The following is a 288,358-nucleotide window of genomic DNA, read 5'->3' as shown; positions in this document are numbered from 1 at the left end:
TGTACATGCATATTGTGCTATGCAATGTGACTTATAAGGTATATGTTGCCCAAACGTTGATAACCATTAAAATATATATAGAGTCGCAATCATATGGATGCAAAAAAAAAAATCCCTTCTAATCATGATGCAATAAACCTTTAAAAATATTATCCCTTCTAATTATCTATGGATCATAACCTGTACCATTGTGCTTCCTTCAACAACACTATATTAATCTCATACTTCTGTATATAGGCAGAAACTATGATCACCACCTCATCATTTTCTACGTGGAATAATAACATATGTACAGCAGATAGTAGTCATCAAACAATTATTCTTAATATTAAACACAGCAATGGACAATTTTATGGTTGAACTTCACCACTTGAGTAGTAATGTTTTTAAGTGGTCGACTCCCTCCCTCTTAGTCTCAGGTCAACATATGGTCAATTGGTCATTTAGACATTATTTTATTGGTCAGCTAAGAGGTAGGGGTGTTCTTATTTTGCAATTATATTGCAAAATCTAACATCGATGAATAATAGTGTCAACAGAGTTCATTTGATCAATAATTCATTACTCAACTCTGAGTGATCAGTCCTGAGACAGGTGATGTCTCTCTTGCTCACAATGGCTCCCTATCTCTCTATATTTGGTTTTCATGTTTGTTGGTTGCTCACTGTGAGGTAGAGTTAGTTTTTCTCTCTACCTATTTGGCCCCAGTCCATTGACACTCGTGTGTTCTTAGAGAATAGAGTGAATTCAAGGATGATTCTAGGTGATGTGGAGCATGATATTGATGATCATACAACACTATAGTGGTTTGTTGAGCTTGTGCTATGTGGCTTTGAGTTTGTGCTCTATGACCTTGATCCTATACTTTGTGACCCTAGGTACTAATCCATGTGATAATGTTTAAGACCACTAAATCCCTTGTCTAAGCCTATGTGGCCTATGTGAAGCTTAGTGAATAACCTAACAATTAGTGCCTTTTGTTTGTATGATGAGCCATTAAATGCTCATTGTTTGGTTTATGAACCACTTAGTGCTTGTTATTTAGCTAATGAAGCACCAAGTGCTTTCTGAATGGAATATTATACCATTAAGTGATTATTAAATGGCTGATGAAACACTTAGTGTTGTTGTTTGATTAATGAACCACTTAGTGCTTGTTTTTTAGTTAATGAATGACTAAGTGCTTCTTTAATGGTTAATTAAACCACTAGGTTCTTGTTGTTTAGCTAATGAACCATTTAGTGCTTGTTATTTGCTGATGAATCACTTAGTGCTTGCTAAATGACTAATGAACCATCTTCATAGTGTTGAGAAATCAATGCATGTAGTTATTATGGTTTTGATTACTTTTTTCTTGATAATTAATTGTGATATGTGTTGGACTATTTACTTCTTTATTATGTTATCTTTCATCAAACAATTACGAAATCAAACATACATGAAGATCACCATAACTAGAGACACAAGATATAGGCACTCAGTTAGGGCAAAACCCTCTCTTAGGGAAAACCCCAGTCAAAGTCTTCTTCTCTAATAGAACCAAGTCAAAATGATACAATCCTGGACCTTTTGACCAAGACAAATACCTCCTCCAATCACCAAGTTTTCCCTCCTTCCAAGTAGACAAATATTTCCAAAGTCAACAAGGGTCAACACCATCAAAATCTTCTCCAACTGAAATTTCGTCCCTCCTGCAATAAAACTTTGGACTTACGGTGAGATCCAAAATTTCAGCCCCCAACAGTTACCAAGAAACCCTAGAAGAGCATGCATGTATGAGAGAGAGATGCCCAAAAACTTGTCTTTTACTTCTCCTTAAGTTTGTCTTCCTTCCTCTAGATTTCATACTTCTTTCTTGTACTCTTTCACTGCAGATAGAACCTATTGTGAATGAATGCTAAGCAGGCTGAATTATCCTTCTATATATACAATTCATTGGGTCGAATTTCCCCAAACAGTGCCAACTTCATCAAGGGAGGGTTGACTTAGTGAGGAGGTGTAAAATGATTGATTTGACTAAAAATGTTTTTCCTTTACATGATATAGAAGGGTCAAGTGCTTATGACACCGACTCTCATGACTCAAGAAAACCATATAAGCCTTCAATGAAAGCTTTGACCTAATGAACAAGTGAAAATAACATGAAACCCATGCTTAAAATTTTTTTTTTCTTTCTTTCTTTTTTAATATTTCAATAAATACATAAATTGCATAGAAATTATGAAGACCGACCATAGTTACATTTTCAACACTCCCTCTTAACAAGGGAGGTATTCATAATTGTACAAAAAGGTATAAAGATTAATTCAAATTGACATGTTCTTAGAAGAGTATTAGGATACACAATGCTAGGGATCTAGATACCACCTAGGTTAACTGCTAAGATATTAACCCAACATGGACTAAGGTGTCATCGAGGCAACTTGTGGCTATAGGTACCATCAAGCTACAACCAAGGTATCAATCCAACTTGATATAGATACCATCTAGGCCTCCATGCCATGACGCCAACCCTCATAAGGATCTAGGTATCATCTAGGTCAAGATATCAACCCTACAAAGGGGCCTCCATATCATCAAGACCAACATATACTCTCACACAGGGATCTAGACATCATCTAGGCCAAACTATAACTAAGATCTCAATACCATCTAGGCCAAGATGCCCTCCCAAGTATCGTCTATGGGCACACAGCCTAAGGTACTCATCTCTCCCTCTCAACCAAATCATATATATCCACCAATCCAAGCATGCTTCTAAAATATTCGAAATTCTTATTCGGGAGAGATTTCATCAACACATCAACTACTTGTTCATTTTTCAGAACATATCGTAGCTTCACGACCCCATCCTGTACGAAACTTTTAATATAGTGGTACTTATTATTAATATGCTTAGTCCTAGCATGGAACATGGGGTCCTTAGAGATTTTGATGTTGCTTTGGTTATCAAAATTTATAACTATGGGATCCAAGGGCCCTCCAAACAAATATGACATAAGCTTCCTTATCCAAACCGCTTCTTTTCCAACTTCACAAGTAGCAACATATTCAGCCTCAACACTACTCAAAGAAATTAAGTCCTGTTTACGACTCATCCAAAAAATCATTGTGGATCTCAGAATAAAACAACCACCCATAGGGCTTCTTCCATTAGTCTCACTACCACCCCAATTAGAATTGATGAAACCTATTAATCGAATTTCCTTTCCATCGTACTTTAGGAAATGATGAATAGTCCCACACAAATACCTCAAGATATGCTTGAAAACTATTCAATGATCATGACATGGCTCCAACTAAAATTGACTTAGAACATTTACGACATAACATATATCGGGTCTATTATTCACCAAATACATCAACGATCCAACCAATTGATGATAACATGTGGGATTAATGAGGCTAGAGTATGAAATTCTCAACTTCTTTAAGTTATTTATCATTGGAGTTGTCATGGGCCTAGAATCCATCATACCAAACTTTTGTAGAATCTTGATAATATATTTTCCTTGACCAAGATATATATATCGTGGTTTCTTCTAAACTTCCAAGCCCAAATAAAAATACATAAGTCCTAGATATTTCATTTCAATTTTTTCTCCCAACATCTTCTTACATTCTTCAATTCTATGTTCCACATCTGTAAGAAGTAAATTATCCACATATAATATAATAATGACTATCTCATTCTTCACTACATTGATGTAGAGGTTTGAGCCTTCAGAGCTTTTGAAAAATCCAATCCTTAAAAGATAGGCATCCATTCTAGCATACCAAGCTCTAAGTGCTTGCTTTAAGCCATATAGAGCCTTCTTCAACCTATAGACGTGAGTGATCTGAATTTGAAACTACTTGAAATTCTTAGCAAGGTATTCAATTCAGTAAATATACATGTTATCATGATGTACTTGTCTTGCAGTTAAAAACAAATGAAAATTTCAATTGTTTATGACCCATTTAAGTATAGTATAATTATATCCTTTTTCCGTTTAACACACCAAAACAGATTTGTTCTGCAAAATAGCTCAACCACAGATGCAAAAGAAGTTGATGAAGCAGTTCACCCCTCCTAGGCTACATTTGTTCGGTCCAAGGCTCCCCAACGAGCATGTATTTGATTTGATTAAAATCTCAAAATGATTGTACAGCTGAATAAAAGCCTTAACAGGTGAAATGTACTGTAAAAATGGATTCAAAACGCTCAAATCAGCCAGGAATGACTACTGGTTCTCATCCAATGGGTACTTGCAACCCTATACAGCTCCCACAATACTGGGCCCTAGTGGCTCCTAGAACTTCCACGGAGCAAAAACACCTTCAAACGACCTTTGATTGCTCTCTAACCTGTACTAACGGCTTCAAAATCATCTGATTACTCAAAATAAAATAAAATAAAATTCATCCAAAAAGGACTTTCCTAGCCAAAGTTATGGCTCATTCATTGAACTGCCTGTTGCCCCTAGAAAAACTCCAGTTAACTAAATGTAGAAGGGCCAGTTAGGACTGCCAAATATGGCTGGCCCGCCAATTTTGGCACATCTGCCAAGTCTGCCGCCATCTGAACTACAACTTAACGGTTTGTTAACTGTTTGAATGTGAATGCATTTATGGAACTGGTTGTCTGCTCCGGAGTTTGTGCCAAACTGTTTGGTTGGACTGACCATTAACTCCGTGGTTCTGCGTTATTTGTGGAATGTGACCACGTTCAAAAATTAAACAGTGAACGTTACCCATTTTAGTGTTGGCGGTTATGTGTTAGGGCCCTTGGTTCCGGGCAGAGGTCACATGTATGGGGGGCTGGCCCCCTTCATTTCCCACCCAAATTGGATTTAAAGTTCTCTAACCATTGGTTCCACCAACCTTTCAATGACCAGCCCTTTGGCGTATTGGTAAAGTGTTGGTATATCATAGGTCGTGTGTTCAAACCTCAACCCGACCAAAATTTGAACATATGCGCCCATTATGATGATGTCACCCTGGCCACGTGGCGACCTCCGAGCCTGCCATGTGGCAGCCTGCCATTCATTGCCCAGAATGAAATATTCTTGGAATATTCCAAGGAATATTCTGTGGAATATTCTATTTTCAATTTTTTTGAAAAAGTTCAAAATTTCAATGTTATTGGGTAATTTTATTTTTGGCATAACTTCCTCATACAAAGACTGTTTTTCAAACTGTTTGCGGCACTAGAATTAGGAGGACGAGCTATGTCTAGTCGTTCAGGTTCAAACCAGTTCTGAGCACTTTCTTTTTTGAGCATTTTTCGACACTTGGTCTTGAGCTCCTGATCACGCCTCCCAAATGAGAGGCTTTTGGTCCCCAAAAGCTTACTGAAATGTTGAACTGAACTGTAGTACAGACAATGAGAGAATGAACATCCTCTTCTCTTCAGCCCTTCAAACATTTTCTTTGCATGGAAAATGACTTTGAACCACAAATGGAAAGAAATTGACATTTCCCTTCCTAAATGTGCTTGTCCTCCTATCCACAACTGTCTTTCTTGCACTCACACAGAAATTTTATGGCGAGAAAATTACAGAATAAAACTGAACAATGCTGCCTTGATCAATGATCTAAGGTGGCTCAAAACAAACAAGATATTACATCATAGAATACATGCATACATCTGAAATTTACATATGTACAAAAGGAGTAATTCTTATTGTGCACCAAGCCACTTCCATGGCGACTTTTGCTGTTGCAACTTTTCCTCATGTGAAACTTCCCTTTCCACATCAATAATGGAATCTGTGGTTCCATGTTTGCCAATATTCTTGTCCTCTTGTTGTATGTGTGTGGGACAATAAGTTGGATGTAGAGTCCAATATTGAGAGACAACATGTCCCTTCTTTTGGCAAAAAGTGCAAATCTTTTGCACCTTCTTTGAAGGTAGTCTTTGCTTCATTTGTTCCCTGTATGCTTTCTTCCTCATCCAGCATCTCGAAACATGATGATTAAATTGACCACATTATGTACAATGAAACTTTCTTCCATTAAAGGATGTAAAATTTTCATGCCTTGCAGAAACACAATCAAATCGATCATGAGTAGATTTATACCTCTTATGCTGCTTTGCATGTTCATCCTTTTTGCCTCCATGAGGAGATGAACTAGTAGAGGCTTTGTTACACTAAAAAATGTCACCGTGACTATTTACAGTTAGGATGGCTCTATCAACAGTCATGCTACCCTCTTAGGCAAGTCTTATGCCTCTGCTCTCCATGTCAAACTCCAAAAAAAAGAGAAAGTCTTTATAAATGTATTTATCTCTGGGGACGCAGGTTCTCTCAACCTTACCTGCGGGGACGCACCCAATGTTCACAAAAACTGTGTCTTTGGACACTCTGTATGTAAAGGGGCAGGTGCGTCCCCCTGAAAAGGTTAAAATGCGCAAGTTTCATCTTTAAAAAGTCACTTGTGGTCATTTCTAGAGCATTCTAGAAGGTTGTTCGACGTGTATTGAGTGCCTCCAGATGGTTCATGCACTCCTACCAAAGAGGAACTTATCCCATCAATAGGGGAGCTATCCCATCCAAAGAGGGGATTATCCCATTGATGGTGGACCTGATTAACTTCCTCTTGAACACTATAAGTACAGGCATTGGGCCAGAAGGAGGAGAGGTTGAAAGCTATACATTTCTAAGGGTAAATGCTGCAGGAATTAGGACTCCCATTTAGAAGCTTGTGAGGAGAGATTGCCATCTTTGCTTGTTCTATTTGGAAGTGGGTGAGCTTTGTCAAAGTAAAGGAGAACCCTTGTGGACCCTGGAAGGAGCTTGCACAACACCAAGGCTCAGGTTGTAATGGTTCCTTTTGATTACCTTTAATGCAAATTAGTCCATTCTTCTCAATAACTTGTTGTTTATGAGTTAGTTCATGTACTCCTTGGTCTATATGTTGAATATGCTTTGTTTTATGTTATAATCAGGTGCTATTTAATGGTTTGACTGTTGGTGATTGCAGGTTTTGAAGAAAAGGAGGAGCTCATCCAGATCAACAAAGCTTGGACTTCTACAACAGCGTTTGGACAAAGGTAAGAACAAAACACTTGATTTCTCATATCATAATGCATGTTTAGAGAAGGATAGCTCTAGTTTGTTTTGTTTGTCATTAGAATGTCTTAGACTTCTAGGAAGGTCGGTTGTGTCCACACTATTTGACTGATTCCGTGTGACAAATTGGCGACTCCACTGGGGATTCCATTGATGAGAAAAGTCTTTTCCTTTGTGTGAACTTTGCTTTGAGAAAATTGGTTTATTTTTCTGGTTTTGGCTCTGTGACTTTGTCTGTGGGTGGGTTAGCTTAGGATTAGATTCATTTTGGTTTTTCTTGAGTTTTTCAGTAGGACGCACCCTCTGAATGCTGCACAGTGCGTCCCTGCACGCACTTTTGCTGTGTCCACAGAGCGGGCCCGCACCTGTGCTAACGGGTTGCCTGCGTCCCCTGCTAAAATTTGAGAAAATTCCATTTTTTGAATTTTTGCTCTTAGATTTTGTTTTTTCTTAGTTTTTACTGCCCATATTCATTAGTCCCTTGTCAAAAATCTTCACCTGAACATGTTTCGATAGCATCGAGTGTTTTAATGGATTTCATCGAAGTGTAAGCCCTAGGGTTTGATTTTTGAGTAGGTCTTGTAGTGACTTTGGCGGTAGGAGTTGTCAAACCTTAGATCTCTCTGGTTTTGTCAGCATTCTAAGAAGTCAGACCTGTGACCATTATCTTTAGGATTCTACCGAGGTGACGGTGGAGGGAAGGTCCCACTGTACCTGGAGCAGACGTCGGCTAGACTCACTTGGATTTTCTGGGGGGTTCACTTCACTCGAGACGGTTAAAGTGGAGGAACTTGGTCTAGTCTATTCATTAAGCAGGTTGTCGGGGTAACTGTTCCACCCGCCACTTCTGTACTGAATCCAGCGATGTTGGGCTTCATCACCAACTAGCGCTTTCGGTGTTGAAGGCTACTGTTTGTGTTTGGTTTGACGCCCTAGATTCTTTAGGCGTGTGATTCAAATTTGTTTGGTTCTTTAGAGACTTTAGGTGGTTTTATTTGAAATTTTATTTTGTTTTCGTGTGTAGTAGTTAAAAGTTTTAGCTGTGGCGGAATTACCGAGACAGTCCCGTAGACTTCGGGGCAAGTCACCTGAAATTGTTACCGGAACAGATTTGTTAAGAAAACTCCGTAGATCGCGGGGTGGATCTCCTGAAGACGTTCCGGGTCAGTACGAAGGGTTGAAGGTCCTTGTAACTCCTCCTAGTGGCAGTAGGGTAGGTTCACCTGAAGAAGGGGAATCTTCCTTGGTAGTCCATCCAGATTACCAAAGTTTAGAGATAGGTTATAATCCCGAAGCTGTTACAGTTTCTGAGCTTGTTGGTAGTTTTTCGTCTGCTAGTGATCCGGATTTAAACAGGAACGCAACAAATTACAGAGATAACCATATACACAAAGATGCAGCAGAAATAATACTTCATTTCATTAATGGAAAATACTGAAATATGCTTACAAACAGAAATGGCAATAAACTAGCTAGGGCGATGGTAGCTTATCTCTGAGAAGAGATGTGATGGCTACATGCCTCTGAACTGTTCTGGACTGAGTTACAATGAGGCTCGAAGGCCTATTTATTGTTGAGAAACAATGGAAAACCCTTCACATCCCGAAACCTAACCCTAGAAGATGAAACGCCAAATTGTGGGCCCCGTTTGGGTAAATTGGTACATCAATTTCCCGGGGTCGTAACTTTGGCATACGATCTCCGTTTGACGCGTACGATAGCTCGTTAGAAAGATCTATCCGAGTACTACCACTTTGGGAGGCAACATCGGTCCATGGACCCATGTTGCCCCAGATTCCCAAAAAAACGTCGTTTAGGGCCTCAAAACGGCTCCGGAAGTTCAGGACCCGAAAAACTGCTAAAAATAGTAAACTGTGCTACAATTTAGGAAATTGAAAAGACTGAAAGAGACAGTTGTGGGGGTCCAAATGGGTTGGTGGGTGGCCACCAACATCCACCTGGATCATTCCTCCCCCCTTAGGAAGCAATGGTCCCCATTGCGTTGAGTTCCTCCCTGAGATGAGGAAGCTTTTGCTCAGCTGGGTCTCTGGTGAGTTGTCCTGCAATATCTGATGTGTCCAGAAATGGTGGGAAGCATGGTCGACGATGGTCCACATTGAACGCTCGGTGCAAGTGAAGGAATGGAGGAATGTTGTGCTTCAAAGCATTGTTTCCCGTAGCCTTGGTACCGCTGTAAGGACCATGTCGGAGTGATCTGAGCTTCTGATGGGTTATGGTAAGGCGTTCTTTCTGTCGATGCAACCAGACTTTGTTGCCCACCTGAAACTTGTGTGGTACCCATGTGGGTGAGGAGAAGTTGTTCCTGTGTTCTGTCATGACCGTATTCCTTTGCTGCTGCTGCTGTGTATAGGAACCCTTTGCAGGGGTCATGGATGTAGCAACGATCTTCCCCTTACTTTGGGAGTGAACCAGACAGATGAATTTCCTGGTCTGTGATATGAGCTTGCTGCCTTTCTTGGTAGTGATCAAAGATGTGGCGGTAGGTGGGGCTACCTCCGGTATCCTGTATAATGAATTATTCAAAGAAATAATGACAGCACGAGGCCTTGACTCATACACAGCATGTCGCCTCCACAAGTATGGTTGGCCTAATAATACATCGCAAACATCCAAAGGTGTAACATCACACAATACCTCGTCTATGAAGGGCTTGATGCTGTAGGGAAGGCGGCACTGCTGGCGAACTTTGAGATCTCGTCCTTCATGAAGCCACCTGATGCTGTATGGTTGTGGGTGTGGTGTAGTCGGTAGACCCAACCGCTTCACGACCTCTGCTGAAATGAGGTTCTTTTGGCTACCATTGTCGACAATGAATTGCAGCGGTGAACCCTTCACCCACATCTGTGAGTGGAAAAGACGCTCCCCCTCTTCTAGATCTGCAGGTTCATCTTTCTGGATCTTGGCGGTGGCAACAGTGGCGCTGGGATCCGCATCAATGATCTGCTTCCCTTTTCCATTACCCTTGTCAGGTTCTGGTTCAGGGTCAGAACATGCATCTGATTCGGAAGCCTTCAACTCGGCCACCAGCGACTGCTTGGTCCGACACTCACTTGTGTTATGAGTGGGACTCTTGTGGAACTCACACCACTTTCCTGTGTCCTTCTTCGGCTTCATGGTGTTGTTCTTTTCGTGCGGCTTCGATGGGTTGTCTTGGGTCACCCCGCCTTGGCTTTGTCCTTTGGGCTTCGGATTTGCAGATCCAAAGTCTCGCTTCTTCTGTTTGAACTTTTGCTCGATTTTGACAGCATATCGGTATGTTGTGCCGAGTGAGGAGATGTTCAAGAACACCATCTCTTCCTGGATGTATCTGTGCAGGCAGCCACGGTATTTGAGTACCAAATGCAGCTCAGAATCTTTGATACCCAATTGTGTGCGAAGGGTATGAAAAATGTTTGTGAACTCTGGCACATCTTGGTCTCGTCCCTGCCGCAGTGTGGTCCATTTGATGTATTTGTCCTCATAGCTTCCGACAGGGTAGTACTGCTCCTTCATGGCATCCCGGAAGTCATTCCAAGTGGGTGCGGCTGAAAATAGTGAGCCTGTACTTTCATCCTTCTGCTCGCAGTAGGTTTCCCACCAGTCCTTGACATGGGGTGCTGCTTTGAGAAGGGCGAAAACAATCTTTTCCCGACTTGAAAATTCATGAACAGAAAAATACCCATCTAGCAGATTTAACCATTTATCTACGGCATCTGCGTCTATTTGACCCTCAAAGATGGGGATTTCAAAATTAACTTGTACCTTGAAGGGTGTGGCATTTCCAGAGTCGCTGTTGGAAGTCGATGCGTCGCCTCTGGGTAGCCGCTGAAGGATCTGCGCAAAGTTATCCATCATCGCGTTCCTTTGCCGCTCGAGCGCTTCTTCGAGCAAGATTTTGATAGGATCTCCTGCCCCCTCATCTTTCTTCTCATCCGCCATGGGAGGCCGTCGGGATTTGCGAGGTTGGTCTTGCAAAGGTTTGACCAGTTCAAGCCCTAACTCCTTATATCCCGACCTCGTTGGGGACATGCAAAGAAAAACAAAGAAAAAGCAAACCGCTCTGATACCACTGATCCGGATTTAAACAGGAACGCAACAAATTACAGAGATAACCATATACACAAAGATGCAGCGGAAATAATACTTCATTTCATTAATGGAAAATATTGAAATATGCTTACAAACAGAAATGGCAATAAACTAGCTAGGGCGATGGTAGCTTATCTCTGAGAAGAGATGTGATGGCTACATGCCTCTGAACTGTTCTGGACTGAGTTACAATGAGGCTCGAAGGCCTATTTATTGTTGAGAAACAATGGAAAACCCTTCACATCCCGAAACCTAACCCTAGAAGATGAAACGCCAAATTGTGGGCCCCGTTTGGGTAAATTGGTACATCAATTTCCCGGGGTCGTAACTTTGGCATACGATCTCCGTTTGACGCGTACGATAGTTCGTTAGAAAGATCTATCCGAGTACTACCACTTTGGGAGACAACATGGGTCCATGTTGCCCCAGATTCCCAAAAAAACGTCGTTTAGGGCCTCAAAACGGCTCCGGAAGTTCAGGACCCGAAAAACTGCTAAAAATAGTAAACTGTGCTACAATTTAGGAAATTGAAAAGAATGAAAGAGACAGTTGTGGGGGTCCAGATGGGTTGGTGGGTGGCCACCAACATCCACCTGGATCAGCTAGTGATACAGGCGAAGAACCAGAAATATCTGAACCTGTTACTCCGACTTCTAGTGTTCCTGATTCACCGAGAATAGAAAGAATTATCACCGAAAATCTTCCTACTGGTTTGATTGCTATCGAAGAACTTGCTCCAGAGGAAGAAATAGGCGTCTCTAATCCTGAAGATCAACTTACTATTGATCTAAGGGAGCGTGAATCTATCTTTTACAGTCCTCCTAGAAGTACTACTTGGTACCTTTCGTTAACCAATTATTTAGACAACTTTGGGCTAGGTTTTTCTACACCTCGTACTTCTTTTCTACCTGGAGGTATTCATACTCCAGTCAATATGGCTGGTCCGTCGTCCGTGTTTACTCAAAGTCCTGAATCTTTTTTACATGGCGGTCCTTCTGTTCCCACTGGGTATCAATCTCTTTCTAGTACCTTTGCGGGGGCATCTCCTCAACCCGTTGATCATGGGTTATTAGTTGGAAACAGTGGTAATGTACCATTGGGTGTAGGAGACATTTACATGATGTCAGGTTCAGTTCCCGTTTCCCAACCTCAAGGTGGCCAATTACCGCCTGGGGGGCAGCCTCAGTTAATGCCTGGGGGGCAACCTCAAGGTACTTCATTCGTGTCTGGGGGGCAACCTCAAGGTCAATACGCTCCTATGGGGCAATACATACCTCAAGGTCAACCCCAACCTCAATATGTACCCCAAGGTCAACCTCAGTATCAATATCAACCTCAAGGATGGCAACCTTAAGGATGGCAACCCCAAGGGTATCAACCCCAAGGGTATCAACCTCAAGGGTACCAACCTCAAGGTCAAGGTCAACCCCAGTATCCGTATTTACCTCAAGGTTATCCACCTCAAGGTCAATCATATGGTCAAGGTATGGGAACTGCACCTTACAATTATCAATCCTATCCTCAATCCGGCTATGGATCTCAGTATCCTCAACCTGTTACGGGTCAATACCTTGGAATGTTAGTGTGGGATCCGTCACAAGGTCAACAGGTGTTGCAGCCAAGTATACAGTTGGTACCTCAAGCTGGACAACCCGTAGTTTCTGGTCCACCCCAACAACCACAACCTGTCCAGTCAAGTGTTCAAACTTCTGTAACTTCGGTAGTTACTCAGCCGCCAATTGCACCTAGTACTCCATCTCAAACGGCTGCTGCAACTACCGCCACATCTACCATACTTACTTCTGGAGTATCGACGGCTCCAGTTTCTACTGTCTCTGTAACCACTCCTCAGACATCTTTACCGTTGTCTGGATCTACGATTCAAACCACGGTCCAGATGCCTGTAGGCCAGCCTGGTATAAGTACGGTTGTCACTACTCAACCTCAATTTGTTCACCAACCGTACCAGGGACAGTACCAACCTGGGCAAGCTGTCCAACAACCGGTTTACCAGTATCAACCGTATCCTGGGTACACTTATCAACAACCTCAACAACCCCAGTACGGTCCGGTTAATCCTGGTTTTCCAGGAGGATATAATATCCCAAATGCGACTCTTGTTCCTAGTTATCCTGGATATCCTCTTCCTGGGGCCGGTATTATGACCCAGAGTTTTAGAGATCCTAACCGGCAGTTACCGTTTATCGCAACTTTGGATTTACCAGACTTGACGCGCCTAACGAACGATCCAATTCAATATCTTCCGTTCTGGCCGCCAATGCCAAATAAGTTGCCCAGCGATATACCCAAGTTCGAAGGTAAGTCTGGAGAGGATCCATCCAATCACGTGATGACTTACCACCTCTGGTGTGCTTCAAATTCTATCTCGGATGATTCGATCCGCTTACGTCTTTTCCAGCGTACACTCATTGGTCTCGCGGCCAAGTGGTACATTGAGTTACCACGGGCCTCTTTTTACAATTTTAGCCAGTTAGCTACCTCGTTCTTAACTCACTTTCAGTTGCCGGTCAGATACGATAACGGCACGGAGTTATTAACTTCACTAAAACAATCAAAGTCCACGTATATTTCTGATCACATTCATGAGTGGAGACGTCGAAGAAGGCTAGTGAAAGTTTTTATCCCGGACCAAATCTTAGCTGAATGGTTTGTTAAATCATTATTACCAAGGATTACTGAAGATGTAGCTAAGGCCGGAGTAGTTACTGAGGAGCAAGTCATTGCTCAGGCGCAATACCTTGACTTAGTTTACACTCAGTCGGGTACATTACACGAGAAGATTCTGGATCTTCCAAAGTCGAATCAAATCGCTGCTGCTCCTTCGGGATCTCATGCCGCTGATGGTATGATTGGTATCGTGAATACAAAGAGCAAGAAGAAGTCTTCCAAGGCTTCAACTACTCCTATTATCACTTTACCCTATTCCCCGATAGGAGAGTCTTCTCCTGAACTTACCGCCGATATTCACGCTGTAGAGTCATCTACGGCCAAATCAAAAAACGGCGGAAAGAAGAAAGGAAAGAAGAAGGCTAAAGCAGACAAGGCTCCGAAGGAGAAAACAGAAAAGTCGGAAACCAATGACGAAAAGCGCAAACCTCGATATCCTTGTCTTATTTGTGAAGAGGATCATTTTACGAGAGATTGCCCTCATCGGGCCGAGGTTGTGAAAATAGTCAAAGGTTCTCCCACTCCTGCTGTGTTAAAAAATCCATTTCCGGAGCAGGAGAATAAGATGATAGGTTCTTCCTCGAATGCCAGTTAAGAACCCATTTTGATGATGTCTCATGTGAGGATTGCGACTCGATCGCAAGATTATGGTAGTAAGAATCTTGTTGATGGTAAGGAAGCAGAATCTTCTCACTCTAACCCATCAACCTCAGCTCCTGGTTCCGATCCACTACAGATCGAGAAACCTAACCCGGACTTAGTAATTAAACCACCCGCCAAGGGTGTACTTCGAAGGTCTGCTTTCAATCCACATGCGAGAGCGGCCCAGAATTACAACATTGTTGAGGACTTAGCTGTTTCACCCTCAGCAATGTCGGCGTTAGAAGTGTTGCAATCATGCCCAGCACAACGAAAATTACTTTTGTCGGCTATAGGAGCTGTTGATGTTCAGGACCCGAATCTAATAATCTTCGAACTAGAAAATAGTACACCGCGTCTCCCCCATCAAATGGCTTTCCAAATTCCAGTGATGATCAAAAACAGGCCTATTCATAGGACTGTGATTGATGAGGGAGCTTCTACGTGTATTATGTCGATTCAATGTTGGAGATCCCTTGGTTCTCCTTCGTTGAACCAATCCCCCACCATCCTTAAGGCCTTTGATGGCCGTGGGTTCTGTCCGTTTGGTATTCTACAGGAATTTCCTATAGGGGTAGAAGGTAAAACCGTTAGTCTGGATGTGGAAGTGGTTGATGCCCCTCTAGACTACAACCTTCTTTTGGGTCGAAGTTGGTCATATGCTATGACGGCGGTCGTTTCATCGGTCTTCAGAGTAATTAAGTTTCCACATAACGATAAGATCGTGACTATTGATCAGCTGACATACTTTTCATCCGACCCAGCCTCTTCAGAGAGTATCTAGCATGTCGGCAAGACGACAATCCCTTATAGGGACGTTGGTGTAGGTTTAGTTAAAGATTCCGGTTTACTGGGAACTTTTCCTCTCCCTCCACTCAGCGTAGAACCTTCATTTGCAACAATTCATATGATTACATCAGAAAACATTATTTATGATGATCCTTGGATTGTCCCATCTGACTCTGAGATAGACTCATTCGGTGATGCTATGCCCTTGAGTCCATATGAAATTGCTTATGAAGCTCTCATGTCTTTTACCGACTCTCATTCAACCGAGATCGGCCAAATGAATGTGGTCAGTGAAGAATCACTTTTCACCTCAACCTTAGAATGGATAGCGTTTCCCGAAGTCGTGTCTTCTGACGAACAACTTCGCGAAATCCTGAGTTTAGACGCTCTACCATGGGAGGATCTCCATCACAGATCTTCGTTTTTACCTAAGGATGATGCATTTGAAAATGATTTTTCATCTATCTTTACCACTGAATATGTCAAAGACGCTCAGGATCCAACGAAACATTTTGATTCAGAGTTGAATTTAGGGAATATTTCTCACACTATTCCCATTGATATTTCAATGAAGCCCGGAATTGAGGAGAACATTCATATAGGTGCCGCATGTACAGAAGATGAAATCCAAACTTACAAGGCACTATTCCAAGAATTCCGCGATGTGTTTGCCTGGTCTTACGAGGAAATGTCGGGAATCGAACCTGCCATTGTTGTTCATGAAATAAAGACCTACCCGGATGCTAAACCCGTCCGGCAACGGTTGCGTCAGATTCACCCTCGAAAAGCGGCTGCCATTAAAGCAGAAGTCGAAAAGTTGTTGAAAGCAGGTTTCATTTATCCGATCCCGTTAACGGATTGGGTATCGAATATTTTTCCGGTCAACAAGAAACAAGGAACAATAAGAATCTGTATCGACTATAGGGATATCAATCGAGCTTGTCCAAAAGACAACTATCCTACGCCTTATATCGATCAAATTATTGATGATTGTGCCGGAAGTGAAATGTTTTCCTTCATGGATGGTTTTTCGGGCTATAATCAAATCAATATTCTACCTGCCGACCAAACAAAAACAGCATTCATTTGTCCATGGGGGACATTTGCTTATTGCAAATTACCTTTTGGGCTTAAGAATGTCGGGGCCACTTTTCAACGGGCGATGTCTTACGCATTTCATGACATCAAGCACATTGTGCAACCATATCTCAATGATTTGCCTGCTCATTCATTACATCGAGCTGATCACCTTGTCCACTTACGCGCAATCTTTATGAGGTGTAGGCATTATCGAATTCGGTTGAATCCCCACAAGTGTGTTTTCTGTATAGAAACAGATCGATTGCTGGGATTTGTTGTTTCAAAAGCCGGCATTCGCGTCGATCCCTCGAAAGTCGAAGCTATCATCAAATTGCCTCCTCCTTCGAGTTTGCGCCAACTCCAAAATTTGCAAGGGAAAGCGAACTTTTTACGCCGATTCATCCCAAACTACGCCGAGGTCACTAAATGTTTTACACGGTTGTTGAAACAGAATGATCAATTCTTTTGGGACGAGATTGCCCAACAATCTTTTGATGCACTTAAACATGCGTTGACCCATGCACCGTTGTTGCATCCTCCCAACTACAACTAGGACTACTTCTTATACCTCGCAGCTTCACATTCCACCATTGGAATGGTGTTAGTTCAAGAAGATGAATTCGGAGCGGAGCATGTGATATATTATCTCAGTAGGACCTTAAATCCCACTGAGCTAAAATATTCGCATGTGGAGAAATTGGCCCTGGCAGCCGTTCAAGTTGTCCAGCGGTTTCGTCACTACATTCTTCTCCGTAAAACTACAGTTATTTCGGATTGCAACCCTATGATTTACATTTTGACAAAACAACTGCTAGGGGGCAAGTACTCTAAATGGATCGTTATCCTACAAGAGTTCGACTTGGAGTTCGAGAAGTCCAAGTCTAAGAAATCCTTAGTTTTTGCAGAATTGATGTGTGATTTCCCGCGTACTGACACAGAGACTGTGGCAGAGGAGTCCATTGCGGATGAATCTTTGTTTCTTATCAGTACTTTAGATCCGTGGTACGGGGATATAATCATCTATCTCCAAACCCAAACCTTTCGGCCTGAAGCTTCAAAGGCGGAATGTCGAAAAATTCGGTTTCAATCCCAGCAATACAAAATTATTGGAGATACACTTTATCGCCGGGGGGCAGACTTAGTTTTTCGACGTTGTTTAACTCACGAAGAGGCTGAGAGGGTGTTGAATGATTGTCACTCTGGAGCGTGTGGCGGTCATATGTCTGGGTATGCCACAGCTCAGAAGGTGTTGCGCGCTGGTTACTTCTGGCCATCTATGTTTAAAGATTGTATCATTGCAGTCCGGAAGTGCCACAACTGCCAAGTGTTTGATCGAAAGATGCGCGCACCACCTGCTCCTCTCCACCCTATAATTGTCGTTGGTCCATTCGCTAAATGGGGTATCGACTTTATTACTTTTAACCCTCACTCGGCCGGGGGGCATGCGTATATCATCCTCGCGGTTGATTATTTCACTAAATGGGCCGAGGCGATGCCTACATTCGACGCAAGCGGCAAAACAGCTGCAGTTTTCGTATTCAATCATATTATAACTAGGTTTGGTGTCCCACAAGCAATCATTACTGACCATGGGAGCCATTTTCGAAACATCATGATGACTGAGCTTACAAGCCAGCTTGGTTTGCGCCACGATAGCTCCACTCCTTATTATCCGCAAGCCAACGGTTTAGTTGAGTCTATCAACAAAGTTCTGGTTATCATGATCCGACGAACCATTGGTATTCATCGGTCGAATTGGCACAACATGTTATTTTCGGCGCTATGGGCATACCGAACCTCAGTAAAAACCTCAACAGGGTTCACTCCTTTCCAGCTAGTTTATGGCTTGGAAGTTGTGTTACCCATTGAATGCGAAATCCCATCACTTCAAATGGCTGTCGAATTACTCCCAGCTACTTCCGAAGAGGAGAAACGTTTATTGTACTTAGCTAAATTAGATGAGACTCGACGTGACGCTGCATTGGCAATCGAGACTCACGCGAAGCGAATGAAAGCTCAGTATGATAGAAATGTGACCCCTCGAAGTTTTTCGGAGGGAGACCTAGTGCTATTATATGATCAAGCTAACGATAAGCTAGGTGCTGGAAAATTCGTTCCTATGTGGCATGGACCCTATATTGTAAAGTGAAAGCTAGCAAAAGGGGCTTATGAGCTGGTAGATTTTGATGGGGCCTCTTTGGGTAAACCCAGAAATGGACTTTACCTAAAGAGGTATTATGCTTAAATGATGGGTATGGAGAATTTTTAGTTAGGTTAGGTTTTCTTTCTAGCTAGTATATTTGTTAGTTAGTCGGTGTGCTTAGCTTAGCGAGTGTGTTTTTCGTCGTTATTCTGGCTTATCTTGGTTTTACTCTTGATATTGCAGATGTCGACGCCTCTCCAAACATACATTGGATTTGCTGATGGTGCTTGTCGTAGTACACGGAATATCTCTTCCGCAGCTTGGGTTATCTATTCGCCCTCTGACGAGTTAGTTTCTATGCATGGGGTAAGCCTCAGTCAAACAACGAACAACATTGCAGAATACAGTGCAGTGGTTGAATTATTATCCGAATCTATTTCATTTGGAATTCGACGTTTGATAGTGAGGTTAGATTCTGAACTTGTTGTATTACAGCTTAATAGAGTTTATGCCATTAGAAATCCTGTGTTATTAAGGTTGTTTTTGAGAGTGCGTCTCTTGGAACGTGAATTTGATTACATTGAATATCAGTATATTCCAAGGTCTTTAAATACATTAGCAGATGCAATTGCTTCTCGAGTGTTAGAGAGACATTTACGATAATCATGCAAGTAAATTTAAAAACATTTCATCACATATGTTAAACAAGATAAGCCGGTAATAGTGATATATATATAGATAGGAGTGTGTCAAAAAATATACATCGTCTTCGATCATAGGTTGAAAAACACCTTATGATCGGCAAAAATGATAAAGTACAAAAAGTCAAAAATGTCACATGTGTCTACAAATTGACTAGCCAATCACTGGTGGTGCTCCCTATACGACACCACTGCACGGGCTACCTTACGCAAAAATCTCCTAAACGGTCCAGGGACTGCGACTACATAGCGCTGAAGCCTGATAGGAATGTCATCCATAGTAGTCTCAGGCATATCCGCCGTCAGACGCTCTAGATCATGCTCCAATTCAGCTAGTACCTCTGCAGCCGCCGCGTCCTGTGGGGCCGGTACCGGTGCAACTGGATGTCTCCTCTCAAAAGGCCGGAGGTTGGCTGGGCGCTGTGGACCAACATCTGCATTTTGAAAATTTTACTGTCAGTTTTGAGACGATATATATAAAAAACAAAAAAAAATACATAATTTGAAAACTTGTGAAAAATAAAGTACCTTTGTCATCCCATTGTTCTCCCTGTGGAAGAACCATGTCTGGATCACCTCGAAAATCTACTCCGGCATACGGAAAGTCCTGGATCGAGAAAACCTGGTCTTCCAACCAGTGAAAGTAACTATCTAAAAATCGAACAACTGTCGCGCCCTCGTCAGGATGTTGGGCCATCACCGCAACCCATCGTACCAGCTTTGGCTCCCGAGGACCCAAGATATCAACAGTGAGTTGCTGAGGGATCAGCATCGGAACTCTCTCTAAGGCAAAGCTCACAACTAAAGGCCCATATCCAAAAGTTTTCAGTCGTCCGTTCTTTGCCTTAGTCAGTTGGCTCTTCACGTTAGCCGACACAGCATCACACCAGTTGAAAATGGTGCCTTGGTAACAGTCAATTGCCATCCGCATTTGGGACCCGGAAGAAATGTGTAAAGCGGTCGCGCCGCAAATTCTGGTAACCGTGAACGCTATAACTTTGAGTTCGCGCAGAGAGATGTGTTTGATCTCCACGCCTTTCGAATGGTGTGCACCAGGTGTGCACCAATCTTCCCGGAGACTAACAAGGGATTGGCCACCCGGCCTAGTCCCGGCTAGATTGAGTTGCTCGCCTCTATTTGGCAAGCCAGTGAGAAAGTATACATCAGAGGGCTCTATCTCGAGCTGGTGCCCTCCTATGTAAAAGCATTGCTCTTGAACGTTCCATCTCTCAACCAGCCATTCTAAGAATCTTACCTGAGCCCTCATGCCAGGTATGGCCCAGTATTTATATAGCCCGCATTCTTTTAGGGCATCAATGGAAGGTTGATGTTCAATTGCAGCTAAATCAATGTCTTCATGCTCTCTTTCTCTCCAATCCAACATGGTGAGTGCCCTACACACCAAGAAACAATGATTAGAACTGATTTGGGGAAATTTGAATGGTTATTTGTGGAGATTGGGGTTTTAAAATCCGCCTTTCACGGAGGACGCACCCCGCGTTTACAACACAGGGCGTCCGGACGCAGCTGGCCTAAAGGTGGGCTGCGTCCCCCGACCATTTTCCTGTATAGGAAAAAGTCGGGGGACGCAGGTCACCCGAAGGGCACCTGCGTCCACCGAGGGGCGCATTCTAAAACCTAAACCCCCCCAAAAAACAAAACTAAAATCTAAAAATCAACTTTAATCGGATGAAATTGAAGAGTAGGATGTTGTAAAATACCTGGAAGAGACGGCGTTCGATTCTGACGGTCGGATTTTCCGCAGCGACCACGGGAAGTTTCTTGCCAAAAGCTCTTTTTTCAACCTCAACAGTCAAACGGTAAAAATGACATGGTAAAAAGTCTTTTTATAGGTTTTTTGGATGAATTTGTTCATTTTTCACCATGGAAAGATGTTTTTCGATGTATTTTTGCCTATCTTAAACGGGTATGAGTAATGTGTTGCTTTTGTGCAGGACAAAGGGACTTAGAGGGAAAATTGTCATTTTTCACGAACCAAAATATCAGAGTCATCTTTTAAGCCCTTTTCTGACTCCTAAAAAATGAAAAGATTGCCGAGCGTTTCTTTTACACTCGTTAAAATGGAATTAAAAGACGGTCCCCTTATAGCTCTTTTCTGACCGTAAAATCAGGAAAAGATTGCCGGGTTTTTGTCGTTTCAAACTTGATACGGAAATAAAACGACGTGTTTTTGATCGCTTTTTACTTTTCAGGTCAGTGACACTAATTATGAAAGTACTCCTTGGTCGCAAGATCAAGCGGTTCCCCCAGGTATTATTTTATACTTTTTCGGGCTTGAGGGACACAAATCTACGAAAAAGTTCAACTTGGAGTCTTCTTAAGTTTTTCAGACTCTCTAAAATTGAAAAATGCCGAGTTTCTCCTATATTGGGCTCGTTAAACATTTCACAGTAAAGGACCTGTTCAATTACAAACAGGAACGAACCACTCCTTCCTAGGGTTCGAATCAAAACTAGGTTGGACTCATCCGAAGGATGAGCTTATAATCAAGCATATGTTATCCTCCTCAAGCTTGTTAAAAATAAAGAGGTACTTGCCAAAAATGGTGGGGGAAAAGAGAGAAGAATGAGCCTATTTGTTACCTTTTGTCTCAGAAGAAACTTTATTACCACTCTTGAACACGACACTTTGCATTCACCTGGGTTGGGAAATTCTTTACCTCATAGTTAATCAAACCACTTTGAAAGTCTTCAGCCGGGTTCCAGGGATTAACTTTTAGTTATTAACTTTGAGTGATCTGTCGTGTCGTTATGTGTTCAAGAGGTCTGCAAGCAAAACTTTCATCTGCAAAATACTTGTCATCCATTTGACCATCCCTGAGTCAGTCCTTACAGCAACATTTCTTCAACTTGAACAATGATTTCGTGTTGTGGGCTTGCCTGCAACGGGTCGCTTTCTATCGACATCAGCACATTATCTAGAGAGATGACTTAGAAATCGTCAGTACCTTGAGGTCTAGATGCATCAATGGCAGGTTTCTCGCCTTTGACGTCAGTTTACATCATTGACTTTCGATCGAAGGATTCTGTGAAATGTTCGACACCAACTCATTCATTCACATCTCATGGATTGTACTGGGTACTTTGAGAACCATTGACATTACTGGTGGTCTCTCTCACGCTTGTTAACAGTTTACATCATCGACTGGTAATCAAGTGGTTTCTACCATGTTCGACATCAACTCATTTATTCACATGGCTAGAATCGTACCAATTCGAGAAGTAGAAATCAAGACCCTGGATCTAGTCTCTACCATCCAGGCTGCAAGGAGTTTTGTATTCATTATCTAAGTAGACTAATCATAAACAGATGGCTGCGCCCATACTGTGTCTACAAAAGTCTATGATTATGATGTACTGCAAGATCATTCCTGTATCAGAGTAGTTAGTCTGTTAGTTAAAGTTTTAATCTGAGTATGGGAATGCCTACCTCAGTGATGATATAATCTTATACATGTATTTTGTGTTGAAAATTGCAGGTTCTGACCAGGCTCTCCACGAGATAATCCTTGAAATGATAAAGCGCTTCACCCTTCCTAGATAATACAAAACACTAATCTACTTCAGGCTTCGCACTTTAGGGGGAAATCTGTTACACTAAAAAATGTCACCGTGACTATTTACAGTTAGGATGGCTCTATCAACAGTCATGCTGCCCTCTTAGGCAAGTCTTATGCCTCTGCTCTCCATGTCAAAATCCAAAAAAGAGAGAAAGTCTTTCTAAATGTATTTATCTCTGGGGACGCAGGTTCTCTCAACCTTACCTGCGGGGACGCACCCAATGTTCACAAAAACTGCGTCTTTGGACGCTCTGTATGTAAAGGGGCAGGTGCGTCCCCCTGAAAAGGTTAAAATGCGCAAGTTTCATCTTTAAAAATTCACTTGTGGTCATTTCTAGAGCATTCTAGAAGGTTGTTCGACGTGTATTGAGCGCCTCCAGATGGTTCATGCACTCCTACCAAAGAGGAACTTATCCCATCAATAGGGGAGCTATCCCATCCAAAGAGGGGATTATCCCATTGATGGTGGACCTGATTAACTTCCTCTTGAACACTATAAGTACAGGCATTGGGCCAGAAGGAGGAGAGGTTGAAAGCTATACATTTCTAAGGGTAAATGCTGTAGGAATTAGGACTCCCATTTAGAAGCTTGTGAGGAGAGATTGCCATCTTTGCTTGTTCTATTTGGAAGTGGGTGAGCTTTGTCAAAGTAAAGGAGAACTCTTGTGGACCCTGGAAGGAGCTTGCACAACACCAAGGCTCAGGTTGTAATGGTTCCTTTTGATTACCTTTAATGCAAATTAGTCCATTCTTCTCAATAACTTGTTGTTTATGAGTTATTTCATGTACTCCTTGGTCTATATGTTGAATATGCTTTGTTTTATGTTATAATTAGGTGCTATTTAATGGTTTGACTGTTGGTGATTGCAGGTTTTGGAGAAAAGGAGGAGCTCATCCAGATCAACAAATCTTGGACTTCTACAACAGCGTTTGGACAAAGGTAAGAACAAAACACTTGATTTCTCATATCATAATGCATGTTTAGAGAAGGATAGCTCTAGTTTGTTTTGTTTGTCATTAGAATGTCTTAGACTTCTAGGAAGGTCGGTTGTGTCCGCACTATTTGACTGATTCCGTGTGACAGGCTTCTGTTTTCAATTGCATACGAATTTCATCGTTTTTGTCTTGAAAATTGTCTAACATTGCATGCTTGCCATAAGCTGCATGTCTACCATCTTCTTGCTGCAACAAAGGCTTAAATCAATGGCATTCGTCTTTTAAACAAATTTGGCATATTTGTCTCATGGAACTTGGAACAAAAGTTCTCTTTGAATTAGCCTCACATGCCTTCATGGCTTTTGAGCCTTCGCCATTAGATTCCACATAACAAGTCCAAGATTCGTAAACGGTTAGTGTAACGATTTATTGGCCTGCGATATATGGTAATGTGACCACATAATATGAGATAGCAGTGACCATTAAGCGCCGGCGGATAAGGGTAGGGCCCTTGGTTCCGGGCAGAGGTCACATGTATGGGGGGTTGGCCCCTTCATTTCCCACCCAAATTGGATTTAAATTTCTTTAACTGTTGGTTCCACCACCTTTCAACAACCAACCCTTTTGTGTATTGGTAAAGCGTAGTGTTGGTATATCATAGGTTGTGTGTTTAAACCTCAACTTGACCAAAATTTTAAACATATGCGCCCATTATGATGACGTCACCCTGGCCACGTGGTGGCCTCTAGGTTTGCCATGTGGCAGCCTGCCATTCGTTGCCCAAAATAGAATATTCTAAGGAATATTATGTGGAATATTCTATTTTAAATTTTTTTGAAAAAATTCAAAATTTCAATTTTATTGGGCAATTCTTCTTTTTGGCATAACTTCCTCATACGGAGACCGTTTTTCGAACTGTTCGCAGTGTTGGAATCAGGAGGAAGAGCTCTATCTAGTCATTTATGTTTGAACCATTTCTAAGCACTTTCTTTTTTGAGCATTTTTCGACACTTGGTCTTGAGCTCGTGATCAGTGAGTTTCCCTGCTATGTATCTCAAAACATTTAGGTTGTTTAATGTACACTTCTTCATCTATGTTTCCATTCAAGAAAGTTGTTTTGAGATCCATCTGGTGGATGTTCCATCCCATAGTAGCTTCTAAAGAAATCAAGGATCTAATGGTAGTGTACCTTGTTGCAGGAGCAAATGTTTCATCGTAGTCCACTCCTTCCTTTTGAGTGAAACCACTTGCTACAAATCTTGCCTTGTATTTATCTATGCTCCAACCAACAACATGCTTGATTTTGTAGATCCATTTAGGTGTGAAAATATAGTTGTCAATAGGTCTAGTAACAATTTCCCAAACCCCATTTTTCATGATTGATTGATATTCTTCTTGCATGGCTTTCTTCCATTAATTATGATTATTGACTTGTCCAAATGTGGTTGGTTCTTCTACAATTAGTTTCATCATATATGTTGAATATCTAGAGTACCTCTTTGGCTTCTTGATTTCTCTGAAAGTACCTTTCACTGTTCCATGTCCTTCGACGTCTTCAAGTGTGGATCTCAACTAGGCTAGCCTCTTCGTTTCTTTAGGAATTATTGTAGGTTGAATGGCTTCACTTGGTCCTTCTTCTTCTTTATTTGTAGGTGCTTTTTCATGTTGCTCTTCTTTTCCAAAGAGTGGTATATCTTCTTCATCGAGCTCAATGGGAATATCATTGGACTTTTTGTATGCAAAGTTTTCATCAAATATGGCTTCTCTGCTAACTTCAATATGACGATATTCTCTTATGTAAATTCTATAAGCCTTTGATGAAAGGATATAACCAAACAACAAACCTTCATACTAGTAGAATCCAACTGCTTTATCTTATCCTTAGGAATATGAATGTAGGCAGGGAATCCAAATATTAAGAGATGATCTGCATTTGGCTTCTTCCCTAAAAATGCTTCTTTCGATGTCATACTTTCAAGAATTCTATGAAGAATTCTATTTTGTATGTATACTACCATCATAGTTGCTTCTGCCCATAAGAAATTTGGAAGGTCTTGGTCATATATCATGGTTCTAATGCATTCTTCAAGGGTCCTATTCTTTCTCTCTACTACTCCATTTTATTGAGGATTATAGAGAACTATGAGCTCCCCCTTAATACATGCTTCCTTGCAAAAGGATATGAGTTCCTTAGATGTACACTCACCGCCATTGTCGTATCTAAGGGTCTTTATCTTCGTTTCTGTCAAGATATCCACTTCTGATTTGAATTGTTTGAACTTTTGAAACACTCCATCCTTAGATTTGAGAAGATAAATCAAAGTCTTGTTGGAGTGATAATCAATGAAGGTCACATAATATAGATGGACTCTAAGAGATTTATCTTCCATTGGTCCAAAAAACAATGGAATGAATGAGGTCTAATACTTCTTTAGACCATTTGTAAATGCATTTAAATGGTTTCTTTGTGTTCTTTCCCAAATCACATCCCTTACATACTCCTTCATGGTCCTCCTTCATGTTGGGGATGCCCTTCACCATTTTACTTAGGGAGGCAAATATTTTATAATGAAGGTGCCAATACCTTCCATGCCAAAGCTCAAAGGGACTAATATCCATGTGAACAATAGTTTGAGGAGGAGGTGTTAAAAGTCTATACAACCTCCCCTCACGAATCTCAATAACATTATCCTTTTCAATACTTGATTCCCTTCCCCAAACAAGAAATTTTCCATCTACAAAGGCAATTCTATCTCCTTTATTTTCTAGACAATAAATAGAAAGTAAATTATTTTTCAAACTTGGGACATAGAGAATTTTGTTAAGGTGAAGTTTTCCAACATCTTCCATTTCCAATGAAGTAGATCCAAGACCTCTGATTGCATAACTCTTCTTGTCTCCAAGCTCTACTGCATGAGATGATGATCTTTTTTATATGGTTTGAATTTATCCACTTTCTTGTTGGCTGTGGAGCCTGATTATCTTCTATATTCAAAGGTATCGCCACATAGGACCCCAGTTCGAAATGGGGGCGGCAACGCCGCCCGTAAAATACTCGCTGCAAGGGGGGTCCGGGGGGGGGGGGCGGTTGCGACCTTTGGGAGCCCCCCCCTGGTGGGGGGTTTCGGGGGCAGCGCCCCCGAAGCTAAAAACAGCTGTAAAATTGCCTTGTAAAAGTATAATAATTTCTAGTCAATCTGGGCCATTCATTAGGCGGATGATCTGACGGTAGAACTTATGTTTAGTTTAGGGTTTTTTGCCCTAGAAGGCAACCCCTCTCTTTGTATGAGGGTATTGTATTTGAGGCTATGTGATAGATGTGTATTCTGTGAGCAAGAAACAGAGAGGTGAGACTGTGAGAGAAAACAGAGGATATTATAGCAAATTTGTTGTAGGTTGTGTCTCTTCATTTTGCTGGATAATAGAAAGGCAGGACTGGCTGTTGGGGGTGGACGTAGCCCAAGCTGGGTGAAGCACATATATCTGTGTCTCTCTTGTTTTGTGCGTTTTCTGTGTTTATATTTCTGCAATATTTTATGTGTTCCATTGCTCCGTAATATATAATTTTCTAACATTTCTCTTGTCATGTGTCTTGAGGCTCCACTATCAATGATCGAAACATTGTCATCATCAAATGTACCTCTAAGTGCAAAAAAGAGTCCTCCAAATTTTACTCCTTTTGATATATTGTAAATGACCTTGATACGACAACTTCTTGCAACTTCTAAGATACTTTTAAGTGTCTTGAGTCCCATATTCAAATAGCTTGCCATGAATGCGGGGTGCTTAGATAGACCTTCCTTTTAAAAGTTTTTTCCTTCAAGTATTCCTTCCTAAAAGATAACTAACAAAGTGATCTTCAAATAGTCCTTTATTCACCTTAGCTCTGATACCATGTTGAGAAATCAATACATGTAGTTATTAGGGATTGGATTCCTCTTTTTTTGATAATTAATTGTGATATGTGTTGACTTATTTACTTCTATATTATGTTATATTTCATAAGTAATTACCAAATAAAAAATACATTAAGATCACAATAAAAGGAGACATAAGATGTCGGCACTCATCTAGGCCAAAACCTCTCTCCTAGGGGAAAACCTACTGAAAATATTCCTCTCTAATTGAACCAAGTCAAAGTGATACAATCCAAGACCTTTTGACCAAGACAAAGACCTCCTCCAATCACCAAGTCAGCCCTTATTCCAAGTAGACAAATACTGCTAAAGTCACAAGGGTCAACACCCTCAAAATATTATCCAACTGAAATTTCATCCCTCCTACAACTTATCTTCAGACTTGCAGAAAGATCAAAAATTTTGGCCCCCAGAAGTTACCAGAAACCCTAGAAGAACTCACACTTGTGAGAGAGAGATGCCCAAAAACTTGTCTTTTACTTCTCCTTGAGTTTTTCTTCCTTCCTCTAGATTTCACACTTCTTTCTTGTACTTTTTCACTGTAGATCGAACTTTTTGTGAATGAATTCCAAGGAGGTCGAATTATACTTATATATATAGTTCACTAGGTTGAATTTCCCCATACATGGCTGACTTCATCAAGGCAGGGCTGACTTGGTGAGGAGGTGTAAAATGACATATTTGACGCAAAATAATTTTTCTTTACACAATACAAAATCCCAAGAAGGGTCAAATACATATGATATTGACTCTCATGACTCAAGAAAACCCTAGAAGCCTTCAATGGAGGCTTTGACCTAATGAACAATTGAAAAGTGCATGAAACCCATGCTTAATTTTTTTTCTTTCTTTCTTTCTTTTTCAATATTTCAATAAATACATAATGATACATTACAATAGCAATTATGAAGACCGACCATAGTTACATTTTCAGCACATAGTGGATTCAATCCCTTGGAACTGATTAATATACCCCCTTTGGAAGTTGGGTGAACACTTGTGTTTTGAAACTCAAAGAGTAAGTGAATTATTGTGGTCCTTACTTCTAGAGAGTAGTTGATGAACTACTAGAACAATGGACTCCATATCTTGAGCATTTGACCAAGACATTGGCGTGAATTACCTTATGCATGCATTTCCAAGGACTATGGATCCACTGTGGATCTAGCTCGAGGGTGGTTAGCTGCAAAAGAGATTGTAGTGTAGCTGGCCTATGGTTGGGTGGAGAGTCGAAGTCCCACCTTCAGTTGCTAGCTAGTCAAACACACTTAGATAAGTATAATGGTTTATGTATATTTGATTATGGATGATGATTATGCTTGTTTTGTTGTTGGTTGATGTATGGTCCTATTTCATTTATGAGAGAATTCCTAAATCATTGTACATTAATGGATGAGAAGTTATCTTATTTGTCCATGATGCTAATGAATGCTTAAATTGTGTGGTTATTTCCATATTAATGGATCACAGGTTGTTTGATATGCTTATGATTAGCGGTTTGAAATTTATTTAGGATTAATCAGTTTTGTTACAAGTTTCAAATATATCAAATGTTGGGATTGGGAAGTTCACTTCCATACTCATAATTTTGGGCTATCTCATATGATACAAGTTTATCTTATATGTTGTGTATCTATCTTATCCGTCATTATTTAAATTATTATATGGTTAATGTCCATGATTACATAATTTAGGAATGATGAGATAAATGTGTGGTTTGTGCTTATTCATATTAATGTTGTGACTGAGACCTATAATTATCTTAATATCATGAAATTCATGATGTTTAATACATGGTTTGCAGCCCTCTTTTTTAGAAATATAAACTTGTATGTCTCCTTGAAGATGAATGGAGGAAATCTCTCTCATTAAAGTAGTTAACTAACCTACAAAAGACAATAGAGATAGATGATTTGGAATATTTCACCATGTACAATGTTGAATTTGGGAAATTGGCCTTTTGATCCATGCCTTTCCTTTACTCTAGATCTAGTGAAGTTTGGGTCTTACTGCTACCCTTTTTATTCACTCTAGATAGGGTATAGTGTTGTTGGGAGCCTATGTTCGGCTGTTGGCCATCATTCTTAGAAATTTGGTGTTCCAAGGATATGCCCTTAGTCTTATGAAATCCTTGTAATTCCCATTGATTTCCATTTTTCTTTAGGGCTTCTGTAGAAATCTGGTTATCCGAGCATTTAATGGTGGCTAGAGCCACCTATGTCATGTGGAGGCTAAATCATTATAGGAACAAATTTACTTGTTTAAGAGATGATCACATTTAGGATCCACTAATTTGAGATGTGCTAGGTGAACTTACATCCATGACATGTTAGACGCAACCAAGGTCATATTACCTTGTCATTGATTCAGAGGTGAATGGACCTAGAGATTTGGATGTGGAGAGGGTCAAAATGGAGTTGGAAGGTTAGATGGTTGGATTTGGAAGATGACTAGATTACATTAAAGTGTGGTTGGATCCGATGATCCAAGATCCAAGGGTGGAAAAGGCTGCACACCCCTATGAAAGCCCAAATGGGCTCTGAGCCAGTTCACCCTCAAACAGGCAGTGGATCTATAGATCAAGTAGTTCAGGAGCATTAAAGGGTGAAACAACATTGTAACATTAGATTGCTTTCAGACCAAATATAACAAGAAAACATTATAAAACACTATGGGTAAGGACCTTGTGGTTACCTTCACCCTAGTTGATGTAGCAGTGCCACGAGAACTTGATAGGGACTACATGGATGTCATGTAGGAACCCATGGATGACATGGACCCCCCTTTATGTTGACATAGAAGTGACACATGGAATACACATGGAAACACCCCAATGACGTGGAGTTGCAGTAAATTGATGTGGCGATGCCATGTGGGCCAGACAGGGGCCACGTGAAAGCTTAATGATGATGTGGCGCTATATGATTGTCTAAACTTCATAAATGCATAACTTTCAATCTCGGATTCATATTGACGTAAAACTTATATCATTGAAGAAAATTTGATGAGTTGAACACAATGGTGGCATTTCTTTTGAGATTTGAGTACTTCAAAAAAATGAGGAATTTTATAACCCCATCTTCACAATAGATCTTTGAGGATAGGTTAAAATAAACATGTAACACCTCCCACAACTTGGTAAAGGACAAGGGGGTGGGAGAGAGTGTTACGCTACAAGATGAGGTAGGAAATCCTTCTGCTATTGTTCATTGGACCTCTCCTCTTAGAAGACAAGCACAAAGAACAACCTTTTCTGAATTTGTAAATAAATTCATGTTTCTTGTGTATTCTCTCATTTATGATGAGTCACCCCCCTAGTGTTATTTCTAGAAATGAAGAAAAATTCAATTGAACCCAAATATTAAAGTTAGTGACTCATTTTATTTAAACATTATACATATATTAGAATTTATGGATGTGAATTCCCTCCCAATCAACTTCGAGTGTTTCTCACTAAGAGGGTCTTTGCCCAAGAATACATAATGCAAAGATTGGAATCAAAATAGTTTCATTTTGTTTCTAAGAATTAACAAGCTAATTTTATATTGAAAAAGGTAGTAAGACCTTTTTTTATAAACACAAGGACAATTTTACAAAGGTAGATGAAATGCTCAAGTATTTAAGTTTGGCACAAGGTGAATCTTTGGTTTATGATCCTCATCAATGTTAGAAAATTATATATTACAGAGAAATGGAACACATAAAATATTGCAGAAACACAAATACAAAAACACATAAAACAAGAGAGACATAGATATACGTGGTTCATCCAATTTGGGCTATGTCCATGGAAAAACAACCAATCCTTCCTTTTATATTATCCAGGAAAATGAAGAGATGCAACCTACAACAAATCCGTTGTAATTTCCTCTTTTCTCTCATGCAACCTCCTCTCTCTCTCTCTCTCTCTTTCATAATAATCATACACAACCACAATACAATTCCCTCATATAAACCGAGGGTTTCCTTCTTGGGAAAAAAACCATAAAGTAACATAAATTCTACCGTCAGATCATTCACCTAATGAACAACCTAGATTGACTACGAAATTACAATATTTTACAAGGAATTTTTTCATTTATTTTTAGCTTCGGGGGCGCTCTTTAAAAGTAGTTGTCACCCCCCTAGTGGCTATCATACGGGCGGCGTTGCCGGCCCGTTTAGGAACTGGGGTCCAACGCAGCTGAGACCTTTGAATCAAGAAGATAATCAAGGTCCACACCCAAAAATCAAATTATTTAAAATAAAAGAGAAAGTCAAGCATTAACATCTTATACGTATGTTACTAAACTTACAATTGAAAAATTGGTTAAAAAATAAATATGGGATTTGAACAACAAAATTCTTTATAATAGCCACCAGATATCAATTCCTCGATGGCTAATTTTTTTAAAATGTTGGTTTTTTTCATGCGGATTTTGAAAAGAGTTGATGTAACATCAATTTTTTTTTTTGAAACTAATTTTATTATGTATTAAGTATGCACATTTTTTTAAATGTTGGTTATTTAACCATTTTTTAAGTTGCTTTATTCTTCTTCTTCTTTTTCTTCTTCAAATGCCTGTGTTTTTCAAGTTTGTGTTTTTTGTTTCTCTTTGCAATGTTTTTCTATAATGAAATTTTCAATTTTTTTGCAAAGCTAAAAAAAAGTAATAATATTAATATTTTGAAGTGAGGAATGTTTATAGATTTATGTATCGTTAATTGATACTTCAACACACATAAAATAATTGTGACTAAAAAAATAGAAGGAAGAGTAAAATATAAACAAATATTAGTTTAGAATGACGAATAAAATACATAGAGTGAGCCCATTTTTAACTTGAAATACATACCATCTACATTTGTTCCTAGTTCTTCAAACTTATAGAGTCAAACTACCACACCATCATCTTTAGAGCTTGCTAAATCATAAAATCTATTTTCTCAGTATTTGGAAATTAAGAAGAAAAATGCAAAAATACAACAAGATGCATATTCTCAACTTTGAAGGGGTCTTCTAAAACAATATTGTTATAAGCCCTCGATTATGAAAAAGGTCAAATTAACATGGTTATTTTAGAGCCTTAGTCCCAAATTGTAAGAATAACTGGAGATTACATATTAACGAAATTATTTATGAATTTTGACAAATTCATCTAATTGACAAAAAGAAGCTACACAGACAAACAAGGGAAGTGATTTCTAGAGATTTGATAAAAAAAGTATTAAGCACTTCTAAGGTGAAAAATGTGTTTACCAATACGGAAATTTAGTTGAAGCCAGAGAAACTATAGAATAGATCCAAATAAATGAAGATTGAAGAATTGGGGAATTTGGTAGTCTCATTGGGAGCAAACCCAAATGATTCAAAGTCCTGAAGATGAACCACAGTTGTGGGTTCGAAATGTTGATCTCTAAATCAACATGAATGTGATTGATCCTGAAAATCAATTGCAACAAGATTCAAATTCCATCAAAGAACTAGCGAAATAAGGATGTTGATATCCTTTCTTTATAAAAGAGTCTTAAAGTGCCTAATTTATGACATGTACTTAAAAATTCTGAAAGAAAAAGAATAATTGTTAACACAAATGATTAATTTGAATAAATAGTTAAAGAACTATGAGAAGCAAATTGAGGTACTAAATAAAGAAAGGAAAGAACATGTCTGCCAAGCCACTGCATCAACTCCATCAACTCCAATAGTTTAAGTATTTCCATGATCCTTAGCAGATCCATCTAAAGATTTAGAAAAAAATCTATTAAATTCAAGCATGAGAGCAACAGAAGTAGAAGTAGAAAATCTAAAAATAATTCTTTCTAAAAAGGATGATGAAATTCATAATTTAAATGAACAAGTTTTAGAAAAATGATGACACTATTAAGGCCTATTAAGAGGACAAGGCAATACTATAACGATAGATAGATTAGCTACAAAATAGATTGGTAGGAAAACTGATCTAATTAGAGAAAGACATATTTTATGAGATTGGATTAAATTTGAAATCACAAAATCATGGAATTGTATTTCCATTGATTGGGGTTGAATATGCATTTCCTTACCAAACAAAGCAAGCTATTCAACAAGTTTGGAATGAATTAGGTAATAAACCCCTAATGTCTAGTAGAATTATTAAGTTCCTCAATTCTAAGAGTTGGCCTGAATTGAATTAACTAGGGTCGGTTGAAAAATACGACATCATTAATTATGGATACAAATAAGGTCCTAACCAAGATATACCTCTCCCAACAAGCTCAAAATAAATGCAATTTAGTATAAAGAAATGTGGAACATTTTCTGAACATGTTCAATAATTTACTAGAAATGAGTTAACCTACTTGATGGAACAAAAAGGGTAATTTAATACCACGGGAAGCATATAAAGAGTTGTTATTAAAAGAGAGAAACAAAATTGAATTTTTTTGAAACATGTTAGGCACATTAAAAGGACAAACTATTGTAAAAAAGTTGATTGATTACTTCACCCTTTTATGGAAGCTAAAGAATTTATTTACTACAATTCCCACCTATGAAAACTATACAAAATTGGATATAACCTATAGAAAAATAGTTACATTCCATTATCCTACAAGTGCATATTGGGAATATCTTTCTTCTTTTGCTTGATAAGATGTTTATCAAAAGAATTAGAAGATCAAGATATACAATATGTGGCATCATTTCAACCTTTTTCTCTATCAAAAGCTTATTTTTGTAATTATGGTCCTATATATTTGTAGCTTTAATTAATAGTATTAGGATTTATTTAGTATAAAGGAAAATTGGAACTCGATAACAAGGGATCTAGAGTTTTTTTGTATTGACTCAATATTATAATAAAGGACGACAAGCTTTTTAATTATTCGGCTAGATTTAGTCTATCTTTCTATGACAATTTGTTTAATTTGTTTGTTATGTTTCCTTCTTAACTTATCAAATATATTTATTGCTACATGTTTTTTTAAAGTTGTAAACAAACCTAAAGAGCAATATGAAAGTGATAATTGGGTACCACTTCCCCTATCATATGGGTTTACAATAATTATTTTGCTACCATGATTCGGTGTAGGTATCTATTTGTTTCCAACATTGTTCCCCTTTACATTAATTACTAAATTCAAGTTTTATAATTACAAACAAGTATGTTTTGTAACTGTTGAATTCACCTGCTTAGCATGTTTCCTAAACTAGATATTTCAAGTATAAGTTTATATTCTTAATCTTTATGATGTGCTTATTTTATTCCTCTATTCCAGCATCAATTTTATTTATTGTTTGTCATAATTGGGAGCTCTACCTAAAGACTGATAAATTCGGAGTATCGACCTAAAGGTCTTTTAAAAATAGAAATTGTAATTTTGATCACATCAACTGCTCGATTTTATTGGTGCCTTGACATAGTTCCATATACAAAAACATCTCAAGGAAAAACATCAAATTGGAGTTGTTTCTGAGGAACATAGATACAAAGCTTTTTTCCATGGGAATATGACATATACCTATTCTTGTTGGTGAACAAGAAAAAGGTTGGCTAAATCATACACCTAACAAATTCCACAGCTCTCACCTTGGCATCTCGAAGGAAATTTACATGAAGTAATCTAAAACCAAAATAAATCCCATGTTAGAATATCTAGAAAAACTTGTCTCTTAGATAAATTTAAGAGAAAGGAAGATAACTACTTCTTCAAGTATTCGTTCTCAAGCTTATGTCTCTCCCAAATATATTGAGGTTGAAGAAAAATTACCAATTACTGCTACTGAAACCATGGCAATTGTTACTGAGTCTGATACCAAGAGAGTTGTTTCTTTTATTTCCCAGTCTTCTCCTATTAAATTTTCCTAAAAGGAAGTAAAGTTAAAGGATTATTTAAATCCTCTTTCTCCTAATGCTCACCAAGCTATTCTCAGTTATTTAATGATTGACCAACAAAATTCCCCGAATGTAAATATTTTAGTTGCTGCTAGATGTGGACCTATTTAATTTCCTGCTAATTTGCATGACTTTCTTGAGGTAATTTAAAACATTTACCCATATTTAATGGAGAAACAAAAATAATTGTTGAAGATAATATCTCCTCTTTCCTTAATTTTCTAACAATATGAATATAGAAGAAGAAGGAGAAGTTTACAGGATATTTTTTTCAATCTTTGGAAGGAGACATGAGAAATTGGTTTAGGAAATTACCAACTAATTTAATTGCTTCATGGGTAGCCCTTGAAACTACATTTATAAGACAATGGGGTGAAAAAAGAGACCATTTATTTGAAGCCTTCAATAAAAGACATGGAGAATCAATTCTTGAGTTTACTAGAAGGTTTATTAAGATTTATAATAAAATTCCAAAAGATATTAAACCTTCTTAGCAAGCAACAGTGACTTATGTAGCTGCATTCAAACCTAACTTTGGTTTAATTTTAAGAGAAAGAAGGTCTAAAACTTTGACACCCATGCAAGATGGTGCGTTAAATATATACATACATATATATATATATATATATATATATATATATATATATATATATATATATATATATATATATATATATATATATATATATATATATATATATATATATGGCATATTCAAGAAAAAATATGGTTAAAGTAAATCCCCTTGAGAAAAGAAAGAATAAAGAATAAGCAAGTATTTCAAGTACAACTAAATATACACATGAAAAGAAGCTTGATGAGATGTCTAGAATGATTAGGAATTTATCAATTAAACTAGAAATGATAGAAATTAAAGGGGAAAATCCACCAAGACCACCTCAAGAGATGGCTAACATAAATGCTAATAAAGTTAAGGGACCTTTTCAACCATGGATTTTACAAAGAGAAAGAAGAAATGTTGATCAACCAATTCAACCTCCATTAGTTGTTGATGAGCTTCCTAATGAGAATATATTACTAGAAGAATAAATAAATTGGGTGGAGAAATATCCTACTTCAACTCCTATTACTCAATTTGAATGTGATAAAAAAAAACATTATTCCAAAATATGGATCAACAAAATGGTATGGATATTAATCTATTTTCTCAATATAAAATTTATTTGGACATCCTTCAAGTATATTTGAATAAGAAATATGATCATAGACCAAGAAATCGGGAAGCAAAAACAATATCAATCATAACCTAAGAAATATTATGATGACAAAAAACAAGAATAAGGAAAAAGAACAACCACCTTCTCCTTCAAGAAATAATTCACATGCAGATAAGGCAAATGAAGAACAAGTAAAATCAGAGAAGCTAGCAACATATTTTAATTTCGAAAAGGACTTACAGAAAATTAAAATCAATCATCCTATTATTGAGTTAGCAAAGAATCTAGAGTATCAAAAACAAATGTCAAAGGTTATTCAATATCCACATTTAGCACAGTAAGATACTCTTAATTTACAAGATGAATGTCATGCATTGTCGCTTGGCCCTCATGTAGAGGAGTGAGGAGATGTCATTTTTCCTTTTTATATCACTCTCAATATTCATGAATATATATGTTTCATTATTACATGTTGGACTTAGAAGCGTCCCATAATTTGATGCCTCAAATTGTTATGGAAAATTTAGGATTACAAGTAACTAGACCATATTTTGATCTGTATTCTTTTGACTCCATAAGGGGAAAATGTGTTGGTATGATTAAAGATTTTATGGTGACCTTAAATAATTTTCTTGTTAAAAGTATTGTTATGGATATTGTGGTGGCTAAAATTCCAACAAAATTTGGCATGTTATTGTCAAGATCTTGGGCTAGAAGCTTGAAGGTACATTACAAATGGATATGACTTATGCCACAATTCCTATTTTTGGAGATGAGTCTAGAAGGTTGTACAAAGAAGCTAAATTTGCATATGCTGTAAATGATTCAAATCACCCAAATAATTTTCCTATACATTCTATAGATTGAGAACTATGTTGTTGTATACTTTCTGTAAATAATAATCTAGAAACATAAATTATTTAAGAGGAATTATCAGTAAATTGGAATATTAACAATCCTAAAAATAAAGTGTGTAAAGTGTGTAAAGTGTATTCTAATGGAACATCTTCAAAGATGGCTCTGGAGATGGTGTGATATTAATTTATCCTAAAAACCAATTTATTCCATTGTCTTTTAAACTCAAGTTTAAAACTACTAACAATGTTGCATTGTATAAGGTAATGGTTCTTAGATTGGAAGCAATGAAAAAAAATAAAATGTTGGGGAATTCTGAACTAATAATCAAATAGGTTACAAATTCTTGCAAAACTAAATATTCAAAGCTTATATCATATATAAATGACGTATGGGATTTCATGGAGAATTTATTGTTGGCTTTAAATATTAGTTTAGTTCTTGAGATCAAAATCAATTGGCAAATTCCCTTGTAGTTTCAACTAGTACTTTTAAACCACCTGTAAAGCCACAATTGAGATATGTAATAGAGATGAGGTATATGTCTTTAGTTCTAGGCAATATAAAGCATTGACAAGTTTTTGAGGATGACCAATGCATAAAGAGGTTCAGGCAAATAATTGAAGGTTTTACATTACTAATATTAATAAATTAATAGAAGAAGAAGAGGGTATAGCGGTAGCAAATTATAAACTTGAAAGGATAGATGTGATTGTAAGTAAAAATATTATGCAATTAAAAATTAATTTTATTCCTAAGGGGATGGTACCTTTGGAAAGGTTGTTTGATCAAAATGATATATATCTTAAACCCACTATTAATTTGCATACAAAATATATAGAACATTGTAGCATTGGAACTGAATAGGAACCAAAGCTTATCAAGATTTCAAAATCATTGTAAAAAGAAATGAAAGAAAGGTATATAAATATTTTTAAACAATATATTAATGTTTATGAATACCTCAAAACCTATGATACCACTATCTTGGAACACAGAATTCCTATGAAGCTAGGGACAAAACCATTCTGACAAAATTGAGAACAACCAATCCTCTCTTATTACTTATGCTTAAAAGAAGCTTAAAAAGTTGTTATGTGCAAAAAATATAGTTCCTCTTAGATATTAAGAATGTATTTCCAATTTAGGTCCAATCATAAAAAGGAATGGTGAATTAAGACTTTGTGTCAATTTTAAAAATTTGAATAAATTATGTCATAAAGACGATTATCCTTTACCAAATATGGACCACATTCTACAAAAGGTAATTGTATCTACTTTAATCTCAATGATTGTTGGATTTTCAGGACATAATTTGGTTGTAGTACATCCATAGGATCAAACAAAAACAACCTTCATAACACCATGGGGCACCTTTATATATGCTAAAATGTCTTTTGGGTTAATGAATGTAGAGATAACATTTCATAGAGTAATGAAGATTTATTTTGTAGAGGAAAAATAAAAATTTGTGGCAATTTATCTTGATGATTTAATAGCTTTTTCTAAGATAGATATGGAGCATTTAAAGCATGTACAACAAATCTACCATAAGTGTAGAAAATTTGGAATACCACTGAATCCAAAAGAGTATTTTGTTTCCATGTAAGAAGGAAAACTACTGGGACACATTGTTCTGAAGGAGTAAAAATTGATCCTACTATAGTGGAAGCAAACACAGTTATTGGTCTATGAAGGAATAAAAATGAAGTCCAATCATTTGTAGGTGAGACCAATTTTCTAAGAAGATTTATTCCTAATTATTCATAAATTATTAAAGATATAACATATATGTTGAAAAAGGATCATGAAGTCAAATCACCTTCCGAAGCAAGGTATTCTTTTGATTTAATTGAGAAAGAATTTGGAGAAGCTCTTGTTATAGCAAGTTTATATTATAGTAATCCTTTATATTGACGGTGTTGGAAATCCGTCAACCAAGGGGTTCTCCCCGATGTGAAGTCCCAACTAGACCTCACATCGTTTGGAGTAGGAGCTCCATCTAGAGTATCCACTCGACTGCCATATATCCTTGTATGTTTTCATTGGCTAAAAAGTTCGGCACAAGAGAGTAACACAAAAGTATTTTTGGATCAACAAGTGGGTATGCCTTATCAAATGTTCAGTTGCATAAAGTATCAAGGTCCTTCTACCGAAAGGGATGATAAAAGTGGGCCCTTTAAAGACAAGTAATAATACTAATCTAGAAAAGGCACATGAGCACATACATAAGAATGAATTGTTGATCAACTAGCAAAATAGTTCACAAGGAAGCAATGATTGTTAAAGCAACTACAACACACCCTTAACAAGATAAGTACCGAAGCCACCAAAATAGTTCAATTTCCTTAGTACAGATGAGAACAACATACATCGCAAGAATTCAAAGAAAAATCCTACAATATTCATGAAATATGCATGAAAGTGTGTCATCTCAATGAGCTTCTGAATTAAGTAAAAGTTCCAAGATACATCAATACAACAAACACCACTATCCCCAATAATGGAGATTAGATCAGTCACTTGCTCCTCCAAAACAACTATCTGCCTCTCCAATGTCTGGTAGAAAGAGCCAAGGTGAAAAGTCCTCTTCATGTATAATGAGGGTGTATATATAACAAATGGGGTTATCATTCACCTCCCATGTAACTGTTGGGCTACCCTCATGACTATTTTATGGCGTTTCGAATCCCACATGACTTTACATGGATGACTCTTGGACTTCCAATTTACATTACATTTTCTAATATAGAATTTACATAATCCACAAATGATGTGGCACATGATGACTCATGACATGACATGAAACTGATGACATGTATTGCATGATGACATGACAAGATCAAACCACTCTTTGTTGTTGCTTTGCTTTCAATAAGAGATGTGCAATGCTTCATCTTCGTGATAAATATGCTTTGTTCTTCATATCCACCCTCCAAATGGTTGTTAATCAGATGGATCATTCATGTGGTCATGATCTTTGATCTTCTATTATAATATGGGGTTCCTTTGTCTTCTCACCTGATGATCATCTTATCCCTTCAACTTCATATGTGTCTTCTAGAATGGTCCTCTTCTCCTTATTCTCCATCACCATCTTGTCATGATAAAATAGAGTACCTACAACTGAAAACCATTCATGACAAGTCGACATCAGTCCGAAAACCCCTAACCTAATATATTTCATGAACACGCTTGTTAGGGCTAGAACTGGTGACTGGTTGAGTGACTGGCTAAGGGATTGTGCAATTATAGAGACCAAGGTCTAGGACTGGTGCTTGCGGCTGCGTAATGCGCAGTTCAGGATGGTCAGGTTCAAGAGATTGCACAGTTTAGGGGCTTAAGAGCTTAAGTTCGGGGATTGCGGCTTGAATATTCCCACTACACAATTCTGGAAGGACAAAGGCCAAGTCATTGCACAGATGAGGGACTCAAGGAATCATTTTGGAGGCTCGAGCCTTAAGACTGCACATTGCACAATTCTTGAGGCTTGGTCAAAAGGATTGCACGATTATGGGACTCAAGGACTTAGGCTGGAGGATTGAGCCTTGATTTTTCCCACTGCGTAGTTCTGGGAGGCATGGAGGCTAGGTGATTGTGAAATTTCATATTTTAAGAGCTTAGGGCTGAGACAAGAGCCTTGAGACTGCGTAATACGTAGTACTGACTAGGAAGGAGAGAGATAAATTATGTAGTTTTGGAGGTCATGGGATGCATTTGAGCACTGTGATTTAGCAGTGCTCAGTCTTGGAAGGTAGAGACTATGCATTGCGCAGTGCTAAGGGACAAGGATGTTGCTAGAGGGCTGAAACTGCATAGTGTGTATTTCAGGTTGGGCATAATGAGGTTGAGTGGCCCTATCAGGGATTTTTCCCAATTGGACTAAGTGTTGGATCAATGAGATAAATATGAGAAAAAGAGAGACTCTTGGCATGATCACACACTTAGATCACTTGACAACATAACAAGGAACACTCAGAACGTATGAACAACAATCCTCCCTCGATGTAACAAATTTGTGACAACTCCTACCAAGTGTGACACAAACGATATACTTTGCGATGAAAGCAGCGACACTCGTGCGAAAATGTTTGCAACTTTGGAAATGAGTGCAAGACATGCCTACATGATAGAAACAACTAATGATCACAAAGATTTTCCCTTGAAACAAGCCAAAACTCTGGTTTAAGTGATAACCGACACTTCACATGCCCAAAAATGACACATGTTATATGCAAAGAAAATAGCGATCGACACTTGAAATATGCAAACGACGGTGAAAGAGACACATGCCAGAGCGAAGCTAACATGAAAATGACACTAATTAGAGTGAAAGAAAGCAAAAGTAATAGTCGAAAACATGAAATGACACTCGCGAGAGCAAAGGTGAAGAAAATCGACAGTTTGAAAAAATCACCAAAATATAAGTACCAACACAGTTGAAAGTGAGATACTGTCAATGCACATGCGCACTAACTGTCAACATTGATTGAGAATAGCACATACACTATCTTGACAACTGCACTATGGCTTTTTCAAGCTTGCATTAAAGAATGTCTCATGAATTCATTACAGATTGAGCATGTGTAAGCAAGTGAATTTGACACTTGAAATCAAAGAAGGGAGCTTGAAATCTTAACAAAGAATTACAGGCCACGAAGTGACTATGGAATGACCGATCGTAAGATCCACAGTAGGCTCCAAAATTTGATTGTAGGAAAAATTTTGGAGGGTGTTTGTCGTAGTGACAACACTTTCATCATATTTTATTTTACCCCTGAATGTACTATAACACATATTTAATTACCAAAATATGAAAAAGGACATGAATAACCTATAACATTTTTCATTCAAACGCTTAGAGATGCATAACTAAAATATAGTATTTTGGAAAATAAATCTTATACAATGCTTGAGGCTTTAAAATATTTTAGATCTTATGTGTTATAATCCAAAATAAATTCTCATGTACCTAACAATTCTGTGAAAGATAGACTCAACTATTCTGACAATGATGGTAAAAGAGGAAAGTGGATAGCAAAAATTCAAGGGTATGACTTAAATTATGCCAACTAACTTGATTAAGAGCCAAGGATTAGCTAAACTATTTTCATAATCAAATTGCAAGATATTGGGAATAAATTGCATACCATGGAATTTGGAGGAATTTTCAAATCAAGCCTAATGGAGAAGAATCCACATGAACCTTATTCTAAAGAGCCTAATAGAAGGAATACACAATAGCCTTTCTTGTAGGTACATAAAAAAAATTCTTCATCCATGTGGTATAAAGAGACTGCATTTTATCTACAACATCTAGAACCTCTTATGGATTTAGATAAAACCAAAGTGAGATATTTAAAGCTCTAGTCAACTAAATAATGTATTTTTGATGAAAATATATATTGGAGAGATCCTTTGGGTATCTTATTATTATGTGTAGTTAAGGATGAAAAAAAGGGATAATTGATGAATGACACAAATAATTTTGTGGAGGTCATTATGCATGGAAGGCTATGACACATAACACTTTCAAGGAAGGATTTTACTTGCCTAAGTTTTTCTCGGAAATAAGTGCCAAGGTCAAAGCATGTGTTGACTGCCAAATATTTGTTGGTAAGTAGAAACTTCCTTCCTTGCCACTTATTCCTATTTGATTTGAAACTTCATTTATGTGGCAAGGTATTTATTTTATTGGAGAAATTCATCCACCTTCTAGTGGACAACATAGATGGATACTTACAACTGCAAACTACTTTACAAAACGCGGCTACATCATATATTATATTTATTAAATTTCTTGACGAGAATATTTTGTGAAGGTTTGGATGTTCTAGAGATATCATAATAGATAATGTTCAAGATTTTAAATCCATGTCACTTATTATTTTTTAATAGAAATATAATATAACATTGGGACATTCTACAAATATTATCCTTAAGGTAATGTACTTGCAGAATCCTCCATGAATAACTTAATGATAATGGTTAAGAAGATCCCGACAGACAATTGAAGGGTTTATGATTCACATTTGAAATATGATTTTTGGGCCAATATAATTTATACCAAAAGATATACAGGTAAATCTCCTTTATAGCTTGTGTATGATGCAAATTCTATCTTTCCCATTTAAATCGCTTCCCTTGTAATGATAATTTTACAAGATTCTTATGAAGAGCCTACTGGTATTACCAATAGATTAAATCAAACAATATAATTACAACAAGATAGATTACAAGTGGACGAAAAATTGCAATAATATGGGGCCACGGTGAAAATTGTATATGACAGAAGAGTTAGAGACAAATTTTAATCCAGGAGACTTGGTATTGAGATAGCTTCTAGATGAGAAGATAAAGGAAAGAATGAAAATTTACAACTTGTGGTTTGGGCTATTTAAGATTGCAACAACAAAATAAAATAATACATTTATTCTGCAAAATTTGGGTGGTGATTTACTAGAGTTGCTTATGAATGGAAAGTATTTAAAACACATTATTTAGTTAAAAAAAATTCTTCATCATTGTATATACCAGCGAGGATTAAATTAACATTGACAAGTGTGTAATTCTTCAAATGTAGCATATGAATCCATAACAAGAGGTGAAGGCATTATTCGACAGTTCTTAACATCTTGCAGGGAGACGATATCCCCATATGGAGCTGATGTTGTAACAAATAACCCTTCCTTTATTTGTGTGCAAATTTTGGGGTTTATTCCTCAAATTTTCAAAATAAATTTTAAAAACAAACGTCAAATTAGAAGTTTTATTCTTTACATTTTGTGAAATCATTAAATATCATATAGATCTTCATTGGGTGTTATAGATTTGCGACCCACATTGAGTATTTTCCCCTCCCAACATGTGCAATATTCATAAGAGGGGGAGGGGAAACGGGGCGAGGGTGCTCCGAATAAATATTGGGTGATCTATTTCCCAATGTACATGTTCGACTAGCATTGGATCCGAATCCCCCTAGCCTCATAACTTTTTGAAAAAAAGTTAGGAGGGGGGCCTTTAGAAATCACAAATTATGTTAACATGACATAATGGTGCAATATTATTGGAAGATAAGATAGTTGGGAAGATTAATGACATGGATTTTCGATAGTGCAACCGCACATCTCTATGGGATGAGTTGGTAGCTGACATAGCAGCCGACTCGATGATGACATGTTAGTGTGACATTAGCATGAAATAAGTTGATATGATCCTCAAAAGGTTGAGAATTTAATTTCCCATCCATTATTCAACAAATTAAAGATTTCCATGCATTGTAAGGGGATTTTAATCTAGATAAAAGGGGAAATGAGAACAAAAATCCTCATTCTTAGTATTTTTCGAAAGTGAGAGGGCGCATAAAAAATACAACATTGTGTAATTCAACTCTTCTTCAATCTCTAAGTTAAATTTTCAAGTACCAATATTCATCGGTTTACTCTAAATAGTTTTTTTTGTCTCTTTTTGCTTTTTCTAAAATAAAAATGAAGACCGACTTGGTAACTATGGAACTTCTCGTAACCCTACCCTTGAAGAGATGAGTCTTGTAAGCAGAGACACCATTGTCTACAAGATTTTCATTTTCAGATTTGACCTGTATGACCTCCATAAACAAGCATTTCATTTAAAGAGTGTTTGGAATCTTGTGTGGAGAATTTTCTATCGATGTTTTGGGCTAAGTATCACAACCCATCTTCAGGAGATCCACAGAAGAATCTTGTATTTATTTAGTTGACCAAATATGTAAATAAATAGTGATTAATCTATAATATTAAAGGTGTTATGTCGACCAAATTAAATAAAAGAGAGGTAAATAATGTAAAGTAGTTAATATAATTATTAATAATAATTAAAAAGAGTGAAGCAAAGTTAATTAAACATGTAGCTAAAATTAAAATATAATAATTAAAAGAATGTAATGAAAGCAATATATTAAAATAACTAAAAATAAAATAATATTATAATTATAATAATAAGATAATAATATATCATAATAATCATAATAATAATGGGCCTAGAGAATGCCCAAAAACTGCTTCTACTTGGCTAAGAGCTCATCTTCCTCAGAATAAGGAAACAGGTTAACGACCCAAGACCCAAAGGCATCTGGCAGGAGTGAAAACCTGTTCCTTTACGGACCACCAACGGGTTATTCCAAGTGGTGTGGTTTTCCTTGAATAACGGTGATGAGTCAGCATGCATTCGCAGATAACAGCCAGAGATGGTTGTCCTCACTACTGGTTTAACAACTGAATTATGATAGGATTTCCCACCATAAAAAAAAAAAAAATTAAAAAAAAAAAATTAAAAAAAAAAAAAAATAATAATAATAATAATCATAAAATAATAATTTTAATCATTATGATAATGAATATAATAATTAATTATTATAATGATTATAATAATTAATCAATGATTATAATAATTAATCAATGATTAATATTAATCATTATTATAATAATAATTAAAATAATATTTATTAATTTAATGAAAATTAGATTGTAATGTGATTAATGTAATAATGATAATTGAAAATGAAACAATATTATAATGAAAATAATAAGATAAATTAATAACAATAATTCTAATGCCTATAATATTAATCAATATAAAAAAATAATATAATAATTATTATTATTATAATGATTAATATTAATCATTACAATAATAATAATAAATAATGTGATAAAAGAAGTAATAATTAAAATAATGTATATTAATTTAATGAAAATTAGAATGATGTAATTAAATTAGATTAGTAATAATGTAATTAATTTGAAGTAAATTAAGATTGATTAGTGATAATGAGGTTTATAATGGGTGACCAAGATTTATTAAGTTTCCATCCATCATCACGATTAAAGTTGTTAGGGTTTTTTTCTATCTCCAAGGCCTCCCTAATTTTTCTTTTGGAATAGTGATCAATAGAGGTGATAACTTTGACATTCTCTAAGCATATGAGGTGCTTGGTTGCTTTTGAGTGTTCAACTAATGCAAATTTCTTAAATCTATCATGAATGATATCAACACAATGTTCCTTAAGCCTAGCCTGGACAGAGCGGCCAATTTCTCCAATGTAAACTTTCCCACATCCACAAGGGATCAAATATACACTTTTGTTTCTTTTAGGATCAGCGTGGTCTTTAGAATGGTCCAACATTTTTTTTAAGGCGTTAGGAGGAGATAAGACAACCCTAATATGATTTTTGTTAAGGATATTGACAATCTTATCGATAGTACCCTTGATATATGGAAGCTTGATAGTTTTAATGAAATCATTCTTATTTCTTTTTTTCTTATTGTTATAAAGAGAATTTTTTATAGTAATAATTAACAAGATTTTCATTGTACCCATGATCTTTAAATACATGTTTAATATGTTTTAGTTCATTATTTAAGTGATTATTGTCACATATTTTCTTAGCTCTAATAGCAAGGGTGCTTATTACTCCAATTTTTTGAGAGGGGTGGTGGTGAGAGTCTACTTGAATATATCTATCAGTGTGGCTTTTCTTACGATAAACTTTATGAGCTAGCCCACCATTTCTCCATTTTCCTCTAATTCCATGGTGAATTTAATGCTATCCATTTGGTTATTCATGTCGTTCAAGAATACTGAAAGCTTTTCTCTGCCATGAGGCCAAATGAAATGAGTGTCATCGACAAATCTTTTCCAGTGAACTGGATTTAGAGGGAAAGAGCTTATGGCTTTCTCTTCAAAAGGTTCCATGAAAAATTTTGCAACCACAAATATTAATAGACTTCACAAATAGTATTAGAGATGGAGGAAGATTATCAAGAACCATTTAAAAGGAAGAAAATATAAGGAGAAGAAACAGAGAAAGAAATATTCGCTTTGAGTGATGAAAAAAATGCATCAAGCGAGCCTCCTTTTAACTTGGAAAATGTGCCATTTACACTTGTTCCCAGTTCTTCAACTCAGGGAATCAAGCTGCTACATCATCTACTTCAGAGCCAGCTAAACAAGAAAAAATATTTTCTTAATCTTTGGAAATTAAGAATATAAATGCAAAAATAAAGCAAGGTGCATATTCTTAACTTTCGAAGTTGGGGTATTCTCAAACAAGATTGCTATCAACCCTAGATTATGAAAAAGGCCAGCTTAACTTGACTATTTTAAAGCCTAAGTCCCAATTTGTAAGAAAAGCCAATGATTACAAAGCAATGAAATTATCTATTTAGATCAAATTCGTGTAATTGACAAATCAAGCTATACATACAAATAGCGGAATTTTTTTTTTAGATATTTGATCAAATCAACATTAATCACTTCTAAAGTGAAAAATTTACTTACAAAGATGGACATTTAGTTGAAGCTGGAGAAACTAATAAAACAAAAACAAACAGAGGAGGATTAAAGAATTCGAACAATTAGTAGTCTCGTTGGGAGAAAACATAAACGATTCAAATTCCATCGAAGCGATGGAAAAATCCAAGGATAGTAATATCCTTGCTTGAAACAAGAGGCTTAAAGTGTTTAATTTAGAACATATACAAACTCCCGAGCTATTAGCCATTCAAAAAGAAAAAGAGGAAAAGAGGAAATGTTAACCCGACTGATTTATTTAAATAAACATTTAGAGGACTATGAGAAGAAAATTGAGGTGTTGAATAAAGAAATTACATAACATGTATACCAAGCCACTACATCAACTCCAACATCCGCATAAACTCCAGTGGTTTCAATAGTTCCAAGACATTTAGCAGATCCATTTGAATACTTTTGAAGAGTATTAGCTTTGATCTTGAGAGAATCATAACTAGAAAAATTGAAAATAATTCTTATTGTTAAGGATATTTAAATTCATATTTTTAAAAGGGAGGTTTCAGAAAAGGATGGCACTATTAAATATTATCAAGAGCACGGGGAAAAATTGCAACAAGAGATATATTAGTTGTAAAACATATTGGTTTCCAAAACTTATCTTATTGGAAGAAGACATCTTTTATGGGATTAGATGATGTTTGAAATCACAAAATTATGGAACTATTTTGCATTGATTGGGGATGAATGTACATGGTCTTACCAAAAAAAGAAATCTATTCAATAAGTTTGGGATGAATTAGGTGATAAAACCCTAATGTTAGTTGAATTATTAAGTTCCTCAATTCAAAGGGCTAGCATGAACTGAATGAATTGGGGGTGACAGACAAGACATCATTAATTTTGGATACAAATATTGTCCCAACTGATAAAAACCTCACCCAACATTCTTAGAATAAATTCAATGTAGTGGAAAGAAATGCAAAATATTTTCTAAACAAGTTCAGTAATATACTGGAAATTGGTTTACCTACTTGTTGGAACAAAAAGGACAATTTAATGCAACATGAAGCTTATAAAGAATTGCTTTTAAAAGAGAGAAACACAATTGAAAATTTTGTAGACATATCACACACATTAAAAGGATAAATCATTGTAGATAAGTTGATCAATGACTTCAACCTTTTTATGACAACTAATGAATTTATTTACTACAATTCCCACCTATGAATATGTTGACGGTGCTAGACCCGCCAACATTCAGGGGATCTCGCCAATGTTAAGTCCTAATTAGACCTCACACCATTTTGTGTAGGAGTCCCATCCAATATAAAGGCCCAGTTGTCGAATTCTTAAATATTTTCCTTGGATCTAGTTGTCAGCAAGAGAGAGAGGGTGCAATGGCATCTTTGAAAAGCAAGGAGGTGTGTCTGGTGAGTGTTCAGTTAGAACTATGTCAAGGTTCTTCTACTGCGGAGAGGAGAGAAAAGTGATCCTCTAAGTGAGAGGTAATAGTACCACCCAGGAAGAGACATAAGTGAACTAGAAGGGTTCATCTAATGATCTGAAAATGTGATATTAAATCAATGACAAGGTATTACAGACTCATGTGCAGGAATGCCTATATTACTTAGTGCAATGAATTGAAAAGATTACGAATAATATAGACAATGAGCAGTTAGAGAAACATAATAGACACACACACATCAACACAACAAATAATCAAGGAGTTCACCCAAAACTCTTGGGCTACGTCTCCTAGTCCAGCTTTCAGTGGTGACCTCTCTATTATGTCTTCAAGAACAAATTTTTACAAGTGTGAGCTCAAATCGAGTCTCAACACAACAGGGACAAACAACAGGGTTTTACTTGAATCCCTCAAGTCTTTCTGAGTACACAGACTCTCCCTCTCACTCTCTGTCTTCTGTTTTCTCTTTGTCTTAGCAACTACCTACTCTGTCTCTGCCACTAACTGGCTTTTAAGCCTATCAGTGCTTGTCTGTTCGTTTCCCCTTTCGAGCTCTCTGGCTTCCCTGCCTTTGTCCGTTCAAATCCCCTATGAGCGTTAAACAATCATTGTAAAACTCCTTCAAGTATGGTGGCCACCTATTTTTAAATGGAAAGGACCACTGGCGCGGTTGAAATCCCCGGGAACATGTTTCCTTGTTTATACAGAGAAATGCACTAAAAACATGCAAAAACTCTTTCTATCGGACTTCAAAAATCATTGAATCCATCCTCTAATCCTTTCGGATCCACCTTTGGTCGTTATCGCAAGCCCATCATTGATCTGGGTGATCTCTAATCCAACGGTTAATATTCATTTTTGGCGGCTTATGCGCACGGATATTTCTCACCCGAAAAGGCGGTTTTCTCTCTCCGGTGCCAAGCCATGTGTCGGCCAATGTATGGGATCGGGCGGAGCCCGTCTAATACCACTTACCGCCTGAGGCCCACCTGAAATCCCGCTCATTACAGAACTCAAATAATATAATGTTGAATGTATAAACCTTTTGGGTCCATTTTATTGCTCCGGAAGCATTTCCTTTGTATTTCGTTTATTTAATGAAAATGTGAAAATACATAGAAAAACCCTTTTTACTGGAACTCAAAATATATCTCATCCATAAAACCCGTTGGGTCTGGCTAACGCAAGTCACATATTGTATCGGCCCCGCTCCTTTGTATCGCCACAATGCGATATTGCGATGCAATATATCACAATCGCATATCGCCTAACCTTCGGGCCGCGAGTTAAGTCCTTCTGTGTATGTATTAGCGATGCAATATTGTGAGTAGATCTGGACCGTTGATCTGCATGCTTGATCAACGGCCCTCGTTTAATGGCGTTGATCACTATCGCGATTTCCATAAGGCCACCTCCGATAGAATCCACTTGCCACCTCTGATTGTGATATGCCGATTAGATCTGGACTGTTGATCGGTCTAATCTGACGGCTCCTGTGCAATGTTGCTTTAGCCTCCGCTTAACTCTGTTTTCACCATTTTTTCCATTACGATAGTGTTTTCAGCCATTTTCTAATGTTTTTCCCTTGCGATAGTGTTTAAGTATATGAAGACTTAGAGGGTTTTAGGATCCATTTTGGATCACGCCTTCCCACTGAAAAGCTTTTGGACCACCAAAAGTAGTTTTTTTGGCATTGATCAAGTGAGGATACAACTTCCTTACTTGTCCAATTTCTATCCATCATGCACTGCTTGGTTTTAAACCTTTGAGTCAGATTCTTAGGTACTCAACATCCCCTCGTCGCGTAGTTCTCACCTTCCTATACAGAACTGTGTCTTCCTGCAACTCATTGAGATATTCAGGCAATAGATCATCAATAGAAGGCAACTAACTTTGCTCTTCGAGACCTTCAATCAATGAAGGTTCACACAATCTCAAGTTTTATGCATTAATGACTGAATAGATATGCATATAAGCTGGCAAATCAAGGTGAAAAACGGCTTCACCAATTTTCTCAAGTATCTTGAAAGGCCCATAACTTATTGGTTTTAGATTCTTACCTCCACCTTTCATTATGTCTTTGTTGATGTACAGCAAGACCTAATCACCAACTTGGAAACTATGCTCAACTCGATGCTTGTCATGCCTTTCCTTGTACTTGGCCTGACTTCTTTCCAGCTATTCCTGCACTGCCTGGTGAATTTCTTGGATCTGTTCAATGAACTTGGTTGCTTTGTCCACATCATTGTGTCCATCAACTACTATGTCTTTACCAAAGACAAAATCCAAGGGAGACTTTGGTATAAAACCAAAACAAGTCTCAAAAGGAGAACTCTGAGTAGAAGAGTGCTTGGCACGGTTGTAAGAATGTTGCACATAACACAAATGCTCATCCCAAAGATTGGGATGCTTGTTGCAATAGCCTCTAAGCAAATGGATCACTATCTTGTTGACCACCTCTGTTTGACCATCTATTTGTGGATGAAATGTTGTGCTCTTCTTCAATCTAGTGTCCATCAACTCCCATAAACTTGACCAAAACTTCCCAACAAATCGAGAATCTCGATCAGATATAATAGAAGTAGGTAAACCAAAATGAACCCATACATTCTGAAAGAACAACTTTGTTGTTTGTTCAGCTATAACCTTCTTGTTACAAGGTATCAAAATACACATTTTGTTGAACCTATCCACAACAACATACAAATAATCATGACCTTTTCTATATTTTGGCAATCCACCAACAAAGTCCATGGAAACACTTTCCCAAGGATGAGAAGGAACTGGAAGTGGAGTGTACAAGCCTAATTTTCTATTACTAAGCTTGCTTAGCACACATAGTACACCCTTTAATATATCTAGAAATTGTTTCATGCATTCTTGGCCAATAACAGAACCTTTGCAATTGTGCAACTATTTTACTTACACCAAAATGACCTGCTATGAGAGAAGTATGTGCTTATCGGATTATGTTAACTCTTTCAGTTTGTGGAATGCATAACTTTCCCAATGATATAAGAGTTGGTCCTTAACATAATAATCCAATTCTTCTACTTGCTTGCCATGACTTAAAATTGCATATACATCTTTAAAAACTACATCTTGAGCATATTGTTCAATGTAAATTTCATGCATTACTAAGTTATGCTTAAGTATAGTAGATGCATTTATGATTGGTCTTGATAACATATTTGCAACCTTAATGTGTATGCCCTTCTTATATCTGATGACAATATGAAATTGTTGTAGAAAACCCATCCACCTATAATGTCTTGATTGCTGCAATTTAGTTTGTGAGTGCAAATATTGAAGTGGTTGATGATCTGTATGTATGATTGTTTCTTTGCTCATTAGGTAATGTTTCCACTTTTTCACACTCTATACTAATGCATACAATTCTTTATCATATGTGGGATAATTAACTACTACAAAAGTAAATGTCTCAGAATGATAGCATATGGGTTTATCATGTTGCATCAACACTGCTCCCATGGCATAGTCACTGGCATTTGTTTCAATCTCAAATGGACATTGAAGATCTGGCAGTGCTAGTACTGGTGTTGTACTAATTTTTTATTTTAAGGTGTTGAAGGCTTTCTGCTGTTTGCCTCCCCACTGAAACACCTTTTTCAATCCTGTTAAACCATGTAATGGAGCTGCAATCAAAGAAAAGTTAGCAATAAACTTTCTCCAATATTGTGCTACTTCTAGGAAATTCCTGACCTCTATAGCATATTTGGGTTTAGGCTAGTTCACAATGACTTCAACCTTAGAGGGATCTATCTTCAATTCACCACCCCCTACAATATGACCCAAATAATTTAAAGCAGTTTTGCCAAATTCACATTTCGATAGCTTCACATAGAGATTTTCTCTTTTTAAAACATCTAAAGTCTGCTTTACATGCTTTACATGGTCTTCCCATGTCTTACTAAAAACAAGAATGTCATCTAAATATACAATTACAAAATCATCAATAAAAGGTTTGACTACATCATTCATAACTCTCATGAAAGTGGCAGGAGAATTAGTTAAGCCAAAAGGCATATCCAGCCATTCATAAAACCCATGCTTTGTCTTGAAAGCAGTCTTCCATGCATCTTGTTCTGCAACTCTGACTTGATGATAGCCACTACGCAAGTCTAATTTGGAAAATTAAATTGCTTCTTTCAACTGATCCAATGGATCATCAATACGAGGAAGAGGATAACAATTCTTGATCATTATTTTATTCAGTGCTCTATAATCAATGCACATTCTCCACGAACCATCTTTCTTTCTCACTAGCACGAGTGGAGATCCACATGGTGATGTGCTTGGTCTTATGAACCCTTTATCGAGCAACTCCTATACCTGCTTCTTTATCTCTGCATTCTCTAAAGCGGATAACCTTTTATACCTGTGGCTGTGACTGTTGTTTCATCACCTGAGTCTGACCCCAAGTCTTTCTGAATAGCAGCAGCAGTCTTTTTCTTCTTACCACCGAACTTCTTAGGTTTCAGCTCTGGATGCAAAGACCAGCAATGTGCATCATCGTGTCCATCCTTCTTGCAATGAGTGCAGGAAGGTTTGTCCTTCTGTACAGTGTTTGTCTTCCTCTCCTTCCATTTCAGTTTCTTCTTTTCCTTGTTCTTGCTTACAGAGTGTTTAGATGATCCCCCAACCTCTGGGTTCACATTCTTGCCTCTAGCTTCTAGATGTGTAGCCTGAACTGATACATCATCTAAGCTAGTGGGATTAAACATGAGAATGGTATGCTTCAAATAGCTATGCAGACCACCTATATACTTCAACAAAGTTTCAGGTGAGTCTAGAGATATGCCTAGAGTTAAAGCTCTTTTTCTAAATTCTTGAGTATAACTTTGTACACTTTGACCCTTTAACTAGCGAAGAGTTTGCCAACTCATCATTGCCTGCTGCATATAAGCTAAAGGATACAACTGTTTTTTGATGGCAAAAACAAATTCATTCCAGGTAGAAAGAATTTTACCATGTATTTTCAGATCAGCTTGTGTCTTGCCTTCCCACCACACTAGTGCAGTTCCTCCAAGTCGAAGGCTAGCCAGCTGAATCTTTCTCCTTTCTGAATCAATGTTCTACACCCTGCAATATACATCAATCTGTCTTATCCAGTTATCTAGCTTTTATGCATTTAGTTCTCCATCATAAATTGGAAAATCAAATTTCACATCTAATTTAATCAAAGATGTTTTCTTCTTTTTCTTATCAGGGCTAGGAGATGAGGATGATGGAGGTGATGGTGGAGGAGATGAGGGAGGAGGCTTTTCCCCTTTCCCTTTGCCCTCTGGAGGGGAAACTAGAGAAGGTTCCTCTGCTCCTTTGTCTAGTTTGGGTGTTGAAGTGCTTTCACCTTAACCCTTCTTAAATTCCTGATACATCTCTTCCACCATGGCTCGCATGGCCATAAAACTGTCCATGAACTGAGATTTTGATTCCAATGGAACTTCTTCTACCATTTTCCTCTGAGAATAGACTCTTCCAATCTCTGGATTAGCCTCAAAAAATTATCCTTCTCCTAGTTTGAGCTTTGACCTAGTTAGCATTCAAAATCCAGCACAAGCTTGTCTAACTTTAACAAAACCTAAAGCTCTGATACCACTTGATCTGAAAATGTGATCTTAAATCAATGACAAGGTATTACAGACTCATGTGCAATGGATCGAAAAGATTGTGAATAATATAGACAATGAGCAGTTAGAGAAACATACAGACACACACACATCAACACAACAAATAATCAAGGAGTTCACCCAAAAATCTTGGGCTACGTCTCTTGGTCCAGCTTTCAGTGGTGACCTCTCTATTATGTCTTCAAGAGCAGATTTTTACAAGTGTGAGCTCAAATCGAGTCTCAACACAATAGGACAAACAATAGGGTTTTTCTTGAATCCCTCAAGTCTTTCTGAGTACACAGACTCTCCCTCTCCCTCTATGTCTTCTGTTTTCTCTCTGTCTCAACAACTGCCTGCTCTGTCTCTGCCACTGACTGGCTTTTAAGCCTATCAACGCTTGTCTGTTCATTTCCCCTTTTGGACTCTCTGGCTTCCCGCCGCTGTCCGTTCAAAGCCCCTCTGAGTGTTAAACAACCATTGTAAAACGCCTTCAGGTATGTTGGCCACCTGTTTTTAAACAGAAAGGACCACTGGCGGGGTTGAAATTCTCGAGAACACGTTTCCCTATTTACACAGAGAAACACACTAAAAACACGCAAAAACTCTTTCTATCGAACTTCAAAAATCATTGAAGCTGCCCTATAATCCTTTCAGATCCGACTTTGGTCACTATCGCAAGCCCACCATTGATCTGGGTGATCTCTAATCCAACAGTTGATATTCATTTCGGGTGGCTTATGCGCACGGAGATTACCCGCCCGAAAAGGTGGTTTTCTCTCTCTGATGCCAAGCCACATGTCGGCCAATGTATGGGATCGGGTGAAACCTGTCCAATACCACTTACTTCCTGAGGCCTACCTGAAGTCTCGCTCATTACGTAACTCAAATAATATAACGTTGCATGTATAAACCTTTTGGGTCCGTTTTATCGCTCCAGGTGCATTTCCTTTGTATTTCATTTATTTAATGAAAATGCGAAAATACATAGAAAAACCCTTTTTACCGGAACTCAAAATATATTAATTTGCATCCATAAAACCCGTCAGGTCCGGCTATCGCAAGTCGCATATTGTATCGGCGCCGCTCCTTTGTATCATCGCGATGTGATATATCGCAATCGCATATCACCTAACCTTCGGGCCGCAGGTTAAGTCCTTTTGTGTGTGTATTAGCGATGCGATATTGCGAGTAGATCTGGACCATTGATCTGCGCGCTTGATCAACGGCCCTCGTTTAATTGCATTAATCGCTATCACGATTTCCATAAGGCCACCTCCGATTGCGATATGCCGATTAGATTTGGACCATTGATCAATCCGATCCGACGGCTCCTGTGCAATGTTGCTTTAGCCTCCACTTAACTCTGTTTTCGCCATTCCCTTGCGATAGTGTTTAAGTATATGAAGACTTAGAGGGTTTTAGGATCCATTTCGGATCATCTAACATCCAACAAAATAGTCCAGAATGGATGCAACGGTCGTTACAACCAATACATGAAGAAAGGTATGTCTAATATCCTGGGAATAGTCCACAAGGATGGGACAAAAATAACAACCATTACAACACATTCTCAATAAGATAAGCACTAAAATAACCGAAATAGTTCAATTGTCTTAGAAAATGTGAAAGCAAACATGAACTACAAACATCCATATAATAGTCTTACAAACATTCATAGCCCATGCATGAAGAACGTGCTGGCCTTGAAGGCTTCTGTGCTTAAGTAAAAGTTCCAAGACACATGTTAACAATGTACATCACTAGCCCCAATAGTGGAGCATTAGAGCCACTCCTTTCTCCTCAAAGAACTAGCTGATCTCTCTAATGCCTTGCGGGAGGCACCAAGGTGAAAAGTCATTTTCTCATAACATGAGGGAGTATATATAACCAAGGGTGACTCTTTGACTACCCTCATGACTATTTGACTTCTTATGACTTTTCAACTTACATGACGCTTTATATTCCATGTATGTCCTTTGGACTTCATATTTACAATACATTTTGAATAAAATATACATGATCCATAATAGTGATATGGCATATGACCACTCATGACATGACATGACACTGTTGACATGGACTACTTGATGATGTAGCAATGTCAAGTCACTGTTGTTGCTAAGTGTTGGATGTCTTCTTGAAGATGCTTTCTCTTCACCTCTGCATGGCTTGGTGATGCAAAATCTTCAATGATATTTAGTCTTGGATGGTGGTCACAAACTTGTGTCCCTTTGCTTTCTCTTGATTGATCAACTTATGAGTTTAGCTACAAGAGATTCTTTAGGCATGCTTCCCTCATTCTTGTCCTTCTCCATCATCTTTCCATGACATGATAGTGTACCCGTTCCTACAATTCACTCATGGCAACATGACATTAATACGAAAACTCCCTAGTATAAGATGATGCATTTTAATCCACCAACTGAGCTCAAAACAAGTGACGGGCTGGCAAGAGGGACTCAATGGTTGCATAGTGTGTAGTTCCAGCAATTAGGGGAAGGAGCTTGAGCTCTGAGACTCTACAGTGAGTAGCTAAGGGAGGCCCGAAGGATAAAACTACGCAGATTTTGGAGCCAGTGGGGTTAGGTTGAGGGAATGGACACCAGGAGATCCAACTGCACAGCTTTGGGTGTCAAGGGATGATGGTCTTATGTGCATTGCACAATTCAAGCACTCAAAGGATGAGATTGAAGCTTGAATATGCGAAGTGTGCAGTTCAAGCTAGGTTGGAGGACATAACTATGCAATTTTGGGGGTCAAGGACGGAAGTCGGGCATAAGAATTATGTAGTGCAACAGCCCTGGGAGAGAATTGCGAAGTATCAAGTAGCAAGGTCACAACTTAAAGGATTAAGCTTGCATAGTGCGCAGTTCAGTTGGGGCCCAATGAAGCTAAGTTTCTCGGTCGGGAAGGTTTTCTGAGAATGGCTAAGTGTGGGATGGGTGATGAACTGTGATGAACCTTGAATGTGATCACACACTTAGCATACTCTTAAGACACAACAACATAGATCATCCAAACATGTGAACAAAGCATTTTCCTTCGTGTGATTGCCTTACGACAAGATACGATGAGTGCGACACTTTAGATAGACTTTGGGACGATTGTGACAACACTTGTGCGATAATGTTTAGGACCTTGTGTATGGATATGAAAAATGCATACATCATTATAAAAACTCATATACACAAAGACATACCTTTGAAACCATCATAATAGGCTTGTAAGCATTGCACGACAACCAAACATGCCAAAAGACGATAGTTAAACCAATGTGCAAAAGGGACTAAAGCACTACAAGAAAGTTCATGAAATAAGCTGCAATTTTCTCGACAAAAATGTAAAATTCAATGGAAGGCTCTAAAATTGAGTGTAAGCAAAAAAATTGGTGGGTTTTGTAGCAACTACAACACTTGGTGACGCACTGGTTGAACTCCATCTTCTCTATCTTGGTTAACTTATTCTGTGTAGGGCCTTGTTTCTTCATGGAATATTGATTCATCGTACAGATTAGTTTTCCTTCCCACTTACCCCATGAACAAACATGGTCCCCTCTATACCTCCTCGGTTGTACACAGCATAAGATTAAGCAAAATCATAGTGTTTCGAGTTGGGAAGGGTAGTGTAGCTCGTGAACTCAAGATTTTCAGATTATAATTTTTCATCTCTGGTGCCAGCCGGCCTGGACAGTATCCTGTTGGAGTTATGCAGGAACACAAAAATTGTTACGTAGCCAGCGAGCTTGGATAGTACCCCGACATATCTGTTTGCTTCACTTCTCTGTGCAGGAAGCCTTTCTCTTCTTTCACCTTTATTTATTTATTTAAAGAGAACTGTGCATTGGAACTTATTTATTTTGGGGCGGAAGAGGGATCCCAATCTATTGAGAGCAAAATAGGTTGTTCCATTAGAGAAGCATACAAAGACCTATGATTTAGGTTTTCTCATTTAGATTTTCCCCTTCTCTGTTTCTACTAGTTGGATAAGCTTGAAGACACCAAAACAGAAAAACCGAGTATAGGCATGAGGTTTTCGGACTAGACATGGGTTCATGGTTGGCCAAAACTCTCCTTACGGACATATCATATTTTTTATCGGAACTTCATTGACCAAAAGATGTAACCAACACAAGGAAGACATACAAAAGGTTAGCCAAATGTTGAAGTGTCACAAGGCTCTGTATAGTTCGGCCACACACATGCTTAGAAGCCACAACATGTTCATGCACAACACTTATTCACATTAAAAAAACCAAAAAATAACTTAAACAACAAACAAAAGAAAATACTATGTACATAGTGTAGGGCACAACCCCAATTCTTCATTAAAAATATTGTTTTAAGTCTTGGCCATTGTCAGGGAGAGAATCAATCTTCCTGTCAAACGGTTGAAGACAATAAGTGTGTTGGCCAGTCTTTTCGTGCACTGTGAATGGCCCAAGCCACAAGGACTGAAACTTAGTGTTTTCCTTTGTCCTCGTGGGATTTATCCCACTTTAATACTAAGTCACCCAAACTAAAGTTGTTTTTCCCTGCAGACTTCTTGTCAAACCACCTCTTGATATGATTATGGTGAAGTGAAAAATTTTATGTTTCTTTCAACCTTTCTTCCTGTAGCTTATGAAGGGTATCCATCCTACGTTGAACTAACAAACATGACTTGCCTTGGGATTCTCATGAGAGTTGGAGAGCAGGTAAGTAGATGTTGGGCAAGAGGATGACTTCTTTTATGTACACTAGGAAGTAAGGGGAGGTATTCAGGGAAGGTTTCAACATGAATCCATCAACCCATATGGCATTTACCAAAGCAGAGTGCCAGTTTTGCTACTTAGAGAATATGGTATTTTTTATCATGCGGCTTAGGTTCTAATTCATGGATTCAGCAAGATCATTCCCCTGCAAATAATAATTAGTTGAATCTTTCAATATGATACCATTTTCCAATGAGAAATCATAAATTCTTAGTGATGAGAAGCATGTTGCATTGTAGAAAACAAGTGAAATAGGAATGTTGAACCTCAAAATGATGTTTTGTTGCAGAAGGCTAATGACTTCTTGATCATTCACTTGTTTAAGAGGAACTGCTTATGTCCACCATGTTAAGTAATTTGTGAAAGTTAGGATTTAGTGGTGTTTTTTTATGGATGCAGGAAAATCTCCCCAATAATGTCCAAGCCCCACTATTGAAAAGGTTATTCCACTGCAATGGGTTGTAGTGGGGCGACTGACTTCTTCTTTATGTCGACACACTTTTGACCGACTGGAAACTTGCATGCATAAGCATGAGCATCTCTAAATAATGTAGGCCAGTAAAAGTCGTCCCGCATAACCTTATGTGTTGTTATGTTTCCAGCGAAGTGTCCCCCGGCTGGCCCGTCGTGGAGATCACGCAATACCTTTGCTTCATGATGTGCTTCCAAACACCTGAGCAGTACTTTGTTGTGGCGCTTTCTGAACAACACCTCGTGCACCAACTAATAGGATGATGCTTTAAGTCTTAGTGTCGTTTTCTTCCATGCTGAAAAGTGGGAGGTAATTGTGTCATGCTCAAGGTATTGGCGGACATCCGTGTACCAAGATTTTTTGCTGGTGGTGGGGGAGGCTCGCTCAACATTGTACATCTCAATTTCTTGCTCCCATCCTGAAATATCTTCTTCTTGTTCCTTTGTGTTTGCTACTTCTACCACTGGTTGACAAAGACCATGGCCCTTGATTATGTGAACTGGCTTGATTTCTAGATCATATTCTTATAATCCAGTCATCCATTTCACTCTCCTTTTTACCTAGCTCTTGTTGAACAAGCAGTGATATGACTATTGGGTGCAGGAAAAAGATAACGCTGTGATTTTTCAATAGATAGGGATGAAAATGCTTTACCACCTTATATACCGCATAAGAATGTTTGTCCACAACAATTTGGTTAAGCTCTGGTCCTTGCATACTTGCACTCGTGAAAGAGATAGGTCGTTTGTTGTTTAGTTCATCCTTCTGAGTGAGCACAATGATGATAGAAGTGTCAGAAGTGAAAATGTAGAGAAAGAAAGCTTTATTAAAGTTTGGGTTGTACAATGTGGGTGCTTCTGCTATAACCTGCTTAATATGGGAAAACATGTCATTTTCCCTTTTATCCCATTTATAAACTGCATCCTTCTTCACCGTCTCTTGTATTGGTTTGACAATCTGGGTGTAGTCGAAGATGAAATTGCTGATGAAAGTTATTTTCCCCAAGAAGGACTACATGGCCTTCTTATTCAATGGGAAGGGAATCTACATGATTGTCCTGATCCTGTCCAAGTCTACCTTAATCCCACTCTTAGCAATAATGTGTCCCAAGAGATTACCCTTGGACACTGCAAAGATACTTTTCTTGGGATTTAAGGATATCTTGTACTTGCGACATCGCTCAAAAATCTTCTTTAAGTGGCATATGTGGTCTGACCTCTATTTGGAGAACATTGTTACATCATCAAGATATACCACTACATTCCACCAAATCAGTCCATTGAAAGCGATGTCCATATCACATTGGAATGTCGCACCAACGTTGATTAGCCCAATTGGCATTCGTCTGAATGGGAACGTGCCCCACTTCATTCAGAACGTGGTTTTAAGTCTGTTAGGCTCTGCAACTATAACCTAGTTGTATTTGAAATAACTATCTAACAAAGAAAACATTTCAAACCCCAATATTTTTGCAATATTTGTTCCATCGACGGCACGAGGTATTTTTCCTTGTCCGAAGCACGATTAAGATTTTATAGATCTACACATAGGCGGATTTCCCTGGACTTCTTCCTCACAAGGACCAAATTTGACACCCATGTTGAGTGCCTCACTCTGTATATGATCAAGGCATCCAACAATTTTCTCAACTCTTTCTGAATAAGAGGCTCAAGGGTTGGAGGTACTTTCCTTAGCTTATGTTGAAATGGCTCGGTCCCTTACTTTATCGGTGTCACATGCTGGATGATTCACGCTTCATATGTCTTAAGCTCATTGTACGTCCACATGAAGACATTTTTGTACTTCTTGAATAAGCGGATAAAGGCCTGTAGCTCACATGGTGTACAACAAGTACCGAGATTGACATACTTCAAATCTTTTTTTGTTCCCAAGTTAATTTTCTCGTGCGACAATGTGGAACTGTGGGTCTTAGCATTGACAGGTCCCCGGAAGAGATTTTGCAGGTCATTCAACTTCTTTAATGATACCACACCCTTGGGGATGAGGTTTCCTTGCTTGCAATGGTTGCATCCTGCAATGTCTTTTCATGCTTGTCCTCATTGATCGTTGCATCTTTTAACACATTAGTGTTCGCCATGAAGCACAATATTTGCTAGTCATCATAAAAAGTGCGCAAATTAGTGATATTTTTAGAGACGAGAGGTTTATAAAGAATTTCAACATAAAAATCGTCCCTCAATGGTGACAACCTAGCAGCGACATTTGTTAATGCATCTGCAACTGTGTTATGCATTCTTGGAACAAAAATAATATTGAAATCTTGGAAATGTGAAATCAAACTCCATACCTCTTGTTGATAACTTCTAAGATGAGGTGACACACAATGTATGGTATTGTGTACATGTCGCACCACAATTTTTGAGTCACCTGTCGCTTTCAGGATGGAAAGGTTAAGGTCAATGGCTCTTTGCAAGCCCAATATGAGTGCTTCATACTCTACAGTGTTGTTCACACATTCAAATTCCAAGTGGCTAGAGATAAAATTCTTTCTCTATAGCGGGACTATTAAAACACAACCAGCTCTAGAGCCCTCCTATGTTTTGGAACCATCGAAGTACAAATTCCAAATACACTAGTATTGCTACAACTAATGCTAACTATACAAAGGTCATTATCACCAGTTGGACAAGGAAGGAGATTCAACTATGTATCCAGTGGAACTGGGGATGGTTGTGCAAGATAACACCCCAATTGGGTTTCGAAGAAGCAATTGTTGAAAAGTAGTTATGTGAAAGCCATCGGTTCATTTTGTCCATCCAATGGAGTGATAATGTGTTCCATATATCTTTCTTAATCCACCGAATCTGATTATTTCTTCCCTTATACGGAAGCCATAAATGTTACCATTCCATGAAAAAGTACACTTGTGGCTTGCTAGACCAGTCTATGCTCAACAACACTTTGTATGCTTCTAGAATGTCCACAATCACTATGTTGATACATTGGTGGACCCGTCCATCTGATGATAAATAGATGATGACATCTCTGAGTTCACCAATCACATGGACATGAGTTTTGTCCAGATGAATAATTTGTGTATCTATTATGTCCCATTTTTCATTGATTTTATTGGCAACAGATAATGGCATTACATTTACCAATGCACTAGAATCAACAAAGCAATTGTGTACATTGAAAATAAATATCTCGAAAGTTGACAAGAAAGGTGGGCAGAGAGTATTTGCATCTAGCGTTAATGCATTAAGTACAAATTCAAGAGAACCAAAAGACTTACCAAATCCCTTGTCTAAAGAGGTAGCATTACCTGTAGAGGTCTACCCAAGTGCCCGTAAGAGGATGTCCCGCTGGCTCGTGATCTTTGTTAATTCAAACATTGAAATGTTCACACAAACCTTCTTCATGTCATCAACTATGTTGTAGTCCACAACAAAAATAATGGTCGAAGTGTCTAGGGATGTAACTTGGTTTTTGGCTTCCAGAGTGATTGTTTTGTCTTTATTGATCGCGGAAGCACTTTTTGTTGAGACTGATTTCCCAGACTTGCTCTAAGTGTCCTATGCTGAGTTGACCAATGGGTTGATTTTTCTTGACATATATTCTCTAAATTTCTTCTTCGGCAACCAAACTATAGTGGTTGACCCTTAGCTTCTTAGGTTGTACCATTTGGTCTGCTTCTAGGTCGAACCGTCATTCGGAGGTTGCTTATCGACAATACTCTTTTGGGTTGTGAGTATACAGTTGAACATGTTTACTGCATGCCCGACACTTGGAGTTTCATCGGTTGCAACAATTTCTTCCTTTTATCCTGTAGGCTTAGTCTGCTCTTCATTCATTACCAAATCAGCAAATGGCTTGATTCCATTGTGGGAATGTTTTCTCTGAATTTCGTTCTTGATGATACAAATAGTATTGATTTGTGCCCAAGTGTTCAATGTTCAATACAACATTGGAGCTCCGCGCAGACTTTGTTGGTTAGTTGCTGCTACTGGAAGCAATTGCAGTCCTTTTGAATATGTTGAATATGAGAGGCTTGCTAGTCACGGTGGTCTCACTTGACCTCTATTTAAGCTCTGCCTCTCATTAGACAGAGACTTGAAAACACAAGTCAAGCTTTCAAGTTCAAATGGTTCTTTATCTTTGGCCCTGTTCATGGGGGCCTAAGACCTCTTACCTGCGTCTTTGGAGTATTTTATTGGTTCATTGTCTGAAATGACTTCGATTGCACACAAGTCCTTCTCAACATCAATAGCCTCTTCATAATTTTCATTTAGTGTTTGTTTCATAGTTTGCTTCACAAACTACGCAATGCTTGCTGGCAAGGCAGAAGTGTAGTAATCTATTATGATGGAGTCATGAGGTTTCATGTTTTCCAAAAAAAATTCAAGATGTGATTGAACCTCTGATTGAAATCTTTCAATTCTTCCTTGTTCTCCATCTTAAGATTAACCAACTCTTTCAATAACATGGCAAGGTTCTTATCATCAACAAATTTTCAAGGAAGATTTTCTTAAAATCCCTCCAATTTTGGATGGAGTTCAGAGGAAGGCTATGATACCATACAATTACTCTACCATCCAAGGTACATGGAAAAAGTCTACGTGCAACATCATCGTAATGCACCTCAACTATTTGCAGATGTAGGTAAAAGTTGCCCATATGGTCTTCAACTTTCACTGTTTTATCAGGGTCATACCTTGTTAAGAGCTTCTTTGAATTCCTTGGCATATTGTGTAGAACACCCGGAAGTGCGAGTGGGCCCTGAGTCATCCTATCCATATTTTGGTCTGCCATGTCTTGTTCTTCGCTATCCTCCTCTTCTTTGTCAGAATCTGATGGCTCTTCTTCCTTTTCCTCTTCTTCGCCTGACCCACAAAAAGTTGTGTCCGAGAGTAGAATGTTGTCTCTGTCACCACTATGAAAGAGTGGAGGCTCTTATTTTTTTTCCACAGAGTCTACTAATTCTTCAAGAGTGGCAAGAACCACATCTTCAAGAGTAGAAACTACTATCCCCGTGGGGGTGGTCTTGTTCTTCTTCAGAGAATATGGAAGACTAAATACTCTCGGGATCAATACAATAACTTTTGTCAATTGGTGGGTTATAGGGTGAATGACCTAAATATGATCATATGGGATTTCACATTCAGGCTTGGGTTGAGAAGAGTCACCAACTTCAGAAGCACGAGTAGGGGAGGTGCAATGAACATTGTTGCCTTGACCAGAAGATGGGATAATGGGGTCGGCGTTTTTATTAGCCATAAAATATTGGCTGCCCTCCTTCTAGCGCCAAAATGGTTGACAGTGTTGGACCCGCCAACATTCAGGAGATCTCCCCAATGTGAAGACCCAATTAGACCTCACACTGTTTGGTGTAGGAGCCCCATCTAGTATAAAGGCTCGATTACCGAATTCTTAGAGATTTTCCTTGGCTCTAGTTGTCAGCAAGAGAGAGAGGGTGCAATGGTGTCTTCAAAAATCAAAGGGGTGTGCCTAGTGAGTGTTTAGTTACAACTGTGTCAAGGTTCTTCTACTGCGGAGAGGGGAGAAAAGTAAGCCTCTAAGTGAGAGGTAATAGTACTACTCAGGAAGAGATACACTTGAACTAAAAGGGTCCGTCTAACATCCATGGAATAGTCCACAATGGATGCGATGGTCATTACAACCAATAAATGAAGAAATATTTGTTTAATATCCCATAGAATAGTCCACAAGGATGGGACAACAATAAAAACCATTACAACACATTCTTAATAAGATAAGTACTAAAAGAACCAAAATAGTTCAACTATCTTAGCACATGTGAAAGCAAACATGAAACACAAACATCCGTAGAATAGTCTTACAAACATTCATAGTCCATGCATGAAGAACATGTTGGCCTTGAAGGCTTCTATGAATAAGTAAAATTTCCAAGACACGTGTTAACAATGTACATCACTAGCCCCAATAGTGGAGCATTAGAGCCACTCCTTGCTCCTCAAAGAACTATTTTATCTCTCTAATGCCTTTTGGGAGGAGCCAAGGTGAAAAGTCCTTTTCTCATACAATGAGGGAGTATAAATAACCAAGGGTGACTCTTTGACTACCCTCATGATCCTTTGACTTCCTATGACTTTTCAATTTATATACTCTTTACATTGCATGTATGTCCTTTAGACTTACACTTTACAATACATTTTGAATACAATAAACATGATCCACAATAGTGATGTGGCATATGACCATTCATGACATGACATGACACTACTGACATGGCATACTTGATGTGTAGTAATGTCAAGTCATTGTTGCTACTAAGTGTTGGATGTCTTCTTAAAGATTCTTTCTCTTCACCTTTGCATGGCTTGGTGATGCGGAATATTCAATGATCTTTAGTTTTGGATGGTGATTGCAAACTTGTGTCCCTTTTATTTCTCTTGATTGACCAACTTGTGAGTTTAGCTGTAAGAGAGTATTTAAGCATGCTTATCCACTTCTTTTCCTTTTGCATCATCTTTCCATGACATGATAGTGTACATGTTCCTGCAATGCACTCATGATGAGATGACATCAATCTGGAAGCCCCCTAGTCCAAGATGATGCATTATGATCCACCAACTAAGACCAGAACAAGTGACACGCTGGGAAGAGGGACTCAGTGACTATGCAGTGCGCAATTCCAACAATCAGGGGGAGGAGCTTGAGCTCTGAGACTGTGCAGTGTTCAACTCAGGGAGGCCTAAAGGACAAGACTGCATATATTCTCGAGCCAGTGGGGTCAGGCTGAGGGAACGGACACTGGGATAGCCAATTGTGCAGTTTTGGGTGTCAAGGGAGGATGGGATTCTACACATTTTATAGTTCAAGCACTCAGGGGATGAGCTTGAGGCTTGAAGTTGTGACATGTGTGGTTCAAGCTAGGATGGAGGACATAACTACACAATTCTTGGGGTCAAGGTTGAGAGTCGGGCACAGGAATTATGCAGTGAAACAACCCTTAGAAATAGGGACTGTGCATTGTGCAGTATCAAGCAGCAAGGTCGCAACTTAGAGGGTTGAGACTGCGCAATGCGCAATTCAGTTAGGGCTTGGTGAAGCTAATTTTCTCGGTTGTGAAGGTTTTCCGAAAATGGCTAAGTGTGGGATGGGTGATGAACTATGATGAACCTTGACTGTGATCACACACTTAGCATATTTTGATGACACGACAACATAGATTATCCGAACATATGAACAAAGCATTTCCCTCCATGTCACTTCCTTACGACAAGATATGACAAGTGCGACACTTAAGATAGACTTTGGGATGACCGTGACGACACTTGTGCGGCAATGTTCAATACTTTGTGTATGGCTGGGACAAATGATTACATGGTTAGAACAACTCTTATACATAAAGAAAGACCTTTGAAACCATCAGAATAGGCTTGCAAACAATCCATGACATCCAAACATGCCAAAAGACAACAATTAACCCAACATGCAAAAGGAACTAAAGCACTATAAGAAATTTCATGAAATAAGCCTCAATGTTCGCGACAATATTGTAAAATACCAAGGAAGGCTCTGAAATTGAGTGTAAGCCAAAATTTTGGAGGGTGTTGCAGCAACTACGATAGAATAATATGTAGAATTGGATATAACCTATAGAAAATAGATATGTTCAATTATCCTACAAGTGTTGATTGGTAATATCTTGCATGTGTTTCTTTATAATAGGTTTAACACAACAACTAGAAGATCAAGATATGAAATATTTTGCATCCTTTCAATCATTTCTCCAACAAAAGCTTATTCTTTTAATTTTAGTCCTATGAATTTGCAAATGCAATTAATAGTTATTAGGATTTGATTTGTATAAAAGAAAATAAGAAATCGATACCAACCAATTGAGAGTTTGTATTGACTAAATATTATAATAAAGGAAATAAGTTTTTTTTATCAGTCAACTAGATTCAACCTTTCTTTCTATGACAGTTGTTTAATTTCTTTGTTATGTTTCCTTCTTGTTGAGAATTCAATAGGGCAACGTATTTGTTAATTCTATTAACTTGATAAATATTTGTGTTACCTTAGCTTTGATATTTCTTATTCCAATGTGCAATACATCAAACATCTACAAAACAGTAAGAACAATGACACCGTATATATGTTGCAAGCCAAGGACAAAACCCATCCTTTTGAGGGGAAAACCCATAAAACCTCTTCTTATGTTTCATATCTTTCAATTGACGAATACCATGACCTATACTCAAACAAGTAACCTCCAAGATCAAGTCTTCCTCGGCCTCTTGCTAAAAATATCTTCAACCTCCCAGTAGATCCGAAATTCTGCTTCACAGCAATTGCTCCAACTGTTGCTACTTCTATAGGAGACTTTGATCTCCCTCTAACTGCCTTCCCCTTGACCTTGCTTACCTTGAATTGAGTCCTAGAGCTAGTAAGATTCCCTAAGGAAAGTGAAGGTCTCTTAGGGAACCTTACTAGCTCTATGACTCAATTCAAGGCAAGCGAGGTCAAGGGGAAGGACGTGGCCCTTGACCGCACTTCCTTCTTCGACTTTCTTCTTCTGCCTTCTTCACATAAGAGATTAGTGAATGAATGATCCAAATGGAGGACGTGTTCCTCTTATATATAGACTCCTCAAGGGTGGACGTGGCTCTTCATGTAGGCCAACTTGACAACTCAGTAGGCCGACTTGATCTTGGAGGTATTTTGACACTTTCAAGAAAAAATAAATTTTCTTTTATAGTTTACAATGTGCCCATAGGGTCTTCCATATATGAAAATGACTCTTATACCTAGGACAAACCCTATAAGCCCTCAATGGGTGTTTGACCTATAAAATAAAAGAACTTGAGCATGAAACCCATGCTCCAATAGTAATAATAATTTCTTTTTCATTTTATGTATACAAGAATACATTTCATACTAATGAAGACCGAACCTAGTTACACATTTTTGGACACTCCCTCTTAATTAAGGAGGTATTCATAAGAGGTACATGGTCATTCTCAATCTGAAGAGATCTCATAAGAAGATTCAGATTGGTAACCCATCTATCTAGCATCATAATAACCAACATTGTCACATAGCAAGGCCTTGACTAATAACTCTATCTCTCCACAAGATCAGAGCACAATGTTGGCGAGACCAATGATGTATAGACACCATCATCATTGTCTCTCCAAGGTACATACCCCACCCGGGTGTTCATAGAGTATGACCTCCCATTGGACTATTCTTATCTTGGGTAGCTAATCCTCAAAGAATATCAGTCTGTGATTACTCTTATCTTGAATTCCCTACCACATTCTCAAAGAGTATCGAATTCCAGATGGTTAGCCAATCCTCCATTCTTTCTTCACAAGTGAAGACAAGAATGTTGTGTCTATCTCTCCCTCTCAATTAGGGAGGAAAAATCCACCAAACCAAGAATATACAAGCTTCTTGTTTGGAAATGATTTCGTCAATATGTCAGCTATGTGCTCATCAGTGGAGATATACCATAGTTGCACCTCACCATTTTGTACTAGCTCTCGTATATATTGATACTTCTTGTTGATATGCTTTGTCTTCCCATGAACCATTCAGTCCTCAAACAAATGAATACAACTAGCGTTATCACAATGTATCATTGTAGGGTTCATCGGTCCTTCAAACAAGTCAGATAACAACTTCCTTAACCAAACTGCTTCCCTGCTAACTTTGCATGTTGCAACATATTCAGATTCAACACTACTCAAATCAATGGTGTCTTGATTTCTACTCCTCCATGAGACCATAAAGGATCCTAGACTAAAACATCCTCCTGTAGTGCTTCTTCCATCTTCTTCATTGCCTCCCCAGTCGAAATCTGTATAACCAATCAATTGAACATCATTCCTCGTTAGGGGAGTTTTTAGGTCTAAAATGGGCCTCCTAAGGAAATTATAAAATAATAGTGGAAATAATAAAATAATATTAGATAACATCATCAAATTTTAAAGGGAAAAAAAAAAAGAAAAAAAATAGTTTTTCAACTCGTATTTTCAACTTATCTCCCTATGGGTTTGCTCAAATTTCGAGTGGAAACACTCGTTGGATGCAAAATTTGATTCCTCATCCAAGGAGTACCCATGTTACATACTTTTGATGGACCTTGTTACACAAAAAATGTGAAATGCATGAAAAATGTGATCGCAATAACGTTTTTTCATGTATTTCTCATTTTTCATGTAGCAAGCTCCATCAAAAGTATGCAATATGGGTACTCCTTGGATGAGGAACTAAATTTTGCATCCAATGAGTACTCTCTATCAAAATTTGAGCAAGACCTTAGGGAGATAAGTTGAAAATACGAGTTGAAAAAGTAGTTTTATTATTTTATTATTTTTTAATCTTTTTACTTTTTTACTTCAAAAATGGTGAATCATCCCCCATGGTTGACATAATCATCTTGAATCCTATTGGTTCTTATAAATTATATTTTGGTCGTACATTTTTCTTAGGAGGCCCATTGTAGACCTCAAAATTCCCCTAATGTCTATCATATTTCATGTAGTAGTTGATGGTTCCTCGCACATATCTCAGAATATGTTTTGCTGCTAACCAATGATCATGCTTCAGCTTCACTTGGAATTGGTTGAGTACATTTACTGCAAAACATATGTCTGGTCAAGTATTCACTAAGTACATCAATGAGCCAATCAATTGTCTATATCTGAAAGGATCGTCAGGGCTGATTCAAAACTCTTTAATCTTTTCAAGTTTGTGATCATCGGAGTGGTCATAGTTTTACAATCCATCATGTCAAACTTATTCAATATCTCGATCACATACTTTCCCTGACCTAAATAGACTTCATTAGGTTCCTACTAGACTTCTAATCCCATATAGTAATGCATCAGCCCAAGATCCTTCATGTCAAACTCTGTTGCCAATTGCTTCTTACATTCTTCAATTCTACCTTCTATACTTGTCAAGAGAAGATCATCTACATACAGAATAATAATTAGATGTTCATTGTTTACAATCTTAATATAGAGGTTTGAGTCACCAGAACTTTTTGTGAAGCCTAATCTTTGAAGGTATGCATCCGTTCTAGCATACCATGCCCTTAGTGCTTTCTTGAGGCCATATAATTCTTTCTTCAATCTGCAAAAATAGGCCTTCCTATCTTTGATTTTGAATCCCAAGGGTTTTTTCATGTAGACTTATTCATCTATAGTGCCATTTAAAAACACAGTCTTGACATCCATTTGGTGGATGTTCCATCCCATCGATGCTGCCAGAGAGACTAATGATCGAATTGTTGTATATCCTACTTTTGGAGCAAATGTTTATTCATAGTCGATGCCTTCAAGTTGTGAGAACCCTCTAGCCACAAATCTTGCTTTATATTTATCTATACTTCCATCAACGGCATGCTTGATATTATAGATCAATTTGGAAGTAACCACAAATTTATCTTCAGGCCTAAGTACAATCTCTCATACTTCGTTCTTCATTATAAATTGAAATTCTTCATTCATGGCATACTTCCATTCTCTATGTTCTACAACCTCTTCAAAGGTGGATTATTATGATTCTATTAATTTTTTCATGTATGCAACATACCAAAAATATTTCTTAGGTCTTTTACTTTCTCTAAATGATCCTTGAGCTGCCCCATGACCTTCTGCATCAAGTAGTGTAGACTCCAATCAATTAGGTATTTTCCTTGTTTACTGAATGACCACAGCTTGAACAGGTTCACTAGGTCCTTCTTCTTCATGGTGAGATCCTTCTCCTTCCTTGTCAACTTCTTCTTCAAATATGTTCTTCGTCATTAGAATATATAAAAAGTTCTTTTGATTTCTTGAATGTTATGCTCTCATCAAATATGACATCATGACTAACTTCAATGTGATGTCCATCTTTCATATTGATCCTATAGGCTTTTGATGAGTTCTTATAACCAACAAATATACCCTTCACACCAGAAGGATTCAACTTCTTTCTTTAGTCCTTTGGTATATGAATATACACAGGACATCCAAAGATTCAAAGATGAACTATGGATGGCTTCTTCCAGAGTCTTATTGTCTAGAGATTTGTGAGGACATCGATTTTGTATGTAGATTGTTGTCTTTATTGCCTCACCCCACAGAAACTTAGGTAGACTTGATCATGTAACATTGCTTTTACACTTTCTTCAATGGATCTGTTCTTTCTTTCTACAACTCTATTTTGTTCAGGATTGTGTGCAACTATCAGCTCCCCCTTAATCCCAGATTCCTTGCAGAATGATATAATCTCTTTGGATGTATATTCTCCTCCATTATCAAATCTTAGTATCTTGATTCTTCTTTCTGTAAGGTTCTCCACTTCGGCTTTGAATTCTTGAAATTTAGTAAATACTTCATCCTTGGTTTTCATTAAGTAAACCCAAGTCTTTCTTGAGTGATCATATATGAATGTGACATAATAAAGATGTCTTCCAAGTGATTTTGGAGTCATAGGGCCACACACATAAGATTGAATGAGATCCAAGATTTGTTTTTACCGTGAAGCACTACTTCCAAATGGTCTCTTGGTATTTTTGCCCAATGCGCATCCTTTGCAGACACCTTCATGATCCACCTTTAGATTTGGTATTCCATATACTATGGAATTTAGAGTTGGAAGTATGTTGAAATATAAATGACCAAACCTTCGGTGCCAAATTTCACATGACCTAATCTCAGTGTGGACTAGGGCACGATTTACAGGATATATTAATATGTAGAGCCTCCCTTCTCGGACGCCAGTCACTTTTGCTTATTCTATGCTTGAATCTTTTTCCCATACAGCTAATTTACCATCAATGAAGACTACTCTATCTCCTTTATCTTCTAGGCTTGAAATAGAAAGTATTCTTCGATCTTTATGGATGATGATCCAATTCCTTTCATTAGACAACTTTTTTTGTCTCCAAGTTCCACAAAATATGCAGATTTTCCTTTTGACAAGGTCTTTAATTGGTGGGAATGACCAATCATGTTCCTTGATGCACCACTATCAATCACCCAGATGCCTTCGTCTTGGAATGTCCCAGAGAGAGCTGAGAAGAGTCCCTCATCCCTTTCTTTGAGTGATACGTTCTTTGAAGACAATATGAGACTCCATACTTCTTTGATACCTTTCTTGAGATGGATTGAAAGATTCTTGATGACTTTCTTTATTGTAGAGGAGATCTTCATGATGCCTTTAAATAACCAAAGATCTGATTCCATGTTGAGAATTCAATAAGGAAATGTATACGTTAATTCTCCTAACTTGATAACTGTTTATGTTACCTTTTTACTTATTAGCTTTTATCTTTCTTATTACAATGTGCAATACATCAAAGCTACCAAAATAGTAGGAGCAATGACATAGTATATAGGATGTAAGCCAGGGCCAAAACCACTCCTCTTGAGGGGAAACATGTAAAATATCTTCTTATCTTCCAGATATTTCAATTGATGAATACCATGACCTAGACTCAAACAAATACCATCCAAGATCAAGTCTTCCTCGGCCTCCTGCTGAAATATCTCTGACCTCCAAGTAGATCTGAAATTCTGCTCCCTAATAGTTATTGCGATTGTTATTGCTTCTCTAAGAAACTTTAATCTCCCTCTAACTATTTTCCCCTTGACCTCTATTGCCTTGAATTGAGTCTCAAGGCTAGTAATATTCCCTAAGAGACCTTCACTTGCCTTCCTTCTCTTTTGCTTCCAAAATTGAACCTCAGACTAGCCCAACGCATAAACCCTAACTTCACACTTCCAGAAGAATGGAGAGAGACCCAAACACTTCGAATTATTCATCCTTCACTTCTTCACACTTCTTAGCTTTGATCTTTCTTATTCCAATGTGCAATACATCAAACAACGACCAAAACAGCAAGAACAATGACATGTATATATGTTGTAAGCCAGGGACAAAACCCATCCTCTTGAGGGGAAAACCCATAAAATCTCTTCTTATGTTTCATATCTTTCAATTGACGAATCCATGACCTAGACTGAGAAAAATACCCTCCAAGATCATGTCTTCCTCAACCTCTTGTTGAAATATCTTCGACCTCCCAATAGATTCGAAATTCTGCTCCCCAACAGTTGCTGCAACTGTTGCTTATTCTCTAGGAGACTTAGATCTCCCTCTAACTGCCTTCCCCTTGACCTCGCTTGCCTTGAATTGAGTCCTAGGGCTAGGAATATTCCCTAAGAGACATTCACTTGCCTTCCTTCTCTTTTGCTTCCAAAATTAAACCTCAAACTAGCCCAGCGTAGAAACCCTATGTTTGCAATTCTAGAAGAATGGAGAGAGACCTATAACACTTCGACTTCTTCGTCCTTCACTTCTTCACACTTCCTTCTTTGACTTTCTTCTTATGCCTTATTCACATAAGAGATGAGTGAATGAATGATCCAAATGGAGGACAAGTTCCTCTATATATGCTCCTTCAAGGGTGGATGTGGTTGTTCATGTAGGCTAACTTGAAATCTCATTAGGCCGACCTGATCTTGGAGGTATTTGATACATTCAAGACAAAATAAATTTTCTTTTATAGTTTAAAATGTGCCCATAGGGTCTTCCATATATGAAAATGACTCTTATACCTAGGACAAACCCTAGAAACACTCAATGGGTGCTTGACCTATAAAATAAAAGAACTTGAGAATGAAACCCATGCTCCAATGATAATAAAAATTTCTTTTTCATTTTATATATTCAAGAATACATTTCATACTAATGAATGCCAAACCTAGTTACACATTTTTCAACACTTCTCAATTTATCAAATATATTTTCTACTACATGTTTATTTTAACATTGTAAACAAACCTAAAGAGTCATCTACAAGTGATAATTAGGTACCAATTCCCCTATCATATGGGTTTACATTAATTATTTAATTAAATAAATTCAATGAAGGCTTATGTTTGTTTCCAACATTGCCCCCCTTTGCATTAATCGTTGAAGCCAAGTTTTATAATTACAAACAAGTATATTTTGTAATTGTTGAAATCACCTGCTTAACATGTTTCCTACATTAGAGATTTCAAGTATAAGTTTATATTCCTAATCTTCAGGACGTCTTCTTTTATTCCTCTATTCCACTATCTCTTTTATTTATTGTTTGTCATAATTGATGAGTTATTCCTAAAGATTGATAAATTCAAAGTATTGGTCTTAAGATATTTTAAAAAGAGCAATTGAAATTTTGATCATATCAATTGCTTGAGTGTACTAGTGCCTTGGCATAGTTCCCTAACCAGGAACATCTTAAGGAATAACAACACCTGTATAACTTCAAAGTAAGTTTATTATACTTGGAATATAGTGATAGGTTTTTCCTTATTGTGTACATTATAACCATCACTTTCCTTGAATTTCCAAAGGTTTGATCCCATTAATTTGTGACACTAACCATTCACATTTGTACATCGTAAATTAATGGTAGTGCCTACCTCCCATGAGTGCCCTAGATTATGATCCGACTTGTCATTTGGCATCCACACTACAATTTTCCAATAAGTACAGGAGCCCCTGTACACCCACTTTGACACAAATTTGAACCTCATTTCTCTCTCTCTTGTCTATATCCTAGCCATGTCCATGATGGTTCTTGCCATGTTATGTTGTATTTCGGGTCACACATGCATATTGTCACTTATTTCTTGGTGCCTACTACTTTGCCATTGTTTGAATTAATCTCATTTACCATTATTTTCATGACACTTAACCTCTTTCCATTAGCTTACCTCCATCATGTAACCTTGAGAAAATTGTTGTTATGAGTGGCCTTGCCTTGACAATATCTGCTTGTATTTCACATTGCACAGGTCAGTCTCATCGACATGGGACATACAAGCATTCCATGGTTCCACTCGTTCTCTCCAATTGAGCCTTTCTTTTAACTCTTTATCACGCTTGTAAAAATGATGGAAAATACACTATTGAGTATACTTTTATCTATTTTTTAGGATCATTAAAGCTAGATGGAAAAGACACTACTAATCTTACTTTCCAACTATTATTAATGCTTTTTATAAACATGAAGGAGACATGTGTAAACAAAATAATGGGGAAGTTATGTATGTATATTTTTATTTCATGACAATAGTCAATGTTATTGCAAATGAACATAACACCTATTTGCATCAATCTCTTACATTTGGGTTATATCTTGCCTAAGAGTTGTACCATTATTATGAGTGTTCTACTTCTCCCAATGGTTATTATCCCAATCATTATTTAAAGTGCTTCCATGCCTTTCACATTGTCTCACTATATCAATGGTGTTCTTGATTTTTTCTGCTAGGTCATCCATATGTTGTGATACATGTTCAAGGGAAGTTAAAACGAAGTTGGACATTTTTTTTGTCTTGTGAACCTTTTGTGTCAATCATCCTTGTATCAATCATGTATTGCAACTCTATTACTTCACATCCTTTATAAGCATATGTTTCATGTCAATTAATATGGGATACACCAATGCCCTCCTTCAACATACCTGTTTCTATCAACACCAAGTTGTAAGTGTGTCTATAAATCATATGGTAGCTTTTGACTTATAGAAATTAGTGGCAAATTTCCTTGCAATCAATAATGGGCCCACACCATTCACTTTTGTTCAATCTATTCTATGATTGTTTAACGAAAACTTATCCATACACACTTGATAGTTTCTACTTGGTGCCTTGGGATCCATCTTTCTCATTGGTGGATCCCCTCACATTTGTTAATGGTATACCTCAATGATCGATAATTAGATGGATCCTCCTATATTTGACTTCATAACATCTATTCACATGGGATATAATCATACCATTAGGGTTGAGATGAATACCATGGGGTTCTAAGGGATACCACTCTTACATTCTTCCCTCCCCCAAGTTGGCTTGGGCTTATACTTCGAAGATCACAAAGGAATTATTATCAGTTCCAATTATCTTCATGATATACTATGACATAGGGTCACATTGTATTTTATTATGGATACGATATTTTCAATATGACATGGATCCACCTTGTATTATTTCATGGATATGATCTTGCATTTCATTACATGGATCTGTAATTTATTTTTGGTTGAGATGATTTAATTCTATACAAAGCATGGGTATGCCTACCTCAGGGATGATATATTTATATTTGTTGATGACGTGTTGTAGGTACTATCTAGTTCCTTTCTCTTTCACTCCTTCTTTGTTCTACCTCCTTTCACTTGATTTATTGTATGTTTCGGCCATTAGTTCCTCTTTTGACCTTACACATTAGGGACCATCTATTATATCCTTAAAAATAATCTACTAAGGTACCGCACTTTTTTCCTATGTCGGATACATTTTAGGATGATTGTTCCCACCCTTCCAGAAAAATGTGACATGTCACTATTTGCACTTCTTGCAAGTTACATGCAACCATTATGAGCTATGCTATTAACAACTCACAACCAACTTCCTAGCCTTTGAATTAGATCCTCCCAAGGATAATCTGTGCATGATGGGGTAGGTACATAATACACATCATCACAAACTAGCATTTAGACAAAAGGCTTACTCAATTCACTAAGACATTCAACCTTGTTCTTTCATCATATTATAGATTCTCCCTCATCTATATAATGAAGTCCGTACCAATGGAAAAGGGAGAGAAATTTTATGTGAGTTTGTGTTGTTGAAACCTACAATTCGCTTCCAAATTCCTATTATTTTGTTTTTGACATCTCTATGAGATTGAAGGAAGGGCAATGATAAGGAGTGAGAAATAATATATAGCTAGGATCAAGGTAAACATGGTTGACTATTATGTTATTGCTTATATTATTAATCAAATGGATCTATATAGTTTTTCCCTTACACATTTTTTAATCTTTTCTGTGCATGATTTCGCAAGTGGTTGATTTGATTTAGTTAGTTAAAATTGACTTGATTTTCAATTAATAATATACTATCTAAAATATTTCGGGAAAATTATTTCATTTATCTATGTGCAAGCAATAGCTTGTAAAAACTAGAGCTAGGATCTCAAGGGCTGTGCCTATCAAGATCATGCAAGGATGAAATTTTGGAAAAAAAAACTATGCACTTTGATCTTCATAATATTATTTCATAATCAATAAATTTATTTTATTTAAAGTCTAATGGGTTTGCTTGTAGTTTTTTGACCCATTGTTTACCATGAGTTACAGACAGGATGTTATGGACCCAAGGGGAGCCTATATAGGGTTAAATATAGGGGGCACATATGGGATTGAATGTACATATATTATGTAAATGTATATGTGATAGGGTTGGCCTAGTGATGAAGGGCCCACATGGGAAATGTATGAATAGTTATATATAGAAGTCATACAGTCATTTTTGAGGACAAGTTATTGGGATGTATGAATTCATTTGGTATTTGAATTAGTCTCTCCTATTCTTTAAGAAATTATTGGTGACTTGTCTCTCTTATATATATTGGAGTTTTGATTTATGCTCGCATTGTTGTACATGTTCTATACTTTTAGGTTTTATGTCTTTGGATCATAACACAAACTCATGGGAGAAATCAACTATCTACAATTTTGTTAATAGAAAATCTCTCTTGCAGATAAGTGAGTTCTCCCATGAGCTTAATCATGACTCATGGTAGATTGAGGTTTAGAAAATTACATGGAAACCTAATCGACTTGCAAGATAATCAATCTATTTATCGTGCAAGAAGGCTAAGAAGATCAAAGTGTGTAATGTTTTTCAAAAAAAAAACCTCACATGATCTTGGTAAGCACAACTGCTAAGATCCTAGCTCTGGTTCCTCCAACCTATTTCCTGTACATAAATATATAAAATACCTTTCCCAAAATATTATAAGTGATAGATTATTAATTGAAAAGAAAGACTAATATAACTAATTAAATCAATCCAACCACTTGACAAATCATGCACATAAAAGAAACGAAATGTGGAGGGGTGAAACCATATAAAACTATTTCATTAATAATATTAGCAACAATACAATAGTCTTGCAAGTTTACCTTGAATCCTAGCTACAAATTGCTTCTCGCTTCTTGTCCTTGCCCTTCCTTGAACCTCACAAAGATGTCACAAACAACACAAGAGGAATTTGGGAGGTAATGTAGATTTAAAAAACATAAACTTGCATACAAGTTCTCTCCCTTTCCCTTGGTATGGCCTTCATTATATAGATGAGGAAGAAGCTACAATAGGATGAAAGGATGATCTTGAATGTTTTAGTGAAATAAGAGATCATTGAGTCTAAATATTAGTTTGTGATTATGTGTATGAGGTGATTGTCCCATTGTGCATAGATTTTCCTCAAGATTATAAAATTCAAAGATTGAGATTGTGGTCATGGGATGTTAATAGTGTAGTCCACAACAATCACACGTTGCAAGAAGTGCAAACAACGATTGGTTGTGTTTTTTCCTAAAGGGTGGCTGCGACCGCCCTCAAAACTTTTCTAAGAAGGAAAATAAGTGTGGTGCCTCAACAAATGATTTTAGTAGATCCTCAAAGGCTGAAAGGAGGCGATTTTTAAGGATTTAACACCAAGACATGCATAACACTAGGCATGAAAATAATTACATTGATCGTCACTTCCAAGTTGGTGTCAGGTTTGGCTATACATTGGCAAATAGTGCCTTAAACATGAAGGAAAAAAAATCAATCCAATCATGTAATGGTCCATCTAAAATTTCGAAAAAGATTGATGACAATGCTTTCCAGATAGATTTACCTCCATTTATGTAGATGTATTATGGGTTAACACTAAAAACTTGAAATGATATGAGCTTCCTATGGTCATGGATCAAGATGAGAATGTTTAAGTTCCTTTTGTTGGTGAATATGCTCCTAAATATTTTGATGAATTGTGAGAACACGTTATTCATGATAGCAAGGTGAGGAATTCATGAAGAGGTGATGTGGAATATCTTCATGTGGGTCTAAAAGAAACATGCCCAAGTAAAGCATGATGAATGGAAATTGGGAAAGTCAAGGAGTTGTACCATCACTTACTTCCAAATTAAATCAAAATTTTGGTGGTCTAAAAGCTTCTTAGTGAGGAAGATTGATCCAAGAGGACATCCTCCACTGATCTAATCAGATGCGCTCAAAATTTACTAGAAATGTTTTCATGTCAAAGAGCTCGTCAAGAGTTTACCAACACATTTTTAACGTTGTGAAATGGAAGGCGTATGAGAAAAATTATGGACCACAAAAGTTGAAATCAAATAGGTAAAAAAACAATGTACAATGCCAATATGTGGCGCAATCACAAGCTAATATGTGCACCAATCAATGGCTGACATATGGACCAATCATTGGTTGACACATGTACCAATCAATGACTTACACATGGACCGATCAACGAATTACACATGAACCAATCAAAAGGCTTCAACTTAGAGTTTGGTTGAAATTCAAACAATCGTATTGTGATTTTAAAATTTAACCAGCCAAATCATTTGGAATCACATGTTATTAATGACCCTTAGTGTACATGCCAACATATATGTTACATGTTTTACATACACCATATAATATATTATATAATGCATAAAAATGGTTATACAAATTAAATGTGTGATATTGATCCTAGAAAAAAGCAAAAAGGGGATTTCCATTATTATGTGCCACCATATAACAATCCACATGCTCAGTCATTACGATATGCTTACCCAAAAATACTTTATTTTCTATGAAATCGTACCATATGGATAATATTATATTCCACACAAAACGGAATGAGTGGATTCAAAGAGATGTGAAACACAATCTATTCCCAAAAATTATAGTGCCCTATCGCTAGATCACAAGCAACAAAATTATTATATAATGGTCAATTTTTTTTAAATGAATATAGGAATGTTTTGTTTGAAGAAAATAAGCAAGATATGTTTTTTTAGAGAAAAAAAGGTCAAAGAGAGTTGTTAAACCAATGTTGTGGTCTTCCTAAAAGAACTTTAATGACTCTTTTACATATTGAATGTTATTATTTGATTTTAAAAAAACATATTGAAGTATTTTGCATAAAAAATATTGAATTAATTACTCTTTTAAAGCAGACCAAAAATACAATAAAAGGTAAATTTCCTTAACAATTCACTAAGTATTATGTATGTTTTATTACTATTTTGTTTTCAATGTGTATCATTTTAAATTGCTTATTTAAATTAATAAAATTGTCAAAAATTATATATATGTAAAATTTGAAATGAATATGGCCAGATTCTTCTCCAATAATAAAATTCAATATGACTAGATTCTTCTTCAATAATAAAAATCAATCAACATTGAAATTTTTAAAATACTAAATAATCATAAATTATAATGAATATGAATCATAAATATTAAACAAATTTCTAGAATACTTATATAAACCATAAATTATAATTAAAATGGTCATATAAGAGGGATCATGTCAAAAATGGAAATAGCTAATTTTTATTTTAAAAAAAAAGTTTGAAACTTGACAATAACAACTTGTTACCAGATTAACACTATTTCATATAAAGCATAATTAGTTTAATAACATTTTAGAGTTTTTAATATTCATTAAAAAAATGTATTTATGAAAATTAAATTAATTATATGAAAAGTAATTATTATTTTTAAGTATTTAATGGTTGAAATATTTGATAACAAACATATGAGCATCAAATTTATAATAAAAAATAAATCAAATATAGTTTATTCATATTAAGATAGTATTATATAAAGGGAGATTATTGTTATGGAAATTCGTTAAGAGTAGGAGTTACATATGAGAAAAATAAACTATTCCAAAAGGCTTATAAACTTGTTAAAATCTATGTCAATGATAATATTATATAAAGGGAGATTTTTGTTATCGAAATACATTAAGAGTAGTAGTTACATATGAGAAAAATAAACTATACTATGGGATCAGATGATGTTTGAAATCATAAAATTATGGAATTATTTTGCATTGATTGGGGATGAATCTATATGGTCTTACAAAAAAAGAAATCAATTCAATAAGTTTAGGGTGAATTAGGTAATAAAACCCTAATGGTTAGTCAAATTATTAAGTTCCTCAATTCTAAGACCTGGCATGAGCTGAATGAATTTGGGGTGACAAACAAGACATCATTAATTGTGTGGAAAAATAAGATCCTAACGGAGAAAAAACCTCACACAACATGATTAGAATAAATGCAGTGCAGTGGAAAGAAACGCAAAATATTTTTTGAATACATTCAGTAATTTACTAGAAATGGGTTTACCCACTTGCTGGAACAAAAAAGGACAATTTAATGCCATGTGAAGCTTATAAAGAGTTGCTTTTAAAAGAGAGAAGCACAATTGAAAAAATTGTAGACATGCGAGGCACATTAAAAGGACTAACTATTGAAGATAAGTTGATGGATGATTTCAACCTTTTATGGTAGCTAATGAATTTATTTACTACAATTCCCATTTATGAATAATATGTAGAATTGGATATAACCTATAGAAAAATGGTCATGTTCAATTATCCTACAAGTTCTAATTGGGAATATCTTTCTTGTTTTGCTTGATAAGATGTTTATCACAACAATGAGAAGATCAGGCTATGAAATATGTGGCATCCTTTCAACCCTTTTCTCCAACAAAAGGCTATTTTTGTAATTCTAGTCCTATAAATTTGCAAATGTAACTAATAGTTGTTAAGACTTGATTTGCATAAAATAAAATGAGAAATCTATACCATGGGATGGAGAGTTTTGTATTGACTCAATATTATAATAAAAGACAGTAACTTTTTTGCCAGTAAGATAGATTCAACCTTTATTTCTATGATAGGTTGTTTAATTTCTTTATTATGTTTCCTTCTCAATTTATTAAATATATTTTCTACTACATATTTGTTTTAACATTGTAAACAAACTTGAAGCATCATCTACAAGTGATAATTAGGTATCAATTCCCCTATGGGTTTACATTAATTATTTGGTTAAATGTAGGACTTTAAGCTTCTGCGGTAGTTTTTTGGAGTAGCATGATCCGGATTATCCACAGTATTATGTTTCCTATGTCGACGTTTCGAACCCCAAAGGCGGTCAATCCTCAGGACCAAATTTGATAGAATATGAATGACAGTTATTTTGAGAGAAGAAACTTCCAACCAGAGTATATATACAAAACCTAGAAATTTTTATGTATAAGCCGACCTATGAATTATTATTTTTATTTTATTTAATTACTTTTGTTTATTAATTATTCTAATTATTTGTTTTGGTTAATTGTTAATATAATCATTAATCCCTTATAACTATTTAAATTAATGAGATAAGTTTATATATATTTATATATTTTTATTGTTTTAATTAATTTTATTATTTCATTATTACTTTTAAACCTAATAATTTGAGAAGTAAATGATCTAATTAATTTAATTAATATAATTAATTAATCAATTATATTAATTAATTTATGAATTACTTATATTAATTAATAAATTAATTTATAATTAATTAATTTACTATACTAATTAATATTAATATAAGTAATTCATAAATTAATTAATATTCATAAATTAATTAATATACTAATTTAATTAATTTATATATATATATATATAAATTAATTTATTACTTAATATAATTAATCAATAAATTAATTCATATAATAAATTAATTTATATAATTAATTAATAAATTAATATAATTATATTTTTATATTTGTTTTTATTTGATTAATTAATTAATCTTATTTAATTTTAATTTTATTATTACTTATTTTTAATTTTTGATTAAATTAAATTAAAAAAATTTTGGGATGGAACTAAGCTTCTAAAGGTTTGGAGGGATTTTTCTGTCTAATCAGGGGGAGCCAGTTCCCACTAATCTCACTCCCATTGTCCCTGTTGAGGTTTTGAGGAAGCTTCATAATTTCAATAGCCTCCCTGATTTTTCTCTTTTGATAATGCTCCTCTCTTGCAATGATTCTAGCGTCTTCTAAACACACATGATGTTTGGTCTTGGATGAGTGTTCTGCAAGGGTTGATGTACAAGATCTCCCATTCTTAATATCAGCTCCGTGCTCTTTGAGTCTTATTTTCAAAGATCGTCCTGTTTCACCAATATAACTCTTGCCACATGAGCAATCAATCTTGTACACACCCTTAAGTTGTTGATGATCTATGTTATCCTTTACTGACCTCATCATTTGCCTGATTGTTCCACATGTTGTAAATTGAGTGTATATGTCTCTCTTTTTTTTAAATTTTGCAATTTTATCTGTAATCCCCTGGATGAATGGGAGGTAAACTTTACCACAATTTTCTTCCTTGTTTTTCTGGGGACTCTTAGAGAGGACCTTATCTTGGGCTCTTTTTATGGCTTTCTTGATACTAAACTCCTTGTATCCTAGGTTTATTTGGTTAAAGCAATTCAATGAAGGTTTATGTTTGTTTCCAATATTGTTCCCCTTTGCATTAATTACTAAAGTCGAGTTTTATAATTACAAACAAACATGTTTTTGTAACAATTGAATTCACTTGCTTAACATGTTTCTTACATTAGATATTTCAAGTATAAGTTTATATTCTTAATCTTTAGGATGTTATTCTTGTATTCCTCTATTCCATTATCTCTTTTATTTATTGTTTGTCATAATTGAGAGCTACGGCAAAAGACATAAATTTAGAGTATTGGCCTTAATATATTTTAAAAGAGCAATTGAAATTTTGATCACATCAATTGCTTGAGTGTACTAGTGCCTTGGCATAGTTCCCTATCTAGGAACATCTTAAGCAATAACAACACTTGTATAACTTCAAGGTAAGTTTATTATACTTGGTATTTAGTGATATGTTTTTACACATTGTCTGCACTATAACCATCACTTTCCTTCAACATCCTTAGGTTCGATCCCATTTATTTGCGACGCTAACTATTCATATTCATACGTCGTAAATTAATGGTAGTGCCTACCTCCCATGGGTGCCTAGATTATGATCCAACTTGTCATTTGGCATCCACAATACATTTTTCAAATAGGTACAAGAACTCATGCAGACCCACTATGACTCAAATTTGAACCTCATTTCTCTCTCTTTTATATATCCTAGCCAAGTCCATGAGGGTTCTTTCCATGTTATGTTGTATTTTGGGTCACACATGCATATTTCCACTTAAGTCTTAGTGCCAATTGCTTTGCCATTATTTTATTTAATCTCGCTTACCACTATTGTAGTGACACTTAACCTCTTTCCATTAGCTTACCTCCATCATGGAACCTTGAGAAAACTGCTGCTATGACTGGCCTTGCATTGCCAATATCATATTGTATTTCACATTACATAAGATAGTCTCATTAGAATGGGACATAGAAGCATTCCATGATGCCACTCATTCTCTTCAAATGAGCCTTTCTTTAATTCTTTATCATGCTCATAAAAATGATGGAAAAGACACTAATGAGTATACTTTTATCTCTTTTTTGGGCTCATTAAAGTTGAACAAAAAATACACTACTAATCTTACTTTCCAACTCTTATTCATGCTTATAAAAAACATGAAGGATACATCCATAAAAAATAATAATGGGAGAAACCATGTATATCTATTTTTATTTCATGGAAGTAGTCAATGTTATTGCCATTGAACATAACACCTATTTGCATCAATCTCTTACATTTGGGTTATAGCTTGCCTAGGAATTGTACCATTATTATGAGTGTTTATTTCTCCCATTGGTTATTCTTCCAATCATTATTTAGAGTGCTTTCGTTCCTTTCACATTGTGATACTATATCAATGATGTTCTTACATTTTACTGCTAGGTCATCCATATGTTGTGATACATGTTCAAGGGAAGTTAAAATTGAGTTGGACATCTACTTGTCCTGTTGACCTTCCATGTCAGTCATCCATCTATCAGTCATGTATTGAAACTCTATTACTTCACATCCTCTGTGAGCATATGTTTCATTTCAATTGATATGGGATACATCAATTCCCTCCTTCGACATACCTCTTTCTATCGACACCAAGTGGGAAGTGTGTCTAGAAATCATATGGTACCTTGGGACTTGTAGAACTTAGTGGCAACTTTGCTTGCAATCAATAGTGGGCTCACATCATTCACATTTTTTGAACCGAGTCTATGAGTGTTTGATGAAAACTCATCCATTCACACTTGATAGTTTCTACTTGGTGCCTTGGTATCCATTGTCCTCATTGGTGGATCCCTTCACATTTGTTAATGGTATACCTCAATGATCGATAATTAGATGGATCCTCCCGTATCTGACTTCATAACATATATTTACATGGGATACAATCATACCATCAGGGTTGAGATGAAGACAATGCGGTTCTAAGGGATAACACTCTTACATTTTTCCCTCCCCAAGTTGTGTTGGGGTTGTACTTTGAAGATCACAAGGGAATTCTTATCAATTCCAATTATCTTCTTAATATATACTATGACATATGTCCACATTGTCTTTGCTTATGGATGCAATCTTTTCAATATGACATGGATCCGCTGTGTATTCTTTCATGGCTATGAGCTTGCATTTCATTAGATGGATATGTAATGTATTTTTGGCAACCATGCTTTACTTCTGTACCAAGCATGTGTATGCCTACCTCAGGGATGATATATTTATATGTGCTGATGAAATGTTGTAGGTACTATTTAGTTCCTTGCTCATTCACTCCTTCTTTGTGCTACCTCCTATAACTTGATTTATAATATGTTTCGGCCATTAGTTCCTATTTTGACCTTACACATTAGGGACCATCTATTATAGCCTTAAAAATCACCCTCTTTGGGCCCATGAGTATCTACTAAAATCATCTTCTAAGACACCACACCCTTTTTCCCTTGTCAGATACATTTTAGGATGCTCGCACCCACCCTTCAGGAAATGTGACCTATCATTGTTTGCACTTATTGCAACATGTAACCATCATGAGCTATGCTATTAACAACTCACAACCGAATTCCTAGCCTTTAAATTAGATCCTCCCAAGGATAATATGTTCATGATGGGATAGATACATCATCACAAACTAACATTTAGACCAAAGGCTCACTCAATTCATTAAAACATTCAAGCTTGTTATTTCATCCTATTATATCTTCTCCCTCGTCTATATAATGAAGGCCACACCAAAGGAAAAGGGAGAGACTTTTCATTCTAGTTTATGTTGTTGAAATCTACATTTCCCTTCCAAATTCTTTTTATGTTGTTTGTGAAATCTCTATGAGGTTCAAGGAAGGGAAAGGACAAGGAGTAAGAAATAATCAATTGTCGGGATTTAAGGTAAACTTGGTTGAGTATTGCATTATTGCTTATATTATTAATGAAATGGATCTATGTGGTTTTTCCTTTCCACATTTTTTTTTATATTTTATTTGCATGATTTCTCAAGTGATTGATCTGATTTAGTTAGTTAGATTAGACTTGATTTTCAATTAATAATATATTATCTAAAAGATTTTGGGAAAGGTAGTTCAATTATTTATGTGCAAGCAATAGCTTGTAAAAACTAGAGCTAGGATCTCAAGGGTTGTGTCTATCAAGTTCATGCAAGGATGAAATTTTGGAAAAAGGTATGCACTTTGATCTTCATACATAATCAATAGATTGATTATATTTTAAGTCTAGTGGGTTTCCTTGTAGTTTTTTGACCCATTGTTTGCCATGAGTTATACAAAGGATATTATGAACCCAAAGGGGGTCCTATATTAGGTTAAATATATATGGTATGACCCCAAAGGGGGCATATATGGGATTAAATGTACCTATATTATGTAAATGTATATGTGATAGGGTTGGCCTAGTGATGAAGGGACCATATGGGAAATGTATGAATAGGTATATATAGAAATCATAAAATCATTATTGAGGACAAGTTATTGGGATGTATGAATGTATTAGGTATTTGGAGTAGTCTCTCCTATTCTTTAAGAAATTATTGTGTAACTTGCCTCTATTATCTATATTGGAGTTGTGCTCTATGCTCACATTGTTGTACATGTTGTATAATTTTGGTTTTTATGTATTTGGATCACAACACAAGCTCATGGGAGAAATCATCTATCTACAATTATACTAATAGAAAATATCTCTTGCGGACAAGTGAGTTCTCCCATGAGCTTGATCGTGACTCATGGTAGATTGAGGGTTAAAAACTACATAGAAACCCACTCAAAGTGAAAGATAATCAATTTATTGACCATGCAAGAAGGTTAAGAAGATCAAAGTGTGTACCGTTTTTCAAAAGTTTTTCCTCACATGATCTTGATAAGCACAACTACTAAGATCCTAGCTCTAGTTCTTGCAACCTATTTCATGTACATAAATAAATGAAATACCTTCCCCAGAATCTTCTAAGTGATAGATTATTAAATGAAATGCAAGGCTAATATGACTAATTAAATTAGGTCAACCACTTAACAAATCATGCACATAAAAGAAACAACACATGGAGGGGGAACACCATATAAAATTGTTTCATTAATAATATTAGCAATGGGGAGGCATAAGCGGGAGGGTGATATTTAACCTCGAAGAAAAATATGAAACAAAGTATGCATGGGGACTTTAGAAAGCCTCAAACAACCAAGTTGAAGCTCTCTCCCTTTGGCAAGGTCTGAAGATAAACATTTCCAAAGGCATGGAAAATTTGATTATTATTGGCGATTGTTTGGCGATGATACAAAATTGCATAAGGCTATCAAGAAACAACCAACCTTTTGAAGATGACTCTTCTCCATTGATAACAAGTGAAATTTTCAAATTGTGTCATGTTAAAAGAGGGAATAATCTAATGGCTGACCATCAAGCAAATTTGGGTTTGAATTTAGATCTCAATGTATCAAATTGTGACATCCCTTACTGAGCATATTAAATAAAATTACAATGGAGTATAGGTGGATTATCGAGATAAGAGCGGTTTTGAGGTATAACTCCTTAATTATCACCTCGGGGTTGGTTATGGGAAAAGGGACACAACACGTCTAATAACAGGTGCGTGCAACAATGCTTAACAACCATGAAACGAGACAAGTGGTATTTACAAAGATGATTATTAAAATGGTGTTTTAGGTGAGTTTATTTCCAGTACTTTAGCATTTCATCTCATTTGTAGGGTGACAGTGCTTCAACTAGAGGAGTGTTCCAAGACGGGTTTGCAGGTTGGGAGCTCATTTAATAGTGAAGCGATGGGAGTCTCATCGCAACCAGACCTCTTGATTATAAATAAGAGTTTGGAAATGCATATTAGGAGCAGAATAGTCTTGGTGCAGGCAAGAATAACGAAGAAAATGGCATCAACAAACTCAGGCAATGAAAATGAAGCTGAGAACTCTGGGCGTAGCAGGAATGTAACGCATTTGATCGATAATTTGACCAAGCTAGTAGTAAAAGAGATCCAATACCAGATAATGGTGTTGTTAGCACATATCAATGGGTTTGGAAAATATATGGAACTTCTGTAGAAGGTTATGGAAATGTTGAATGCAGGCATGATAAATCAGAGGTATTTGGTGGATAATATTGAAGTCAAGGTTGAAACAGAAATGGTGGGAGTGTTGAAGGAGGTGTTCAGCCTGAGCGATGAACCTGGACGAATGGTGGCAGGAGCTAGGGATGCTATGAATAGGGATAAAAAGCCTGATGTCAAGGAAACTGTGAATCTAAGTTAGTTGATGGAAGCTTCTTAGGGTTCCAAGGAGCGTGTTGGTCACGGGTAGTCTGCCTCTGAATATTTATGTTATGTCAAACAATTAAGCTCTGCGATGTATTTTGGAGAATATATAGTAAATGTAATGTAATATCAGGCAATAGAAATAAGGAAGGTAGCAATATTTTCTCACTGAAAAATATCCTCCAAATATATGAGACTTATCTTCTTAAGAATGTAAGGGACCTAACCCGTTTCTAGATTTTGCTATAAAAATTGCTACCCGTTTCTTTAAAAAGATAAAATATTAGCAAAAATATAATAATACCGCAAGTTTACCTTGAACCATGGCTACAAAATTTCTTCTTGCTTCTCATCCTTTCCCTTCCTTGAACCTCAAAAAGATGTCACAAGGAACATAACTAGAAGTTGTGAGGTAATATAGATTTAAACAACATAAAGTTGTGTACAAGTTTTCTCCCTTTTCCCTTGGTATGTCCTTCATTATATAGACGAGGGAGACACTACAATAGGATGAAATGATGACCTTGAATGTTTTAATGAAGTATGTGATCATTGAGTCTGAATACTAGTTTGTGATTATGCGTATGAGGTATCTATCCCATTATGCATAGATTCTTCTTGATTTTACCCAATTCAAATGTTGGGATTGTGGTCATGTGCTATTAATAGTGTAGCCTATTACCCACCATTTTATGGGTGATATCCCTAAGAGAATTTTTTTCTCCAATATGGTCCTCAGCTGGCAGCTAGCAACCCCTTGCAGCCACAAACTAGCTCGTTGTGTGTTAGGTCCCTATAATTCTAGTGTATTCCCTTATTATTATTGTCATTATAGCCCCCTATTGTTATTGTTATGACCAAGTTGTCCCTATATTTTTATTATTGTGCCCCATAGAAGTCCACTATTTTTATTGTTGTGCCCTTACATTATTATTGTTATGTCGGCTCTAATTATATTATGACCCCTTAGACTCCTATATATAGAAAGGTGGTATTGTCATTTGTATCATCCAAGAATTGTTCATTTGTGTAATGCAAAGGAGCTTTCCCCCTCGAAGAGATTGATTTTGAATTCATTGATCTATCTTTTCTTCTATTTTGTGAGCTGGTTGCATAACATTTGGTATCAGAGCTTTGGATTCTAGGGTTTCGTTGCTTCAAACAAGTCATCATGGAATTTTCGCAATAACTTTTTTTCTATGAAGTTTCAGAAGCTAAAATTAAAACCCATTTGAGTTTAAAACTTGATGAACCTCGAGTCTAAATTTCAGATCTTGTCTCGCTACATTTTTAGAGACATGATCCAAGGAAATTAGGGTTTTTGCAGGCCCCTCGAATTATATCTCAATAAGGTGACCTTGGGAAAATCGTCATAACTTTCTCTCTGAGCATCAAATTGAAATTTCATAAGATGTTACAGAATGCGAAGAGACTTTGGTTTTCTATGTATTGTTTCCAGGTCCAAAGGTCAAAAAAGTGACACGTGGCACTTTGTACAAGTTCGCTCTATGGAACCAGTCTATAATTAGGTCATCATGGGAGATTTGGAATAACTCCTTCTTGGATAATCCAATCTTGATTAGACTTGTGGGGTTGGAAAGAGGACTTAGAGGGCTACCAGAAGACAAAATTTTAGACCTTTGAGATTTGAAATTACAAAAATAAAAAGATTCAATATCGAGCTCTTACAAAGCGAAAAAAGGTGTGTAGTCTTTTTAAAAATTTGCATAAGTTTGGTTTAAAAAATTAGTTTGAAGTAATTCAAAGGGAATAGTAAAGCATAATTATCATTAATTGATGCCCCGAAGAAAGAAAATGCAAACACCTAGTAAGTAACTTGAAATCCCTACCATGACTCATGAAGAAGAGGAAGAAATGCAACATGATATATCAAAATTACGAGACCAAGTGCAAAAAATTTCACTCTCACAAAAAGTAACAGAAGCTAAGATGGATGGTTTAAAGAAAGGCATGGAAGCTAAGATGAATGATGTGGAAGCTAAGATGGATGGCGTGGAATCTAAGATGGATGGTTTAGAAGTAAACATTGAAGATTTGAAGAAAGACATGGAAGGTTTGAAAGGAGGTTTGGCAAAGTTGCTTCAAGAAATGCTTCCTAATGGCGAAAAGGTAGTAGAGGAAACTCATGATGAGAACAAAATAAATGTTAATCATGATTCCATAGAATCTAATGTTGGATTAAAGACCCGCCATGTTCTAAATATCGATATGAGGAAGTTTGATGGTAAGGATCCTGTAACATGGATACTACAGATGGAGCAATATTTCGATCTCCATAATGTGCAAAGCACACAAAATGTACACATTGCAACTTTAAATTTAGAACCCAATCAGTTTGTATTGTATCGATGGCTTTGCTCTCGTAAACAAATTGTCACTCGGGCAATTTTTACAGAAGAAATGATAGCACATTATGAGGATACAAAAAGAAACACTTTTTTTAGCCAATTGATAAATCTCAAACAAAAGGGTTCAATGGTGGAGCACGTTGAGGACTTCCAAAAATTGAATATAAGGGTAAAAGATATTCCAGAGGAGCATAGGATTGATGTGTTCATAGGAAATTTAAAGGATAACATCCAACATGAAGTTGGCCTTTGGGAGCCTGATTCATTGCAGAAGGCATTTAGGTTGGAAATAAAACTTGAAAGCAAAATTATGGCAACAAGGAAGCCTACCACTCACAATTATAAAGATGGAAGTGTTGTTTCCCTAGCCTTCCACAACCTACAAGGTTGACACCACAACAATTGGAAGAAAAAAGAGCAAAATGGATTTGTTACAGTTGTGATAGAAAATACACTAAAGGTCATAAGCGTGCTGAGAAGAAATTATTTAACACAGATTGTGAAGAGGAGAAAGAAAAGGAACAAGAAACATCAAAAGAAGAGGATATGCACTAGGAACAAACCCTAGAGAAAGAAGAAATTAATCTAACCATATCTTGTAATGCATTGGCCGGAATTACCACTCCTCAAACTCTCAAGATAGAAGGACATATCAAGAAGAAAAAGGTGATAGTGTTGATTGATTCGGGAAGTACCCATAATTTTATTCATTGTAAGTTAGCCAAGGAATTGAATTGCTTCCTATATCCAACACCAGAATGACAAGTGATGGTTGCAAATGGAGGAACCATAAATTTCTTTGGAAAGTGCCATAATATGAAGCTATCCATGGGAGAATATGTATTGAATATTCCAATGCTTGTCATTTCAATGGGTGGTGTTGAAGTTGTACTAGGAGTCCAATGACTACAATCTTTGGGTACGATAAGTTTTAATTTTCAAGAAATTTTCTTGAACTTTTTTTTTTTTGAAGGAAAGGAAGTTGAATTAAGGGGTATCGCAGAGAAACTAGGAAAGATAATCAGCTCTAACGACATGAAAAAACTTCTAAAGAAATAACAACGAGGCGTAATTGCACAATTATGTTCGCTAGAGGTTCCCACATCGAAATCATCTATTTCTCTAGATATCCAAAAAGTCACGGACAATCATTCCAAGTTATTTGAGACTCCCAAAGGCCTCCCACCTATTAGTGATCATGATCATGCTATTCATTTGATTCCAGGAAGTGTTCCTCCAAACATCGGGCCTTGCATATATACCTATACCCAAAAGAGTGAAATTGAATGTATGGTTGCAAACATGCCAGAGGCTGGTATAATTCAACCTAGTCAAAATTCTTTCTCTACTCCAGTAGTATTGGTGCACAAGAAGGATGGATCATGGCACATGTGTTTGGATTATAGGGAGCTCAACAAGCCCACTATTAAAGATAAATTTCCCATTCCTGTCACTCATGAATTATTGGATGAATTGCATGGATTAATTTACTTCCCCAAGTTGGATCTTCATTCAGGATATCATCAAATCAGAATGAAGACTAAAGACATTTCGAAAACAACATTTATAACTCATGAGGGTCATTATAAATTTTTGGTCATGCCTTTTAGCCTTACCAATGCACCTTCTACATTTCAAGGTTTGATGAATTCCATTTTCAAACCCTTCCTTAGAAAATTTGTGTTAGTATTTTTTGATGATATACTAAGCTACAAGAAGTTTTGGAAGGATCATGTTCAACATGTTGATAAGGTTCTCAAACTGTTGGAGGAGAAAGAATTATATGCAAAAACCTCCAAATGTTTCTTTGGAGTACAAGAGGTGGAATATCTAGGTCATATTGTATCTCATGAAGGTGTTAAGATAGACCCTAAAAAAATTAAAGCCATTAAGGAATGGAAAATCCCCACATCCATAAAGCATCTGTGAGGATTTCTCGGGTGGAAAGGGTATTATCACAAGTTTGTTAAGAATTATGGTAGAATAGCAGCACCTCTAAAAACATTACTGAAGAAAGATGCATTTTCTTGGACTCCAGAAGCAACGAATTTCTTTGAACATCTTAAAGAGGCAATGGGACAAGCATCAGTATTAGTTATTCCAGACTTCACAAAAACCTTTATTGTGGAATGTGATGCCTCAGGAAATGGAATTGGTGTTGTTTTAATGCAATAAGAAAGACCCATTGCTTTCGAAATTCGTCCAATCAAGGGAAAGAATTTACAGAAAGTTATTTATGAGAAGGAAATGTTGGCAATACTACATGCACTTAATAAATGGTGACCTTACCTAATGGGAAGACACTTCAAGGTAAAAAAAGATCATGATAGTCTTAAATACTTTTTAGAAAAAAAGATTAGCTTCATAAGAGTAGCAAAAATGGGTCGCAAAAATGTTGGGTTATGCCTTTGAAATCATCTACAAAAAAGGGAAGCAAAATGTTGTTGCAGATGCACTCTCAAGAAATGATGAGGATGTGAAAGGATTGCTTTGCGCCATTTATATTATCCAACCAGATTGGATAAACAAAGCAAGGAATGAATGGAAGAATGACAAAGAAGTGTGGACACTCATTCACAAGATACAACAAGATCCTAGTACATCTGATACATTTAGCTAGAAAAATGATTCGTTGTGGTACAAAAATCGCTTATACCTTTGTAATAATTCCCAACTCAAACAAAATATTCTTATGTAATTGCACACCTCTCCCTTAGGAGGGCACTCAGGATTTTTAAAACTTACCACAAGGTTAAGAAGGAATTTTTTTTGGATGGCATTAAATCTGATATTCAAAAATTTGTGGCGGAATGTTTGGTTTGCCAACAAAATAAAGTTGAGACAATTAAGACCTCGGGTCTATTACAACCTTTATCCATTCCAAGTCAACATTGTGAGGAGGTTTCAATGGATTTTATCACAATTTTACCCAAGTCCGGAGGAAAGAGCATCATCATGGTGGTAGTTGATAGACTTACCAAGTATACACACTTTTGTGCATTATCTCATCCATTTAAAGCCAATACAATTTCTACTGCATTTATGGAAGCAATTCAAAAGATACATGGAAACCCAAAGATTATTGTAAGTGACAAAGATCCCATTTTCACTGGAAAATTTTGGACATAATTATTTTCTTGTCTGGTTACTCAGTTAGCTCATATCCCATCTTATCATCCTCAATTTGATGGGCATACTGAGATAGTGAACACATGTTTGGAAGGATATATTTGTTGATTTGTATATGATAAACAAGCACAATGGGTCAAATGGTTGCCTTAGGTTGAATGGTGGTATAAAACTTCCTTTCATATTGCAGCAAAAATGACCCCATTTATGGCACTTTATGGATATCATCCATCGTCCATCACATCATATTTAAGAGAAAATTCTAAGGTTCAAGCAATGGAAGATCACATCGAGCATCAATGACAAGTTCTCCAACTCTTAAAGGATAACCTCACTTTGGCATAGAATAGAATGAAACAACATGCATATCAACATTGCAGCAAAAGAAATTTTGATGTAGGTGACTGGGTATTTCTACGGCTACAACCATACAAGCAAATGTTCCTCAAGCAAGCCAAGAAGGATAATAAATTATCACCAAAGTATTATGGTTCATACAAGGTGTTGCAAAAGATTGGTACTATGGCATACAAATTGGAGCTTCCTGTATTTTCCCGAGTGCACCCAATTTTCCATGTTTCATGCTTAAAGAAGGTTATAGGTGACAAGCTCCCAATTCAAGCAATATTACCAACACTTAACAAGGAAGGAAAAATCATATTGGAACCTTAAGTAGTCATAGAAATAAGAACTTGACAACTACGAAATCGATCAATTTCAGAGTATCTCATCAAGGGGAAAAACTTACCTGCTGAAGATTCCACATGGGAGGATGATAATTTTATACCATACCATCCAGAACTACTCAAGCATTGAGGACAACACTTTTTTAAAGGAGAGGGGCATGTTAGGTCCCTATAATACTAGTGTATTCCCTTAGTATTATTGTCATTGTAGCCCCTTGTTGTTATTGTTGTGCCCATATTGTCCCCATATTGTTATTATTGTGCCCCATAGAAGCCCACTATTGTTATTGTTGTGCCCTTACATTATTATTGTTATGTTGGCTCTGATTATTTTGTGACCCCTTAGAATCCTATATATAGAAATGAGGTATTTTCATTTGTATCATCCAAGAATTGTTCATTTGTGTAATGTAAAGGAGGTTGCCCCCTCGAAGAGGCTGATTTTGAAGTCGTTGATCTATCTTTTCTTCTATTTTGTGAGCTAACATTGTGTCATTTCTCCAACCTCTGAGCCAACCATGTGGTCCCTCACCCATCTGTTATGATCGTATGTTTGAAGATGGGCCTCCCAAACCTAAAGGTATGCCTTGTCATTTGGTAATTGAGTATTGTAGTTTGCTTATAATGGATACTTATGGGCATAGATTAATGGGGGGATTTGGCGGAAAGAGTGGGCTAGGTATGTGCTCTTGTCCCCTATAGCTCTTTTGGATGTTAACCTTGGACTAAATTGAACTCATTAGAAGTGTATAAATAGAAGTGATGTGAATTCATTTAGAATCATAACTTGGTTTGGACTTGTATCTCTCTAGTTATTTTCGTTATTCCTTCTTGGTGTGGACGAAATTTTGGAGCATGAATGAATTTTGATGTTTGAACTAACTTATCTTATCTTGGAGCTTCTTGAATGGCAAGTTTATTGATGGTTGGATATATTCTCTTACATGTAAGTACACATTTAATGCTATTTCTTCTTTTACTTTGTCACATCCATTGATGATGCGATTTTCGCTATACTAGGGTTAATTGTTGCATGTATTTACTGTGAAATGGTGGAATTATGTTTATATACAACATATCTCTATGTATGGGCCATCTATGTTGAACGAATAATTATAGGGATAATTCTAAAGAAGAAGATGAATTGTAGATTAACCAACATCAAATATATAGTGAAGAATGGGAGGATTCTAAGGAAGATCATGATAGTAAAATAAATGAAGAATTTATGAGTGACTTTTGGGTTGTTGATTGGGGAATTGGGTATGACTATAAAAATGAAGACCCCATAGTTTCTCGAAACCATAAGAATGAGCTTAGGAAAGAATAAAATGCTCCACCCCTTCTGAATAAAAATGTTGGCCCTTATGAAGCCCTTCCTAGTGATTGGAAAGGTCTCTTCTTTATGTTCCAAGATGATCAAATCAAAGAAGAGCCTCCAAACATTGTGGTCAATTATGATGACTCTAATGTAAAGAAAATGAGGAAGATGTTTCCTTTAGCCATGCCACCGATAAAGGGTTCTTTTTCATGTTTAAGCATTCCTCCCCTTGTTATTTCCCTACCTCGGAAATGGATGTTTGTGATGAAGTTTGTTCCCCTAGTTTTGATGAAGAGTTGGTTTTCCCTACGAAAATATAAGAATCATGGTTTTTCCCCAAATACAATGATGAGTCAACTTCTTGTTTTCCAAATTACCAAGATAATATCATCGTAAATATGTCTGAGTCATTTAATCCTTCTTACCCTAAGGATGATGGGCCCGAAATAGTTCTTCGTCAAAGATTCATATACTTGATCATTGAAATTTCCATCTCTTAGCTAGAGGATCTAATTCAATCCTATCAGTTGGTGTCTTTTCCTTCTTCCATGGTTCCTCTCTATGGCATATGGGTCTCTTGTTTTCCCACCTCCCGCCCTCGTAACCCCTCATATAATTATTCCCATTTGTATTATCGGGTCCATTGTAAAAATAATCATGGAAGCATGCATTCTGGTATTGATCAATTGACATGTTGGTTGCATTGTGTTTATGATTATACATAACACTTGACATTGTATGTTATACATGTTAGAGTGGGATGCATTGCACGCTGATTTTGCATTAAAACTAATGTCATATGATATTTAGCATGATAGATTAGTTGCATTTAGATTTAAAAATTACATTTGAAAGATTACTTCTATTTTATGGATCTAATCCAAGCATGTGCGATCATGACATGCTGTGAAAGAATGTTGCCCTATGTTTTTCATCTGTTATATGTGCAAGTAACAGGTCTACGGTAACCAAGAGATTGTTGGAGTTCTCATGACCTCCCATTCAAGTAGCTTCGTCCACTTTTCCGAGAGATCATGTCCCAGTTAGAGCCAAATGTTACCCACCATTTTGTGCGTGATATCCCTAGAAGATTTTATTTCTCCAAGATGGTCCTCAACCGACAGCTAGAAACCCGTTACATCCACCAACTAGCGCGTTGTGCCATTTCTCCGCCACCTGATCCAACCATGTGGTCCCTCATCCATTTGTTAAGATCGTATGTTTGAAGGTGGGCCTTCCGAACCTAAAGGTATGCCTAGTCATTTGGTAATTGAGTATTGTAGTTTTCTTATCATGGATACTTCTGGGCATGGATTAATGGGGGGATTCGACAAAAAGAGTGGGCTAGGTCTATGGTATTGTCCCCTAAACCTCTTTTGGATGTTAACCTTGGACCTTAGTCTCGTGGGATCTCTTTACTAACATTTGGGCTTTAGGGATGGTACTACATGGGAAACCGTGATTTTGGTTGCGTTGTCCCACTCCCTCATCCACATATATCACTCCCATTCCACTCATTGTAACCACATTCATGATTTCTCCAACCAGGGTCCACATTCCTCCATTGGGTCCACATTGGGTTAGCCTTCCCCTTTCCCACACCTTGGGTTGGGCTTGGAATGATTCCCCAGAGGTTGATGCAGCAGAAAAGAAAAGTAAAAGCATAATTGGCCACATTCAACAAGAATATGTACCAAAAAATGCAAAAGATGGCTAGGACAAACACATTTAACATGTGGGCAAAAGCCAATACATGAGCTCTACCCCATCATCATGGTCAGCACCTTGGTTCTTATAGGCCCTATATGATCCTTCTTTATCATTTAGGAACCCATGATTGTCCCAACCCCTGGTAGTAAATGAACTGACCTACCTTGAAGAGGGTATCCATTGCTATATCTTACACATCATGCTCTTATCCCTTGAGCCCCAAGCAATCAATTGAAGAAAAAACATAAAAGGCAAAAGGCATATAAGAAGGATGGAAAAATCAAGATTGGGGCACCTCATGTACCACAATTTCTCCCTCCTATACATTATATACCCAAATGTGGGCTTCCCTTTTATTAGCTACCCTTTTACCCCAACATGTGGCCTAGGGTTGCCCCTTTCATTCCCTACTCCATTCATCTCTTTATCACATGCCACCACCATTTAAAGGATGTACCTTGGACATATTATCCCCTTTAAAAGTAGAAACCACCTAATAGGATGCTTGGTTAACCCCATTTAGAGCTTGGAGACATTAGCACATGCCAAAGCCCACTATGGAAGGGTGTACCATTATGAAGTGCCCACATGTTGTCCATGGTTTGTAAGCTCTTTTACTCGATTTCCTTTGATGAATTGTTGTATTGGAAGGCTAGGGGATGCATTGGATCTTACGTAGGATTGCATATGGTCTCCATTTTGGGTTTGGTCTACCTATACAGGGTCCTAACCATCCAGAGGGCTACATTGGCACATGTAGGGTGTGCGTTGAGAGCCATGGGTCTCCACTACAGTAGAAAACACTCCATGAATCCCAAGAGATGTTCAAGGATTGCTCGAGATTCACCTATTTGACGAGGAAGATGCACCTGATTCACCATACCCATCTGGCCCCACAATTGTACCATGCACTTGGTAGATGACCCAGGAATTGTATGCTGATGTGGCATCACTTACATTATCATTTGAGCCCTTACAAATGGTCTACATGCATCTTTGACTTACTTGGAGACCCATGAGGTCACTTGTATGGGCCATTGGGAGCGCCACAAGTTTATTATTTGGAGAACAAGGGGACAACCCCTTGTCCAATACTTTAGGGAGTCCTATTCATTCATCATTGTGGCACTTATGGACTTCATCAGGCTTCTTAGAAGGCCTAACGACATGCATTGTTGATCATTCGACCTCTTGAGAGGCTTATTATTTTGTTTATGAGTTAGTTTGGTGGGCTTGTCACCAAAAGTTAGTTATTTTGCACATTATTTCATTTTAGGGGCTAATGTAGGCCCATCAGCTAAATTGAACTCATTAGAAGTGTATAAATAGAAGTGATGTGTATTTATTTGGAATCATCACTTGGTTTGGACTTATATCTCTCTAGGGATTTTCGCTATTCCTTCTTGGTGGACAAAATTTTGGAGCATGGATGAATTTTGATGTTTGAATTATCTTTTCTTATCTTGGAGCTTCTCGATTGGCAAGCTTTTGATGGTTGGATATATTCTCTTACATGTAAATACAAATTTAATGTTATTTCTTCTTTTACTTTGTCACATGCATTGATAATGAGATTTTCGCTATACTAGAGCTGATTGTTGCATGTATTTACTATGAAATTGTGGAATTATGTTTCTATATAACATCTTTCTATGTATGGGCAATGTATGTGAACGAATCTCCTAGGGATAATTCTATGATTGAATTTATCTTGAAAAGCCATCTTACCTTGCAAAATGAAGAATAAAAGCTTTTAAGGTCACTCTCCTTTGCCCTAATAACAAGCGAAGTTGTCTGTAAAGCCTCCTTGACCTAGAAAAGAAGTCCATTCTCATATTCTTCTTGAATCAAATCCCCCCAAGGGTTTAGGCATTGGTCTACCATAAGGTGATCATTTTAAAGAACCATTTTTTTCACCTCTTCTTCTTATTCTAGGTTTAGCCACATTAGGCATCCTAGGGCACCACTTCTCGACAAACCACCCATAGAAAAACTTTGGTCTCTTGGCCTCTCTCGTGTCGTTGTGTCTCCTAAGTGCCCTCCAAATTTGAGGAGATTCCGATAGTGGGATTGCAAGATATCCCAAGCCCTAGCCGTGAGACCGATTTTTGCTCTAGGTTTCCCTAGGCTAGTACCTCATAGGGATCATTTTAGCACCTTTAAGTAAAAAATATTTCTTTGATCCCCTTCTTTTCCGGGTTTAGGTAAAAATCATCATTGGTTTCTAAACTCCTTCCTCTTGACCTAACCTAGGTCCACTTGGTCTTGTGTGGTCCCATATCTTACCTAAGTCAACTCTTAAAAAACCAATTGGGAAACCAAATTCCACAAGGATTTTAGGGTTTAGGAAGCTCCTTTACAAGTCACATTACCTAAGCAAAACCCTCAAATCCCTATTCCCCTATCCTAGAGAACCTTTCACCTTGCTTAAAAAGTAAGCAAGTCCCACTCTTGAATCTCTCTTAGGAAAGGGTCATCAATATCACTTCACATCCATCTTAGTTGATCTATCCTTCATAAGTGATTCTCTATATATCGGGTGTCCTTCCATCGGTGAAAGTCTGTAAAGAGTAGGAAGCTTTAGTTGTGGTGACAATAGGCTTTAACTTCATTGTTGCTCTTGACCTAGCAAGTGCCCATCTAGGACCCCCTACTAGTTTGACTGGTAACATAGCCCACAACAATCGCATGTTGCAAGAAGTGTAGACAATGATGGTTGTGTTTATTCCTAAAGGGTGGGTGCGACCTCCCTCAAAACTTATCTAAGAAGGAAAAAAAGTGTGGTGCCTCAATAAATGATTTTAGTAGATCCTTAGAGGCTCAAATGAGGTAATTTTTAAGGCTTTAATACCAAGCCATGCAGAAGGCTATGCATGACAAGAATTACATTGATCATCGCTTCCAAGTTGGTACCAGGTTTGGCTATACATTAGCAATGAATGTAATTAAACATGAAGGAAAAATCTCAATCAAATAATGTAATGGTCCATCTAAAATTTCAAAAAAGATTGATGGCAATGCTTTCTAGTTAGATTTACCTCCATTTTTGTATATGTATTCTTGGTTAACGTTGGAAACTTGAAATTATATGAGCCTCCTGATCTGAATTGGATCCATGAAGAAAAGTTATTAGCAAACCATGACTGTATCAGGTTGGGACAGGCTTCAAAGAATTAAGAGTAGCGATCAAAAACACCTCTAAATAGTGGCAGTTAGCAACCAACGTGGAACGACGAGGACCTCGGTCAAAGCGCGTTGACCGAGGCCCATGGAGACTGCACAAGAGGCGAAACTAGCCCCTGGGAGGCCCAGATCGGGAAAAGGAGGCAGTTTTTGATGCACAAACTTCTCGAGAAGGATAGGCCCCGAGCGCTCGGTCGCATGGGAGCCGGGAAACCGTGGGGAAAGGCTAAAGGCTAAGGCGGGACCCGCGCTCCAAAAACTGGTGGTATTTATCGAGGGCACCCTTGGGCGATAAGCATTTTTGGCGAAAACAGAGCAATTCCACTCAGTAGCTGATGCATGGCAAGCGGAGGAGAGAGAAAACCGCTGCTCATCGCGCGCTAACGGTCGAGCAAGTCAACCATGTGAAATGTGCAAATGGCGTCAGATCTGGAGGCCCTAGATCTAACAACTGAGATCGCGCCCGATGGGAAAGCTAGAATCGATAGGGGATTAAGCCACGATCTATAAGGATTTGACGTCCGATTTGACCGCCAAGGTGGTAGATGACCCATTCCACGATGTAACGGAAAAACTGAACCGACGAAGCAAGCTGGCGCTGTTGCAGAAGGACAAGTGGTCACTCCCTGTGAGCCTGATGATGACGCCGAAGCAGGGAGCTCCAAGCGAAGCTGCATCAGGTGATCCGACGGAAGTGGAAGGGGAATCGAACAACTATGGGATCAAATGGCTTTAAAGCCATGAATAGACGAAGCAGAAGACATCGAACACCGAGAGGGAGACATAGAGGAAAAGGAAGAAGACAAAGAAAATGAAGAAAGACAATGAAGTAAAAGAAGCAAAAAGAAGATAGAGGGCCGAGCTGACTAAAGGTAGCGTCGAGCACTAGAGAGCTTGAGAGATTCAAGCCATCCCTGAGAGGATCTATCAAGACTAAGCACCACACTGGGCTCTTTCCATCATAGACCAGAGAGGTCAAAAAGTTGGTGAGGAAAAGAGTCTTTGCACTCTAGTGGCTTGGGGAATCCAAGAGCCACCCTGCCAAGCAAATTCTATTTCAGGAGACTCATATTGAGCTCCTTCATTGTAATTCTCTGCTTTAAGACATAATAAAAGAAGGCCACCACTGAGAGTTGGACCAGAGATGTGGACCTGGAGGATAGGGTGAACTCCTTATTAAATTCTTGTGTTCTTATATTTGCTTACTGTATTTCTCTGTTGTTTTCCATTTCAAGTGTCTGTGTATTCACAATCTAATCAATCCGTTGCCTAAATAACATAGACACACGCTAGCATATGAGTTTGTAATACCTTCATGTAATAAATCTTAACTGGGATCACACATAGGGTGATTATAAGATCAAGTGGTATCAGAGCTTTAGGCTGTAAAGGTTAGACAAGCTTGTGTTGGTTTAGTTGTGAATGCTCACTAGATCAAAGCTCAAATTAGGAGAAGGAGAGTTGGTGGAAACTAATCCTGAAATTGGGAGAGTCTATCCTCGGAAGACAATGTCAGAGGAAGGTTTTGTGGGGCTAGACCCTCAATTCATAGAAAGTTTCCTAGCTATAAAGTCCATGGTAGAAGAAATGTATAGGGACTTTAGAAAACATAAGGATGAAGACTCATCAGGCTCTAAACAAGACAAAGAAGAAGATGAGTCTCACTTCCATGACCACTCCAAAGGAAAAGGGAAAGAGGAAAGCTTTCTCACACCTCCTAATAGCCCTGTGCATAACAAGAAAGCATCCTTAATCAAACTAGATGTTAAATTTGATTTGCCTATATATGATGGAGAGTTAAATGCAAAAAAGTTGGACAATTGGATTAGACAAATTGATGTTTATTGCAGAGTACAGAACATCGACTCAGACAAGAGCAAGATTCAGCTAGCAAGCCTACGCCTAGGAGGCACTGCCTTGGTTTGGTGGGAAGGCAGAACCCAAGCTAATATGAAAAGACATGGTAAGACTATCTCTGTTTGGAATGAATTTGTTTCTGTAATCAAAAAGCAGTTCTACCCATTGGCCTACATGCAACAAGCCATGATGAGTTGGCAAACTCTTCGACAGTTGAAAGGGAAAAGTGTGGAAGGGTACACTCAAGAATTTAGAAAGAGAGCATTGATTCTAGGAATTTCATTAGACTCACCAGAAACTCTGTTGAACTACATTGGTGGTCTACACATCTACATGAAGCATACCATCCTCATGTTTAATCCCACTAGTATAGATGAGGTATCTGTACAAGCTACTCATCTAGAAGCTAGAGGAAAGAATGGAAATCCAGAAGTTGGGGGACCATCCCAACCCACTGCAAGCAAGAGCAAGGAGAAAAGAAAGCAGAAGTGGAAAGCAAGGAAGGCTAACACTGCACAGAAAAGAAAAGCTTCATGCACTCACTGTAAAAAGGATGGGCATGATGATGAGCATTGTTGGATTCTGCATCCAGAGCTGAGGCCTAAGAAGTTCGAGGGCAAGAAGAAGAAGACTGTTGTAGCTATTCAGAAAGATTTGGGGCCAAAGTTGGGAGATGAAACAACCATTGCAACCACAGGTATCAAAGGTAAGAATTCTAAAGCATCTATTAGTAATTCTGCTCAATCTGTTATTGATGAAGAGAATGCGAGAAAAAGGCATGAGCTTTTCCATATTCGAGTTGTTTCCAAATATCAAAAGAATGATACTTTATTTGATAGTGGCTCACAAGTAAATTTTATTTTTGAAGAAATTGTAAAGAAATTGGGATTAGCAACTACACCTCACAAGAAACCATACCCATTAGGATGGTTGAATGATAAAGCACAACTACAAGTGACTAGACAGTGCAAACTCAAGTTTTCTTTTGGGTCAGCATTTGTAGATGAGGTGGAGTTAGACATAATTCCTTTGGATATATGTGGAATTGTTTTAGGAAGTCCTTACTTGTATGATAGAAAGAATATTTTCTATAGAGCTGAGAACAAGCTTGTTAAAGATGGAATTGAATACTTTGTAAGAGCTCATAAGCTCAAGAATAATTATACTCTCATAAACTAAGGGCAGATGAAAAGAATGATAAATTCATGCAAACAATTTTTACTGATGGTTGTAAAGGAAAAGAAACATGATAAACCAATGTATTTGAGGGCTGTAATGCTAAACAACAAGCTGATATAGAAAAGGTTGTTTCAGAGTATGATATCTTGTTTCAAGAACCTAAAGGTCTACCACCTAAAAAGGAAATAGTACATGATATTATTTTGCAGCAAGATGTTCCATTGCCTAACATCGGAATGTACAGGTTGTCAGCTTTAGAGAATGCTGAAATCAAGAAGCAGGTGCAGGAGTTGCTTGAGAAGGGTTTCATCAGGCCTAGCACATCACCATGTGGGTCACCAATCGTTTTGGTGAGAAAGAAAGATGGCTCATGGAGAATGTGCATTGACTACCGAGCATTGAATAAGATAACAATAAAAAATCGTTATCCCCTTCCACGCATAGATGATCTTTTAGATCAATTGAAGGAAGCTGTTTATTTAACCAAGCTAGACTTGCACAGTGGATACCATCAGGTCAGAGTTGCTAAACAAGATGCATGGAAGACTGCTTTCAAAACAAAGCAAGGATTGTATGAGTGGTTGGTTATGCCTTTTGGCTTAACTAATGCTCCTGCTACTTTCATGAGATTAATGAATGATGTACTCATACCTTTTCTTGATGATTTTGTTATTGTGTATCTGGATGACATTATGATTTTTAATAAAACATGGGAAGAACATTTAAATAATGTTAAGCAGACACTAGATGTTTTGAAAAGAGAAAAACTTTATGTTAAACTCTCAAAATGTGAATTTGGCAAAACATCTCTAAATTAATTGGGTCATATAGTAGGGGATGGTGAATTGAAGATAGATCCCTCTAAAGTGGCAATCAATGTAAACTGGCCTAAGCCCAAGTCTGCTACAGAAGTGAGAAGCTTCTTAGGAGTGGCACAATATTGGAGGAAGTTCATTTCTAACTTTTCCTCAATTGCAGCTCCCTTACATGCTTTAACAGGATTGAACAAGGTGTTTCAGTGGGGAGGCAAACATCAGAAAGCCTTCGACACCTTGAAAGAAAAGATTAGTACAACACTTGTACTAGCACTGCCTGATCTGCAAAGACCATTTGAAATCCAAATTGATGCCAGTGACTATGCCATGGGAGCAGTGTTGACACAACATGGTAAACCCATATGTTATCATTCTGAGAATTTTAATCCTGCAGTATTTAACTATCCTACATATGATAAAGAATTGTATGCATTAGTTCAGAGTGTGAAAAGGTGGAAACATTACTTAATGGGCTAAGAGACAGTAATACATACTGATCATCAACCACTTCAATATCTACACTCCCAAACTAAGTTGTAGCAATCAAGACACTACAGAAGGATGGGTTTTCTACAACAGTTTCATTTAGTCATCAGATATAAAAAGGGCATACATAACAAAGTTGCAGACATGTTATTTAGACCCATTATAAATGCATCTACTATACTTAAGCATAATTCTGTGCTACATGAAAGCTACATTGAACAATATGATCAAGATATAGAATTTAAAAATGTATATGCAACTTTGAGTCAAGGCAAAAGAGTAGAAGAATTGGATTATCATGTAAAGGACCGACTCTTATACCATTGTGGGAAACTCTGCATTCCACAAACTAAGAGAGTAAAGATAATTAGAGAAGCACACACTTCCCTGATATCAGATCACTTTGGGGTAAGAAAAACGGTTGCATAGCTGCAAAGATTTTGTTATTGCCCAAAAATGAATGAGACAGTTTCTAGATATGTAAGAGGGTGTACTATGTGTGCTAAAAGCAAGCCCAACAACATAAAACTAGGCTTGTACACTCCATTACCAGTACCTTCTCACCCTTGGGAAAGTGTTTCCATGGATTTCGTTGGGGGACTGCCTAAATCTAGAAAAGGTCATGATTATCTATATGTTGTTGTGGATAGGTTCAGCAAAATGTGTATTTTGATACCTTGTAATAAACAGATTACAGTTGAACAAACTGCCAAACTGTTCTTTGAACATGTATGGGTTCATTTTGGATTACCCACTTCTATTGTATTTGATCGAGACACCTGATTTGTGGGGAAGTTTTGGTCAAGTCTGTGGGAACTGATGGACACCAAACTAAAGAAAAGCATAGCTTTTCATCCACAAACTGATGGCCAGATAGAAGTAGTTAACATGACAGTGATCCAGTTACTCAGAGGATATTGCAGCAAACATCCTAAGCTTTGGGATGAACATTTGTGTTATGTGCAACATGCTTACAATAGAGCAAAACATTCTTCTACAAAGAGATCTCCTTTTGAGACCTGTTTTGGTTTCACACCAAGGTCTCCTTTGGATTTTGTCTTTGGTAAAGATATCACAGTCGATGGACACATCGATGTGAACAAGGCAACTAGGTTCATTGAACAAATCCAGGAGATCCACCAGGCAGATAGGAACCACTGGAGAAGAGCCAAGCCAAATATAAGGCTAGCCATGACAAGCATTGGATGGAGCATAGTTTTCAAGTTGGTGACCAAGTCTGGCTGTATATCAGCAAGGACAGGATGCAAGGTGAAGGTAAGAAGCTAAATCCTATCAGGTATGGACCTTTCAAAATACTCGAGAAGATTGCTGAGAATGCTTTTTTCCTTGATCTACCAGCTTACATGTACATCTACTTAGTCATAAATGTAGATTGCTTGAGATTGTTTGAACCCTCACTGATCGAGGATCCTGAATAGAAAAGTCAGTTGCCTTCTATTGATGACCTGCTACCTGAATATCTTAATGAATTGCAAGAATACATAGCGATGGATAGGAAGGTGAGGACAACACGCAAGGAGATGTTGAGTACCTCAGAGTAGGGCTCAAAGGTTCAAGCCGAGCAGTGCAAAGTGGATTGAGATTGGACAAGTGAGAAAACAATACCCTCACTTAGTCGATGCTTGAAAATGAACTTTTGGTGGTCCAAAAGCTTTTCAGTGAGAAGGTCGTGATCCAAATTGGATCCATGAAGAAAAGTTATCAGCAAACCATGACTGTATTAGGTCGGGACAAGCTTCAAAGAATTAAGAGAAACGATCAAAAACACCTCTAAACAGTCGTAGTTAGCAGCCAGCATAGAACGACGAGGACCCCGGTCAAAGTGCACTAACCGAGGCCCATGGAGACTGCGCAGGAGGTGAACCTAGCCCCTGGGAGGCCCAGATCAGGAAAAGGAGGCAGTTTTTGATGAATCGTGCATCGTTGGGAAAACCCCTCGAGAAGGAGCGACCCCGAGCGCTCGGTCGCATGGGAGTCAGGAAAACTGTGGGGAAAAGGCTAAAGGCTAAGGCGGGACTCGCGCTCCAAAAACCGGTGATATTTATCGGGGGAACCCTTGGGTGGTAAGTAGTTTTGGTGAAAACGGAGTGATTCCACTCACCGGCCGACGTGTGGCAAGTGGAGGAGAGAGAAAATTACTGCTCATCGCGCACTAACAGTCGAGCAAGTCAACCATGCGAAATGTGCGAATGGCGTCGGATCTAGAGGCCCCAGATCTAACGGTTGAGATCGCGCCCGATGGGAAAGCCGAAATCGACAGGGGATTAAGCCACGATCTATAAGAATTTGACGTCTGATTTGACCGCCAAGGTGGCAGATGACTCATTCCACGACGTAATGGAAAAACCGAATCGACGAAGCAAGCTGGCGCAGTTGCAGGAGGACAAGTGGCCACTCCCTGTGAGCCTGATGATGACGCCGAAGCAGGGAGCTCCAAGCGAAGCTGCAGTAGGCAATCTGACGGAAGTGGAAGGGGAATCGAACAACCATGGGATCGAATGGCTTTAAAGCCATGAACAGACGAAGCAGAAGACACCAAACACCGAGAGGGAGACGAAGAGGAAAAGGAATAAGATAGAGAAAACAAAGAAAGACAGTGAAGCAAAAGAAGTAAAAAGAAGATAGAGGGCCGAGCTGACCAAAGGCAGCGTCGACCACCAGAGAGCTTGAGAGGTTCAAGCCATCCCTGAGAGGATCTGTCAGGACTGAGCACCACATTGGGCTTTTTCCATCAAAGACCAGAGAGGTCAAAGAGTTGGTGAGGAAAAGAGTCTGTGCACTCTAGTGGATTGGGGAATCCAAGAGCCACCCTGCTAACCAAATTCTCTTTCAGGAGACTCATATTGAGCTCCTTCATTGTAATTCTCTGCTTTAAGACACAATAAAAGAAGGCCACCATTGAGAGCTGGACTGAAGATGTAGCCCTGGAGGATAGGGTGAACTCCTTATTAAATTCTTGTGTTCTTATATTTGTTTACTGTATTTCTCTGCTGTTTTCCATTCAAGTGTCTGTGTATTCACAATCTGATCCATTCGTTGCCTAAATAACCTAGACACACGCCAACATATGAGTCTGTAATACCTTCATGTAATAAATCTTAACTGAGATCACTCATAGGGTGATTATTAGATCACCTCCTATGGTCATGGATCAAGGTGAGAATGTTTAAGTTCCTTTTGTTGGCGATTACGCTCCTAAATATTTTGATGAGTTGTGAGAAGATGTTATTCATGACAGGAAGGTGAGTAATTCATGAAGAGGTGATGTGGATTTTCTTCACGTGGGTCTAAAAGAAGCGGGTCCAATTAAATCATGATAGATGGAAATTGGAAAAGTGAGGGAGTTGTACCATCATTTACTCTCTAAATGAAATCAACCTTTTGGTGGTCTAAAAGCTTCTTAGCGAGGAGGATTAATCCAAAAGGATATCCTCCACTTATCCAATCATATGCACTCAAACTTTGCTAGAAATATTTTCATGTTAAAGAGCTCGTCAAGAGTTTACTAACACATTTTTAACATTGTCAAATGGAAGTCGTATGAAAAAAATTATGGACTACAAAAGTTGAAGTCAGATAGGTAAAAAAAAATACAATGCTAATATGTGGAGCAATCACAGACTAACATGTTCACCAATCAATAACTGACATATGGACCAATCATTGGCTGACACATGTACCAATCAATAACTTACACATGGACCAATCAACAACTTACACATGGACCAATAAAAAAGCTTCAACTTGGAGTTTAGTTGAAATTCAAACATGCACATTGTGATTTTAAAATTTATCCAACCAAATCATTTGGAATCACATGTTATTAATGACCCTTAGTGTACATGCCAACATATATGTTACAACATACTTTACATACACCATGTAATATAGTATATAACACATAAAAATGGTTATACACATTAAATGTGAGATATTTATCCTACAAAAAAGCAAAAAGGGGTTTTCCATTATAATATACCATCATATAACAATCCATATACTTCATTATTATGATATGCTGACCCCAAAATACTTTATTTGCTATGAAATCTTATCATATGGATAAATATTATATTCTTGCAAAAAGGAATGAGTGGATTCAAAGAGATGTGAACCACAATCTATTCCCCAAAATTATAGTTCCTTATCACTGGATCACAAGTGAAAAAATTATTATATAGTGGATAATTTTTTTTGAAATAAATATAGCAATTTTGTTGGAAGAAAATAGGCAAGATAAGTTCTTTTTAGTGAGAAAAAGGTCAAAGAGAGTTGTTAAACCAATGCTATGGTCTTCTTAAACGAACTTTAATGACTCTTTTACATATTGAATGTCATTATTTGATTTAAAAAACATATCGAAGTATTTTGCATAAAAAAATAATGAAGTGATTACTCTTTTGAAGTAGACCAAAAACATAATAAAAGGTAAATTTCCTTAACAAACATAATAAAAGGTAATTTTTCTTAACAATTCACCGAGTACTATGTATGTTTTATTACTATTTTGTTTAGAATGTTTATCATTTTAATTTGCTTATTTGAATTAATAAAATTGTCTCTCTCACACACACACATATAATTTTAAATGAATGTGACTTGACTTTTCTCTAATAATAAAAATCAACCAACATTGAAATTTCTAAAATACTAAATAATCATAAACTATCAAGAATATGAATCATAAAGAAAATTCTAGAATACCCATATAAATCATAAATTATAATGAAAATGGAGGGATACATGGCAAAGATGGAAATAGCTAATCTTTATTTAGAAAAAGAATTTTTGAACCTTGACAATGAACATCTTGTTACTAGATTAAACACTATTTCATATAAAGCATAATCAATTTAACAACATTTTAGAGTTTTTAATACACATAAAATTAAATTAATTTATATGAAAAGTAAGCAATTTCTTAAAAACTATTTAATGGTTGAAATATTTGATAACAAACATTGATCATAAAATTAAAAAGGAAAAAGAAAAGAAGTTAGTTGGTGCATATTAAGATAGTGTCATATAAAGGGAGATTCTTGTTATGGAAATACATTACAAATAGGAATTACATATAAGAAAAATAAACTATTGCAAAAGGCTTATAAACTTGTTAAAATCCATATTAATGATAGTATCATATAAAAAGAGTTTCTTTTTATAGAAATGGGTTAAGAATAGTAATTACACATGAAAAAAATAAACTATTCCAAAAAACTTACAAATTTGTTAAAATCTATATTAATATTAATTTTAATATTTTAATTAGATAAATTATTCTTCCATTAAATATTAAATTTATATCCTATATAACTTCCATTTATTTCGAAAAAATAGATATCTAACTTCTGGTAATAAATTTACACCCAACCTATGTTTATTTAAAAAGATATTTAACTTCTCATAATTAAATTTATAGCCAATATAACCTTTAGAAAAGATATTGAGCAATGATTAGGAGAGATATATATCTTCTCATAAATGATCTCGTGAGTAGTTGTACTTCACTTGTAGCGTCTCAATAAGGACAACTCCTATTTCCACCTCTATAGTAAAGTTAATGCTGTCTAACATGCAAGGGGAATAGGTGTTGCCTTGCATTAACATGCCAAAGTCAACTTTGAGGGAAATATAAATGTAAGGCAACTCCTATTCCCCTTGCATGTCAGACAGCATTAACTTTGCTATAGAGGTGGAAATAGGAGTTGCCCTCAATAAGTTATGTGGAGTGATTGTGTACGGAATTCCGCCCGTCACATCTGCCTCGCACTTCGACGAGATTTAATAATTAGAAACATTGGGTGGTTCAACACCAATGACATAAAAAAAACATTACATTTGAAGATAAGAGGAAGTGAGTATGGAGGAAACGTAACGTTAAGGTTGTTGTTGTTGGGATCCCAACCCAACAAGAAGGAATGGAATGGAAAGGATAGGATCAGATTCCCATCCCAATAACAAGAAGAAGTAAAATAGTGGATGCATGTCACCTCCAAACCAAAATTATATGATGCTACCTTTCATAAAATAAGCCTTGTAGTTTTTGTCACCAATACAAGAATATTGCCACCATCAAAGTTGTTGCGCTGGATCAACGCAAAATCCATATCATTCACCATCGCTATTGCCCGTAACAGCCGCTGTCGAGCTGAACCTGAACCTGAATTTGATGAATCCAGCGCTGTGAATGAATTTCTTAAATCGCGCAAGATTTGAGAAGCCGATAAAAGCTGACAGTCAATCGTACAGTGTATTGTGAATTGGGTTCAACAAAACTCGGCCCTTGAAAACGTCAAGGGGTGGGCATGCGTGCGTGCGGTTTATGGTTAATATCGTCGCTGTGTTAGGACAATGATTCTGTTAATCTGCTTCATTTTGTCCTATTTTCTAAATAATTGATATGCATACTTATTAATTACTACGTAACTTATAAGGAAGGGAGGAAGGAAAGCAGACACAAGGGGATCTCAGTAGTATTTGAATCCGTGCAGGGCCGTCTTAAATTGACAATTGACTGAAGATAAGATATGTCACACGACTCTGCAGGATTAGGTGGTTACAACTTCAGATATGAGAGCAGGGAGAGGTTGGTGCCTCCTAAGGAGGAGGAGGAGGAGGCGGATCATGATATAATGAAGGGGGAGGGTTGGCAGGAGGATCATGGTGGATGGCGTGGGTCTGCAATATGTGTAGTGGGAAGGGGATTTTTGAGGGAGGCCATGGGCCTGAAGTTTTTATATAACAAAGCGGCCGTAGGCTTTCACAAGGGGTGGGAGTTTGCAAAGAGTGATCCTCGCAAAGTCATTTTCTCGCTAAAGATGGGCATGGCCTTGTCTCTCGTCTCGCTGCTCATGTTTATCGATATTCCTTACAAGGAGATCAGCACATACTCCGTTTGGGCAATCTTGACAGTGGTGGTGGTCTTTGAATTTACAATAGGTAGGTATATTATGCATGTCCCTTCTTCAAATGTGTATATATTCAATTGAAAGTTCCTTGATGACGCGTTGCCCAAAGTGGATCCTACAACACCCTAAATTGAAATTGAAAGATCAGATTATTATTGGATCACCTATGGTTTTGAAATTGAAAGATAAGATTATTATTTGATCCCATATGGTTCATGATCTTTCAGTAGTCCAGACATTGCGAGATAATTAGTAATTGAACAAAAATTCAGTTTTGAAAGTTACAGGATCCTCATGCTCATTCTGGTGGATTACTAATTATATGGGTTAATAGCATTCACAGATGGAGGAATTTTAATATCTACTAGGTTAAAGATAGTCTATGGGATATAATGCTTTCTCATTTCATTTCTGCCTTTAGTCTTTTTCTATGTAACCTATGTAACCTGATAATGAAAGCTCTTATTTCTCAACTTAAACTAGCTGAATAAATTATCCATAAGCTAGCTGTCAGGATATCAGAGTATTTACCTAACTGTTTTTGCTATTTTTTAATCTCTCACATTCCAAAATAAAAATAAAACCCTTTTCTGTTTCCACTTTTCTGCCTAAACTTCTTCTCCTAAACTTCTTTTGGTTCTTTCCAACGGCATAACTAAATCGTGCTTTTAAGATATTTAGGAATCTATGGATTCTTATTTATATTTCTCTGCCCTGCTGCCCCGTTCCATGAATTTTATTGTCATCCAGATTAAATTCCAAATTTGCTATAAAAATAATTTTATACTATTCTCGCCCAATATCAATCTAGACGGTTGCAGGTGCAACATTTAGCAAGGGCTTCAATCGAGGATTGGGAACCTTTTCAGCCGGTGGTTTAGCTTTTGGAGCTGCAGAATTATCCTTGTGTTCTGGAAAATTGGAGCCTGTGATGATTATCATTAGCATATTTATTGCAGGTATTATTCATGGATCCGTTTTTGATTTAGGTGTTTTTGTCTATGAAATCTGCATGCTGAAAAATCTGTCTAACCAACCATGTTACTGCTCGGATGATTTTAGGGTCAGTGGCCACGTTTGCTAAACTATATCCAAAGATGAAACCTTACGAATATGGTTTTAGAGTATTCTTGATAACATTCTGTTTCGTAATGGTGTCCGGCTATAAAACTGGGGAGTTCATTCACACAGCAATAAACCGCTTTATCCTCATCCTTCTTGGTGCTGCTGTTTCTTTAGTAGTTAACACCTGTATCTACCCAATTTGGGCAGGCGAGGATCTACACAAGCTGATAGTGAAAAATTTCATGGGCGTCGCAAAGTCCCTTGAAGGTCAGGGTTTTAAACGCACGGCTTGCAATTTTAGTAGCTAACCATTTTTTAGAAAAGTTTGCTGTATCATCCCACTTGTTTCTGCAAATACTTTTGCAGGATGCATTGATGGGTACCTTTCAGGATTTGAGCTTGAAAGAGTTCCCTCAAAAATTCTTACATGTCAGGCTGCTGATGATCCAGTGTACAGTGGCTATAGATTGGCTGTGGTCTCTGCCACTGAAGAGGAAACTCTGGTACGCTACATGATTTGAATCATAGACGCCCTGGTGCTCACCGTTTTAAGTTTTAACTTTCTCGTGTCAGTGTACGTGGTTAAAGCATTCTAAAACTTTCAGGAAGGTTTTGCCAGTTGGGAGCCACCTCATGGCCGTTATAAAAAGATGAAGTATCCCTGGAAGCAGTATGTTAAAGTTGGAGGAGCATTGAGACATTGTGCATACATGGTTATGGCATTACATGGATGTTTACTTTCCGAGATACAGGTTAGTTAAAAGTTTTCAAGCACCAGGAGAACCTAAAGCTGCGTTTTTTTTTAAACTGAATTCTCATAGTCCACTGTGAGAGGTGATTTTACCTTGAAGCTTTTACGTTAATGCCCATAGAATTATTTCATCACTCCACTTTGTCTTAGGTACATCTTAATATGGCCTATTTTAGAATATTTCTCTTATTTGTACCGTCTTTATTTGTCTATTGCAGTTAGAGTACTCTAAACATGAAAATGATATCTCTGGATGTGGATCTTTAGAATTTACTTTATTTGCCTGGTGCAGTTCTCTACACAGATGCAGATCTTTAGTATTTTCTTATATTATATGAGAAGGATTGCATAGATAAAGTGTATGCGGCCACAAGGGTTTTTGTCCTATTAATCATTTAGAGGGATAAAGAAAACAATGGACAAATGTACCAATGTTCTGTTATTACATCTATTTCTTTAATATCCCCTTTACATTAAATGCATTTTTAACCAAGCAAACGCCGGAGGGTTATCCATCTACGAAGACACCTTGTGTTATCTGTTAATGTAAAGGTCACTCAATAGCGTTTTCTTTTTGCTGCAGTTTCAATTATCCATCTATGAAGGCACCTTGTTCTTTCTGTTAATGTAAAGTTCACCCAATAGCGTTTTCTTTGCTGCAGTTTCAGTTATCCATCTATGAAGACAAGTTGTTCTATCTGTTAATGTAAAGGTCACCCAATAGCGTTTTCTTTTTGTTGTTGGAGAAGAAAGCATATCATTTTAGGACAAACTGGTTCATGTTTGTTATTTGATTTTTTCTATTTGTATAGTGATTTGATTATTACAATTTTATGAAGACATAAGTACTTTATCCTTTTAAATTTGAAATTGTGATTTCCAAAGAGGAAAAAAACATTTGAATTTGAAATTGTGATTTCCAAGAAGGGAAAAAACATTTAAGTTTGAAATTGTGATTTCCACAGAGAAAAAAAACATATTCTTACCTTTTAGACCCACTCTAACTATGCTACCTTCATGAAAAGGTAATTTCAACAAAAATGCTTGAGAGATGGTAATTCATTCAAACAATCCGTCCTTTTCTTTTGCCCAATATGCAATCGCTATGAAATGTTAGCACAAATATATTAGGCCCTTAGGCTGTAATATTCCCTATATTTATTTATTTAAATTCCTAGAATTTTTTTATGAATTTCATTTAGAAAAAGCACACAATAATTTTTTGCCGAGAATTTAACAAATTTAAATAAATTATAGAGCCAATAATCACAAAGCTTGTAGACAAATTCCATTGCAAACCCCAGCTACTTATTTATAATTTTGAGAGGGAAATTATATCAAATTTTATTTTGAAAGGAAACTTGACAAATAAATAAGCTGGAGTTATTAGGTCCTCTTCAGAAACCTCCTTTGGCTGGACTCCTTGGACTGCAATGTGTGCTGTTTTAGCCTTCTAACAAAACACTCCAAAATCTCGTCCTTTCTCACTAAGTGCCAATGAAGAACCTGAAGTGGTTCTCCCTCTTGACTAGCTAGGGTGGATGTTTCACTACCGAAACTAATTGCCACCAGCTGGTATGTATGGTTCCAACACCAAAACTAATATCTCCACAAGGGTTTCACCTCACACAATAAGCTACTAGAGCTCCAATATCAATTCATCAAATATCCAGTCATCTACCAATCAACTCCCTTCTTTTTTTTTATAGTTTTCTCCATCCAAATACCATGGGTCATCTTTTAATAATAAAGTGACTTTGTATGTCTTGATTCTTAATTAAATCAAAAGTCACTTAATAATCCCTTTTTAATTTAATTACTTTCTATCACTTTTAGGATGACATTAAGTAATTCAGTTAATTGACTCCTCTCTTCTGTTCTCGAAAAGGGACATTACAGTCCTCCCTTCGTGAGATATCTTGTCCCAAGCAATCCAATCCTGTATTCGTGGGTTCCAAATGAACCTGGAGAATCGCTACTTCATACATTCTAGAATCTGTATGCCTAGTCCGATTCCTCGATCCTAAAACCACATTGGAAATTGACACTCCCATTGCCTGAAAACTCCCTGTTCCCATATTCAAACTGAGCAAGAAACTGTCCACAAGCATTCCTTACTATCCTGTCATAATGAATTGTCTTCCTCCCTTGAAAAATTTGAAGCCCCAAGGAGCCAGGCAGTTGAACTACTTTCTTAGCAGATCTTGCATTTCCACTGTCAACCATAAAAAAAAAAAGAACTTGAAGAGGAAATAGCTTAAGTAGCATTTTCCTGCACTCCATTCTTTCTCAAGGCCATCCCTTTCCTTTATTTCATCGGATGCCTCACTGCCATTTTCTCTTCTTGTAAGCCTACTTTTCCTTCCTTAGCTTTTCAAAAAGTGCAACTGCAGAAGAAAATGCTGATGTGGGCTTGGAGAGATTGGTTGGAATGGTTCACATTCAGGTCTTGGAGAAACAAGGATAACAACAAAAAACTGATGAGCTGCTACACGTTTGAGTGACAGGGTGCAACATGGTCAGTAAAAGTTGGTGAAAAAGAGCAGCTGGAAAGCCCAGCTGTATATATGACTAATCAATTACAAAAGTTATTATCCGAGCAAGAATCGACATGGCTCCATTTATGGCCCTTGCTGTAACTGGCACAGCTGAGACCTTCTTCAATATTGTAGCCATCATATCAAATACTGGTCCAGGATCTCCATCCTTTTGCATGAGTTCCATTGCATATGTCAGAACAACTGATGGGACTGTGTTAATATCCTCTACTCCATCTCCTCTGACCTCACAAGATGGAGCAACCTTAAGCACCTTATTACATCAATGAGCCAAGAGAGCCGACCAATTGCATTCCCATCCACAAGACACTTAAATTCTTCATTTGGGAGGTCACGTCGGCAAACTTGATGCTTACAACCTTCAGCCAAATCTCCAATTTTCTTCACAGTCATCCATTGTCGAAAATCTATTGCATCCAAGCGATATAATGAGGCATCACTTCTCTGTAAGTCTTGTGCAAACTCAAGAGACTCATCATATGGCTGTCTTAATTTCCCTGTAAGAAACCAAAAGACAATAATACGTCAATCAGGTGATGTAGTCACAAATTGTTTACCAGCAGGACTGACCTCTACTGCAGAAATGGTTGTCTTAGATTTTTCGAATTCATAAAGGCTTGTCTCTGTCTTGATCTTGAATTTTACTCCTTTATCTGGAAATTTTAGTGTTGCAGGAAACCAATACTCAATCAACCCTTTAGCAATTGTAGAGATGACCATGTAAAAAGCATGGCTGTACTTCATAACTTTTACTGGACCACTGTGAATCTTATTTGAAACTATAGGCTTGCTGCTATCGGCATGTGCATCATAAATATGGACAGCAGGCGAATTGTGATCACTGATTGCAAGCTTTGGTTTAAACATTTCCTTGTTTGAATACCCATTCTATAGTGCCCAGAATAAATGGCAATCATATCATTACCATCATATCATAGTTGGCCACATCATAAACCTTTGCAGCCCAGTCATTGGAAATTGGCAGCAAGGAAAACCATCTGCACTAATTGCTAAGCCTTCAATAAGACCAAGATGAGATCAGAAATGCTTCACAAATTCAATGCCCGACGATTTCTTTTTCCAAAATTTCAAATGACCATCAGAACTGCCTGTCATAAAGCAGTCTGTTGCTAAGACTGCAATGTGAGGGACCACATCATGATGCATGTAACCTTTCTCATACTTCGGCATTCTAGACTTGTCCAATACAACATTCTATCCTCTGGGCCCCAATGTAATGCCCACAACATTTGCCAATTCATTGATGCCCCTTTGCACCGATGCATGTGGATCCTGATCAAACAATATATCCTTGGCCGACGCTCTCACCAAGATCCTGCTGTTATTTCTTGTTTGATGACATTTCACTCTAAATTGATGAGGAGTTATCAACCTTTGACAAATGCCATCTTTTTTCTCCTTGGATCATCTGCCTCTGGTGAATTCACTAGGCCAAGCTTGATACCATCTGCTTCCACCTCAAGGAAAAGATCAACATATGCAACCATCAAATCTGGTGTAGCAACTACCTTAAGCCATGTATGATCATACTCAGATTGCACAAATTCACGAAGTCGCCGAAACTTCTATCTGCAACACCACCACTGTCGTGACCAAGCAGATGCATATGCAAGTAGAAAAATTCGCCCAACGATACAAGGTATAGATATAGGGTTGATAGGAAGGATGGATTCGTGATATCTTTTTTGCGGGTAGAGAACCTCCCTTGTCTCAAGACCCTTAGGTTCCTAAGATCCTATGATGGGAAGTCTTCTCACGTTTCCACTACTCATATCATCTCGCCCTCTCAGGATTCTAGAAAAACCTGTCGTTGAATGAGATTCATTATGTTCATCTAGGGCCTTTTGAGGATAATAACTTATCACATATGGTAGATCTTCAATTAAATCTCTTGTCATGGACCAAGTGGATCATCCTAAAATTTGTTGAGATGAGGCTGCAAAATCTACTCCTAAATCTCTATTAGAAGGTACCTTTGCTTCTTTAGATCAATTAGAAGATGCGGCCTGACGCAAAGTATAAGTTACTCTACCCTTTGCACTATATTGCTTATACTTGGCACCAATTGGTCACCTTGTGACCTTGTTGCAAAACTTGTGTTGTTTCTAACTGGGTCTCTGTCAACATCCATATGTTCTGACAATGAGGCATTGACATTTTCCAATGATTCTCCCATGCTTTCTTTTGTGCCGTTTTCCAAAGAAGCTCTAGTAGCCGCTTCACGATGCCTCATTTTTGAAAGGGCATCTTGCAAATGCTTTTTAGCTGTCAATATATCTACAATGGGTAGGGGATAGTTTGAACCCAACTCAACTCCAATAGACTGAAGCACAACTTGTGGTGCATCCCATGGATGATGAATCCACTTTGTGGGCAATATAGCCAACTCTGGAAGCCAACAACAAACATATTCTCCTCTTGGATCAAATTTGCAGCCTTCAAGCTGAGGATTATCTATCAGATCCATCTCATGACCATCCGGCAAGCAACCAGAAATGTACTACCATCTAAGGGCATCACACTCTAGATCGAAATACAGGAGCGTGTCACAAAAATACTTCATACCCCACCTCTAGGGAAGCTAGAGAACAAAGAAACTAGAGTTCGCCACCCGAATTCAATCATGCAATCATCCCGTTGCCCAAAGTTCCCACATCCCAGCATTAACTAGCAGATAGCTAGTCCTACCTTGCCTCCAAGATTTAAAGTAATCATTGTCAACCCTCCATGGAAAATAATTAAGATGTGAAAGAAGTGGCCTCTCATGGCTGCAATGAAAATTGAAACTCAAATATCTTGAATATTTTTGTATATTAATTGACTTTAATAACAAATTCATACTTTGTTCCCCTGAAGTATTTCCCTCATTAGACCACAAAACTTGTTTGATGCGAACAAGGTGGAACACCTTTATAACACTCAACTCTCCAAAATGCAGATGAGGTGACAACTGTTAAAATTTGGCAGCTCATGGTTGAATTTTTCCTAGAAGAAATCATTTCTTTCAGTTTTGTTTGAAACACCTCTAATGAAATTTCATTCCTGACAATTCTAATATGACTTTCCAAAAATAGTAAGACACATCTCAATTTGGAAGTGACTTTCCAAAAATAGAAAGTGATGTCTGAATTATCAAGGATGATCTCGACATATGGAATCCACTTTAAAATCAAATCAATCATGATTTTACAAGTCAAGAATTAATATTTTTATCCTTACTAGTATTATTATTATTATGATACTACTATTTATAAAACAGCCTAAAGTCATTCACCATTAATGGATTAATAAAAACAAATTCTCTCATGGAATAAGTAAATTAAATTGAGAATCTCTTACTTGGCAAATCGAATCTCTCTCTTGGAATAAAATAGTAACTCTACACTTAAGAGAATGTAACTCTACCCCCTAATTCAATGTATGGCAAAAGTATAACTCCTCATTAGATGCACTTGTAACTCCCTCATTCAATTCGATTTGTAACTCTCACCAAATATTCTCTGATGTCTAAGTGTAACTCTCTCTCTCCCTAATTCGAATTGTAACTTGTCAAGACAAGTGTACCTCTCTCTCTATTTTGGGATGAGTTACACTTCTCTTCAAGTAAATACTCCCTAAGAATTTGATTATCCTATTATTGGCTGAAGGCATGAATTCATTTTATAACTCCTTTGTTTTCTCATTTATTTAAGCAGGAGCAAGTGAGAGTTGAGAGTAGTATGTTCATAGTGAAGAAGGAGAGCAAGTGTTGAGTGTCTGCAAGAGAAGTGAGAGAACTAGTGAAGAGCAAGAGCAAGGGAAGAGCTGGAGCAGGTTTGAAGGACAGGATCTGATCAAGAGAAGGAAGATATCTTCAAGCAAAGAGCAAGTGCACTTCAGCTGCAAGTTGATCAGACATTGGTGACTTTATTCATTCTCATTCTTTTCTCTCTCTCTCTGCACTCTGCTTAACAATTGAAAAAATCTAATAAAAGAAGAATCATTTGGGTTTTCCCCCTTGAGGGGTGTTGCCTTGGTCATTGGACAAAAATATCAGTGTCTCATATTTGTGCTTGGTTGTTTTCATATGATCCTTAATTTTATCTCAACATAGAAAATTCAGTTTGCTACAAAGTACATTAAGCTTTCTGCAAAGTACATTCAGTTTTCAGCATAGAACTTTCAAGTTTCTGCAAACAATTTTTAAATTTCTGCATAGGACTTTCAGATTTTAACATGGTATCAAAGCCTTGGTGAAGACAAATTTAAGGAGACCAAAGATCACCTAAAGTGACCCCACTGGCTGCCAAAGTTTTTTTGATCACGATGACTTCATTCTACTTCAAGGTAGAGGAGAAACCGAATGATGCTTCAAACTTTGGTCAATGGCAAACAAGGCTAGATATCACTCTTGAAGAACATGAAGTTCTGGAGTATGCTGAAGGCACAATCGTTGATCCACCAGAGAATTCGAGTGCCGCTATCAAATCCAAACATAAAAAGGCTGAAATCAAAGCTAGAAAAATTATCCTTGATTCTCTTAGTGACCATCTCATTACTTATGTTTTTATTTTAAAGAAAACTAAATAAATGTATGACGAACTAATTGGTATGTTTGCAATTAGTAACTTGAACTAGATTATTTCTTTGAAGAATCAACTGAAGGACATCAAGATGAACATAAGAGAGATGGTTAAAGCATACTTTTTGAGAATGACCAAAATCAGGAATCAATTGTCAACAGTTGGTGAAGTTGTACCCGACAAAGAAATGGTGTTGATTACACTTGGAGGCCTTTCTCTTGTTTGAGAGACGTTTATCACCACCATCAACAATATCAACACTATTCCCACATTTGATGAGCTCCTGAGAAAGTGTATCCAAGGGGAGGCCAGAATGATCTCTAGAGGGAAAATTTCACATCATGAAGAAGGAGAACCTATTGCATTTTCAGCCTATGACAAGAGAAAGAAAGGTAATAAAAAGAAATCTGCTTTCAAATCAAATAAAGGGCATCTAATATGTCAAAAGTTAGATGCTTTCACTGTCAAAAGCATGGTCACTTTGCTCGTGACTGTAAAGAAAGAATTAAAACACTTAGATTAAAAAACAAATCTGATTATAGAAAAAACACTTTTGAAAATCAAAGAAAAGACCATCTTAAGAAAACAAGAAATCCAAGATATAAAAATAATGCCACGAAAACTCAATCTAAATATTTTTTGTTTTTTCTCTTTCCAATTCTTCTTTTGTAGATTCATTTGATAGTTGGTTAGTTGATAGTGGTGTTTCCAAACATTTTACTGTTACAAAGAAACACTCTCTAATCTAGTTGAGACAGACTAATTTAAATGTTATCCTTAGAGATAATTCTACTCACCAAGTTAAATGTTATGGTTTAGTTTTGTTAGTGTCCTATATTATAGTAGTCAAAAACAAGTTTAGTTTTTCAAATTTATTTTGGCAAATGTGTAAAGGTTTTGCTATGATCTCTTAGAGATCAAGCTATTGGTCCTAGTAAAGAATGAACTATTTCATTATTGATGTGATTATGTTAGAGTGTGTGAAAGATGATGTAAAGATAGTTATGGATTTCCTAAAAATTGAGTCAAGTAATTCTAGGTTCGATGTCTCATACAAGATCATGAATGAGGCCATAGTGAGTCTTGTCTTTTCATCATTGGCACAAATTAGTGGGGTCAATATAGTTAGTTAGGTTGTCAAATCATATTGTGCCATGACATCACCACCAATACAACGATCATGAGACATTCACTATGCTTCTTTCAGTTGCGGCGCTTTCATGATTAAGGCTCCAAATCGCAATGATTGTCTTTGAAAGTTGGGTTTGGTCACCTTGGGAGTTCAAAATCTTGTTACATCTAAAATACCGAAGAGCCATTCTTGGTTCCATTGAAAGCTTTCTAGACATCGTTTGAAGTTCGTTGCGCTAAGTCTGCAAGGGAGGTGCTGTGCTCAGGGACAGTCGCTACGTTTCTTTAAGACAAAGGGTTATCACCACTTACAGGTTTCAATTCCTCATTTTCTTAGATGATTTATCTTGCATTTTGTCTAATTTGTCCTTATCAGTCGAAGAAAGCACACAAATGACCTTGCAAACTTCAAATTTTTAGCTTGCTACTTTTTCTTTGTTGAGCCTGGAGGATACGTTGTGCTTCCATTCACTCGCTGCGTTTATGTTGTTACCTGCATCAAATATTCAAAACTTTGTTTGCCACCCATATTTTAAAGCCCGACATTCCATTTAAGTGGTTTGGAGCCTCACATCTTGTTGTTGCTGCCCTCAAGGATCAATATTTTTTCCCCCCCATGTGCTGCGCTTTTTTGCTACGCTTGTGTTTTTAATTTTCCACTCTAGGAAAAAAACAACAAGCTTCTCCTTTGGGTATGAGAAATGAGTTTTGTTGTTTGATTCTGCTAATTCATTCTAAATTGCCACAAAGCCCTAATTTCATATGCTGCTACCCTATTGATGCGCTCAATTGTCAAACATTGAAATTGCATTAAAAAACCATAGAATTCATCTCTGTTGTGAAGTCATAACAACTCCAGACAGAAAGAAGCACAAAGGAGGAGACATATTCAGATTTGAGCCTCAAGACGTTGCCTTGATAAACTCGTACCTAACAGTTAGAGTTGCATTCTAACAGGTTGGATGCATCAGATTTTGTGAGAAGATCCAGGGATATAGTGTGCAACTCATTAAAGAGTTTGCCTTGAATTTCACCGGGGTAGATGTTAAGATTGGAGAGTTGAGTTTTCCAGTGTCAGATGTCACCATTTCAGCTGCTATAGAAATTTCTTTACAAGGAGAACAATGGTTCAAGGGCATGCCTTTAGACATAATCAACTATAAAGATTTCTTAAAACCAAAGTACATAAACAAGGTATATGGAGCTATTGTACCAAGAGAATACCTGCTTGAACCTTACAACAAACTTCTGAAGGTAATCCAAAGATACTTCACTTGTGAAGGCAGATTTTGGGAGGATCTATCAATATCCTTTTAGGCTTTTGATGCATTTCACAGGAAAATCCCTTTGAATTTGCCTTTCTATTTGTTTAGAAGCCTTAGTAAGATGGCAAATAAGGTTCAAGCTAAGCAAAGTCAAGTAGAGTCCAATCTTTCTCATTTCTCTCTGACAAAATTGTTACTGGTGGAAGAATTGAACAAGAAAAATCAAACATGGTAGGCATTCTTAGATTCATCAAAGTCGGCAGCTGAGTTACCAACTAGCCCTTGGAGTAAAAAGGATACACCTTCATCTGTGACAAAAGATGTGTAATCACCAGTTGAAAGTTCCGTAAAAAGGCCATTAACTTTAGTTGATCCATAAGAAAAGAAAAAGGGTAAAAAGCTGCACTTTTCTCCTGAGGTAGTGGAGGTTCCCAGGAAGCCACACACTAGAACTACTACAAGAAATTACCTTTGGAACAAACACTTGAGCAACCAACTGAAGAGGATGTTGTTCTAGATGATAAAAATATGGAGATTTTAGAACTAGTTTTAGATACTATACAAGAGGATGTTGTTCTAGATGATAAAAATATGGAGATTTTAGAACTACAAGAACAATTGAAGAAGGTACACTTGGTTATTGCCCAACTACAACATGACAATAGGGAGTTAAAGAAGACTGCTTTAGAAAGGACACCTAAGATTGGTGAAACAAAACTAGTGATAAAGACAACTCCATCTATCACCAAGTCCAAAGGTAAAGAGAAGGTAGTAACAAAGGACATTCAAAAGTTAGAGGCTTCATCAACAAGAGTTCTTGTGACCAGGTCTTCAGCAAGAAAGTTGCAACTACAGAAGGAAGAGTCAGTGCAAGAAGAGAAGAAGGTTGAGGTGGATGAAGGGAAGCATACTTTCCATAGGTTGAGGATGCAGTTGAGAAAAACTCAAAGCGAAATTGCTAAGCTTAGAAAGTAAGATGAAAGGGCTAGGAAAAAAATATATGACCATTTGAACATGTGTGAGCCAACATTGTCAAATGCTAAGTATATGCTGGAGAGAACTCTGCCTCTGCATAGACAACTCAAGAACATCTGCAGACAAAACCTCACCTTGAGGAAGGAGATAAGGGCTGCTAAACAACAGTTGCAGGAAATACAAGAGAAGGACAGAGGAAAGCTTGATTTGTTGGCTAAGACAGCGAAAGTCTGAGTATTGAACAGGTAAAAAAAAAAGTTTTGGTTTTTGGTCTTTTTGCCTGAGTATATTAGTTGAATGAAGTTGGGTAAGGAGGTTGAGAATTTTATATTATGCATGAAGTCTTTTAGGAGCACAATTAGTCAGATTTTTTAAGCTTATGAAACTTTTTCCAAAGGGAGTAGTTCACACAACAATGCTGCATTTTTGACAAGGCATTAGGGTTTGATGGAAATGTGAAGTTTTGGTATCTTTTTTGTGAGTGGGAACTTGAAAAAGGCTTTCAAGATTGTCAACATCATCAGCAGGTTGTTTATTTTATTCAAAGACCTCAACACTAGTCATAATTGTGAAGGAAAAATTTCGCTGCACTTTCACACAGGGGCTGCACTTTTACTGTAGGTGGAGTTTTTGAAAGATGGAAGATTTGTAAAATGAAAGGAGGTTTCTCAAGGGGAAGTTGATGATGTTCAAGTTATTTTCTATATGCATGACTCATTCAGAGGCTCAAAAAGTGGTCAGATTAAGTCAAACCATCAATTCGTTGTGCTTCTGTGCTCCGTTTTTGCTAGGGTAGGAAGTAAGATGCACTTCCACACAGTCAACCCTTTGACTATAAAATTTGTGTCTAAATCTTATGTAATTAATTTTTATGGTCATGGTTAATGTTCAGAGGCGTCTAAGAGCTTCGAGACTTGTTTTAGGCATTACATTCAATGTAATTTGTTTAATGTTAAAATTGGCAACTAGGGCCAAACTTCACCTTGGACAACTCATATGATGGAAATGATATATTTATTGGATTCCTCTTTCCGAGAGGTGCAAGATTGATCTAAAGATCATCTTGTTTGGATGAGCAGAAGTGAGATTTTGAATTTAATTCTCATGCATGTGCAAATTGTCAAGGTTGGCCAGAAGTCTAGTGTAGGCTCATGAAGCCCAATAGATGTGTCTGCATTGTATAAATAAGAGAGACATTCTCCTCATTTGGATCATCACTCAACACATCTTTCTCTCTCCTCTTCTCATTGGTTTGTACAACGGAGGAGCAACTCTTCTTCTTCTCATGTTGACTTGGGTTGACTGAAAATTACAGGCAGAAGTCACAGGACTGTTTTGGGCTATTTGCAGGGACGTTGACCAGTGTTTACCAAGGGTCAAATCACCTTCTTTGACTGCGATTTTTAGGCAGAAATTTGATCTTTTGAGGCCGCATCTCTTGGCACGAAAATTGAGGAATTTGGAGTAGGTTGACTTGCGTTGACCCAACATTGACTCTATGTTAACTAAGTTTGACTGAGAATTTCAAGACTATTTTGGGTTGATTCTAATTGTCTTTGGAGGCCAAGTTGACTGGGTTTGACCGAGCTCATTTGGAGGAGATTTTCTGCTAGTTTGACCAATGTTGACTTTTTGGTTAGGGCATCCTGTTCGCTGGACTGTTTTGATAGTGATTGAGCAAGTAAATTTTGTATGATGTACTCTCTCTCTCTGCTGAACTTTTGAAGAATAATAAGAAGATTTGATCAAAGGGTTTTCCCCACATTGGGGTTTTTCCCTAGCGTCCGCTAAATATTGTGTCCTCTTGTCTTGGGTTGTCTTCTGCTTATTGTGTATGTTCTATTTGCATTTACTATCAATGTTAATGTGATTGCTAATCTCGAAATTGACATTGGGCTAATAAAAAAAACTAAAGTAAATTGCTCTAAAGCATAGAACATACCATTGTTATCCAAAATTAACATGGTATTAGAGTTGAGGTGAAGACAAAGCCCAAGCAAGCGTGAAGTCAAACAATCACTAAAGGAAGCTGTTAGACAAGGACTTGGAACTAGTCCCAATGACGACTACATATTTCTTCAAATCCAAAGACAATCTCAAGGACAAATCCTATTATCATGCATGGAAGATGATCTTGGATTTGTCTTTGGAAGAGAATGATGCCATGGAATTTTTGTAGTGGCTACAACCACCCTCCAAAATTTTGGCTCGCATGCAAATTTCATAGCCTACCGTGGATCCTGTGATCGATCGTTCCTTGGTCACTTATTGGTAAGCTGATGATCTCAAGCCCCCCCCTTGATCTTAAGAGTTGTTCACGTTCTCATCTTTATGCAACATGTGTCATCTTTGGGCATCGGGATTATCGTTTGTCATGTAAAGGGAATTTTGTTCTGCTTCAAGAGGAAATCTTTGTGCGTATGGGTTGTTCTCATTACATAGACATGTTTCACACTCACTTCACGCACTCTTGTCACGAAGGTTGTTGCATCAAGAAGAGTATGTTTTATATGTTTTGGATGGTCTATGTTGTATCACTAAGTGTTTCAGTGTGTGATCATAGTCAAGTTCTATCACTGTTTACATCAGTTTCACTGATCTCACACTTAGCTAGTTTCTCGAGCAACCTAGCCTCATCCAACTTTTCAGAACTGCACATTTTGCTTCTGCAACCCGTAAGCTCTTTCCCTTGCCTGGTAGAACGACGCAATGTGCAGGAACCCTAGCCTCCCTTGGCATCCAAAACTGCACAGTGGTTTCCTCTAGTGTCCTTCCCTCAGCCGGAACCCACTATCTCCAGAATCTGCACAGTGTTGTCCCTCAGCTGCCCAGTCTGTCTTGCAACTTGAAACTATGTAGATGTGTCCTCCCAAGACCCCATCCTGCAATGGTGCCTTGCATTCAGAAACTGCGCAGTATTGTCCCTCAGCTGCCCAGTCTGTCTTGCATTCAGAAACTGTGCAGAGGTGTCCTCCCATGGGTCCCATCCCGTAGCAGTGTCTAGCATCTTAAAATTGCACAGTGCTGTCCCATCTGCCTTACATTCAAAAACTATGCAGATGTGCCTCCCAAGGCCTCATCCCGACAACAGTCACTGCTCGTTGAAAATGCGTAGATCTATCTCTCAGTGACCACAAGGAAAGATGACATGCTAGATGACTCTCAAGGAGTTGAGGAGAAAGACCAAGGAACTGAGTTATGATAAAAGATCGGGACCGCATGCAAACTCCGTTGGATGCATAACCATTTGGAGGGTAAGTATGGTAAGTAAAGTACATCTTTTTGAAGTACATCTCTTAGTGTAGCTTGAAGTACTGTTGATCATCGTCATATCATTCTGTCTTCAATGACATGCATGTTTGCAAACACTGAAAGTCATTCCGTGTGTTTCCTTTACATGTCTTGCTCCCTTTTGCGTGTTGGGCCAACTGTCGTCTTTGGCATATTGATTGTTCTGCCATGCTTGCGATCTTGTTTTGGTGATTTCAAGGCTTGTCTTTGTGCGTTTGGGTTGTCTTAGTTGTATGAACACCTGTTGCACTCAGACACAAGGTTGTAAGAACTATCGCACAAGTGTCGTCACAGTCGTCTGAAGCTTTATCTCAAGTGTCGCACTTGTCGCTCTTAGCTTTAAGGTAGTCTCACTGAGCACATGTTTTGTCTTGTTGGTTTGTGTTGTCTCGTCGTCGAAACATGTTAAGTGTATGATCACAATGTCAGTCAGCACAATCTCACTTGCTTTAGACACAACGATTTTCCTAAAAATCTGCTCGACCGAACAACCACTTTCAATCGAACCCCGACTGAGCTGCACTGAGCAGTCTCAACCCTCAGTGACCTTGCTTTGATGCCCATAAATGTGTAGTGCTTGAGGCTGTCCTCCGGGCCCACTGCACTGCACAATCCTGGAAGTGAGCAGCGTGTCTGCCTCCTAGAACTGCACAAAATTTGCCTCCAAGCATGATCCAAACTGTGCTTCTCGCAAGATCAGATATCGAGCCTCCCTTTGGACTGCCAGAAACCTGCACTGCACTGAGACCCGAGGTTGCACTTCTCTCAAAAACTGTGTAGACATGCCCAATTGATTCCCTTGCTGCCTGCCCCGCATTACCTTCAGAAATTGTGCAGAAATGATCAGCAAGGCCTCTGCTTCCTTGCTTTGCAATGTCTCTAAAAATTGCGTAGTCATGTCTGGGAGGTCCTCTTCTGGCTTGCTCTGCACTGCCTCAGGAAATTGCGCAAAATTCCCAGCTGGTCTCCCTGTGGCTTTTCTTGTCTTCCACTTGAAAACTGCACAGCAGTTCCCCTGCACTCTGCCTTGGTCTTCCTTTCAGGAACTGCACAGAATTGACCAACAGTCCCTCTGCAGGCCTGTTCTATATTCCCTCCAGAAACTGCGGAGAACTACCCAACAGTCCCTCTGCAGTCCCGCTCTGTCCTCCCATTGGAAACTGCACATCAAGGTCTCATCTCGCAGCCAACACTGGTGACTGTCACTGCTCGATTTTGCCTCCTTCGATCACTGTGCAGTTTTTTTCGCCAGTGCAGACCAAGCTTTGGAATTCCTCATCCCGTCTTGAGCTGTGCTCTGCGCAGTTTTAGTGTCCTGTCCTCCCTCTCGGTCATCTAGACCCGAACAAGGAAACGATGCATCATGCTAGACTAGGAGATTTTCAGATTTGATGTCGTCCCATCATGAGTGAATTCTAGGAACAAGTACATTGATGGAGCATGGCGAGACGAAGAACGAGATGAAGAAGGAGCACATCCTAGAAGACTTGCTTGCAGCGGGACGAACATACAAAGCACATCGAACATTGAGCGAAAGGAGTACATGGATGGAACCATCTTGCAAGACCAAGAGCATTGGAGACCCCGCAACACCAAGCTATGCGGAAGTGAAGACAAAGCACGCCCAAGAACACATCTGTCACTCAGCAACACAACAACTTAACATGGACACCACAATCAGTCAGTACATGCCAGCAGTGTCATGTCGAGTTGTGTCATGAGTTATCTCAGCCACATCACTACTATGGTCCATACTTTATGTAATCAAATGTAATGTAAAGTGAAACTCAAAGTGTCATTAGTGGAATGCAAACAATCATTATGTAATGTAAGGAGTTATATGTAATGAAGTTGAAGAGTCATGAGGGTAGTCCAAGATTCAAAGGGGAATGTCAAGGGTCACCCCACCCTTTTCTATATATAGAACCTCATAACTCATAGAACAGGCTTTTGGGAGCCAAGCTTTTGCTAGGCATTGCTTAGAGAGGGCTTGGAGAGTATTGTGACGAGCCTTGGCTTCTCCACAGTGCAGAGTGAGTACATCTCTTTGGAGGAGCAGACAGTGTTGACTATAATGTTCCACTATTGGGGCTAGTGGCTGTTAATGGTGTATGTATGGATGGAACTTTCACTATATATATATATATATATATATATATATATATATAACAGAGCTTACACGTCTTCATGCATATGTTGTTATTGTCATTCAACTATTCTGGTTACTTTAGCAATGTATTTTATTTAACTTATGCATTTGTGTATGAACTATTTTGTATATGATTATATGAATCTTGTTGAAGTCGTGTTGTTGGTTTAACCTGTCACTTTGGATTGTCGACTATTTTGCTTTCCAGCTTGTGATGTCATTCAACTCGTGTGTTCCTTTTAGGTTGCATACTATTATAGGCTTCTAAGGGACACACTTCCTTTTCCTCCTTTGTGTGTTAGAATCCCCATGCATCTGACTTGACTCGCTGCAAGGTCACACACTTGCTTCCGACAAAGATATCTTGCTTACCTCTGCGCACTATCACACTCAAGGCATAACTTTACTACCCAATGCTGGGACTCTTACTCTAAACGGTCTGAGGTCTAGTTGGGACTTCTTACCGAGGAGATCCCCTGACATGTTGGTGAGTCCATCATCGTCAACAAGACTATGTCAAGGGGAAAATAACCGAGCCTCCCTCAAATTCAATTGCTGCTATTCAAACAAAGTACAAGAAAGGTGAGACAAAAGCTAAGAAGATTATTGTTGATTCTTCTCATAAGCCTTTGGTTGCATATATTTTTGATTTAGAAACATCTAAGGAGATTTATGAAACACTGGTTGGGATGTTCAAAGTGAACGATGCAAATAAAATTCTTTTTCTCAAGAACAAGTTGAAAGACATCAAGATGGATAGAGGAGAATCCATCCAATCCTACTTCATGAGGATCACCGAGATCAAGAATGATCTCTTATCTATTGGAGAAGTCATTGGTGACAGGGAACTCTCTCTTATTGCTCTTGGGGGCCTTACAAGAGATTGGGATGTGTTCAACACTACCATTCTTAACAATGACAGGATTCTGGGATATGAGGAACTATTGGCCAGATGCACTCAAGAAGAAATAAGGATGATGGAACGAGACAAGCCCTCAAATGGAAACAATCCTACTGCCTTCTCCGCTCTTTCGAGAAGAATAAACAATGCTGGTCCAACGAATTGAGGACAAGGGTTCAAGCAGGGATTCAAAGAAGGAAGAAAAGGAAGGTGCTTCAATTGTAACAGGTTTGGCCACTTCGCTAGAGAGTGTCCTCACAAGAAGGATGCTCCAAGAGATGATGACAACAATAACAACAACAACTTCAAGGGCAATGGCAATCAAAGGAACAATTTGGTTCAATAACAAAGGGAAGAGGAATTCACTTGCTGCTTGAAATGGAGGTGGTTGTCCTCCCAAGAAGTCGAGAAACTCCAGGTATGATGAAGTTAATGTTGCAAAGCAAAATGAATTTATCTTATATCTGCCCTCTCCATCGCCTCTCCTCCAGATACATTGGACCATTGGTTGATTGATAGTGGTGCCTCAAGGCACTTCACTGGGTATAAAGAAGCTCTCTCAAACTTGGTTGAGAAGAAGACAAATATGGAGATCATACTTGGGGACAATGCCACCTATCCCATGAAAGGAATTGGAATCGTTGCTCTTCACTTAAATCAAGGTCAAACCCTTCATCTATAAGAAGTGCTATATGTACCTGACTTGAAAAAGAAGTTAGTTTCTATTTTTGCGATGGAGGATAAAGGTTTTAAGGTGTCATTCATTGATGGGAAGGTTCGTCTTTGGCAAAGGAATCCAAGAGATGCATTCACTCTAGGATTCAAGGTTGAAGGTTTCTATCAAGTTGGAGGAAGTCCGTTAGGAGCTATGATTTGTGACACCTCTCTTCAATCTGAATTATGGCACCGAAGATTTGCTAACCTTCATTTTAAATCCTTACCCGATGAAAGGAAGATGGTCTCAGGGATGCTCGGATTCAACTTGAATCATGAAGGTATTTGTCAGGGATGTGAAGCTGGAAAACATACAAGGGGACCATTCCCCTCAAGTGAGACTCAAACCATTGATATTCTTCAATTGGTCTATTCTGATTTATCAGGTATGACACTTGTTACATCTTTGGGTGGATATTTGTATTATGCTATTTTTGTGGATGACTTCTCTCGCAAGAGATGGATCTATTTCTTAAAGAAGAAGAATGAAGCACTCAAATGGTTCTTCTCCTTCAAAGTCTTGGTTGAGAATTAAAGAGGGAAGAAGATCAAAATTCTAAGGACTGATAATGGGACCAAATATGAGTCTAATGAATCCAAAGACTATTGTAGAGAAGTTGGCATTAAGAGGGAGACTACAACTGCTTATACTCTTAAACAAAATGGTGTTGCCGAAAAGAAGAATCGTACTATCATTGAAGCTACCCGGGCTATGCTTCATGATCAAGGTCTTCCAAAGTTCTTACGGGGAGAAGCTGCCAACATCGCTGTGTATGTCCAAAACCGAAGCACACATCAAGCTTTGGACTTAAAGACACCCTAAGAACTATTCACCGGTAAGAAACTTGATGTTTCTCATTTTAGAATTTTTGGATGTCCCGTCTATTTTCATGTACCGAAAGAGAAAAGAAACAAACTAGATGCATCTGGGAAGAAAGGAACATTCGTGGGCTACATTGAAACTTCGAAGGCATATAGAATCTATGTGCCTAGTCAAAGGGAAGTGGAATTAAGTTATGATGTCATTTTCGATGAAGATTTTTTTCATTTTGAAAGATTCGAGATCTTCCTAGGAAGGCCAATGATGATGCTAATGCAGAAAATCAGGATGAATCTCCGTCCGCTGTACCAATGCCTGATGGATCCCATAGGTCCACCTCCTTGAGAGCCCTCTACTACAAGAAAGAGGCCTTTGTGGTTTAAGGATACTCTTGAAGATGTTGAGAAGCACATTGCATCGAGGGGGACATTTCGTGAAAGTAAGAAGTCGAATAGGTACCAAGGGTACTTAGCTGCATTGAGTACTGTTGTACAATCTGAGCCTTGTACATTCGAAGAAGTTGTGAAGCAACAAGTTTGGAAGGATGCGATGATCAAAGAGTATGAATTGATCATGAAGAACGATGTCTGGGATGTGGTTCCTAGACCCATGGATAAGTCGGTGGTCACTTTGAAATGGCTCTACAAGATCAAACATGGAGCTGATGGGAGTGCTGAGAAATTCAAGGCCAAATTTGTAGCTCAAGGCTTCTCTCAAAAGGAAGGAGTAGACTATGATGAGATATTTGCACTAGTTGCTCGATATACCACCATATGTTCGATCATAGCCCTTGCTGCCTAGCAAGGATGGAACCTTCATCAGATGGATGTCAAACTGCATTCTTGCATGGTTCGCTTAAGGAGGAAGTATATGTGGAAAAACCCGAGGGGTTCGAAGTTCAAGATCGTGAGACACATGTATGCAGGTTGAAGAAAGCCCTCTATGGGTTTAAGTAAGCCCCTAGGGCTTGGTATGAGAGGATCGATAACAATCTTATGAAGTTGGGGTTTACAAGAAGCAATGCTTACCGAAACCTATACTTCAAGGTTGAAAAGGACAGACCTCTCACTTTGGTCCTTTATGTGGATGATCTCTTTCTGACAGGTGATGACCCTCTCATTCATCAATGCAAGAGGGAGTTGGCTTCCGAGTTTGAGATGAAGGACCTAGGACTCATGCACTATTTCCTAGGGTTGGAGGTCTGGCAAAAGCCAGGTGAGATTTTCCTTTCTCAAGGAAAATATTGTGAAACTACTTGAGAGATGTGGGATGGTGGACTGCAAGTCCGTAACTACTCCAATGGAACTCAACTTCTAGAAGCTATGTCGAAGTGATGTTGGGCCCGAATTGACGAACCCTACCGAGTATCATCAACTTGTGGGGGCATAGATGTTCTTGGTCAACTCTTGTCCTGACATATGCTTCGCTGTGAACACGTTGAGTCAATACATGGTTGAGCCTCATCCACTATTTTAAGATTTGGCCGGCTCAGAACCGATTCGGCCGAGTTGGTTCGAGTCAAGGCCTCATCGAGTCGACTCGGCCAATGAACCGGTTCGGCTGGCCGGGTTGGACGACAGCGGCCAGAAAACTCATAAACAATGATTTTTATTTTTATTTTTTTGCTTTTTGGGGACCCCAAACAAGTTTGTAATTTGCCTATAGTTTATTTGGGGTCCATTCCCCTCTCTTAAACCCTATAAAACCCACCCAACCCCTTTCATTTTCTCACAACCATCTCATTGCATTTGAGTGAGAGTTTGTGAGGAGTTGTGGAGTTTGCTTTTGGAGCAGCAGTGAGGAGTCTTGGGCAAGATTGTAGCAGGAGTGAGGAGCTTCTTTGGCAACCATTTGGAGCAGCATTGAGGAGTTGGTTTGTTGGAGCAACCTTGAGGAGGTAGTTTGTGCCTGGAGGTATTTTTTTTCACTTGTAAAAATATGTTTTTGCTTATTAATTTTTATGTGCAAATTTGAAAAGAGTGTGTTTTGTGAAAGAAATGAACATTGAAGCAATGCTATTTTTTTGTTTTCATTTTCAGATTTTTTGCTTTCATTTCCAAGTCAAAAATTGGCACCTAGATTGAGAGATGTTGCTTGGGCATATGTTGAAATGTTTGACAGTCAAATGCATTGCAAATTTTTCCATAGAAAAATTAAGGAAGGTCCTGGGGGAATTAATAGACTAAAACAACACTTGGTGGGGATTAGAGGCCAAATTACTCCATGTGAATTAGATGAAATTGGGGAGATTAGGAAGGAATTGCTAGCCAACTTTGAGAAGTTTAAAGAAGAAAAGGCTAGGCAAAAAGAGTTATAGGCTGAAATTGGGAGGAAGAGGAATATACAAAAAACACTGGCTACTAACCCCCATTTTGATTTTGAGGGTTCTTCCTCTATCCCTTGTACTGATGCATCTAACCCCTTCCAATATGTTCCTCTCTCTTTGGAGTCTATTCAAGAAAAGGGTAAGGGTAAAATGAAAAAGAAGGGTGATATGAATATCAAAAGTTATTTCACTGTCACACCCTCCTCTCCATTAGATGCACATGGTCCTCATGCTAATAGAACTTTGCAGCCCACTTTAAATGACCATTGGAAGAAAGAATTGAGGGAGACTGCTTATGATTACATATGTAGATGGTGGTATGATGTTGATATCCCCTTCAATGCTTTCTATTCACCATATTATGAGCCTATGTTTGATGCCATACATGCTGCTGGAAAAGGCTTCAAAGGCCCTACTATGCATGAGATAAGGGGGTATCGTTTGTAGAAGGAAATTGCCTCCATTAATGAGTATTTGAAAGATTTCAAAAACTCATGGGCAAGAACAGGATGTACCATCATGTCAGATGGATGGACTGATCAAAGAAACCGTACCATCATAAACTTTCTTATCTTCTGCCCACAGGGAACCATGTTTCTAAAATCAGTTGATGCATCTGATAAGGTAAAAGATGGACAATTGTTGTTTCAGCTATTGGATGAGGTTGTTGAGGAGGTGGGGGTGGCTAATGTTGTTCAAGTCATCACAAATAATGCCTCTAACTATGTTCTTGCTGGTAAACTGTTAGAGGAAAAACACAGAACCATCTTTTGGATCCCATGTGCTGCACATTGCATAGACTTCATGCTTGAGGATATTGGCAAATTAGATTGGGTCAAAAACACTGTAGATCATGCCAAAATCATAACAATATTTATCTACGTTCTTTCATGGATTTTGAGCCTGATGAGGAAACACACAGGGGGCAAGGATATTATTAGGCCTGCCATCACTAGATTTGCTACTCATTTTTTGATATTGCAATCTATGCTTTCACAACATAGAAACTTGCAAAAAATATTTTCTAGTGAAGAATGGAATCAAAGCCAGTGGTCTCACAAATAGGAAGGCAAAGAATTGAAAAAGAAAGTTAATGAAGAACTATTTTGGAGAAAGGCAACAGAGATTGTGAAGCTTGCTGAGCCATTGGTTAAGGTGTTGTGGTTGGTGGGTGGGGAAAGATTCGCTATGGGCTTCATTTATGAGGCTATGGATCAAGCAAAGGAGCAAATAAAGAGGGCATACAAGGATAAAGTGGCTAAGTATGGGCCCATTTGGGAAATCACCGATGAAAGATGGAACAATCAACTCCATCGCCCTATACATGCAGCTGGTTATTTTTTGAACCCACGGTATCATTATAAAGCTATGGAGACAGGAGCTTTGAAGGGGGGGAGGTTAGAGATGGATTGGTTGATTGCATTGATCGCATGATCCCATTGGAGTGTGATTAGCTGGAGATACACCGACAGGCCACAACCTTCAGCAATGCCTCAGGTACCTTTGGGAAGAACCTAACAAAGATTGCAAGGGAAGCATATGAGCCAAGTAAACAAAAATTTCAATTTTCAAATTCTTAATACTTATTTTGTTAAATAATTTATAATTTGAAAGCTGGATATAATTTATAATTTTGTTGAGCTAACTCAGTACACTCCTATGTTTTTTGTAGCACAATGGTGGGAGGTTTTTGGTAGCCATTGTCTTGAATTGCAGAAGTTTGCAATTCGTATTTTGAGTCAAACTTGCAGTGCTATTGGGTGTGAGCGCAATTGGTCTGCCTTTGAGAGGATTCATACGAAGAAGAGAAACCGTTTGGATAAAAAACGGTTAAATGATCTAGCCTATGTCCAATACGAACTCCGGCTCTGATGCAACCAATTGCTGAACAAAAAAACCTGATACAGATCCCATTGTGTTGGAAGACATTGATCCAACATCAGATTGGGTAGTGGAGAGTCATCCAACAAAGTTTCATTCTGATGAGGATATTGATTATGATTATGAGACAATAGCATCACTCAAACATAATGTTTAGTTGAATAAAGATCCTGATGCACTTGTACTACCCTCAGGGTCAGCAACTCCTCGAGTTGCAGGCACTTTCTCTGCTCAGCCACGATAGAAGCACATATCTCGTCTATCTCAGCTTGCAGCTGCTGCACAACCTGCTAGTGCTACCACTTCTACAGTTGCAGTTGGAGATGATAATGAGGAGGAGCCATGGGGTCCCTTGTCTGACTTTGATCCAGATGATCTTGGCTCCTCTAGCAGTAGCCAATGGTATTGGTCACAATTTACTTTTGTTGTAGAGGCCATTTTTAGCCTCCTTGGTTATGTGTTTTTGTTTTGATCTCTATATCATCATCATGTATGTATTGGACAGTGCATTGGGTGCCATTTTGATATAATGGATATATACATGAACCTACTTTGATCATATGTTGTCTTCTATCTATATTCTAATGCTCTGTGTTTGGAAACATGAATGAAAATCCTTAAAATTATGTTTTTTTATAAAATAAATAAATATTTAATGTATTTTTTACAACGACCGAGTCATTGAAATCGAGCCTGCTGAGTCGATACCTAGTTGGAGTCAGAGTCAGAGTCGACCCTCGACTGAGTCGGAGTCGGAGTCGGAGTTTTAAAATATTGGCCTCATCACATTCATTGGATTGCTGCCAAGAATCTCTTGAGATATCTCCGAGGCATTATCCACTTTGGTCTGAGATACACTGTTGGGAATTTGAGGCTACATGGATATTCAGATGACAGTGTGGTGGATCGTGAGAGCACGTCTGGGTGCTGCTTCTCTTTGGGGTCTGCTTCTATATCCTGGATGAGTAGGAAGCAGAAATCAGTTGCACGAAGCACCGCCAAGGCTGAATACATTGTTGCGAGTATGGCCTGTTGTCAAGCAATCTGGTTGAGGTAGCTCTTCAGTGAGCTATTTAAGCATGTGCTAGATACAACCGTGATCTTTTGCGACAACCAAAGTGGGATTCGTTTATCAGAGAATCCCGTGTTCCACGACCGCTCCAAGCACATTGATATCAGGTATCACTTTATCTGGGATATGGTACAACGAGGAGCAGTTAGGCTCCAACACATCAGGACAAATCAGGAAGCCTCTCGACAAGGTCAAATTCTTATTCTTCCGAGAGAGACTTGGAGTCATGGAACGACCCTCTTATGAGGACCCTGTATGAGTTGGATACAGAGCTGTGGGAGCTCCTCGGGGCGTGGGGTCCTTCTTGGAACTAGCTTTGAGTGACCATAGGGTGAGTGGTTCACCTTCCCCTAATGGTGCGCTAGATATAGGGTGAGTAGTTCACCTTCCCCTGTGATACCCCATAATGGTTGACGTGTGTGGGGTGAGTGGTTCACCTTCCCCTACCCGGACACATGCATGTAGGGTGAGTCCTTCCCTTATAGTTGGCATATGCATAGGATGAGTGTTTCACCTTCTCCTATGGCATATGAGTAGGATGAGTGGTTCACCTTCTCCTGCTGATGCCCCGACACACATCCTGCCCATAGAGTCCGGGACTCATGGGAAGTACCTCTCATCTGGCCAATGAGTTGGGAAAAGCTGGTTAGGGACCATAACACTACCGATGGATGCATTGTGTACTGCCGTACTCCCTTTGACTAGGATGCATGATGTTCAACAACTTGATCTGGGATCAAGGACTGACTTTAGTCAGTGGAGAGTGGTATGATACACTCGATCACTTCTTCATTATTTCTTCATGGTTCAACAGAGCAGAGTAGGGATGTCAGAGATGGTTCAGATTGACAGATGGTTTGGTGGGTGGATTTCTCCCTAGTTGAGAGGGAGTGTTAAAATTGGCAACTAGGGCCAAGCTCCACCTTGGAAAACTCATATGATGGAGATGATATTTTTATTGGATTCCTCTTTCCAAGAGGTGCAAGATTGATTTAAAGATCATCTTGTTTGGATGAGCAGAAGTGAGATTTTGAATTTAATTCTCACACATGTGCAAATTATTAAGGTCAACCAAAAGTCTAATGTAGGCTCATGAAGCCCAATAGATGTGTCTCTGCCCCTCATTGAATTGTATAAATAAGAGAGACATTATCCTCATTTGGATCATCACTCAACACATCTTTCTCTCTCCTCTCCTCATTGGTTCATACAACAAAGGAGCAACTCTTCTTCTTCTCACGTTGACTTGTGACTTGGGTTGACCTAAAATTACATGCAAAAATCGTAGGATTGTTTTGGGCTATTTGCAGGGACATTGAACAACGTTGACTAAGGGCCAAATCACCTTCTTTGACTGCGATTTTCAGGCAGATAATCCGATCTTTTGAGGCCGCATCTCCTAGCACAAAAATCAAGGAATTTGGAGCAAGTTGACCTGCATTGAACTCCAGACCTTTGACTGTAGCATTGAATCTGCGTTGACTAGTTTGAATGAGAATTTTAGGACTATTTTGGGTTGATTCTGATTGTCTTTGGAGGCCAAGTTGATTGGGTTTGACTGAGCTCATTTAGAGGAGATTTTCTGTTGGTTTGACTAGCGTTGACTTTTTGGTTAGGGCATCTTGTTGACCACTGTTTGGCTGGACTGTTTTGACAGTGATTGGGAAAGTAAATTTTGTATGATGTATTTTCTCCCTTTGCTGAACCTTTGAAGAATAATAATAAGATTTGATGAAAGGGTTTTCCCCACATTGGGGTTTTTCCCTGTCATCCGCCAAATATTGTGTCCTCTTGTCTTGGCTTGTCTTCTGCTTATTGTTTATTTTCTATTTGCATTTACTATCAATGTTAATGTGATTTCTAATTTGGAAATTGATATTGGGCTAATAAGAAAAATTGAAGTAAATTTCTCTAAAGCATAGAACATACCATTTTTATCTAAAATTAACATTTGAGAAATGTTTGGTCAAAATAGTTTCCTAGTTTTTAGAGAAGCAGTTCTATATTCGCTGCAGTAGGGAGAAACATAAATCTTTTTGGGGAATTTAGTTCCTAAAGGAAGGAACAACTTGTTTTTAATCTATTTATGATGTAATTTTGATGAAGCAAAGGGTTGGTCAGGGTTAGAAGAAGAAACACTGTGCATTGTACTTTTTGATATTTTTTTAGTGAATGAAGAAGATTGAGGTTTGATTTTGCAAGGATTCATGTGTCAGTTTCTAATGGTGATGTGCTTTCTTGTGTTGTAAGTTTTCTCTCTTGTCATTACCATGCTTGAATGTATGTCTTCATGTTTGGTTAAGCAAGGATTTATCTCAGAACTCACTGTCAAAGTGCTCTGTTATAGCTTACTGAACAATTAATGTTTTTCTTCTTTAATGACATTTAGAATTCATCCTTCAGTTAGATGCTTTATATGTCATTTTCCACCATTCCTCTGCTCACCCTTCTACAACGAATTTAATTGAAAACACCAGAAGGACTGCCTACCTTGCCCTTGTTGAAAGATCCCTCATCTCTTCATCCTCTCACTGGAAAATCAATCAACTTTATATGACCGTATTCCCAATGGATTTTCCCTCTTCCCTACCAGCAAATTGTTAAATCTTATTCCCATATGATCTTAACACCTAGCCTAAAAACCTAAGATAATCAGTGATCTAGGTGACTGAAGATTTAGATAGAGAGAACCCTCTGTGAAGTTGGAAGGGCTAGATTCCAGTTTCAAAGTGCTTTGTGGTTACCTTTGGGTTCCTTTCCTCAGCCTGAAGGAATTACGAAGTGCTAGCAAGTTTCATTTCAGTTAGATGATGAAAAATCTATTTTTTTGCAAGAAGTTTGTATGTACCTGGTATGAGAGAAACCTTCACTTTTGGATCAACATGTGAAGGGCTCTACAAAGTCAATGCTAAACCCATTCATGCAGTGGTCCATGATACTGATCTTCAGTGTGAGCTATGGCACAGAAGATTCGCTCACCTACACTACAAAGCCTTACTTCATGTAAGGAAGATGGTTTCTGGAATGCTTGAGACAGAATGGATGATGAAGGAGTTTGCCCAAGATATGCAAGTGGAAAGCATATTAAGGGACCATTCCTTTCAAGCAAAACAAAAACTAGTCAGGTAATTTAACTCATACATTCTGATTTATGTGGACCTATGCCTGTTACTTCTCTTGGTGGCTACTTGTATTTTTTGCTCTTTGTTGATGGATTTTATCGCAAGACATGGATATTATTTTTGAAAAAGAAAGGGGAAGCATTTGACATATTCAAAGATTTCAAGGCTCTGATTGAAAATCAAACTGGAAAATTGATCAAAGATTTCAGATATGATAATGGGGGAGAGTTCACCTCTAATGATTTTAATGATCTTGGAAAGACGCCGGAATAAAGAAAGAAACCATTGTGCGGTACAATCCACAACAAAATGGTGTGGTTGAGAGGAAGAATAGAACCATTATGGAAGTAGTCAAAGCCATGCTACATGATCAAAAACTACCAAAGTTTCTGTGGGGAGAAGTTGCAAATACTACTGTTTATGTGCAAAACATAACTCCTCATCAAGCCTTTAGACAATAAGACTCCTAAAGAAGTCTTCACTCGTAAAAGGCCTGAAGTGAGTCATTTGAGAATCTTTGGCTGTCTTGTAGACTTCCATGTGCCAAAAGAGAAAAGGAACAAACTAGAAGCTTCAGGTAAGAAAGGTAAATTTGTTGGTTATTGTGATCATTCAAAAACTTATAGAATTTATGTACCTGGTCAAAGAACTATAGAGTTTAGCGGACACGTAACGGTTGATGAAGATGCATCTTTTAGAAAAGCAAGAGACTCTCCTCCTCCTACCATTATTGAAAGACAAGCTGTTAATGAAAAGGAGCCTGCATCTGAGTCTGAATCTGAACCTGAGAATGTGCTTACTGATAATCCAATGGGTTCCATGGATCCTCTAGATCCTCCACCTCATGATCCTCCTACCAGAAAGAGACCACTATCACTGCGAGATACTTTGCAAGACGCTGAACAACATGTTGCCCCAAGAGGAGGATTCAAAGAAAGTAAGAAGCCAAGCCAGTTTCAAGGGTATGTTGCTGCCATGAGCAACATCATTCAAGCAGAACCATGCACCTTTGAAGACGCTGCAGAAGAACAAGTCTGGACAGATGCCATGACTGAAGAATACGAGTCCATCATCCAAAATGATGTCTGACAAGTGGTTCCTAAACCTCAAGGTAAATTTGTTGTTACTTCCAAATGGTTGTTTAAGATTAAACATGGTGCATATGGTAGTATTGAAAAATATAAGACTAGATTTGTAGCTAGAGGTTTCTCTTATAAAGAAGGAATAGATTATGATGAGATTTTTGCACCTGTAGCTCGATATACTACTATTCGATTTGTTGTTGCCTTAGCTACTAGCCAGGGATGGACTCTTCACCAAATGGGTGTGAAAATTGCTTTCTTGTATGGTTTCCTCAAGGAAGAGGTATTTGTGGAACAACCACAAGGTTTTGAAGGGTATGACATAGAAACTCATGTATGCAAACTAAAGAAAGTCTTATATGGGTTGAAGCAAGCTCCAAGAACTTGGTATGCTCGCATTGAGAGCTACCTGATAAAGCTTGGTTTCACAAGAAGCAGTGTAGACCCTGTTGACCACTACGTGTCAACTACCCATAGCAGTACACCCCCTTTTATTCGTAAAAAGGGATAGCGCTTGATCGACAGGTCCGTGCCATTCGACAGTCATCATCGACTTGATCATATTATGTTGTAAACTCAGTCTGCATGTATAAATTGTAAATAATCTTAGCAGATATGAGTCATGTATGTAAATTGCCTAGGTGGACCTAATTTTCTAGTGATAATCTACGTTCCGGAAGGTTTTTCGTCTCACCGATCCATGATCGGCAAAGTTTTCCTTCAGCCTAACCCCAAAGCCGGAATGAATTTTGTCATAGAATCTTAGAGGAATCCTAGTTTGTTAATCTGCTAGATTATAGTTGTGTCGCAGAACTGGGTGGTTTATGAGGGTCTATGTCAAATGGGTTTTCCCCCTTGAGATGTAAAGTGCCTTGAGGGTTAGGAAATGTATTAATCCCTTCATAAGTCCTAAGTCCTAGGTCCTAGGTGATTTTTCCAAAGGCTAAGTTCGAGGATCCATTTAAAAATAAATTAAAAATTAAAAAATTAAAAAGTTGAAAATAAAAAATTAAAAATTAAAGATATAAATAAAAAAATATAAATAAATAAATAAATAAATAAAAATAAATAAATAAAAAAAATGAAAAAAAAATTAATAAAATAATAAAAAACTTAGAAATAATAAAATAATAATATTTTGAGTAAATAAATGCAGAATTTCAATTTTTTAATGCATTAAAAATTCGACGGATGAGATTAAGAGATATCTTGATCCTCATCGACGGTTGAGATCATTTTGACGTGGATCACTCGAACTCGCTGTTGGGAATTTTTCCTTTAAATAGGGTGTTAGGGGTCATTTGAGATCATTGGATCTGTGAGTCTTGTGCTGAAGAAGCTCTCTTGTAAATTTTTTCTGGTGCTAATAAAGAAAGACTTTGGGGTTGAAATCTTGCTGGTGTTACTCTCTTGAAGTGCTGTGAGCTATTTTATTTTCTGCATATTTTGATTTTCATCCATTAGTAACAGCTTATTGTAGAGTATTGTTGAACACAGGTATCTTGTTCACTTGCTAGGGTTTGAATGGTATTAGAATTTCTGAAGTAATGGCAGGTATCTCCATTGCATTTGAGATCTAGTATTGTTTTTTTCTTTCTTTCTTTATTGATGGTTGAAGTGAGCTGTGCAGGAAACCCTTATTGAAGAAGATCAGTGGGCATTTGGGGAAGTTCTCGGCTGAACCAGCGAACTCCCCCAAGCATTTCCTTGCAGAGCCCAGCCAGTTTCAATCCTGGGTTTATTATTTAAGTTTGTTTTCTGATTTGCATGGGAGATTTCTTAAGTATTTCATAATAAATCTGGAATTTTGATAATATTACTGCTGATTATTGATAAAACTGGCTGTTTAAGAGTCAAAAGTTGTAAATGCTGATCTATGGTTTTAATTTTGTTTTATGCACATATTATTTTAGGTTTTCCTTTCTTTTGCAGGTTACAGGTGCAGGTGTTTGAGAAAATTTCAGGGTTTTATCAGGCAAATTTGGAGCAGAGAATTTCAAATATTAATTTTGTGGAAAGCTTCAGTGATTTTTCTGGGCAATCTGCTTACTGTTGCTTGGGTTCTTCAAAAAATTTTTTTTTGGGAGAAAATTCAAATTTTGTACCTGCACTTCTCCATTTCATTCCGCAGCCTCACGTCCCACGCAAAATTGCTTATTCAAGAAACTTCAGTTATCACCGTTACTTGCTGCCACTTCTTTTTCTTTTTGACGGCTCTCCTCCACGCTAAACCCAGAAACCCCTGCGTCCTCCATTACCATAAACGTAGCAACCATCCGCTCGATTATTCATTCTGCCTGCGCTTTCTTTCCAACCTGCATCCTCACGCATCCTTTTCTCTTGAACCTGCAAGCCAGCAAAACAAAAACAAAAAAATAAAAACATGGTCCCTTGCTTCCGTCAAACTTTCTGCTAATCCGCACCATAAGCTCCATACCCGCATTAATCTCCACGTGATTTCCATTCCGCCGTCCTGCATACACCGAAAAACTCAGCAATTTTTTTTAATTTCGATTCTGGAACAGGGTTAACGCAGTTTGTTTGATCGACGGGCCACCTGCAAACCTGCGTGGGCCTCTTCTCTTTCACGCTGTTGCACTTCTCCTGCACGCAGGCTCTTCTTCTGCTCCAGTCGCACCTGCACATGTTACGCACAGCAAAATCCGCCGTTACAAACCTGCTAACGATTTCTGCATTCTACATGGGCCAGGGAACACACTTTGGTGGTACTACGACTGAACTATTTGTGCGTAAATCTCCTCTCCGTCTGCGTAGGAATAAGTCGTTTTTGGTTCAGCGTAAATGCATTTTTAGAACTTTAGATTTTGGTTTCATTACATTTAGATTATAGTTTAGTTAGGGTAGCGTTTAATCTTGTATGTATTTCATTTTTCCATTTAGTTCTGGCTTTAGTTTAGCTCACGTTTTTCTTATTTAGATTTAAATTTAAATTTCTTACGTTGTAATAAAAAAAAAAAGGAAAGGTCGATTTTATATTTTTAGGGTTTTGTTTTATTTGATTTAGGATTTCATTAAAGCGTTGAGTTAGTATTATTTTAAATAAGCTTTTATTAATTTAGATTTAAATTTTTATAGTTTAGTCTTCGATTAGATTAAATTTTATTTTTTCATTTTTTAGTTTTAAGTTTAAAGCCTTTAAAAAATAATAATAATAATAAAAAAATATATAAAAAAAATAAAAATAAAAAAGGTTAAAAAAGTTAAAAAGTTCATTTTTATTTTTGTTAAAGGTTAGATTTAAATCATAAAAAATTATAAAAATAAAAAATCATAAAAAACATAAAATATAAAAAGACAAAAAGTTTCTTTTTTTAGTTTAGAGTTTGGATTTTAGATTTAGTTAGTTGTTTGATTTAAATGAATAAAAAATAATAAATAAAAAATAAATTAAAAAAAATGTTTCTTTTAGTTTAGTTTTATTTAGATATTTTGATTCAAAGTTTCATTCAGTGTTTAATTTTCTTTGAAAAACATAAAAATATTTCGGAAATTTTTTGCCAGATTCAGTATTAGCTCAGGGATTTATCATGTTTTATTTTTTCTTGCTAAGATTAAAATTTTGATGTGGAATCAATGTTTATCATTTTTTATGTGATTTAGCATGCTTGAATAATCATGCATGTGATATCTGCTTAGCGTTTAAAATTACATGGTTGTGTATCGATCTTTATCTTTCGAAGTTTTAAATCGCTGGAGTATCATTTAAGCATTTTCTCGCATCTGATAAAATTTAATCTTTGTTTGAGTTATTTGATGATAAATGATTGCTCTACATGGTTTACATTTCTGCAACATTTAGTAAGTAATCATTTAAACATTAACCCCATAAGGCACTGGTCCATTAAATTAATAAAATCTATTTAGTGCTGGTTTCCTTTCGTGTCTCCCAAACCAACTGATTCACAGTTGGTCATCCATTTCCCTATAGGGTCTACCCCCCTTAGCCGCGGGAGACAGGCTTAAATGGAGAGATCGGGGATCAGGGTGACAACGCTCGGTCTGAGCGTTGTCGTGACAATCTGTGCGACAACATTTTTTGGCGCCGTTGCCGGGGATAGAGTTTTTCTGTCCTCGGTTCTTTCATTTCGAGCTTTTCTGTGTTTCACTTCTTGTCCAGGTGGCGACTCCACTTCATATATTATCTTCAAGAGTGTATACTAGAAGACATCCAAGCAGTGTGTGCAATCCTACTCCTGATCCTGAAAGGGTCCTCAGGGTACGATTACACAAACTTTCTTCTCGTACACTTCTTATTAACCTTGGACAAGAAGCCCTCTCCGATATCCATTTGCTTTTTACTAGTCAAGTTAGGCACAACATCATGGATATGTATGCCCCTTGCAATTTTTCTAACATTCCAGGGTATCCCAATGCTCTTCCATCAGTTGGGATAGATAAGTTGCCTAACTTTCAGGGAGATAATGCGATTAGTGCAAATTCGCATCTGAGGGATTTTAGCATATGGATGGCTAAGTACGCAAGGTCTCCTGATTTCGATCATGAAGATGTTAGAATGACTCTTTTCATTTTAACCTTGGGGGGCGATGCTCATGAATGGTTTACTGAAAAGCCTCAGAATTCATTTGATTCCTTAGAATCGATCATTAATGCATTTAAAGAAAAATATGGAGATAAGAGAGAAGGAAGACACCTCGTAAAAGCTATTAGCATAATAAAAAAGAGAGAGAATGAAACTGTTGAAGAATTTAATAAAAGGTTTAATGGTATTATTAGAGAATTACCTCAAGACTATAAACCTACAGACAAATCTCTCCAAGATTTTTACATTGATGCTTTTAGTCCTGAGCCATCTTATGAATTAAGGCGTGCTAAACTTAATGATTATAGAGATTGCCAAGCCTTAGCTATAGAGCTTGAAAAGGACAAGGCAGCATCTGGGAAGTCTGAGATCCCAGGTTTTGATAGGGCTGCTACGAAACTAAAGGAACCTAAAGGAAAAGCAGTTCAAGAACCTGAAAGCGAACTTGTTCTCAAATTGCTTCAAAAGATTGAAACCATGGAAATTAATCATAATAAGGAGATAACCACTTTGCAGAATAGGTTGATCCAAATGGAAAGAGCGCAAACGCAGAATTTTCAACCTCGAAATAATAATAATAGAAATAACAATTGGCAAAGGAAGGGTCAATTTAGTGAGCAGAGACCTCCTAATCTACTAACTAATTTGGTTGATAATGCTTCTCCTTACTGTTGGGTTTGTGATGCTCTTCATGAAGAGGCCACTTGTCCCATCATTAGAAGAATTTTAGATAATGGAATGTTTGGAACAGGTGATCAAATAAATGTAGTAGGTAGCAAGTTTCCTTTGTTTATGGATGATTGGATAGAGGTCAAGGAAAAGAGTCATGACGTTATGAATCCTTCATCAGCTTTTAGTATAAATAACCTTGAAAATGAAGATGACATTTTGGCTAGGTTATATGGTGAAAAACCCTCTCCTAAGCAAATCTTGGAAATTGCTAGAGATAAGGGTTTGACCTATCAGAGAAGGGATAAAGATCAAAGCGGGAATCAAATTCCCCCTCGAACTTTTAACCCTGGTGTAAACTCTGGATTAGATGTCGATTTGGGAAGTTGGTTTAACAATGCAAAAATTTGGGTTCCTGTCTCCGAGATTGCTAAAATCCCTTCCCAAAGAGACAAGTTACTAAAAGCTATTCAAGGTCCTCAAGTAAATACTTCTCAACAGAAGACTCGGGAAGTTGACTATCATGATGCTCCCATATATTTGCAAAGCTTAGATGCTGATAACAAAGATCACCAGCCTTTCTTTATCACCTTATTAGTTAATGGATATAAATTGAATAATTGCATGTTGGATTCTGGTGCATCTGCTTGTGTAATGACTAAAAGGGTCATGGAACAACTTAACTTAAGAGTTTCTAGACCCTACTATAACATATGCGCCATGGATTCTAAGAAAATCGAAGTGCATGGTTTAATCAAAGATTTGCAAGTTCATCTATCAGTTTACCCAGACATCATGATTGTCATGGATATTGTTGTTGTGGATGTGCTTGATGCCTGGGGTATGCTGTTATCCAGAAAGTGGGCCTTTGATCTAGGAGGAAGTATTCAAATGAATTGGTCATATGCTATGATTCCTTCTCCTAGGGGTGATGGTTTTGTAAGACTAAATAGAGAGCTCGAAAGAAAACACAGATAGACAGATAGACAGATAGACGGCTTCTTGTGCACTTACTCACTTATTCTTATTTATTCTATATAGAACTTCTCTCTTACCCGGGCTTCGCCCGGGGACACACACCAAATTTCATGTCGAAGATCCTAAGAGACCTCACAACAAAATAATCAAAGAGCAATCTGACATTGGGAACTATGCCATCATGTCTAATTTTGTAATTCCTCCCGATGATAAGATTAAGGATCTCAAGGGTAAAGTTTGGTATATGTACTTCGATGGTGCATCGTCTAGGTATGGTAAAGGTGCTGGAATAGTGCTTAAATCTCCCTTTGTTTCAAGTTTTCCTATCGATTAGAATTTGAAGCAACCAACAATGTCGCTGAATATGAAGCTATATTGTTGGGGCTTGAGTTGGCAAACTCTTTGAAGGTTAAATTGCTTAGCATTAAGGGGGATTCTGATTTAGTTATCATGCAGCTTAAAAATAAATTCACATGCAGAAATCAAAGACTAAGGAATTATCGAAATGCTGTGTGGGATACTATGGAGCACTTTGATGCTCTTGACCTCAAAGCTATCCCAAGAGAGCAAAACAGTTTGGCAGATGAACTTGCCGTAGCCGCTACTACTTTCCAGTTATCTGATGAGCTAATTAATGATAAGATCAAAATGGAAGTAATATTCAGACCATCTGTTCTAGATAACTCAGAGCATTGGCAGGTCTTCAATGATGAAAAGCAAGTCATTCGTTTCCTTAATAGTTTGGATGAGTTTGAGGATTTCTGGATAGATTCTCAGGAGGATGGATCTTTAAATTATGAGCATATCATAAATTCTACTCCTAGAAATGTGGTAGCCTTAGAGCAACATTTTGACCGGCATGATGCCACGAAGTTGAGAGAAGAAAATAAGATGGACCCAGGCGAATACCTCGAGATAAACATTTGTACTTTTGAAAACCCAAAGATAGTTAAAATTGGTAGAGGTACTAGTGTGGAGGAAAGAAAAAAGTTAACTAATTTACTTTGCGAATATCGAGATGTTTTAGCTTTTTCTTATGATGAATTAAAGGGTTATAGGGAAGATGTCATGGAACATACTATCCCCTTAAAAGATGAAAATGCTAAACCTTTTCGCCAGAAACTTAGGCAAATTAATCCTAAATTAGCACCTTTAGTTCAGAAAGAACTTGCGAAAATGCTTGCAGCAGGAATTATCTCTCAAACCAGGCATTCGACATGGTGTTCAAATCTGGTGATTGTTAGGAAAAAGAACGGTACGATAAGGTTGTGTGTCGATTTTCGAAACCTTAATCTAGCATGCAAGAAAGATAATTACCCTTTGCCAAACATGGAGACTTTGTTGCAAAGAGTAACTGGTTCTGGAATGATGTCGTTGCTAGATGGTTTTTCTGGTTACAATCAGGTATGGGTTAAAAAAGAAGATCGTCATAAAACCACATTCACCACACCATGGGGTACCTTTGAATACATCAGAGTGCTGTTTGGACTAACAAACGCTGGAGCTACATTCCAAAGGGCTATGGATTATGCCTTCAAAGGGTTAATCGGAAAATTTATTGAAATTTATCAAGATGATCTTACTGTTTTTTCTAAAGATGGTATCAGTCATGTAAATCATCTTAGGCAGGTTTTCGATAGATGTAGAGAATACGGGATTTCTTTGAATCCAGCTAAGTCTGTTTTTGGAGTAACGGAAGGGAAATTACTTGGCCATATCATTTCTAAGGAAGGAATCAAGATTGATCCTGAAAGAATTGAAGCAATCCAAAAGATTCCTCTTCCTCATAATCTTAAATTCCTTCAGTGTTTCCTTGGAAAGACAAATTTTATTAGAAGGTTTATTCCAAATTACGCAGAAATAGCCAAGCCTATTCAAAGTCTTCTAAAGAAAGATGCAAAATTTGTTTGGCAAGAAGACAGCAAAAAGGCTTTTCAAGAAATCAAATGCGCTATTGCTAGAGCTCCTGTCTTAGTTAGTCCCGATTATTCCAAGGATTTCATGATTTTTTCTTTCGCATCCGAAGATACCATTGCTGGTGTCCTGTTACAAAAGAATAAAGATGGTCACGAGCAGCCTATCGCTTTCATGAGTAGAGCACTTCAAAATTCCGAATTGAAGTACAATACCATGGAAAAGCAGCGATATGCCTTGGTCAAGTCTCTTAAGCACTTCAAAGCATATGTGGGTTATTCTAAAATCATTGCTTTCGTCCCACATTCTGCTGTTAAAGATATATTAACTCAAACCGATTGCTTAGGGACTCGTGCTAGGTGGGTTACTAAAATACAAGAATATGATTTAGAGATCAGACCCACCAAGCTAGTCAAAGGCCAAGGTTTGGCTCAGATGTTGACTGAAGGCAACGAAAAGACTCTTGGTTTGTTTTGCCTTAGCGATCTATCTTCGCCAGAGTTGCAAAGATTAGGAGAGCATGAGTGGTACAAGGACATAGTTTATTACTTGATGAATCTTACATGTCCTAACCATTTAGTTGCTCATAAGAGAAGGGCTCTTAGATTGAAATCCACTAAGTATTGCCTTATGAAGGATGGTCTTGGGTGGAGAAATCCTGAGGGCATAGTGCTTAGGTGTGTTGATGACGTTGAGTCCAAGAAATTAATCTCTGAGTTTCATTCAGAATTTTGTGGTGGTCATTATGCTGCTAGAACTACCGCCCACAAAATCCTGAGAACTGGTTATTATTGGCCTTCAATCTTTTCTGATGTGCACCAGTTTGTTAGAGCTTGTCAACTATTCACTGGGAAACAAAAGCTTGCTGCCCTGCCCATACAACCTGTCATTGTAGAGGCACCTTTTCAGCATTGGGGTCTGGACTTCATAGGGAAGTTCCATGAAAATTCTAGCAATGGCTACTCATGGATTTTGACTGCTACGGATTATTTCACTAAATGGGTTGAAGCCATTCCTGCTAAGAATGCCACTGAAAAGGTTATTATGGGTTTCATTGAAAATAATATCATTACTAGATTTGGTGTCCCTGCTAAGATCACTACTGACAATGCCAAAGCTTTTAGTTCCTCAGAGTTTTCATCTTTTTGTTTCAAGTATGGCATTGTCTTATCTCATTCGTCAAATTACTATCCTCAAGGTAATGGTTTGGCTGAATCAAGTAACAAGAATCTCATAACTATTATCAAGAAGATAGTAGGAGATAATAAGAGATCATGGGGTAGCAAAATCAAGTATGCTTTATGGGCAGATAGAATCACTAAGAAGAAAGCTACTGGTAAATCTCCCTTTGAATTAGTTTATGGCTTGGATGTAACTTTACTTGTGCACCTGAAATTGCCAGCTTATCAGCTCCTTCAGAATTTTTCTACTAATAAAGATGTTGTTCAGAATAGAATAGATCAGATTATGGAGTTAGATGAAGCTCGTAGAACAACTTTTGATGCTATATGTAAAAATCAATCTAACATTAAGAAAAGCTTTGATAAATTCTCTTGATCTAAATCTTTGCAGGTGGGAGATATGGTACTTCTTTGGGATCGCAAGAATGAGAAACCAGGAAAACATAAGAAGTTCGACAGTTTGTGGCTGGGGCTGTACATCATTCGAGATATAGCTGGACCAAACTCATTCCATTTGAGCAGATTGGATGGCGAACCACTTGATCTACCTGCGAATGGCCAAATGCTCAAGTTGTTCTTCAAAGATGATATCTGATGCCATAGGGCATCCTTTGTATTGTATTTCTATCCCTACTCCTTGTTATTTCAACATTTTATTTCTGATTTAGGATTAGATTTACTTTCCTTGTTAATAAATGAAGAGCTTCTATCTTTTATGTGCTTAGATGTTATATGATGAGGTTTGAATGGACGCTACTTATTTCTGTTGTGTGTTGCGTGGATGCTGATTCTAGATTCTCACATTCCTACAGTGCAGCAACGTGTCCCCAAGTAGAGCCAGATGTTGACCACTACGTGTCAACTACCCATAGCAGTACACCTCATTTTCTTCACAAAAAGGGATAGCGCTTGATCGACATGTCCATGCCATTCGACAGTCATCATCGACTTGATCATATTATGTTGTAAACCCAGTCTGCATGTATAAATTGTATATAATCTTAGCAGATATGAGTCATGTATGTAAATTGCCTAGGTGGACCTAATTTTCTAGTGATAATCTACGTTCCGGAAGGTTTTTCGTCTCACCGATCCATGATGGGCAGAGTTTTCCTTCAGCCTAACCCCAAAGCCGGAATGAATTTTGTCATTAGAATCTTAAAAGAATCCTAGTGTGTTAATCTGCTAGATTATAGTTGTGTCGCAGAACTGGGTGGTTTATGAGGGTCTATGTCAAATGGGTTTTCCCCCTTGGGATGTAAAGTGTCTTGAGGGTTAGGAAATGTTTTAATCCCCTCATAAGTCCTAAGTCCTAGGTCCTAGGTGATTTTTCCAAAAGCTAAGTTCGAGGATCCATTTAAAAATATTAAAAATTAAAAAATTAAAAAGTTGAAAAAAAAACAATAAAAAATTAAAGATATAAATAAAAAAAAAAAAAAAAAAATGAAAAGAAAATTAATAAAATAATAAAAAACTTAGAAATAATAAAATAATAATATTTTGAGTAAATAAATGCAGAATTTCAATTTTTTAATGCATTAAAAATTCGACGGATGAGATTAAGAGATATCTTGATCCTCATCGACAGTCGAGATCATTTTGACGTGGATCACTCGAACTAGTTGTTGGGATTTTTTCCTTTAAATAGGGTGCTAGGGGTCATTTGAGATCAATGGATCTGTGAGTCTTGTGCTGAAGAAGCTCTCTTGTAAACTTTTTCTGGTGCTAATAAAGAAAGACTTTGGGGTTGAAATCTCGCTGGTGTTACTCTCTTGAAGTGCTGTGAGCTATTTTATTTTCTGCATATTTTGATTTCCAGCCATTAGTAACAGCTTATTGTAGAGTATTGTTGAACACAGTTATCTTGTTCACTTGCTAGGGTTTGAATGGTATTAGAATTTCTGAAGTAATGGCAGGTATCTCCATTGCATTTGAGATCTAGTACTGTTTTTTTTCTCTCTTTATTGATGGTTGAAGTGAGCTGTGCAGGAAACCCTTATTGAAGAAGATTAGTGGGCGTTTGGGGAAGTTCTCGGCTGAACCAGCGAACTCCCGCAAGCATTTCCTTGAAGAGCCCAGCCAGTTTCGATCCTGGGTTTATTATTTAAGTTTGTTTTCTAATTTGCATGGAAGATTTCTGAAGTATTTCATAATAAATCTGGAATTTTGATAATATTACTGTTGATTATTGATAAAAATGGCTGTTTAAGAGTCAAAAGTTGTAAATGCTGATCTAGGGTTTTAATTTTGTTTTATGCACATATTATTTTAGGTTTCCCTTTCTTTTGCAGGTTACAGGTGCAGGTGTTTGAGAAATTTTCAGGGTTTTATCAGGCAAATTTGGAGAAGGGAATTTCAAATATTAATTTTGTGGAAAGCTTCAGTGGTTTTTCTGGGCAATCTGCTTACTGTTGCTTGGGTTCTTCAAATTTCTTTGGGAGAAAATTCGAATTTTGGACCTGCACTTCTCCATTTCATTCCGTAGCCTGACGTCCCACGCAAAATTTGCTTATTTAAAAAACTTCAGTTATCACCGTTACTCGCTGCCACTTCTTTTTCTTTTTGACGGCTCTCCTCCATGCTAAACCCAGAAACCCCTGCGTCCTCCATTACCATAAACGTAGCAACCATCCGCTCGATTATCCATTCTGCCTGCGCTTTCTTTCCAGCCTGCATCCTCACGTATCCTTTTCTCTTGAACCTGCAAGCCAGCAAAACAAAAACAAAAAAATAAAAACATGGTCCCTTGCTGCCGTCAAACTTTCTACTAATCCGCACCATAAGCTATACCCGCATTAATCTCCACGTGATTTCCATTCCCCCGTCTTGCATACACCGAAAAACTCAACAATTTTTTGTTAATTTTGATTCTGAAACAGGGTTAACGCAGTTTGTTTGATCGATGGGCCACCTGCAAACCTGCATGGGCCTCTTCTCTTTCACGCTGTTGCACTTCTCCTGCACGCAGGCTCCTGTTCTGCTCCAGTCACACCTGCACACATTACGCACAGCGAAATCCGCCGTTACAAACCTACTAACGATTTCTACATTCTACACGGGCCAGGGAACACACTTTGGTGGTACTACGGCTGAACTATTTGTGTGTAAATCTCCTCTCCGTCTGCGTAGGAATAAGTCGTTTTTGGTTCAGCGTAAATGCATTTTCAGAACTTTAGATTTTGGTTTCATTACATTTAGATTATAGTTTAGTTAGGGTAGCGTTTAATCTTGTATGTATTTCATTTTTCCATTTAGTTCTGGCTTTAGTTTAGCTCACTTTTTTTTTATTTAGATTTAAATTTAAATTTCTTACGTTGTAATAAAAATAAAAAAAAGGAAAGGTCGATTTTATATTTTTAGGGTTTTGTTTTATTTGATTTAGGATTTTATTAAAGCTTTGAGTTAGTATTATTTTAAATAAGCTTTTATTAATTTAGATTTAAATTTTTAAAGTTTAGTCTTAGATTAGATTAAATTTTATTTTTTCATTTTTTTGTTTTAAGTTTAAAGCCTTTTAAAAATAATAATAATAATAATAATAATAATAATAAAATATATAAAAAATAAAATAAAAAAGGTTAAAGAAGTTAAAAAGTTCATTTTTCTTTTTGTTAAAGGTTAGATTTAAATCATAAAAAATTATAAAAATAAAAAATCATAGAAAACATAAAACATAAAAAGACAAAAATTTTCTTTTTTGAGTTTAGAGTTTGGATTTTAGATTTAGTTAGTTGTTTGATTTAAATGAATAAAAAATAATAAATAAAAAATAAATAAAAAAAATGTTTCTTTTAGTTTAGTTTTATTTAGATTTTTTGATTCAAAGTTTCATTCAGCCTTTAATTTTCTTTGAAAAACATAAAAATATTTCGGAAATTTTTTGCCAGATTCAGTATTAGCTCAGGGATTTATCACATTTTATGTTTTCTTGCTGAGATTAAAATTTTGATGTGGAATCAATGTTTATAATTTTTTATGTGATTTAGCATGCTTGAATAATCATGAATGTGATATCTGCTTAACGTTTAAAATTACATGGTTGTGTATCGATCTTTATCTTTCGAACTTTTAAATCGCTGGAGTATCATTTAAGCATTTTCTCGCATCTGATAAAATTTAAGCTTTGTTTGAGTTATTTGATGATAAATGATTGCTCTACATGGTTTACATTTCTGCAACATTTAGTAAGTAATCATTTAAACATTAACCCCATAAGGCACTGGTCCATTAAATTAATAAAATCTATTTAGTGTTGGTTTCTTTTCGCGTCTCCCAAACCAACTGATTCACAGTTGGTCATCCATTTCCCTATAGGGTCTACTTAGCCGCGGGAGACAGTCTTAAACGGAGATATCGGGGATCAGGGTGACAGCCCCCGGTCTGAGCGTTGTCGTGACAATCTGTGCGACAACAGACCGAAACCTCTACTTCAAGACAGTACAAGGTATATTTTTGATTTTGGTATTGTATGTTGATGATTTATTCTTGATAGAAAGAGAACCTCTTATCCTTAGTGTAAGAGGGAGTGAACTTCTGAATTTGAAATGAAAGACCTTGGTTTGATGCATTACTTTCTGGGTCTAGAGGTCTGGTAAAGACCTGGTGAAATTTATCTTTCTCAAGAAAAATATGTTGTTAAGCTTCTTGAAAGATTTTCTATGGTAGAATGTAACTCCATGCATATGCCTATGGAAATTAATTTTAAGAAATTATGTGGCAAAGCTGTAGGACCTAGTTTGGCAAATCCCACAGAGAATAGACAACTCATTGGTGCTTTGATGTTTTTGGTAAACTCTAAGTCTTTGACATATGCTTTGTTGTACACGCTTTAAGTCAACATATGATTGATCCCTTTCATGACCACTAGATTGCTGCAAAACATGTACTCAGATACTTGAATGGAACTATCAATTTAGGATTGAAATACACTGCTAAAAATGTAAGACTTCATGGGTATACTGATGCTGATTGGGTTGGTAACTCTGCTGATAGAAAGAGCACTTATGGGCGCTGCTTTAGCTTGGGATTTGCCATGATCTCTTGGATGAGCAGAAAGCATAAGTCTGTTGCATTGAGTACAGTTGAAGTTGAGTACATTGCTGCTAGAATGGCTAGCTGTGAGATAGTTTGGCCGAGGAAGCTTTTTGGGGAACTATTTGAGCAAGTTCTAGACACAATAGTTATATATTGTAAGAGTGGGATTCGTCTTGCAGAAAATTTTGTGTTTTATGATAAGTCCAAGCATATTGAGATCAAGTATCACTACATCCTGGATATGGGTGTAGAGAGGAGAGTGAGGCTTTATCACATCTTCACTGATGATCAGATCGCTGACATTCTTACAAAATCTTTACCGAAAGGAAAGTTCTTGGTTTCTAGAGAGCATCTTGGACTTACGGACATGGCCCTTCTGGGAAGCGGTCACAACTTCGAGAACACTGAGCTGCCTTTTTCTCATGTCAGAGCTTACAGGATTAGGGAATGATGTCAGAAAGCTCCTGAGGATGAGGGGCCTCTTGTGTAGTTTGTGTTGCAAGAGTAGGCCTTAGTATGCATCCAACCCACAGTCTGGGATGTGGGAAGAGGCACCTATCTGGCCAATAGGTGTAGTGAGACTTTTCTAGGATGCAGGTGTTCCACCACTTAATGAAACTTGGTTGTGTTTGATTCTTATGTGTGTGACTTGAGTCTTGTCCATGTGATGATCCTTTCCTTTCCCAATTTGTGTCAAGGGGATGATTCTTCTTTAGATTGTGACTTCATTGTTACAGATGTTATAGGGCAAAGTTGAATTGAGATGAATGAAAGAGATCAAAGGAAGCAAAGATCTTTGATGCAGAAAGAAATTCATCCCTAGCTGAGAGGGAGTGTTAAAATTTGGCAGCTTAGGGTTGATTTTTTTAAGAAGAAATCATATCTTTCAGTTTTGTTTGAACCACTTATAATAAAATTTCATTCCTGACAATTCTAATATGGCTTTCAAAAAATAGTAAGTCACATCTCAATTTGGAAGTGACTTTCCAAAAATTGAAAATCATGTCTAAATGATCAAGGATGATCTCGACATATGGAATCCACTTTAAAATCAAATCAATCATGATTATACGAGTCAAGAATTAATATTTTTTTTTCCTTACTAGTATTATTATTATTATGATACTATTGTTTATAAAATAGTCCAAAGTCATTCACCTTTAATGGATTAACAAAAGTGATTTCTCTCATGGAATGAATCAATTAAATTGAGAATCTCTTACTTGGCAAATAACACCTCTCTCTTGGAATAAAATAGTAACTACACAAGAACTTCAGATCTCTGAAGGTCAAGGAATTCGGATCACAGTTGCAGTGACAAAGTACATAAGGAACTCAGATCAATGATGAAAGGATATCACATTAATAAGGGTTCGGATGTTTGAGAAAGAGTCTCGATGCTACAGCAGAAGGATATAGTTCAGATGAGTATATATATACCACAGTTAGAGGAGATGATCTCAAGGTCAAAGTGAAGGAGGAACCAAGAAGAGGAAGGAGAAGACAGTCTAGAGAATTAGTGTCTTGGTCTTGGAGTGGTTAATAGGTCAAGGGTATTGGTATTGGTATTTGTCAATTGGAATCTCTATAAGAAGAATTTGTGCGGGTTTTCTTCTCAAAGAGAGAGGTTTTTGGCCTTGGCTTATAGCCTACATGTTGTGTCTCTTGTGTATTTATGTTCATGCATTGGTTACTGTTTGATGAAAAAGAACACTAATAATTTAACATGAAGAAGATTCTAATCTAAACAAGTAAAAATAATTCACAAGCAGTCACTAATAGAAGAGAAATCACTTAATGCAAATGCCTTAGATTTCTCAACATTGCTGATGTTAGGGTGACAACCTCCTAACACCGACATCCTTCAGTGGTGCTATGTGTCATCTAAAAATGAGCACTTGGCCATCCTAAAAAGCATATTTGTTTGTCGCATGTCAGCTGACAGTGTGCCATGTCAACAAACTTACCATGTCACTGGTACATGTCGTCAGTGTCCCATATGGCCTCTGCTATCTCAACTTAAAACACCCACCATACACTGAGCCCTCGTGCAAAACAACACTTTCTCGTTTAACGACAGAAAGGAGATTCTGTTTCGCCCTCTGTCAACCATGCCACTATGTTCATAGGAGGTGACACCATAGTCTTCCTCGACGATGCGATAGAAATTCATAGCGACATGTGATGGGCATTTTCTCGTCTTGCACTCTCTATCGACCGCGCTGATATGAACTTATGCAAGTACACAACAAAATACAGATGTACACATAAACACAGAGATGCAACAAAAATAAAACTTCATTTCATTAATATCAAAGAACAGAAATATGGTTACATACAAAAATGGAAATAAACTAGCTTGGGCGATGGTAGCTTATCTCTGAGAAGAGGTGTGGTAGTTACATGCCTTTGAATTGTGCTACAATGAGGCTTAAAGGCCTATTTATTATTGAGAAACAATGGAAAACCCTAAACATCCAAAAACCTAACCCTAGGAGATGAAGCGCCAAAACTTTGGGCCCTGTTTTGGTAAATTGGTACATCAACTTCCTGGGTCGTAAATTTGGCATACTATCTTTGTTTGGCTATCATAATACCTCGTTTCGAAGATGTTGAAGAGGAGACCGAAATAAAAATAAGTGAACCGGTTTGGGACTTTTTTGTTCTCTCCCAAAAACGTCTTTTGGTCCATCAAAACGACTCTAGAAGTTTAGGACCCAAAAAATTGTCAAAAATAGTAAGTTGTGCTACAATTAAGGAAACTGTAAAGAAACAATAGTGGGGGTCCACGAGGAATAGGCGGGTGGCCACCAATATCCACCTCGATCAATCCGCTCCCCTTAGGAAGCAATGGTCCCCATTGCGTTGAGTGCCACCATGAGATGATGAAATTTCTGCTGAACTTGGTCTCTGGTGAGTCACTTGTCTTGGTGCAGGTGTTGGCCAGCTTTGACAACCCGATACACTTGGATCTTCTACTGGCAAGTGTTCTTGATTTGTGTGTGCATGATCTGATCAGTTGTGGTCTGTTCCATGCAGTCTGGGTTTAACTCTGTGGTGTGACTTGTTTTGCAATGTCTGATGTGTCTAGTAATGGTGGAAAGTATGGTCTAAGGTGGTCCACATTGAACACTGGGTGCAGGCCAAGGAATGGTGGAATGATGAATATTGTCCCCTATAGCCTTAGTGATGGTGTAAGGCCCATATTGGAGTGGGCTAAGCTTGCGGTGGGGCCCATCGAGGTGATCCTTCTGCAAATGTAACCAAACTTTGTCGCCCACCTAGAATCTGTATGGCACCCTGTGCTGATCATGATGTTGCTTGTACTTAGCATTGGCTCTATCCAATATGTCATGGACCTACTGGCAGATGTGCTGAATGCGCTCAATGAAGATGTTAGCCCTGTGAGCTTCGGACTTGACATGAGCCAAATTTGCTTGAGTAGCTGCAAATGGTATGGCAACATCAATGGGACATGGTGGCTGGAATCCAAACCCCACTTGAAAGGGGTTGTGGCCAATTGAGCTATGGAGAGCTCTGTTGTAGTTGTGCTGGACATAGGGGAGGGTATCATCCCATGTGCGTGGATGCTTCGAGTTGTACATACATACGATCGTCCTGTTGACGACCTCTTTTTGGCCATCAATTTGGGGGTGGAAAGCCAAGGACTTAGTGAGCATGGTATCCAACATCGACTAGATACTTGACCAGAATGTACTTGGGACCCTGCTGTCCCGATTTGAGATAATGAACTGTGAGATCCCAAAGCGTACCTACACTCGTTCAAAGAAGAGCTTAGTAGTGGCTTCTGTTGGAATACTCTTCTTATAGGCCACTAGAATGGTCATCTTAGAGAATCTGTCGACGACCATGAAAACGTGGTTGTTGTCATGCTTAGTAGAAGGAAGGCCCGACATGTAATCCATGGAGATGGATTTCCAATGTTGACTAGGAGTAGGCAAAGGAGTGTATAGGCCTTGCTTCTTGATGGTTGGTTTGGCAATGGTGCAGGAACTGATGTAGTTTCTATCATCTTGTCGAAGGTTTGGCCAATAAAAATATTGTTGCAACACTGCCACTGTTTTCTTACCCCGAAATGTACAGTGACCCGACTATAGTGTGCCTCCTAAATCATCTTGGCACGCTTTCTTGAAGGAAGAGAGAAGTGGCATAATAGTGCATCATGGAGGTGAAAATTTGGAACTTGCTTGCCTTCCAGGAGTGTCTGGTATGTGTTGCCGAATTTTGGATCGCATTTGTAAAGATGCGGCCACTCCACAGTCTCGTGCCCATAAGAGTCGAACACAATGGTTAGTGCCATGACCGATGGTTGGCTGAGGCAATCTGTAACATTGTTGGTGCTGCCCTTTTTATACTTAATGTTCAAATGGAACTGTTGCAGGTATGTCGACCATTTCTGATGGCAATCGTTCTGCAACTTCCCCTATGTTTGTATGAACTGCAGGGGTCGATTGTCTGTGTGGATGATTGCTTCCTTTCCCAAAATGTAATGCTTCCATTATCGGCAGACCTGCACAATGGAATACATCTCTTTGTTATAGGTGGGATACTTTCGCACTGTCTGAAAGTGTCTCACTGTGATATGCCACGGGATGATCCTGTTGAGTAAGAACTGCACCAATAGCATAGTTGGAGGCATTTGTCTCGATCTCAAATGGTTGTTGAAGGTCTAGTAATGTGAGCACTGGTGTTGAGCAGAGGCGATGCTTTAACTCAACAAACACCTTCTGTTGGGATTCAGACCAATAGAACTTTGCTTTTGCTCCTCCCTTGGCGACTTGACTCAAAGGCCAAGTGATATGAGAGAACCCCAACATGAACCTTTGGTAGAATTTGGCAAGACCTAGAAGTTGCGGAGCTCTGTTAGAGTGGTTGGGATTGGCCAATCCCGCATGACTTGTATCTTGGCTGAGTCCACATGCACATCCCGTTCATCAATTATGTACTCCATATATTGAACTTGTGTCATGCTGGAAGTGTATTTCTCCAAATTTGCACACAACTTGTGTTGCCACAGGGTTTGGAGGACCTGTTGAATATGGTGGAGGTGCTCTTCCCAACTCTGGCTGAAAATCAGAATGTCATTCAGATACACCACCACGAATGAGTTGGTGAAGGGTCCCAAGATGTTTTCCATCGACCTCATGAAGGTTGCGGGGGCATTCGTCAACCCGAAAGGCATGACCAGCCATTCGAAAAGGTCCTCCTTGGATTTGAAGGCAGTCTTCCACACATCGAAGGGTTCGATCGGTACCTGGTGATAACCGGACTTCAAGTCAATCTTGCTGAAATATTTGCCCCCCTTGAGCTGGTCCAGAAGGTCATCAATCCGTGGATTGGATATCTATTCTGGACAATGATCTTGTTCAGCACCAGATAGTTAATATAGAGTCTCCAAGGCTCGTCCTTCTTCTGTACGAACACGATCGGGCTCCCATAGGGTGATGAACTTGGCCGGATGTGCCCTTTCTGCAACAACTTCTGAATTTGCCTCTTGATTTCATCGTTCTCCAGAACATAGCGTCGATAGATCGATCCATTGGGTAGCGGTGTGCCCAGGGTCAGATTGATGGAGTGCTTGACCTGACAGTGTAGAGGTACCCCTATGGGTGAGGTGAAGATGTCCCTGTACTCCTCCACAACCTTTTCCATCTGTTGCTGTCATGCGGAGGAGCCCTGTCTAGAGGCCGTGGCCACAATCTTCTTCTTGCCCTGAGGGCGAATCATAAGGAAAACAAATTTCTCAGTCTGGGAAATGATCTTACTGCATTGCTTCGCAGTGATCAAAGAAATGGTGGTAGGCGGTGCTACCTCCGGTATCCTATACAACTTATTGCCCAAAGTAATAATAACAGTGCGAGGCCTAGACTCATACACAACATGCCGCTTCCACAAGTATGGTTGGCCTAATAATACATCACAAACTTCAAGAGGAGCAACATCACACAGTACCTCATCTGTGAAGGGCTTGATGTTGTAGGGAAGGTGACACTATTGGCTGATGCAGAGATCTCACCCTTGGTGAAGCCACCCGATGGTGTACGACTGTGGGTGTGGTGTGGTTGGTAGGCCCAACCGCTTCACGACCTCTGCTGAAATGAGGTTCTTTTGGCTTCCGCTGTCAACAATGAATTGCAGCGGAGAAGCCTTCACCCACATCTGTGAGTGGAAGAGTCGCTCCCCCTCCTCTGGATCTTCGGGCTCATCCTTCTAGATCTTGGTGGTGGCAATGGTGGCACTAGGCTCCGCATCGATAATCTCCTCCCTTTGTCATTCCCCTTGTCGGTTTCTAACTCAGAGTCAGAACATGCATCTGATTCGGAAGCCTTCAACTCGGCCACTAGTGACTGCTTGGCTCGACACTCACTTGTGTTGTTCTTTGCTTGCGACTTTGGGGGTTGACCTGGGTCGCCCCGCCTTGGCTTTGTCTTTTGTTCTGCGGTTTGGGGGTGTCTTTCTTTTGCTTCGGATTCGCAAATCCAAAGTCTCGCTTATTCTGTTTAAATTTTTGCTCAATCTTTACAACGTATCGATAAGTGGTGCCAAGCGAGGAGATGTCCGAGAACTCAATCTCGTCCTGGATGAACTTGTGTAGGCAGCCGCAGTATTGAGTACCAAATTCCGCTCATAATCCTTGATACCCAACGTCGTGTGAAGGGTATGGAACACATTTGTGAACTCTGGCACATCTTGGTCCCTTCCCTATCGCAATGTGGTCCAATTTATGTATTTATCTTCATAGCTCCCGACCGGGTAATATTGTTATTTGATGGCGTCTCGGAAAGAATTCCAAGTGGGTGCGTCTGAAAATAATGAGAATTCCCTCTTGTTCTTTTATTCACAGTTGGTTTCCGACCAGTCCTTGACATGTGGGGCAACTTTGAGGAGTGCAAAAGTATTCTTTTCCTGATTGGAAAAGTCATGAACAGAAAAATATCCTTCCAACAAATTTAACCATCTATCTATGGCATCTGCATCTATCTAACCTTCAAATATGGGAATGCCAAAGTTAACTTGTACCTTGAAAGGAGTGGTGCCTCAAGGGTGGTTGCTAGATGAAGATGCGTCACCGATGGGTAGCCGCCAAAGGATCTGGGCAAAGTTATCCATCATCGCATTCCTTTGTCGCTCGAGGGTTTCCTCGAGCAATATTTTAAAAGGATCTCCTGGACCCTCATCTTTCTTTCCTTCCACCATGGAAGGCTGTCAAGGTTTGCGAGGTTGGTCTTGCAAAGGTTCAACCAGTGCAAGCCCTAACTCCTTATACCCTGACCTCATTAGGGGCATGCAAAGAAAAAAAAAGAAAGAGCAGATCGCTCTGATATCACTGATCCAGACTCATGCATGAACGCAACAAAATACAGATATACACATAAACAAAGAGATGCAACAGAAATAAAACTTCATTTCATTAATATCAAAGAACTGAATTATGCTTACAGACAAAAATGGAAATAAACTAGCTCGGGCGATGGTAGCTTACCTCTGAGAAGAGATGTGGTGGATACATGCCTCTGAACTGTGTTATAATGAGGCTCAAGGGCCTATTTATTATTGAGAAACAATGGAAAACCGTAAACATCCAAAAACCTAACCCTAGGAGATGAAGCGCCAAAACTGTGGACCTCGTTTGGGTAAATCGGTACATCACCTTCCCGGGGTCGTAACTTTGGCATATGATCTCCGTTTGGCTATCATAATACCTTGTTTTGAAGATCTCGAAGAACAATTCAAAAAATTTAAAATCAAATTTGGCAATTTTTCCCGTCTTTCCGTTTTCCCTAAAAACATCTTTTAGCCCCTCAAAACGACTTCGGAAGTTTAGCACCTGAAAAATTGCCAAAACTAGTAAGTTGTGCTACAATTAAGGAAACTGAAAATAAACAACAATGGTGGTCCACGTGGAATAGGCCGGTGGCCACCAATATCCACCTGGATCACATGCCCACTCCTTGAAGTTATTTTGCAACCTTGGCACAGCGCAACATGAATATACACGACAGATAACTGGAACTTTCCCGCGTTCCGGACTCTCGACAATTCACAACTTTTACCAACGATGCCAAGTTTTCTGTTCTGCGAAGGTAAATTTCCATTCCTGGGACGTAAATGAATCCAACCGCTGACGTCAACTCCCATCCCATGGAGGCACGTCTCCCTTCCCCAGGGCATAAATATATCCAACAACAAACAAACATTCTTTATAGCCTCCACGGCTCTGACTCCTGCAAGTCTTAGCAATGTTCATCTATCCCAAGCGCAAGCCCATTGTTCATCGACAACTAAACTTAGAGTCTTAAGGACCCCAATGGCTTACGGAGCCATTCTAGGTGACCAACAATGCTTTGCACCATTAATATAACATGGATAAATCCCTCATTCCTATGCCAATGCTCCAAGCATTAGACATAGCTGTAGCAGGGAAATAAAATTTCAGCATGTCTACAACGGGCACTATCAAATTCACTGATATAACATGCCACATACACATCAACCATAGACTTCCACCAATCTATACATAACCATTATCCATGATACTCATGCATATCAACAATAAAATCACACACGGTCATAGTCAGTTGAACTAAACAACAACCATACATATTAGGTAAGTAACAATGCATTCAAGAGATTAGCAACAGTCACAAGGATCTACAAATCCGTATCAAACCGTGAGAACCATCACGCATGTGTCTCATCACAGGTAACCAGGAATAATACCATTCCTTCATAAGCAATATAGATATTTCATTGTTATAACCCACAACAATACCATTCAACATTCATAATGCAACAGAAGTACAAGTAGATACACTTATTTGTAGAGCTTAATGATTGGCAACTGAGGGAGAGACTTCAACTCTCCACCCAATCATAGGCCAACTACATTGCAAAATTTCTTGCAACTGACCACCCCTGAGCTGGATTCAAAGTTTGAGGAGTAAGTGCTCAAGTGAATTAAAGTCGATGCCAATCAATTGATCAAAGAGGAATCTAGAGACCACCCCGCCTCCACCTGCTTAGCTTAAGATTATATCCCCTAGTGTCTCCTCCTGTTCAGCCAGGAATCCAGACCACACTAAATCTCCATCTGCTAAACCCATAGATATTTGAACCACACAGAGCTTTCCCTCTTCCTACTAGAACTCCATAGTAACACTGTGTTTCACCTGCTCCACCTCGCATGACTCCAAAATGCATAGTGTCTTCACTTGCTCACTTGTAGGTGTTTCAAACATGCACAAAGTTTCCCCTCTACCAACTAGGACTCCGTGTGCACTATGTTCCCCTTGCTCCACCTCGCAGGACTTCAGAATACACAGTGTCTCCACCTACTTTTTCTCTTCAACCATGCTCCTTTGCATTTGCTATGCAAGGATTCAGAGCACACAATGGTTGCACCCACTTAAGCTAGCGGGAATCCAAACTACGCTGTGTGTCCATCTGCTTTTCTCTTGCCATTCCGTAAATCCACACATCCTTGTGTGCTTCAACTCTTGCACCTACTTTGCGCCTAGTCCTTCCTTCGCGAGTTCACCTTACAAACCCCGTATGCCTACCTCAACATACTCATGTGCATGAAATTATCTCTTGTTGGAACCTCCCTCCATGTTCGAATGATGAATCTCTTTGTAATGTCCCTTCCTAAATTAATTTGTCTCAAGTTTATTTCCACAATTTTGGCATTTTTGCTCACCATGGGACCAACGGATTTTTGGGAGAAAGCCTTAGGAGAAAAGGGAGGCCAAAATATTTCGCTAGTGGAGCGTGGGGGCCACATGCATAGGGGGAAACGCACTTGCCTAGGAAGGAATTCAAATAGCCAAGGAAAGGAGGTCGAATAGCTTGTTGGAGTGGCCCACTTGGGAAAAAGAACTCACAAATTATAAATAGGAGAAGCTCAGCCTCATTTTAGGTCTTTTGCCAATTGAACTTACTCTTGTTGCTCGAGCTGCTTAGCCGGGTCACTTTGTTGTTCAGCACCGAGCTTTCCAAGTAGAGAGCTCAACCTTTCTTCGGGGGACTTAGAGTACCACACTAGGGAGGTCAAATTGTACCAATTTGGAGAGGATTTTGGAGGGATTCAAAGCTAAAAACTTGACCACTCGCTCAGCTAGTGCGTATTCCAAGAGGATGTAGGAGGGTTACACTTGGGTCATTTTAGTTGTCTTAAGTGTAGTAATCGTTGGGAGAAATTTGGCATAGGAACTTTAGGGAGAGATCAACCTATTTGAGGAGTTTTGGAGCAGGAGATTGCTGATTGAGGGCAACATGATTCGGTGCATCCGGGGCTAGCACAAAAGCTATTTACTGGGCACATGTGGGAGTTTGTGGGACGAGTTTTGGAGCTGGGTTTTGCTGGGAGAAATAAGGAGAACCTTGGGGTAGGGAGACTCAACATTTTGGGAGTGATTGGAGGCTTTTTCTTGGAGTTTGTAGGCAGGCTATATTTCCCAGTTGTTGGAGGAGGATGTGGTATTTAGGGCCGAATTTCGGGGGTCAGAACCAGACCAAACCCTTTCTGGGTTTTGGTGGGTTATTTGTGAGGAGCTTGGGGCTAATTTTATAGAATTTTCTGAGCACCGGAAGTGGGGTTTCTAGCAGCATCTTTCCAACAGACAATGTAGTTTTCTGGGGCAGCGTAGGGCATCATTGGAGCAACTTATTCTTTCATTTGGGCTTGCTATTTTATCACCTGGGTCTTTTCAAGCTTGCCATTGAGGCAAGCCCAGGTGCACTCCTTCCACACTATTGTACTATTGCTCCAATTACTTAATAAAATGGCTCAGCTAGTTGACATTTCTAGAGTTTTCATGGGTGTTCACTAAATGTTTGAAATTTTGTGTTGCATGTATTGTTTTGCTTTGCATACCAGTGTTTTTCCTAATTAGGAACATTACGGTGGTATCATAACTCCGATCTTGGCTCAGCCGTGGGGGGACTTTCCTATGAATGAGGAGGATAGGCAAAAGTGACTTACTAGAGACAGGGGTATCGGAGCAGGGAAAGGGAGTTGGAGATTACACCTGATATGGAGGCACGTGGGAAGGTAGTAGTAGTAGTGAATATGGGGGAGTCAAAGAGTAAGGAGGAAGCCACATATGATAGCCTCTTGAAGGCTCTAAATGATTTAGCTAAGGGGCAAAAGGAGTTGTTGGAGGAGATCAAATAGCAGAATAGGGACAAGAGCATTCATCGTGAGTTCCTATTTGGAGAGACTTCAGGGGCCTCACTACAGTATGACCACCCTTCATCAACCACTCATCCACTAGCTTTCAGTGGGCTAACCAGAACCACGCTGCATACTTTCCTACCATCAACACGTAGTGAGCAAGGAGGGCTGGATGACCAAATGCCTATGGGAGATTTCTTCAGGGAGTGGCAATCCATGGGGGAAGATTTCAAAGCAACCTTGTCATTAAGAGATTATAGCCAACTCAAACAGAATGAGAAGGGTAGGTACAATGGGGGATCGAGCACACAAAGCTCAGAGTTGCACTGTACTATTGGATGTACTGCCCCACATATGATGGCTCTACCAAGTGCACAACTCGAGCTTGGGTGGAGAAGTTGGATACTTATTTCCAGCTTAATTGGATGACGGAGGTGGAAGCCATCAAAATGGCTACCTTGCACTTGGAGGGGGAGGCACACGATTGGTGGTTTCATGGCTTGTCCACACTAGGGCATGCCAACGTGACCTCTTATGAGGACTTCACATGGAGAGTGGTGGAGCATTTTGATAGGAGGGACTCGAAGGCTCACTTCAGGGAGTTGACCCAACTTAGACAGACTGGACACCCCAAGTGTTACATATCAGAGTTTTTGAGGGTTTCAGTTATGGTGCCAGACTTGTCTAATGCCAGGAGAGTGTACACATTTATAGAGGGGTTACTGGAGCCATTGCGTGGACTAGTGAAGTCTTGCAAACCCTCTACCTTGCAGGAGGCTGTGACTTGTGCTAGGGATTTGCAGGGGGCAATCCCCAAGACTAGAGCACACATTCCATCACGGACTCCCTACCCACAGAATGGGAATGACACTAGGCCCCCACCACAGCGAGCAGCCCAAGGGCGTGGGCAGTTAGATGAGGAGACCAAGAGAGACCTCCAGAGGAGGAAACTATGTTTTACTTGTTGGGAGCCATGGGCACCAGGTCACCGATGCAAAATGGGCAAGGCCCACTACATCGAGGTCTTCTCAGAGGATTCGATGCACAATGCAGGGACAACGTGTCTTAGTTTTGGTAGACAGTGGGGCCACCCACAATTTCATTGATGCCCAGATGGTTTAGAGATAGGGGATCACTGCAAAGGAGTTTGAGGGGTTCTCAATTCTGGTACTAGGGGACAGGACTATGCAGTGCACCCGATATGTCCCCGCTTCGACGGTGACTATGGGGAACTACTCTGTGACAGATCATTTCTTTGTTGTGGATGTGCCAGACACCAACGTGGTGATGGGTATCCAGTGGCTCTACTCCCTTGGCCGGGTTACTACTGATTGGGGGAAATTGGAGATGGAGTTCACCACGTCAGATGGCAAGCTGGTGGTTCTCCGGGGCATGCATTCATACCCTCCACAAAAAGTTTTAGCACACAGGATGGAGGCTGACTTGAGGCATGGGGACATAGCATGGGCAGGGGAGATGAGGATTTCAGAAGTTGGGGGACAACCTAAGACACCACACCTAGACATACAGGCCATCATGGATAGGTACCCGGTAGTGTTTGGGGACATACCACCAGGGCATCCACCTGCCAGGGGATTTGAGCACACCATTGAGTTGGAGCTTGGGATGCAGGCAATGATCACCACCCGTTATAGGCATCCCAAGGCCTACAAGGACGAGATTGAGCATGCCATTAAGGAGTTGCTGGCATTGGGGCACATTAGGACGAGTTCTAGTCCCTTCGCTTCATTAGTTGTTATGGTGAAGAAGGATGGGACTTTGCACATATGCATTGATTATAGGGCACTCAACAATAAGATTTTGAAGAACCGCTACCTCATCCTGCACATTGATGGATGAGCTTAGAGGAGCCAAGTACTTCTCTAAGATAGATTTATGTTCGGGGTACGACCAGATCAGGGTGAGGGATCAGGACATCCCCAAGACAGCTTTCAGGTGCCATTATGGACATTTTGAGTTTTTGGTCATGCTCTTTGGGTTGACCAACGCACCTGCCACTTTTAAGCTAAGTTGCAGGAAACACAGGGTAGGAGGTTGTTTCCGTACGGAAATGGAAACGAAACCTTGAAACGCGTGTGGTACGACCGTGAAAAGTGTTTCCGGCCGTTCTGGCACATTTCTCGATGCAGAAACGTGGCCAGTACGGCCGGAAACGCGTTTCACGACCGTACGACGCACGGTTCCACTTGTAACTTGTGTTTTTTTTTTAATTTTTATTTATTTATTTGTTTTCTAATTTATTATTAGGTTTTCCTAATGACTTCTAGTTGCTTCTAGATGCCTGTCTAAAGTTATAAGAGTGAATTTTTGCCCTAGTGTTGATATGCAGTTCATCAGGAAGTTTGAGGCATATTCTCCTTTATTTTTCATTTTCATCCTTTTACTTAAATTTTTAACATTACCATGAAATGACTCAGGATGTTTGAGAGTGGTTTCGCCCTCATTGGATTTCATATGGAGAAAGTAAAATTTTAGATCTCCCTCAAAATCCAGCAGACTTATCTGTTTTTCAGGATTTTAGGATTGGGGGAATTGCAATGTTTCCATTGGATTTTATCATGTACTAGGGTATGGAACTTGTATTTAATCAAGAGAACCAAGCCCTCTATGTAGGGGAGACTCCCAATAATCAAGAGCATGTAGGGTACTAGGGTATGAAACTTGTATTTAATCAAGAGCACTAAGGTTGTTCGACTATGTAGGAGGAGACTCCCAATCACGCACGAGACAAGAAATTAGAAATTTCTCATGGCTGATTTTGGATATTTCTATTTTCATTATGTGATCATTCATGAGTAAATGTGATGTAAATTTAGAGACTTATAGTTTATGCATTGACAATTGACAATTTTATCATAATGTAATTAATTAGAATGTATCATATATGCTTTATGATTGCACATATTTCTTAAATGTCCTAGTATATATCTATATATATATATATTTGCGTTTCCCCGTTTCCAAAATTTGGGGAGGTCGTGTTTCGTATCAGTTCCCATTTTGGAAACTTGTACCCGTTTCCCCGTTTCGTGCAACCTTGCTTTTAAGTCGTGCATGAATCATGTATTCCGTGGGCAGTTGCGGAAGTTTGTATTGGTGTTCTTCGACGATATTTTGATTTACAACCGAACATGGGAAGAGCATTTGCAGCACTTGGAGATGGTGTTGCGCATCTTAGAGGAGCAACAATTTTACACCAAGTTGTCCAAGTGTGAGTTTGGACTGACAAAGATGCTCTACTCGGGACACATCATTGGCGCAGATGGAGTGATGGTGCATGAGGAGAAGATCATGGCCATTCGGGATTGGCCAGAGCCTCGGAACGTGTCCGAGTTGAGGGGATTTATAGGCATATGCACCTACTATAGGAAGTTCGTAGAGGGCTTCTCACAGCTAGCAGCTCCCCTCACAAATCTGATGAAGAAGGCGGATTTTGCATGAACGAACAGAGCACAGTGGGTATTTGATTGCCTCAAGGAGGTGATGAGTAGTTGCCTAGTTTTGGCACTCCCGTATTTCACTCAACCGTTCACCTTGGAGTGCGATGCATCAGGTGAGGGCGTTGGCGCAATATTATCTCAGATGGACACCCCATCGCTTTAGAGAGTTGGAAGCTCCTTCTGCACGATAGGTTGTATTGAATATTCTATTTACGATAAGGAGATGTTGTCCATCATGCATGCATTGGCCAAATTCTAGCAATATCTGGTGGGCAACAGGTTTCATTTGAAGATTGATCACAATAGTCTTCGCCATTTTATGGGGCAACAGGGCCTCAGTGACAAGCAACAGAGGTGGGTCAGGAAGGTGCAGGTCTATGACTTTGATATTGAGTATGTCAAGGGCAAGCACAATGTGGTAACAGATGCATTATCCAGGAGGTATGCGACACTTTCACTCATGAGCATTTGCCATAATTGGAAGGCGCAGTTGTTGGTGGAGTACTGTAAGGATCAGTGAGCATGTGAGATTCTGGGGGGTATTCACATTGATGAGCATTATAGGGGGATGGATGACGTTATATACTAAAAGGGGCGCATATTTTTGGTGTTGGATTCACAGTTGAAGGAGAGGATTCTCCATGCAGCTCATGACTCTCCACTATCAGGGCACCACTAGGGGTTATGCAAGACATATATGACAGTTAGAGAGCGATTCACATGGAAAGGCCTCAAGGGGGCCGTGTTGAGATATGCATAGGAGTGTGAGGCTTGCTAGAGGAATAAGGGGGGGTTGACCCATCCAGCTGGGTTGTTGTAGACACTTCCCATCTCGAGGGGAAATGGGAGAGTATCTCCATGGATTTTATCACGGGGCTCCCTATGGTGCAATGCAAAGATTGTATTTATGTGGTGGTGGATCGGCTGACCAAATATTCTCACTTCTTCGCCATTTTGACATGGCATTCAACATCACAGGTGGCCGAGTTGTTCTTGAGGGAGCTCTTTTGCTTGCATGGACTCCCTAAGACCATAGTCAGTGACAGAGATAGTTGGTTCATGGGGGCATTCTAGCAGGAGCTTTTCAGATTAGTGGGCACTGAATTTACGCCCAGCACTAGTTTACCACTCGCAGATTGACAGTCAAACTGAGAGGGTCAACAAATGGTTGGAGGGCTATCCTTAGAACTATGTGACAGAGCTACAAAAGCATGGATTCAATGGTTACATTTGGGCGAGTACTGCTACAACACTACCCATCACATGTCCATTGGTATGTCACCTTTCCGTGCCTTGTATGGTTATGATGCTTTGTCTTTTGCTGACATTGTTTTTGGAGATAGCTGGGCCCCAAAGGCCAAAGATTGGATCCAAGAGAGCCAAGATATCCTCAATGCTCTCAAGGATAACTTATTGACAACCCAAAATTAGTAGAAGATGTATGTTGATAAGCACAGTATTGATAGGCAATTTGAGGAGGGGGCCTTGGTCTTTCTGCGGTTACAACCATATCGCCAGCGTACATTGAAGTAGAAGGGGGATGATAAGCTACAACCACATTTCTATGGGCCGTACAAGGTGACTAGGAGAGTTGGGGAGGTGGCCTATGAGTTGGAGCTTCCACCAGGGAGCAAGATTCACAACGTCTTTCATGTCTCATGCCTCAAGAAGTTGTTGGGGCAGCAGGTGACAACAACTACGGAGTTGGCTCCACTTGATGATGAGGGGCATCTGGTTCTAGAACCGAAAGCCATTTTGGACGAGGGAGAGGAAGATGAGGAGTAGAACTATCAGGGAGTATTTAGTACGCTAGAGGAGATTGTTGGATGAGGATGCCACTTGGGAGGGTGAACACATACTTGAGCATCCAATGTTGAAGTTTCTTGGGGACAAGCAACATTTGGGAAGGGAGGACTGTATTGCCCCTTCCTAAATTAATTTGTCTCAAGTTTATTTCCACAATTTTGGCATTTTTGGTGACCATGGGACCCACGAATTTTTGGGAGGACTTAGGAGAAAAGGGAGGTCGAAATATTTTGCTAGTGGAGCGTGGGGGCAACACACAGAGGGGAAAATGCACTTGCCAAGGAAGGAATTTGAATAGCCAAGGAAAGGAGGTTGAAGAGCTTGTTGGAGGGGCCCATGTGGGAAAAGGAACTCACAAATTATAAATAGGAGAAGCTCAGCCTCATTTTGGGTCTTTTGCCAATCAAACTTTCTATTGTTGCTTGAGCTTCTTAGTTGGGTCACGTTGTTGTTCATCACCGCGTTTATTAAGGAGAGAGCTCACCCTTTCTTCGGGTGACTTCGAGTGCCACCTTAGGTTGGTCAAATTGTACCAATTTGGAGAGGAGTTTGGAGGGATTCAGAGCTAAACACTTAGCCACTCACTAAGCTAGTGCGTATTCGAGGAGGACGCAGGAGGGGATACGCTTGGGTCATTTCAACTATCTTCAGGATAGTAATTGCCAGAAGAAATTTGGCATAGGAGCTTCAGGGAAAGATTAGCCTATTTGAGGAGTTTTGGAACGGGAGATTGTTGATTGAAGGCAACACGATTTGGTGCATTTAGGGCCAATGCATAAGCTATTTATTGGGCACACGTGGGAGTTTTTGGGACGAGCTTTGGCGCTGGGTTTCGCGGGAGAAATAAGGAGAACCTTGGGGTAGAGAGACTCAACATTTTGGCAGTGATTGGGGGCTTTTTTTGGGAGTTTGCAGGCAGGTCGTATTTCCCAGTTGCTGGAGGAGGACGTGGTATTTGGGGCCGAATTTCAGGGGTCAGAACTGGACCGAAGCCTTTCTGGGTTTTGGTGGGTTGTTTGTGAGGAGCTTGGGGATAATGTTATAGAATTTTCTGAGCACCAGAAGTGGGGTTTCCAGCAGAATATTTGCAGCAGTCAGTGTAGTTTTCTGGGCCAGTGCAGGGCATCATTGGATCAACTTATTCTTTCATCCGGGCTTGCTTATCTATCACCCGGGCTTGTAAAGCTTGCCATTGAGGTAAGCCCAGGTGCACTCCTTCCACACTATGGTACTATTGCTCCAATTACTTAATAAAATGGCTTACCAGGTTGACATTTTTGGAGTTTTCATGGGTGTTCACTAAATGTTTGAAATTTTGTGTTGCATCTATTGTTTTTCTTTGCATATCTTTGTTTTTCCTAATTAGGAACATTATACTTTTTTCCCATAGGCTCCTCTTTTCTTCTGCTAACCCCGGTCTCCCCTCTTGCATGATGACCACCCAACACCTTCTTGAGAGCAGAAGTGGTATGGGCTTGTCCTTCAATCAGGAAGCCCATCCACAAACTCCCTGCATGCTGTACAAGCCATTAAATCCAGTCAAAAAAATTAGTGGCCATTAAATGAACAACCTAAATTAACCAATTCCTAAGCAACTCCTCCCTAGACCTCTGAACCTATGTCCACTCCTCTCAGTTAGTCATTGTGTTTACATTTCTACAATACTTACATGAATTACAAATTCACAGTGATAATTACAAAAGGTGTAGCCAAAAGGACTGTTACAGACCCCAACCACTTAGAGGAACACCGTTCTTGGTGTTCTATATCTGAACACAACATTCAATAGTGTTCTATTCTTGAACACAAAATGTAACAATGCTCTATTCTTGAGCACAAATTCAACAATGCTCTATGATCGAGCACAAAATTCAACAGTTTACATTCATCTACATAATGAACGGAAATGGGTAAGATACCCTCATTCAATCAGCCATTTTCTCAAGTGGCTTCATCAGGGAACAAATTCAACTCATTGCTTCCCGAGACACGCCCACTACATCTCTGATCCCTATCAGTATGCTTATGATTCTTTAGAACTAATTTACTTTCCAAGTTCTGGCATCCCCTTCTTTGCTTCCTTAGTCCCTCGGGTGATTTTTTCCTCCTTTGTGCAGTCATTCACATTCCAAGTTTAGGCATCCCCTTCTTTGTTTCCTTAGTCCGTCATGTGATCCGTCCCTTGTTAAGGCTTCCTTGCATAGGAAGAACCTTCTCAGCCAAGGCATATTCCTGCCTTACTTGAAAAACACATTAGATGTGTCATGGCATACATCATGGTGAATCAGTGCATATCGCAGGGTTCTAGTGTCACCACAATGGCCCAGTTCTTGAAGTCTTCAACTCCAGTGCCCTGCTGCTGCGCACGTTGATATTATTGCGATGACATTGTTTACCTTGTAGTCAACCTTGTGCATTTGTGTTGGACAATTCAGTGGTTCTTCTACATCACAATCATATGAGTCTTATGAGTTTCATCGTAAGAATTTTATATCAATTCAAGCAAACCGTCATCAGCAGATTTATTTATGAAGTTAACTATAAATTTCCTAAATCAATTCAAGTCGCAACGTTAACAAAGAAATTTTTCAACTGTAATTAATGCTTATCTTTGATTACTCTTTGCTTCCTTAACATTGCAAACACTAGGCGGTGTGTACACCCATTAGTTCCACGCAGCCCATTGCTACACACTACAGGAATCCAGAGTACGTCTCCACTTGTTATGTACTACAGCAATTCAACACACGTCTCCACCTGTTAAGCATTGATGAGTCAAACTCTCCATTTAGTCTCCAACTAGCTCTGTCTTTAATCTAGCTCACAGGAATCCAGAGCGCACAGTGGTTCCACCCATTTAAACCAACAGGTGTCTAGACTACACTGTGTCTCCACATGTGGATACATTGCTCCATTTAGTCTTTTTAACTCCAAACAAGCTCCCTCATGCTCACATCTTAGTGATGCTAGCATGGCATCTACCATTAAGGTAGGCATCTGTTGAGAAAATATCATTATACCTCCCTTCCTGTCTCGGTAGTCTTCTTTCTAAGCTCCCAGCTCTATGATTCCACCTTTGTATCACAACATTTAACTTTCCATGAGATATACTGAAAATTTTCAAACCAGAAATTTTAATTGCTCAATCCTTGCTTCATCCAGAAATCTGTTCTCATATGCATGAAATAGGTAGTCATGTCATTGGGATCCCTTGTAAGTATTGTTGATCTATCATGGTGGCTTTGATCTCACACACCATTCCAACATTTGCTTGCAACCTGATCCTTCAGTCAGCGAACGCTTGTTAGTGTCGATGTATAAATACATGCAATATCCTTTTGCATAAATTCATAACAGCCGGAAGTGATTTCTGAATTACTAGGCTTGTAATAATTTTATCATTCCAACTAACTTCAAATACATTGAAATGACATTGTTATTGCACTGCACATGTGCATCATATATATTCCAAGCATTCCATAATGCAATTAATCATTCATTCCAACGGACTACTAAGTCAGAAATGAGAAATGCATATCCCTAAATTCATTAGGATTTTAATTCTCTATTTCACTCAGAGCATTGGAAAGCCATTGCAATATTTCATACCAAAGGCTCCTTGCTTTCACCGCACCACTTCCTGGTATCCATCCAAGAATGCATTAATTTGAAACAACAATTTTGAAGTTCAGCTAAAGGAATTCGTACCCAATTCCTTTCCTTTATCCCTTTTTACCTCCGCATACTGCTTGCCTTAATTACTTGGCTGTTATTATTATTTCTTTCCACTGACGCCTTTTGGAGGGTCCAGCTGGTTGATGGCATTCCTGCTGTTGCAATACTGAACTGTTCCTAAAAGCGTCTCAGCCTCACATATTAGTCACTAATTCATCAACTCAACTATTCCTAGCCTTCAATGAAAATTTCATACATGCATTTTCCTTTACATTCAATTCCAACATGTTCTCATCCATGCTAAGCAAGCATGCGATGTCAATTTTCCAGCCTTTATCATTTTCGTTCATGCTCACAGCAAATATCAAGAGCATACACAACCTATTAATAATGATACTTACCAGCAATATGTCATTCGTGCCCACTTGCCCAATGGTGTTCCATACAACATGGAATCCATTAAGTAACCTAAATGTGTTGCCCAACATGATGAGTTTAATTCAGATTTCCATACCATTCACATAGTGATCATATTTTCAAGGATTAATCACTTATCTTACTACTTTTAAGCTAATGGCCTTTCCGACCAACTGGCATTCTCATAACTTTATTTCACTTTCATGTCTTTCTCATGTTCGTAAAAGATGAAACGCACATATATGTATATCAATCAAGCACAATGTCGCAGTTACAAGAACTCCCTTTCTCATGCTGTTTTCATAGCTGTCATGTCACCTATCCATTTTATTCATGTGAACTTAGCCAGTCCACCTAGTTTTTCTATTGCCTTGTTCTACCTGCTGCTGTGCTTTATCTGAACGTCTAGTTAGCGTTTTGCTCTTCTGGTTGATTTTTATTTTAACTCTTTTCCAGAGCTCCTTTTCCTCCACTTTCCACACACAACAAACCTACCAGGACCAAACAAAAAATGGCAAGAAGAAAGAAGAAATGAAGGACAATGAAAAGATCACAACAAGAATACATAGTAACAACACAAGGTAGCATGGCCATGCTCAAAGTCAACAGTCAAAACAATAAAGAAAATACAAAGCCAACAATAATAACAAAACATGTAAAACATTCTCATCATTCATTAGCCGACAACAACTCAATCCCTTAAGTTTTGGTGTTCGGCGTATCTTTCACCAATATATATATATACACACACACACACACAAAATTTTAGACAAAGTCTTTTCCAAGGTTTACAACAACCTTAAAATTCGTGTGCCCCTCTAAATAATCCTGTTGACCACTAGAGTGGAACCTGATGATTACATGAAGACTCCATTTCCTAAGATGATTTAGAAGACACTTGTACCATCAGGTATCGTCAATCAACAGAGTTTTTTATCTCTACTTCTATCTTTTCATCATCTTTTTTGTACCCAGATTCCACACCCTACAGGGAATTGTAATAAGTGATACTAGTAATGATGAGTTTTGAGTCTGTAACAGGCCTAGGATGTTGGGACTCGATCTGCAAACGAGTACACCTTGGAGTGTTTTTTTTATCCGGTTAATTATCCCCTTTTTTTTTCAGAGGCGGATAATTTTCTGGGTTTTTCACTCACTTTTTACCCCAAAGCTGGGGTGACGGTTTTAAGGTTGAGCCCCTAACACATCTTAGTGTCTAGAGTCGATGTATATTATCATACTAGATCACACAAAAGTTTCGTGGAAATTCGCTAGGTCTAAGTAGGATTTTTTAATAATTAAAAATTTCCCGTAAAATGGGTTTTTAAAATTATTTTCTATGTAATGGTGTAAATAAGTGGCCTTAGGAAATGTTTGGGGTGTATGACTACTCGAAATTCATCCTCAGAGGCCCAACATTATCCTAGGACCCACTTTGGGGGTCAAAAAATGACTTGGAGTCCCTCAAAAGCCGATTTTTCAAATGACAGTGGCAAAAATGAGAAAAAAATTTAAAAAAATGAATAATTGAAAAAATCTATAAATTTTTCCAAAGTCAAAATAAGTCAAATTTTGACATGGAAATTATGTGGAGAGTCAAGGGTGATGTGGCAAGCATGTGGGACCCACCTCATAAGGTACAACAGGCTCAAGTCAAAAGTTTCAAGTCAAAGTCAAAGGGGCCCACAATGAGCTCATGAGAAGTACGTACAAGCAAATGTATGGAGTGACTTTGATTTAATTTAAATCAAATGTTAATTAAAGTCTAAGGTGAAAAAGTTAAAAGAAGTTGGAGGGACCCTACATAACTATAGCCTACGCATTAGTTTGATAAAAGGCACATGATAAAAGATATCTCCACGTACAACTACAGCAAAGGAATATTCACGCCAGTCAAAGTGTCAACGCAACCACTCTAGCTCCACGTAAATGAGCCAATAGCAGTTTAGTTCAGCTTGTACGCATCAATTATAGGCAGTTTTAGGTTCATGATATTACACAACAGAGTTTTAAGAGGATATTTACGCTGGCAATCAAGGAGACAGGTCCACGTATGGGCAAATTAGGTGCACGTTGGCGGTCAAAGATCAACGCTACAACAAGGCATCTCAACCCAAATTTGGAAAGATCATTTAGATGCATGAAATCAAGGACATATCTCCATCGAATTGTACACATGTACCAAGCAACGAGCATAAGGGAACCCATAACAAATGAAGCCAACCTATACGCACAGTTAACAACAGTCAATACACAATCACCATAATAGCTACACACAGATCTTCATAACAACTTACACAGCAGTTGGTTGGCTTGACTGTTTGAGGTGTCAACAACAGTTTAGAGGCAACCAAACACAGCAGATTTGAGGATATTCGATGGACAGTCAAGGAGTTAAGTTTTCCACCTACAGCCAGTCATCTTGCCACTTGTGATTTGATTTTCTACATTGGGATTGCCAATCCATCTCCACTTGTCATTGGAATTTTCCTTGGGATCATCTCCCATTTTCTTATTTATATGAGTCTTGAGCTCTCATTCTGCATCATAGAACGAGTTGTTGGACTTGCGGAGAATCTGCTAGATTTTGTATTCATCTTTCATATAAATAAATAAAAGTCTTTGGGGTTACTAACTTCTCTTGTGGTTCCTTTTTTGGTTGATGAGGTATACCTGTGTCATTTGGTGTTATTATTCATTTGATTTTACATTGTTATCTAGTTGTTTTTTTTGTGCATTTGCCTGAAAGCATTATTGTCTAGGGAGGAGAGATTTGCAGCTATCTCAAATCTCCTTTGGGCTTGGTATATTTTGTGCTTTTGTTGTAGCTTGTTATTTTCGGTTGAATGACAAGTTCAACTTGGTCTCTATATGCCAAGTCTCTTTTGCACTAACAATTGGTTTGCAGGCATTTTTGTGTTCAAAGGATAGGTTGCCAACTCTATTGGAGTGTGAGGACTTCTTCGGTTGGAATAGTCACCTCCAAGGATATCAAAGATCCCACAAGTTGTTCAAGCCAACAATCTCATAAGACATCAAGAGATTTATTTAAGAGGGGGTTTCATGAGCCCTTTGCTTCTTTTCTATCTTGAAAAAATATCATATATTTTCTTCTTTCATTTGTGTGCATATTGGTTTTATCTAGCATTTGAGGCCCTATTTCTTTTGCATGCTAACTCTTTTGCTTGCTTTCCTACAGGTGTTCTTGGAGGCAATTCAAGTTTGAAGAAAGAAAGCTAAAACATAAGCTAAGTAACCCTTTTCCATTTGAAAACCCAAGTCCAAGGTTATTTGGGCTTTCATTTGAAAGCATTTCACTTCATTCTAAGCAAAAAAAACAATTTCATTTCTTAAAGAGCAATACTTTGAAGGCACTGGTTGTTTATGTATTTCATGCTTATCTTATATGTTTATGGTTATTGCTCATATCGGGTTTGCTTATAAATCTTAAATAAATAATCTATTTAACTCTAACTATTCTCCTAGAAACTCACATCTTTTAAACTTTTCATTAGGGACCACCCCCCTTAGCTAACCTAGGAGATAGCTCAAACGGAGAGAGTCAGGATTAGTGTGACATACCCTTCTCTGAGTTCCCTGCCACCAACCACACCTTGTGGGTTTGAAGGCTTTTCTCACTGACTTGTAGGTAGGTGTAGGCGGCAGGGTCAACAAATCCAAGAAGGGAACTTTTATTATCTTAAAGAGCTTGAGGGGATGCTCCCTCCTTTCCTTTTGCATTTCAGATTGTTGGTTCATTTCCCTAAGGTTCACATGAACTATTCTTCTTCTTTCACTATTTGTTAGGACAACCTCTTCTCAAGTGTTCCTCTCCACATTGCCAACATGAAACTGGCTTTCTTTTCTTTCCAACCTCACAAGGTTTCTCTCTGACCTTGTTAGCATCACCTTCCTCCATTTCCTCAGAGGATGATGCTTCTTGCAACAACTCTTACATTGTTGAATTTTTTAAGTCTATCTGTTAGAAAATTAATCTGTATTCTATTGGTTTATTTCTTCTACTTGTTTAAATTCGAACGAGTTATTTAATACATTTAAATACTGAAATAAACACAATACAGTCACAACATCTACAGATCATCAATTGAAAGAAAACAAGCACACAAGTGACACCGTTAAAGAAAACAAGCACACAAGTGACACCGTTAAAGAAAACAAGCAAATAAGTGACACCGTTATTTTTGGACCAATGTCCTCGGAAAAACCAATATGGGAAAACCGATGCAGCTATTTAGAGGGTTATATTATTATGCAGTCTATGTGAGTACAACTGGGTGCCTAACCGGCTCACACGACAGAGAAAAATACATGACAACAATACCTCTATATCCGGAAACAGGTATTCAGAAAACCTGTACCATGAAACCCTCTCCAACACAACTAAAGCTCAGCGTTGGCCCTTCTGGCCTCTGCGTCAGCCGCAGGACCCTCTGCGTTAGCATGTGGGAGCTCTGCGTCACTCTCTCTGCCCTCTGTGTGGATGATGCAGTCGCTCTAGGCTTTGTGCTGCCTTTGTTGTGCTCTGCGTAGCCTAGACTAACTGTTGCTCTCGCTCTCTCTGCTTCTGTGTTGGTCTCCCAGTATTGTCCCTGCTTCTCTGCCTCGTACTCATTGCCCCTCGCTGCTGATCACTGATTCAACTTTGCTTAGCAACCTCACTCTAGCAAAATGAATGACCAATCACCCTGGTGTGTTCTCCAACTGACCCTCAAGCCTCCTCTTATACTTTTCTCGTTTGGCCGAGATTACATCTCTAATCAACAGCTAAGATTAGATTTGGCTTGATCCATGACTTTTGGAACCTTCTAACCCAGTTTTATATTAATACTCATTAATATTTTATTTTTCCTAAGTTTAGACTTAGGAACTCCTTTAAAAATATTAATTATTTTAATATCTCCCAAACCGGGTACAATTTGTCCAAACGATTTCTGGGTCTTGGAGATATCATGCGCTTTAGCTTCTCTACCAATTTTCATTGCTAAAGCACATTCGATGCTACCCCAAATCAACACTCCCTCTTAGCGAGGACTGTGCTCTATTAATACTCCTCACTGAGTATCATTCTGATTATTCAACACTGGTACCTGTGCTGATGCTAGGCCTCCCCACCCAACATCCTTTGCATTGCTGCCCATGGCCTTGCCACTGCCACTGTTGCATCCGTACAACAACTCCCTCTGCATCCGTGCTGCTGTTGGTCCATCCTCCCAGCATTGCATCTGCACTGCATCCCTCTCTCATCGTATTGCATCGTGCTATTGCATACTGCTACTGCACTTCAACTTAGTTACTGAGAAGTAAGTAACTGATCCACCCAACTTCTGATATCCCTGTCAGGCTAGAAACACTCCCGATGCTGAAGCTCTCTCTGCCGCTAACAAGTGCTCTCTCTACTGACCTCTGCGCTGCTGCAACAACTCCCTGCATCTTGCACCATTGCACACCTCTTCGTGCCATCCTGCACTGCTGCAACACTCCCGTGACTCTCGCACTATTGTAACCTGCTAGCCTTGCGCTGCAAGGGGACTCCTGCACTGTAGAACTATTTGCCGCTTCATCCGCATCTGTCTCTACCGACATCTGCTAGTGCTGCTACTCCTCTTCGGGGCTCTTGTAGCAAGGTATAATCCAAGAGATTGGGTACCTCAAGGATCTTGCCCCTCATCGCCTGTAGTCCATCTGATTACAGCTCGATGTCTCCCCACTTCTTCTCAAGTGGCACATGAGAACTCATGGCGCAATCGTCATTCTCCTCGCCTTCTTTATCAGCCCTCACTGGCACTGCCTTGGTCTCAGAAGCCTCTACCTTACTCTTCTTCCTAGGACAGTGGTTCGCAAAATGATCCACTTCCCCACAATGGAAGCACTTGACCTTGGAGAGGTCCTTCTTCTTCCTCTTCTCTTGCTTTCTCGCAGATGCTAGAGCCGCATCCTCTTCTTCCTCCTTGATTCTGACCCCTTTGCTGCTACTCCCTGCCTTGGTTAGCCGTCTGATCTCTTCTTGACGAAGAGCCGCACACAGTTCTTCCCAATTTGGAAGCTTTGTCCCGCCCAGTATGCTCTGGACAAATACCTCCCAATCCCTGGATATTGCGTTAAGTGCGGTCCTCACCATCAATTCCTCCTCCGGCGTGGCCCCTATGGAAGTTAGCTGGTCACAGATCTCCTTCAATCGACCAAGGAAGACATCTATCTGCTCTCCCTTCTGCATCTGGTATGACCGCAGTTAATTTTCAAGTAACATCTTCCTCTACACAGAAGTATGGTGGTACAATTTATTTAGGGCCTCCCACATCTCATTTGCCGTATCCTTTTCGGCAATATGCGGCACCACATGATCCTTGATCCCATGAAGGATGATGCACTTCGCCCTGGCCATTGCCTCCTCGTACTTCTCATTTTCAGCTGGGTCAACTAGGATTGCTATTGTTTTCAAGGTGAAGTCCTTGATGCGATATCTGTCTAGAATGGACAAGATCTTGGCCTTCTAGACCACAAAGTTGGGCGCTCCATCCAACCTATCCTGATCTCTCAGCCCATTCACGGCCATCTCACTGCTCTTCTGTCGACTCCTCCGAGTCTCTCTACTTCTCTCCTGGAAGTCCTCTGTTCGACTCCTGCTGAGTCTCTCTACTTCCCGTCTAGAAGTTCTCCTCTGGACTCCCTCTGAGTCCCGATTTCCATCCTGGAAGTCCTTCTACCAACGTCAAGTTGCCCCATTCCAATTTTCCGTGCAACTGCAACACTGATCTAGATTCCTTAGCTAGAAATCGGCCTCAACAACAACTCCCTCCACCTTGGTCTTGCCCTGTTAGGTACTGTTCTGGCCACAGTACCCCACCGACTTCGCTCTGGAAATTACCCACAACCTCCTATGCCCTAACAACTGAAGGATTGAACCACTTGGCTTTGCGCAATCTTGGCACCGACAAATCAGCTCCCTCAGCCAACTGCGTGGCTCTGTGTGAGCCTAATTCTGCCTCCCTTACTCTTTGCGCTGGCCTCTCTCTGGCCCAGACTGATGATGCGATCCCTCTGTGTCACTCCTTCCTTTGTCGCTTTCTACAAGGATCAACTCTGTCACTCGGAATAGCTGAATCTGCTGCAAATGCTCTACTTAGCTAATGCCTTCAGTTTTCTTGTGATCTGCAACCACGCTCTGATACCATGTTGAATTTTCTAAGTCTATCCGTTAGAAAATTAATTTGTACTCTGTTGGTTTATTTCTTCTACTTGTTTAAATTCGAACAAGTTATTTAATACATTTAAATACCAAAATAAACACAATACAATCACAACATCTACAGATCATCAACTGAAAGAAAACAAGCACACAAATGACACCGTTATTTTTTGGACCAATATCCTCGGAAAAACCCAATGCGGGAAAACTGATGCAGCGATTCAGAGGGTTATATTATTATGTAGTCTATCTAAGTACAACTAGATGCCTAACCGGCTCACCCGATAGATAAAAATAGACGGCAACAATACCTCCATATTCGGAAACAGGTATTCAGAAAACCTGTCCCACGAAACCCTCTCCAGCACAAGTGAAGCTCAGCGCTGGCCCTTCTGGCCTTTGCGCCAGCCTCCTGTTGTCCTGCGTCATCCCCATAACCCTCTGCATTAGCCCTCTGAGGCACTGCGCAGCCTCTGGGAGCCTCTGCGTCACTCCCTTTGCCCTATGCGTGGATGACGCAGTCTCTTTGGGCTTTGTGTTATCTCTGCTGGGCTCTGTGTAGCGTAGACTGACTGCTGCTCTCGCTCTCTTTTCTTCTATGCTGGTCTCCCAGTATTGTCCCTGCCTCTCTGCCTCGTACTCACTGCCCCTCACTGCTGATCATTAATTCAACTTTGCTTAGCAACCTTGCTCTAGCAAAATGAATGACTGATCACTCTGGTGTGTTCTCCAACTGACCGTCAAGTCTCCTCTTATACTTTTCTCGTTGGTCCTTCAACGAGCGAGATTACATCTCTAATCAACGACTAAGATTAGATTTGGCTTGATCCATGACTTTTGGAACCTTCTAACCTAGTTTTATATTAATACCCATTAATATTTTATATTTCCTAAGTTTAGACTTAGGAACTCCATTAAAAATATTAATTATTTTAATATCTCCCAAACCGGGTACAATATGTCCAAACCATTTCTGGGTCTTGGAGATCTTATGTGCTTTAGTCTCTCCACCAATTTTCATGGCTAGAGCACATTCGATGCTACCCCAAATCAACATACATGTATGATAGGTGTTTTAGCAACATTGTATTCAATCTTGCCCGCTCTTTTTGCTTCCTAATGGGCCTTTTATTTTTTTCCTTCCAGCTTGTTGAGTTCTGGTAGCATCAGATGTGCTCTAAGCCTCAAAATTTGCAGGGAGGCTAGGAAACATGTATTCTAGAATACCCAGAAATCATTTTGGGAAATTCCACCTGGAGACAGTTTTAGCAAAATAATTAATTATTTTTAATGGATGCCTAAGTCTAAACATAGGAAATTAAAATAATTAAAGGGTATTAATAAAACTGGGTGTGAATCTTCTAGAAGAAGACGAAGATCGAGTCAATATGATCTGAGCCATTGATTAGAATTTAATCTGGGCCATTAATTACTCAACGAGAAGATTATAAGGACTTCGATGGGCATTTGGAAGACATTGGGTGAAATCAAGAGATCGATTTCTAAAGAGAGCAGTGCAGCAGTTGTCGGAGAAGTCATTGAGGATATTTATTGCAGTGAGGGGTAGGGATAGTTTTCCGGTTGGAGAGTTTCCTGATCTGAGGATACATTGCAGAGAAGGCATAGAGAGATCCAAAAGAGGCAACATAGAGCTTTAGAGGGAGTCCGAGATTCAGCTGGGAAATCGAGTTCCAGAGCTAGAAGCCGGGGTGTGAGACCGAAGGGCCAGAGGAACGAAGTTCCAGACAACAGAAGAGCCGTGGAAAAGGCTGACACAGATCTGCGTAGGCTAACGCAGAGCCAGCATGGGGCCAGCCATCCAGGGCTTGGATCAGTGTCAGTTCGCTAGTGATATGTGAGGTATTTCTCACTAATTTCTTTGCCAGTCAGATTCTCTGTATCAGATAGCCAGTACAACATCCACATATTGTATTTAGAAACCACTGACTAATAATACAAACCCTTAGTTGCTGCACCGATTTTCCTGCATTGGGTTTTTCTGAGGAAATTTGTTGAAAAACAACGGTGTCACTTTTGTTGTGTGTTATTTCTTCTTGCTCAATTCTTGTTTCCGCATATAATTTAATTACTCAAGACTGCAGTCGTATTTACTTCGATATTTATAGTGTAACACAATAAATAACTTGCATGAATTAACAAGTAGGAGAAGTAATATCAATTTGTTGCAGTAGGGATTTGGGTCTCCAAATTTTCACATGGTATCAGAGCGCAGGCGAAGCAAGAGAGCAAACCGGAAGAGCCCAACATTGAATAGGAGGGAGATCGAAGTGTTGCGTAGGCAACAGATCGAATCCCCAGAGGGATTGCGCAGTCCAAGCCAAGAGGGCAAACTTCTCGAGGAAAATCTCTCTCTGAGTGAGTTGACAAAGAGGTAAGATTTCTAGTTCGTGATTTGTCAGTGGCATAGGGAGCAACACAATAATAGATTCAACACAGAATAGTCTTCAGTTGGGATGCAGTTCTTTGCAGCAGTTGTTGGGGCAGACAAACGTCAGAAGAAGGAAGAAGACACTTTTTGAGGGAATTTCTTCCTCAATGAATTCCAAGACAAGGAATTCTATTTCTGAGTTGCTAAGCAGCAGTAGTGAGGAGCAGATCTACTAACTCCAATAGGGAGTGTGTAGGACAACCTAGCAGCTGCGCAAAGGAAAGAGGGAGCAATTCAACTTTTGTTGGCAGAGATGTGAACTAATGGGCTGAAAGATCAATATCGATTGGATAGAGCATCCAACTATGTGATCTGGAAGGCTAGGACCTCCTTCCTATGTCAATAGTCTGGTAGCTGAACTTGCGGATTGTTATGTAAAAAATTAGTTAATTTAGGGTTATTATTTAATTTTAATTTTAGTTAGACGAAAGCGCACGATCATAAGATCATGCCCTTTCCTAAAGGGTGCCCATGGCAGTAAATAAGCTAGAACCTTTATTGTTCTCGTCCGTTGTCCATCTACCTCGTCTGACAGCTGTTCGCGTGCCCAGTCCTCCACCCTCCTCCACGTTCACACCGCAGTGCCATTCCACTGTGGCTGCATCACTGCCAACTACCGCACCGGTTTTCCGCCCTTCTCCGCTCGTCGCTTTGCCTGTCGGCCGTCCGCGGTACTCCAGCCTTTGCACACCATTCATTTAACTTCGGTCGTTCATTTACCTGTCCGCCGTAAATTCCGACGTGTCTGACTCGGGCACTGAAATCTGCATACGACTTGACCAAAAGTCGTATTGTTTGACTAATACGATAAAAAAAAAAACAGAACATAAACACTATATCATGTATGGTTAATTGTTATATTAAAATATAATTATATTATATAGTTCATAATTATATAATTAATTAATTATTAAAAAAAAAACTTATGTCATATAATTAAATTAATTTAATTTAAAAAAAATTAAGCTGGCAGATAAATACACGCCCCCACAAACCCGCTCGATGTCGACAATGACAATGGGGGATTTCCAAAAAAAATTGTTGGATTCGGAGCATAAGATAAATAACAACCACGACGAGGTCAGTAAAAGATTAAATGAATTCCAGATCAAGCTTGGGGAGCAATTTGACGAAATCAAAAGTCTTCACGATACGACAAACCGAATAGAAACAAAGATGGAAAGTCAACATGTCCAAACAGAAGTACATATCAGAGATGCGGTAACAATGCTGAAACTTCTGTGTATAAAGATGAATTGTACACCCGAACAACTACTAAAAGAAAATGAAGAGAATCAAGAACACATCTCATCAGATTCAACAAAGTCCACTGACTCTCATGAAAAAGTGGAATCCCCAAGGAAATTAGCGACACCTCACCAAGAAGTGAGTAACACAGCCTTTACAAACAAGCAACTCTGGGATAATTTTACCAATCAACACCCCTTTTTCGCTCAACCATTAGCAACATACCAGCGAAGGGCAAAAGTTGAGATGCCTAAATTCGATGGAAACGAAAAAAACAATGTTGCATGGATAAATAAAGTAGAAGAATACTTTGAGATATATGACATTAATGACGATGACGAAAAGCTCAGGCATGCATCCATAAAAATGGAGGGAGAAGCATATAATTGGTATATGTGGTGGAAAAAGACAACACACGTCATTAGCTGGAGGAGATTTAAAGATGCGTTCTTCAAAAGATTCCAAGGTGTAAAGGAAGAAGAGTTCTTTTCAAAACTCATCAAATTACGACAAAAAGGAAGTGTGGACGAATACACTCAAGAATGGGAGACCTTAGTAACACGAGTACCTGGGTTATCAGAATCTCGTCTAATTCAGTCATACATCTCGAGACTCAAAACCCACTTACAAGTAGAACTTGAGATGCATGAAAAAAATAGCCGAAAAAAATTCGAACAAATATTTTGGTCTAAATCTGAAAAAACATATTCAAGACGAAGAACACCTCAGTATGCGGATGCAAAAAATACAAGATATGTTCCACCACATCGTTGTGAAGATGAAAAATCTAATGTGGAAGCGCAAAGGATAAAGGAGGGTAAATGCAAGCGTTGTGGTGAGAAGTGGGACCCTAAACATAGGTGTGCTAAAGGAAAAGAACCAAAGAACCTATATAATTGTGAAGCAACCAATGATTCAAATAGTGAAGATTCTGACATTGAAGAAACAGAAGATGCCCCAGAATTCTCACCAGAATTAGATGACGAAAGTATTCCGCAAGTATCATTATCAGCTATGACAGGTATATCACAATCCCAGACCTTAAAGTTAAAAGGACACATAAAGGAGAACAACGTGGTGGTTCTCATTGACTCTGGTAGCACACACAATTTTTTGGATGCAACCGTGGCAAAGAGACTCAATATTTTTTCATTTCCCTTACCAAACATGAAGGTGATGGTAGCTGATGGTAAGAAGATAGAAAAGGTGGGGAATGCCATAAGGTTAAGTTGCAGATTCAAGACTTCAGTTTAGAGTCTCCGTTTTTCATAATACCATTAGGAGGAGTAGATGTAGTCTTAGGTATCCAATGGTTACGAACTTTAGGTACTTATGCCGCCAACCACCAAGTACAGTTCATAAAATTCAAATGGGGAGGTCAGAAATACAAATTACACGGGTTTCAAGCACCAGAAAATCAAATTGTATCATCATCGCATATGATGAAGATGATTCGAAAGGGAGCACCTGCTTATGTAGTACAATGTCATCAGTTAGAAATGTTATCTGCAAATATGACCAGTGAAGAGTCACTAGAGATACAAGATCTAATTCGGAAGCATGAAAAAGTATTTCAAGACCTACCTATGAAGATGCCGCCTAATAGGGAAATTGAGCACACAATAGAAGTCAAGGCAGGATCAGACCCTGTCAACATCAAGCCATACCGATATCCACATCACCAAAAAACAGAAATCGAAAGGTTAATCCAAGATCTCTTAAAGTGTGGGATCATCTCGAAAAGTAAAAGTCCTTACGCTGCTCCAGTGGTGTTGGTAAGGAAGAAAGATGGTTCATTCAGGCTATGTATTGATTATAGAGGATTAAACAAAATAACAATCAAAAACAAGTTCCCAATCCCCTTTATCGACGAAATGTTGGATGAGCTACATGGCGCAAGGTATTTCTCAAAATTGGACTTAAGATCATGCTACTATCAAATTAGAATAATACTAGAGGACATACCAAAATCGGCATTCCGAACGCACGAAGGTCACTATGAATTTAAAGTAATGCCGTTTGGATTAACCAATGCACCAACAACGTTTCAAGCAACTATAAACGAATTATTTCGCCCACATCTTAGAAAGTTTGTATTAGTATTTTTTGACGACATTCTAATTTACAGTAAAACTTGGAAGGAGCACTTGCAATATTTGGACAAAGTTCTTACACTACTTAAAGAACACCAATTTTACACAAAAAAATCCAAATGCACCTTCGGAAAGGAAGAAGTAGAATACCTTGGACACATTATATCCCACGAAGGCATAAAGGTGGACCCTAACAAAATCAAAGCTATAAAAGAATGGATCAAACCTGCTAATATATCCAAGCGAAGAGGGTTCTTAGGTTTGACTGGATATTACGGAAGATTTATTAAAAACTATGCACATATAACTGCACCTCTAACAAATCTTTTAAAGAAGAATTCGTTTCTATGGGATGAGGAAGCAGGAAGGTGTTTTGAAAAATTAAAGGAAATTATGTCTAATGCTCCCGTATTAGAAACACTAGATTTTTCTAGGCCATTTATCATTGAGTGTGATGCTTCCGGATTCGGTATAGGTTCAGTATTAATGCAACAAGGACATCCAATAGCTTTTGAAAGTAGGAAGCTCGACAAAAGAGAATGCCTCAAATCCACATACAACAATGAAATGCTCGCTATCATGCACGCACTAGCTAAGTGGAGGCAATATCTTTTGGGAAGTAAGTTTTCTATTCGAACAAACCATAACAGTCTCCAACATCTCCTTCAACAAAAAACACTTTCCGAAGAACAACAAAAATGGATTGAAAAAATTGCCGCTTTTGACTTGGAAATACTACATAAAAGAGGTAAAGACAATGTAGTAGCAGATGCCTTATCTAGGAAAGATGAAGAACCAACACTACTTGCAATTTCAGTTGTTGTCCCTGAGTGGCTTAACGAAATTCGAAGTGAGTATGCCAAGGATCCAGAAATAACGAATAACCTTCCCAACAATTCAAAATTTGAGTGGAAGAATGATATCCTATGGTATAAGGGAAGAATCTATCTAAATACAAATTCCAAGTTTAAGTTAAGATACTCAAGGAATTACATGACTCACCATCAGCTGGACATGTGGGATTCTTTAAGACTTACTACAATGCACGTCAATCCTTTTTTTGGAAGGGAATGAATCGTGATATTCAGAAGTATGTAGCAGAATGTGACACATGTCAAAGGAATAAAAGTGAAAATATTACAACACCAAGATTACTTCACCCCTTAAATATTCCAAATCAGAAATGGGAAGAAATCTCGATGGACTTTATTGAAGGATTACTAATATCTGAAGGCAAGGACAAGATTTTCGTAGTAGTTGACAGACTCACCAAATATGCCCACTTTATGGCAATAAAGAAGTCATACTCAACAAAAGAAATCGCTGAAATATTTTGCAAAAATATATACAAGTTGCACGGTTTTCCGAAAGTCATTGTGAGTGATAGAGATGCCAAGTTCAAGGGTAATTTTTGGAAGGAATTGTTCAGCCATATAGGAGCCTACCTAAATATGAGTTCTGCTTATCACCCTCAAACAGATGGCCAAACAGAGGTTGTCAATAAATGTTTGGAGGTCTACCTACGTTGCTACGCTACAGAAAAACAAAATAAATGGGCTCAATGGTTACATCTCGCTGAGTGGTGGTATAATTCCACTTATCATACATCAGCAAAAATGATGCCATTTCAAGCTCTATATGGGTATGAACCCTCGAAATGGAAGGATCTAGCTATTGTTTAGACAAATCTACCCGCTGTTAAAGATCGACTAGAAGAAACCCAAAAAATCGTCCAAATATTAAAAGAAAACCTGAATAATGCAAGGAATCGTATGAAGCAACAAGCACACCGTAACAGAACCGAAAGAGAGTTTGAAGTTGGAGAATGGGTATTTGTTAAGCTCCAACCATACAAACAATTATCTTTAAAACAGAAAGGAAAAAATAAATTGGCACCAAAGTTTTATGGACCTTATCAGATCAACAAAAAGATTAGCCAAGTTGTGTATGGTTTAAGCCTTCCAGAGACAAGTCGTGTTCACAACGTCTTCCACGTATCTTGCCTTAAAAGGGCACTAGGTAACAATCAAACAACGCAAACAACACTTCCATCCCTGGATGATGAGGGAAGAGTCATTTTAGAACCAGAAGGTATTTTGTCTACTAGAGAAAGAAAGCTTCGATATCGTACTATCAAGGAATATCTGATCAAGTGGAAGGACTTGCCCGAAGAAGAAGCTTCTTGGGAGAATGAAGCATTTTGTCAACAACATCCGTCGTTACGTATGCTTTGAGGACAAAGCATTTTTTCGAGAGGAAGGCAATGTTATGTAAAAAATTAGTTAATTTTAGGGTTATTATTTAATTTTAATTTTAGTTAGACGAAAGGGCACGATCATAAGATCATGCCCTTTCCCAAAGGGTGCCCATGGCGGTATATAAGCCAGGCAACCCATTGTAAACAATCATCATCTGTCTATCTATCTTTTAATAAAATATTTATATATATTTTCTGTGTATCAGAAGTTTTATGTTTCACGGATGGAAATCTGCTCAAGAAATACAAGGCTGAGATGGCGAAAGCCAAGCGGTCGATCCTCGACGGGGTGAGGGATCACGTTGTATGTCACATTGCTGGAAAAGGGACAACCAAAGAGATGTGGGATGCCTTGGCTACGTTTTATCAAGGATCTTCCAAGCAGTGGAAGATGTACTTGGATGGGAAAATGAGATCCACGAGGATGCAGAAAGGGGAACACATTGATCCGTTCCTATCGAAGCTTCAAGAAGTTTGAGATTAGTTGGTAGCTGTAGGATCATCACCTAAGCCTATAGAGATGTTGAGGTTGGTCTTGAATTTAGTCTCAGAAGAATGGAAAATATTTGTGGGGAGCATCTTGGGAAGAGAGAAATTGCCGGATTGGGGAGGGATGTCGGCCGTTCTTCAACAGGAAGAGATGAGGCGAGACTTAGTTAAGTGAAAACTTGATGGCAGTAGCAATAGTGGGACAAAGTCCAAGGAGGAGGAGGAGACTGCAACCCTTGCATCAAAGGGGTAGCAGGAGCAGCGGAGGCGGAAGAAGGACGTCTCGAAGATCAAAAGTTTTCGGTGTGGTGAATTTGGTCACTACGCTACGCAGTGTTCTCTCAAGAAGAAGGTCAAGGACAAGAAACATGATCCACAGGCTACAACCACAAAGATCGAGGAGCAGTTTTCCATGGTTTCCTAGATACCTCCAGGGGAGAGGTGGGGTGATCTGGTATTGTAGTTCGAAAGAATTGCAAATGGGTAGGATCCTTGAGGAGTCCACCTCTTGGATCAAGACCTTGCTACGGGAGCCCATAATCAGCAATAACATGATGGACCAGTGTTAGTTGGTGCAAAGGAATGCCGTAGTGACAGTTGCAGTGGCTAGGAGCACGAGAGACTGAGTAGCACAAAGCAGAATTGGCAGCAGTGCAGAGTCAGCAGCAACGCAGAGAATTCAGAGGGTTAGCGCAGAGACTAACAGTAGTCAGAACTCCAGCAACAAATGCATCACGCTGAACACCTTTGGTTCAGTGTTTGGATGTTTTTCTGTTGCAACAACAAAAGAGTTGCAGTGCAGATGCAGTTGGCAACAACATGCAGAGTCAACAATAGCATAGATGCATCATTTGCGCAATAGTTGGTGGGCAGTGATGTCAAACATCAACAACACAAAGGAAGATGTTACAGAGTCAGGGTGATGCTTTAGTATGTTGCATTACTAGAGCACATTCCTCGCTAAGAGGGAGTGTTGATTTCTGGTAGCATCGGATGTCCTCTAAGCCTCAAAATTTGTAGCGAGGTTATGACACATGTATATTCCAAAATACTCAGAAATCATTTTGGGAAATTCCACTCGAAGATTGTTTTATTAAAATAATTATTTATTTTTAATGGATGCCTAAGTTTAAACTTAGGAAATTAAAATAATTAAAGGGTATTAATAAAACTAGGTGTGAATCTTATAGAAGAAGACAAAGATCGAGTCAATATGATCTGAGCCATTGATTAGAATTTAATCTGGGCCATTGATTACTCAATGAGAATATTATAAGGACTTCGACAGGAATTTGGAATACACATTGAGTGAGATCAAGGGATTGATTTCTCAAGAGAGCAGCGCAACAATTGTCAGAAAAGTCATCAAGGAGATTTCTTGTAGTGAGGGGCAGGGATAGTTTTCTAGTTGGAGAGTTTCCTGATTTGGGGATACATTGCAGAGAAGGCAGGGAGAGATCTAGAAGAGGTAGTGCAGTGACACGCGGAGGCAGAGTAGAGTTTCAGAGGGAGTCCGAGATTTAGTTGGGAAGTTGAGTTCCAGAGCCAAAAGTTGGGGTGTGAGACTGGAGGGCCAAAGGAACGAAGTTCAAGACAACAGAAGATTCGTGGAAGAGGTGACCCAGACCCTAGAGAGGCTGACGCAGAGGTTGCGCAAAGCCAACATGGGGCTAGCTATCCAGGGCCTGGATCAGTGTCGGTTCGCTAGTGATAGTGTGAGGTATTTCTCACTATTTTCTTTGCCAATCAAATTCTTTGTATCGGATAGCCAGTAAGGAATCCAAAGATTGTATTCAGAAACTACTGCATAATAATACAAACCCTCAGCTGCTGCACCAGATTTCCCGCATTGGGTTTTTTCCAGGGACATTTGTCCAAAACCAACGGTGTCACTTGTGTGTGTGTTATTTCTTCTTGCTCAGTTCTTGTTTCCGCATATAATTTAATTAGCGAAAGCTATAGTCGTATTTACTTTGATATTTACCGTGTAACACATAAAATAACTTGCATGAATTAACAAGTAGGAGAAGTAAGATCAGTTTGTTGCAGTAGGGATTTGGGTCTCCAAATTTTCACATAGCTCTCCAGTTCAATTTTCAAGTTCTTGAAGGTTTTTGCTCTATAAGGGGAACTTTCCCTTTCTTGTTCATTATGGACTTGGTCCATGCTATGTTGCACCGTACTGTTATCCATGCTTTTGTTTCTTGCAGCATATGGATTTTCTTATGTGCTGCCACACACACATAACTATTAGTTATATCAACATAAACCAATCAACTTGTTACCTTTCCATGTCAAAACCAAGCTTGTTGATTTGAAGCATGCTGATCCATTGCTGTTCACACATCTAGAATTCATGTCAACCACATATTCTAGAAATCCCAAGTGCATATTAGTATGCTTATATTCATATCATCACTAGATTTAAAATCAACCTTTTATCAAGACTAGTAGCCAAAACAACTACAAACTCAAAAGTCAATTAGCAAATGTTGGACACCTAATCTGCTAAGGGTTATGGTGTGGAATGTGAACAATCACTGGAGTCCAAGCAACCTCTTAGAATATGAAACTATGGGTTAGAGAACATGTATTTATATCTATATTGTTGTGAATAATACGAATATCACGAATTTATCTTAATTGCCCATTCTTTTTTCTGAGAGTTTAACATAGTATTAGAGCAAGCGCACTCCTACCCTACTCAAATTTGAGCCATTAGTTTTGTGGCCAATTTTGCCGTCATTCCTGCCTGACTGGACTCTGCACTTGATCACTTTGCCTTTTCTGTTTGTTAGATTTTTGACTTGCACTAGCCCATTTTTGGCATGCTTTGACCTACCATCTCTGTTGATTTTCTACACCCTTGCTGCGTACCATTTTGAAAAGAAATCTAGAAATGACCACTATCAGTTATGAGCATTGTTATTTTGTGATTTTGTTCGTGACCATTCTATCCTGTGCATAGTAATGCCTTCTCTCCAAGGTTTCCCCCTGCACTCAATCCTTTCACCGAATCCATGTTCCTGGAGGGCATGACCATGGCTTCTATCTTTAATTCTTTCATTCAATTGTGAGGTGGACGTGGCTTAGGACGCACTTGGTGTGTAGCTAGTGGATGGTTTCAACAGTTCACATGAGAGTGATAGGAGGATTGATGGTCAAGTATGTTAACATGTTGATTCAAACGACGGGAGGATCCATGGACAGACAGTTGTGAGAGTAAGCTCGCACAAATCTTGTCAATGCCTAATGACCAATGGAACTCTGTCAGCATTTGGGGTTGATGGACAAGGCTTGAGACATGACGAACAAGAAATGATTTGATACCTAATGACGTGGAACTCTCACAAAATGGATTGACACCGATGGCCATACAAGTAATGGATCAAGCAATTCACTTATTTTCCATTGTATTGCTTCATGCTTTTCCCTCCTTACAAACCTGGTAAGCATTAAAGGAATGGTTGCCTCACCTAATACTTCTCACCAAGAGATAATAGTCATGAAGATTTAAGTTGATTTTGGTAGTTAACGCATCTAGGTTGCTTTGCACTTGCAATTTTTTGCCATAGTTTTGGTCACCAAAATTAGTAGCTAAATTTATTGTTTCTTGGAGAGAAACTACCATATTTTGCAATTGTTCCTTGCATAGGGAATTTTTCGTAACTACAGGGATGTGTTATGAGCTCCAACATTGGCTTCGGCGTTATTGATAATAATTTGTTTCGCAACCAACTTCATAAGATTATATAGAGTGAGTTTGTTGCAAAAATGTTGACATCAATAATATTCCAAAAGGGACGAAAATATCAAGCGCTATTACAAGTTGAAGAACTGTGACGCCACTAACAGAGGGATGAGCTGCATCCATTGGTCCTAGCTCCTGTTAGGATATTCTGACACATAGGAAATAGTTAAGGATAACTTGGTCTAGTGTAGAGTTAGGTAAAGTGTGTTTCTTTACTATGTACATTTGTAACTTACAATCTGATGGTCACGATATGTTCTAGACATGAAGTGATCCGACGGTTCATTATCTCCTCGGTATTACCGACACTTGATCTGTTGCTTAACACCCGATTGGTCCATGATCTCTATTTAAAGAGCATGGAGGGTCATTTGTAGGGTGACTGTTCATGAGAGAAGATTATGTAAATTTTCTTTCTTTTATTAATAAATTACCTGAAGTGGCCACGTTGGCTCAGGCCGTGGACTGTTTTCCTATTTGAGGGCTTTAACCACATCAAGAATACTGGTGTATTGATCTGTGATCTATTTGTGAGCGGTGTCCTTTGGTGTTCTATCTGAGGAACTTACCCTGTAAATTCCTACATGGTATTAGAGCTATTTGAGGGCTGCATTCGTTGGTGATCCAAATCGGAAGTCGGTACAATTGCATCCGACTGTCGTTTCCTAGATCTACTATTTCTCACTGCTTTCGGGCCAAGAGGATTGCTCTGTTGTGTTAGGAGCATCTGTTCTAGTGAGGAACCCCTTTCGTTTCACACGAAAAAGTTTCCGGTAGGCCTAGCTACGTCATTTTTAAGATCTGGAGGTATATAATCTTTATTTGTAGTTTTAGTTATTCATCTCCTTGTTTATTTCGGTTTATCTAGTTCTCGGTTTTTTATTACTGGATCTATACCTTTTATTTCTGCTTATGTTCTTTGCCCCGCGACTCTGTACGATCTGGGCAAATCATAAACAAAAAGGAAGGATTTTTCTCATGTGCATGCTCTTTTCCGCCGCAGCTTAAGTGTGATCTCGGGAAATTAGAAACATTGAGGAAAATATTTAGTTTCGGCGAAAGCCAACTTCAAGCCATAAAGTTTGTTTTTTTTGTATGTCCGTGTTGGGTTGTGTGGTTTTTTTTTGTAGGCAAATATGAGTTTTTTCAAGTAAGCACGCACCCCAAAGTTTCAGTGACTAAACAAAAAAGAAAAAAAGGAAAAAGGAAAAAAAAACCCTTCATCTTTTCCAAAAATTACTAACTTTTTAAACTAGCTCACTTGGTCCAAAGTTAGTTTATGAGAATAGAGGTATTGAGATCAAGTCTTTCTTTTTGTTGAGTTATTTTTTCAAAAAGCACATGTAACTTATGTTTTAAAGTTACTTTATGTAAAAGTGTTCTCACCCATTATAAAAAGTGAGTCACTTATAATTCTAAAGTCTCTTTGTCTTTTATTTAAGTTACAATTTAGTGGGTAGCGTAAAAGTGACTTTCACTTATTTATAAAAGTGGGTCACAAATTTTTTTTTAAAGTGAGCAAATTAGATTAAGTTTGGAAAGTAGGGGGGGGGGATTTCTTTTAAATATAACATTATCATTCACTTCTGCACATTCACACATTTCGTTGGCATCTTCAACAACTTTTCTTCAAAAAGCCATAACTTTTTCATCTGGAAGCTGTTTTCAAAACCGTTTTTTTTTAATCGGCCTAATTTTTCAAGATCTTTCCATTGGAACACTTAGTTTTAGCATCTACAGCTTCAGTTTATGTTAAAATGGAAAATCCATGCCAAGTTATTCTTGACAGCGCCAACTACTTTCAATGGTGGTCCTACATTGTGGATTTACTTAGAAGTAAAGGTCTTTACAGAATAGCCTCAGGCCAAGAAACTAAACCTAAAGATGAAGATAAGGCAACCAAATGGGAAAATAGGCAAGATCAAGCACGTGGGTTGATAGGGATGTCTATTTCTCTAGACCTTAGATTCCATATCGCAGAACTTGATACTCCTAATGAAGCAATGAAACAACTCATTAAAGTTTTTGGAATTAAAAATGAAATTAGAGCCCATCAACTCGAAAATGAGTTGCTTACGTTGGACCCAAATAATTTTTCTTCTATTGAAGATTTTTTGTCCAAATTCAAGACCCTTAGACTTTTCTTGGAAGGTGTTAAGGTTAAGAAAGAAGATGGTAGCCTTATCTATTCCATTCTGACTAAGTTGGGACCAACCTACTCTATGTTTGTTTCCACCTTCCATTCTACTAGAGAAGCCTTCATTTCTCAAGGACAAGACTACAAGTCCCCATCTTTTGATGCCTTTTGTGATTCTTTAATAATAGAACACGAAAAACTCTTACATCTTGGTCTTCTTAATCTTGGAAACTCTTCTAAGAAAGCCTTAGCCACCCAGCAACAACCAAATTCAAAGAATCATAAGAAGCAGTTTCCTAAAAAGAATGGTCCTAAACCAAATAAGGTCCTAAGCAATTTCAGTCTCAAAATGAAAAATCAATTCAACAAAATGACAAGGCAAACTAAATCAAAGGGAAGAAGACTAATAGACATTGCAATTTTTGTAATCGAGATGGCCACTTAGAATTTAAATGCTTTAAGAAGATGGAAGCCTTGGAAGCAACAATGAAGAAGCATAACATCCATTTGGAGCACTCTTCAACTTCAACTTCATCTTCAGGAATAACACTTTTTGCATGTGGTTGTCAATCATCTCGGTCTGGTTATGCACTAAATGTATCTTCTTCTTCTCATTCTCATGAGTGGCTCATTGATTTTGGAGCTTCTTATCACATCGCCGAAAACAAAGCCATGTTTTCTTCTTTAAATAATTGTAACACAAAAAATATATATGTTGGTGATGATAGATCTCTTAGTGTTGTAGGGACTGGAACTGTTCATCTAGACAATGGTCAATTTAATGATGTATTATGTGTTCTAACCTTATCCTGCAACTTTCTATCTGTATATCAGATAATTCATTCAGGTGAAGGTAAAACCGTTGAATTTTCACATCACGATGTTGTAATTAAGGACCTAAGAGATCCTAGACAGATTTTAGCTACTGACATTGTTGATGATTCTACAAGGTTGTATAAGTTTAACAACTTTGGGTAATCAACTCTTCCCTCGGTATTTGTTGCTCATAATGATGAAGTGAGCAAACTTTGGCATGAGCGATTTGGTCACTTAAACTATCGCTCCCTTCAAAATCTATGTAAAGAAAATATGGTGTCAGGGCTTCCTATGGTATCTTGCAGAGATGGTGTTTGTTCCGTATGTGTACTCGGAAAACATCATTGGGATAGTTTTGAAAAATGTGCCTCTTGGCATGCCTTAGCCCCTTTACAGCTTGTGCATAGTGATTTATGTGGTCCACTTCCAGTTGTTTCATTCTCTGGCTACAAGTATTTCTAAACTTTCATTGATGATTTCTCTAGATGCACTTGGGTATACTTTTTAAAACTCAAGAGTGAAGTATTTAACATTTTCTTGGCGTTTAAGGCCTTTGTTGAGAAACAATCTGGACGTCAAATTCTTAAGCTAAGAGCTGATAATGACAGGAATATGTTAACAACAAATTCATCAACTTTTGCATTGAGCATGGAATTCAAATGCAACATACTGTTCCATATACTCCACAACAAAATGGTGTAGTTGAAAGGAAGAATCGCACAGTAAAGGAAATGGCTAATTGTATGCTTCAATCTAAAGGACTTAGTCTTAATTTTTGGGCAGAAGCAATTAACTGTGGAAATTACATAGTAAATTGCACTCCTACTAAGGTTTTAAAGAATATCACTCCAGAAGAAGCATGGAGCTCAATTAAACCAGATGTATGTCACTTTCGTATTTTTGGAAGTGAAGCATGGGTCCATATTCCAGATGAGAAACATAAAGCTTTAGAACCTAAGAGTGAAAAATGCATTTTGTTGGATATTCTAAAGATGTCAAAGGATATAGACTTATTCCACTTAAGTCCAAAAATGTTATCATTAGAAGAGATGTAAAGTTCGCTGAAAATATATCGGCCTACGAGCCTAGTTCGATGGATGTGCCACCTCTCTCTATCCCTTCTACTTCTAAAACTATTTCTTCTTCAAATGATGACAGCGAGGATGACAATCCACCTCCACCTTCTTAGGATCCTTCTTTGTTAGAATTGGCAACTAGGGCCAAACTCCATTTGGGTCATCTTATTTATGGCAGCTAATATTTTTCTTGGATCCCTTTCATTGAGAGGTGTAGGATCGATCTAAAGATCCTCTGATTCCGATAAGTACTCATGGAGTTATGAATTTATTTGCGTTATAAGACAATTCGTCAACGTCAGCCAACAACCAAATAAACCTCACATGTGCTCAACGTTTTAGTATAAATAGAGTTGGCCTTCAAGTCATTTCAACACACTTGGGATCTCTTCCTCTCTCTACTTGTCTTTGGGTTTTAGTAGGAGGGGAGATCCTAAGGAATAACGTTGCCCTGATCTAGAGGGCAGAAAGCCAGAAAAGCTGGAACTGCCGGAAAAGCCAGAAAAGCCTAAAAATCCGGAACTGCCAGAAAAGCTGGAATTGCCGGAAAAGCCGGAACTACAGGAAAATCCGGAACTGTCGGAAAAGCTGGAACTGCCGGAACTACGTCGGAAAAGCTAGAAAAGTCGGAAATGTCGGAACTGCCGGAAAAGCCGGCACTGCTGGAACTGCTGGAACTGTTGGGAACAACCGAAACTGTTGGGAACAGTTGGAACTGCCAGAATTGCCGGGAATTGCTGAGATAGCTGGAGCATCTGCCTCCGAAGGAGAGCAGCATGCAAGGGAAAACTAACTAACATTGCGACAATTGTATGGTACTTAGCAGCAAATACACCAAGCATGCAATGTTACAGCTAGCATGCAAGGGACAACTAGCATGCAACAACAAGCATGCTAAGGACAACAAGTATGCTAGGGACAACAAGCAAGCAAGGGACAACAAGCAGGCAAGGTGCAGCCAACACATAGGTCAGGATGGCAACATGGTGCAATGATGGCACATAATGTAGTACAATGATGGGTATAGTCATGAATAGTGAAGCGTGATGAGATGCAACATAGTGATGATGGGTGTAGCATGGTGCGGTGCGGTGAGGTGCAGCATGAGGACGAAATGCAGCACAATGATAGGTGAAGGGGTCACCTTGGAGAATTAGTTGAAGCAGCATGTCTTCAACTGATCTCATGTATCATCTTCTTAGAGATGATCTATGCTTTTATCTAGATAAGTCAAAGTGTTGACTTCTGTTGTAAATGTACTATCTCTCTCTCTCTCTCTCCGCTGAACTATTGAAGAATATATAAGAAGAATTGATCAAGGGTTTCCCCACATTGGGGTTTGTCCCTGGCTAGCGCCACATCTTGTGTCCTCTTGTCTTGACTTGTCATCTGCGATTTATGTTTATGTTCTATATCCAGTTTAATTTAATGCTGATGTGATTGCTAATCTAGAAAATATATGGAGCTAACTGTGAAAAATGAAATAAATTGCTCTAAGCATAGAACATACCTAAAATTAACATGGTATCAGAGCTGAGGTAAAGACAATGGCCAAGCAAGAGTGAAAGAGCAATCATCGAAGACAGTTGGTAAAGGACAAAAGGATCAGTGGATTCCTCATCCCTCTTCAAATTCACCAAGGGTGAAGTCGAAGCAAAGAATATTAGCAGAATATGGCCTACCTAAAGATCACTTCATTAGAAGACCGGATCTTAGGGTGGAAGGAAAGGCAGATAACTAGTTCGGCCATTATGCGGAGTGTCTGAATGGCAGGGACACATCACTTGATGATGATAACAATAATTCCAGGGACATCTTCAATGATCAAAGGAATGACAGGTAATGTAGGTTATCAAGGAAATGGCCGACTCTTCATAGAAAGCAAGGAACCCCAGGTATGAAGAATCAAATGTTGTTTCTGATAAGATAAAGAAATGTTATCTTGTATTGGTCCTCTCTTTCAGATTCTTTGGGAATTTGGCTTATAGGTTGTAGCGCTTCAAGGCACTTCATCAGATAGATGGGTGCACTCTCTAATTTGGTAGAGATGGAAATAATCGTGGGATTATACTTGGCGTCGATGCCACCTATCCTGGAAAGGGTGTAGGGAATGTTAACTCTCAATTGAATAAGGGTAACTCGATTCATTTACAAAATCTCTTTTATGTACTTGATCGCAAGAAGAACCTGGTGTCCATCTCGGAAATGGAAGTCAAAGTTTTCAGGGTGGCATTCATCGATGGAAAGGTACGTGTTAAAAAATATAGTTTTCAAAGATGCTTTTTCTCATGGGTTCAAGGTTGGCAATTTGTATCAAGTTGCAGGATTGTCCATTGGGGATCATGTCAATTGACATATCGCATCTGTGACACTGGAGGTCTACCTATGGGGCCCTACTGGATGTGAATCAAATGGTGATAGGGATGTTTGAATTCACGTAGAGCATGAAGGTACATGTCTGAGATGTACCGAAGGAAAATCTTATAAGGGGACCATTCCCCTCATGTAGTAGGTCCACAGGTTTGGAACAACTCGAGGAGTTTGAGATTCATGATCGGGAATCTCATGTATATAGGTGGAAGATAGCCCTCTATGGTTTGAAGAAAAACACCCCGGGCGTAGTATGAGAGGATTGATAGCTATCTGATGAAGCTGAGATTCATTAGGAGTGAAACCGATTTTACCCGAAGGTTGTGGATGATAGACCTCTCATACTGCTACCTTATGAGGACGACCTATTTTTGACAGGTGCAGACCCTCTCATTTGCAGAAGTAAGAGGGAGTTGGATTCCAGATGTGGAATGATAAATTGCAAGCTTATGACTACCTCAAGGATCTTAACTTTCAGAAGTTATATGGTAGTGATGTCGGACTAGATTTGGGAAATGCCTCTGAGTTTCATAAACTCATTCGCATTGATGTTCTTGGTGAACTTCCGTCCGGACATATGTTTTGCAATTAGCATGGTGAGCTCATATTTGGTTGAGCCTCACTGGATTGGTGCCAAGAATCTTCTGAGATATCTTCGGGGCACAATCTCTCATGGATTGGGATACACTGTCGGAAATATGAAACTGCGTGATTATTCGAATGCTGATTGGGGAGGCAGTGTGGAGGATCGTTAGAGCACTTCCCAGTGCTAGTTCTCTTTGTATTTTGCTTTGATATCATGGATGGGCAGGAAGCAGAAGTCGGTTGCTATAAGCACTGCCGAGACCAAATACATAGCTATGAGTATGATCTCGTGTGTAGCTGCATGGTTACAGAAGCTCTTAAGTGAGTTGTTTGTACACATGATGAATACCATTGTGATTCTCTATGACAACCAGAGGGGAGATTCGATTATTGAGGAATCCCGTATTCGATGATTGCTCCAACTGATAGACATCATATACTGTCTTATCTGCAATATGGTAAGTCGATGAGCGAGGAGGCTTCATCACATTGAGATTGATGTACAGGTTGCAGACATTTTGTCAAAGCCCCGGGGAAAGGTCAAATCTATGACTTTCCTGAACAACTTGGAGTCATTGAGAGACCTTCTTATAAGGGTGTGGCATGTTGCATGCATTGAGGTCTTGGAGCTTTGGGGGGCTTGGGGTACTTACTGGAGCAACATACGACCACAGGGCGACTCACCCTCCCCTGGTGGTGCGCTATGAAAAGGATGATTAGTTCTTCTATGGGCTGGGATGATTAGTTCTCCCATGGCAACTGTGGAACAGGATGATTAGTTCTCCTGTGGGCTAGGATGAGTAGCTCTCCCGTGGCAACTGTGGAAAAAGATGATTAGTTCTCCTGTGGGTCAGGATGATTAGTTCTCTTGTGGGCCAGGATGATTTCTTCTCTGTGGTGACTGTGGAACAAGATGATTAGTTCTCCTGTGGGCCAGGATGATTAGTTCTCCGTGGCATCCACTGACAGGATGATTTGTTCTCCTGTGGACATGATGATTAGTTCTCCTGTCGAGGCATCCTACCCATGCAGTCTGGGACTCGTGGGAAGTACCTATCATCTGATCAATGAGCAGGGAAATGAGGATAGGGACCATAGTAGTACTATCGATGGACGCATCGCTATATCTATCGTACTCCCTATGCTAGGATGACCTCCATTGATCTGGGATCAATGAAACTGATCTGGGATCAGTATAAGTGGTTTGAGACACTCTCTTGTGACATTGATCTGGGATCAGTATGAGTGGTTTAAGACACTCTTGTGATATTGATCTGGGATCAATAAAACTGACTTCGAGTCAGTAAGAGTGATGTGACACACTCTCTTAAGATGAAACTGACTTCGGGTCAGTAGAGAATGATATGAGACATTCTCGATCAATTCTTCTTCTTCATGGTTCAGCAGAGCAGAGCAAAGCAAAGCAGAGCAGTGCAGGGCATTGATGGTAGAGATAGTACAATCGGACATATGGATCAACGGATGGAGTTCTCCCTAGTTGAAACGGAGTGTTAAAATTGGCAACTAGGGCCAAACTCCATGTGGGTCATCTTATTTATGGCAATGATATTTTTTTTGGATCCCTCTCATCGAGAGGTGTAGGATTGATCTAAAGATCATCCGATTCCGATAAATATTCTTGGAGTTATGAATTTAGTTGTGTTATAAGACAATTCGTCAAGGTCGGCCAGCAACCAAATAACCCCACATGTGCTAAATGTTTTAGTATAAATAGAGGTGGCCTTCAAGTCATTTCAACACACTTGGGATCTCTTCCTCTCTCTACTTGTCTTTGGGTTTTAGTAGGAGGAGAGATCCTAAGGAATAACGTTGCCCTGATTCAGAGCGCAGAAAGCTGAAATTGCTGGAAAAGCCGAAAAATCCAGAAATGTCAGAAAAGTCGAAAAAGCCGGAACTATCGAAAAAGTCGGAAAAGCCGGAAAAGCCAAAATCGTAGGAAAATCCGGAAATGTTGGAATTGTCGGAAAAGCCGGAAAAGCCGGAACTGTCGGAAAAGCTGGAACTACTGAAAAAGTTGGAAAAGTCAGAAGTGTCGGAAAAGTTAGAACTGCCGGAAAATTCGGAAACTGTTGGAAAAGCCGAAACTGCTAGAAAAGTTGGAAATGCCGGAACTACCGGAAAAGCCAAAAAAGCCGGAAAAGTCGGAAATGTCGGGACTGCCAGAACAACGGGAATTGTCAGGACTGCTTGGACTGTCGGAACTGCCGAAGCTGTTGGGAACAGCCAGAACGACCAAAATTGACGGGAACTGCCGAAACAGCCAGAGCATCTATCTCCGAAGGTGAGCAGCATGTAAGGGACAACTAACTAACATTGGGACAGTTGTATGGTACTTAACAACAAATACAACAAGCATGCAATGTTACAACTAGCATGCAAGGGACAACTAGCATGCAACAACAAGCATGCTAAGGACAACAAGCGAGCAAGGTGCAACCAACACATAGGTCAGGATGGCAACAGGTGCAGCAATGGCACATAATGCATGTTTCGAAAAAGGTAGGCATACGACGTACAAAAAGTTCATTTCCCTCCTTATCTTTGAAGATAGGGTGTCTCCACATTGGGGTTTGTCCCTGGCTAGCGCCACATCTTGTGTCATCTTGTCTTGGCTTGTCTTCTGCGATTTATGTTTATGTTCTATCTGCAATTTACTTTAATGCTGATGTGATTGCTAATTTGGAAAAAATATGGAGCTAACTGTGAAAATTGAAATAAATTTCTTTAAGCATAGAACATACCTAAAATTAACATCCTTCAGCTCTTCAGCTTCCAAAATGGGTCCGTGCTACTCGGGATGCAGCAAGTGATCGTACAGATCAACGATGTACACTTTCTCAGTTCAATAGAGCCTCTTCTTTACTGGCTCAAGCTTCAGCGAATTATGATCCTGACACCTTTGCAGAAGCTTCAGGCCATCCAAATTGGGACTCAGCTATGAATCAAGAATATTGTTCATTATTGGCAAATGATACATGGGATCTTGTTCCTCTTCCAAAAGGACGAAAACTTGTTAAATGCAAATGGGTTTACAGAACCAAGTTTGGACCAAATGGAAAAGTTGATAAACATAAAGCTCGTCTTGTTCCTAAGGGTTTTTCACAAGTTGAAGGCATTGACTATACTGAAACCTTCTCCCCTGTTGCCAAAATGAACTCTATCTACCTTGTTCTTTCCCTTGCTGCCTCTTTCAAATGGGAAGTCCATCAGATGGATGTTAAATCTACCTTCTTGCATGGGGACTTGCATGAAGAAATATATATGGCACAACCTCCTGGCTTTATCCAAACAGATTCCAGCCTTGTATGTCAGCTTAAGAAATCCCTTTATGGTCTCAAGAAAGCCCCTTGGGCTTGGTATGCCAAAATGGATAGCTTTCTTTTAGATACTGGCTTTTCTAGGTGTCATTCTGACAATACTGTCTACACCAAGAAAGTGGGTAAGTCTCTTATCATTCTTGTTCTTTATGTTGATGATCTTATCCATACTGGTAGTGATCCCAACCTTATAAACCATGTGAAGTCTAGCCTTAAAAAGCAGTTTGAAATGACAGACTTAGGACATTTGCATTATTTTCTTGGTCCTAAAGTCTTGCAATGCAAGGAAGGTATTTCCCTTTCCTAGTCCAAGTATGCCTGTGATCTTCTACCCCACTTTCACATGGAAGACTGTAAGCCAGCCCCTTCTCCCTTTCAGTCTGGAGCCAAACTTTCAGTCGCTTGTACTTCCCCTGAAGTTGATGCTACCTTATACCGTCAGCTTGTAGAAAACGTTTTGTATCTGACCCATACTCGTCCTGACCTTTCCTTTGTTGTTGGCTTTATTGCTCGATTTATGTAAAACCCACATGAAAGTCATTGGAAAGCAGCTAAACGAATACTTCGTTATGTTCAAGGTACAGTTCAGTTTTGGATTCATTATAATGCAGAAGCATCTCCTCTATTGGTTGGTTTCATTGATTCTGATTGGGCTGGTGACCTTGATGATCGGAAGTCTACTGCAGGTTATGTCTTCACTCTTGGTTCTGGACCTATTACATGGGCTTGTAAGAAACAAAGTGCCATTTCTCTTTCTTTAGTAGAAGCAGAGTATCGTGGCGCCATAGAAGCTAGTAAGGAAGCCCTGTGGCTTTGTCGGATCCTGTCAGAGTTTGGCTTTCAGTAGCAATATCTGACTACACTTTGGTGTGATAATCAAAGTGCCATTCAACTATGCAAAGATGCAGTCCAACATCAACCCAACAAACACATTGAACTACACATGCACTTCATCAGAAAGCCCATTCATGACCATGTTCTTGAAGTGCAATATTGTTCAACCGATGATCAAGTTGTAGACATCTTTACAAAGGTTCTCACAGAAACGAAGTTTACTAAACTTCGATTTATGGTTGGAGTTCAGGAAGTTGTCACTAAGGGGGGATAGGTTCTAATGCCTCCTTCCTTCTCCTATTGCGTCATATTTGTACATCCTTCAATCCTATCCCAAGTTGTTCTTAAGGGCGATGTTAGGATATTTTGACACATAGGAAATAGTTAAATATAACTTGGTCTAGTGTAGAGTTAGGTAAAGTGTGTTTCTTTACTATGTACATTTGTAACTTACAATCCAACGGTCACGATATGTTCTAGACATGAAGTGATCCGACAGTTCATTCTCTCCTCGGTATTACCGACACTTGATCCGTGGCTTAACACTAAAGGTTTTAACCCCGTACAAAAATTACCTGCATACGAATTCTAAAACATATAAAATAGACAATGCGAGAGCATAACACATAAAACACATATACACAGAGATTTTCCCCTGGATCCCAAAATTGGGACTACCAGCTTGATTTTTCATTATTTTCCTTTCAATGTTACGATACATATCTATACATGCCGAAGCATCCAATACCATGGACCGAAACCATCAAGTCCAAAATCATGGACCGAAAAACCATTGCGTCTGAAACCATGGACCGAAAACCATCGCATCCAAAACCATGCACCGAAAACCATCGTGTCCAAACCATGTGCAAAAAATCATGCACAAAACCATAGGTAGGCCCGCCCAACCTAATATAGGGTCCATAAACAAAATTTTCCGGGGCGCTGCCCCGGACCCCATAGGGTGGGGTTACCTGCACCCCTCAAACCCCCTGCGACCCCCCCGCTACGCAATCAGCACAATGAAGGGGGGGGGGGGGGCTCCGCCCCCCTTCCAACCCCCCAGTTAACTACGTGGGCTAGTCGTGGAAAGAATATTACACAACCCAACATTCTGCCACTTCTTGTTTTCTTTCCACAAGGGGCCACAAGAGAGCTTAGTCATTTATCCAGCCCTGCAACGCCCATTCTTTCTCTACACCAAGAGAATTTCTCAGAGCTCACAAAGTTTGTCAATGCATCTGCAGTATTCTTCAAAGTTTCCACCGTTACCAACAACACCTTTTTGTCTTCTATCATATCCCTCACAAAGTGATATTGAACATCAATGTGCTTTGTCTTTGAATGATATGCAGGGTTCTTTGCCAAGAAAATTGCACTTTGGTTGTCACAGTCTATCCTTATAGCTCCCTGTGCTAACCCCATACTTGAACACAATCTCTGCAACCAAACTGCTTCCTTGCTTGCATGAGTGGTTGCCATGTATTCTGCCTCTGTAGTTGATAGTGCCACGACAAATTGTTTCTTACTCATCCAACTAACTGCACCTCCTAATAGGTTAAATACATACCCACTTGTAGATCTTCTCTGATCTAGATCTCCAGCCGAGTCTGCATCAACACAACCACAAATATCCAACACTCTGCCCAATCCTGGTCTTCCTTGGTAGCACAAACCATAATCACTAGTGCCATGCAAATACCTGAAAACCCGCTTCACTGCTGTCCAGTGTTCCTTCCCTGGTTTTGACATAAACCTGCTCAATACTCCCACTGCATGTGCAATGTCTGGTCTAGTACAGACCACTGCATACATCAGGCTACTGACTGCACTTGCATATGGAACACGGGACATGCCCTCTTCCTCTTCTTGTGTCTTGGGACACTATTCAACAAATAACCTCACACCTACTAGAATAGGAACCTTCACTGGTTTACTATCCTGCATATTAAACCTCTGCAGTATTGTCTCGACATACTTCCTCTGGTTTAACCAGAGCTTCCTCTTCCTGGTCTCTTTTAGTTTCCATGCCCAAAATATAGTTTGTAGCACCAAGATCTTTCATGTCGAATTTGGAGGACAATTGGGTCTTCAAATCCTGGATAATTTCTGTCATTTCCAACTAGCAACATATCATCCACATACAAGACCAAATAAATAACACGGTCACCAATTAATTTAAAATACACACAGTGATCTGCTTTGTTTCTGGTGAAGCCAAGTCCCCGTATAAATGTATCAAATTTCTGATACCATATCCTTGGTGATTGTTTTAATCCATACAGAGACTTCTTTAACTTGCATACCATTTCTTTCTTACCCTTCACCGCAAAACCTTCATATTGCTTCATGTAGATCTCCTCTTCCGGATCCCTGTGAAGAAATGTTGTCTTCACATCCATCTGTTCTACCTCAAAATCAAAAGCAACAGCAACTGTTGACACCTAATCATCAGGGTTGGGTGAATAAATGTAATTGATGTAAATAATAATAAGAAATATGAACAATCATCGAGAGATGAAGTGAATAATCTCTCCTTCATGTATATAATAAAGACCAACCTGAAGGAATAAAATATGAATTGATTTGGAGGAGTTATTGCCTGGCCTGACATGGTATCAGAGCCAACTCTATTTTTAGTATTCCTGCCCTTGTAACTCCCTTTTCTGCCTATTTTCATGTTCTGCCCATATTGCAGAACTGACATCCCTGACCTGGTAGCAGCGTTCCATTGCAGAGGGCGGTTTTCGAAAAGCGTTCTCTGCATTTTTCTGAATGTTGTATACACCACGCAGCCTCTCACTTGGCTTCCTCATGACCTCCATACCCAGTTGCCTCCTCCTCTCGACTCACTAGTTTCCATACTATGCTCCCATTCCACAGTTATCTTGTGGCATCCCATAGTCATACTTAACGCTCTGTCAACTGTGCCATTGCAACTCTATTATATAGCTGCGCCATTGCACAATACAATGATTCCATCCACGTTGCCTAAGTTGCCATCCACACTGGTCCTGTAATCTGCCATTGGCGTGTTTCTACATAAATAAGTTAATATGGGTCTGTGCGAGAGTTTTTTTTTTTTTTTTTATAAACCTATATGCCATGCACATTTAGTATCGGTAGCATCATTTGTTCGCATCTTTGCAAGAATCCTTTCTGTCAGAGGAAAACTTGCTTCATGTTGATCTTGGCGTCTCCATTGACGTTTGGAAGGTGAAACGGTTCCCAAATTGTGACACTGCTGCTGCTCCTGTTGGTCTCGGTGGCTGTTCTCTGCATATAGCCGTGAATGCCAAGGAACTTGCTTTGCATCTGATTGATTCAATGGCATTGCATTATATGACCTACGAGGGTTCGATTCCACTCCAGGCCAAATCTGCAATGGAACTTTGAAGAGCTCGCAGTGCTTGCTTGTTTATTGAATGTGATATGCGTTAATCAACCAAAATTGCTGGCGTCGCAATGTTTTCTTTGGTATATTTAATATCATTTTTTCTTTGGCATATATATATATATATATACGCTGATATATATATATATATATATAAAGGATTCCAAGCCACTGTTTTGGTACATATAAAGCCACTGTTTTTGGTATATAAAGCCACTGTTTTGGTACATGTAAAGCCACATTGTTTCATTGTCTCACTATCTTGGAATTATAGTTCTTCCGGTATTGTCGATTTTGGTAAATAATTGACAAATTTTTCAATGCATTCAATCACATCTATTGTGGGAGTAGTTCTCAGTGGAAAGGAGAACTATCCTGAGTGGTCCCGGAAGACACAACATACCCTCATTTTCAATGAGTTGTGGAAAGGAGTATGTGTTGGAGATGGAGACAAAGAACCAGAACAACCTACCTCAGACAAAGAGTTCGCCATTTGGGAAAATAAGAACAGCAAAGCCTATGCATCAATTGCAACATCTATAAGTGAAGAGGTGAGTCGCCATATTTCGCCATTTTCAACTGCTTTCGAAACCTTACAAAAGCTAAAAGAACTCTATGACTCACATTCTGCACTTGAAGTTGTTCAACTCATGATTAAACTCTTTTCTCTTGAATTGCAAAATAATGATCCCCTTGCTCTTGCATTCGAAGTAAAATCTATAATGCATGATATCAAAGCCACTAAGGTTGAATTGGATATTCCTCTTATCGCTTTTCTCAAGGCACTTTATCCTACTTACTGCAATTATCTTGAGTCATTACAAGCAAATGGAAATCTCAAAGATATTACCTTTGACTCTTGTGGAAAAATTTGTTGAAAGAGAGAAAGCTTTTGGAAAGAAGACAACCCCTGAATCTTCTGAAGAGGCTGTGTGCCTTGCCCATAAAGAAAATAATCCTGCTCAAGATTCTTCCAGAGGAAGAGGAAGATATTTCAGAGGCAGGGGGGGCAAACACTCTCAAGGAGAAAAGTTAGATTTGCACTGCATATGCTGCGAAAGAAATGGATCACATGATGCCTCTACATGCAAAATACCTTGGGACAAAATTGAGCAGCAAAGAAATCAACCCAAAGGTAAAACTAATGACACAGAAAAAGGTAAAGCACCTGAATCCACTCATTATGTTGTGGCACACTGTAATATTGGAGTAAATGAAGACTTATTTCATGCTTCACTTGCTTCTTAGAAAAATGATTGGTTGCTTGATTCAGGAGCAACTTGCCACATGACTCATAGAAAAGATTTTTTTGAAGAATTTACTGACAATGTTGATGGAGTAGTATACTTTGCAGAGCAATCAAAAATCAAGCCATCAAGGCTTGGAACAATCAGGCTCAAATTGCTTGGTCTTCTAGACTTCCTTCTGCATCATGCTCTATATGTCCCATAGCTAAAGAGAAACTTGCTGTCCTTGGTCCACATTCGCCAGCAAGGTCACTCCATTCATATGTTTGATGGCAAGCTTGAGGTGAGAAAAGCATCGACCACTCACTTGTCATGAGGGGAATAGAAGAAGAAAGGCTTCTCAAACTGCAAGGTACCTCTGCTCGTGCACAACATTTCTCAGAAAATTCTCATTATGAAGAAGGTACACTTACATCAAGTTTATTATGGCATGCTAGATTTGGACATTTGAACTATGACAGTCTCCGCTTGTTAAAGAAAAATGGTGTTGCTGGTTTGCCTATGGTTCCTAGGAAACTTAATCAATGTGATGTTTGCATTCTAGGAAAGCATAGCATTCATGATTCACAATCAAGAGCACATAGAAAACTTGAACTCATTCATTCAGATTTATGTGGTCCAATACCTGTTCCTTCTGCAAATGGAAATAAATATATGATGACATTTATTGATGACTACACCAGAATGTGTTGGGTTTATTTATTGAAGAACAAATGTGATGCCTTTCAAACATTCAAGAACTTTCATACATGGATTGAAAATGATGCACAATCTCATATTGGACCTATTTGCATTGAATTTGAAAACTATCTTCACCAACATGGGATCAAACATCAAACAACTATCACTTATAATCCCAACGGAATGGTGTAGCTAAAAGAATGAATAGGACAATCTTAAATATGGTACGCTCCATGATGTTTTTCAAAAATGTAAAGTCGATGTTTTGGGCTGATGCTATTAGAAACAAGACTTCATATGAAATGTGGTATGGGCACGTTCCTTCGGTAAAGCATCTCAGGGTCTTTGGTTCCACTTATTATGCCTTGATACCAAAGGTACATAGAAACGAACTTGGTGCAAGAAGTTGCATCTTCTTGGGGTATTCAAACACCTCCAAAGCATACCGTCTCTATGATGAAGTCAATAAAAAGTTTGTTGTATGTAGAAATGTAATCTTTCTTGAATCATCCAAAACTGACAACGTTGTCGAGCGACAACTTGATCGCTTGGATAGATTCGCAAATGAAAAATCATTTCAAGAATTTGATAATCAGATTCCACATATTGAAGGGGGGATTCCTATAATAGATCAACCTGTGGAATCTTCTTCTGAAGCACTCTCTCCCCCGCATGAAACTCCAACAACAGATGATGCTTTAAGTGATGTGATTGGTAGAATTGGGAGACTCAATCTTGATTCAGTCCCAACCCAATCAACCGAACAACCTGAACCATCTGAGAAAGGTCCTCCAAAGTGGCTGACAAAGACACTTGAAAGTGTTCATCCTGATGAGGTTGGAAAGACAGGAGCTAGAAATTCAAACTGGCAAAATGGAGGTGATGTAAATGAATCTAATTCACCTGTTGATATGGATGTCTCTTATGATTGTGAATTGAATTTGTCTATAGATTTTGAACCGACTTCCTTTAAAGATGCTACTTCTCATGATGAATGGAAAGAAGTGATGCAAAAAGAGTATGATGCCCTCATAAAGAATGGCACTTGGAAGTTGGTTGATCCTCCATTACGAACCAAACCAATTGGTTGCAAGTGGGTCTACAAGAACAAGTATAAAGTTGATGGCTCACTTGACAAGCACAAAGCGAGGTTTGTGGCAAAAGGTTTTGCATAAAAGGAAGGGGTCGATTATGAGGAGACTTTTGCCCTCACAGCAAAATGGGCTACCATCCGGACACTCTTTGCCCTAGCAGTTCAGAATGGTTGGAAAGTCATCAAATGGATGTAAAAACTGCTTTCTTGAATGGAGATCTAAAAGAGAATGTTTTTATGTCCCATTCTAAAGGATTTGCTGTGAAAGGATATGAACATAAAAGTATGCAAACTTGTGAAATCCTTGTATGGCCTCAAACAAGCACCGCGAGCCTGGTATGAGAAACTAACTGAGCATCTTCTAAAACTCAATTTGAAACATTATGATCTTGATGATGCAACTTTATTTGTCAAGAAAGTTGGCAAAACAGTTGTATATCTTGTGGTATATGTAGATGATCTTTTGATGACAGGGAACAATGAAAGTTATATTGCATCCATAAAAAAGGAATTGAGGAATGAGAAACTAACTGAGCATCTTCTAAAACTCAATTTGAAACATTATGATCTTGATGATGCAACTTTATTTGTTAAGAAAGTTGGCAAAACAGTTGTATATCTTGTGGTATATGTAGATGATCTTTTGATGACAGGGAACAATGAAAGTTATATTGCATCCATAAAAAAGGAATTGAGGAAAGGTTTTGAAATGATTGATTTGGGCTATGTTCATTACTATCTTAGTATTGAAGTAACTCATGGAGTTGCCATGGGTTCTCCTTTATCTCCGCTGATTGCCAATTTATACGTGGAACATTTTGAACAAATGGTCTTTAAATCTTTCCCCTTTACCCCAGACGAATGGAAAAGATATGTAGATGATATTTTCGCTAAATGGAGACGTAGTTTAGATAAACTTAATGAATTCTTATCCCACTTAAACAGTCTCTCAGAACACATTAAATTCACTATTGAGATTGAAAAAGACAACCAGCTCCCCTTCCTAGATGTCCTCCTTACAAAGAAAAATGGCAAACTAAGTCACCAGGTCTTCAGGAAACAAACTCACACTGACAAATATCTTCACTCAAACTCCCACCACCATCCAAAGCAAAAAGTCGGTGTTATCAAAACCCAACCAATACCCAAAAAAGAAAAACTCCAAAAAACCCTAGAATATCCTTACCCTATATTAAAGGAACCACAGACAAAATCGCCAGAATTCTCTCCAAGCATAACATTATGGTTGCCTTCACACCCCCTAACACCATCAAAAACATGCTATATTCTGCCAAGGATCTAATTGACCCAAAAAACCACAAAGGAGTATACTCGATTCCTTGCTCATGTGGCAAAATATATATAGGTGAAACAGGAAGATCATTCGGCATTAGGCTAAAAGAACATATCAATGATATATCAAGAAATAGGTCAGAAAAATCAGGTTTCGCTGAGCACACATGTTCTTCCTCACACTATATTTGCATGGAACAAGCGAAATTAATTCACAAAGAAGACCATTATTTAAAAAGAAGGGTGAAAGAAGCAATTGAAATCGAAAAATCCTCCAATAACATGAATAGAGACGACGGTCTAAAGTTAAGTAATACCTAGAAACCCCTATTAAATAAAATAAAATAATAGCAATTAAAAAAATAAATAAAAATAAAATAAAATAAAATAAAAAAATAAAATAATAATAATAATAAAAATAATAATAAAATAAATAAAATAAATAAATAAAACAAACAAATAAATAAATCAATAAAAAAACAAAAATAAAAAAAAATAAAATAAAAAAACAAAACAAAATAAAATAAAATAAAATAAAATAAATAAGGAGAAAAAAATAAATAAGTAAATAAATAAATAAAAAAAGAATAAGAATTTATAAAAAAATAAAAAATAAAAAAATAAATAAAATAAAATGAAAATGAAAATGAAAATAAATAAATAATTATATAATGAAATAAATATTAATAGTAATAAACCAAATGATTTAATTAAGAAATACATAAATAGAACCTACTCTCCTGTAAATGAAATTTAACAAGATCACATTAAAAAATTAAAATAAAAAAATTGGTCAACATACAAAGTCAAAACTAATCCTTAAAATTATATATATTCTAATAAAACAACTAACATATAGCTAAGGATCTAAAACAGGTAATAATAATAATTATTATTATTATAATAATAGTATATATATACACATATATATAGAGACACAGGTATGTAAATAAATAAACAATAATAAAATAAGAATATATCTAAATAAATAAATATTAATAATAAATAATAAATAAAATAAACACACATTTAAATAAATAAATAAAATTATTATTAATTAAATTAATTATTTGTAAGCCGACTACAGAAGAAGACATCAAAAATATTTCTCAATAACTATTAATAAGCTCTGTAATTCGCTCTCTCTTCTCAAATATAAATCTCATTGCCCTGATAATGGACTCACTAAGCTAGTCCGAAACGTTGGTTTGAAAACTGCTCACAGGTTTTTCCACAACATTATAAAAAATTCGAGCAACCTTTATGGACTCTCTCTTTAACATCCAAAGTCCATATTTCTTTGTCAAAAGAAGTACATTGGAGATCTGTTGAACAGGTTTGGTATGACAGAATGCAATCCTCTTACTACAATCGAACAAAACTTAAAGCTCACATCCATTGAAGGAAAAGAATTTGAGGATGCAACAAAGTATAGACAGCTTGTAAGAAGTCTCAAATACCTAACTACTACCAGACCAGACATCTCATTTGGTGTTGGAATCCTCTCTAGGTTTATGCAAAAGCCTTGTGAGGGACATTGGTCTGCTGCAAAAAGAGTTCTAAGGCACTTGAAGGGAACTCAAGACTTTGGAATCAAATATACAGAGGTGGACGACATCAGCTTGATTGGATACTCTGATTCAGACTTCGATGGAGACAAAGAAACTGGGGTATCTACTTCAGGTTATGCTATGAGTCTTGGATCAGGAGTTGTCTCCTGGAGATCACGCAAGCAATCAGTGCTAGCATATTCTACAACAGAAGCAGAATATGTGGCAGTAGCTGAGGCAACAAAAGAAATTGTGTGGCTCAGGAAAATTCTTGAAGATTTGCAGGTAAAACGAAAACAATTGACTCCACTCATGATTGACAATACCTCGGCAATAAAGTTGGCCAAGAACCCAAAGTTCCATGATCGAACGAAGCATATGAACACTAAATATCATTTGATTCGACATCATGTTGAGGCCAAAACAATCCATCTCCGCCATTGTTCCACTAATGAGCAAATTGTAGACATCTTCACCAAAGCACTTGGAAGAGAAAGCTTGAATGATTCAGAACGATGCTTGGAATCACCAACATCCCTTCAGATTAAGGGGGGAATGTTGACACCTAATCATCAGGATTGGGTGAATAAATGTAATTGATGCAAATAAATAATAAGAAATATGAACAGTCATCGGGAGATGAAGTGAACAGTCTCTCTCTTGTATATAATAAAGACCAATCTGAAGGAATAAAATATGAATTGATTTGGAGGAGTTATTGCCTAGCCTGACAGCGATAGTTAAAAGTAATCTAATAGAAGCTATCTTAGCAATAGGAGAAAAAATATCACCAAAATCAATTCCCGGCACCTGGGAATAACCTTTTGCTACCAATCGAGCTTTGTATTTCTCCACCTTTCCTTCTGCATTTGTCTTCTTCTTGAACATCCATTTGCTGCCAATGGGTTTCCTTCCAACTGGCAACTCCACCAGATCCCAAGCCTCATTTTTGTGCAATGATGCCATTTCATCAACCATGGCCTCTTTCCAGAGTTTTTTGTCCTCTGAATCTACTGCTTCCTTCACAGTTCTAGGATCATCATCAATAATAGATAAAACAAAATTTGAACAGAAAGCAGATGGACTATACCTTTTTGGCTGCCTTCTTTCTCGAATTGATCTTTTCACACCTAGAGTTTGTGGCTCTTCATCTTTTGATTCCTCCTCTATTGTAGAGTCTGATTCTTCCTCCTTTAGCTCAAACTCTATCTTCTTAGGTTCCTTTGGTTGAACTTCATGTTTAATGACATCTTTCACTTCTCTGAACACCACATCTCGGCTGTACACAACCTTCCTTTTTACTGGGTTCCAAAGCTTATAACCCTTTAAACCATCCTTATATCCAATAAAGATACACTTATCAGATTTACTATCCAACTTGGTTCTTTTCTCCTTTGGAACATGTACATATGCATCACATCCAAATACTCTCAAATGTGAAAGAGAAGGTTTCTTACCAGTCCATACCTCTTGTGGAGTCTTATCTTCCAACGTTGATGAAGGTGATCTGTTGACCAGGTAACATGCAGTCTCCACCGCCTCTGCCCAGAATTCTTGTCCTAACCCAACACCACTGAGCATGCTTCTTGCCCTTTCCATCAACGTTTTGTTCATTCTTTCCGCAACTCCATTTTGTTGAGGTGTATATGGAGTAGTCTTCTGCCGTGCTATACCACACTTCTTACAAATTTTTTCAAATTCCTTATTGCAAAACTCTCCACCGTTATCTGTCCTCAATATCGTTATCTTCTTCTTTGTCTGGTTTTTCACCAGAGCCTTAAATTCTTTAAACCTGTCAAAGACTTTAGATTTCTTCTTAAGGAAATATATCCATGTATTCCTTGAGAAGTCATCCATAAACGATACATAGTACACAGACTTACCCAGTGATGGAACCTTTACAGGTCCAAACACATCATTGTGCACAAGCTCTAATATATGTTTCACCCTCTTACCACCAGAGGGGGAACTCACCCGATTCTGCTTTCCATATACACAATTTTCACAGAAATCAAAATCTAGAGAGCTATTACTCATACCTACTACCATACCTTTACCATGAAGTATTCTAAGGCCCTTATCTCCAATATGTCCAAGCATTTGATGCCACAACATGGTCTTCTCTCTAGAGATAACTAGATTTTCTGCTCCACTTTCAGGAACCACAGAACTGTTGCAACCATCAATAATAGTGCTACCTTGCAGCTTGTACAGAGTTCCAAACCGAACTCCCCGCATCAATACCAGTGCTCCTATAACCATTTTGTAGGTATCCTTTTTGAACACTGTTTTCACACCTGTATCATCTAGCTTGCTTACGGAAATCAAATTTTTGGCCAGTTTAGTAATATGCAGAACACCTGGAAGTGTTTTAACCCTTCCACCTTGCAACTTCAACTTTACTTTTCTGCGACCAACGATTCTAGCCTTCCTGTCATCCCCAAGAAGACATCAACACCATCATATTTCTCATAGTCGCAGAACTACTCTCTATGGGGAGTGAAGTGAAAGGATGCACCTGAGTCAATCAACAATGCCTCATGATCTACATGTGTACATGAAGAAGCCAAGTACCCATCCCCACCTTCATCTGAGGTGGTTTTCGCCTCTGCATAAGGAGCATCATCAGATCCTTTTCCTTTGTCAGGAGCTTTAGATTTACAGTCTCTTTTGTAGTGTCCCTTCCTTTCCACATTTCCAGCACACCACTTTTACAAGCTTTTCTGGAGATTTAGATCTATCTCTAGATTTAGATCTCCCACTCGATGACTTATTTTTGTTTCTATTCTGGGACCGTCCTCGTACAGACAAGGCATCACCATTCTTGCTCTCCATATATTTATGTCTCATCTCCTTCGTCAGCAAGGATGAGACCATTTCATCAAACTGCAAGGCAGTTGCATTGCTACCTATTGCAATTACTAGACTATCCCACGAATCTGGTAGAGAACACAAGAAATTGATGCACTTGTTTTCATCTGAAATTTTAATATCAACAGGTAATAACTGACTTACCACAGTATTAAATGCAGCCAGATGTTCTGTCACTGAGTCTCCATCTTTCATCCTCAAGTTATACAACTTTTTCCGTAGGAACAGTTTATTCACCAGAGACTTAGATTGGTACAAAGTCCTTAACTTGTCCCACAAAGCCTTCGCCGTAGCTTTCCCTGATACATTCAACAATAGTGAATCTGAGACACAATCGTATTGTGCTCTTAGCTTTTTGATCCAACTTCTTCCATTCTTTATCGGACACTCATGTTGGTTTAGTACCTGGATCTATTGCAATCCATTGATCTTTATCCACCAACAGATCCTCCATCTTGAGTTTCCATAACTCAAAACTTTGACCATTAAATTTCTCGATCTCTATCTTTCCACTGCTTGCCATATTCTTTCACCACCAGAATCGATCCCGCAGATCTCCCACTGAATAGGGTCTACCATAGGCCCAAGCGAAACCCCTCAGCAACAAAGGTGTCCCCTTGAAGCCAAAACAACTCCGATACCAAGTAAAGGTTTTAACCTCGTACAGAAATTACCTGCATACGAATTCTAAAACATAGAAAATAAACAATGCGAGAGCATAACACATAAAACACATATACACAGAGATTTCCCCTGGATCCCAAAACCGGAACTACCAGCTTGATTTTTCATTTCTTTCCTTTCAATGTTACAACACATATATATACATGCTGAAGCATCCAATACCATGGACCGAAAACTGTCAGGTCCAAAACCATGGACTGAAAAACCATCGTTTCCAAAACCATGGATCGAAAACCATTGCGTCCAAAACCATGTGCGAAAAATCATGCACAAAACCATAGGTAGGTCCACCCAACCTAATAGAGGGTCCAAAAACAAAATTTTTCGGGGCGCTGCCCCGGACCCCATAGAGTGGGGTTACTTGCACCCCTCAAACCCCTTGTGACCCCCCCCACTACGTAATCGACGCAACGAAGGGGGGGCTCCGCCCCCCTTCTAACCCCCGGTTAACTACGTGGGCTAGTCGTGGAAAGAATATAACACAACCCAACATTCCGATTGGTCCATGATCTCTATATAAAGAGCATGGAGGGTCATTTGTAGGGTGAGAAGCTTATGTAAATTTTTTTTCTTTTATTAATAAATTGCGTGAAGTGGCCGCGTTGGCTTTGGCCGTGGTCTGTTTCCCTCTTTGAGGGTTTTAACCACATCAAAAATACTGGTGTATTGATCTGTGATCTGTTTGTGAGCGGTGTCATTTGGTGTTCTATTTGAGGAAATTACCCCGTAAATTCCTACAGCGCCATCAAAGTTGCATAGCAGAAAAAGGTTGAAGGTAGATGATATTTTAGAATCTCATCTCTGGATGCTCTCTCTAGCTCCACTAGTTGTGGCCTAGGTCAACATTGCTCGGTTCTAGGCATGTCTATAGATTGGCAGTTTTTGGAGTTTCTTGGAAATTTGTGAAAAGGATCAACTATTGTCATTTTTGGCCTTGGAGCAGTAGGCTTAGCTGTAGCACAAAGTGCAAATTTAAGGGGGCATCTAGGATAATTGGTGTTGATGTAAACCCTGGCAAATTTGAAAGGGTGAAAAAAAAGGAGTGGATGCCCTTTTGAAATATGTTAGGTCGAAGGCAAAGTATAGGAAACCCCAGTGTCCAGAACACGATGAACTTTTATTTTTGGGCATATTGGTGCATTTTAAAGTGCTAATTGTGTTATTTTCTATCTTTGAGACCAAGGCTTTTTACTTGCACTTGTTAAGGCTTTCCATAACCATTTTGGTACCTGGAGTATTCTCTTCTTCTTAATGTGTTGAGAGTACAAGTGGGCATTTTTCCCTCATCATTTTATCATTTGTTGAGCTTGAAAATGGAAAGACTTAATGATGCATTAGAGTTGTTGAATACCCTAATTCATTCCATTGTTGATGGAATAGTGAAAGTTCGCAAGGCACCCTTTTTAACATTCAAACCTATTTGCAAATGCACAAGACAAGATTGAATTTTCACAGCTCGAATCTCAGCTACAACAAAATGAGCTACAACAAAAGAGTTGTCATTCTGAACTGATCCTTGTTTAGAACAACTCCCTTTTTGATTCTGAAGTTGATTCCCATCGACAATTAGAAATTTATTAGAATATTGAGGCCATTTCAGTATCAGTTTTGCATAAAGATGTAGAAGTTTAGGCTGCACTTCCTAAGCCGATCATTAGACCTTGGGAAGAAGTTGTCAACAATAAGAACAAAACCAGTCTTGGATATGACAAGGATGTGTCCTTTCATTTTCCAAACTATTCTAAGCCCATCCAGTTTCAAAGTGTTGAGTTTCTTCAAGTTGGTTCATCTTGACCAATTCCAGGTTCTGCTCCTCATCCACATTCATAGCCATAGATTTGCAGATGCCAAAATTATGATTGAGTTGTCCATGTGAAAGATCAGTGTTTTGATCTTTACCCTTGTGAGCTTGGTGGTAAGTTTCGTCACTTTAAGTATACACCCAAGGCGCAACACTCAGAGTAGGGGCTGTCACGCTGATCGCTACTCACTCCATTTAAGCTATCTCCTATGCAAGCTAAGGGGGGTAGTCCCTGAAGGCGAAATGGATGAGGAACTTGTTGAAAATCAACAAGCTAAGGAGATACTAATGAATATCTTAGCATGCCATGCCACTTCCTAAATTATTTTGGAACAAGATTAATTTTTGTATTATGGGGCCAATTTTGGAGTTAGTGGGTCCCATACAATTTTCTTAGGAGATTAGACTTATGAAAAGTTATTTTTGTTGTGGTTAAGTTACACATGGGGGCGACCCACACTAGGGAAATACGCACTCCCTAGTTTGATTTACATGGAGGTAGTTAAGTTTTGCATGGAGGTGGTTAAGTGAGGGTCCACGATGGAGGAAGAATTGGAGGGAAAAGTGCTCCACGAAAAGTATATAAGGAAGACAACTCTCCTCATCTCAATCATATTTTTGGTATATTGATTTCTCTTTGGTTGCTCGCTGCTTAGCCGAGTCACTCGCTGTTTAGCACGAGTTCTTCAAGCGAAGAGCTCACCCTTTCTTCGGGGGACTTCGAGTGCCACCCATTGAAGGTTTTTCTTCATTTCTTCAGGAGAAGGATCTCATTGTGATTTCCTGTGGTTGCATTCATCTCAGGTGGTGCGTATTACTGGACGACGCAGTGAAGAGGAGGCCGAGTTTGCTTGTGGTGTCTTGTAGTGGAGTTTGGGTGAGAGATTTTTCGGAGAGGAGGCAAAGGAGGATTGTTGGCATTTTAGATAGTTTGGGAGCTGGAGGAGTGTACTACTTTGCAGGGTGACTTTCGCATTTCATGGGCTAGCGAAGAGGCAACGCTTGGTGCTCACGTGGTGGGTAGAGTAATACCAGTCTTTGAGGCTGAGCTTTACCGTGGAGGTTAAGGGAAATACTTGGGGAGGTGTTTGTTTCATTTTCAAAGCTTGGAGGAGGATTTCGTGGGTGTTCCTTGTAGGCCGTATTTCTTGAGCAGTTTGGAGGGTGTAGGCCAAATTTGGGAGGTTGGATTCAGGCCAAACGCTTTGTGGGTTTTGGCTAAGGAGCTTGGGTCTAAAGTTTCATCATTTTCTGAGCACCGAGGGTGGGGTTTCTTGCAGTTCCTTTTCAGCCAACAATGTAGTTACTGGGAGACAACACAAAGCATTAGAGGAGTAGTCATTTTCCAGCTTTTGAGATCAAACACTTTTTGGGTTTTTTGTGGGTTTTGGCCAAGGAGCTTGTGGCTGAAGTTTCATCATTTTCTAAGCACCGAAGGCGGGGTTTCTTGCAGTTCTTTTCCATCCAGCAGTGTAGTTACTGGGAGACAACACGGCATTAGGGAGTAGTCATTTTCCAGCTTTGAGATTATTGTTTATCACCTAGGTTCTCTCAAGCTTGCCCTTGAGGCAAACCAAGGTGCATTCTCCATACTATTCTACTTGCTCCATTACATAAATAAAATAACTCAGCTGGTTCTCATTCGAGTGTATAGAGCATTTGTCAATTGTTTTGATTTTTCTATGTATAAATCATATTTGCTTTTGCATATCATTGTTTGTTTAAGTTTGGAACATTACAGTGGTATCAGAGCTTAGATTTTGGCTCAGTCGTGGGAAAACTTTTCTATGAGTGAGGAGGACTGGAAAAATATTAGTTATAGGAGGCAAAGGTACTAGAGTAGGGAAAGGGAGTTGGAGATTACTCCAGACACGAAGGATCATGGGAAGACTGTGGTAGCAGAAGATATGGGTGAGCCCAAGAGTAGGGAGGAGATGGCCTTTAATAGTCTCTTGAAGGCTTTGAGTGATTTGGCAAAAGGGCAAAAGGAGATGCTGGACAAGATCAAGATGCAGAACTGAGAGCGGAGCACTCACCGGGAGTTTGTAGTTGGAGAGACTTTAGGGGCCTCTCAACAGTTTGATCACCTTTCACCTACTATGCAACGACCATCCTTGAGTGAACCAACTTGAGTTACTCTACCCTCTTTTATGTTGAAGAATCTAGGGCAATTAGAGTGAATGTGATTTTTCTTATCATGATAACTATTTGTGAGACATTTTAACTTTTGCTTATTAACACAATCTTATTTTGATGTCATTAGTGTGCGTATTTCTTACTTCATCAAACAGTTACCAAAAATACAAGAGACAAGAACACAAGATGTTGGCTTTCTGCCAGGGCCAAAACCACTTCCTCTTGGATAGGAAAACCTGCTCAAAATTATTCTTATAGAGATTCCAATTGATGAATACCAAGGCCATGACCCTTGACCTATCAAGCCACTCTAGGACCAAGACACCAATCCTGTTCTTATTGCTGAGATCATCATCATCATCATTACTGCTTCACCGAGATCATCATTACTACACCATGACTGCTCCTTGAGATCACCACTGTGCCTTTACTGAGATTATTATTGGACCTTCATTGAGATCACCATCATAACAACAAGGTCCATATGTATGCATCCATGAGAGCTACACCGAGAAATTTTACATGATCAAGACTTTGTAACTATGTGTTCATCATATTCATGACAGAGACTGAGATCATGACTGTGTCCAGATTATATGTGAAGTTAATGCGTGTCACTGTGGGATCATTCCAAAGTGTGTCACTGCGAGATTGAGTGTGCTACTCGTAGGATCATTGAAATCCTCTTCATCACAATTAAGCCGAGACGGTAACTGTACCGAGATAGTATGCTGAGAGTGTAAATATGCCGAGATAGTGGTATTCATCTGAAAAATACACATGTTGCATCATGGACAGACTTTGAAATTACCTTATTGTGGCATACGAAACCCTTCCTGTAACTGCCATCCGAAACTTCAGAGGGATACGAGTTTTGCACCTATTATTTTGTGAAGACCCTAGCCGCATATATATAGTGGTCAACCTATGCATTTGAGCCGACATGACAATGTGAAACATTATCTTTTTATTGAGTCGACATGACTGTTCTTGTTAATTCATTTGCAGGCCGACATCACTGTGTTTTACATCGTTTTGCTTGCTACCTTCTTTAAGAGGATTGTGCTTGTCTTTGAGGGCTTGATCTAGACACTAGGTTGACTCATTTACATTACACATAAGCTCAAGAAGAGCATGACATTGACTTGTTGACTTTCCTAGACCTATGAAATGAGCAAGAAACTCATTCTTATAATTTACAAAAATAATATTTTTTTTTCTTGACAAGTGCAAAGATCAAAATTACATTTGTAAATGCTGAACCTAGTTACACTTTCTTCAACACTCCCTCTTAACTAGGGAGGTATTTATAATGGTACTTGGTCATTCTCAATCTGAAGAATTTCTCATAAGAAGAATCAGATTGGTAACCCATCTGTATAGCATCATAGTAACCAACATTGTTTCCACAACAAGGCCTTGACTGACAACTCTATCTCTCATCAAATCAGAGCACAATGTTGGCGAGACCAATGACTATAGACACCTTCCTCATTGTCTCTCAAGGTAGTGTTGATTGAGTTGACCTTCTAGGATTATTCTTATCTTGGGTTCCCAGCCCTCAAAGAATATCGATCCTCTTGCCTACTCTCATCTTGAATGCCCTACACATCCTCAAAGAGCATCAGATTCCAGATGATTACCCAATCCTCCAATTCTTTCTTCCCAGGTGAAGACAAGAATGTTGTGTCTCTCTCTCCCTCCCAATTAGGGAGGATACATCCACGATGTCTCTACATTTCTCTTCATGGCCTTCACTAAGACTTACGACTGTTAGTCTTGGCTTAGTGCATGACACATGAAATATAAACACAATTGTCACTCCTTTTTAATCAGGGGTGACCCAATCCAAGCTCCCTCTTGATCAGGGACTTGTCAAAGCTCGCTTTGAACAAGGGATTCTCCTTTTCATCAACAACTTCTTCTTCGTGGGTCCTTGAGCTGCTTGATCAAATTCTTTCCTTGATGTCATAAAATTCAGTTGAGCTTCTTTCTTGTAGGGCATCACCCATCGATCACTTTCCTTCTTGGTTCGTCATGTCATTCCTTTCTTTATGGAAAGTGGCCTTTTTGATGCATATCTGGAACCTTCTTCATATAACTTCTTCTTTCCATCATGCTTCTTTCAGGAATTTCCATCCACCACATGAATGCAATTGTACTTGTACTTACAACTCTTGTTCCAGTAGCCCTGCATGCACTCATCCAGATATTATTCAAGAAATCAAAACATAACATTAAATCAAATCGTACCTTACTAGATGGCTCTTCATCATGACATCTTCTTGTAGGTATTAACATCCTGCATTCATGTTGACACATCTCCTAAAGATATCCATTGTCAAGGGTCTCCATCTTTTTCAGACTTTCATCAGAGTCCTCATATCCTTCTAGGAGATTTCCTAGTCAAATCTTCTTGGTCTATTGGATGTTGATTGCCTTCATCATGGTTGCATATCTCATGATCTCTTCCTTCCTGACTCATTCCATTTCGGGAGCTTTCAATCATATTTTCTTAACTAGTCAACCACCTCATACTTCATATGAGGACATATTATGTTGATTTCATCTTAGTGTGACTTTATGCCTTCCTGCATCCTCTCAGAGGAGGAGATCTTTTTTCTCTTGATCATGCTTCTCAAGATAGAAGTAATGATCCATGTTCCCTGCAACCATACGACATGACATTATAATATTAAGCACAAGCATACGTACCTCATTTTACCTTTATGTCATCTAGGCTTCTTCCAGTAGATTCCTTGATTGAAAAGATCTTCAATCCCTTGATTTGCTTTGTTTCCCATGTCATCACACCATCATCCCATGAATTCCATAAGTTGGAGTTTCTGATGAAACACTTGCTGCTTCTTTAGATTAGTGAACCCTTCGATGAGGATTCCATCAGAGAATCTTGAGGATCTTGCATATCCCCATTTGGCAAATGTTTCCTTCTTGATGTATGATGGGCCTTGTCCTGGATGACTTCTTCCTTTCTTGCAATGTCCAATGAGGTTCCCAAGAGCTGTATCCTTCAAGTTTGACTACCATGGATTTTGTCCTTCATGATTCCCATGGTAATGTCACGAGCTCTTGTTCCTAATGCTTCCATGATGCCACAATGCATCTTATTATCATGGGCATATCTATAACACAAGATTCAGGAGCTTAAGATAGGACCCTTCTGTGAGGGATACTATCTCAATCATTGTTACTCCCTCTTTCCTTGGCCCTTTTTTTCAACTTCCTCCATCTTTCTGGTGATATGAGCTTCTTTTCATTATCTTTCCATAGCATTGAATCTTAGCTATATAATTCTGTATTGTTTGAGGACCAACCTTCCCTTTCCTTTTTGCACATGTTTGAGTTCCTTAACCTTCAATGCTTTTGCCATCAACTTGTCTTTCTGTATCTAGCATAGAGACCACAAATTGTCGGATGAGGTAACCTTCCTTGTCTATGGACATTTGTTACCTTGCTTATGATGATCATCTTCTTATCATCTCTCCCAGGTTTCCCAATTGAGATCTTATGAAGATATTCCTTCATCCTTTGATACCTTCAATCAGGTCTAAGTGATATGACCTTTTTAACTTTATTTCAGATAGTATATCTTCTAGCATTTCATATATCTCTTTTATGTCTCCTTTCTTGCTACATAAGGATGAGAGGACTTCAAGAGTTCCCTCCCATGAATTCAAAGGAGACCTGTTCACTGACTTCTCTCATCTACGAGGATTGTGACAATCCTCCTTATTCCATGCAAGGACCTTTGATGACCCATTCAATCCATAGATCTCCTTGCAGTCATGAAGTCATTTAACCAAACTTGATTATAAAAATGAAAGATACTTACTTGACAAGTGAAGATGAACTCTTCTACTTGATCACTTTGATGCTGGTTGGAGAAGATGTATTGGAGTTTCCTCTTGGATGATCTTCTCTTTGATGGAAAGCCTTTCTTCAATGGAAAAGGTTGCTCCCTTTTTATGAGGATGATGCTTCCGTTGGATGATCTTCTTCTAGGGCAAGGAAATGATCCTTGCTTTTATAACCTTGAAGGTGATGACAATTATTTTTCTTCTTCAATATGCTTTGCCTTCTTTAGTAGTGTAGATCAGGATTGCTGCTAGGGTTTCAACTTGTTTCTTTGATTTTGAGATCCTTTGAGTTACCTTGCTTTGTAAACATCTTGATGAGGGTCTTGGTGGCCTTTTGATGATGGCTTGTGGAGACACAAGTTCTTGCTGTTGTAGACTGCTTGTTGTAGACTTGATCCTTCAATCTTGACAAAACCCTTCAACTTGCTTTGATGCTCTTGAAGATTAATCCTTGTATGTCTCTTTGCTGCCCCTCCTTTGACTTTTGAACCTTAGCTCCAATACCATGTTGAAGAATCTAGGGCAATTAGAGTGAATGTGATTCTTCTTATCATGATAACTATTTGTGAGGTATTTTAACTTTTGCTTATTAGCACAATCTTCTCTTGATGTCATTAGTGTGTATTTCTTACTTCATCAAACAGTTACCAAAAATACAAGAGACAAGAACATAAGATGTTGCTTTCTGCCAGGGCCAAAACTTCTCCCTCTTGGAGAGGAAAACCTGCTCAAAATTGTTCTTATAGAGATTCTAATTGACGAATACCAAGACCATGACCCTTGACTTATCAAGCCACTCCAGGACCAAGATACCAATCTTCTTCTTACTGCGGAGATCATCGTCATCATCACTGCACCATGATTGCTCCTTGAGATCACCAATGTGCCTTTACTAAGATCATCTCTACACCTTCATGGAGATCATCATCATAACAACGAGGTTCATATGTATGTATCCATGAGAGCTGCAACGAGAACTTTTACATGATCACGACTTCGTAACTATGCCTTCATCATATTCATGACAGAGACTGAGATCATGACTGCGTCTAGATTAAATGTGAAGTTAATGTGTCTCATTGTGGGATCATACCAAAGCGTGTCACTGCGAGATTGAGTGTGCTATTGTAGGATCATTGAAATCCTCTTCCTCACAATTAAGCCGAGAGTATAACTGTATCGAGATAGTATACCGAGAGTGTAAATATGTTGAGGTAGTCACTGTAACTAGGATGCTGAGACAGTGGTACTCATCTGAAAAATACACATGCTGCATCATGGACAGACTTCGAAATTACCTTACCGTGGCATATGAAACCCTTATTGTAACTGCCATCTAAAACTTCAGAGGGATACGAGTTCTACACCTATTCTTTTGCAAAGACCCTAGCCGCATATATATAGTGGTCAGCGTATGCATTTCAGTTGACATGACAGTGTGAAACGTTGTGTCTTTTTATTGAGTCGACATGCCTGTTCTTGTTAATTCATTTGTAGGCCGACATGACTGTGTTTTACATCGTATATATAGTGGTCGACCTATGCATTTGAGTCCACATGATAGTGTGAAACATTGTGTGTTTTTATTGAGCCGACATGACTGTTCTTGTTAATTCATTTGTAGGATGACATGACTGTGTTTTACATCGTTTTGCGTGTTGCCTTCTTCAAGAGGATTGTTCTTGTCTTGGAGGGGCTTGATCTAGACACTAGGTTGACTCATTTACATTACATATAAGCTCAAGAAGAGCATGACATTGACTCGTTAACTTTCCTATACCTATGAAATGAGCAAGAAACTCATTCTTATACTTTACAAAAATAATATTTCTTTTTCTTGACAAGTACAAAGATCAAAATTACATTTGTAAATACCGAACCTAGTTACACTTTCTTCAACATTTTATACCTTTGGCATAGGGTGAGACTGGTGGAGGAGAGGATCTGTCGTTGATGGGGGAGCATTTCCGTGAGTGGCAGTCCATGGGGGCAAACTTTAGAGAGGCTCTCACCTTCAGAGACTTTTGCAAGCTGAAGCAAAATGAGAAGGGGAAGGGCTATGGCACACAGAACTATGAGCTACATCGTTCTATTGGGAAAATGTATTTTCCTACATATGATGGCACTACCAAAGTGCAAAACACTTGCTTGGGTAGAGAAGCTCGGCACATACTTCAAGCTGAACCGAATGACAAAGGTAGAGGCCATCAAGATGGCCACATTACACCTGGAGGGGCAGGCACACGATTTGTGGTTTCATGGTTCGTCCACTCTGGGGCATGCCAGCGTGACCTGCTATGAGGACTTCACGTGGAGAGTAGTGGAGCGCTTTGATCAGAGGGATCCAGAGGCTCACTTCAGGGAGTTGACCCAACTCAGACAGACAGGGCATCTGGAGCATTATATCTTGAAGTTTTTGAGGGTCTCAGTTATTGTACCTGATTTGTCGGATGCGAGGAGAGTATACACATATGTAGAGGGATTGACAAAGCCATTGTGGGGACTGGTGAAGTACCGCAAACCATCTACTCTTCCGGAGGCAATATCTTGCACTTGGGATTTACAGTGGCTATTCCCAAGACACGAGCTCCATTTCCTTCACACACTCCCTACCCTCAGAAGGGAAGTGACACTACAATGTCCTGTTGTATCTCTGAGATGATAATGGTCAGTTATGATGCCACGGCATTTAAGATATTTGTTTTGGGGGGTTTTCTTTTAATTTTGGAGGACCAATGTATGAAACAAATTTAAAACAGTCATACCTAACCTTTTGGATAGTATTAATATTTAAACAGAGCGCTGCTATTAAAATCCACATAGTGATATAACTTGTTTAGTGATGAGTAGAAACTGAAAGATGATATGACTATTACAATTTTCAAATAGAAAATTAAATAATCATAAGTAAAAAAACCTTCAAACAATGTTCAGAAAGTTTAATAGAATATGCCTAAGATTACAAAAGATGCTGATGATTTTATGATTTTGAGGGAATTAATTAAACAAACGGTTTATATAATTCATTCTCTTTTAAGGTGATCACTTCAGAAGCTTATAGGAGTAAATTGAAACACAATTATTCCTATTTCTTTATCTTTGTAAAACTTAAGAATATGAAGCAAGGACACAGTGAATGAAAATTGGAAAACTTACAGGGAACACAAAACTGTATGAATCAAAACTCAGAATCCTTTGCTTTTGTATTAATGATTCAGAAAAAGCCAAGTACATTTAATGCTTACAAATGTTTCTTTCAAGGGTGCAACCTTTAATAACTCGTGGAAGGGATTTATTTATACAATCTTAGAGCTAAGAGAACATCTTAATTTTTTTTACAAAAATAGATCCATACAAAATCAAGAATATAAACTGATAGTCGATCTGTCACTATTTTGGTGTTGAGTTGTTGATGACTGTTCCCGGAAAAGCTAAAAATTGATGAACTGTTGATGACCTATTCCTGAAAACACTGGATGCTGTTTGATCCTCTTTTCAGTCAAGTAAATTAGTTAACTGTTCCCAACGTTTCTTATCTGGGGTAGATAACTTAGTTACTCTTCAGTAAACTTCATCCTTTTCTGTATACTTAGGAAAAGTAGGTTTTACTGGAAATATATCTCTGATTTCATTTAAATTGAAAAAGGAATCTCTGAGTGCATTCAACACAACCCTTGGTACCTACCTTTGTAAGCTTTCGAACATAATCTTCAATGGGCATTAATTTGTCGTTTATCACAAGCATAGAGGGCAAACCCTTGCTGGTCAAGGGTTCTAACCTGCTGAAAAATCTTTGAACTATGACATTAACACTGTTAATGAATAAAATGGAGCGGGGCTGTTTGATGAACGACTAAATCCTCATTAATTATCCAATGGGACTGTTAAAACGGGTCTATGGAGTATAAATTTGCAGGAGTGGCGAATTAAATGAATAACGGATAGGCGATAGCTGATTGGATAGAGGAAGTGACTGAGAGTAGATGTGGATGATGACGTAGGAGCGATAGTGAATGGTCGAATGAAAACCGCATTCAGGAGCAAGTTAGGGTGGTAAGTTGTTTTAGTATTTTAAGTCTCGAAAGACTAGGATGGAGGAAAAGTAGTTTTGGAGGGCGGTTTCCAAAACTGCCCAGTTCGGACCCCCCCGCCAATAAAGTTCGAACGACAAATGAGGGCCAAAAAACGATGTAGGCCGTCAGATCTTAGGAAAGTGTGGGATGAAAAATAAAATGAATGAGATTTAACAACGCGAGGCGGAAGTGATGGTGGGGCCAAGAGTTCTGTCGGATGTGACATGTATGGGGTATTTGCAAATAAATGGATGAAGTTTGGATATTTACAAAATAACATTGATACTTAGAATTTATGGTTAATAAAACCCATCACCATATGCACATATTTCCAATGTTATATCTTAGGATAAAAATCCTTTCATGCTCCAATTGTATTTCATTTGTCTACCTACTCTTAACTCCTAACTTTTTTCAATCTCAGTTACCCGAGTACACTTAGACTAGCAACTCAACATTTTCTTTTTAATGACTAATCTACTTCTGTCCCTTATTGCTTCCATCGGCTCAGATTAAACTGTTGAGCCAATTTTATTTGTCACCTATTGACAAACAATTTAAATAAAATCCAATCATGATTAAACTGTACAATTGGATTCTATGGACTAGTGTGGCAATTAAACAATTTGCATGCAACATTTAATTTGCAAAATAGACTTTGACTGAGAGTAGTGGCATTTGGATTTGCAACACTTTCATAATTTATTATGTTTTTCCTCTATAATCTAACATTTTTTATTTTTGCCTTCCTTTTTTAGGGCATCTATTCTAACATTTTATATGATATGGACTTATTCATCAAAATATCCCTAACATTTTTTGATTCAATATTCTTTTTGTCCATATCCAAACTTAACATTTTTTGGAATGATTTTCATTTTTTTGACTAATTGATGCTAATTTACCAAAACCAAAAAATGCTACAACATCGGCTCCAACTGGGGACTGCTTTTTCCTGTAGAATGCAGAGAACCTGCAGATCCATGTGCTTTCTCCACGGGCTATGGAGCATTTGCTGTAAAAACTCACACTGACATTTTGAAAAATAAAATAAACCGAACTTTTTACAATGGTAGTAATGAAATCTACTTCAACTTGTAGAAACTTTAAAACAGGGAAGGCCAAGTTGGTAGGGAAAATTGCATCTTTCCCATAGACTAATTGGAAAGGAGATTTTCCAGTAGACCTCTTTGGGGTAATCCTGTTTGCTTAGACTGCATAAATTAGATGAGAGTCCCAACTCTTTTTATGACCCTGCTAAAGTCTTTTTGATCACCTTTATCAGAGTTTTATTTGATGATTCTACAAGAGCATTACCTTGAGGATAATATGGAGTTGAATGATGTAACATAATCTGATATTTCTGGCAAAACTCAATCATTTTAACACTGGAAAATGTTGTGGCATTGTCAGTAACAATCTGGGTTGGGCAACCAAATCTAGATAAAATATTTTCTTCAATGAATTTGATTACTATTGAATCAGTAGCATTTCTTACTAGAATTGCTTCCACCCATTTGGTAAAGTAGTCTGTTGTAGTGAGGATCCATCTATGCTGATTGCTTGAAGTGGGATGAATTTCTCCAATAAAATCGAGTCCCCATTGGAGAAAAGGTGCTGAGACTATTGTTGGGATCAGTGGAAGAGCTACTATTTTTTGCTTACCAACAAACATTTGACAAGGGACACAACTTTTGACCTTTGCTCCTACTTGTAAGAACAATGTGGGCCAATGAAATTTTACCCTTAATATCTTATATGCTATTGCTCTCCAAGCATATTGTCCTCCACAAAATCTTGTATGAAACTGATCAATGAGTCCTTCAATTTCTGATTCTTTTAAACATAATAACAAGATATTTTGTGGGTCCTTCCAGTATAGATTTGCATCTATGATACAATGTTTCACTGCTTTCAGTTTGAGAGTTTTACATTGACTTTTGGAGAATGATGTTGGACATTCAAAATGGATCAAGAAATTTACAATATCTTGATACCAATTTGACAAAAGAAATTTCTCATCAATGTGTAGAGAAATGGTTCGATCTGAAGGTAAAGGTTCTTGTGGATTCTTTTCTTCAGGATTGTGGGAAGGTTCTTGTGGATTCTCCTTATTTGAACTTTGAGCAGGGGCTTGTGGATTCTCCCCATGTATTTCCAAAACAGAGTTGATGCCCAGCACTTTACAGTTGGATTTAGCTAGAAGCTTAGCTAATCCTTGACCCTTTACTAGCTTTGTGGTTTTGATAGTTAGATCAAACTCCAGTATTTGAGTGATCCATCTATTTCTCTTCCCATCAGTGTCTGGTTGGGTTAAAACATTTTTTATAACACTATTAGGAACATAAGCAGTAATAGGTGAATGTAGGACATACATCCTGAATTATTTCAGAGCTTGTATAAGGGCATAGGCTTGCTTTTCAATTATGTCATACTTAAGCTCAACATCTCTCATAACCTTATTGAAAGAGGCTATAGGTTGGTCATGGGAATCTTCATTCTTTTGTAATAAAACAACAAGGGTTGTTTCAGAGGCAAAGGAAAATATATTGAATGGCTTGGTATAATCAGGACTGGCTAGGGTTGGGGCTTCAGAGATAGTCTTCTTGATTTGGTCAAATGCATACTTGGAAGAGACAATCCATTTAACTTCACGATCCTTTCGGAGCATATGAGTGATGTCTTTCACAATTTCGGCATAATTCGGGATAAACCTCCTTAAAAAATTAATCTTGCCTAGAAAAGCTTGAATCTCCTTCTTATTTCTAGGTAATGACCTTGCTTTTATAGCAGAAACATGTTTGGGATCAATCACCACTCCTTTTGAGATTATGTGGCCTAGCAGCTTTCCTTCTTTGATAGCCCAAAGACTTTTTAGGATTGAGGGATATTCCGCATTTCCTACACTTGTCAAAAACCTTCATCAAGTGTTTTAGATGTTTTTTATCAGAATTAGAAAAAACAGTGATGTCATCAAGATAAATGACTACAAATTTGTTTACTTGTCCCATAAAAGCTATCCATAGCTCTTTGAAAAGTTGCTCCAGCATTGGGAAAGCCAAAGGGCATTCTAGAATACATAAATGTACCCCAGGGTGTAGTAAACACTGTCTTCTCTCTATTTGTTGGATCAACATTTATTTGATTATAACCTGAAAAACCATCAAGCATGGAAAGTCTTTGTGCTCCTGAAACCATTTGAAGTAACTGATCAATTTTGGGTAAAGGGTAGTTATCTTTTAATGATGCTTTATTCAAATTCCTAAAGTCCACACAAATTCTGATTTCCCCATTCTTCTTTCTAACATGAACTAAATTAGCAACCCAATTAGAGTATCTAAGAGGGAGAATAATTTTGGCATCTAGCATTTTCTTAATTTCCTTTTCTACAGTTGGTAGAAGAGTTGGATTAATCCTCCTAAGTTTCTGTTGAGAAGGTTTTGCTTTTGGTTTTAAAGGAATCTTATGTTGTATTAGTGATGTATCATAAGTCTTTAGATCAACATAGGTCCATGCAAAAACATCCTTGTATTTTTCAAATAACTTAAGGTATTGAGCTTTGATTTCGGGATCTAAGGATGCACAGATTTTGATGTTCCTAATGTCATCATTTGTTCCAATATTTACTTCCTCTATGTCATCTTGTGGAGAAATTGACTGTGGGTTTCTGAGTGCATCATTTTGATCAAACAATTTCTCTAAAGGAATGAGACCTTTGGGTCCATGCAAAAACATCCTTGTATTTTTCAAATAACTTAAGGTATTGAGCTTTTGATTTGGGGATCTAAGGATGCACAAATTTTGATGTTCCTAATGTCATCACTTGTTCCAATATTCACTTCCTCTATGTCATCTTGTGGAGAAATTGACTGTGGGTTTCTGAGGGCATCATTTTGATCAAACAATTTCTCTAAAGGAATGAGACCTTTGGGAATAAAATTGTTAGACAACTGAATGATATCATGATTGGCAATTTTTGAATTGAAATCTGAATTATCATTTTCATTTGTTTCTGTTCTATTTTCATCAATTTGTGGCACTGAAAATTCATCTATAACCTGCAGAAAAGGTTTTAACTGTTTATTATCTTCGAATATCTGCCAGTATTTTAGATTATCTGGGATGGATGGCCTGTATTTGACTTGTATTTGATAGAGCACATTAGTTTGATCAGGAATTTTAAATGAACTAGCAGAAACAACTAGGGAATCTGCATGAATATTTTGATCCCTTGGGATATAAGTCAAATTAAAAGCATTAAAGAAATTTTCAACTGAATCCCAAACCTCATTTCGATAAGATCTAAGCCTAGGATGTTTTGTTTGGCAAAGATTTCTAACTTGTTTAACAATGAGCTCTGAGTCAGTAAAAACACTCAGGTTTTGTACTTTTAAGCTCTTGGCTAACTGCAGTCCTAAAAGGAAAGCCTCATATTCAGCTACATTATTTGTAACTTCAAAATCAAGTTTACATGATTGTGTAATGTTTTCTTTTTCTGGTGAGATTAATACTACCCCAGCTCCTGCTCCATCCTTTGTACAAGAACCATCAAAGAATAACTTTCACACATCAGTTTGATTTGGTACAGGACTTTCAATTACATCTTCAATTTTTACTTGAGTTTCATGTGTTTGGTTTGAAGAGAGTTGGAAACAACCAAAATCTTGATCAATTGCATAAATAGGATGGTTCCTTGGTTGATCTGTTTTAAAAACAGTGTGCACAAATCTTACTTCTCTATACAACCTTAGTTGTTCTCCTCCACAAACTGGAATAGTGGCATAAGACATGTCCATCTGAAGAGTTCCCCCTAATTTGGCACAACAAGACCTTGAAAGGAGCATTCCAAATTTTGGAGGGATATCTGTCACAACTATATTTAACACTACATTTTTCACTGGGATATGGGCGAGAGTGACTACTAAATCCTTAATCAATCCTAGACAAGGCACCCTTTTGGAATCAAAGGTGCACAAATCATGATAGGATCTGGTCATGTCGAGGTTTAAATGAGCCATGATAGTTTTTGGCATGAGATTATGTGATGCTCCAGAATCAAGCATACAACTGTATAGCATTGAATTATTTGTTTTAAGAGTCACATAGAAAGGGGGTACTATTCATCTACCATATCTGAGCTAAGACCAAAAACAACTACTAGTTTTTCATCTTGAAGAATAATAATATCACTTTCAACATTGATTGAGGTGTTTTGTATCCATTTGGAAACTTGATTTTTATATCCAGGATTTTTGGAAATTTCTGAAAGTGGTGTAGGGATTTTAACTCTTTCTAACTCCTTTTCAACATTCAATGCAATTAAAACAATTTTTTCAATTTGAGTAGTATTAGTTGACCGATTTAATGGTCGAATAATAGTTGTCTGAGTTTCAACAGCTTTGGTACGAGGTTCAATTGTTGGAGGTTCCTTAGGAGGTCTTCTAGGACCAAGTCTAGGCCTAAGATCATATCTTTTATTCAGCTTTGCAATTAATAATTCAGAGAAGGCATGATATTTGGAAGCCTGTGAGGAGTCTTGATCTTGTTGAACTTGCTTTTGTTGTGAGAGAGGAATAATAGTGGTCTGACCAAAAGAGGTATCCATATTGTTAATATCTTCAGTGATAGTCATAGTATTGTCATTAGGCTGTTGATCATCTATCAGTAAAGGAGTTGGAACCTGCTGATCATTACTAGGCCTTTGAAGAATTTGTAATGGTGGATTTCTTTTGTATTGACCTTGATTTTGATTTTTGGGTTGAGTGATTGTTTTTTGAACTGTTCTAGGTTGAGTCTCAATCTTGGAAATTCTATTAGATAGATTTCTAAGAAGTGAAGTTATCTCATCTATTTTAGAATCTTCAGTTTTAGTCTTAGAGGAAGTAGAGGCCTCTTGAATTGATTTAAGTTTTCTTTGGGCCTTTTCCTCTTTAGCTTTTAAAGTGGCTGACGCAGCCCTTTTGCTTCCACCTCTATAGCCTTAGTTTGCATATATTCAAGAGTCCTTTAAGTTCTTTCTCTTAACATCCCAGCACAATCATCTTCAAAAGCTTTTGAAAACCTAGACTTGGTTGCTGCTACAGGGGGTTTGCAATCAGGGGGCATATTATGATAACGTTTGTTGAACCTTTTGATAAAATTAGAGACAGGTTCACCAACATTTCTTTTAAGTTCTTCAAACTCAGTCAAAAAGCAAAGAGCATTTTTTTTCACACCCCATCAATTTTTGAATATATTTGTTAACTCTTCCTAGTTTCTAATGGAATTTGCAGATAATTGCCTAAACCAAGTCCTCACATTTCCCTCAAGAGACTGAACAAACAACCTCATGTAAACATTTTTTTGTTCTATGTTCATGTTATCTGCAAAGTCTAGGAATGCTTGAAGATGGTCCTCAGCTGAGGGACCAATTTCTCCATTATATCTAGGAAGGTGCTTTAAATATCCATTAGGGAAAGCATCAAGGGCTAGAGGTAAAACTAAAGCTGCATATCTTGGCTGTACAATGGGTTGGAATGCTATAATAGAAGATGATGTATGAGATGTTTGTGAAGATGATGATAGGGAAGAGGAAGATGGTGATAGAAGGGGTGAATTACTATGTGGGGGTGAAGAAGGAGGAGATAAAGAAGGTGGAGACTTTTTGAATGATTTTAAAGGAGTTTTAATAACCAACTTGTGGACCTGAGAATGAATATCCTCTTTAGTTTCAAAGAGTGGATTTGAATATATAGCAAAGGTCCCTTCAGGTTGTTTAGAAGTAGAAGATTTAGGTTGTTCAGAAGTAGAATGAAATGAATAAGTAGTGGGGGATATAAAGTCTGTAGGTTTGTATTCAGGTAAATGAACACCCAGGTCAGACTCAGATTTAGGTGATCCCGGTGGAAGTGGGGGTTTTGGATGAGATTCAAGTGAATGAATAAGGAAAGCTGATTTGAAATCAACTCCCCTATCCAAGAGTTCAGCAACCCTTGGTGATAAGTGAGTGTACTCTGGATTGGATGGAATGTTACTATAGGGATCAAATTGTAATATATCTTCAGACTGCAAGGCTAAAGTAGAAGAAGATGGTTGATGTCTTCTTCTAGAACTGGCCTTTCTCACAAGTCTTTCTGGATCTGACAGAGGACTAACTGTGTTAGATTCAAATGGGATCTAGTGTGCTTAAAAGGTACCAATTTGGTACAGTGGAGTCGCTAGGTGAAGGATTTTGACCTATCTAGACCTTTAGTCACCTTAAAGGAATAGGAATTATATCGTTGACTCAGGAAAACTTAATGGAATTCGATTCCCTGACAACGACGCTATATCTTTGAGATGATAATGGTCAACTATCATGCCTGGGCATCTAAGATATTTGTTTTGGGGGGTTTTGTTTTAATTTTGGAGGACCAATGTATGAAACAGATTTAAAACAGTCATACCTAACCTTTTGAATAGTATTAATATTTAAACAGAGGGCTGCTATTAAAATCCACACAATGATATAGCTTGTTTAGTGATGAGTAGAAACTGAAAGATAATATGACTATTACAATTTTCAAATAGAAAATTAAATAATCATAAGTAAGAAAACCTTCAAACAATGTTCAGAAAGTTTAACAGAATATACCTAAGATTACAAAAGATGCTGATGTTTTTATGATTTAGAGGGAATTAATTAAACAAACAATTTATATAATTCATTCTCTTTTAAGGTGATCACTTCAAAAGCTTATAGGAGTAAATTGAAACACAATTATTCCTACCTGTTTATCTTTGTAAAACATAAAAATATGAAGAAAGAACACAGTGAATGAAAACTGGAAAACTTACAGGGAACACAAAACTGTATGAATCAAAACTCAGAATCCTTTGCTTTTGTATTAATGATTCAGAAAAAGCCAAGTACATTTAATGCTTACAAATGTTTCTTTCAAGGGTGCAACCTTTAATAACTCGTGGAAGGGAGTTATTTATACGATCTTAGAGCTAAGAGAACATCTTAATTTTTTTTTTACAAAAATAGATCAATACAAAACCAGGAATATAAACTGATAGTCAATCTGTCACTATTTTGGTGTTGAGCTGTTGATGACTGTTCCTGGAAAAGCTAAAAACTGCTGAATTGTTGATGACCTGTTCCTGGAAACACTAAATGCTGTTTGATCCTCTTTTCAGTGAAGTAAATCAGTTAACTGTTCCTAGCGTTTCTTATCTGGGATAGATAACTTAGTTACTCTTCGGTAAACTTCATCCATTCCTGTATACTTAGTAAAAATAAGTTTTACTGGAAATATATGTCTGATTTCATTTAAAATGAAAAAGGAATCTCTGAGTGCATTCAACACAACCCTTGGTGTTGCTGCACCTTTTATGTTTGAAACTGAAGCTACATTGGTACCTACCTCTGTAAGCTTTCGAACATAATCTTCAATGGGCATTAATTTGTCGTTTATCACAAGCATAGAGGGCAAACCCTTGCTGGTCAAGGTTTCTAACCTGCTGAAAAATCTTTGAACTATGACATTAATGCTGTTAATGAATAAAATGGAGCGGGGCTGTTTGATGAATGGCTAAATCCTCATTAATTATCTAACGAGACTGTTAAAACGGGTCTATGGAGTATAGATTCCCAGGAGTGGCGAATTAAATGAATAATGGATAGGCGCCAGTTGATTGGATAGAGGAAGTGTCTTGGAGCGGACGTGGAGAATGACGTAGGAGCTATGGTGAATGGTCGAATGAAAACCATGTTCGGTAGCAAGTTAGGGCGGTAAGTTGTGTAGGTATTTTAAGTCCCGAAAGACTAGGATGGAGGAAAAATAGTTTTGGAGGGTGGTTTCCAAAACTGCCCAGTTCGGACCCCCCCCCGACCAGTAAAGTTCGGACGGCAAATGAGGGTCAAAAAGCGATGTAGGCCATCAGATCTCGGGAAAGTGTGTGGGATGAAAAATAAAATGAATGAGATTTAACAACGCGAGGCGGAAGTGATGGTGGGGCCAAGAGTTTTGTCGGATGTGACATGTATGGGGTATTTGCGAATAAATAGATGAGCTTTGGATATTTACAAAATAACATTGATACTTAGAATTTATGCTTAATAAAACCCATCACCATATGCACATATTTCCAATGTTATATTTTAGGATAAAAATCCTTTCATGCTCCAATTGTATTTCATTTGTCTACCTACTCTTAACTCCTAACATTTTTTTAATCTTAGTTACCCGAGTGCACTTAGACTAGCAACTCAACATTTTCCTTTTAATGACTAATCTACTTCTATCCCTTATTGCTTCCATTGGCTTAGTTTAAATTCTTGAGCAAATTTTATTTGTTACCTATTGACAAACAATTTAAATCAAATCCAATCATGATTAAACTGTACAATTAGATTCTATGGACTAGTGTGGCAATTAAACAATCTGCACACAACATTTTATTTACAAAAATAAACTTTGACTGAGAGTAGTGGAATTTGGATTTGCAACACTTTCAGAATTTATTATGTTTTCTTTTCTCTCTAATCTAACATTTTTTATTTTTTCCTTCCTTTTTTAGGGCATCCGTTCTAACATTTTATATGATATGGACTTATTCATCCAAATATCTCTAACATTTTTTGATTCAATATTCTTATTGTCCATATCCTAACTTAACATTTTTTGGAATGATTTTCATTTTTTTGACTAATTGATGTTAACTTACTAAAACCAAAAAATGCTACAACACGTCCACAACACAGAGAGCAGCTCAAGGGTGGGGCCAGTGGGATGATGAAACCAGGAGAGACCTCAGGAGGAGGAAGTTGTGTTTTACATGTCGAGAGCCTTGGGCACTCGGTCCTCGGTGCACAACGGGCAAGGCCTATTACATCAAGGTCTTCTCAAGCAGTGATCAGGAGGATGATGGGGTGTTCGAGTTTGCCAACGAGGATCTGGCTGGGAGAGGACCATTACCACCACCACCACGACCTCAGGGAGGAGCATCTTTCACACCACCCGGGGTAGTCCTAGCTTCTTTGTGTGGGATTCCCAAATTTTTGACCATGATGACCAGAGGTATGGTGTAGGGGCAGCATGTTTATGTTTTGGTAGACAGTGGGGCCACCCACAATTTTATTGATTCTTAGATGGTCTAGAAGAGGGGCATCACCATTGCAGAGTTTGAGGGGTTTTCAGTGCTAATACCAGAAGATAGGACAATGTAGTGCACTCGATATGTTCCTGCTCTAACAGTGAGTATGGGGAACTATTCGATGAAAGACCACTTTTTCGTGGTGGATGTACCAGACACCAATGTGGTGCTGAGTGTCCAATGGTTGTATTCCCTTGGACGGGTTACCACCAATTGGAAGCAGCTTGTGATGGAGTTTGCTGGACCGGATGGCAAGTCGGTGGTTCTTCGGGACATGCATTTGTGCCCCCCTCAAATAGTTTCGGCCCATAAGATGGAGGCCGATTTGAGGCATGGAGACATAGCATGGACAATAGAGCTAAGGATTTTAGGCTAGGGGGGAAGACCATGCCACCACATCTAGACATACAGGCAGTACTAGATAAATATCCGTTAGTCTTTGGAGATATACCACTGGATCAACCACCTGACAAGGGGATTCGAGCACACTGTAGAGTTGGAGCTTGGTGTGCAGGCAGTCATCAATACACCTTATAGGCATTCCAAGGCCTATAAGGACGAGATTGAGAGGGCCATCAGGGAGTTATTGGCGTTGGGTCACATCAGACCGAGTTCCAGCCCGTTTTCTTCTTCGGTCGTGCTGGTGAAGATGAAGGGCAGGACTCTCCACATGTGTATTCACTACAAGGCCCTCAACGAGTAGACATTGAAGAATGGGTATCCCGTTCCATGCATTGATGAGTTGATGGACGAGCTTAGAGGAGCCAAGTACTTCTCTAAGATAGATTTTTGGTCAAGATATCATCAAATCCGGGTGAGAGAGTAGAACATCCCAAAGACAACTTTCAGGTGTAATTACGGGCATTTCGAGTTCTTGGTCATGCCTTTTGGGTTGACCAATGCACCGGCTACTTTTCAGTCATGCATGAACCATGTGTTCTGAGGCCAGTTGAGGAGGTTTGTACTAGTATTCTTTGATGACATCTTGATCTACAACAGGACATGGGAGGAGCACTTGCAACACTTAGAGACAGTCTTGCGTATATTGGACACATCATAGGTGCAGATGGGGTGAAGGTGCACGAGGAGAAGATTCGAGCCATTTGGGATTGGCAAGAGCCCCGAGATGTGACAACGTTGAGAGGATTTTGGGCATTTGTACCTATTATCAGAAGTTCGTGAAGGGATTTTCACAGTTGGCAACACCCTATACTGATCTAACTAAGAAGGGGGCTTTTGCATGGACAAAGGGAGCTCAGGCAACATTTGATCGCGTCAACGAGGTGATGAGTTGTTGCCTGGTATTGGTACTCCCAAATTTTATTCAGTCTTTCACATTATAGTGTGCTGCATCAGGTGTGGGGATCGGGGCAGTCTTGTCCCAATGAGGGCACCCCATTGCTTTCGAGAGCTGGAAGCTTCTACCTCATGAGATGTCGTATACCATTTACGACAAGGAGATGTTGGCCATAATGCATGCATTGGCCAAGTTTAGACAGTACTTGGTGGGGAACCTATTTCAGGTGAAGACAGATCATAACAGTCTTCGCCATTTCATGGGGCAGCAGGGCGTCAATGACATACAACAAAGGTGGTTCAGCAAGGTGCAAGCCTACGATTTTTATATTGAGTATGTGCGAGGGAAGCACAACGTAGTGGCGGGTGCACTATCTAGGAGACCAGCCGGGCTTTCGCTCATGAGCATTTGTCATGATTGGAAGGCTCAGTTATTGGTAGAGTACTCCAAGGATCGTCGGGTGTGCGAGATCTTGGAGGGAAACTATGTAGATGAGCGCTATAGGGTGATGGATGAGGTTATTTATTATAAGGGGTGCATATTTTTGGTTTCAGGATCCCAATTGAGAGAGCGCATCCTTCGAGCAACCTATGATTCTCCTTTGTCTGGGCACCAGGGGTTTAGGAAGACTTATATGGCAGTGAAAGAGTGCTTCACTTGGAAGGGCCTCAGGGGAGACGTGTTGAGGCATGTGCAGGAGTGTGAAGCTTGCCAGAGGAACAAAGGAGAATTGACCCATCCAACAAGATTGTTGCAGTCTCTTCCCATCCCTGAGGGGAAATGGGAGAGCATTTGTATGGAGTTCATCACTGGACTTCCCTCGGTGCAAGGGAAGGATTGTATTTTTGTGGTGGATCGAATGACCAAGTTTACACACTTCTTTGCCATACTGACACGATATTCAACATTGTAGGTGGCAGAGTTGTTCTTTAGGGAGGTCTTTCGTCTACATAGACTCCCTAAGACTATATTCAGTGACCGGGATAACCGATTCATGGGAGGATTTTTGTAAGAGCTCTTTAGGCTAGTTGCCACTGAGCTCACCCGAGCACTAGCTATCATCCACAGATTGATGGCCACATAGAGAGGGTAAACCAGTGGTTAGAGGGCTATCTCAAGAACTATGTGATAGGGCAGCGGAGGGCTTGGATTCGATGGTTGCATCTGGGAGAGTATTGTTACAACACCACCCATCACACGTCCATTGGTATGACTTCTTTCTGTGCTTTATATGATTATGATGCTTTGTCTTTTGGTGACATTGCTTTTGGAGGCAGCAGGGCCCCAAAGGCCAAGGATTGGATCCTAGAGAGCTAAGATATCCTCAAGGCTCTTAAGGATAACTTACAGACAACCCAGAACTAGCAGAAGATGTATGTTGACCGACATCGAGTAGAGAGGCATTTTGAGGAGGGGGACTTGGTCTACCTTCGATTGCAGCCTTACCGTCAGTCCACACTGAAGCAGAAGGGGGTCGAAAAGTTGCAACCGAGATTCTTTGGGCCTTACAGAGTGATCAGGAGGGTTGGAGAGGTGGCTTACGAGTTGGAGCTACCACTAGGGAGCAGGATCCATAACATCTTTCATGTGTCATGCCTCAAGAGGGTGTTGGGGCAACATGTTACAACAGCTGTGGAGTTGCCTCCACTTGATGATGAGGGGCATTTGATTTTAGAGCCAGAGGCCATCTTAGAGACTAGGGAGAGGAAGCTCAAAAGCAGGGTCATCAGAGAGTATTTGGTGCATTGGAAGAGTTTACCGGATGAGGATGCCACTTGGGAAGGGGAGCACATACTTGAGCATCCAACATTGAAGTTGCTTGGGGACAAGCAACATTTGGGAGGGGAGGACTGTCATGTCCCTTCCTAAATTATTTTGGAACAAAATTATTTTTTGTATTATGGGGCCAATTGTGGAGCTAGTGGGTCCCATTCAATTTTATTAGGAGATTAGACTAGGAAAAGTTATTTTTGTTGTTGTTAAGTTACACATGGGGGCCACCCACAGTAGGAAAACACACGCTCCCTCGTTCGATTTGCATGGAGGTGGTTAAGTGAGGGCCCATGACGGGGGAAGAATTGGAGGGAAAAGTGCTCCACGAAATCTATATAAGGAAGGCAACTCTCCTCATCTCAATCATATTTTTGGTATATCGATTCTCTTTGGTTGCTCGAGCTGCTTAGTTGTGTCACTCGCTGTTTAGCATGAGTTCTTCAAGCAAAGAGCTCACCCTTTCTTCGAGGGACTTTGAGTGCCACCCTAGGAAGGTTTTTCTTCATTTCATCAGGAGGACGATCTCATTGTGATTTCCAGCAGTTGCATTCATCTCTAGGTGGTGCGCATTATTGGAGGACACAATGAAGAGGAGGTCGAGTTTGCTTGTGGTGTCTTGCAGTGGAGTTTGGGTGAGATTTTCCGGAGAGGAGGCAGAGGAGGATTGTTGGCATTTTGGAGAGTTTGGGCGCTGGAGGAGCGTACTACTTTGCAAGGTGAATTTCGCACTTCATAGGCCAGCGCAGAGGCAACACTTGGTGCTCACGTGGTGGGTAGAGTATCAGTCTTTGAGGCTGAGCTTTACTATGGAGGTGAAGGAAAATACTTGGGGTGGTGTTTGCTTAATTTTCAGAGCTTGGAGGAGGATTTCGTGGGTGTTCCTTGTAGACCGTATTTCTTGAGTAGTTTGGAGGGCGTAGGCCATATTGGAGGTTGAATTTGGGAGGTTGGATTCAGGCCAAACGCTTTTTGGGTTTTGGACAAGGAGCTTGGGGCTGAAGTTTCATCATTTTCTAAGCATCGAAGACGAGGTTTCTTGCAGTTCCTTTCCAACCAACAGTGTAGTTACTCGGAGACAGCATAGAGCATTAGAGGAGTAGTCATTTTCCAGCTTTGAGATTATTGTTATCACCTGGGTTCTGTCAAGCTTGCGCTGGAGGCAAGCCCAGGTGCATTCTCCATACTATTGTACTTGCTCCATTTTATAAATAAAATGGTTCAGTTGGTTCTCATTTATGGAGTGTATTGAGCATTTGCTGATTGTTTTGATTTTTTTGTGTATAAATCATATTTTCTTTTGCATATTACTGTTTGTTTAAGTTTGGAACATTACATAGCAACTTGATTTAAGATTATGCGACAAGTAAGATTAATGAGCACAAACAGTTAGATTATTTGGGATATATTAGTGATAGACTAGTGCCTTCAAAATAAGGAATAGTTGCACAACAATGATTAATGTATCAAGTTACCATATAGGAAAACGCTGCAAGGATGATATGCAAGATCTGTCCTAGATGAAATGTAGGATCTAATCTAATGTGGAATGCAAAATCTTGATTACTTTTAGTCAAATGCCTATTCTAGGTGAGAGCCTTCTCCTCAATTTTTGAAGCTAGTCACAAACGAAGTTGAAGAGAGAAGTGCTGGGGAAGGAGGCTACGGTCTCATTAATGATCCCTCCCTAGGACCTCTAACCACCCAAGTGCCTCCGTTCCATCTTCCTAGAAGGGATTTCCCGCAAGAGAACTGCAAGGTCACTTGTGTTAATCGTGAATGGAATTTTAACTTCTCAAATTGGGCGAAGAAGGTGGTCCTAAATCTCTATCAACAAAGCTTATGCTTGGAGGTAAATTTTAATTATGCAATTCTAATCTAGGATGAGAATGCAAATGATGACCAAATTAAGATTTGCTTTAATGAAGTTACAAAATGAAAAAGTGCTTCAATGAAGAAATATACTAGTAACCAATATATCAAATATCACTTTTCAATTAGGATTACAGGAACGAATTAGAGAAGCACGTTAATGTTATTCAATGAAACAATTATAGCAATGCTTCTTGATTACTTGTATGTGCTTATTAGAATTTCTCTTTCACTTATTAGATTTGCAAATTAGAACAAGAGGAATTTCTTAAGATTAAAAGAGCACAACTATAAGCAATTGGATGAGATTGCTAACCGTGAAATTAGATAGTGAAATAAATGTTCAAATATGTAATGCAATGCGACTATAGACTAACAATGCGACTATGAAATACACAATGAGATACAATTAGCAAATAGATGAGAGAGGGACCGTTAGTAACTAAACAAGGCTGTCTTTGACACGACAAGAGAGAAACCAATAGCAATGCCAATATCCAATGAGTGCCAAATGCTAATCTGTCCTTTCAAATGGCAATAGATGTCTGAACAACCACTTCAAAAATGCACTATATTTTCAACATGCCACTATCAAGCATATATCAGTCTAGAATATGATTCACCAAGATGCAAGGAACACTACCAATGCTCAATAGCTAAACTTCATACTAGAAGTAATGTGAAGATGTCACTATAATGTCAGATCAGACCACTATAGCAATGACATCAGTCTTCAGTAACCAATGTCAGTTATCAAAATGCATGAGATAAGAGCCAAAATACTTGTGATTAATATGTGTTTGTTGTGAGTTAACTTTAGCATGTTTTGGGCTTATTATTCGGTGTTAACTTGTGAATGGGGTCTGCAATATAGAGTAGCTTCAAATCTGATGTATACAATCAATGAATAGGCTACAATAGGGTGCAACAACAAGGCCTTGGATGCTTGCAGCCTAGTCTCAAGGGATGATATGCTTGGATGAGCACACAAATTACAAAGTTTGAGCTACAAAGAAGTGCCCAAACCTTCTCCAACCTTCACACTATACCTGCATCCACCAATGATTAGCCCATAATTGATATATGACATGAAAGAGCGACAAAATTGCTTGCGGCCTAGGCTATGAGAGGTCTCTAGCCTTGCGACTAGGACTAGATGGAAAATTTTGATGGAGAATGAGTACCCAAGTCCCAAAACAAAAGGATATTAACCCTTGCACATGTCTGCAACAAAAGGTTAGTCAAGTATAAACCTTGTAATGCCAATTTCTCAATGAAAATCACAATCAAACCTTGACAAAAACTTCAATTAGGCCTGCAACCCAAAGGAGTCAGTCCCAAAATCAAGCACGATGAAATCGTCAAGTCTCCAAGGCTTGCCGTTAGGGTTAGATGCCTCCTTTATGCTTGCACTAGGGTTTCAAGGAGCCAACAAGGGCTATGACTAGGGCTTTTTTTAGCCTTTAGGTCTGTGGCTAGGGTTTAAAGCCCTCAAACCCTTTACGACTAGCTAGATTAGGCTTCCAACACACTTTTTTGGCCTCTAAGTGACTTATTGTGGACCTGCAATGGAAACAAGTTAGATTATGCCAAAAATATGATTTATAGCCCAAGAGAATTTGCCAATAAAATTTGAAAAATACACCAACTCTTATGAAAAACCCTTGATGCAATAGGAATAACCCTAAAAGGGCTTGTAGCCTCTAGATTTGCTTGAACATTGATGGAGAGAGGGGCTAGAATGATAGATTTAGGCCTCCTAGGGCTAGATCAAGCGTTGAATTCACTCGTCCTCCTTCCCTTAGCTAGATGACTTCCTCCAAGGATGATTTAGTGCCCAAACCCTAGCCGTTAGGTTAGGTGAGGGCTTAAGGCTTCAACGGAAATGAAATTAGCCCTTGATCTTGTGGTGTAGCACTTGCAAAGTGACAAAAGGCTAGCCATCCTCTAATATTTATAGAGAAAATTCAAATTTGAAAAATAAACCCCACTAGCTATTTACACTAGAAAAATAAAATACAAGGGTTAGTAAAATTATTTACAAATTATTTACGATATTCACTATAAAATTCTCAAGCTTTAATAAGCAGATCTATCTTTATTGCACAGATAAATTTGGAATAATTGAGTAAAGATATTTTTAATTTAGAGCCATGGCCAAGTCACTGCATACAAATCGTTAGATAAGCCTTGGAGAATTTAACACAATGGGCTTTTAAAGTTCTTGTCCCGGGAGTTGGTTGGTCCAACCGAAGACTTACCTCACGCCCAAGATCTGAATATCATATGATCGCTACACACTTGAAATGAAGTTATTAAATCACAAGGGGCTAGGTACACATTAAAACCCTAAATATCTAGAGATACCTGCTAGATTGAGTGAGCTAAAATGCTTTTCTGAGCCCAATACCTAATGCAAGATACCTGTGCAAATAGATAATCCAACTGCTGGCTAATGAAATAATAACTTGGCAATTATATTTAGTAGAGCATTAAAACATGATTCAGAATAACATTACCATAAGAAGCAGAAAATGAACACCATCGCAAATAAACCCCCAAAGACTTTGATATTATTATTGCAAAATAAAAATTACATTCAACTACTTGACTCACAATTTGTTTAAGATTTTTTGATCAGTACATCCTTCCTAAATGAAGAACTCTGTGGCTTCCTTATATAGAAAAATGAGTGCAAGAACCCTCCAAGTGGAAAAATGGCTAGTTTGACTTGATCCAAGGTTTGATCCTTGTCAAATTATTTTTATCCATTGATAACTACTGCACAATTCCACAAAGAAATTTGATCCCCTTGAAATTTGAGTTGGATGGGCCAAAATTGAACTTCTCCGTTGGAGAATCTTCAAAATATAGAATTGTCGTAACTTGTGCATTTAGTCAATCACCTGGTCCAAGAAATTTGATTTTGCTGGAAAAATAGTCTTTCTAGTCCAATGAATTTCTGAACTGGGACATTCTGCCTTGGAAATGAGGCCTTTTAATTTTGACTTGATTTTTCCCTTTAAAAAAGGTCCTCAATAATTTTTGATGATTTTTTCCACTTGGAGAGAAATTAATTTTTCTCTCATTTTATTTTATTTTTGATAATTTTTGGCTAATTAATTTTAATTTTATGCCATAAAATAAATAACTAGACTCAAGAGGGGATTAAACATATTTTTCCACCCTCTAAGTGGGTCTAAAAATATTTTGGCAATGGTGTCTAATTATGAGTAACCATTCACCAAAAATATTCCTAGACAACACTTTTTTACATCAAGGTTTTACAATAATCACCCATAGAAGGGGAATTTTACAATAGACATAACCTCTTAGACTCAACCAAATTCTGCGACACAAGGCACATGATCTAGTATGATAAAAATACATGGACTCTATAACATTAGGACTCACCTAAGACCTTATTAGATAATTCCACTCTAGTTTGGACCCCATAACCCTTGCCACATCAACATGGATTCGCCACGTGGCACTTCTTCCTCATATGAAGCCCACGGTGGCCCCTGCCACGTCATAATGCCTTAGCACCACTGTGCCTTGTGCCACTTCTTTATAATGGTGTCCCATTCAAACCTTTGCAGTGTGCCATGCATTTTCACGTCATTTGACAAGGATGATCACCATTTGTGGCTTTTGTCTACCCTCATGGTAGCAATGTGCCTCAACACCTCTGCAGTCACAATTGCTTGAACATCATTCGTCCGACGAAAATGATATAGATTGTTGGATGCATTTGTTAACTCTCAACAACTTAAACTTCGATCAATTTTGCGCTTGATGTAAACTACAATTGTTGCTCTCATTAATTTAGAAGCGTCAGATCATATCGAGTGATAATTAGGGTATTAATGCACATGCATGTTTGAGCCCGATACACGTTTACCACCATTGGAACGATAAGCACTACACAATTCCTCTGTGGTCTCAATCTCCGCGGTGACGTGGCTTCCAACCACGCGTGCCACCATGTCAGCGTCATATAGCAGCCCCACACCAGGTGGCTCCACTCACCATCGCCACGTGTCACTAATTGTCATGTCAACATTGTCCTCCACATCACCCACTTCTATCGCATCTTGTTGACATCATATTGACGTCCTCCTACCATGTGGGATCTTTTAGTGGTGTCATGTGTCATCCAAAAATGAACACTTGGCCATCCTAAAAGGCCATATTTATCTACCACGTGTCACGTTGACAACCTTGCCATGTCACAGGTACATGTCGTAAGTACCCCACGTGGCCTCCCCCACCTCAGCTTAAAATATGGGTGCCACCGGGTCCCGGGCTCTCGTGCAAAACAACACTCTCTTGTTTAACGACAAAGAGAACATTCTATCTTTCCCTCCATTAAGAGAGCCAATACACTCATGGGAGGTGACACCATAGTCTTCCTCCGTGGCATGACAGAAAGTCCTGGTGGCATGTGACATGCATTTTCATGTCCCACGCCCTCTGTTGATTACGCCCACTGCTTCCTGAAGTTTTTTCGCAACCTTGGTGAAATGCGATGTGAATATCCATGATAGACAACAAGAGCTTTCCCATTTTGTGCTCCTGTCAATTCACAACTTTCACCAATGACGCTAAGTTTCTCGTCCCGCGGAGGCACATCTCCATTCCTCGAGATGTAAATGAATCCATTAATTGACATCAACTCCTGTCCCGCGGAGGCACATCTTTGTTCGCTAGGATATAAATATATTCGACAACAAATGGACATTTTTCAGCCTCCATGGCTCTGACTCTTGCAAGTCTTAACAGATTTCGTTCGTCCCGAGCGCAAGCTTGTCGTTCAACGACAACCAGACTTAGAGTCTTAAGGACCCCAATGGCTTACAAAGCCATTCTAGGTCGCTAACAATGCTCTGCACCATTAATATAACAAGGATAAATGCCTCATTCCCACAACATTGCTCTGTTGGAAAATTCATTAGTGCAACAAGTTTATTTAATTTTCCATTCATGGCAGTTATTGGTGACCATGTTCTTGTTAGATTATTATGTGTGTGCTCTTATCATCAAATAAATGTCAAAACAAGAAGATCACAACCATGAACACAAGATACAAGCTCCAAGCCAGGGCAAAACTGATCCAGGTGGATCTTTAGAAAGTACCAGTGGCATGGTAAGAGGCTCAAAACTCAAAGTGGTAGAATCTAGATAAACTTAGCATTGAATCGAAGTGCTCGTCATCCTGAGTTCAACGATGCGAATGCCACTCAAATCCGAGTTCATATGAAGAAGTTAGAACAAGTCAAAGTTCAAGTTTGAATTTTCCAAGTGGCAGGAGGAGATGACATGGCAAAAGTTTCAGCGAATGGGGAAGCGCCAAGTGGCAGGATGTCGTTGGGTCCCACATATTGCATATCGGAGCAAGAGGAAGAAGGGACTTGGGGAGAATCGGCCTTGGCAGGATCTTGGCTGCGATTGTGATATCGCATATCGTAGGAGGAACGAGTATTCAAGAATCGACCCCAGCTTAGTTGCGATGCGATATATCACATAACGCAATCGCAGAAGGGCTAGTGGATGCGAAGCGGCACCACAGTAATCGACAATTGCGATTTGCGATAGGACTGCCAGATGCTATCTATTGTCCATTGTAATTTATAATTCGGCGGGTCCGTGTTATCGCAGAACGCAGGGTTGGGGTCGATACACCAATGGTTTAAGCGCCGAATGTGATTGCGATGGGGTTCCCAGATGCAATGTGTTATATATTATGTTTTATACTCCCGACGGGTACGTTATATCGCAGAGTCCCTGTTGTTTGAGCTTGGGACTGTCTGTCGATGGTTGGAAATGCTGATAGTCTTGCCGCTGAGTTTAAACATACAATTAAAAGGGTTTTCCATATTTGAAAGGGGTTTCGCCATATTTGTAAAGGTTTGTTGCATGTATCATTCAGGGCCGAGATCCTTGGCCTTAAGTCAATCCCGCCTGCTAAACTTCGACGTCCGTTTAGAACTACTTGGGAGTTGAGGGATTTGCCGCTAGCATATGTATATATATATGACCATTTGTGTCAGAGGAAGGCAGATAAGACTGGCAGATTAGTTTGGAAGCTATTGAGCACAGCAGACCCTGAGCTGGCAGTAGGACGGGTCCTCGCCTTGAGCAGCAAGGAGTTTCCGAGGAGCTGTAGAAGGCCCGATTATCCAAATTGGGTGTTCGGATAGGCGTTTTTGCACGATGTTTCGCCAAGATTTCAGTGGTACTGTCTGTTTCTGAAGTTGGGCTCTCCATTATTCGTCCATCTTCCAGCTTGGAAGTATAAGGATTGTAAATAATGTTGCTTGTACTTTTATCTCTTTTTATGCCACTTAATGAATGAAGGCCTTCCCACTATTGAGCAGGGCTCGGGACGTAGTCCAAATTAGACGAACTCTGTAATCAAATCACTGTGTCATGGTTTCATGTTCTTCTGGTTATTTTCACATTATTTATGTGCTTTTAAGTTCCATGGTTAATTAACTTTGTTATATGTAATTTCGATGCATCTGTAAGTAAAAGATCTTGGATCAAGTTTGGTATCAAAGCAGGTCTTTGTTGATGCGAATTGCATGAGTATATGGTAACACGGAACAAGTTGCGAAAATGAGAAGGAACACTTAAGTCCTTTGATCCCAAAGTAGGACATGCACAACGAAGAAGAAACATGGCAAATGAAGAGGCTCGTTGGGAAGAAGAACATAATTTTTGAAAGGTATTCTACAATATGGTCGAGAAAGTGGACAAACTATTTTCAGAGTACCAGAAGGCCCTCCAGCACGAGATGAAAGATGCAGATTGTCACGGATCAACACATCAATGAGATGGTGGAGAAGATCCCCCTCCCTCTCCTTCAAGTGATAGTTCTCATCACTCCAATCGCGACTCCAGACATACATCTAAGAAACATTTCCGTAAACTAGATGTAAAGTTTGACTTGCCTATGTATGCTCGAGAGTGTAATGCGTAAAAGCTCAACAACTGGATTAGGTAGATTGAGGTCTACTATTGGATCCAACAGATCGAAGAAAATGAGGCAAAGATCTAGTTGGCATCCCTTCGACTAAGTGGTACCGCTCTCATTTGGTGGGATAGCAAATTGCAAGGCATAAAAAAATGGTTAACCTTCTTTCCTCATGGTCAAATTTTGTTTCTGCATGAAGAATCAGTTTTACCCTCTGGGATATAAATAAAGATCATTAATGGGATGACAACACTGAAGGCAAAGCAAGGGTCAAAATGTGCAAAACTTCATCGAAGAATTTAGGAAACAAGCATTAAATTGAGCATTCCATTAGATTCAGCAAATATTGTAACTATGTATATCGGTTCCTTACATAGTTACATAAGGCATTCATTATTATTGTTCGAGCCTGCTACTATAGTCTATCGATGAAGCCAGTGTGAAGCCCATGCATCTTGAAAGTAGGGGGACACATGAACAAAATGACCACCCAAAAAGAGCCGAAACGACCAAGAGAAGAGGGGCAAGGCCCTCTTGTACACATTGTGAGAAAGAGGGACACAACGAAGAGAACTGCTAGAAACTGCACCCTGAGCTGAGACCTAAGGGGAATGACAAAAAGGAGAGGCAGAAGAGAACTGCCACCCTGCAACAAGATCATGAGTCTGAATTAGAGGAAGATGAGAAGGTCACAGTGGCAGGATTTACACGAGGTAGACCAACTGACCTGGGGTCAGATTCTAGTGACGAAAGGAAGATCGCAACTCTTAGGATCATAGCAGATGGACTCGTCGATTTGGCTTTTGATTCGGGTGATGAAACAAAGGTCTCAATAGATATTGTACCAAAGACGAAAGGGACACCCAATGCGACATGGCTTCGGGAACTTGAGGAGATCAACCAAACCATTCAAGTAGAAAATACTGAGCTAAGGAGTCTTCGATAGGAAGCTGAAAGGGAGAAACAAAGATTACTATGCCAGTTGCAAGCCAAGGACGAAGCCTTGGAAAAGCTGCAGCATAACCACCTTGAGGTAAAAAGTGACTCTTCGATTTCATGTACCTTTCTTGATGATGATTTTGCGGTTTTTGAAAAACATGCTATAGGTATCGGATCCATACTGTTGAAGAAAATAGGGTATCAGGGGAGGGCCTCGACATTAATGGCCAGGGCATCGTAAACCCCATCAAAGTGGAGGAATCGCCTCGTCATGCAAGACTCAAGTATGTTAGGAAGGAAGTTTGGGGATGCTCCAAAACAACTAGTGACCCACCAATGACAGATAATGAGGGCACCTCATCACATTCTAGTGACAGTGAGGGGTCCATGAACACTTATTAGAGGCACATCAGGGGAAAGCGCTCCAAGACGACTCGAAAAGTTTGGAGGAGAAAGAATCGTTGTAGTCACTGCAACGAGGTGGGACACCAGGGAGCCACGTGTCATATGCTCCATGCCGAGAAAGCATCGATAAAGAAGCCAACGAGTGAAAATGTTCAACAAATGAACCCACCACATTCATGGTGGTCTTCTTTATTGATGCAACCATATCGCTGCCACACCCTAAACACCTTATTGGGACTATTTCTCCCTTATAAGCCTTTAAAGCTCCATGCCCACATATACATATTGGAAACGTAGTTTGGTGTTTTTCCTTTAGAAACAAGACCACTTAAGCTATCGGGGCCATTACACTATCGAAAGTGTTTCATTATCACTTTAGCCTAAAAAACCCGGACAACACTTTTTATCGAAATACACAGGGGCAAAGGGAAAACCTCGCTCCGAACATATAGCCAGACTTCAAAACTTATTCACCCACATCTATTAAATCATTGGGTCTACCTACTCCAAGCTACCTCTGCGCTCTCCGATCACCGATCCTCGATCGGCTGATCTCCACCATTCAATACATCCTCCGATCCAACGGTCCACATTTACTCCGACTATCCAATTGGCGCATCAATCCTCCACCGTCGATCTGCACGTAGTGGATCCGACGGTTCTCAATTATTTCGGGTGAACAATTAACACGGGTTTAACCGCTCGATAAACAGTTTTCTCTCTCTTCTCCTTGCTACGTGTCGAAGGGTGAATGGGATCGGGTGCCGACCCTTCAAAACAGCTTACAACCTTTAATGCGCCTGAAATACCATTCATTGTAGTGAGATCGCTTCCACGATCCAACGATCACGGTTGATCGCGATCCAACGGTTGCGATATATCGCGATCTAACGGCCATGATTGAATCGATCGATCGCAAGTTGCAAGTTCACTTGTCAGGCTCCTTCTGCTTCAAAGTACCGATCCGATCAGTGTTTCGGACCCGATAAGGGTATAGGTTCCCGTCTATAAATTTTCAAGTCTGCATTTCAGATCTGACTGTGTTTTGCACCGATTCTTAGTGTAATTTGGGTTTTCCGCTTGCGGGACCAAAACTATGTAATAGACTTTGCCGACTCGGCATCAAACAAGCATATTTAAAATAAAGCCCTGACTTCTATCAATCATACGATTTAGGTGTTAAACATAAAAAAACAAAGGGATAATCACTTTGCCCGAATACAAAGAATATGAAAGCATATAAGAGTTTCCGCAGGCTCGATAATCAATCATACACACAACATCGTTCATTCACAATAAAATAATTATAGAGTCTTGCCTTGGCCCGATTACACAAATGAAAGATCTCTGTTTCAAAATACAATCCACACACTATCATTTCTCTTGCTAACTCACTTCCTCTCCTGAATCCTTCCTCTCTGGCCTGATTCTTCAAATTAGTGGCCTCTGTTCCTAGTCTGCCCGTAGGCTTACAATTCCATCGTGAATCCTCCCTCTCTCTCCAGAAAAGACAAGAAAATACATATATGCCTAAGGTAACCATCTCCTTCCACAAATGAAGGACTTCACAATATTTTTAGAAATCAAATCCTATCCTAATCTAAACAAACTAAACTACTTGGCTTGATCTCCACGCAGGGAGAATCACTTGCCACTTATTCCCAATTCTGTTCAGAATTAGGCAACAGTTAACTATTTACATGCTTTGCAATTAATAAGTTTAAAAAACAAATTCTTCCTCCAAACTCCCATTAGCCACAACATGTGACCACACCATCACATTGGTGGCTAGGCCTAGATGCTCCTGCATCAGACTTCCAAGGTTAAAAATAATCATGATCTCCTGATCATGTGCCTCTGATTTATGTCCTCCTGGATCCCAAACTTTGTTCGACAGTCTGTCCTTGGTTACTGCTATTGTTGGTTGTCCTTCAGGTCTCCATACTTTATGCTGTAGTGCTCCACTAGCTATGCTCTCACTGTCTGCTGCTGTCTTTTTCATATATCTTACTGCTTTTTTCTCATCATCACAATTTATGTCAGGCTTCCACACTTTAATTTGCAATTTACCATTACCTTCACCTGTTCGATTCTTTCCAGCAAATCTTCCTTTCTCCTTTTGTCCTCTGTTTATTCTATGGGAATGTTGTTGTATGAGTCTCCCCAACCCATCAGTTTCTTTGCCCACTTCACTTCTCTTAAGGACTCCTTTGTCCTAAATATTCCAAGCCTCAGCTGGAATGAGGTTCTGCTACAATCTCTAAGAACTTTCCAAAAGTTCTTCCTATAGTCTTGCTATTGTAGTCCTGTGCCAAACTTTGTCATTCATCCAACCGCTGCTACTTTCATACCTTTGTAATCATACTCTTCATAAGCAAGACATCCTTCTCGTAGGAAATTTTCTTACCTTTTCCTGCTCTAATACCAAAATGATGCAACCATATGGCTGCCACACCCTAAACACCTTATCGGGACTATTTCTCCCTTATAAACCTTGAAAGCTGCATGCCCACATATACATATCGGAAGTGTAGTTTGGTGCTTTTCCTTTAAAAACGGGACCACTTAAGCTATTGGGGCCATTACACTATCGAAAGTGTTTCATTATCACTTTAGCCTAAAAAACCCGGACAACACTTTTTGTCGAAATACACAGGGGCAAAGGGAAAATCCCGCTCCGAACGTATAGCCGGACTTCAAAACTTATTCACCTACGTCTATTAAATCGCTGGGTCTGCCTACTCCAAGCTACCTCCGCACGCTCCGATCCCCGATCCCCGATCGATTGATCTCCACCGTCAATACATCCTTCGATCCAACTGTCCACATTTACTCTGACTATCCAACTGGCGCATCAATCCTCCACCGTCAATCTGCACGTAGTGGATCCGACGATTCTCATCTATTTCAGACGAACAATTAACACGGGGTTTAACCCCCCGATAAATGGTTTTCTCTCTCTCCTCCTTGCTACGTGTCGAAGGGTGAATGGGATCGGGTGCCGACCCTTCAAAACAACGTACAACCTTTAATGCGACCGAAATACCATTCACTGTAGCGAGACCGCTTCCGCGATCCAACAGTCACGATTGATCACGATCCAACGGTTGTGATATATCACGATCTAACGGCCACGATTGAATCGGCCGATCGTAAGTTGCAAGTTCACTTGTCAGGCTCCTTCCACTTCAAAGTGTCGATCCGATCATTCTTTCGAACCCGATAAGGGTATAGGTCCCCGTCTATAAATTTTCAAGTTCGGATTTCAGATCCGACTGTGTTTTGCGTCGATTCTTAGTGTAATTTGGGTTTTTCGCTTGCGGGACCAAAACTATGTAATAGACTTCGCCGACCCGACATCAAACAAGGATATTTAAAATAAAGCCCCGACTTCTATCAATCATACGATTTAGGCGTTAAACATAACAAAACAAAGGGATAATCACTCTGCCCGAATACAAAGAATCTGAAAGCATACAAGGGTTTCCGCAGGCTCGATAATCAATCATACACACAACATCGTTCATTCACAATAAAATAATTACAGAGTCTCGCCTTGGCCCGATTACACAAATGAAAGATCTTTGTTTCAAAATACAATCCACACACTATCCTTGCTCTCGCTAACTCACTTCCTCTCCTGAATCCTTCCTCTTTGGCTTGATTCTTCAAATTAGTGGCCTCTGTTCCTAGTTTGCCCGTAGGCTTACAATTCCATCGTGAATTCCCCCCTCTCTCTCCAGAAAAGATAGGAAAATACATATATGCCTAAGGTAACTATCTCCTTCCACAAATGAAGGACTTTACAATATTTTTAGAAATCAAATCCTATCATAATCTGAACAAACTAAACTACTTGGCTTGATCTCCACGCAGGGAGGATCACTTGCCGCTTATTCCCAATTCTGTTCAGAATTAGGCAACAATTAAATATTTACATACTTTGCAATTAATAAGTTTAAATAACCAATTCTTCCTCCAAATTCCCATTAGCCACAACATGTGACCACACCATCACATTGCTGTCTAGGCCTAGATGCTCCTGCATCATTTGTTAAGTAAAATATGGTTTTTTTAGATATAATAGTTTGTTAGGGCCACAATTTGTAAGTCATGCGTTGCAATTAAAGGTAAAAGCGATGATGTGTTTTCCATCACTTCAAAACGCAATGATGATGTTTGTAGCTTTTTCTTATGAATAGTTGAGCTATTGGTTTTTATTATGTAATCCTTGACCAAAGAGTGTGTGTTATAAACTCTTGGCAAGTGAGGGGTTATTGAGTCATGTATGGTTTGTATATGATTCCAGAGGATGTACCAGTTTTGCGTGCAGGTGGTTGAAAGCGTGGATTGGCGAGGATGTAACTAGTGTGCTGGATGTCTTAATGTTTTTACATTCGTGTGGGCTTCAAAAGGAATGCATCCGATTAAAGCTCGATGGGGGAAGAAAAAGGTGAGGGAGCAATTTCCTCACTTGCCAATTGACTGTGAAGGCTTTTGGCGGTCCAAAATCTCTCAGTGGGGAGGATTGATCCAGGTGGATCTTCAGAAAGTACCAATGGCATGGTAAAAGGCTCAAAATTCAAAGTGGCAGAATCTGGATAAACTTAGCATCGGATCGAAGTGCTCGTCATCCTGATTCCAATAGTGTGAATGACACTCAAATCCAAGTTCATATGAAGAAGTTAGAACAAGTCAAAGTTCAAGTTTGACTTGTCCAGGTGGCAAGAGGAGATGACATGGCAAAATTTCTAGCGAATGGGGAAGCGCCAAGTGGTAGGATGCCACTGGGTCCCGCATATCGCATATCGGAACAAGAGGAAGAAGCGGCTTAAGGAGAATCTGCCCTGGCAAGATCCCGACTGCAATTGCGATATCACATATCGCAGGAGGAACAAGTATTCAAGAATCGGCGCCCGACAAAGCCTAGTTGCGATGCGATATATCGCATATTGCAATCGCAGAAGGGCTAGTGGATGTGAAGTGGCCCCGAAAGTAATCGCCAATTGCGATTTGCAATAGGACTACAGGATGTAATCTATTATCCATTGTAATTTATAATTCCGATGTGTCTGTGTTATTGCAGAACGTAGGTTTGGGGTTGATATGTCGATGGTTTAAGCACCGATTGCGATTGCGATGGGGTTCTCGGATGTGATGTGTTATATATTATGTTTAATACTCCCGACGGGTCCGCCGTATCACAAAGTGCCTGTTGTTTGGGCTTGGCACTGTTCACCGATGGTTGGAAACACTGATGGTCTTGCCGCTGAGTTTAAACGTACAATTAAAAGGGTTTGCCATATTTGAAAGGGGTTTCGCCATATTTGTAAAGGTTTGTTGCATGTATCATTCACGCCCGAGATACTTGGTCTTAAGACAATCCCGCTTGCTAAACTTCGACGTCTGTTTAGAACTGCTCAGGAGTTGAGGGATTTGCCGCCAGCATATATATATATATATATATATATATATGACCATTTGTATCGCAAAAAGGCAGAGAAGATTGGCGGATTAGTTCGGAAGCTATTGAGCGCAGTAGACCCTGACCTAGCAGCAGGCGGGACCTCGCATTGGGCAGCAGGGAGGTTCCGAGGAGTTGCAGAAGGCCCGATTATCCGATTTGAGTGTTCGGATAGGTGTTTTTACATAATTTTTCGCTAGGATTTTAGTGGTATGGTCTGTTTCTGAAGCTGGGCTCTCCATTCTTCGTCCATATTCCAGCTTGGAGGTATAAGGATTGTAAAAAATGTTGCTTGTACTTTAATCTCTTTTTATCCCACTTACTGAATGAAGGCCTCCCCACTATTGAGCAGGGCTCGGAGACGTAGTCCAAATTGGACGAACTCCATGATCAAATCATTGTGTCATGGTTTTCTTTTGGTTAATTGGCTTTGTTATATTTAATTTCGATGCATTTGTAAGTAAAAGATCTTGGATCAAAAACCCCTCCAACAGGGGAAAAGTTGAAAACCCAAAAGAACTTCTCTTCTTATCATCTTCAAAGGAGATTTCCAAGATCCAAAAGAAGACTTTAGACCTTCACCAAGACTTAAGTCAACCAACCTTTCTTTCCATTGTATTCTTTTGCAATTATGAAATGAGGAAACCCTAGAAACCTTAACGTAATCGCACATGAGAGCCACAAATGGAGAAATTTAGACTCCGAAATGTTACAATGTCTCTTTCTTCCTTCGCAAGGCTCTCCTAGCCTCCAAGGATTTCCACACTTCTTCTTATCCACAGATTAGAACATGTTGTTGTGTCTCTTCAAGGAGGTCAAAACTCCTCTTTATATACCCTTTTCACTGGCTTCCATCAGTCTTCACTGGGCCAACTTGGTCTTGGGACATAACTAGACTTTTATAAACATCAAAATAATATTTTCTTTCTTGATACAAGAGCCCAATAGGGTCTATTACATCATGACATAAATTTTGACTCAAGACAAAAATCCCAAGAGCACTCAATGGGTGCTTTGACCTACTGACCAATGACCTTGAGCATAAAATCCATGTTTAAATAAATAAATTTTATTTTACATAAATACTTTTCTTTTTCTTCTTTCAGCAAGTACATAAGAATTACATCATAGCATGAGCCAAATAGAAATTATGAACACTGATACTAGGACACTTTTCAACACCCTTTGAATTAGGGAGGTATTCATAATTGATCAACCAGTACAAGGACAATACTCACTTTGAAAAGTTATCATAAGAAGAGTATCAACATATGCAATGCTAGGAATCTTGATACCATAACTGCTAATGTATCAACTCAACAGGGACTAAGGTGTCATCAAAGAAACTTGCCACTATAGGTACCATCAGACTACAACTCTGGTATCAATCTAATTGGATATAGATACAATTTAGGCCTCCATGCCAAGACACCAACCCTTACAGGGATTTAGGTATCATCTAGGTCAAGATATCATCACTAAAACTAATCTCTATATCATCAAGACGAAGATACCCTCCCACACAGGGATATAGACATCATCAAGGCCAAACTATAACTAAGATCTCAATACCAACCAGGCCAAGATGTCCTCCCAAGTACCATCATATAGGCACACAACCTAAGGTACTCATCTCTCCCTCTTAACCAAATCACAAATCCAAGCATGCTTATCAAATATTTAAACTTCTCAGGGAGAGATCAACACATCAACTACTTGTTCATCCATCAGAACATACTGTAGCCTCACGACCCCAACCAGTATCAAACTTCCAATATATTGGTTCTTACTATCAATATGCTAGCATAAATCCGGGGTCTTAAATTATTCTGATGCTGCTTAGGTCATCATAATATCCAAACAAATCTCGACTAAAGCTTCCTATTCCAACTTCTCAAGCAACATGAAACTCAATCTCCGCACTTCTCAAAACAATTGATTCTTATTCACGACTTTCATCAAAACTAACCACCAGTAGTGCTTTAGCTATTCTCCGATCTCATTCTCTCCTTATGGCCTTCACTATACATACGACTGTTATTCATGACACATCATGTCCTCCCTCTCAACTAGGGAGATAACAACTTTTATTCTATTAGCTACACATGCTCTTTCTTTTGCATCATCATATCATCGGAGAACTTTGACCTTCCAAAACTTTATTCCTTTTATCTTCATATGGCAACAAGGTCATCTTTCAATCATCAATGTAAACTTCAATGTCATCAGGGTTCTTATAGATCCCTCTTTCCATCTTGCTCATCATCATCATAAGGTCATCATCAAGTATGAGGTAGGCATACCTCTTGCAAACTATGTGCCTGCAAATCTTGACAACAAGTACAACTAAGCACACAAATAACATGTATAAGGGCATGAAATTAGCTTTATCAAACTAGGGTTATCATGTTATCACAAGGAAAGCATCTAGGGTTATCAAAACTTTGAATAAGAAATTTGTAATATTCTTAATTAGCCATGGCTAATTGGAATATTTGATTTTGCTCAATTTTACTTTCTATGGTTATTTATAAATAAAAAGGTGAGGAAAGGGGGACATAACTCACCTTATGAATAAAGTCACTCCCTAGTAGCACAATGTTGTAACTTAAAAGGGGAGCCAAGGGGGTCCAAGGACCACGTAGACACTTGTAGGGACTGTGCAGATGGAGAAGGAACACGTGGCAAGAGAGAGGCTACGTTGGAGGAGGTGGGCCTTAGGGTTTTGAGAGAGGCCAATGCTATAAAGGAGAGAGGAGCCTCCTCATTTTGATCATTCGATTATGTTGCATTTGAGCTAGTCACTTCGACTTTAGAGTACGCTGGCTGTTTAGCTTGTTTGCAACACTGTTTAGTGCATCGAGTGTCTCCGATTGGAGATCTCACCCTTAGCCCCGGGGGACTTCGAGTGCCTGCTCGGGCAAGGTAGTTCCAACAGTGTTTTGCAGGAGGAGCAATTTCTGGAGTTGAGGAGGAGCTGAGCATTTTGATGACTGCGTAGTCTTGAAAGTGAGGACGCAGTGTCTTTTGGTAGGAGCTCCGGACTGGGTTTATGTGGAGGATTTGAGCTGGGAGATTGAGCAAGGGATCAACCCTTGCATATTGGAGGATTTTGGCAGAGTTTTGGGTAGAGTTTTGGAGGATTCTCTTCAGGGGCAGCGCAAAGCCTTGAGGGATTGCGTAGATCCCCAAGGGGGTGATTTTCGGGGGTCAACTATTTTGGAAAAGCATTTTGGGGTTTTCTGGGTTTATTGAGGAGAGGCTGATTCCAGAGTTTCAGCATTTTCTGAGGAGGGGAACAACCCCAAATCCTCATTTGATTCCAGCAGTAGCAACAACACAACAGTTCTCCGGCAGTTTGGACGCAGTTCAGAGAGAGGCCATTTCCTTACCATTCTGAGTGTATTTCTTCACTTGCCTTGTGCAAGTCGAGGTGCTATCTTTCTTATCACCTCTTGTACTCTTTCCATTACTCAGTATAATAAAATGGCTTAGCATTTCTCTCTGCATTTCTCGACTATCTGCTTATATTCCATGTATACATTATTGTATGTTGCACTTCTGTTATTGTTTTATCTCTTTGAGCTTGTGTTTGAGGGATATCTATGCTAAGGGATATTACAGTGGTACCAAAGCATAGACCTGGCTCAGCCTGTGGAGCTAGTAGTCTATGACACCAAGGGAGAAACCCTACATCTGTTACAGAGGTAGGAAATACAGAGATATTGAGCGTAGGTTGGAGAACACCTACGGAGAGGGAGACCGTGTTTGGGTGGTGGACACAGAACAGGAGGAGCCTGTGGTGGACGCAGAGTAGGAGGATCCAATGGCAAATGAGGACGGGAAGAGATTTGCGAACATGCTCCTCAAATCAGTGCAGGATATGTCGAGGCAGATCGAGATGATGGGGTAGAGATTCACGGCGGTGGAGGCTAGACAGCGTGAGAACACGGGTTTTCCAGGTTGGTAAGGGATCGGGTACATCCCACCATTTGCCAGAGCAGGGTGCCTCTCAGCGTGATACTACTCAGCAGATGGCCTCACATGCCCCTACACGCTCTTCCATGCCCACTTTCCTAGGAGCAGACACGGGGGCTGAAGCCCAGCAGGAGGCAGAGCGATCATATGAGCGATTATTTTGCAGAGTACCAGGCCTATGGGCAAGAGTTCAGGGATGCTCTCTCATTCAAAGACTATGTTCAGCTCCAGCGGGATAGTAGACCCCGCGACCATCATAGAGGATACCGGCATTATCATGATGGAGACACCCACCGCACAACTAGTAGATTCCACTTGTCTACATTTGATGGCTCATCAAACAGTTTGGCAAAGTCTTGGGTGGAGAAGCTGGACATCTATTTCCAGCTTAACCAGATGTCGGAGACAGAGGCCATCAAGGTGGCGACATTACATTTGGATGGTGAGGCCCAGGACTGATGGTTCCATGGGTTGGTTACACTCGGACACTCCACAATGATGACATATGCTGAGTTCACCAGGAGACTGATAGAGAGGTTTGACCGAAGGGATCCGGAACAACACTTTGTTGAGCTGATGAGGCTCAAACAGACCAGGAACCCAAAGACCTACATTGCAGACTTCTTGAGGGTTTTAGTGATGGTGCCAGATCTATCCGCGACATGGAGGATCTACATGTTTGTTGAAGGGTTAGCGGAGCCACTTCGGGGTCTAGTCAGATCCACTAGACCAGCCACACTCCAGGATGCTATTAGCAGGACCCGAGACTTACAGGATGCCTTACCCAGGACTCGGACACCTTACCCCCAGAGACAAGCTTTCCAACCTAAGGGGAAGGATGTGAGGAGTCCGCCTCCAAAAGGGAATCGAGGACGATCACAGATTGATGATGATGCCAGGAGGGAGCTGAAGAAGAAGCGGTTTTGCTTTACCTGTCAGGAGCCGTGGGCACCGAGACATAGATGTGCTGCTGGCAAAGCACATTTTATTGAGGTCTTCTCTGAGAGCAGCGGGGAAGAGGATGAGGAGGATGATGTGGAGGTAGGAGATAGTCATGCCGCGTAGGATCCTTTGCCACCTCCACCACTAGCAGTAGGTGGTGCAGCGTTTGCACCTACCAGAGGGACCCTTGCAGCATTGCGAGGAGTTCCCAAGTATTTGACGCTGCGCGTACGGGGGACAGTACGTGGCTAGCAAGTATCAGTTTTGGTTGATAGTGGGGCAACCCACAACTTCATCGATGCACAGATGGTTGAGCGGAGAGGTATACAGACAAAGAGCTTCGATGGCTTTTCAGTTTTGGTCCCAGGAGATCAGACCATGGTGTGTGCTCGTTATGTTCTAGAGTTATCAGTGACGATGGGCACCTACACACTGACTGACCACTTTTTCGTGGTCGATATTCCGGACACCAACATGATACTGGGTGTTTAGTGGCTTTCACTCTAGGGAAGGTCACAACAGATTGGAAGGCCCTAGAGATGGAGTGGGATGATGAGAAGACAGGGAGGCATGAGAAGATACGAGGACAGCACACATATCCGCCTCAGACTGTTTTGGCTCATCGGATGGAGGCAGTCTTCCGGAAAGGAGATGTAGAGTGGGCAGTGGAGCTGCGTGCATCAGAGGCAAGGACCACAGGGCTGACGGTGCACCTAGAGATACAATCCATCCTTGACCAGTATGCCACAGTGTTTGGGGAGATTCCATCGGGACAGCCACCGGACCGGTGGTTTGAGCACACCATTGAGCTTGAGCAGGGCATACAAGCAGTGATTACTACCCCCTATAGGCATCCCAAGGCCTATCGGGATGAGATTGAGCGGGCCATTCAGGAGTTGCTGGCTCTCTGGCACATTCGGCCGAGCACGAATCCTTTTGCTTCTTCCGTGGTGTTGGTGAAGAAGAAGGACGACACATTGAGGATGTGCATTGACTATAGGGCCCTGAACAAGAAGACTCTGAAGAACAGGTACCCCATACCCAGGATCGATGAGTTGATGGATGAGTTGAGAGGAGCACGGTTCTTCTCAAAGATTGATTCGAGATTTGGGTACCATCAGATTCGCGTGAGGGAGCAGGACATTCCCAAGACCACCTTCAGGTGTCACTATGGGCACGAGTTTTTGGTGATGCCCTTCGGGCTAACCAACGCCCTAGCGACATTCCAGTCCTGCATGAATCACATCTTCCGTAGTCACTAAAGGAAGTTTGTGTTGGTGTTCTTTGATGATATTATCATTTACAGCAGGACTTGGGAGGAGCATCTCCAACACATTGAGACAATGTTGCGCATCTTGGAGGAGCAGCAGTTCTATGCTAAGCTCTCCAAGTGTGAGTTTGGGTTGACGGAGATGTTGTACTTGGGACACATCATAGGGGTGGACGGAGTGAGAGTCCATGAGGAGAAGATCAAGGCCATCAGAGATTGGCCAGAGCCGAGGAACGTGACAGAACTTCGGGGATCCATTGGCATTTGTACTTACTACCGGAAGTTCGTCAAGAGTTTCTCAGAGCTTGCTGCCCCCTTGACAGATCTGATGAGGAAGGGGGCATTCTATTAGCTACACATGCTCTTTCTTTTGCATCATCATATCATCGGAGAACTTTGACCTTCCAAAACTTTATTCCTTTTATCTTCATATGGCAACAAGGTAATCTTTCAATCATCAATGTAAACTTCAATGTCATCAGGGTTCTTATAGATCCCTCTTTCCATCTTGCTCATCATCATCATAAGGTCATCATCAAGTATGAGGTAGGCATACCTCTTGCAAACTATGTGCCTGCAAATCTTGACAACAAGTACAACTAAGCACACAAATAACATGTATAAGGGCATGAAATTAGCTTTATCAAACTAGGGTTATCATGTTATCACAAGGAAAGCATCTAGGGTTATCAAAACTTTGAATAAGAAATTTGTAATATTCCTAATTAGCCATGGCTAATTGGAATATTTGATTTTGCTCAATTTTGCCTTCTATAGTTATTTATAAATAAAAAGGTGAGGAAAGGGGGACATAACTCACTTTATGAATAAAGTCACTCCCTAGTAGCACAACATTGTAACTTAAAAGGGGAGCCAAGGGGGCCCAAGGGCCACGTAGAGAAGGGGTCCACGTAGACACTTGGAGGGACTGCGCAGATGGAGAAGGAACACGTGGCAAGAGAGAGGCTACGTTGGAGGAGGTGGGCTTTAGGGTCTTGAGAGAGGCCAACGCTATAAAGGAGAGAGGAGCCTCCTCATTTTGATCATTCGATTATGTTGCATTTGAGATAGTCACTTCGACTTAGAGCACGCTAGCTGTTTAGCCTGTCTGCAACACTGTTTAGTGCATCGAGTGTCTCCAATCGGAGATCTCACCCTTAGTCCCGAGGGACTTCGAGTGCCTGCTCAGGCAAGGTAGTTCCATCAGTATTTTGCAGGAGGAGCGATTTCTGGAGTTGAGGAGGAGCTGAGCATTTTGATGACTGCGCAGTCTTGAGAGGGAGGACGTAGTTTCTTTTGGTAGGAGCTCCGAACTGGGTTTATGTGGAGGATTTGAGTTGGGAGATTGAGCAAGGGATCAACCCTTGCATATTGGAGGATTTTGGCAGAGTTTCGGGTAGAGTTTTGGAGGATTCTCTTCAGGGGCACCGTAGAGCCTTGAGGGATTGCGTAGATCCCCAAGGGGGTGAATTTTCGGGGGTCAGCTATTTTGGAAAAGCTTTCTGGGCTTTTCTGGGTTTATTGAGCAGAGGCTGATTCCAGAGTTTCCACATTTTCTGAGGGGAACAACCCCAAATCCTCATTTGATTCCAGTAGTAGCAGCAGCATAGCAGTGCTCCGTCAGTTTGGACACAGTTCAGAGAGAGGCCATTTCTTTACCATTCTGAGTGTATTTCTTCACTTGCCTTGTGCAATTCGATGTGCTATCTTTCTGATCACCTCTTGTACTCTTTCCATTGCTCAGTATAATAAAATGGCTTAGCATTTCTTTCTGCATTTCTCGAGTATTTGCTTATATTCCATGTATACATTATTGTATGTTGCACTACTGTTATTGTTTTATCTCTTTGAGCTTGTGTTTGAGGGATATCTCTGCTAAGGGATATTACAAAATTAAACTTTAAATATTCAAGACCTAAACTTAGGGTCACAATCATAGCGGAAGCAATCAACAAGGGTTACAATTTCATGTCCTAGATTCTTACAAAAACCTTTGCTAGGGTTTGGTCACAAACCATAGATACCATCATCAAACCCTAAAAAGATAGTGTTTTATCATATGCCCTAGATGCCATCAACAAACCCTAAACATCCAAAAGCTATGGTTTTACCTAAGTGAAAAATAGCAAAGGATAGTTATTACAAGGGTTGATTTAATCCAAATATTAAATACCCTAACAATATTAAGAATCTTTATGATTCTATAGCAAAACCCTAGAAATGAGAGTCATTAATATAAAGAAAAATTTAAAGACAAAATGATCGTACCTTCTTATATGATGGAGACATCTCTCGTAATTTTTAAACATACATTGAGTTTCTCCTTCTACAAACCTTGAAGGATCCCTCTCTCCATGACAGTCTTCTTCAATGAAGCATTAACATCCTCATGGTCCACCTTCATATGAGTCTACCTTAGTCAGAGTGCCCAAGGATCCAGTTTGATTATCAAGTTTCTATTCTTCTTCAATGAAGCATTAACATCCTCCTGGTCCACCTTCATATGAATCTACCTTAGTCAGAGTGCCCAAGGATCCAATTTGATTATCAAGTTTCTATTTTCTTCATTCATCATGCTCTTCATGACATAAAATCAATATATCTTACTTATTTTGTTTCCTTCATTAACTACTTACTTTAGTCATCAAGTAACACCAAGCAAAATATACAAGTACAAGAGCATGATGACACTTTTTGTCAATCTATGGTTTTCATGGAATCTTAGAGGATGGAAGCCTAGGGTTTTTAAGTACAAACCCTAGGTAGCGTTAGGGTCTCTATGTCATACCCTATATTTTCATGTTCGCTAGGGATTCCCATAAACCCTAGACTACCTACATACCCTAGAAATCAAGAGTTAGGGTTTCTCTGAGGGAACAAGTAGCTTATGGTTAGGGTTTCCATACAACTAGGGTTTCCAAATATCAACTAGGGTTTACAAATCCTAGTTATTGACAATTTTATTATAAAACCCTAGAATCAAACATGTCACAAACCCTAATGCAATTCACGTTATAACTTATATGCATAAAAACATTTTTTTCATACCCTAAGGACTACATACCTTAGTCCTCCATGATCACATATTTCTTCAAGATGCCATGATCTTCTTCTTGTTTCCAAAGTTGCTCAGACCAAGGATTGCCTTCATAGGTACAACTTCCATTGATGATCTTTCTAAGAGCAAAGCCAAACTAAGATGTTCTTCACAAGGTGACTTCAAGCTCTGCTTCTTCAAGAGGGGTTTTCAAAGGTGTCAAGACAAGTTGCTTGACAAGATGGCCAACTGTTGTTCTAGTTGAATTCTTGTATGTTATAGATGTTTTATCACGTCCTTAAATCATACTTCAAGTATAGCTTCTTTCACCAAGCGAACCACAGATACTACAAAAATTTGATGATAAGCTCAACCTGCTGTCTCTTTCACTGCAATTTCAGGCCCTTGAGATGCCTATAATTTTGGACTTCAAGGATCACTACAAATTTATGCTTGTCAAGATGCTTGATACTTCCTCCAAAACTGGGTTCAACAAAGGATTTCAAGAATGACAAGACAAGATTCTCTTCTCAAGGGACGAACTATTGTTCTTCTTTAACTCTAGTTAGGTTATGTTGTAGGTGCTGCTCAAGGTCCTCAAACTAGATTTCCTCTTGCTTCAAACAAACTTTGAATGAGATAACACAATTCATTCTAACTTTGATGACCTTGATGACAGTTTTGGAATCAATCTTATTTAATTCAAACTTTTGGTTAGGGCTTCTAACTGTCACTAAAGTGAGCTTAAAACTCGTCTTAAAAGCGCTATTCAATCTTGTAGGCTTGTTTCTTCTTCAATGGACCGCGCTTTGCTTGCCAATAGGTTAGTCATCTAGAATACTAAAACTTCAATTCGACCTCTCTAAGATGCGATTACAGGTCTCGACTCCTATAGTATTACTGTAGTTTCAGACTTCAATGAAGATGTTTGGATTTCTGAAATGTGTTACAGGACTTTTGAATTTTGAGCACAGGTCTTCGATCTTTCTCCTAGTATTCTCGACCTTATCTAAACTTATAGTCTAGCCTTTCGGATGACAAAAATGATTCTCGACTCTTTTATTTACTTTGAACTTCTAGCCCAGGTTTGCAGCCTAATTTCAGAGGGTTGATTCATAAATATATTCTTCAAACTCAGTATTGATTCAAGATAGCTCGACCTTGTACACAGTCCTCTTTGCTAGACTTGAAACCCTTTTTTTCCACACAACAATGATCTTCTAGCTGCCTTTATGCCACTGTCCTTAGCTCTGATTCCATGTTGGAAAATTCCTTAGGGCAACAAGTTTATTTCATTTTCCATTCATGACAATTATTTGTGATTATGTTCTTCTTAGTGTAATGACCCACTTCGATCTATAAGCAAAAGAGTATTCGCATGCATACGATGTATGTGTATGATAGCTACATATGCACACATCGCATGCTTTGCACTAGTATACTTATTAAAAAATTAGAAAAAATGTTTAAATGAATGAAAATGGACTAAATACCTAAATTATTGAAAAGAGAGATACTACCTAAAATCCGACACTCAAAATATACATAATAAATACTTCGTACTTATAAGGTTGTTAAATAAAATTTACAATTCCAATCCTTCTAATGTAAATATTGATCATTATAGAGTTAAAGTTATAAGTTAAGTATTGTTTATATATATATATATATATTTATGAGTTAAAGTTTCTAAACTAATATAACAAAAATTTGATATATATGTATAACTATTGATTTTATTATTATAATTAAATTTTATAAAAGTTAAAGTTATTAAAGTTTAAACATGTCAAACATATCAAGATATCAACACACATAAACACATATCCTCATCTCTCATTACACGTAAAGCTATATTTGTCAATTAAAATCTAATGAGGGCGGTGGAAGAAGGCAGTGACCGCCTAGGGATGGTATTTATCCCAAGTACGCAGAGACACCGAAAGAGGAGGGGGTTTTTGGGAAAGAAAGACTGGAAGGAGAATGAGAGATCTGAATCAGAGCTGAAGATTCAATTCAGGGCTTGATTTTCGAATCAAAACTTGAGAATTGAGCAATTGTTTTTGAAGTTTTTGGGCACAGGGGACCAAAATACTCTGATGGGGAAGTATTTTGGAGCTGAGTACCAAGGTTGTGCTCAGCTTGGCTGGGAGGATTGGTCATTTGCTAACATGAGCAAAATTGGGAACGAGGACAGCATGGGATCGACATCAAATTCAAAGAAAAACAAACAGGTATTTTTGTAAATCTCACGGTCTGCAAAACTAGAAGTAATTTCATAAAATTCTATACGTAGAGACCTCACACTTAGATTATTATGTGTGTGTTCTTATCATCAAATAAATGTCAAAACAAGAATATCACAACCATGAACACAAGATATAGGCTCCAAGCCAGGGAAAAACCCAAAAGAGACTTCCAAGACCCAAAACAGGACTCTAGACCTTCACCAAGACTTAAGTTAACAAACAGGTAATTTCCTAAATTTCACGGTTTGCAAAACTAGAAGTAATTCAATAAAATTCTATACTTAGAGACCTTACACTTAGATTATTATGTGTGCATTATTATCATCAAATAAATGTCAAAACAAGAAGATCACAACCATGAACACAAGATATAGGGTCCAAGCCAGGGCAAAACCCCTCCAACAAGGGAAAACCCAAAAGAGACTTCCAAGACCCAAAACAAGACTCTAGACCTTCACCAAGACTTAAGTTAACCAACCTTTCTTTCCATTATATTCTTCCGCAATTTTGAATTGAGGAAACCCTAGAAACCTTAAGGTACTTGCACGAGAGCCAAAAATGGAGAACAAACCAAGAAGATCACAATCATGAACACAAGATATAGGCTCCAAGCCAGGGAAAAACCCCTCCAATAGGGGAAAACCCAAAAGAGACTTCCAAGACCCAAAACAAGACTCTAGACCTTCACCAAGACTTAAGTTAACCAACCTTTCTTTCCATTATATTCTTCCGCAATTTTGAATTGAGGAAACCCTAGAAACCTTAAGGTACTTGCACAAGAGCCAAAAATGGAGAAATTTAGACCTTCGAAATGTTGCAACTTCTCTTTCTTCTTTCTCAAGGCTTTCCTAGCCTCTAAGGATCTTCACACATCTTCTTAGCCACAGATTAGAACATGTGTTGTGTCTCTTCAAGGAGGTCGAAACTCTTCTTTATATACCCTTTTCACTGGCTTCCATCACTTTTCACTGGGCTGACTTTAAGGGACGCTGGCCGACTTGGTCTTGGAATCTAACTAGACTTTTCTGAACATCAAAATAATATTTTCTTTCTTGATACAAGAGCCTAATCGGGTTTATTACATCATGACATAAAATTTGACTAAAGATTAAAAAAACCCTAGACTCAATGGGTGCTTTGACCTAATGACCAATGACCTTGAGCATGAAATCCATGCTTAAATAAATAATTTTTCTTTTACAAAAATACTTTTCTTTTTCTTCTTTCTACAAGTACATAAGAATTACATCATAGGAAGAGCCAAATAGCAATTACGAAGACCAATACCAACACGCTCTAGGCGTAAAACATAGCTATAGTAGGGAAATAAAATTTCAACGTATCTACAACAAGAACTATGAGATTCACTGATATAGCATGCCACATACACATTAACTGTGGAATTCCACATTAACTGTGCCTAAGTCATACGTTAATGACTTAGGCACAATACTTGCTAAGGTTTTGCAAATGGGGTAGCAAGTTAAGTGGGCTTGATTGTGGGGAAAACTCCACAGTTAAGCGCGCTTGAGCCAGAGGAGATCTGGGATGGGTGACCTCCTGAGAAGCCCTGGTTACTGGGTGCAAGCCCCGGAAGTGACGATTGACGCTATGTGATTCATTTCACTAGTTTCAATCCCACTTCTTCACCCCTGTGAGCATCACTCGATGCAATGAGTGCTAAGTGAATAATTCAAAAAATCATGAGAAATTAGTCAGTTACGAGTAACTCTCATGGAAATGGTCATACGTTAATGACTTACTTAACGCAGTTGAATCCCAAAAACGATATCTAATATAATGCACTGCGTAAACCCCTAATACTTAAATTCAAAAAGAGTGAAGGGATCTCTACTTGAATGGTTCATGAGGCACAATACTTGCTAAGGTTTTGCAAATGGGGTAGCAAGTTAAGTGGGCTTGATTGTGGGGAAAACTCCACAGTTAAGCGCGCTTGAGCCAGAGGAGATCTCGGATGGGTGACCTCCCGGGAAGTCCTGGTTACCGGGTGCAAGCCCCGGAAGTGACGATTGACGCTATGTGATTCATTTCACTAGTTTCAATCCCACTTCTTCACCCCTGTGAGCATCACCCGATGCAATGAGTGCTAAGTGAACAATTCAAAAAATCATGAGAAATTAGTCAGTTACGACTAACTCTCATGGAAATGGTCATACGTTAATGACTTACTTAACGCAGTTGAATCCAAAAACAATATCTAATTATCCATGATATTGATGCATATCAACAATAAAATCACACACTGTGATAGTCAACTGAACTCAACAACAACCATACTTATTACGTAAGTAACAATGCATTCGGGAGATTATCAACAATCATAGGAATCTGCAGATCCATCTCAAACCATGAGAACCATCACACGTGCCTCATCATGGGAAACTAGGAATAACACCATTCCTCCATAAGCAATACTGATACATTCATTGTTATAACCCATAACAATATCATTCAACATTCATAATGCAACAAAAGTACAAGTAGATACACTTATTTGTAGAGCTTAATGACTGTAAATTGGGGGAGGGGCTTCAACTCTCCATCCAACCGTAGCCCAACTACAATGCAATTTTTTTTTTGCAGTTGACCACCCCTGAGTCAGATTTAGAGTTTGAGAAGTAAATGCTCAAGGGAATTAAAATTGATGCCAATCAATTGCTCACACAGGAATCCAAAGACCATCTCGCTTCCACATGCTTAGCTCATAATTATAACTCCCAGTGTCTCCACTTGTTCAACTAGGGATCTAGAACACACTAAATCTCTATTTGCTAACCCCACAAATATTTGAACCACCAAGAGCTTTCCCGCTGCCTACCAGGACTTCAGAGTACACTATGTTCCACTTGCTCCACCTTGCAGGACTCCCAAATGCACAATGTCTCCACTTGCTCACCTGCAAGTGTTTCAAACATACATAGAGTTTCCCCTTTTCCTACCAAGACTCTGAGTACAGTGTGTTCCACCTCACAGGACTCCAAAATGAACATTGCCTCCACCTACTTCTCTTCAACCACGCTCCTTTGTGTCTATTATGTAGGGATCCAGAGCACATAGCGGTTCCACCCTCTTAATCTAGCAGGAATCCATACTATGTTGTGTCTCCACTTGCTCCTCTTGCCGTTTTGTCAAGCCATGCATCCCCGCATACTTAAGCTCTCGTGCCTATGCTATGCCAAGTCCTTCCTTGCACAACTTCGCCTCACAAACCTTGTAGGCCTACCCCAACATACTCTTGTGCATGAGCTTTCCTCTTGCTCAAACCTCCCTGTGTGTTCGAATGATGAATCTCTTTTCTTGTCGGCTCCTCTTTTCTTCCACTGACCCTGGTCTCCCCTTTTGCATGTTGACCACCCAATGCACTCTTCAAGGGCATAGGTGGTATGGGCTTGTCCTTCAATTAGGAAACCCATACTCAACCTCCCTGCCTATTGTGCAAGCCATTAAACCCACTCAGAAGAATTGGTGGCTATTAAATGAACAACCTAAATTAACCAATTCCCAAGCAACTCCTCCCCATACCTCTAAGCTCTTGTCCACTCCTCTTAGCCAATCATTGTGTTTATATTTCCATAATATTTACATGAATTACAAATTCACAGTGATAATTACAAGAGGGGTGGCCAAAAAAGTTGTTACAACCATGCTCTTACCAAAAGTGCATTGTTGGCCTTTTCAGATTCATTCTCTAGGATTAGATCATCTATGGGCAATTAGACACTTCACCTATAACAATCCCTTTGGGATGTAGAAGGGGAGCTGATGGATCATATGGCATGTTAAGGCACTTATTCCAGTAAGTTTAAAAGGTGGAAAATGCATGTCCTTCCTCATCATTGACCTCCTAGGGCTCATAAAGTAAATCTGAATTGAATGATTTCACCAATGTGCCTCGAGAAGAGAGATCTTGCCTCAGCTTATGATCATGAACAAGTGATGGCCTTGTGCAAACTCCAATAAACTGAACTATACTTTTATGCCGGATTTTCCTCATATTGAACACGTCTTGAGCGGCATCATGATTCCAACAAGTGACATCATATGAGTTGGATGCCATTTTCCCCAAGTTGCATTAAATTGGCCTGTGGGTGCAAAGGTGTTCTATCTGCATCTGAATCCTCTTCCACAATTACATCTTTCAATTTGTCCTTGAGGATTTGATCACAATCTTCACCTTCAATCATTGTTTCCCTTGCATCCGCAACATGGGTGCTAGGATTTTTTTTCAATAGTTGTGCTAGTGAGGCTGATCTTTTGGTCTGCCACTAATACTTCTTCATCTACAAATCTGCAATTTCTTTTTCCCTTCACTGCCTCTGCCGATGCCCATGCTCCAACCTGCTCTATCACCTTTGCGAGGTTTCTGTTATAATCTTCAAAAACATGCAATAATTCCACGTTCACCCTTTCTATTGAGAGAAATAATTCATGCTGCAACATTTCTCAAATAAAACCCTTCAGGTTGGCAGGAAAACCAACTTTAATACCACTGCAATATTATCTTTATTTATTTATTTAAATTCCTTGAAGTGTTTCTATGAATTTTCTGTAGAAAATGCACACAATGATTTTTTGTTGAGAATTTAATAAATTTAAATAAATTATAGAGCCAGTAATCACAACGCTTGTAGACAAATTCCACTGCAAACCCCAACTACTTATTTATAATTCTGAGAGGGAAATTACATCAAATTTTATTTTGAAAGGAAACCTGACAAACAGATAAGTTGGAGTAATTAAGTCCTCTTCAGAAACCTCCTTTGGCTAGATTCCTTTGACTGCACATGTGCGCTGCTTCAGCCTTATACGAAAACGCTCCAAAATCTTGTCTTTTCTCGCTAAGCGCCAATGAAGAACCCAAAGTGGTTGGAACTAGGGTGTAAGTTCCAACACCGAGACTGAGATCTCCCCAATGTTTTCACTTCACACAATAAGCTACTAGAGCTCCAATATCACTTCATCAAATTTCAAATTCTTTGCAAATGAATTCTTTTTTTTTTTTTTAAGTTTTTCGCATCCAAATGCTATGAGTAGAATACCTGAAATAACATGGGTCGCTTTTTAATAATAAGTGACTTGATAAGTTTTAATTCTTAATTAAATCAAAAGTCATTTGAGGAGGATTATTAAATAATTAAATTAATTGGCTGACAGGAACATTACATAGGCCCACTAAAATAGATTTGGAATTTTCTTATCTTTGACAAAAGCAAACAAAGCACTACAGGGACTGAAATGAGTTTGTGTACTGGCAAAAGCATTACAATACAGGGACTCCAGTGGGTTTGTGTATTGGCACAAACAATGCAGAGCCTGAAGGGAAATGGGGATATGGGTGCAATTCTGTTTGAGATGTAAAATTCCAAAATCGATTTTCTGCAACATAAAAGGATCCGAAGGAGTTGATTGAAACAATGGTGGAACTGTCTTCTTTCTGACTCGGCAGATTCGTATTCATATAGTAGTTTAAAATTTGTACATATTCTGTGCATCTCATATGAGACCATACTTGCAGGCTCCTATTGATCTGCGTCAAGTTTTCGGCAATGAGCTGCGGATAGTGGGTTGTGCAGGTGCAAATGTTTTGCGTGAACTGGGCAATAACATTGACAAGATGACAAAACTGAAGGCCGGAGATATATTGGTTCACGTTCACAAGGCAGCTGAAGAACTGCAGAAGAAAATTGATGCACGGTCTTATCTTCTAGTAAATTCAGAAAGCTGGGTTATCGGGAGTAGGCATGATAATGATGATTATATTCATGGACCCTTGGGTGAAAGTGACGATGTCGATCAGATAAAAGATGAGGAAGGCGGTGATCAGATTGGGAATCTTTCAAGTGGAGCTGATCATGTAATGGTCAATGTTCTTTCAAAAAGTTGGGATTGTGAGGGATCCCACTTTGGGGCAGTGAGTTCCGTGACAGCAGGAAACACTAGTCCAGGAAAAGCTTTTAACAAGCAGCGGTCTTGGCCCTCAAGACCTGTTGTGGACCTGGAACTCAGTATTGACAGAGAAGAGAAAACTCTTGAGAGTGCAAGGTCACTTTCCGTCGCTACGTTTGCATCACTTTTGATAGAGTTTGTGGCAAGGCTGGATAATTTGGTAAAGTCTTTCAATGACCTAAGCATGGAGGCTAATTTTCAAAACCCACCTGCTGACATCCTCACCCCCTTCTCTGAAACCAAGGGAATCTTTCAATGGTTGCTAAAACTATTCAAATTGCAAGGCTGAATCGGCGTTGTTGCCTCCATTAGCACCTAGCACAGGTTGTTGCGAAGCGGCAGCCTAATAAAGAGGAATTCTATTACCTATATGCATATTGCAAATAAATATGTGCAGGGCAGATTTTTTAAGCAATTCCATAATATATATGAATTTAAGACCTGGGAATTCCATGTAAGAGTATGAGACCTGGGAAGCAGGGCAGGAGGGTACAGATGAACAGATGCTATGACATTGCATGGTGCACATCCCCGGTTTCTTAGCCAATTATTCTCCGTGGCCGCATTTTAAAAAATTGGCATCCATTTATTTAAGGCAAGTGTAATTGTAATTATAAAAAAATGGCATTCATTTGTTTGAAGTCAGGTTTAATTGTAATTTTTGTTGATGGCAAATAATAGGAAATAAATATTCTAGTCCGTCTACACAGGAATATAGACAGCTATCGATTTTGCAGTTTAATTAATTTGATTCTCTTTCTCATCAAACATTTTTATATTGTTTTTAAATGAGGGGGATGTTTATTATTTATGTGTCAAATGTAATAGGTTAATATTTGATATTTAATTATTTGATTTACGATTCATTAAAAGCAATGAAACAATAATGTATCTTTGTTTCATTGAGTTTATTTATTTTAATATAATTATTTTATTTAGCAGGTTCTATAAAAAAATAGTTGGAATTTTAAGCTCAATTACTTTTATTTAAGTTGGAATTTTAAGCTCAATTATTTTTATTTAAATCGTGTTTAGCTTTGCTTGATATGGTTTGTATGCTATGAGAAGATTTTTAGGTTTTTGTTGGCAGCAACATTATATAATCATAATTGCTGTATAATCTTTGGTTGCAGCAATGATCATATGTTCTAGTTACCTGTTCTCTGTTAATACATCCAATACATCCAATAAAATTAGAAAGATATTGTCCTAGATGATGAGTATCTCCATCAAATTTATGCATATGAAAATTTATGTCAGCATTAATTATCTTATATGATAAACACACCTCCATAAAATTTATGATAAACATATTTGTATGTCAAAGATCAGTGAATTTGCATGAAATTTAATTATTTTAGTTATTATGCATTTGTTGTATACATGAAAAATGAAAATGAGATTTAGTTTATGATTTAAGTTGAAGGGACTCAACTTCCTTTAATTTTTCTAATTTTGTTCACATTTGAGAATTTTTTTTTTTTTTTTAATAATTTTGTTCACATTTGAGCTTGTACTTCTACTGTGATAACTTGGTGATCCACATTGGCTCCAATATAGTGTTTAAGAATCAGATTGATTCTAATCCAACTTTCACACATTGATTCTAGGTATGTCAATTGCTTGGCTTTCTAATGTAGCTTTTGCACAACTTACTTTTTATCAATCTTAATTCTAGTTAGATAATAAAAAAATAAGTAAAAATTGTTATTTGGCAACACAATTTGTTATGAAAAAGATTCAAAATCTAATTATGGTGAAACCATATAGATATGTGTGCAGAAAAATATTGTAAAAGCCTGTAGCAATCCATGTAAATTTCTTTATAGAAATAAATGTTATGCATATAAATTTGTCATGTCTTCTTAAATTAATTTGGAACAAGGTTAATTATTGTATTTTGGGGCCAATTTTGGAGATAGTGGGGCCCATTCGATTTTATTAGGAGATTGGACTTAGGAAAAATTATTTTGGTGTGGTTAAGTTTCATGTGGGGGGCCATCCACATTAGGGAAATACACACTCCCTAGTTCGAATTGCATGGAGGGGAAAGGTCGATGGTTAAGTGAGGGCCCACGATGGATGGAAAATTGGAGGGAAAAGTACTCCACGAAATCTATATAAGGAATGAAACTCTCCTCATTTCATCATCTTTTGGCAATGTTTCGCCAAGTTTCGGGGACGAGGAGGAGAGGGAGCGGGGATATGCAGGAGTGGCTTACGCAAAAGCTCCCCACCAATTTTTTGGAAACGTGCGGGGATGTCCGTGTGAAACAAATTTAAAATGAAAAGCATGATCATTGATATCATTATCATATAAATTATAAGCATACTCCATACATGTAATTTTGTAATTGTACAATGTAACTACTAATCTACTAACTTGCTAACAATGCACGATGAAAATAAATTATAAAATAATAAATGTTTAAAGTTTTGAACTTTGAACTTTAAACTTAAAACCATATTGATGTTCCACTTCCAACTATGGACATTGAATATTGAATAATATAAAAGTCAACTCTGATACATGAGTGGTAGTGTTCCATTCAATGAAGGAGCAGACAGAAGGTTGCTTGGCGATGACGACAGTGTTCAATTCAAAGGAGGAGCAAACATAAAATGAAATGTGAAATGAAAATAATGTAAACCCTTCAAGGTTGGTCAACAAATATTAAAAAATGTGATTTTTTTGTTTCATAAAAAAAATTGCTATTTTTTTTCTAGGAAAACAACCCCTCAAGACCCCTTAAGACCCCTTTCACTTAGGAAACAACCCCAATGCGAGGAAACGACCCCAAAAATGGAGGAAACTACCCCTTTCAAGTTTCCTCGCATACCCTATTTTTTGGGAGCGTGGGGAAACGTCCCCCTCTCGTCCCTATGTCCCCGGAGCGCGAGGGAGCTAGGAAAATCGACCCCCAGGTGGGGGGATGTGACCTCGTGGAACATTGTCTTTTGGCATATCAATTTCTCTTTGGTTGCTCGAGCTGCTTAGTCGAGTCACTTGTTCAACAAGAGTTCTTCAAGCAAAGAGCTCACCCTTTCTCCGGGGGACTTCGAGTGCCACCCTAGGAAGGTTTTTCATCATTCTTCAGGAGGAGGATTTCATTGTGGGTTTCAACAATTGTATTTATCTCCAGGTGGTGTGTATTACTGGAGGACGCAATGAAGAGGAGGCATAGGGGTTTGCTGTCATTTTGGAGAGTATGGGAGCTGAAGGAGAGTGCCTCTTGGCAGTGTGACATTCACACTTCCTAGGCCAGTGCATAGGCAACATTTGGGGCACACGTGGGAGGTAGAGCATGAGTCTTTAAGGTTGAACTTTGCTGGGGGAGCTAAGGGAAGCCTTTGTGGAGGAGATTGCTACATTTTCAGAGTTTGGGAGGAGGTTTTTGCTTGTATTGCTTGCAAGTTGTATTCTTGAGCAGCTTGGAGGTCGTAGGGCATATTGGAGGCCAAATTTGGGAGGTTGGATTCAGACCAAATCCTTTTTGGTTTTTTGTGGGTTTTGGTCAAGCAGTTGTTGTAGGGGCTACAACAACCCTCCAAAATTTTTGCTCGCATGCAAAATTTAGAGCCTACCTCGGATCCTGTGATCGGTTATCCTTAGTCGCTTGTTGGCAAGTTGATGATTTCGAGCCCCCCTCCTTGATCTTAAGAGTTGTCCTTGTTCTCATCTTCATGTAGCATGTGTCATATTTGGGCATAAGGGTTGTCGCTTGTCATACAAAGGGAATGTTGTCTTGCTTCAAGAGAATTACATGCGCATGAGTGGTTATCGTCACATAGAAATGTTTCACACTCACCTCACGCACTCACACCACGAAGGTTTTTGCATTAAGCAAAGTATGTCCCATGTATCTTGGATGGTCTCCATTGTGTCATTAAGTGTTTGTGTGCGATCACAGTTGAGACCTATCAATGTTTGCATATGTTTCGCCGATCTCACACTTAGCCATTTTCCCAAGCAACCTAGCCTCATCCAGCTTCTCGGAACTATGCGCTTTGTTTATGCAACCATCAAGCTTCCTCCCTTGCCCACTGAAACACCGCAGTGCGCAGACACATTGTTGGGTCAGGAAAAATGAATGATTTCTCTTCGTAAATTGCTTTATTTAACCTTCATCCTTATACGATTATTTATGTTTATAGATTAAAATAAGGAAAATGTCGCGGCTAAAGTTGGATGAAAGCATTTGGTGACAAAATAGGCAAATCTAGCATAAGAAACTGTTTTTTTGCTATCTTTGTATGTAGAAGATGTGGATTGGGCAAAAGCCGTTCAATTGACAAAATAACACGCGGCCATAAAAGGGAAACTACAATGTCTTTGGTAGACAAGGCAGTGGGAGATCAACCTGAACAATGCTATTTTATCACATGATTAGATTATGTATTGCGGAAATCCTGAGGATTTGCTTTTATCTAGTTACTCTTTTATGTTATATATAGAGCCGAAGGGCAATTAGAGACAGTTCATAGTTTGATAATATGTAATTATTCTTTTTGGAAACATATAACGTTGTTATCTCAGTGACTCTGTAAGTTGTTACTTGCATTAATGAAAGAAGGTTGTGTTTGATACATATTCATATTCTGAGTTCTTATTAAGCGGAGGCTTCTGGCGACTCTGGGCCCGGTCACGAGAAGTTCTACTGCTTCCTTGTGTTATAGTGTTTCTATTTAGTCTTCGCTATTTGATTAATGTTCAGTGATTAGTTATTTCATTTATCATAAATATTTGTGATAATGATTCATATTGTTGTTCAATTAGATTTAGAGTCAAGTCGCGTGACATACTTAAGTAATGCTTTGATTGGAATGAGTGAATTAGTGTTAATAGTAGATTGTTGTTCATTTCAAGTGATGTTATCATAGATCCTAGAGATAATACCAATTAATTTCCATAGGTTGCAATATAGATCATTTGTAATTTTGTTGTATGCAGTTTTGCTGTTCAATTGTTGTTTGATGTTCAATTACCATTTGTCGTTCAATTATCGATTGTTGTTCAATCATTGTTTGCTGTTCAATTGAGATTGATTGTTAATTTGGATTGCTATAGATTAACAATGTTGTTCAATAGTTATAGTTTCTTTCCTTGATTGAGTGAGTTAGCCTTAAGTCTATTTGAACAATCCCAAGTGTGATTCTTATTTGCATTCAATTTCAATTAATTTCGGAACAAGTTGCATAGAATTGCAGAGTGTGTTAAGAGTATTTCTTCCATAGTTAGTTCTTTTCAGAATTGTGTGGATTGAATTGAAGAATTAGTCATTAGTGATTGCAACGATTCATCATTAGATAACCTCTAGATTCACTGCATATACTGTGCTGACACTCTTGAGATAAAAAGACTTACCTTGGGTTGACAACTAATGTAGGGATTGAGATTGCCTGTAAAAAGACATTTTAGTGAGCCAACATTTTGGTGCCATTGCTAGGTAGAGTGTTTCAAGTGATTGTTTTATTTTTCGCTGTGAAAGAATTGGGTTTTAAAAACGGAAGGTAAGAACCCGCATGCCTAACAAGTAAAGTGCTTGCTTACCTATCCGCTTTTTAGCAAAATCTTAGAGGTTAAATAGGAATTTTTTTTTATGAATGACTAGGAACAGAAAAATAGAAAAAGAGCAGAATCCTCCACCAAAATCCACAAAACCATAAGGGTCGGTGAACCTTGGGAGAATGACCTTTATAGACGAAATCGTAAGAAGAGCAGAGTCTCAAGCGTTAATAAGATTCCATGCTATACCTGGAAAAAGTTATATTGTTATCCTCAAGCAGCAGGCTCACCATCTGCAGCTTACGCTGAGATTCAAAGCCAAGTAGGAGGATCAGAACAGGAGGATGAGAACAAAGTCTTCAAGCTATAATAAGTTTACATTCTAATCCTCTACAAGAGGGAAAATCTTGTAACTTAAGAGAAGGAAAAGGAGAAACTAGTGGGGCTCCTAAGGAAAAACCACAACTGTGTGAACAAGGATCTCCTGATCCCAGATCTAGGTAGTGCTGCAAAGCCAGCTCGGGTTGCTAACTCTCTGCTTACTCAAGAAGCATCCCTTAAAGTCCCCAAAGATTATTGGCACATCTTTGACCAAATGGAAAATCAACGACTCCAAGGTCAAACCTCGACATTAGAGTACCCCATAGTCGACCAAGTGACCAATGCTCCCATGAAGGCTATTCCTCTGCAGAGCATCCCAACCTTCCATGGGATGATCACAGAGGATCTTGATGATTTTCAGTTTGAGTTTGAAGTCCTCTATAGAGGGTATGACTATATCACCGACCCCCGAAAGTTAAGACTATTCCTTCCACTCGGAAAGGAGCAGTTTTAAGATGGTTTATGAGTCTAGGTGGACGAACTATCAATTCTTGGGACGAGATGAAAACCTCCTTCCTCAAAAGATAGCAGTACTTTTGTAAAACTAGGGAACTGAAAGATGAGATTTTTAAGATCACTGCAAAAGATAATGAAACACTAGAAGAATATGTAGAATGATTTAATTATAATTTGCAGAGGTCTCCACACACTGCCCTACCAAAAGAAGTCCTAAGAGCTATCTTAATTAAATGAATGAAAGAGGAATGGGTAGAAACTCTAAATTTAATGGGAAAATGAGATATTTCTTAGGAAGATTATGATGAAATTATTCGTTTGTGTATCAGGGGTTTGCGAGGAAGCACACGCACAGGAGCAGGAATCCGACATCCCATGAGCAGTAGAAGCAAACCACATAGTGGAGGCGTAACATAGATGGAGATCGGAAACCTCCTAGAAGATTTTAAGACGGATATCTTGGGCACTCTTACAACACAGCGGGATGTCCTATAGGCTAAACAAAAACATGCCTTAGCAGAACAAAATTTGGCCATCTTCTGCCCACGTTGTCAAAAGAAGAACGAGAATGCCCATTAGACATATCGTGTGCTATCTATACTAAAGATCATGACACTGAACAATGTCCATCATTACCAGGGTTGAAAGAAGTATTCATAGAAGTAGAGGAAGAAACAGAACCGGTATATCTGATGAACCAGTGTCGAGAGTGGTAAGCTAAACCTACAGGTATGTCACAATATGCACCCCAATTCTTTCCTTCCTCGCAGTTTAATCAACAACAGAACCTTGTGGCAACCTAGCAAGGCCAATCGTCCTACCCAAATTGGCAGAGCCTGCCATCCCCTATGACATCCTGGCCAACACCATCTTTTCCGGGAAATGGCTAGTTGAATTCTCCTTTTACTCCTGTTTGGCAAGGCAATCCCTATCAATCTCAGTGGCCTGCCTCCATCTCTCAAAATCTGAACTGATCTACAAATTGGTAGCGACCTCTAGGGATATCCAATGTACCTATGGGGATTGGCCCTCAGCCTCAACCCACATTGTTAGCTCCATATACATTACAACAGAATTCTCAACCTCTTCTGCCCCCGCAGTTTCCAGCTCAGCTGAAGCTGAATCCTAATAATAGACCAGTCCAGTTGGTTCAGATTATTGAAAACCCAGTGTATGAGATTGAGCAGAAAGAATGTAATGAGCTCAGATTGAGGTCAGGGCATGTCATCACCCTTGAGAAAAACAGGGGCCAACCTTCAATTGAAAGTGTAAGTCCACCTGTACATATTCCACCACCTGTAAATAGTACTGAACCAAAGCAAGGGGAAGAGACAGATCAGCGTGATGACCCTGAAAACTTATAGTCACTTCTCCTTCGTTCCTCGAAAGACTAACGATACCCAAACTGATCACCTACCCTGATTTTGATCTTGTAGGGGAACTAAAAAATTTGTGTATTAAGATCCCTCTCCTCCAGGCTATTCAAGACATTCCCATCTATGCCAAAACAATCAAAGAACTATGTGTAAGGAAGCCTACGAGGAAGGTAAAAACCTCACCCACTATCCATGTTGTAGGAACCTTATCCGATTTACTCTTGGGAGAGGAAACTCCAATAAAGTACGAAGATCCTGGAAACCCCATAGTAACAGTTCAGATATATGGCCGCTCTTTTCCAAATACACTAGTCGATCTAGGAGCTGCCATTAATATCTTAACAACATAAACATGTCAAGCACTTGGTATTACAATCCTGGAACCACCACTTTATTAGAACTTGCTGACCGATCGGTGGTAAGACCAGAAGGGACTTTACAAGATATCACAGTTTCTGTTGACTCATGGGAATATTCAGTAGATTTTTTGGTTATAAACCCAAGGAGTTGGATGGGCATCCTCTGATTCTGGGCCGACCTTGGCTGGAAACAACTGATGCATATATTGGCTGCCGAGAAGGCAGCATGAATATTACGAAGGGGGATGCTGTAAAAAATCTTGTGTTATATCCTCTTGCAAGGTCAAGTTTTCCCATTGTAAAAATATGTAAGCAGCCACCAACATGCTTGGAAAAGAGCGTCTGTTCACCACTCACAATAGTAGAGGCACTAGAATTTGAAGATCAGACTGAGGATGATGTTATCAATAATTTTATAAATCAGCTAGCTAATCCTTGATAACGAGGCCATGGAAGATCCTTTGAAGGATACAAACGACCAACATATTCAGACGACTATTGTTCATAACAACAAACCCGTTGAGATTGAGCTAGGAAAAGTTCTAAATATCAATGACAATCTGGATAGCAAACAACAACAGAAGCTTATCCAGGTCTTACAGAAAAATAAAGGGGCTTTTTCTTGGGATTATCCTAATATGAAAGGGATAGACCC

At 38.8% G+C, this 288,358-nt stretch overlaps 1 protein-coding gene and 1 pseudogene across 3 annotated transcripts; one reads left to right on the top strand and one right to left on the bottom strand.

The window, feature by feature from the left end:
* The first annotated feature begins 112,459 nt into the window (after nt 1-112,459).
* On the top strand, nt 112,460-280,414 carry LOC149262809 (aluminum-activated malate transporter 9-like). 3 transcript variants are annotated; one of them, XM_089425268.1, is made up of 6 exons: nt 112,460-113,441; nt 114,232-114,369; nt 114,473-114,742; nt 114,842-114,978; nt 115,081-115,227; nt 152,791-153,373. In XM_089425268.1, exons 1-6 carry the CDS (start codon nt 113,030-113,032, stop codon nt 152,992-152,994), a joined length of 1,308 nt encoding a protein of 435 aa, XP_089281394.1. In that variant the 5' UTR covers nt 112,460-113,029; the 3' UTR covers nt 152,995-153,373. The 3 variants fall into 3 exon arrangements, with proteins under 3 accessions (XP_089281394.1, XP_089281392.1, XP_089281389.1); XM_089425266.1 differs by lacking the exon at nt 152,791-153,373 and adding an exon at nt 279,195-280,414 and having other exon boundaries at nt 112,479-113,441; nt 114,683-114,742; XM_089425263.1 differs by lacking the exon at nt 152,791-153,373 and adding an exon at nt 279,195-280,414 and having other exon boundaries at nt 112,481-113,441.
* LOC149262810 (uncharacterized) lies at nt 117,798-125,122 on the bottom strand (annotated as a pseudogene).
* Nucleotides 280,415-288,358: the final 7,944 nt, after the last annotated feature.

The sequence above is a fragment of the Pinus tabuliformis genome, chromosome 6, assembly GCF_031772625.1.
Source record: "Pinus tabuliformis cultivar Carrire ecotype Pingquan chromosome 6, CPIR1, whole genome shotgun sequence".
Classification (NCBI taxonomy): domain Eukaryota; kingdom Viridiplantae; phylum Streptophyta; class Pinopsida; order Pinales; family Pinaceae; genus Pinus; species Pinus tabuliformis.
Note: the sequence above shows the minus strand (reverse complement) of the source record. Positions and strands in the feature narration are given on the sequence as shown.

Bases quoted from the DNA above. Each gene is read 5' to 3' on its own strand.
- LOC149262809 (XM_089425263.1), top strand. From the start codon at position 113,030: ATGTCACACGACTCTGCAGGATTAGGTGGTTACAACTTCAGATATGAG. The intron at 113,442-114,231 runs GTAGGTATATTA...AGACGGTTGCAG, and splicing joins GGTCTTTGAATTTACAATAG to GTGCAACATTTAGCAAGGGC. The intron at 114,743-114,841 runs GTCAGGGTTTTA...ATACTTTTGCAG, and splicing joins CGTCGCAAAGTCCCTTGAAG to GATGCATTGATGGGTACCTT.